The following is a 288358-nucleotide window of genomic DNA, read 5'->3' on the forward strand; positions in this document are numbered from 1 at the left end:
TTGCAATGCAATGCAAACACACATATTAGAGTTATACTGTGGAGAAATGCCTTACTGACCTGGATAAGAAGAAAAAAAATGAACATGGAGGAGGAAATTAATTTTTAAACAATTTCTGTCTCAGCAGTTTTACAGCCCAGTTTATTTGTATTTTTTCTTCTATTTAATTGAAACTTTAAAAAATAAATTAAAAACGTCAGTGTAATAAATAATTATAATTGAACAACCTTTCAACTTGGTAATAAATCATATGATGGCTAGTAAACTCCACTTCTGGCCAAGGAGTTGTTTTCTTTCTATAAACCTTGGTTTTCAACCTCAGAGTTTACTCAACCCAGGATATTGTTATTACCTCATAAAAAAGGAAGACCCTGTACTTATCATTTAAGTAGCCACCATCATCCTCTAGATCTCTCTATTGCTTTAGCCATAGTAATGCTACCTTTCAACAAAAGTTGCTACAGAACAATTAATGGAAGTAGTAAATAAATGTTTTGTTGTGAGTTGGACTAAGAGGCAAGTTAGGTAAAAACACAAGTACAGTGAGAGGGGGGTGGGAGGAAGTAGGGAAGGGAAGAATACTCACTCTATCACAAGGATTGACTCTTTGTCCACCCTGTAAAGCAACCAGAAACCTAGTCATTTCCTTGTAAAATAGATTGTTTTAATACAACACTGTTTCAAGAAAAGAAACTTATAAATTGTTTGATGGAGTGAAGGACCACAGGAGGTTCCATGTTTGCCTCCCTTTGTTCATCCACCCTGCACTATGGATTGGTTTAGTATGGGTGGGGTTCCTCCAAATATTAAATAAACTGAATACGTAGACAATTTTCATTTTGAGAAATGTAATATTTTTAGTCAAATAGGCTCTGTTTGTTTGTAAGGTGGTTACGTGGCCAAAGATACTGCCGCTCTGTGATGAAGACAACCTTGTGAAGAAACCATTTATTTCTTTGTAAATGGGTTTGAATGTTGAATTTTTTACTGCTTGCTCAAAAGACACCTATTTTTATTTGCCTATATGTGAGAGGGAAAGACTAGAGGAGGGAGAAGACTCCACTGTAGCCATGTCCACAGTAGAAATTTTCATATGTTACTCCCAGTGGGATGTGCTACCCTCCTGCTAGTCCCAGATGATCCACTACTGTAGAACAGGCACAAGTGGTTTTATCACCACATCAGTAAACTGTGGTAAAAATGGGTGAGTACTGTCTATTCTAACACACTGGTGGTAGTGTCAGATCTAGTGTAGACAACACCTGAATCTCCCCAAGGGACTGTTCCATAGTTGGCAATTGATAGAGTACAGCAGTGTTTTGGCCATGTCCTCTCTTCCTGCAACACCTACTATGTTGGGCTTACTGGGGGCAAAGTAATGTACTACGTCATTCTACATACACTAGAAGGTGATGTGCTGGCCATATTGGCTCTACATGACATGAGAATCCCAAACTGGCGAGATAGATGAGCTTTTGCAAAGAATCTCACTCACCTCTCTCTATTTTTAATCACATTTATTTAAGCAAGGCTCCAACAACCACGACTATTAGCCATAATCAAATGGTAAGCACATGTTTAGTTAGAAAGCAGCACATTGAAGCAAAACTGCGGTGGGAGAGGTTTACTTTGCCATAGGACTGGCTTTTTTGTGAGCTCTTTACAAGAAACCAGAAATCACCTGGAAACAGGGTTTATTAAAAGAGTGTACTGTTTGTACAAAGAACATCTCTGGGAAGATTTCATGTGGGGGTTCTTTCTAAGTAAGAGAATGTAGTCTTTCAACAAGATAATTCTGGTTATGTATGTAATGTTTCCAAAGAGAAAGTGGACTATGTCTTCTATTGAGTGGAATATATGGATTTGCCTCTACTTATCAAACACAAAAATATGGATAAAGGATGTTTTGGGGCCCTGACATTTTACACACATCTATTAGGGATCATACAGATGATTTTTCAGAAAAAAAAATCAGAAATAAATCCAAAAAGTTCTGGGAAACCTAAACTAGAATTAAACAATGGCTAAAATATTTGGGAAGCAGTTTCAAAATTCTACTGTTCCTGCTCAAGTCAATGGCAAAGTTCTTAATGTGGTACATTAATATTGCTGCTGCCCGAGAAACAGTGTCCACTCTATAAAGAGCCCAGAAGCCAATTTCTTTTTGATGAGGAACTGTTCAAATAGTATATTGTTTCAAGAAAAGAAACCATACTATACTTGTGGTATGAAAAACCAGATGAGGTTCAGTTTTCCCTCCTGTTATTCCACCACTCTATCTAGTGCCAGTTGTCATATTCTTAGAGAAAATGCCATTTTATAGAATAAGTTCTGTTTGATTTTATAGTACTTCCAAGGGGTCCAAATAATCCTGTTCACCAAACACAGATTTGCCTTAATACAGATTTGCCATGGCCAAATGCAAAATGCAAATGTTTAATTACAGGTTGTTTTTTTTAAAAAAGAAAAGCTATGGTATACAACTTTAAAATAAAAATCATGTGAAATTATGAGACATATCTTCTTCACTTTACAACATAACGTTGTTTAAAAGCATTTCAAAAACCAAATATTCTACTCTAGTGACCATTTATCACAACAAATTAGGGGGAAAAATCATGGAGGGATCTCACTCCATACTGGGCTGGCAAATCCATAACTGTGTGTAAAATATCTTTAAAATAACTGTTTTTTTTGCCATGAAAGTCATAAACACACTGAGCCAGATTCTCAGCTTCTGTAAACTGGTGTAGCTACTTCATTGAAACTGAGAATCTGGCCCATGGCCTTGCTGATTATAATAGGGAAGAAGAAGAGCAGAGGGCTAGTGACTATTTGCCTTGGGGGTACGATTATGTATAATCGAGAAGCCATTTATCTCCTTGTAGGATATAAAAGTATGATGTAACCCTTCAATAAAAGTAATGGACATAATCTAATTGCTAATTAATTAATTGTTCAGTTACAAAGAGACATGCTGAGACAAAATTATAAGTACAGAGGGGAAAATGCTTATTTGAGTATGGACTTTCATCTCATATGAGGAAGAACTCTGTAGAGAAATCAGAAACTAGTTATTACCATGTGAAAGAGCTTGTAAACCTTCAGGTTACAATTGTGACTAGTAACCTGCAAAATCTTTTTAATGCTGAATAAAACGGAGGGCTAGATCCTCAGCTGGTACAGATCAATCTACCTTCATGGACTCCAGTGGAGCTTTGCTAGTTTACATCACCTTATGATCTGGCCTTGGAAGATAAGCAGGCCTAGATGGTTAAGGTCATGTAGATATTGAGAGCACTAAAGAATCAAAGGTTTCCATATTGTATTGTTACTGAAAATAATGGCATAGTCGTGAGTCACTAATTTATAGTATCCCTGACTTGCCGAGACCACTGTCAGATAATCTTAGACATCTCCTAGCTCTCTGTCCATAGTTTGTCCATTTTCAACTAAGGCTCCCATTCAACTAATCCACTGGAGCTGAATAAGCATTCAGTTCACTCAGAGGCATGTTGGGATAAAACTCTAAACACAATCAGGAAAGCGTGCTTACTTGTACATGGATAATGCTGCTGTGTCCAGAATTGGCCAAGATCTGTAAAGAAACCAGAGGCTATTTAATTGGGCTTGTTTAAATGAAATACAGTTTCAGGAAAGGAATGATTTGTACTTCCCTGATTAAGGGAGTGAAGGAGCAAGTGAAACTTGAGTTGGTCTCCCCATTTCCCCCACACGATACTATGGAAAGGTTTACTCTAGAGATTCTTTGAAACTAAAAATAAACTGGATATAATTCTGGGCTAGATCCTCAGATGTGGCAGATATATGCTCTGCAGGTCTCAGGAAGCAGGCTGGCAAGGGGGCAGGCAGGTCCCTAGCTTAAATTAGGGTATGTCTAATTCTAGGGTTGTGATTCCAAGCTCATGTAGACACTCTCACACTAGCTCTCATTGAGCTAGTGTGCTAAAAACAGAAGCATAGCAGGCAGCGGTGAGCAGTGGCACAGGCTAGTCATACTGAGTACGCACCCCACAGGGGTCAGGTGGGGTTGTTCTTGGCACAGCTAGCCTGTGTTGCCACGTGATGAGAGCTAGCACAAGTATGTCTACGTGAGCTGGGAACCACACCCTAGCTCACAGTGTAGACAGAGCCTTAGAGTATCTGCTACTACAGCGCTTTGTGGCTGACAGTGCCACAGTGCTCAGCTTGTTGGTGCTTGAGGGGGGGATGGAGCTGCCTCTTCCCTGCCCTGTCCCCTTCCCACCTTGTGCATTTGCAATGTGAATAGGGATAGAGCTGCCCTTGAACAAACTGGAACTCTGCCTCGCCTTTAAGTGGGCCATGATAGGTTGGGGATGAGCCTTTATGTTCCCTCACCCTTTCTGCCTGGGCATTATATGGATGCGTAGTATCTGTCCTTTGATCATTTTATCTAGTGTAATGAAAATTTTCAGATGACGCTCCATTCCACCTCCTAACAGCAATCCACCCAGAATCCTATGCCACTTCCATACAGATCGGTCCCACTGGTTCTGCAGGGATCATGGACATCCTTCCATATGGGAGAAACCAGGCATAGGATTTGCACTCATAATAGCATGAAATTATAAATACAGAAGAAAAAAAAACATGCTTACCGATGGGAGAGTTTCACGCTGTAAAAGAAACCAGAAATCTGATTATTTTGTGTAAGGGTTTGTTTAAAATAGACTACTGCTTCAGAAAAAGAACCCTATTGCCTGGGTGAAGTGAAAGACCAAAGGCAAGTGCACAACCTATTTTGTCTTTCTTCATTGCACCATCTACGCTATAAAAAGGTTTACCATGTATGACGATTCTTTGAAAATTAAAGTAGTGTTTATACTTCTCCATTCAGTTTTGAGTACACAGTAGAAACTATGACTTTTTTTGTCCCCTAGTGAAAGAGTTCTGTTCATTTGAGTGGCAACTAAAATGATAGTAGTCTATGTCTTCCCATAGAGTACACAGATCCAAGAGTCTGATCCAAAGTCCGGGAGTCAGTTGGAGTCTCTTTGTACCTTAGAATATTGTGGGTGTGGCGATGGGGGGGGGGGATTCTAACGCATGGTGAGGTGTCCATAGCCCCAAACATTTAACACCCATCATTTGTGAGAGATGTTCAGCGTTTCAGTCAGCTGACTACACCAAGAATAGCGGAATCTGAAGGATTTAGTACTAAAGAAGGTTACTGGAGGCAAATGGAAAAAAGGGTATTTTGCCACATTTCATTCTGAAACAAGCCCTAAATATTTCATCCATTTTTAGGCAGAAATTATTTTAGTCTGAAAGAAAGATTTCAAAGTGAATGGGTACAACAGAACTACAACAGCTGGAAACTAAAGACTGAAGTAAGTTTACAGAAGAAAGTTGCAATAGAAACAGGAAAATGAAGTGGCCTTGTCTGAGGTAGATATAATGGTTAGTGAGTTCTGGGATCAGCAGTGAATCAGACCACTATACAATTATAGAACATAATCATCTACTTGTGAGTCAAGAACAACATTCCTGTAACCTGACTGGGACAATTTCATTTCTGTATACATCAAATCATTGCAGTGATCTCTTAACTCTCTATGTAACTTTTAGTTATTTAGTCAGCCTCTTTCTCTATGCATAATTGCATCAGTAATATAATCCCGCTCAACAAAAGCTTCCACCCAACAACCAGACTGCTGTATCTATCTGAGAGCTAAGCATGTGGCTATTCAGAAGCACTTGGATTCATAACTCTAAGAATTGTGGAGAAAGGATGCTTACCACAGGTGGATAAGGTTTGCTGTCGGGATAGGACACTGGCTGTAATGAAACCAGAAACAAGTTATTTTCTCATAATGGGGGTTTATTTAAAATGCAGTATTGTTTCATGAAAAGAAACTTCTCTGTACTTAAAAGTTTGATGGAATGATAATGACTAGCACTTACACAATATAGCGTATTTATATATCTGAAACCATGTTACAAAAAGTATTATTATCCCCATTTTACAGATGGGTGAACTGAAGCACCAAGAGCTAAGTGACTTGCCCAAGGCCAATAGTGAGTCACTGGAGGGCAAGTTGCAGCCCCCAGCAGTGAGTCTCACAACCCAGGCCTACAGACTCAGGCTGGAGGAGCTTGTGCTACAGTGCTAAAAATAGTGTGTAGATGTTCAGGCTTGGGCTGGAGCTCGGCATCTGAAGCCTAGGGTGGAGGATGGGCTTCAGAACCTGAACTACAGCTCTAGTTGCAAGGTCTACATAGCTGTTCTTAGTGTCATAGCATGAGCCCCGCGAACCCGAATCTATAGACCCGGACATGGAGACTTGCTGAAGCGGGTCCTTTGGATGGAAGGCCAAAAGAGGACGCACGCTCCGTTTTGTGTCCTTTCATTCACTCCTGTTCTACGGGAAGGTTTAATATGGAGATCCTTTGAAAATTAAAGCAAACTCAATAGTAATATGTTGTTTTGCTCATAATGTTGTTTTTCTGGCGAAAAGTTTGTTTTGACTGAATTAAAAAAGGAAAATAGCCCGTATTCTTGAGTGGAGTAATTACCGTGACAGGAAGTGACTTTATTGCATATACAAGGGAATTCTGATGAGAGGAAGAACTGGGTCATTTGATTTTAAAAATAGGTAATTTTAAAAAACCTCATGGTATTCTTTTAATGCCAGAATAAATAGGAAATTGAGGTGGCCATACTTATGGTGATTTGGATGGAGAGGTCTGACGAGTCACAAATCTGAGTGTAGGGGTTTGCCTACTATGGGTTTATCAATCATTTCCATACAATAGTGACTCAGTCCATGTACAACATCCTTGTACTCCAATTGTTTGTCTGAGACTATTCGGTTTCAATATTATGGGCCAAATTAATCAATATTATGTGCTAATTCCATTGGCTTTACATCAGGGATGAATTTAGATCAATCTCATCCTAAAGTTCCCTTTGTAACAAAAACTATAGTGCCTTCCATCCTATGATGTCTTAAAAAAAAAAAAAAGCATAGACAGCTTTGTAACTATAGTACTTTATCCACAGTACAGTCAACCTGTCAACAAAAGTTGCCATAATATAACTCATAAGCCTAATGCATTTAACAACTAGTAAACCAAGTATTCGGTTACTGAGAGATAATATGGGAAACAGCTTTGGGCCAACATCTCAGCTGGTGTAAACTAGTATAGCTTAATTCAAGTTAAAGGTGCTATACCCATTACACCTGCAGAGAATCTGACCCTTTAAATTCAACAGAGAATGAGTGCTTACCTTTTGAATACCACTGCCTGTGGAGACAGACTGTAAAGAATACAGAAACCAATTATTTACTTAGAAAAGAGTTTGCCAAATTTAATTCAGTACCTATCAGACAGGAGACAGTAATAGCTATAAGATCTTGGATTGCCAAACCATGAAACATTTGAAAGAAAAGTATTCTTATGTGGGGCAATTAATGAATAACACAGGCAACAGATTAATGGGAGCACAAGAGTTATCGTAACCCAACTGTCGCCATTGTTTCTAGCACAATACCTAGTTATTTCTGCCAGTTTCATACACAACAAATTTATGTTGAAAAGAAAGTTTCAAATAGTTGAAGTAATAAATCTAGGTGGAATGTTAGGTAGAGTGAAATGATTATTTGAAATGGAAGATAAGTCATACGTTGACAGTAGAAAGTTAGACTTTGATTCCCTTGATCAGAGGTAGAAACATCAGGAGAACATAGAAGACTGTAGGAACAGAGCCAGCTGGAAGTAATGGAATTCTCCATATGAACAGAAATGTTCGAAGTTTAAAACAATTTCCAGGAACCTCCCACCACACTGACCCACACATACACTTCCCATACGGCAGAATCAGAGGAAACGCCTATGTGTAAATTTTGCTTTTTGTTCCGAGTATCCACCAGAGAAAACCTTTCTGGTGAAAGTATTTTGTTTGTTTCCAATAGTAATCAAAATAGAAAATATCTGCTGTCCGTTTGTAGAAAAAATGACTAATCCAGGGTCAGTTTAACCAGGAAGAAGGAAATTAACAAGGTGGAGCTATGTAATGCCCCATAACTGCAGCATTCATCTGCTGAAATCATTTGAGCTAGTAATATTACCTAATAATTTCAGGACATCCCTCTCTAAGGTCCTCCCATGATTTTCCCCACAGTAGGGCAACATTTGGGCCTACCTGGTTAATACAGTAGAGAATGTGTTCCTACCTGGCCATAGGAAATGCCGGTGTTAATTGAGACAGCACTCTGTAAACAAACCACAGACCAGTTACTTCTTTGTAAAATGGCGTGTTTCAATAAAATACCATTTTTGGAAATGAAACCTACATGGAATTCTTTGTTTGGTGGCATGGAGGACTAGGGGAAGGTACAAATATTAAGCTAAATTCTGATTTCAGTTACAGCTGAATAAATTCAGAGTAACTCCTCTGACTTCAGTTAAGCTACTCTGGATTTATGCCAAGGTTACTGAGATCAGACTCTTCCATCATTCAACTACATTACATCATATGTAAGTTTAATGGATGGTGTTCTTTTGAAATTAAAGTTTATACTCATATGTTTAGGTCATGTTCCAGCACAGTATGTAAATATAAGCCTAACTTTAAGCTTAGCATGGCAGTAGTCCCATTGTAAACAGATCATGTGCTCAGTTCTCAGTACACATCAGAGAAAGTGCCACCTTTCTGGTGAAAATATTTTGCTCGTTTCAATGGCATTCAAAATAGAAATAGAAAATAATGTCATTTCAATACAATTATAAGAAAAAATGGACGTTGACAGTACATAAATTCTCTAGATTAATACAAAAATCAAAAAGCGTTGCTAAAAGAATCAACTGATGTTATGGGACATGTTTTTCAGCCATGCAAAGGGAACTCCACCAAGAAAAGGAGGGTTAAATTGAGCAGTGAGTGTGATATACTACATTTTTAAAAGAGGAATCTGAAAAGCAGGCAGTACTTGACTAAGAATAATACAAAGAACATCATCTCAGATGAATGTAGGGAATAGTTATGCAGAATATGGAACTGGGGATAGAAACTAACAATTATGGTTGCCTTTCTTGTTTTAGAGATACAAATGTTGAGATATCAGACCACTAAAAAAATCAGTGGAATGGTTATTGACAATTAGCATTTACTTTTGGGTCAGTAACCCTACAACATATTTGTGCTTGGTTAACTGAGACAATTTTGTTTCAGCATAATGCTAACTAACCTCAGACATCCTCTAGCTCCTGCCTCATCTTTATCCAAAGTAATCTAACTCTGCAACACAATGACTGTAATGGATCTAATACAATTTGCAACAGAGTGTTGAATTATTGAGTAGTATTTTGGGAGACAACATCAAATACAGAGGGAAACGAATACTTACATCTTTACAGCCATATTTGCTGTATATGCCATAAGTGCCCTGTAGAGGAAACAGAAAGTACTTATTTTGTTATTGTTGTTGTAATTATTACAGAAGAGTAAGCACAAGTACACAGAACCTCAACTCTAGCTGGTCCTCAAGTCTGGGAGATGCAAAAGATCCTGATGCCTCCCCCCAGTTCTGCACTATACCTCCACAAAAGGGCTAGGCACATTCTGGCCCTAAATAAATTAATATATGCTGGTATTAACAGAAATGTTTGATGATTTTGTAAATAAATAGAAAAATAATTTAAATTTGCTTTAAAAAAATCGCCCACATTATGTTTGCAGCCTGCCACTGTCTCCTGGTATGGTCTTTTGCAGGACCTCTGCTTCTCCTGACTGGCCTTCCTTAGTTTGCTCTCAGTCAGGGCAGTTCTTGGACCTAGCAGTCTGTTTCAGTCTCTTGGCTGTGTTCATGGAGGGAGCCTGGTGCAGGTGCAGGTTGCCCCTTTGCTGTCCCAGGCCTTTCTACCTCCTCTTCCTTCTCTGTACTCTCCCCTTTATAGCAGGCCTTGTTTCCTTTATTGGTTGCAGCTATGGGTGCCTGCCTCTATGACTGCTTGCTTGTAAAAAGGAGAGATTCTCCTCTCCCTTCTGTTTATGCTCAGTACGGGGTTTGTAGACCCCATTACACAGCCCAACATTGTAGTATTTTGCTGGTGCATGTAAAACAGAAAGCTTAAACTGAAGAGAAGCAAAAGTTAAATGGAGCCTCCTGTTTTCATTGTTCAAAGTGAATGTAAGGTAAAATGTCAAGAACCAGCAAAAATGGTGAAAAAGTAGTGTATATTTTAAAAGTTCTTTTAATATTAACAATCTTACGTGTTGTTAGTAACACAAGCAAGGATTTTTCTTCCAAAATAAAGGTAAACACTGATTACTAAATTTTAGTTTCTCTCTGCTGATTTCAAAATTCATGTAGAAGTGAGTTTCATTTATTCCAACCTCTCATGATAAGAATGTTTCAGATGTTCTCCAAGCACTCAGTCCTGTGAGGTGCTGAGTGTTCTCAACCCACAGACTTCAGTAGGAACTGAGTGTGCTTAGCGCCTTACTGGATAATTGGATTTACTTGTCGAAGATTTTTAACCTGACAGTGTTCCTTTAATAACACTTCCTTTAATGGAAGTAGCGATATTTATTGTGGAGTTACAGCTGCTGAATTCTGAGGTCAGCAGCAAATCAGAATACACAGACTGGCATAGTCTATGAATGTTATGAGTCTATGAACTGGGCAGCATCCTTGCCTTCTGATTAGCTGAGTCTATTCTACTTGAGTACATTGTCAAAATCATCTCTTAGTTTTTCTACATTACTTTTGCTATAAAACAAAAGCTCCCACATTAACACTAATGTAACTGATAGCTAAGCATTGTAGTTAAAATAGTCACACTGGGACAAAATTCAGTGAGGATGAGAAAAGTGCTTACTGGGACACATCCACCCCGGCCTCCTCCTGGAGAAATGACTCCAACCTGAAAGAAAGAAGATGCCAGTTATTTCCACGCTTTATGAAACACGGGAAAAGAAATCTTCAATTTTCAGCACCAAAAGTCTGCATTGCCATTCAGCCGTATGTGGAGACTGGGGATACGTACAGGTGGATGTTATCATACAGTTTGAGTCAGTAACTGTGGCACACGCATATGATGTGATTGCCTGGAACAATTCCATTTCAGTAAGATAACCTCAGCCATCCTCTTAGTTTCCATATAATTTTATCCTTAGGAATGTAGCCCTTCATCAAACCCCTCACAACAGAAGTAGGGAACTAATTCTCCACCTGGGAAGTTGCTAAAAGTTGCATCATGGAGATACCCTCTACAAACTAGAGAAAGAGGGCTGACTTGGGAATAGCTATTGCTGTCCTGTGAAACATGGATAAATGATAAAGAAAATGGAAATAATTTATTTCCTTGTAAAAGGGCTTGCTAAGCTGAGCTACTGTTTTAGGAACAGAGAACTCCCTCTGGTTATCTCCCTGGTGAGGTGAAGGACAAGAGCAGATTCCACGTTCCATGATGTCTCCATCCGCTCTCCTGCCCTTCACCTCAAAAGAATTTCCCTCCTTCAATTTGAGATTCTAGCTGATAGGGGCAGAAGCAGCCAAAAGCAGCACTGGCAGGGATGCAGTCAAATGGACCCAGCTGGGACCACCCCTCCTGCCAGCATCCTCTTGTCTATAATATTGTGAAGGAGACCGCCCCCATACTGACTCTGGGGGCGCTAGGACCCAGTGGTGCCTCCCCTTCCCCCTTGTCATGGGGCTTCAGAGAAAACTGGAGATACTAACCAGCCAGAGCTGCCAGCCAATATAGGCAGAAGCAGGTACCTTTGGTCCTTCAGACATTCCAATAACTTTCTACAGTTTTGACTGGATATTCTCTGCCTTGCATTGACTGACTGTTCAGCCAACCTTCCTTCCTCCTCCTCCTCCTCCATAGTCTCTTCACCTCAACTTCATCCACACCTGCTTCTCTTACCCTCTCCTCCCGTCCTCTCCCCTTGCCCCTTCCCCTCCCTTTTCCTTCCATGTAGTTGATCCCATCTTAAATACCACACCACAAAAAATCATGGAACATAATAGTTGTTGCCATCACATTGTTCACTCTGCTTGTGTGCTCTGCCCCTTCCTTCATCCTGGGTCTGTCTTGTCTCTTTAAGACTGTAAGCTTTTTGGAGTAAGGATCTTCTACTTCTCTGTGTTTGTACAGTGCCTAGCACAATGGGGCCCTACTCTTGGCTGGCCTCAACAACAAAAAGTAAAGAACCCGATGAAACCGATAACTATCACTGCAGTGTGGTCCTGAACCAAAGCCCATTGACATCAATGGGAGTATTTCAATTGATTTCAATTCACTTTGTATCAGGCCCTTACTGAGCTGAATGCTGATCAACTATATAAATAAATAATAAATAAACCAACTCTAATACTTTGAAGAAACAGCTCATATAGCTACTGCCAGCCAATGCGGAACTTTGCACACCCATAGGCACCGACTCTGTGGGTGCTCTGGGGCTGGAGCACCCAAGGGGGCAAAATGGTGGATGCTGAGCACCTGCTGGCAGCCCCCGCATCGGCTCCCCACACACTCACCCCCAGTACCTCCTGTCCACCGGTGGGCCCCATGGCTCAGACCTCCCACTCCCTCCCTGTGCCTCCCGCCTGCTGCGAACAGCTGTTTTGCGGCATGCAGGAGGCTGCGGTGGTGGGAAGGGGAGGAGCAAGGACGTGGTGCACTCAGGGGAGGGGGTTGGAACTGAGCGGGAAGAGGTGGGGCAGGAAGAGGCGGGGCAGGGGTGGGCCTTGGGAAAAGGGTGGAGTGGGGCAGAGCCTGGGACAATGCCGGGGTCAAGCCCCCCCCAGCACTTTGGAAAGTCAGCGCCTGTGTGCACACCCTGTAAAGAAACCATAAATCAGCCATTTCTTTGTAGAAGGACTTGTTAGAACACAATAGCTTTTTAGAAAAATAACCTTCCTGTAATTTCCTGTGTGGTAAGGTGAAGGGTAACAGAAGTTTCACATTCCATTTTGTCTGCCTTTATCTATTGCTTTACACTAGAAAGGCTTGATATAGTAGTAGCAGAAAGATTCTGCTGAAGAGTCATCAGAACTGAAAAATTACCACATGTGCTGAGGGGACATTTGACCTGAATTAGTCATATGGAGCCTAATCCAAATCCGACTGAGGTTAATGGAAAGACACTTATGGGCCACCTCAATTACATTGAACTCATTAGCACTACAAAAGTGATTTTTCCTCCCTTCTTGTCAACTGTTGAGAATAGCCCACTTCCACCTTAATTGAATTGGCTCGTTAGCACTGACCCCCTACTTGGTAAGGCAACTCCCATCTTTTCATATGCTGTGTCTTTATACCTCTCTACTGTATTTTCCACTCCATGCATCTGATGAAGTGGGTTTTAGCCCACAAAAGCTTATGCCCAAATAAATGTGTTAGTCTCTAAGGTGCCACAAGGACTCCTCGTTGTTTTTTCATTGACTTCAGTGAGCTTTGGGTATGGAGGAGAGAAAATCTAATGAAAGTGAGCTGTCTAGGGCTGTAGCAGTTTAATACGTCGCCTTCAAGAGTCAGTCTGAGTTAGTAAGGTTTCCTAAGTGTAAGCAAAATCCAGGAAAAAGATCCGTACACAAGTCATGCCAAACCATGACAATCCAAGTCCTAGTCCATACATATGGTGAAAAGAGAGAGAAAACAGAATAATTATTGCTTGAAACTGAAGATTAAGGAAATCAGTATTTGCTGTGTAACAGTGTTGCTTAAGAAATACCTATTCAGAGAGTGTCACAATAGCTGGATACAACTGCAATCAACAAGGTTTGGGGATGGGGTATGTGGAGTGGAAACTGTTCCCAAATAACTCACTAATAAATACACTAAGTACATATACAGTCTAACTCAGTTCAAGACAACAGAGATAAAATAAGGATGAACTTGACCCGGTGGTCATAAAAAGGCCCATATCTATTAGGAAGGAAATTAAGTGTAAATATAATTGTGCCCAAAACAACTTGGATTAAAAAGATGTAAATTGTTCCATAACAACACATATATAAGTACACTTGGAATTTTAAAAGGCCAATAGGAATGGACAATGAACTCAATTACAACAGTAGTCCTGCGTTGAAGGGGTCATATGTTTTGCACTGGAGATGGTGTTGCAAATATTATTGAATTAAGTGAATGTCAAGGACGTTAGGCCAGAAAGTTTTGTAACATTTTGTAAATGAATTAGAGGGAAAAAACGAAAATGGCTAGAAACAAAAGAGAAACTACACATTCTATTTTTATTGTCCAAGCAGAATGAAAAGAAAAAAAGTGACACTTAAAAGGGTGAAAGAACAAATTAGCTACGTGGAATAATTTTATTTAATAATTCCAGATAGCATTAACACCACAAGTAAAGAAACAAGGATTTATTTATTGTTTTGTTGACAGTATCAGCTTAATGCTTGGTTAATAAAGTAGAGGTGGCCATGTTTGTAGTGAGGATATGGATGGTGAGTTCTGAGTGCAATAACAAGTTAACCTGCAAAGACTTAGATCCTGTATGGTTATTGTCTATTACCATGCATTAGTGGATCAATAACTGTTTGGAATCCCTGAGCTTACTGACAGAGACATATTTTACCACAGTGTTGAATAACATCAGTCAGCCTCTATCTCTATAATTTTGGAAACTCAAGTATACTAAGAGCTAGACTGGGGCAAAATTATAAATAGAGGGGAGTTAGGGTACTTACTACAGAAGAGCTGGTATGAGAGGAACCATAGGATCCACGCTGTAAACAAATCAGAAATAAATTATTAATTTTGTAAAGAACTAATTCTATGGAAACTGCTGCTTTAGGGAAAAAAGAACGCCTTGTGGAATGAAATACCACAGGGGACATTTTTTGGTCATTTCATTCCACCAACCTAAACCATTAAAAAGTTTACTACAGAAAGCTTAACCCTCTTCCCCTCTCCACACAAACAAACCTAAATATACATATTGGGCCAGCTCTTCAGTGGGTTTATATTGGCATTATTCCATTTACTTACTAAATATGAGGTTGCAGCCTCATATTTAATGCCCAGTACTTGGACTGAGCCTGAGCTGGTAAATTCTTCTAGGAGTTCCAAACTAAGTAATGTTCAGATGAAAAATGATTGTACACAGCTATTTAGTAATACGACTACACAACCATTGGAGTGTATGAAATGTATAGCATAGTTGCTGGAAACAAGGAAGGCAAAACAAAAACATATCTTCACTGAGCTGTCACCTATTGTTTCTTAAACAAAACTCATATTTTGTTCAGTTTCATATAGAAATTACTGTATACTGAAAGGAAGATTTCAGAATATGTGAGATAAGTGATATTGGTGGAACTACAAAACCTGAAAGAATCATTATGCCTGGAAAATGAAGATAAAGGAAGTAAGCTGACAGCAGAAAGTCTTAAGCTTATCTGACCTTAGAGAGAAACATCTGGAGGATAAAGCAGTAATGACAAATAGATATCTAGAAGTTTTGGCGGATTTTATTCACCCAAAGGCAAATTGTCAAATGGAAAGAATAAATTGAGTTAGATATACTACATGATATAGGTCAGTTTCTGTGATCGCTTTGCCTATCACAAGTAGAAACATTCTGAGAAATTCTGATGAATGGGAAATGATCATTTCTCCTTGCTGCAACCAGTTCAAATTTAAGAGAGAGAAACTCTAAGTAAGCAATTCTTGTCATTTGTGGATGGCAAATAGTGACTCAGTGCTCTGTGGAGAAGGAATGTTTACCTGAATACATCCACTATTGCTTGAGTAAATTCCTCCTTTCTGTAAGAAAAGCAGAATCCAGTTACTTCTTAAAGGGCTTGTATAAATACCATATTGTTTCAGGAAAATAAACACTTTTACATGCTTGGTTTGAGTGAAGGACCAGAGGAGTTTGTTTCCATTCTATCACCCTACTCTATGTAATGGTCTGATATGAGAACTGATAGGGTATCTCTCCGAAAATAAAAACAAACGGGATAATGATGCACTCAGATTTGAGAAGAAACCACAGGCAGTGTCAACTTTTTGGCATTGTCCATGTCCAATTATAGCATCAACAAAATGAATGGACCAGAACTTACTGGATGAGGCATATGAAGGATGGGAATTCTAAAGCTGAGATAATCAAAGCCTCAAATTAAATGCCAGTCCTTTAAAAGTCAGTCTGTCTTATTAAGATTTTCTGTGAGAGCCACACGGAACATTCAGGAGAAAAATATTTATGCACATGGCGACATTCTTTTTTAAATGCTCCCACAAAACAAATAATAAACATAATGCAATTAAAAAATAAAAGACACTGGGAAAATGTAGAAAAATAGCTCTTACCTTGATACATTCCATCTCTATCACAATCCGTGAAGACTATAAAGAAAACAGAAGCCAGTTATTATTTTGTAAAAGAGCTTTTTGGAATATTATCCTTTTCCTGGGAAAGAAACTCCCATTTACTTGGTGAGATGAAGGACCAGAGAAAGATGTTCACTTTTGGTTAGATCAGCAGCTGCTGCAATCCAGCATTGCTTCATTGAACTCAATGGAACAATGGTGATTTACATCAGCGGAAGATCTGGTCCCCTGGTATATTCTTACTTCACTTCACCTCCCTACACTATGGGAAAGTTTAGTATGAGGAGTTCTTTGAAAATAAAAATGAACTGGATACTTAAACTTTCATTTCTAAGAACATCCAGTGTAGTCACCCAATCCTTATGCCCTGGGGTAGCCATGGAGGACAGGGGTTATGATGTGCCTTATGCCTCTTGGATCACCTGACTCCGTAATTTAACCCCTCTCCTGTTCTTTGTGTGGTATTCATTGGCTAGAATGACTGGACTCTCTGCATCTCAGTTTCCTTACGGTCAGATGGGATAATAATACTTAGTGTAACTCGAGTGTTGTGAGGATTAAATAGGTAGGGTCAAATTTTCCAAAGCAGACACTGATTTTGTCTGACTCAGTTTATGGATGCCCAATTTGAAACACCTCAGATGGGGCCCATTGTCATGGAAGTATATTTTCACGTCCACATTTATTTATACTACTCAGACAAGATAAACTCAAAACATACCTTCTTCTTCTTCTTTCTTCTTTCTGTGACATTGGCTGACTGAGAATGTCCAGCAGCGACAGTTTTGCTGAGAACTCCAACCCAGAAGTTCTCTGAATCTTGAACAAATGTTGCTCTAGAGGGAAAATAAGATCAATATGATTTACTTTCTCTAGCAAATTATATTTCAGTATATTATGAAATAAAATCACAAGATTTCTTTCAGCTAAGAAAATTCACTCTTGTTAGAGTTTTTTGAAAATGTATGATTTTCAGTATGAATTCATGTTGCAGCCTTCAAGAAAAGGTGTAAGAAAAAAGTTTGAAGTGTAATTAATAATCTTAGAAACTTTTTTATTTTATAATTCCTATATTAATGTCCAACATCTTGCTAAGGATCAACAAAATAGAAGGTTAGAATGCATGGAAGAGGAATGAAAGCTGCTTGGAGAAGCATAGACTCCTGTGTGGATATCTGCTCAAATATCCACCAGGTTTGGAAAGGCCTTGACAGACCTTCTCATATTCATATAGCCTCAACCTATGGGTGAAGCATGGCTTTGATGGGACCAGGGAGAGGAGATGATCATACTGTGGAAGAGTTACTCCATTTCTGTGTCTTTTTTCTCCTCTTTGTATGTGTAAGGACTTAAGGGAGTTACTGATTTGGCCTTTCTACTGTAAAATTCAGATTTCAGAAGTTTAATATCTCAGCTGTTTCAAATCGATTTTGAATAACACTTGGCAAACTTATTGTTAGCCCCAGACGTTATTTTTTGTTGTTAATGAAAACTTTGTAATATGCCAGGCTAATTAAAGTTACATAAAACATGGCATAAATTTGGCTTTAGCAGCTTTCTTCACTCAGTGTGTGTCTTGGGTCATTTCCACAAAAGGGCATGAAAAAAAAATTTGCTGAGAACAGGTTATGGAAATGCCAGAATTAAATAAACAAACAAAGAAAGTGATGTTTAAAATTAGTCTTCAAGGATTCCCACCTCTAATCATTATTTATTCCAGACTCAATATGAAAGAAATTATTTTATTAAACAAGCAAAAATGTTGTATTAGTGCCTGAGCCAAAGCCCACTGAAATCAATAAAAGGCCTCTCTCATGTATGGGACTACTCACATGCATATAGTTTCTCATGTGCATAAGGAATGGGGACCTAAAGGGTAAAAATTGCTTTCTGAACCAGGGTCCACTAGTAATGGAACTATTTGGGTGAGTAGAGGTTTGTAGGACTGGGCCACATATACAGTAGTTACTTTTAACAAAGTTTACATCATGGAATCATAGAATCATAGAATATCAGGGTTGGAAGGGACCCCAGAAGGTCATCTAGTCCAACCCCCTGCTTGAAGCAGGACCAATTCCCAGTTAAATCATCCCAGCCAGGGCTTTGTCAAGCCTGACCTTAAAAACCTCTAAGGAAGGAGATTCTACCACCTCCCTAGGTAACGCATTCCAGTGTTTCACCACCCTCTTAGTGAAAAAGTTTTTCCTAATATCCAATCTAAACCTCCCCCACTGCAACTTGAGACCATTACTCCTTGTTCTGTCATCTGCTACCATTGAGAACAGTCTAGAGCCATCCTCTTTGGAACCCCCTTTCAGGTAGTTGAAAGCAGCTATCAAATCCCCCCTCATTCTTCTCTTCTGCAGGCTAAACAATCCCAGCTCCCTCAGCCTCTCCTCATAACTCATGTGTTCTAGACCCCTAATCATTTTTGTTGCCCTTCGCTGGACTCTCTCCAATTTATCCACATCCTTCTTGTATAATAAATAATCAAAATGGTAGTGGCTTTATTATACTAATACAATGGGAAGCTAATGCAAACAATGAAACAAAACAATGCCATGGAAAATATATGGAGAGCATAGAATGGTTATGCCAGAATGAAAGTGTACACCCAAGGAAACCATATTGAATTGTCCCATGAAAATAAAATATCAAAGCAAAAAAAATAATAATAATCAAAAATATACCTAAACTGAATACTTTTGGTGTCCAAAGGTGGAATCCAAGTTGTTGTAACTTTGTGCTTCACTTCTGAATTTGTGTGGCTTACTGCTGAATTCTGTAATAAAAATATAAATATGAAAAGCGAAAGCATTTTTTTATCTATATGTGCTTGCATATATTAGTAAAGGAATTTGGCTACATGGGTGGGGCTGCAGATTTGTCACAGTGGTTGAAAAGTCACAGGTACAGTGATTTCTCTGTCTGTCCGTGACTTTACTTTCTGTCCATGATTTTAATAAAGCATCCATGCAGAGGGGAGACCCTGAGGTGCAGGAAGAAGAGGAGGGTTTGGAGAGTGAACCCTACTGGCACTAAGCCCACAGCAGCAGCTCCTGTCCTGCAGGATTGGGCCCAGCTCCCCGCTCCAGGAGTTCTGACCTGGCACATGGAGTCACAGCTCCACTCAGATTTGGGCCAGGTGCCCCTCTGTCATGATGGGGGGTGGCCGGACCAAATTTGAGTAAGTGGCGTGGCGACCTGGTGCACAGGGTCGTGCACAAAATCCATCCCCCTTCTCTGTCCATACCCAGGATTTTACACTCTATTTCCCCTTACGCCCATGATTTTCTACTAAATTTACCATGACTGCTGTATGATTTTTGTTAAAAAATGCCATGACAAAGGATCTTTCAGGACTTTGGTCAGGTCAGAGGTCAGGACTTTGGATCTATACCTCATCGAACAGCCAGCACATCTAGCCGCACAGCAGAGCCCCACAGCACCATGCTGGAAATATTAGTCCAGTACTAAGAATTGGGCCAAGCACCAAACATTTTACTCTGATTTTGCAGTTGACCCTCTGCAATATTGTACATAAAAATCCAAATGTGTCTTCTAGACATTGAATTCTAGTCACTATGAAGTCTGATATATCATATAGCGAACAGGCTTGGAAATCATAGGCCACAAACAGGTGAACAGGTCTAATGATTTGTCTGAACAAGAGTCCTTTTCTTTCTGTGAGCCAGAACCCTGGAGTTCTGATATAATTTCACATGTATTGCACAATGAAAAATGTGTTTTTCTTTTGATCAGTATCAACAGAAGTATATAAATGTTAATCAAGCCAAGTAACTAATCTGAACAAGTGAGCACATACCGAAACATTATGACATGCAAGGGCTTGTGTGTTGGGATCTGTAATTTTAAAGGAACCAACAGGAGTATCTCCTTCAAGTTCTCGAGCCTGTAGATGAAATCCTTGAAAACCATGCTCTGCAATTCCCGCTAGAGTCACTGAGAAAACAGTCATTTAAATAAATGTAAATTTCACATGCTGTGGAGTTGTTTTAAATAATACTTAACATCACATTTCCCATGTATCAAAGCATCCTGCATCTACAGAAATGCCTTATGTTCCTTTATATATATTTTAAATGTTATGTCTAACTGCAGCTTTTATTAGCAATATTAAGACTGACAAGGAAGAAAACAAACAAAAGTAGCACAGGCATCTGTGTTACATATTACTAAACACATTTTTGAAGTAACTTAACACCCCATATAATTTACAAACAACTTTAAACTGCAATACAGATACTTTACAAAGTGAACTGTAAAATCAAAATCTTCCTATTCATCCAACCTGCTCCTTGTGTGTATTCAGAGTCCTAAACTACTGGCTTTTGTAACAAAGATTTTCTACTTTTACTTGTTAAGCCTGCAGAGCCAACACAGCATGGGGCTAGTTGGTATTGAAAGAGACAAAGAGAGAGATGGTTTCTCTTCTGTCTGAGTTCCAGAATTAGGGGGCCAGTGTTTTGTTAGCTAAGTTCCAACTTCAGAATCTTTATTTTCAGTGATGTACAAGGTAGGAAAAAAACCCAACTTGGCTCTCAGATCCCAGGCTGCTGAGTATGCAAGTTAGGAAACACATTGATTTACTCATAAACTATTATGTTTGTTATGGAAAGAATCGAGAGACAAACAGAGAACTGCACAATGTCATTTTTGAAGAGTCACTTTGCAAAGTGAAACCATACTTTAAAGGGACACAGACAAGTTTTTATTATTATAAATGAATTCAGGGAATGCCAACAAAGTACTAGGTGTTTTCCCAAATATAATAGAAAGCCTGGTCCCTTACCCAAAGAACTTGTCTTAAAAATAAAGATAGCCAGATGAATGATAGAGGACCCACGGGACAACATACAAGTCCAGAGTAAGGTAGTGATTGGCTACTTCTTGATAATACAGTACTTGAGCGAACATTAAAAAATATAGTAGACTATCTCCAATTAATCCTCAACCTGCCCATAATTAGTCAACTAGTTTCTTGTAGGTGTAATGGTAGAAGAGGGATTTGAAGGAGGAAAGAGTAGCGGCCTAGAGACCAACTCAGGTTAAGGCATTCCATAGACTGCAGGGCCGTGTGGACTAAGGCACAGAAGTTGCTGTAAAAGAAGCAGATAAAGAGCATGTCGCTGGTGGAGCTGGGGACAATGTAAAAAGAGATATGAGCAGGGAGAGGCAGAATTATGCAGGGTCTTGAAGGCAAGCTTAGGAACCTTAAAACCTGAAGCAATGGAAAATAGGGAGCCTGTGGCAGGATTTAAAAAGGGCAAGGCCAGAGGGACAGGAAAGGAAAATCTTAGTAGCTGGTAAGGCCCATTGCTTGTTTTACTGTTTCTTAATGTTGTTAAAACGTGATGGGAATGTTCTCCCACACCTAAATGTTCCTTTAAAATCCACCATCATTTTGTTGCTGAGAATGGTTTTAAAACTCATAGGCACTTTTGAGTGGTCTAACAGCCCTGCCATCTTTGGAGGAGCCTTTAACAAAACCTCTTTTTAGATCTGCATGGATTTTGCCTGATGTTTCCAGTCACAATGAGCCACATGTTCCCCTTCTTCTACGTGTTGTCCTTGGTATGCTGTCCCCCATGAAAGCCCCTCCATCTCAACTCCATGGGACTGGGTCCCTGGGATTCCAAAGGCATTCTGGGGCACAGTAGGACAGCAGCTGCTCTGTTCTCCATTTTGAGCTGCCTGGATTTCAAAGAGGAAACTGACCTGACTAACTCCCCTTCACACCGCCTGCTCATCTTAGTGGGGGCTTGTTGCAGGCTTGTTGTTGGAGTTAGTCAATAGATATGAAGTTGCTTTAGGAGCCTTGCCACCAAGCTGAAAGGGACCCACAGATCAGTGCTGGGGAGCAGGCTTAAGATGTGCTAAGTTAGGCCCCGAGCTTCTTGTGGCTTCAGAGAGAGATTCTCACCCCTGCTCTGTCACCTTGAAAGAGCCGGAACTGCACTTCTTCTGAGGACCCCCTTTCAAACCTCAGCATAGAAGATATGCTGAGGTCAGGAATGGTGGAGGAAAGAATGTGTTAGGGTGGGCTGTAGCATCCAGAACTGTGGACATTGTGTTGCCAACTCAGAAAAAAAATCACAAGTCTCGCAAGTTTTGGTGTATTTCTTAAAGCCCCAGCTGGTGGACTCAGGATTGCAGGAGAATCTTAGTTGGTTTTTTTGTTTGTTTTGTTTTTTAAAGTGAAAGTTTCTAGCCCTCTCAGTTGCTCAAAAACGCTTGAAAACATGAAGCGAACATGACCTAGAGACTCAGAAACCAGAAGGCAAATAAAAAGTACCCAAATTGTATTATTTTTAGAAAGATCTCATGACTTTTCATGCAATCTCATGGAATTTTAGAGTCTGACTCATGCGAGTTGAATGCTTCAGGCTGGCAACAGTGAGAATCTAAGCAGTGCTGTTGTCCACATGGCAGCAGGAAGGCTGCTGTAACCTAAACAAGGATGTCTAAATTACAGCAGGTGCTGCCGCAGCCCAGGACTGGGCAGGTGCAAAGGTGGTGTAAAGCCTGGGCTGCTAATTCTGTGCTGAGCTTCTGAGAGGCACAACATACAAAGCCACCCTTGGAGTTCTAACATGTTGAGTTTTGTAGGCAACTTTTACTCTCCTGCAGTATTGTAGCAAGTTGAGTGTAGTTCCCTTTTCTTCTGCACAGCGCTCAGCACACAACCAGTGTTCAACAAATGAAATCAAATCAAATAAATAATAGCATAGCCCAGTTTTGCCAGTTGACTTTAGTTTCATCACAGACATTGTAGAATGGGATGAAATCATATTTGCCCAATAGGCGAGGAAAAAACATCTTCTCACATGGAGAGGCAAGATATAACCTGGGTATGGACCAGTGGGGATGAAAGAAAGGGATACATTTTGGAGATGCTGCAGAAGGAAACCAGGTGGAATTTTGGTGCAGCCTGAATTTGGTAGGAGAAGGAGAGTGAAAGAGTATATGTGGAAAAGGGTTCTAGCCCTTTAATGGACAGGCAAGAGCCCACAACCTGCAGCCTGGGGATAATTAAGGAGGCCATGTCCATGTTGAGGATTGAGCCATATAAACAGGAACAGGAATCATAGAATCATAGAATATCAAGGTTGGAAGGGACCTCAGGAGATCAGCTAGTCCAACCCCCTGCTCAAAGCAGGACCGATCCCCAATTAAATCATCCCAGCCAGGGCTTTGTCAAGCCTGACCTTAAAAACTTCTAAGGAAGGAGATTCCACCACCTCCCTAGGTAACGCACTCCAGTATTTCACCACCCTCCTAATGAAAAAATTTTTCCTAATAGCCAACCTGTATCTCCCCCACTGCAACTTGAGACCATTACTCCTTGTTCTGTCATCTGCTACCACTGAGAACAGTCTAGAGCCATCCTCTTTGGAACCCCCTTTCAGGTAGTTGAAAGCACCTATCAAATCCCCCCTCATTCTTCTCTTCTGAAGGCTAAACATCCCCAGTTCCCTCAGCCTCTCCTCATAACTCATGTGTTCCAGTCCCCTAATCATTTTTGTTGCCCTCCGCTGGACTCTTTCCAATTTTTCCACATCCTTCTTGTAGTGTGGGGCCCAAAACTGGACACAGTACTCCAGATGAGGCCTCACCAATGTCGAATAGAGGGGAACGATCACATCCCTTGATCTGCTGGCAATGCCCCTACTTATACATCCCAAAATGCCATTGGCCTTCTTGGCAACAAGGGCACACTGTTGACTCATATCCAGTTTCTCGTCCACTGTAACCCCTACGTCCTTTTCTGCAGAACTGCTGCCTAGCCATTCGGTCCCTAGTCTGTAGCTGTGCATTGGATTCTTCCGTCCTAAGTGCAGGACTCTGCACTTGTCCTTGTTGAACCTCATCAGATTTCTTTTGGCCCAATCCTCCAACTTGTCTAGGTCCCTCTGTAACCTATCCATACCCTCCAGCGTATCTACCTCGCCTCCCAGTTTAGTGTCATCTGCAAACTTGCTGAGGGTGCAATCCACACCATCCTCCAGATCATTTATGAAGATATTGAACAAAACCGGCCCCAGGACCGACCCTCGGGGCACTCCACTTGATACCGGCTGCCAACTAGACACGGAGCCATTGATCACTATCCGTTGAGGCCGACAATCTAGCCAGCTTTCTATCCACCTTATAGTCCATTCATCCAGCCCATACTTCTTTAACTTGCTGGCAAGAATACTGTGGGAGACAGTGTCAAAAGCTTTGCTAAAGTCAAGGAACAACACGTCCACTGCTTTCCCTTCATCCACAGAACCAGTTATCTCATCATAGAAGGCAATTAGATTAGGACTGGAAGCAGAACAAGAGAGAAGGCGGGCAAGCAAGCAGGCTGCAGTGGGTGGTGGTTTCTCTCTCAGGCACTTGGAGACAAGTTTAACCTGATTCAGAGACTTGGGTGTGGAGGACTATAAATTTGGAGGCCCGGAACCTGGGGCCTGATGAACTGTTTGTTGTAAAGATTCCTGGTCTGAAACCTGATTAAAATGTGAGGGCATTTTGTTAATCTGTGGCAGCTCCTCCTTGCCCCGGCACTGTTAAACTGAAATCTACTGCTGCTCCACTTAGGGAAATTAAGGAAGGGCACACCTGTAGGGCCACACCAGGCTGCAAGAGAGTGCTCAAGGACTGCTTGCACCTTTACACGGAGACAGAGTTTTTAAATGAGTTATATAGTTTACCTTGGATTTCGTTTCCCGGATCATATTTATCAAAAGATACAGCAATAACATATGGTGGAGTGGATTTTTGTGGTTCACCTCCATGGTGCGGTAGCATGGTATCACAATCTATTGTAGCGTTTCCATGCGGAAAACAAAGGTCTCTTGGCAAAAATACCCCACACAACACAAACACGAAGAAGGGATATCTGTCCATCTGTGGAAAAACAGAAAGCATAGAGAAGTTGCTATGGCTATGTCTACACTTAAAATGGAACAGTGGTGCACCTGCACCACTTCAGTATAGACACTTACAACAGCAACAGGAGGCCTTCTCCCATCGCTGTAATTGTTCCCCTCCCAGAGAGGCGGTAGCTAAGTCAACGGAAGAATTCTACACAGGGTCTTAGGTTGACTTAACTATGTCACTTAGGGGTGTGGATTTTTGACACCCTGAGCAATGTAGCTGGATTGATCTGATTTTAAAGTGTAGGCCAGCCCTTTCGCCAACCTAAGTGCAGTTTACACCAGAGTTAGGCTGGCCTAACTACTTCTCCAGGGGTGTGGATTTCTCACACACCTGAGAGACGTAGCTATGCTGATGTAGCTTTTCACTGTAGACCAGCCCCTATCAACAGCTTTAATGCTTACTCCTGTTCCCCAGACCAGAAAACAGAACAAACATAAAAGATTTGATTTTCATCACATTCATTTTTTTTTTTTGCAGAAAACCAGTTAATATAAAATGCCTATAAATATTGATTACAACAGTTCAGTAAATGGTCCTAACCAATATTTCTCTTAAACAATGAGCTTCCTTTAATTGAAGGCTCCAGTTCTTTGGTTTCATGATGGCCTCTCAAAACTAGAAAGAGGCCTTTACTAAACCCCCAGGTCTGGGGATCCAGAATTTTGGTTCAGGCCCCACTATAGTCCAGACATATCCAGTTTAAAAGCCCCTGTCCCTCAGCATGCTTCTTGTGAAGAAAAATCATGACTGGCGAGGTCTCTTGCCATCCCTTCCACTGCCAAATGATTGCCAGGAAATATTTTGTTAAATCCCCTGTTAAACTCTTAGTTTCATTTTTTGTTACTGTATATATCTCAAATAAGTTAAGACTAAATGTCACTCAGACGTGCAACTTCACAAAAACTAATGATGGGGAGCAGGAGTAAAAATAGATTCATGCTGCAGAGAACTTCAATGAGATAAAAAGTTGGGGAGAAGGAAGTATTCTTGTAATTCACCCCAGTGGTGGCACTAATGGTGCAATGTCTTGAAGAACACAGAGAACATTTTCCAAAAGTTTGCTAAAGCCTGTAAAATTAGATTTTATTGCCCAACTGTCTAACCAATCTCAATATTTGAACCATGCCACCACGTAATTTGATAAGGTCATTAAATCTCATGAATATTCTACTTTGTCGCAGTTATAATTGTGCTGATCTATTCGGGATTTCGGAATGTTATTTAAAAGCCCTCCCTATTTTTCACATCTACCTGTTGGTGGGTTGTCTTGTGGTGACATATTAGGCTGAAGAATAAATCAAAAAGGAGAAATTGGCTCAAGATTTCTTAAAGGACTTCTAACACTGTCTGTTAGGAATGCCTGTCTTTTTTCATTGAGCCGTATTTCTGAATCCACATTTAGAATAGAGGAATATTTGATTTTGTACATGCTAGTGGAAAAAAGAGTAAACTACCTTGTAAAAAGGGGAAGGAACAATCAGATGTAAGAAAAATATAAAAAGCTGATGCAAGGGACCAAGGATATACTGGGTTAACTTTGAACTGAAATTGAACGCCTTGCCAACAAGGCACCATGTCAGCAGATAACAAAATGGGCAGTTATGAGGTCTGCATCATAATCCATCCTATGAGGAGAAGCTGATGAAGGTTTGTGAAATGCCACAATCAATAAGTGTGGTGCACAACCAGGAAGATGTCTAAACAAATAAAGATTTCTGATACAAACCTTCTGATACAAACCTAAAAATTAATATTTGTCAAATGCAAACAGGCAACATTTTTAGGGGAAAATGTTATTTTCATGCTTCTATGAGGGTGGGTTTTTTGTTTTTTTTTTAAAAAAAATACACCATTAACTGTGCCCTCAGATACATGTAGTCAGCTCCCACTGATTCCAGTGATCTATATTGCGCATATCTAATGGCAAAATTCTAATTTGTTTCCCCATCCTGGATACATTCTCGTCTAAATACTTACATGGCCCTCATCACTGTAGTCTCTAATCCCTTGCCTTCAAAACCTCCAGCCACATTTAATTTAGCATAACTTCTCACCAACTTAAGTCCTTGTCGATTTATTTAATTATTTCAATATTGACCCTTCCCCTGTCCCAAGACCCTTCCCCTGTCCCAAATCTGGGGGGCTCAGATACACACAGTTTGGTGACTTGATTCCCATTGTTCCATAGAATCTTGGGCAAACCCTTAAATCAAGACTAAAAGTGTTTAAAAACAAAGCCTTACAATACAATGAATAATGTCACTTTAATTAAATCTAAACATTTCCCTTTGAAATATAGCCTGGATGAGCCCTTGCATGCTTGCAATTTAGGGGATCAATCCTGCATCCCCTAAACCCAACAGACACCCTCTTCCCAGACTCATTCTTTTAAAACATCCTTCTTCTTCCCTTATTAGTCCTAAATCCTGTTCATTAGCCATAAATACACTCTAAAGTAGTGGTGGGCCTCCTGCAGCCCCCGGGCCGCAGGTGGCCCACCACTGCTCTGAAGCCTTTGAGAACAAATAGCATCTGATCAGAGTGAATCTTCCCTCCAAAATCCTAGCAATGTACCTTATTGGTTGAGTCCTGATCAGTGAGCAACACCTGGTCCCTCTGTGGTCAGTGTAGAACAGCTGCAGCTGTGAAGTGCAAGAATCTGAGCAAAGAAAGAGACAGAAATCAAGGCAGAAGTGGGAGGATCCACCAATCACAGACAGGGCGGAGAAAGGCAAGCAGCCAATCAGTGACACTGGCATCTCCACTGTGGAAATTAGGACAACAGATGGAATTCTCCCATCCAGATGGGGCAATAACAATGCATACTGATCACAAATGAGTCATGCCTTCCTAAAGCCATGACTACTATTGGGATACATAAAACTTTTGAGGGGTAATGGCTTAAAGCAACATTTATTGGCTAAAATCTATGGGAAAATACACATATAAGAGACATCAATATTTCATAAGGCTCTCAAGTGAAAGTATATTCTATTATATTTCACTTTAGTTCCATGACTCCTGTCTTCAGCTTTTCACTGTTTCACCCCAGTATTACAGCATGGAACATTCAAATCAGAGGGATGCTGGTAAGTACCCCCTGCATCCTCCCTCTCCCAAAGAGCCAAATGAGACTGGATTGTGACATCTGATATTTTAAAAAAGGTTTTGTGGGAAGGTGTAATGCTAGCAGTGTCACTACAGTGCACAATTAGTTATAAAGCAATACTGATAAGGCTAGTTACATGCTTGTGTTTGCTATAATATTGGTAAGACATTGTACAAAGGCAGCTAGGGGAGACTTAGGCCATTAGGTCTTGAGGCAGTGGCTGTAAACCGAGTACCTTGATCCTATAAGGAATAGTGCCTCTCTCTTCTTCTGGTTTATTTCAGAGGAACTTGTGTTTGATCTGAGTCACAGGCAGACTTCATATATTCCACCCTGACTGTAGAATCTAGATTTTTGGTTTGGGTTTTTTTGTTTCTCATCTTTGTACAGACAACCTTGAAAACATAAGCAGAATGTAAACTGCTATAGTGTTGTTCTCCTGAGTCTGCAGGGAGTCTGAAACAAAAGTTCTAAGAGAAGGATGAAATTCTTCATTCTCATTGGGTTATTAATTAAAGATGACAATTTAACTGTTAGCATTTAATTATGTTACTGCTGATCATTTTAGCAGAAATATCCAGCTAATGTGCTTACCACACATTCCTAAACTGCCCCCCCCTACTCTCCTGGTGCGAAAAGCCCCAAATGCCCCTACCCAACTGCCAAAACCTCCAGCATTCTTCTGACAACTTCTGTGAAACTATCTTGTATTGTTCATTAAAAATAATCTTTGGCGTACTGAAAACGCTGGAAAGCATAAGATAAATTTTATTTAAAATAACTTATTTTTTATTTATTTAAATAAATAAAATAATGTATTTAAATAAAATAAATAAAAATTTATTTAAAATCAGGGTGAAAGCTGTGGTTATCATTTAAAAACATCAATGTTTAGTATCCACATGAAGCTGCTGCTGAGTTTTCAGTCCACAGCATAGAAGCGCCAAAGAATCTAGGGACTTTGAAGCAAAATTTAGGTCCTACTTGCTGTGGAATACAAAGGACCTTGGTAGTAGGACAGTGGTGGGAGGAGAACTGTCTGAAGTATTCTTTGATAACCCATCAGATGTCACAAGGTTTTACAGCTGATGTTGCTTAACCAACCGATTCAAGGAGCCTAGTATATTTTCAAAGAGCTCAAAGCACAGGTGAAGTCCTTTGGCCAATGCATGATAATAATGTATGGAAGTCTGACTGATTGAATCCACATTTCTTCTCTTCTTTTCCCTCTCTAAAGTGCTATGCAGTTCTTACTCAGGTGATGCCAGTGGGACTTTCACACAAGTGTGAATGAGTAGAAATGGACAATGCACTCAGTTAGTTCTACTGCAATCTACTTTCCACAGTAGAAAGGCACACTGCACAAATTCCTCTGAAGATTCATTTAAAAATATTAAATTGAAAATGAAGGAGCCATACACTAAAAGGAATAATTTATGCTAACAGCGTCATGAGAAAGCAATGGGTGCACCTGAGATATGTATCAGTATCCCACCAAACCACACCCTGCTGTGGCTTATTGCTGCTGTATATTTACATGCTGCCAAAGATGTCAAGGGACATGAGTAGCATGTGTAAGGGTGATGATACTTGTTTCATTTTTATCTCATGCATTGTGCAATATAATGCAGCTGAAGACCTGACGTAGTTTCTGCATACTTTTAAGATAGGTATTTGGGTGTAACTGCTAACACATGTAGTATGTCTTGTGAGGCAAAGTCACATCTAATTAACTACCATTTACAGGTGATTTACTGTGCCTCACCATAGTAGATTATTTTACACTCAGCCATAGGTACACAATTTAAACATTCATTCACCATGCGGAGGGTATGCTACAGAACCGGGATATGATTATAAGGTTATCCCCATGTGTCAGTGTTCCCTCCCCACTCTGAACTCTAGGGTACAGACGTGGGGACCTGCATGAAAGACTCCCTAAGCTTATTTCTACCAGCTTAGGTTAAAAACTTCCCCAAGGCACAAATCTCTATTTGTCCTTGGACTGAAGTATGCTGCCACCACCAAGTGATTTAACAAAGAACCAGGGAAAAGGACCACTTGGAGTTCCTCTTCCCTCAGCAATCCCCCCAAACCCTTCCACCCCCTTTCCTGGGGAGGCTTGAGAATAATATCCTAACCAATTGGTTACAAAATGATCAAAGACCCAAACCCGTGGGTCTTGGAACAATGGAAAAATCAGTCAGGTTCTTAAAAGAAAGATTTTATTAAAAAAAAGAAAGATAAAAATCATCTCTGTAAAATCAGGATGGAAAATACTTTACAGGGTATTCAGATTCAAAACCCAGAGGATTCCCCTCTGGGCAAAACCTTAAAGTTACAGAAAACAGGAATAAACCTCCCTCTTAGCACAGGGAAAATTCACAAGCAAAAAAACAAAAGATAAACTAGCCTGGCTTGCCTATGCTGGTTGTAATATTGGAGACTTGGATTAGGATGGGTTGGAGAAGTTGGATTTCTGTCTGGCCCCTCTCAGTCCCAAGAGAGAACAGCCACAGAAACAAAGAACCCAAAACAACCCTCTCCCCGCCCAGATTTGAAAGTATCTTTTGTCCCCATTGGTTCTTTTGGTCTGGTGCCAACCAGGTTATTTGAGCTTCTTAACCCATTACAGGTAAGGAGGAATTTTAGGCTACCCTTATGGTTATGATACCATGAAACAGGAAAGCCATAATATTGACATATAGTATCATTAATTGTGCATTCATACGCAATCTATAGGGTTTTTCTTACACAAAACACCTATTAGAATCACTGCATGTTTGTGTTTGCAAGTATTTTATAGGATACTGTAACCACAGCATATGGATAGGAAAGGCCATTTGAAAAATAGCACAAGTGCTGAATCAGTGTGGTGGCCAAGGGGACTCAGACACAATTGTATATGTGATGTTGATGTAAAGTGTATATGTGCATGTGTAACCTGCTAGATCTGAGTTGTTTCGGCCCCCAGTTAGGGGGCTTTATCTTAATCTGTAGCAGTTTATGTTTTTAGTTCTGGAAAGCCCTGGTTCAACTGGTGTGTTGCCTAAGAGGGTAGCTGACACATGTGCTGCTCACAATGGAAGCACGCATACTCTGAATATTCCCAGAGATTCTCATGGAAATGAAGAGTTGGTTATGCCCATGACTTATGCATGACTACTAAGAAAGAAGACTGTAAAGGCATTTAAAACCTATTCTTTACTAAACTGACCAGATGTATAACATGAGAATATGGGAAGCAGTACATTATTACTTGGAAAAAGAAAAGGAGTACTTGTGGCACCTTAGAGACTAACCAATTTATTTGAGCATAAGCTTTCGTGAGCTACAGCTCACTTCATCGGATGCATACTGTGGAAAGTATAGAAGATCTTTTTATACACACAAAGCATGAAAAAATGGGTGTTTATCACTTCAAAAGGTTTTCTCTCCCCCCCACCCCACTCTCCTGCTGGTAATAGCTTATCTAAAGTGATCACTCTCCTTACAATGTGTATGATAATCAAGTTGGGCCATTTCCAGCACAAATCCAGGTTTCCCCCACCCCCACAACCCCACTCTCCTGGTGGTAATAGCTTATCTAAAGTGATCACTCTCCTTACAATGTGTACTCCTTTTCTTTTTGGGAATACAGACTAACACGGCTGTTACTCTGAAACCTATTATTACTTGGAGGTGGTGGTGATGGATATATTGTGTTACTAATAGTTGACACCTGCATGACAGTAAAGACAGATGTCCTAATTCAGAGGTGATGTGTAAATTAGGTCCCCTTCCATTAACTTAGATCCCCTTACACTCAAGTAGACTTCTTTTCATCTAACGTACCAATATTTAAGGGAGTTTAATTGGTGTAACTTGCATCTTGTGTAGCTGGGTACTCTTCTGGCTCTCTCAATCTGTTTCTTCACTTCAGCAGGTGGGTATTGTAGTTGTAAGAATGCTTGATAGAGATCTTGTAGGTGTTTGTCTCTGTCTGAGGGGTTGGAGCAAATGCGGTTGTATCGTAGAGCTTGGCTGTAGACAATGGATCATGTGGTGTGGTCTGGATGAAAGCTGGAGGCATATAGGTAGGCATAGTGGTCAGTAGGTTTCTGGTATAGGGTGGTGTTTACGTGACCATCGCTTATTAGCACTCTAGTGTCCAGGAAGTGGATCTCTTGCGTGGATTGGTCCAGGCTGAGGTTGATAGTGGGATGGAAATTGTTGAAATCATGGTGGAATTCCTCAAGGGCTTCTTTTCCATGGGTCCAGATGATGAAGACGTCATCAGTGTAGCGCAAGTAGAGTAGGGGCATTAGGGGACGAGAGCTAAGGAAGCGTTGTTCTAAGTCAGCCATAAAAATGTTGGCATACTGTGGGGCCATGTGGGTACCCATAGAAGTGCCGTTGATTTGAAGGTATACATTGTCCCCAAATGTGAAATAGTTATGGGTGAGGACAAAGTCACAAAGTTCAGCCACCAGGTTTACCGTGACATTATCGGGGACACTGTTCCTGATGGCTTGTAGTCCATCTTTGTGTGGAATGTTGGTGTAGAGGGCTTCTACATCCATAGTGGCTAGGATGGTGTTTTCAGGAAGATCACCGATGGATTGTAGTTTCCTCAGGAAGTCAGTGGTGTCTCGAAGATAGCTGGGAGTGCTGGTAGCGTAAGGCCTGAGGAGGGAGTCTACATAGCCAGACAATCCTGCTGTCAAGGTGCTAATGCCCGAGATGATGGGGTGTCCAGGATTTCCAGGTTTATGGATCTTGGGTAGCAGATAGAATACCCCTGCTCGGGGTTCTAGGGATGTGTCTGTGCGGATTTGCTCTTATGCTTTCTCAGGGAGTTTCTTGAGTAGATGGTGTAGTTTCTTTTGGTAACCCTCAGTGGGATCAGAGGATAATGGCTTGTAGAATGTGGTGTTGGAGAGCTGCCTAGCAGCCTCTTGTTCATATTCTGACCTATTCATGATGACGACAGCATCTCCTTTGTCAGCCTTTTTGATTATGATGTCAGAGTTGTTTCTGAGGCTGTGGATGGCATTGTGTTCTGCACGGCTGAGGTTATGGGGCAAGTGATGCTGCTTTTCCACAATTTCAGCCTGTGCACGTCGGCGGAAGCACTCTATGTAGAAGTCCAGTCTGTTGTTTCAACCTTCAGGAGGGGTCCACCCAGAATCTTTCTTTTTGTAGTGTTGGTAGGAAGGTCTCTGTGGGTTAGTATGCTGTTCAGAGGTGTATTGAAAATATTCCTTGAGTCGGAGACGTCGATTATCACTACAAAAGGTTCCCCCCCACTCCTGATGGTAATAGCTCACCTTACCTGATCACTTTCATTACAGTGTTTATGGTAACACCCGTTGTTTCACGTTCTCTGTGTATATAAAATCTCCTGACTGTATTTTCCACTGCATGCATCCGATGAAGTGAGCTGTAGCTCACAAAAGCTTATGCTCAAATACATTTTTTAGTCTCTAAGGTTCCACAAGTACTCCTTTTCTTTTTGCAGATACAGACTAACATGGCTGCTACTCTGAAACCTGTCATTATGGTTAAGATAGAGGACTGGAAGTCAGGGACTGGGGTTCTATTTCCTGTTCTACCACCCACTTCCGAGGTGAACAGGGGTAAGTCACTTAATCTCTCTATGCTTTAGTTTCCTCATCTGTAAAATAGGGATGATGATCCATACCTAAGTCATAGAGTGGTGGGAGGTTTAATTACCAGTTGTGAAGTAGTTGAGCTCCTCAGATAGAAGGTGACGTCTGAGTGCACAGTAATAACCAGATTATTGTGTTTGCTGTGAAGGTTTTTGAAGAGTCACTGTGGCATCACTCTCACAGCTCTGTCTGCATCATGCAAGGAACCTTGGTCAATCAGGTTAGTCACGGAGGCAAAAATGAAGGTTTGTTTGTGTTTTAAATAAATTATGTTATTTATACACACTTTCCCTCTTTCACGGGGATTGCTCTTCTCACAGCTAGGAGGGCGACTCCTCCTGGTCACTCTGGGGAATAGCTCACTAGCTCAACATGCCATCACTCTGTCTCTCTCTGCCAGTCTGCAGCCCCTCTCTTGCTCCATGAGCTGCCACGGCCTCTTCGTGACTCAGCCCTCTGGCCAGGTCACTGTTGTGGTTTCCCTTTTCGGAGGGGAGGATCAAAGTTCCTGCTGTCCAGCAGCCTCAGGCAGTCTTCTGCTTCACTGCCATTCCCACAGTGGCTAGCAAGGGAACCGAGGCCCACTCTCTACTCCAGGTTCCAGCTCAGGGACCCTCTACACAGAGACGCTCTAACGCTCCATTCCTTGCTGCCTTCCCCTGAGCGGCTTCCATACCGCCTTAATTTGTAATTAATAAGGTGCCGGAGCTCAAGCAATTTTTTTACATTCATAACTTATGCAGCAAGCCCAGAGGTGCTGGGGCTACGAACTGACAAGCCTAGAGGGGAACAAATTAAGCACTGTTCTTGGCCCTCCCCATTCCTCTGGGTTTGCCAATCTCTTCATTCCCTCCTCCCAGGGAGCATGTTTAGGCAATTCATCTCGGCAGCCCCCCAGAGGACTTTAGGCAACTCGTCCCTGCAGGCTCCTCAACTTCCAATGTCCTGTCTTTTGTAGAAGCCCCGCCCATCACCCATAGGTGAGCTTCTATCTAATTAGCTGCCTCCAGCCTCAAGCTCCCCCTGCCCCCTTTGCAACCTAATTAGATGATTCAGCCCATGTGGCCCAGCTCAACTCTTGCAGGGCCAGTGTGGGGAGCATACCCCATCACACCCTCCCGGGTAAACACCTAGCTCAGTGGAAAGTGATACCTTCATCTCTCTAAGGTTATGCCTATGCTAAGAGCTAGGGGTGAGATTCCCAGCTTGCATAGACATGCTGATGCTAGCTGTCATTGAGCTAGCACACTAAAAAGAGTAGTGTAGCCATGGTAGCATGGGCAGCGGCAAGCAATGTCTCAGGCTAGCTGCCCTGAGTACAAACCCGCTTGAATCCCTTGAGTACGTACTCGGTACAGCTACACTATAGTTTTTAGCATGCTAGCTTTCATTGAGCTAGTGCAAGTACGTCTACATGAGCTGAGAATCACATCGCCAATGTCAAGTACAGACATACCCTCAGCTTGGCATTTCCTTTCTCTGGACTGATGGTTTAACTCCTAGCACATTCCCTAGCACCTTCTCTCCTCTGAAAACTCCCATGCAAAAGGCATGGGAGTCCATAGTGGAATTTTCAAGCATTGTCACAGGGTGCTGTGCCCCACATCATATGCCCCTCCCTGTGGACGGTCAGATTCATTGTGGGTAGCATAGTACAGATTGATGTTACTTCCCTGTAGCCCTTTTTTATGACTGCTACAGAACATGTTGGGTCTTGAAGGAACTCTGTCAATTCCATGCCCCTGAATGGCACCAACCCAGAGTTTTGCCCAAAATTGTCAAACTTGAATGCCCAAATTTAGTTACTGAGATCAATGAAATTACTTGGAGCTGTAGTTGCTCAGCATCTCAGCATCAAATCTGGGCACTTTCCAGATCCCTCTATATGGATTTATGTGCCTACAGACACAAAAGTTTGATAATTTCGGCGTTCATGAGCATTGCCTTTTCTGGTCCCACACTTTGACTTTATTTGGGCTTCCATTGCTTTAATTCGGAAGAGAATGTGGCATCATCTCTTCTTCCACACCTGCATCTAACACTCTCTCCCTGTTCAATGAAAAAGGGAGATGTTTTTCTTTTTTCTTTAAAACGGAATGTAATGCTTCAGAAAGAGGTTAGGCTGACAGCTCAGGTAACAACATTAGTCTTCTTTTAAACCACCGAACAGACACACTACAGGAAGCAATCACATGGGATGTTTCCTCACAACATCCCTCAAGCCATATCTAGAGAGTCCACTAAAGCCCCAATATTAGGGTCATTATTGCTGTTGCTTTTAAAAATAAGTGTTTGGCACCGGAGGACCTGAGAAAAGGGGAGGATGACCCAGGATGTGAGAGGGGGGAGGTTCTGGGAACTGCTAGCTGCACCTCTAGAGGGTGTGTCATTGTGTTTTTCCTATAATTGAGCCACAGACGGTGTACTAGTAAAATAGATACGGTGTTATGAAAGCATTGAGCCAGAGCCTCTGGTCTGTCTCAGCTGTGCTCAGTGAAGGACCTGTGGAGACACACGGGGGCTTTACACCAACTTTGTGGCCCTGGATCTGGGTACTGGCTAGGGACTCCCTAGAGTAAAAAAAACAAAACAAAAAACACCCAAATGTTGCTCTAATCAATTTCTGGCTGCCTACAACCCCAAGGGACCATTCCAACCAACAGCCAAAGGAAACCAGAGTGCACAGGTGCCCTGACTGTGTACCTTTCCCCAAAATACCTCCTGTGCCAGGGATCAGGAGGAGTGTAGCTAGTTCTTTGCCACCCAAGATTTCTCTTATTGAAGAGGAATCCCCAAGTATCTGGGGAAGCTTGCTTTCTGACTGCTTTGCTCCATGAGAGAAACAAAAAGCAGTGAAAGGTTCTCTTCTTTCTGCACCTAGCAACATTTGACAGCAAGTACCTGTCCCACTGCACCCTGCCTCACTCTCTGTCATCACACCAACCATGGTGGCAAAGCACATTAGCTTACCGCTTTTTCTAAAATGATCAGCAGTGAAATGGTAAATGCTAACATTTAAACTAGGATCATTAGACTTCAGATTTAACACTGCATTGAGATGAAAGGGGCACTTCCTATCCTTAGAGTTCTTGTTTCAAGCTGTCTGCAGACTTAGGCAGACATCATTCACATTTTATTAGGTTTTCTTTGCCACCATAAGGACTAGAAATATTTTGCTACACTAAATATTAAATTCTGGGGCACAATTATGTGGCAATTTCAGAAAGAAGGGCAACTAAGGAGCAATTTATGTAGGCCTATAATTACATGAGACCCTGCAGATATTGAACCTAATGCTAATTTAGTTTTACTGAATAATGGATTCGGTTGTTTTGGTGCTTTCTCTGTGCCTTATGGAGGTTTGGACCTGGATGCAAGTGAGATATCTGAAATTAAATCCAGACAAAACAGAAGTGATGCTCATGTATAAAGGGTTTCTTCTGTAGGCTCAGAAGGGAATTGTATCTGCACCTTCAATTCAGAAACGTAGTGCCATCCTTTCCCGCTATGGGTTGCTTCTCTGTATTCTACCAGACACCTTTATGATCCTGGATATATAGAGAAAAAAAGCATCCAATTCTGTTTTACTCCTACCTACCCATTTGAGGCTGACCAGGAGACTGTAAACCAGTTGGCTACCTAAAGATGAATCAAGTCACCCAACGTATAATCAGAGTATAGCCAGCAAAAAAGTATCTCACTGCCTACTTTAAGGTACTGTATGTACGTGAGTGACTCCTCCCACTTTGCCTCTGTCTATGTGAGAGTAAAGCAAATGTCTCCCTGGCACAATCTCTTGGGAATCTGAAATTGGCAGCATTGGGTGTGTTTCTGTTTTTGCAGAACATCATTGGGCGGGGTGTATTTTTGTAAAACTAAAAGGTTATACACACGTTAGATGCCTATGCAATAATGTAGACTTCGGTACGCTTAGTACCTTAGGGCTGGTCTACACTACCGTGGTAAATCAAGCTAACTTATGCAAACTTCCCCTACACTTCTCGGGGAGATGGAGTACACAAATCGATGGGAGAGTGCTCTCCCATCAATTTAGCGTGTCTACACCAAAACCTCTAAATCAACACTCGCTGCATCGATTGCAGCAGTGCTGATCTACCGGCAAGTGTAGACATACCCTGAGTCCTCCTTGCAGCCTTTTACTGATAAGAGTGTGAGTGGAAGGGAGTTCAAGCTGGTATAACCTATAGGCCAAGGAGCAGGATGATGGTGTAAGTTTAAATAGTGTACAGCCTACTTTAACTTGAACCTTCCTACACCTACTTGTGAAGCCTGTTCTAAAATGAATCTAAATTGATGTAAGCACATACTGTGGAGCCAGAATGGAAGAGAGGAAAGCATGTAAGGTCTGGTCCCCTCTGTGAACTGCTGGCACATTTAAATATAGCTGTCAATAATCATATTAGATAATTCAGCAGCACAGTGTATATCAGGACCAATCATGTCAGCAAATCTCAGAGTCTGACCACAATTAGCTGACATGATGATGTATGCGATTTGTCCTGGCCCACATTAACTGCTAAACTGTGTTCAGACTTTAGGTCATCTTGGGTGATAACTGTTCACACATAGACCAGGCTTTAGGTCCAGGAGTTGCTTCTTTTGCTCCCTTCTGGCCTCGTGGTGTATGGTTACACCAGCTTGGGGCATGGCTACACTTGCGAGTTACAGCTCATTAAAACAGCCCAGTGCACTCTAACTCACGACACGTCCACACTGGCAAGGCACGTAGAGTGCTCTGACTCCATGGTTAGAGCACTCCTGGTACTCCACCTGAGCGAGTGGAATAACGTTTGATGCGCCCCCGCTGGAGTGCCGCAGCACCAGTGTGGACACCCTGGTCTGTTAGTGCGCTCTGATCTGCCTCCAGAAGTGTCCCACAATGCCTGTTCTAGCCACTCTGGTCATCACTTTGAACTCTACTGCCCTGCCCTCAGGTGACCAACTGTCAGACCCGCCCTTTAAATTTTCTGGGAATTTTGAAAATCCCTTCCTGTTTGCTCAGCCAGGCATGGAGTGCTCTCAGAGAATCTTTCCAGGTGACCATGCCTCCACACGCAAGGCGAGCCCCAGTATGGAGCAATGGTGAGGTGCTGGACCTCATCAGTGTTTGGGGGAGGAAGCTGTCCAGTCCCAGCTGTGCTCCAACCGTAGGAATTACGATACCTTCAGGCAGATATCAAGGGACATGATGGAAAGGGGTCATGACTGGGACGCACTGCAGTGCAGGGTTAAAGTGAAGGAGCTGCGGAATGCCTACCGCAAAGCCTGCAAGGCAAACAGCTGCTCCGGTGCTGCCCCCACGACCCGCCGTTTTCACAAAAAGCTGGACGCGATACTTGGGGGTGACCCCACCTCCACTCCGAATACCACCATGGACACTTCAGAGCCTAGTCCAACAAGGCAGGAGGAGAAGAAGGAGGAGCAAAGCAGGAGCGAGGGTGCTGAGGAGGAGGAAGACACCCCGGCATCCCTAGATGCATGCAGCCAGGAGCTGTTCTCAAGCCAGGAGGAAGGTAGCTAGTCATAGCACCAATGCTTGGGGAAGGACAAACACCGGAGGAGGTTCCCAGTAAGCGACTTTTATTTTGGGAAGGAAGTTATTCGGTGCAGGCTCTTGGGGTAAGGAGGGTTAGGACTGCATGCATGCCTAGATGCGGAATAGGGCGTTGATGTGCTCTCTCACATTGTGGTAATCAGCCTCAGTGATCTCTTCAAAGGTCTCAGCCAGAACTTGGGCAATGCGCTTGCGCAGGTTTTGTGGGAGTCAGGCTAGCATATCCGCACCACTGTGCCATGAGGGGCGGAGGGACCATTGCTGCACACAGGCAAGCTGCATGTGGGCCAGGGTGGAAGCCGCATTGTAGTAGAAGACCCTCCATTGCTTCCCAGGTCTCCCTCAGCAGCAAGATATCTTCCAGGATGAACTCCTGTGGAAAATGTGGGGACAGTGTTCAGTATAGGGGTCCCCTGCAGCTGTTGGCTCTCCCCAAGGCACAGAAACCTAGAGGACAGTACATGAAAGAATCAGTCCCCCTTGACCCTGTGCTTACTCACCATTTTGGGGCTCCGGTGGGTTATGTGCGCTCGCTTTGGGACGGGCAAATTATGCTATTGTGTAGACTGTGCTTGCCCTCCTTAAGTATGGGAGAATCATTGCTCTGTCTGGTGTGAACAATGCTGCCTCTGTTAAGTGTTGCATTTTGCCCTTACAGATGCAACCTTGAGATCTCAGCCATCCATGTTATCACCAGCCCAGAGGCTACAAAGAATCAGGAAGAGGCCACATTGAAGCAAAGAGGACATGCTGCATGAAGTCATGGAGCACTTCCTTAATGAAAATCAAAAAGTGCAGGAGTGGCAGGAGAGTGAAAGGAGGGTCCGCCAGCAGAATGCGGATGGCCAGCACCAAAGCACGGAGCGGCTGATAAGCATCATGGAGCGTGAAGCAGACTTGATCCAGGCGCTTGTAGCCATGCGGGCGGAGCACTACTGCGCCCGCCCCCACCCCTGCAGCCTCTGTCCCAAAACACTTTCCCTTGTGCCCCCATGTCACCTCCAACCCACTTTCCCCAACATCCGGGTTCTTATTGCCACCAGCTGCCTCCACCACCTGTAGCTTCACCACCCAGCCCTGAAAACTACGACCCTTACCCACTGCACTCAACCCCCATCACCATGCAGTGTAGCCATCCTGAAGTGCAACACTCATTGCACAGCACTCCAAACAGGAAGGGAGAGTATGAGAACAGGACATACGCAAATCTGTGATTGTACCGTTCCCCACGCCAGCCCCTTGCCCTTTCTGTTTCCCAAGCAGTTGTGTTTCTTTTCAATAAATGCATTTTCTTTTCAATGAATGGATTTTTTTGCTTTGAAAACATTCTTTATTATTGCATAAAGTAAAAGATACTTTAGCCCAGGAAAGCAACAGCCACTGCAAGTCAGCGTATCATATGTAGGAAACACAGATTCCTATTAACATTGGAACCACTGCACTTCACTACCGTGCAGGGCACCAGACGTTACTGGTGGCTTTCAGCCTCAAATTGCTCCCTCAATTGCAGCCCTGCTTTCGGCCCTGCGCTGGGCCCCTGGCAGCCCTGTGCTGGGCCCCTTTAATAGCCCTGCTCTCTGGCTGTTCAAATTCAGCCTCCAGGTGTTGAACCTCTGAGTTCCATACCTGAGTGAATCTTTCACCCTTCCCTTCACAAATGTTATGGAGGGTACAGCACAAGGATATAACTGCAGGGATGCTGTTATCGGTCAGGCCCATCTTCCCATACAGAGAGTGCTAGCGGCCCTTTAAACAGCCAAAAGCACACTCCATAGAATCATAGAATATCAGGGTTGGAAGGGACCTCAGGAGGTCAGCTAGTCCAACCCCCTGCTCAAAGCAGGACTGATCCCCAATTAAATCATCCCAGCCAGGGCTTTGTCAAGCCTGACCTTAAAAACTTCTAAGGAAGGAGATTCCACCACCTCCCTAGGTAACGCATTCCAGTGTTTCACCACCCTCCTAGTGAAAAAGTTTTTCCTAATATCCAACCTAAATCTCCCCCACTGCAACTTGAGACCATTACTCCTTGTCCTGTCATCCGCTACCCTGAGAATAGTCTAGATCCATCCTCTTTGGAACCCCCTTTCAGGTAGTTGAAAGCAGCTATCAAATCTCCCCTCATTAGTCTCTTCTGTAGACTAAACAATCCCAGTTCCCTCAGCCTCTCCTCGTAAGTCATGTGTGCCAGCCCCCTAATCATTTTTGTTGCCCTCTGCTGGACTCTCTCCAATTTTTCCACATCCTTCTTGTAGTGTGGGGCCCAAAACTGGACACAGTACTCCAGATGAGGCCTCACCAATGTCGAATAGAGGGGAACGATCACATCCCTCGATCTGCTTCTCCACAGTCATTCTGCACTGGCTCAGCCTGTTGTTGAACCACTCCTTGCTGCTGTCAAGGCTCCCTGTGGAGGGTTTCATTAGCCACGGCATTAAAGGGTAAGTGGGGTCTCCAAGGATCACAAAGGGCATTTCGACTTCCCCTAGGGTGATCTTCTGGTCTGGGAAAAAAATCCCGGCTTGCAGCTTCCTGAACAGGCCAGTGTTCCAAAAGATGCATGTGTCATGCACCTTTCCGTGCCAGCCTGCGTTAATGTCAATGAAACACTCTCCGTGCTCCACAAGCACCTGAAGAACCATAGAGAAATAGCCCTTCCAATTAACGTACTCAGAGGCTAGGTGGACTGGAGCCAGAATTGGAATATGCGTCCCATCTATCGCTCCTCTGCAGTTAGGGAAACCCATTTGTGCAAAGCCATCCACAATGTCATGCATGTTACCCAGAGTCACGGTTCTTCTGAGCAGGACACGATTAATGGCCCTGCAAATTTGCATCAACACAATTCCAACGGTCGACTTCCTCACTCCAAACTGGTTAGTGACCGATCGGTAGCTATCTGGTATTGCCAGCTTCCAGACTGCAATAGCCACCCACTTCTCCACCGGCAGGACAGCTCTCAATCTCGTGTCCTTGCGCCGCAGGGTGGGGGTGAGCTCATCTCACAGTCCCATGAAAGTGGCTTTCCTCATCCGAAAGTTCTGCAGCCACTGTTCATCATCCCAGACTTGCATGACTATGTGATCCCACCACTCAGTGCTTGTTTCCTGAGCCAAAAAGTGGCGTTCCACAGTGATGAGCATGTCCGTGAATGCCAGAAGCAATCTCGTGTTGTATAGGTTACTTGAGTCGATATCATAGTCAGAGTCCTCACTGTCACTTTGGATCTTAAGGAATAACTCGACTGCCAAACGTGACATGCTGGCGAGACTCATCAGCATATTCCTCAGCAGTTCGAGCTCCAGTCCTGCAGACTAAAAGGGAAGACAGAGAGTGCAGTACAAAAACGGTTGAAAGATGGCGCCAATTGTGGATAGAAGCAGAGGGATTGCTGGGATGCGAACCAATGCATCATGGGGTGTTGGGACAGGACCCAGAATGCCCTGCCCCTCCACCCCCTTCCCACAAGCCACAGAGCCAGAATGGGAAGAGGTGCTCTGTGGGGTAGCTGCCCACAATGCACCACTCCTAATGCCGCTGCAAGTGCCACAAATATGGACACACCAGTGCGCTTGCAGCTGTCAGTGTGGACAGACTGCAGCACTTTCCCTACTGCGCTCTATGAAGGCTGGTTTAACTCAAAGCACTCTACATTTGCAAGTGTAGCCATGCCCTTAGTTAATTTGGATGAATGTTCCTGCATGTCCTCATGCAGACAAGAGAGGTGTTGGGTGGGGAAGGGGAAGTGAGTTTTATGTTGGTAAGTAAATGGGACTTTAGGGGCCAAATTCTGTTCTGAGCTATTTCCTATGCAATCCCACTGCAGTAAATGTGTTTGTAAGAGGTGTAAATAGACCAGAATTTCAGTAAGACTGAGCCCTGGTCTACACTAGGACTTTAGGTCAAATTTAGCAGCGTTAAATCGATTTAAACCTGCACCCGTCCACACAATGAAGCCCTTTATTTCGACTTAAAGGGCTCTTAAAATCGATTTCCTTACTCCACCCCTGACAAGTGGATTAGCGCTTAAATCGACGTTGCCGGCTCGAATTTGGGGTACTGTGGACACAATTCGATGGTATTGGCCTCCGGGAGCTATCCCAGAGTGCTCCATTCTGACCGCTCTGGACAGCGCTCTCAACTCAGATGCACTGGCCAGGTAGACAGGAAAAGAACCGCGAACTTTTGAATCTCATTTCCTGTTTGGCCAGCGTGGCAAGCTGCAGGTGACCATGCAGAGCTCATCAGCACAGGTGACCATGATGGAGTCCCAGAATCGCAAAAGAGCTCCAGCATGGACCGAACGGGAGGTACGGGATCTGATCGCTGTTTGGGGAGAGGAATCCGTGCTATCAGAACTCCGTTCCAGTTTTCGAAATGCCAAAACCTTTCTGAAAATCTCCCAGGGCATGAAGGACAGAGGCCATAACAGGGACCCGAAGCAGTGCCGCGTGAAACTGAAGGAGCTGAGGCAAGCCTACCAGAAAACCAGAGAGGCGAACAGCCGCTCTGGGTCAGAGCCCCAAACATGCCGCTTCTATGATGAGCTGCATGCCATTTTAGGGGGTTCAGCCACCACTACCCCAGCCGTGTTGTTTGACTCCTTCAATGGAGATGGAGGCAATACGGAAGTAGGTTTTGGGGACGAAGAAGATGATGATGAGGAGGAGGTTGTAGATAGCTCACAGCAAGCAAGCGGAGAAACCGGTTTTCCCGACAGCCAGGAACTGTTTCTCACCCTAGACCTGGAGCCAGTACCCCCCGAACCCACCCAAGGCTGCCTCCTGGACCCAGCAGGCGGAGAAGGGACCTCTGGTGAGTGTACCTTTTAAAATGCTATACATGGTTTAAAAGCAAGCATGTGAAAGGATTACTTTGCCCTGGCATTTGCGGTTCTCCTAGATGTAGTCCTAAAGCCTTTGCAAAAGGTTTCTGGGGAGGGCAGCCTTATTTCGTCCTTCATGGTAGGACACTTTACCACTCCAGGCCAGTAACACGTACTCGGGAATCACTGTAGAACAAAGCATTGCAGTGTATGTTTGCTGGCATTCAACCAAAATCCGTTCTTTATCTCTCTGTGTTATCCTCAGGAGAGTGAGATATAATTCATGGTCACCTGGTTGAAATACAGTGCTTTTCTTCAGGGGACACTCAGAGGAGCCCATTCCTGCTGGGCTGTTTGCCTGTGGCTAAACAGAAATGTTCCCCGCTGTTAGCCACAGGGAGGGGAGAAGGTTGAGGGGGTAGTCACGCGGTGGGAGGAGGCAAAATGCGACCTTGTAACGAAAGCACATGTGCTATGTATGTAATGTTAACAGCAACGTTTACCCTGAAAGACTGTAGCGACTATTTTATAAAATGTGTCTTTTTAAATACCGCTGTCCCTTTTTTTTTCTCCACCAGCTGCATGTGTTTCAATGATCACAGGATCTTCTCCTTCCCAGAGGCTAGTGAAGCTTAGAAAGAAAAAAAAACGCACTCGCGATGAAATGTTCTCCGAGCTCATGCTGTCCTCCCACACTGACAGAGCACAGACGAATGCGTGGAGGCAAATAATGTCAGAGTGCAGGAAAGCACAAAATGACCGGGAGGAGAGGTGGAGGGCTGAAGAGAGTAAGTGGCGGGCTGAAGAGAGTAAGTGGCAGGCTGAAGACAGGGCTGAAGCTCAAAGGTGGCGGCAGCGTGATGAGAGGAGGCAGGATTCAATGCTGAGGCTGCTGCAGGACCAAACCAGTATGCTCCAGTGTATGGTTGAGCTGCAGCAAAGGCAGCTGGAGCACAGACTGCCACTGCTGCCCCTCTGTAACCAACCGCCCTCCTCCCCAAGTTCCATAGTCTCCACACCCAGACGCCCAAGAACGTGGTGGGGGGGCCTCCGGCCAACCAGCCACTCCACCACAGAGGATTGCCCAAAAAAAAGAAGGCTGTCATTCAATAAATTTTAAAGTTGTAAACTTTTAAAGTGCTGTGCTTAAAGTGCGGTGTGGCATTTTCCTTCCCTCCTCCACCACCCCTCCTGGGCTACCTTGGTAGTCATCCCCCTATTTGTGTGATGAATGAATAATGAATGCATGACTGTGAAGCAGCAATGACTTTATTGCCTCTGCAAGCAATGATTAAAGGGAGGAGGGGAGGGTGGTTAGCTTACAGGGAAGTAGAGTGAACCAAGGGGCGGGGGGTTTCATCAAGGAGAAACAAACAGAACTTTCACACCGTAGCCTGGCCAGTCATGAAACTGGTTTTCAAAGCTTCTCTGATGCGTACCGCGCCCTCCTGTGCTCTTCTAACCGCCCTGGTGTCTGGCTGCGCGTAACCAGCAGCCAGGCGATTTGCCTCAACCTCCCACCCCGCCATAAACGTCTCCCCCTTACTCTCACAGATATTGTGGAGCACACAGCAAGCAGTAATAACAGTGGGAATATTCGCAAAAAGAAAAGGAGTACTTGTGGCACCTTAGAGACTAACCAATTTATTTGAGCATGAGCTTTCGTGAGCTACAGCTCACTTCATCAGATGTTTACCGTGGAAACTGCAGCAGACTTTATATACACACAGAAATCATGAAACAATACCTTTTTGCGAATACAGACTAACACGGCTGTTCCTCTGAAACCAGTGGGAATATTGGTTTCGCTGAGGTCTAACCGAGTCAGTAAACTGCGCCAGCGCGCCTTTAAACGTCCAAATGCACATTCTACCACCATTCTGCACTTGCTCAGCCTGTAGTTGAACAGCTCCTGACTACTGTCCAGGCTGCCTGTGTACGGCTTCATGAGCCATGGCATTAAGGGGTAGGCTGGGTCCCCAAGGATACATATAGGCATTTCAACATCCCCAACAGTTATTTTCTGGTCTGGGAATAAAGTCCCTTCCTGCAGCTTTTGAAACAGACCAGAGTTCCTGAAGATGCGAGCATCATGCACCTTTCCCGGCCATCCCACGTTGATGTTGGTGAAACGTCCCTTGTGATCCACCAGAGCTTGCAGCACTATCGAAAAGTACCCCTTGCGGTTTATGTACTCGCCGGCTTGGTACTCCGGTGCCAAGATAGGGATATGGGTTCCGTCTATGGCCCCACCACAGTTAGGGAATCCCATTGCAGCAAAGCCATCCACTATGACCTGCACATTTCCCAGGGTCACTACCCTTGATATCAGCAGATCTTTGATTGCGTGGGCTACTTGCATCACAGCAGCCCCCACAGTAGATTTGCCCACTCCAAATTGATTCCCAACTGACCGGTAGCTGTCTGGCGTTGCAAGCTTCCACAGGGCTATCGCCACTCGCTTCTCAACTGTGAGGGCTGCTCTCATCTTGGTATTCATGCGCTTCAGGGCAGGGGAAAGCAAGTCACAAAGTTCCATGAAAGTGCCCCTACGCATGCGAAAGTTTCGCAGCCACTGGGAATCGTCCCAGACCTGCAACACTATGCGGTCCCACCAGTCTGTGCTTGTTTCCCGAGCCCAGAATCGGCGTTCCACAGCATGAACCTGCCCCATTAGCACCATGATGCATGCATTGTCAGGGCCCATGCTTTCAGAGAAATCTGTGTCCATGTCCTGATCACTCACGGGACCGCGCTGACGTCGCCTCCTCGCCCGGTATCGCGTTGCCATGTTCTGGTGCTGCATATACTGCTGGATAATGCGTGTGGTGGTTAATGTGCTCCTAATTGCCAAAGTGAGCTGAGCGGCCTCCATGCTTGCCTTGGTATGGCGTCCGCACAGAAAAAAGGTGCAGAACGATTGTCTGCCGTTGCTCTGACGGAGGGAGGGGCGACTGATGACACGGCTTACAGGGTTGGCTTCAGGGAGCTAAAATCAACAAAGGGGGTGCCTGTACATCAAGGAGTATTTCAGGCAGGACTGCACGGAGGGTTCCAATAAGAAATGGTGCACCTAAGTTATCGTTGTTATTGGAACAAGGAGGTTAGCCTGGCCTCTGATTGATACATGGCTAGATTTACCTCGCTGCACCTTCTCTGTGAGTGACTGCAGTGTGATCTAGACAGGGGAGGAGGCAAATGAGTACAAAACAAATCTGGTCTATTTCTTGTTCTGACCCACTCCATCTATCTTTTACATCTTTGGCTGGCAGCAGACGGTGCAGAAGGACTGCATGCCATCCACATCTCATGGCTGCTCGGCAGAAGATGGTACAGTACGACTGCTAGCCATCTTCATCTCTTGCCTGCCTGGCATAGGATGGTACAATATGACTGCTAGCAATCCTCATCTCTTGCCTGCCTGGCAGAAGATGGTACAGTACGACTGCTAGCAGTCCGTATCGCCTGCCTGCTCACCATAAGACGGTTCAATAGGACTGACTGCAGGACTAAAGAGAATGACCTGGTCAAGTCACTCCAAATGTAGTCCCTGCGCCCATATCTGCCCAGGCGCTCCCAGCCGACGTGGCCAGGAGCACCTCGGACACGACGAGGACGACTACCAATCGTATTGCACCGTCTGCTGCCAGAAGGCAATGGGTTGCTGCTACTGTGCAGCAAAGCCGTACCGCGTCTGCCAGCACCCAGGAGACATAGGGTGACGGTTACCTGAGCGGGCTCCATGCTTGCCGTGGTATGGCGTCTGCACAGGTAACTCAGGAAAAAAGGCGCGAAATGATTGTCTGCCCTTGCTTTCACGGGGGGAGGGAGGGAGCGGGGGGCTGACGATATGTACCCAGAACCACCCGCGACAATGTTTTAGCCCCATCAGGCATTGGATCTCAACCCAGAATTCCAATGGGCAGCGGAGACTGCGGGAACTGTGGGATAGCTACCCACAGTGCAACGCTCCGGAAGTCGACTCTAGCCTCGGTACTGTGGAAGCGCTCCGCCGAGTTAATGCACTTAATGCACTTAGAGCATTTTCTGTGGGGACACACACACTCGAATATATAAAACCGATTTCTAAAAAACCGACTTCTATAAATTCGACCTAATTTCGTAGTGTAGACATACCCTGAGTAAGCCTAAATGAGTATATGGCTCTGTCTACACTGTGAAGCCTGTTCTGGCATAGCTGTGCCAGCATATCCCCCAGTGTAGAGGCAGCGTACACCAACAGGAGTTTTTCTGTTAGGACCTGTCTAGACATAAACTGCTACGGCGGCACAGTGGCACCTCTGCTGCTGCATTTCTGTAGCACTTTAGTAACAATGCTACCTTTGCTGACAGGAGGGCTTCTCCCCTCAGCATAGGAACTCCACCTACCCGAGAGTTGGTAGCTAGGTTGACAGGAGAATTCTCCCCAATGCTATCTACAGCAGATAGGTCGGTTCTGTTACATTGCTCAGGGGTGTGGATTTTTCACACCGCCGAGTGATAAAGTAATACTGACCTAATTTCCTAGTGTAGACCAGGCCTCAGTGTAGGAACACCACCTCTCTGAGTGACATTAGCTACGTTCACAGAAGCACTCTGCCATAGGCATAGCTGTGTCTATGCTGGGGGTTTTGTCAGCACAGCTATGTCAGTCGGGATGGGGTTTTTTCACACCCCTGACTGATGTAGCTACTAAGCCGACATACGTTAAGTATAGACCAAGCCTAAAGGAGCATAAGTAATGGAAACATCGTTAGTGTTGGATGCTTTTTGAGGAGGAGGGTAGAGAGTGTAAGTTATACTAATTTAGATGCCTTCTTGACGTGCACAAATTTCAGTCAGTTTTTAAATCAAGGCAATTGCAAAATTAAGCTTACTATCTATTTGTTACTGAATTAAGATAAATCAATATTAGAAGAACTGGATGAACATTTTAACAAATATTTTTCAAATGTTTTCGTAAAAATAATTTGGGTTCTTTTTGTGCAGCTCATAGACTGATTGACATATTTAAAAAAACCTGAGATTTTGAAAAATAATTTTTGCAACAATATTGGAACATTTTTCACAAAATAATTCTGCATTTTTCAACCAGCTGTAGACATTAGCCACTCTCTAGTTGGTTTAAGAGTCCATACAAAGAGGTTGTATTGGTTTTTTTTCTTTTTTACTTAAAATTCAATTTAGTTAGGCTTCGTGTACACTTAAACCTTACACTGACAGCTATGTCAGTCAGGGGTGTGAAAAATCCCTGACCCACATAACTATGGTGACAAAATCCCCAGTGTAGACACCACTACATCTATGGAAGAATGCTTCTGTCAACTTAGCTAACATCATTTGGAGAGGTTGTGTTCCTACACAGGCAGAAAAACTCCTTCCATCAGTGTATGCTGTGCCTGCACTTGGGGGCTATGACGGCACAGGGTCTATAGCGCAGGCATAACCTTAAATTGGTGCAATTTCCTGTTTGCATCCTGCGCCCTTAGTGTCACATCTGAATTTTGCCCACAGTCTATATATAGGAATTTGAAATATGTAACCCTTCAGGGTTATTCCTCTCAGCTGAGACTCCCAAATTAAAAAATAATTTCCTGTCTCCCCACAAATAATTCTTCTTGTACTCCTAACCTAGAACTACCAAGGAGTAACACTTTTAAACATAACATGCAAAACCCAGCATCAACAATCCAATACATATACATTATATGTCAAGATCATCTCCTATAGATGCAAAATCCTCACTTTAACAAAAGAGTTGGTAGTTTACTTTCAGGGGCGAGCTTAATATTTTCTGTTTCTATCAAAGTAACTTCCGTCTCATTTGTATAAAGTGCCCAGGTCTCTCCCGCATTGTTTCCCTGAACCCTTTAGGCTGATATAATATTACACAGCAAGAGACAACACATTGATCTATTTCTGCTCCCTCAGATTACTGGGCTAGATCATCAACTGATGTAAATAGAGCTCTGCCAATTTACACCAACTGAGGCTCTGGCCCAAAATATCCAATGCCTATTTTGCTGGCATTTAAATAAATCCAGAGGTATACAAATGCATACAAGGCATTTCCCCAAACAACCATAACGCTGACTCACAGGACACAATACTTTACTTCTCCATTCGTGCAAGGTAATTAAAAAAGACTTAAAATAATTTCAAAGTATAAATTACCAACGTATGAAGCTTCAGCGCCCTTGCAGCTAAGTATGTGAACACTACCCTGCAAGGTTCATTCCACATATGACTTATAATGAAAGAATACCAACACTTCAATTATGAACTGTTTGCACATTACACAACCTAATTAGGTATTGACCATTGATACAGGCACCTCTTTCTCACTTAAAATAAGTTAGAAGTTATGTGAAATAGACTAGAATAGCAGGGGCACCTGAGGGAGAAGGGGGACACTGGTAAGCAAAGAATTGTGACCTGGAGAAGATAGGCTTGTTTTGTGACTCCCCCTCCCTGTTTCCTGCGTAGCAGAAGGTTACACACGGCTGGGATTTGGAGCATCCATTGGTGGAGGCATTGGGCTGCATCTCATATGCGGCTAAGCTGAGTGCTACAGGAACAGAGGGGAGAAGCTTCAAACTGAGAGCTCCTGTGCTATGTGAGCCTGCAACCAAGTACCTGTGAGCTGCTTCTGTGGCTGGCTGCATTAGGGGCTTCTGTGGGAGCAGGGATGGAAGGCTGGTGACTTTCAAGTAGTCACTTGCTGCTTTACCCACAGCTGCAAGGGAGAAGGCAGTAGGAAGAATGGCTGATTTTCTCTGTTCTGCACCCCGCCTAAGCTAATCTGGGGTCCCTAAAGAGTATTGCTGGTTTGGAAACTGGATTTGGAGCTGCAGTCTGTCTATAGCTCCTTGCTCACCCTTGGGCCTCAGTGCACGTGCTACTTGGGAGTTCTACAGCTTCCCTGCTTCCGTACCACCACTACACTACCCTTCCTAACTCAGCTGGTATGTGCTTCACAGTTTCCACCTTCTTAACCAGACTTAATAACTTGTTTGGCGTAGGAGGTACACGGTAATTCTGAGACAAACATTGGCCTCATAGGTTCGGAGAATGTCATAAGATGTACACTCAGGTAGCTACTAGCTCCTTTATAATTTATAATGCAAATTGGGCCGGGAGAGCAGCAATCAACCTGGGGAGTCTAGCTGAGAACAAGTTGACTGCTAGCAGACAGGATGTTCTGCCCTTCTTCATCCACCTGCTGAACACTTCTCTAGATCAAACTTGAGAGTATGAACATTGGAAATCTGCAAGTTCTTCTTTGAGGATTTTAAATGCCTGCTCATATTTGTCCTTCCATCCAGACTTGTAGGGCATTTTCTTCTTCCTCATGTTTGAGGAGCAGTGATAAATGTAAGGGGACTGTTGTCCCCTTACAAAACTAGTGGGGGTGTTTTGGTTGGCTAGCTGCAGAGAGAGAATCCCGGAGTGCGGACACCCTAGCCCCTGTCCTACGTGACCACAGGAGGGTTGGGGGTTGAGCCCCCCACGAACCCTGGACCCCACCTTGTTGGGGTTATGAGGACTCTGCCAGTCAGGAGAGTGGAAGGGGAGTCCTCAAGGGCAGGGAGGCCTCTGGGTAAAGGAAGTGGGAGCGAGGACTCAGATCCTTTCGCTAGCCCATTTCACCAGGGTAGTGCAGAAGCCAGGAAAGTTCCCCACAATAGCGGGACCATTTCCCTGCTTACATAATGATGGCATTCCTCACAAAACTGCAGTGGTAGCTGCTGTCCCTGTGCAAACCTTCATCTGGCATTTAGTGGTGGATATGGGCCAGTTTTTAAGAGTCTCTACCTTCCTGGTTCCAGTTTAGATTATCCACTCCCCATGGTGTGTCCTATATGTGCTATCTCAGCCATGCCAAGCTCACATTTTTCTATCTTGAGCATCAGGTCCTGCTGATAAACTCTGTCCTTGTATGTGGTAAGAAAGCATCCTCTCTCTGACTGTACATGGCTGTGTTGTCTTTATAGGCCACTGCAAATTTGTCCAGACCTGTCAGCACTCCATTAATCAGCCTCCACAATGTAGCTAGCACATTCTTCATGCTGACAGGCAACATCAGGAACCCATGTGATCTAAGTTAATTTTACAATAGCAGACTCTAGCCTGCACCCCGTCTTTGTTAAGTCAATTATGGTCCATTCTAGACCATCCCCAAGCTTCTCCTTTAAATAATCTATTCTGGGTATTGGAAAGGCATCTGCCACAATGACTATTCGTTTTATGGTAACCCCTACAAAACAGGTGTATCCATCCGGTTTCAGAATCATGACTAGTGAAGCCAGGGGCTTTTTGATGGCTCAGTGACCCTAGCTGAGTTATGTCAGCTATTACTATTATTATTCCTCAGGTGAGAGCCTGTACTCAGCACTGTACAAGAAGATACAAATATAAAAACAGGCCTTGTCCCAGAAGACTTACAATGTAGAAGATGGAAACAGAAAGACAAGAGGCAAATTTCCCCATATAATTTAGTATTATAAGATTTCATGATTGATCATCTGTTTAGTGTCCTAAGTCCTTGGTATTCATGTGATTTGCACTCCAGTTTCCATGTATTCAGCCACAGGCTTGGCCCAGTGTTTCTTCACGGACCATTCCAAGAGGAAGTGTTTCTGCGATGAACTGATGGTTGAAGTTCTTGAGCAGGCCAACAAGCAGGTCCCATACTAGGAGCAGAGGGACTGAAGACTGGAGGAAAGGCATGCCTACAGGCAAGAGGACAGGCTGAGGCTCGCTGCACAGCTGGAGGACAGGGTTCCCGCATGGGACCAGGCACTTGCTAGGCAGTTCCTAGACAGGAACGGTGGCTAAGGGAGGAGGACAGAGCTCTAAAGAGAGAACTGTTTGAGCGCTCATCTCAATCATGACTTCAAGATTAGCAGCTCCTGCTGTCTCTTCAACCCCATAGCCTGATTCCCCTGTAACGTACCCTCAGTCCAGAAACAGCTTGGAAAACTCCATGTCTAGGTGGCCGGTGCAATCAGGCCCTCTGAGTGTTTGGGCAGGACAACTAAACCCCAGGCAACCCTCTGCCTTGACCCCCTCTCCAGTTGATATCTCCACCCCCAGCCCCCAGTGTCAAGTGCACAGAAAATGGGGAAAGAAGGGAAAGGAGAATGTGGGGCCTGGGGACATGCAGTGCTAGGGGGTTTCTGTCTTGTTTGTACTTGCTGATGCACTTTTGTTTGTTTTGGAAATGTTCTTTTGTCACCGGTGTTTGGGTGTTGTGATGGCAGCTGGCCTGCCTGACAACGGGTGACTGTTGTACTGTTTTAACGCAGGTTTATAAACAAAGTATTTTATGTCGTCATCAAGAAAATTTGCTATCATACAACCATGATTTGCAATAATAAAGGAACATGATCAGGAACGATTAGGAATTAGTAAGCAAATACTATTGCTGTATACAGTTAGGTACAGCAATCCACACTTCAGTCACTTCCTTACATGAATCCATACTGTGAATCACCCCTGCCCTCCTTTTCCTAAGCCATTCACAACTACATTGTCTGGCAATTCCAAGCCCCCTCCCCTCCCAAGCACTGAACCCAATCAATTAGCCCCATCACTCCTGCCCTAAAAGCACATTCATTGAGGTCATGCAAGTCCATAATGTGGGAGCAGAAAGCATAACTGTTTTCTATTGCCTGGGTGCATCCAGCTGTGGGAGGTGCACTTTCTGCCTGAATGTACCCATTCAGCAGCCCCTCATTGTCACAGGTCCATTCAGGAGGAAATGGCTCACCTCTGGCTTCACAAAGATTTTGAAGAGCACAGCAATATTTGCATCCGATGAAGTGAGCTGTAGCTCACGAAAGCTTATGTTCAAATAAATTGGTTAGTCTCTAAGGTGCCACAAGTACTCCTTTTCTTTTAGTAATATTTTGTGATGGTCCTAGGAAGTCTGGGATATGATTGGTTTCACTTGGGTCTGCATGCTGCAGTATGGATGCTAGAGCCCCAGGTTTGAGCCCAGGTTAGAAAAGTCTGAAAGAAGGGTTCAGAATCAGTGTATATGTTCAAGCCCTGAGTTCTCTCACACAGGTCAGCTGGCTTAAGTCCCCCTAACTGTGTGCTTATGTTGCCGTGTAGACATACACTTGGTCAGTGAGAAATAGTTGTGAATGACTTATCCCATTTGCTGTGCTGCTTTAATGAGGTTTGCAAAAGTATTTAATGAAACCTTGTGTAGGATAAGTATAAAATTAAAGAATTAAAGTTAGCTTAAGTTTGGTTAAAGAAATATATATGTGTTATAAAAAAAGGCCCTGACCAGTAAGTAGAAGGCAGGCCTTGAAATAATAAGTGATAAGGCCAGAAGGAATGAAGTAGAGAGGATGTCTGGTTCAAAGAATAACTATTGAGATAAAGGGAAGTTTTTAAAAACAAGGCCTCTGACCAACAGGGGTGTCTGCAGATGGTTTTAAATCAAACAATGAAAATGTGTCTTAAAATGCGCCAACACGCCTCTTTCCCAACCCACACCCCAGGTGCAATGGGAAAATGGTTGGACAGCAAGGAGGAGGGAAGGAAGGGCCTTGGGAAGAGAGAAGGGTTGTAAATCTTAACTGGATTAAGACTGGAAATAAGGGTGAACGGTCTCAAATTGTTTTTTAGCTGAAGTTAGTAACTGCCAATGACATCACTTATTTGTTAAAGGGTATAAAAAGTAAACTCCTAAAGGGTTCATTATGAATACCTGCCTGACCAACTGGAGCCGACCAATATGGGTCTAAGCACCCCCGGGTTTAGCCCGTAAGTATCTCGCTGAAATACTTATAAATGTTTTGTTACTGTTTGGGTGTAGCAAATTGCTTTTTAGGCTTTTTAGGTACGTTAGAGCAAATGTATAAGTACCATTTGGCCTTTGGATTTAATAAAGGCATTTATGGTTAAATTATTGTTTGGTGGTTTCCCACCTTAATATTCATAACTTCAAATATTATTAATCATTCCAACCCTTTGAAAATCAGCCAGCCAATTGGTCTGGAGTTGATAGAGTGATGATAGCGCTTCACTCCATGTTTTTCCCAAAGTCTCCTATTCATTTTGAAATTAAAATCACGGTTGGCAGACGATTACTCCTTGAGATAATCCAATCAGTCCAAGTATCTGTGAATTTATTGGATTTGATGGGACTCAGTGATACACCTTCAAGGTCCAATAATCTACCATTGGGTGGCAAAAGCTCTGCTCTGTTGTGACAGCATGCTTAGTGGTTTTAATAGGCCTGGGTACAAGGGGTAGCTTTCCTATGTCACATGTCCACTCCTCTGTCTTGCATGACATGTGGTAATACCCAGTCACACAGAAATGGCCAGAAGAAATTCTTAACGATGTGGGCTCAAGTTCTTTTTACCCCATGTGCCCAGCAAGAGGGATGTTCACAGCAATTTTTAGCAATTGTGAGGTATAAGGTTGTGGCTTACCCTTTTATTTCCCCCCACTTCTTTCCTGGTGTGGACCTATGACCAGTAAACCATGTTGTCATGACTCAGAGTCTAAGATCACTTAGAGGACCTAGGGGAAGATAGCAGGTTTTATGTTCTCAGAGCCTCAAGTTCCCTATCAAATATGGTATTTCTGGATGCTCTACTCCACTGAATGGTCAGGATGCTGCACTAAATGAGCACAACCCCACTCCCTCAACACATTTACACAAAAGCCCATGTCCTTCCATCCTGCAAAATATATAGAGAGAGTTCTCTTTGGTCCTGTTATGGGCCTGCTTGAAAGACAGTGAGAGCAGCTTCTTTAATGGTACGCCGTTTGACAAGCCCACACTAGCAGTGCGGTTAAACCTGCAACTGCAGGGGATTGTTGCAGGCATTCAGCATGAGGTGCTAGGTGCTGACACAGACCTATGTGGTGATGACTTGGAGCCTGTAGGGAATCTGAGTGTTTCCCATTTTATCATGGTCCTGGCTAGTGCACATCACAAGTTTTTCTGTTTTCTTGTTTAACAGAAACATCCATTGCCAACTCTCAAGATTTAATCAGGAATCTCACCATTTCTGGTGTTTTTCTTTAAGCCCCAGCTCCCAGAATCAAGCAGTTACATGGGAGTCTCAGCTTTCATTTTTAAAAACAGTAAGCTTCTAGCCCTCAAGCTTGCAAAGACAAGTTGGAAAATCTGTTCTGAGTGCACCCTAAAGACTCAAAAACCAGAAGGCAAAGAAAAAGAACTCAACATTTATTATTATTATTTTTAAAATCTCATGACTTTTGAATGGTTGTGTTTGGCAACACTGCAACTAGCCCTGCTGTTTTAGTGCTTAGAAAAAGAAAGAGTGTTCTCAGCTGTGGAACTCACTGCTAACAGAGTTGAGGGGGGCAAGAACTCTTGGTCAGCCTCGCTTTATTCATCAGGCCTGCTCCTAGAATATGAGCCATTAAATTGCTGCAGATTGGCAATGCTACTACTGGAAATAACCACCTGGACTTAACTTCTCAAAAGTAAACAGCTTTAATTCAAGGGGGAAAATGAAAGAACTTGTCTCTTTCCTAACGTTACATAATAGTACCTAGACACTATGGCCACGAGTGCTTTAGAAATACTAACAATAGTAAATAATTATTTCTTCCCCTGTAACCACTAAAACAGAAAGTGCCGGGGTAAAGTTCACACTCAGTTCAAAGGGTGGGTGAACTTCTGGGTTGGTTCTCATTTTAATTAGAACCTTTTCAGTTTTCACCCATCCTATGTACAGCAGGAATGTTGGATGACATGGGACCAACACTAGGGAATCCAAATGCCCTGTGCAATATGGAAAGTTGCTGAGTTGGATTTTTCATTGTAGTGACAAATTTGGAACTGGGTGCAACTCTGAGTAAATTTAATATTCTGACATGGGAAGAGGATTAATCCTCATCCTCCTAAAGAAAGCAATCAATATCAGTGAAGTAACAATAATCCTACAACAAGATCGTTACTTATTTGGTGCCAAAATACTAGTAGAGACAAAGTAATTATTAAAAGAAAAGTAACGTGGGCCAATAAATTCCTGTTATCTGATTATCCTATCAGCTGCATGAGTGCAATTACCAGGGTTGTGGGTACACAACTGGTAGGCTTAAAGGGGAGAGGAGAATGGAGATATGAGAGAGAGAGAGAGAGAGAGAGAAACACCACACTCACATGATAACTCTTGATATCCAATATTTAGAACAACAACCACCACCACCACCCAGCCTCTAAAAAGAAATGTGTAGCATCTGTGGTGTTCTCATACCAAGTACCTGCAGCTGTTTATCCTGATGCAGGTGTAGATAGAGCTTTGCCAAACACAAGGTACATGTGGAAGAGCTGCAGAGGGAAGGCTGTGTGCTTCAGCACATCCTGTTTCGAACTGTTTCATCAGGCTTAACCTATAATTATGTTTATGAGTAGATCTCACAGCACTCCAAGGATATCCACTCTTTCCCCCATTTTGCTCTTAATAACCCCACACTGAGTCAACAATTCTTCTAGCCATGGAGCCCTGGGCTTCTTCCAGCTACCCTCAAGTTTCCTCAGAGGTCAGAGGAGAACTGTTCTGCAGACTTCCCAAGCCACAGAGTAAAACAGCAAGCTTGAGACTGACACTTCACTCTACTATCAGGTTCTGAGTTACTTCCTAAACCATTTACAGTTTTTTTTACTTTGAACCCTAATCCAAAAACACCCCAAAGCCACCCACACACAAATGGGACTCTTTGAAGCAGTTGTCTGCCAAACATACAGAAAGCAAATGGATTTTAGAAAATTAATTCCCCACGGTTGAGTCAGGATGGAAAGCACAACATACAAGCTCTAAAAGGGTCTAACCTGGATTTTTTATTAGTGAGATTAAAAGACACAAGAAAGTAGCTGGTGACAAAACCTCAGTGAAATGAGTTAAGAAAGTCTAGAAAGAAAATTTTTAAGAATAAGGGAAGTTCAGAAGGTAGAAAAACTTGCTTGAAATGTTATTCCATAATGAGGCTATTTCTAAAAATTGATAAAATTAAAAGAAAGTAAAAATAAACAGAATGTCTGAGAAAATAAACTGAATTGAGGATTGAAGCAGTTCTTGTCTTTGGGATCATCTAAGACCAGATTCCTAAAAATGGAGCTTAGAATCTAGTAACAACACCACTGGGATTTCTAAGTGACTAATCATATCATTAGGAGGGTGTCAGCCTCCAAATATGGTGTAATATTTCTAAAAGGGAGCCCCCTCCTACACGCAGATGAAATCGTAGATGTGTGGCTTTACTTACAGTTGCAAAGAAGAATCTTATTCACCTGGCCTGTGAAATGAAAAGTTGGGTGTGGCAGGCATTAATAATACCTATTATCTCTCCATAGGTTGTCAGACTATTTTGCAGTCTCTTATGTGATATCAACTCATTGTTTCTAAGGGCTTTGCACAGTGGGAGCACTTTTCTTGGCTTTGTTTTCTACTTCTCAGCCAAGTCATAGTCTGCTGTTTCCAACAGAGAGTTCACTCAAAGAGCTTGGCAGTTATACAAGGGCGGGAACTGTACTTCTAAGAAAAGGCCTGGGGAGAAAGGGTATGGAGGTGTGCTGGGAAAAAAGGGTAGAACTAATCAAAAGGTAGCACCATATGACAACATATGATGCACATATTCTCTACTGAAAAATTACCAAATGCTGCGTATGTGTATCAAAGAACTGAATGTGTGCTCTAATCAGCTACACAGCTGAATGATAACCCTCTCTACCCCCAAATATCCATTGTCCCAGTGGGGACAGCAGTAGAAAGGATGGTTGGGTGTCTTTGCCAATTCATTTACGTATTTGAGAAGTTCTGAATGGTTTGGAATAATTATTATTGGGTCACCCCTGGAATCGTTGTTACAAAGAAGCATCTAATGAGATTAAATAAATCTGGCTATATATACTTTACGCAGATTATATCATAGATAGCTCCCATGAGATTTAGCTACCTGCAGAGAGGGCAGAATTTACTAAGTTGCTGGAAGAACAATTCTTTTAGTACTCAGACATTTGTTTATCCACAGGAAAGCTGCCTTATTAGGAGGCTTTGTCTTCTCCAATAACCTTACAGTACCAGGAATACTGATTTACTGGCATGGTCATCACATTTCATGGCATATGATAGCTCACTCTTTTGGCTGCAGTTCTTTTGGGAATGTCAAATCAGGGTGAGAAGTCCATGGCTATTGTTGGTGTATCTTACCTTCAATTATTATTTTACACAGTGACTGCTTATCTCTTATCTGTCACGTGAACATTTCTGTAATTTGGTCATTTCACAGGAGTACCAAGATGGCATATTTCATGGAGGATCCATGAGGCATTCCACTCCCATTGTGATGATCAGTGTATGAGAAATATGCATGAAAAACTATTAAGTAACAAAAAAGACTATAGCAATTGATGTCATTGAGTATCAAGCCAATAGCTGGTAAATTTGACTTATTTGATTTAGTCCCTTTCAGTGCTCAAAGAACTAAAATGTAATTGAACTTTTGTAATTTAACTTATGTTTATTTAGAACTGATTATTACATTTGTAGGGATTATTTATAGCTAATGAATGGCCTATAACAGAATTTAATTTTAGCTTTTATTTCCAGTCAAAGGCTTTCCAAAGTGCCAGGGGGGTGCTCAAACCCTGGCACTGTCCCATGTCCTGCCCCCACTCCACCCTTCCCCCAAAGCCCCACCCCTGTCCCATCTCTTTCCGCCCCACCTCTTCCCAGCCAGTTCTGCACCCTCCCCTGAGCGTGCCACATCCTTGCTCCTCTCCCTTCCCCCCCAGCCTCCTGCACGCTGCAAAACAGCTATTCGCAGCTGGTGGGATGCACAGGGAGGAAGGGGGAGGTGCTGATCCATGGGGCCCACCGGCAGACAGGAGGCACTGCGGGTGGGTGGGGGGCAGGAGCTGATGGGGGTCTGCCAGCAGGTGCTCAGCACCCACCATTTTTCCCCCGTGGGTGCTCCACACCCACAGAGTTGGTGCCTATGTTTTCAGCGCTGTTTTGTCTACACTTCTGTTAAGAAACCATGTTAATTCAAATGAGGGTATGTCTACACTACGGAATAAGGTCGAATTTATAGAAGTCGGTTTTTTAGAAATCGGTTTTATAAATTCGAGTGTGTGTGTCCCCACAGAAAATGCTCTAAGTGCATTAAGTGCATTAACTCGGCGGAGCGCTTCCACAGTACCGAGGCAAGCGTCGACTTCCGGAGCGTTGCACTGTGGATAGCTATCCCACAGTTCCCGCAGTCTCCGCTGCCCATTGGAATTCTGGGTTGAGATCCCAATGCCTGATGGGGCTAAAACATTGTCGCGGGTGGTTCTGGGTACATATCGTCAGCCCCCCGTTCCCTCCCTCCCCCCGTGAAAGCAAGGGCAGACAATCATTTCGCGCCTTTTTTCCTGAGTTACCTGTGCAGACGCCATACCATGGCAAGCATGGAGCCCGCTCAGGTAACCGTCACCCTATGTCTCCTGGGTGCTGGCAGACGCGGTATGGCATTGCTACACAGTAGCAGCAACCCCTTGCCTTGTGGCAGCAGACGGTACAGTACGACTGGTAGCCGTCATCATCATGTCTGAGGTGCTCCTGGTCGCCTCTGTGAGGTCGATCAGGAGCGCCTGGGCAGACATGGGCACAGGGACTAAATTTGGAGTGACTTGACCAGGTCATTCTCTTTAGTCCTGCAGTCAGTCCTATTGAACCGTCTTATGGTGAGCGGGCAGGCGATACGGACTGCTAGCAGTCGTACTGTATCATCTTCTGCCGAGCAGCCATGAGATGTGGATGGCATGCAGTCCTTCTGCACCGTCTGCTGCCAGCCAAAGATGTAAAAGATAGATGGAGTGGATCAAAACAAGAAATAGACCAGATTTGTTTTGTACTCATTTGCTTCCCCCCCTCCCCTGTCTAGGGGACTCATTCTTCTAGATCACACTGCAGTCACTCACAGAGAAGGTGCAGCGAGGTAAATCTAGCCATGTATCAATCAGAGGCCAGGCTAACCTTCTTGCTCCAATAAGGACAATAACTTAGGTGCACCATTTCTTATTGGAACCCTCCGTGAAGTCCTGCCTGAAATACTCCTTGATGTAAAGCCACCCCCTTTGTTGATTTTAGCTCCCTGAAGCCAACCCTGTAAGCGCCCCTCCCAGCGTCAGAGCAATGGCAAACAATCGGGCATCTGAGAGTGCTGTCCAGAGCAGTCACAATGGAGCACTCTGATGGGGCTAAAACATTGTCGCGGGTGGTTCTGGGTATGTGTCGTCAGGCCCCCGTTCCCTCCCTCCCTCCGTGAAAGCAAGGGCAGACAATCATTTCGCGCCTTTTTTCCTGAGTTACCTGTGCAGACGCCATACCACAGCAAGCATGGAGCCCGCTCAGGTAACCGTCACCCTATGTCTCCTGGGTGCTGGCAGACGCGGTACAGCTTTGCTGCACAGTAGCAGCAACCCCTTGCCTTCTGGCAGCAGACGGTGCAATACGATTGGTAGTCGTCCTCATCGTGTCCGAGGTGCTCCTGGCCGCGTCGGCCACACATACATTAACAGGTCAACTTAAGGCAGGTTCCTTCGACCTAACTCTGTAGTGTAGACCAGGCCTCATACACATACAAACCTTCTCTGAATATTAATAACTGCAGGTTAAAAGTACATTACTCAAAATAAATTAACTTTCCCTGATGGGTTGGGGCCAGATTGCCAAAGGGATTTAGGTGCCTACTTGGATTTTCAAAAGCACTTAAGTTGGTTCAGCACCTAATTGCCATGGAAATAAATGAACTGCTTAGGGTCTTTTGAAAATCCAGGGAGGTTCTTAGTTACATATTTGGATGACTAAATACCTTTGAAAATCTGGCCTTTGTAATTAGTCAGTCCCACACCTTGACGTTCGTTGTTGGATCTTCCTCCTGTTGTGAGCTGGAAAATTAAGTAGAATGGCTGAATGATAGCAGTATCCATTAGAAGAAATATATGCTTCTTGTGAGTGTGAAATAGAATCAGCTGCATGGGCTGTGAGACCTTCCAAGGACCACTATAATTTGATATTAAGATCATTATAAAATAAGATTTGGTCATGCATGGAGCTCATTGCCTGGCTGATTCTGTATTGATCTGACATAAAAATGGCTCTCCCCCAGCCCCCCGAAGAATACTATGGGCCAGACTGAGCCATCCATTTTCAGGTTAAATATTACCATACTCCACAAATAGCCCCATTGATTTAAATGAAGCTCTATATAAATATTTCAAATATGTTAATGGAAAGTGTTATGTGATGTTACCAGTTACTAAACAAGGAACCCCTTATACAGTTCCTTCAGTGACCTCTATAAAACGTCAAAAAGCTTTCTTAGTGAAGTAGAACAGGAATGTGTGTCTGCACGTGTGTTAAAGAAAAATCTGCAAATTATGCAGTTTGATTAGATATTTAGCCATACCAATGTTTGCTGAAGATACAGCAAACTTACACAATGTAGTAAAAGCTGCACTGAAATAATAATGAATGAACAAGTGATGTTGTATTGTTTAACCTTTCCTATTTCAGCTTATAACTGTATTCACTTAGAAAGATTCTACACAATTTCACACAGGACTTTTCTGCAGATTGCCCATAAAAATCTGTTGTTTTAATTTAATCAACTTTATAAGTCCACCTTATTGACCAGCTTCATTTTTTCAATTCTTACCTGAAAAAAAATGTTTCTTGTGTATTTCTCCTCTTCCCTTGACCCTTATTTATTGTTTAATCTTGTTATATTTAACTCTGCAAAATTCTTTGGAATACAGGGTTGCATGGCTATACAGAATAAAATTGTGTTATGTTGCATTGCTGAGATCTATGTTTTTCTTAAACTCTTGTTTCTTTCCACCATTCCTACCTGCCAAATCACACGTATTCCCCATGTAGAGTACACGGACTCCTTGTAAATCATATAGCCGAACAGTGAGCCCTCTGTTTCATGGAATTAACTCAGGCTGCTGTCCATTTCCCTTTTCTGTCCACTGTGTTGCTCCCTTTTAAGTGGCCCTTTTGGGTAGCTGAACAGCTGGAAACATAAGAGACAAGGACTGAGTAAACCATAAATATAAATGAATACTTTATGTTGTTCCTTCTGTAAGAGAAACATTCCAGCCTTGGCATGCTAATATGTTTATTTAGCAAAAAACGATAGCTTCTGGAAAGGGCCAGTTCATAAATGAAGGTTTCTAGAAGAAGCCTAATTACTATATTATTCTGATTATTTCCAGTGGATATGGTTAAACCTCTCTAGTTTCAGTATTCTCAAGGAAACAGTTTTCAGTGGGACACACTGAAAAATAGGACCAGAAAAAATACTCAAAGACTTACTCTAAAACACATGACAGAAATATTAAGCATCTAGAGAGACCATTTAGTCTCTGTGCTAATGCAGTTTTCTTCTAACATGTTTGTTCTGCTTGGCATAAAGTTAGGGATGGGAGAAACATTAACAATTCATCACCTAATTAAAGTCATGACTTGTTTTGAAGAGAGAGACAAAGTAGGTTAGGTAATACCTTTTACTGAGCTACACAGAGCTCTTCTTCTGGTCTGGTGAAGGAAACTGTTTGAGCTAAATGCAAGGTGGGACAGATTGTGAAGCAGAAGGGGTAACCCATGTTGGAGGTGGTCACTTGAAGTGGGAAATTGGGGGTTAGATATTATGCATAGACCCCAATTGCCCACTTCATTTCAAGTGACTGCCTCCAAGTTCCAATATGTGTTACCCCTTCTACTTAACAATATGTATCATCTTGTATTCAGCTCAGCCACTCTGCTTCCTTCCCCAGAGCTCTGTGCACCTCAAATGCTTGTACCTTCCACCAACTGAAGTTGGTCCACCCACCCTGTCTCTCTCATATTCTGAGAGCAACACAGCTACGATGACACTGCAAATTGCTTGTTTTAGTATGTTATGAGTTGGAGGATTCTCACCCATCGTTGAAGTTTGCTTCCTCTTTTAAGGATGGAGAGAGAGAAATTCATACATTTTTAACTTTCCAAAATGCAAAATTTCTTAAAGTTCCAACCATCCCTAGAGAAGGTGGAGAAGAGCTTAAACCACGTCTGGGTCTTCAATAAAATGCTGCTGTTGATCACTGTCTGGAAAAAGGAATAATGTCAACTACATCCCAAAGTTGGTCTACACAAGAATAAGATCCTGACTATAGGGCTGGGTGAAAAATTTCCACCTAAATAGTTTTTAACAACACATTTTTAAACTAAAACTGTTTTTTAACTAAAATATTTTGTTTAAAAAATGAAGACTATAAATTTTTTTTTGGCAATAACTGAAAACTTTCAGGCCCAAACTTTTGGTTTTCAGCCATCAAGTTTCTTTTTCAACAAGTCAAAAAAATTGTGAAAAGACACCCATTTTCTAATTAGATCTAATCATGATCAAACCAACACATCAAATTAAAATAAATTAACGGACTGAGGCAATGAGACACTTCACATATTAAGTTGATTGGGCTGTCCGTTTTACAGTAATTTAGGTTAAGGCTTGTCTGACTTCCTGTCTAATAATGTATTTAATCAAAGAGTATTCACCAGTGACCTTGGGGTACGAGAAATTAATACTTAATGTGGAGACTTGAAACAACAGCTGATTTGGAGGAAACTTTTTACTCTGCTTCTTTCTCAGGCTTCCTCCTCTCTTCCCAATTTTCAGACTCTAATGAGGCAAACTCACTGCTCTCCTAGTTTGAAGATTGTAATTCCTTTTGCTCTTACCCTCTTGCAGTTATTAGGCCATTTTCTGGTGGTCAATACAAGTAAAATAATACAGGAAACATGAAATGCATATTGTACAGATGTGATGGGGGTGTTTAAGCCCCATTCCAGGGAACCATGGGTTAAAGAGCATCTCTGGCCCCCGAAGGCCCCACCCAACCACAACTACTGCACATTCTCACCTTAGAGGCACAGTTCAAAAGGGAACAGCTCAGTCCAGCCAGGATGGGTAGCGCAAGTGAGCAGTCTTATGCTGGTAGCTCCTGCAGAGAGGCCGCAGGAGTGCCAGGCCATCTGGAGTAGACTCTACTGCAGAGCAACCAAAGGTTCCTGGCCAATGGGAGCTTCGGAGCTGGTGCGTGGGCAGAGTGCAGAGCCCCTTTGCATAGGAGCCGGAGGGGGTACATGCTGCTGCTTCTGGGAGCCGCTTGGAGCCTGCCTTAGCCCTGCTACACCAAGGACCAGACTTTTAATGGCCCCGTCAGCAGTGCTGACCAGAGCCGCCAGGTCCCTTTTCAACTAGGCATTCCAGTCACAAACCAGGCATCTGGCAGCCCTATGTCCAAGACACTTATCATTCCTACAAGAAATCCACCGGAAAATGTTGGAGAGACTTGTGTGTGGGATGCACATGTACACTTTTTATATAAACATGAACAGTCCTTCATAGTTGCTATGAGGGCTGTGAGATTCTGGAACAAACTACCTCCCTTGTTCTGAAGTAGGCTGAATTTGGGCATACTCCAACTAACTGATAGGGTTTTTGGAGAGAGTTGAGGGTGTGCTCCCCACCAGGATGAATGGGCAGAAGGGAATTTCTGTAGGTGTCTGGCTGGCAGGGTTCCTGTTGGCATTATTATTTGAATAACACTTGGATTAATTGCATCATATAATTAATGAATGTGTTTGGGTGCCTTGAGTCTTAGATAGGTGTCTTTTTATAATTTAAAATCTAAATAAATACATTATGATGTTTGTCTTCTCAGATTGTAAGTTTTTTGGGCAAAGACCATCTCTACCTGCGTTTTTGTACAATGTCTAGCACAACAGGACTCCAATCCTGCGTGGGCCTTTGGGGCACTACTCAAATACATTAATAATAATGCAGAGAAAGGGGAAAGTACTGCAGAAGATTCAGGAGGGTGGTGCCCTGTTTCAAGCAGTACTACAGCAACACACACTAGGGAACTTTTATTGCTAGCCTCCTTAGCATGCAGCAATTATCACCAAACCAGTAAGTTTGATCTGCTGCATTCCACAGGTAATAATCTCTCTCCCTCCTCCACTGTTTAGCCAGAGGAGAGGGAGGAGGAGATGGCTGGGTGCTGTTACTGTCCTCAGCACAGGAGAGAAGAGTCAGCCCAGCGGCAGATTCCTTTTGGAAGAGTGAAGACAGAGGCAGCCAGATGTTGCTAACCTTTGAGTGGGGGAGTGAAAAGCTCTCCATAGGGGAGGGAAGAGAAAGCAGCAGGGCGAGATCTGGAAAGTAGGTTACAGCATTCCCATGCCGTAGGAGTTGTACACACAGCCCTCACACCAATGTTTGTAAGAGCTGTACATAATGAGATAATAAAGACAGAAACTGGCACAAGTTAATTGCGTCCCATTACACACTTGAGGTCCTGTGTTCTAGAGTGAACTCTGGCATTCTCAGAAGGGTTGCTCAAGCGACAATTTCCTTCCATTTTCTGAATAATATTTGTAGACTCAAGGCTGGATGCTACACACCCCAATGATAATTATTTGTTGCTTCCCTCCCCATAAGGAAGTGTTGTTTTTCTAAAGCTATGTAATGGTACCTCCATACATTGATATAGGTGTGACAGATATTGCAACCCTGTGCAATATCTTTGGGGACTGTATTGCATTCACTTTATGAATGGTTTATGTATCATTGTGGGCCAGGGATTGTATACAGTTCCACAGGGGAGGGTTACCACAGCTCCTCTAGGAACCAAAAACAGTGGGGGATGATTAAGGTGAATCGCTTAGGTTGTAATCCTCTCTAGAGAGGTACCATTCCTGGGAAAGCTTGCATAAACTGGTTTTAAATTGGGTCTTCCAGAGACCCACAGAAAAAGAAAAGGATTTTGATATAAAAAAGCTGGAGTTAAATTGACTCAGGACCTTCTTTCTGATCCAGAAAGTGGACAGGACCGTCTGTTGAAGGGGGACCACAACTCTTGTGGAAGGGTTGGAAAGACTTTGGTCTACTCGGGCCCCATAAGACTGATGGTCGACTCTTGCTATGTTGAGTGTGTGTTTAAATCTGTTTATTGTTTTTCTTATGTTTTCTGTGTAATGCTTTTATCTTAAGAATAAATGTGCTTGCTTAGTAACTCCTGACTGCTGGCAATACACTGGTCATAGGCCTTAGAGATAGAAAGCAATGCACAGGCACTAGCTGTAAGGCAGACTGGCTATCTGTGGACATCACAGTGTAAGGCAAGGTACTACGCAGCCAGTCAGAAGGGAATAGGACAAGGGTCCCTACCCAGAGACAGGTGATGGCTGGATGACAGGCATTTGTGGACTGGACCATGGAGGAGGGGGGGATACACATGCAGTTATCCTGAGACTATGACAGTAAGCACCTTAGAAATGCTAATAATACAAATAAAATAATCACTATCTCATTTTCAAGGGTAGAAAGTGGAACTTTACAATGGGTCTGTTATTTAGGGTAGAGATCGATAAGTGATGCCCAGACACAGGATATTTCCTCTTATTTAAAAAAAAACAAAACATCAGTATGAACACACATTCTGTTCACCCTGCACAAAGATGGCAAACAGCAGCAAATCTGTACACCGGCTGTGCTACTTACTAATCCAGCCAAAACCTCTATACCCCAGCCCTTCAGCGGCAGCTTCACAATTTGATTCTGGGTCTGGGTCATGCTTCCAACATTTTTGATCCTGTGTCTTACTTGTCTGTATCTCAGTCACCACCAAATATACACATGCTAGGGAAACCATCTGGCCTAGCACTTAATTTTCACAGAGGGCCATGGATGCGTTGTGTGAATTGGTTTGCCCAGTTCTCCTGGGTCAGTGCTGGTTCACCTAGGTCCTCTTGCTGACAAAGAAGGACCCATGTCAGTCTTTAAGGCACTGCCTGCACTAACCTTTTCCCCCTGAATTTCCTACTGTTGCTATGACTAGTGGACTTGAACTAGTGTAAATAAGGAACTGCCATTATAACATCATATCATCTAATGCAGGGGTGAGCAAACTTTTTGGCCCGAGGGCCACATCGGGGTTGCAAAACTGCATGGAGGCCCAGGTAGGGAAGACTGTGCCTCCCCAAATAGCCTGGCCCCTGCCCCTTATCCACCCCCTCCCACTTCCCGCCCCCTGACTGTCCCCCTCAGAACCCCCGACCCATCTAACCCCCCCTGCTCCTTGTCCCCTGACTGCCCCATCCCGGGATCCTCCACCCCTAACCACCCCTGGGACCCCACCCCCATCCAAACCCCCCGATCCCTGTCCCCTGACTGCCCTGACCCCTAGCCACACTCCTACCCCCTGACAGGTCCCCCAAGACTCCCATACCTATCCAATTGCCCCTGCTCCCTGTCCCTTGACTGCCCCCCGAACCCGTGCCCCATCCAACTGCCCCCTGCTCCCTGACTGTCCCCCGGGACCTCTTGCCCCTTACCAACCCCCCCCCCGACTCCTCGCCCCCTAACCATGCCGCTCAGAGCGGCAGGACTGGCTTATCGGAAAGCCTGGGAAGTGGATGGGCGGAAGCCACGCTACCCGCATGGCAGCACAACTACAGGGGAGGGGTGAAAGCAGGAGAGGGGCCAGGATCTAGCCTCCCTGGCCGGGAGCTCAAGGGCTGGGCAGGACGGTCCCGTGGGCCAGATGTGGCCCGTGGACTATAGTTTGCCAACCTCTGATCTAATGCCATTCAAAGCAGGTCTAGATAACATGTATGTAACAGGGCTGTCATTAAGGGAGCTCAAATGGTGATAGCAAAAGGGGGGATTGTTTTGGCAAGAAATGTAGCATAGTCAAAATCATACAACATAAAGGCCTTTGTACATATTTTTGCCAATAGGTTTGGCTATTAATACAAGTAACAAACACTCCACCCAGTAGTCTGAATGAGCCTCTTGATGACTGCTGTGGTCAGGTCATCTTGATTCTGAGGTAAGCTTGTGAAACCCTTTTACGGAGGACTTCATACCAACTATTAATCTAACACACCAAGTCAATGGATCAAACTCTGATGTGATCTGCACTATGAAAGAAAGATTGTTTGTGGACACCTCCCCTCCCATTCATGACTACATAATGTAACCACAGCAATAGCTTATACTGAAAAACAGTATTAGGAAAATAACAAATGCATCTTTTAATTAGAGTTAGCAGCTGGAAACAAGTTGGAGAGCTAACACCAAAGTGACCAGCTCGCAACCACCAAGTATGCTGTTGACCCTCCATGGTTCACAGACCAGGGGTTTTGGGAACCATTGCAATAACTCCAGAAAATACATTTCATTACCACATTGGCTATAACAATATAATAGTAGTGTTTGCACAGCCTACATCTAAGGATGTGTCGACACTTTTATTATATTTCCCTTTATTTTCAAAGGATCAAACAATGGTGACATATACAGTCTGGACCATGAGTAGGTGTGACTCAGCATGGGTTATTGCAACCATTCATTCAAATAAAGTACCACAACTGGATGGGAAAAAACCAGTAACAGCAACTATAATGGTAGCCATAAGTCTGAGATGAGGGGCATGACCAATACATCTATACCGTGTAACTGTAGGCCAGATTACTGGATATGTAGAAAAATCATGATCTGTACTTCTTCCAAAACAGTAACAGAGTTCTCAAAAGAAAAAAACCGAATATAATTCTGTGTTTCAGGTAAGAAAGAAGTGGGTGAGAATGTGCACGTCCCATAATTTAGCATTCCTGAGAACTCAGGTTTGGGATCAACTATGTTCAATTCAGCTTTGGGTTAGTGGAAAGAGGCCTAAAATCCAAGAAGTAAGATGCCTGTCACCTTCATAATTCTATTCCTTTCCCCTTATTGTAGGTGTAAAGCAACATCATTTGGGATCATTTAAAAATTCATGTTTTCTTGGCATGGAAATGAGTAGTAGGGTGTTTTTGTTTTTAAAGAACTACACATTATAAACTTGTTTTTTAGATATTTGGATAACACCACAAACCTACTGTTTGGCTAAAAAAGTAATGCCGTAGTAGAGACACAAGATGAGGGAGGTAATTTCTTTTGTTGGACCAACTTCTGTTGGTGAGAGTCAAGCTTTCGATCTTACACAGAGCTCTTCTTCAGGTACTTACCCAGAGCTCTGTGTAAACTCAAAAGCTTGTCTCTTTCATCAACAGAAGATGGTCCAATAAAGGATAATATCTCACCCACTTTGTCTCTCTAATATCCTGGGACCAACATGGCTACAACAACACTGCATAAAACAGTTGTATGCAGCGATATGGCTTTATTATCTCAGCAGTGACAAAAGGGATAATATATTATTGAGTAAAAGCTGCAGTCCTATAAATCCCATAAAGCCATTTTTCATCCAAAGGTCTATTGCACCATAATCAATGGGTTCTTCTAAGTCTAGGGTACATTGGGTCATTCTTTTGATAACTGTTTTTAATATCGTAAGTGTTATAAATATATTTCAACAAAAATTCAAAAGTATCCACCATGGGCCAAATCCCACTGAAGTTCAGTGGGACCATTCATAGGAGTCAGGTGAGCAGAATTTGGGCCCCACATACATCCTATCCAGTAGATGACTACATAATATGGCTGTACACAACTGAAGGTTATGGACTAGTTAGCCTGTTTTGAGACCTGCTTTATTATTTATCATATGAACATTGCATTACAAAAACTACAATCATATATAATTAATTAAAAAAAAGAAGCTTATATAGAGTACACCATGGGTTCTGGGACTTTAAGATTTTCAAAACATAGCTGAATTTTAAAGTTTCATTGTGTTCCTATTTTCAGACTAAAAAAGAAAGTTATGAGCATTTGAAAACAGGGAATTATATTAGAAATACCCATTAGATCTGAACAAGCATGAACATGGCCAGGCACTGACTGTAGATCGGATCCTGCACCATGTAGGTCAGAGGCAGTTTTTTGGTTGACATCAATGGGAGCAGAAGCCTACAGTAGTCTGGGAATATGTCTGCACAGGAGCTGGAAGGTATAAATTCCAGGTCAAGGAGACATAGCTAAGCTAGCTCTGATTAAGCTAACATGCTAAAAAAAGAAGTATGGCCACTGTGGCATGAGAGCGGCATGGGCTAGTTGCCCTGAGTATGATCCTGTCGAAGACCATACGTATGTATTCGGTGTGGCTAGCTTGTCCTGCTGCTTGTGCTGCCATGATGACGCTTCTGTTTTTTTGAGTGCTAGCTCTATTAGAGACAGCATGGGTATATCTTCTTGAGCTAGAATTACACCTTCCAGATCCTGTGTAGACATACTCTGTGGCCCTGACCTTGCACTGAGAACCTTGCAGATGGACCCGAGCCTGCACTGAGCCTCACTGAAATCCTGAAGTCAACAGGACTCCCAGTGAGCACAGAGATTTGCCTGTGCAGTTCTCCGTCTAAATTAGTCATATGAAAATCAGGTCCTCAACTTTCTTTTCTCTACGCAAACAAATCCTCTTTTGTTAAAGATGGAAACATCAACAAAGGTTAGAAAGGAGTGTAATATGAAACAACTGAACACCTAGCATTTGTATGTTGCCTTTTTACCTTTCATATGTCAGAAATAATTATCTGCATCATACTATACCGTGTAGAACATCTCCAATAAGTAGCTGATGGAATCTCACTTATAAAAATTATTCTCAATTATTGTGTAGAAAATGATCATGTGTCAATTAGAGAACCTAAAATATTTATAAAACAAAATTAAAAACTTGCTAAAACATCTATTCAGTGTTCATTGTTTCTTTGTATTTACTCTAGAAGCATCTCAAGATAGGAATAATCTTCATTCCTCCAAGATAAATTCCGTCCATTTTAGGATTTTCCAATTCCAACAAGCAGTGCTATTAAAAATGCCAGGTTTCCACATGTATATATTAAAAATAGAACCATTTCATTTTTTATCTGGAAAGGATAGAGACATTTAAAAAGAGCTATTAAAAGAAAATATAAAATTAAATTCTATTTGTACATCAGTTTTAGTAAAAGCCCAAGTACATACTAAGCAGCTGTATCAGTTTTCTATCTGTTGATAATTAAATAGAATTGATATAAGTGCAATACACACTTGGCAACACTAGAAGGAATTTAGAGAAGGAGTCACTCTGAAGAAAACTACGAAAAGAGAAAAGAGCATAAGCCGTGTGTCTAACTGAAAATGCTTGAGGGTTTTAAATACAGGTAATGAGATTGTAATTATCCAAATTAGAATTTGACCAGGGTACTGGGGTTAGGAACTCGACACTTGCAAAAAGTTTCAGGGGATGTTTGGGATCACATCAGTTTGCCTTTCATCTGAAAGAGAGCACCTCCAGTAACAGTGTCCCCATCTCTCATCACTGTCACTTATTCAGTGCCACTTCACTGCCACCAATTGAAAACTCAACCCAAAGAGAAAAGTTAAGAGGTGAACTGACACAGTCTAGAAGTACCTACATGGAAAACATTTCCAATAGTAGAATGCTCTTTAGTCTAGCAGACAAAATATAACAAGATCCAGTGGTTGAAATGTAAAGCTAGACACATTAAGACTGAAAATAAGGCGTAAATTTGTAAGAGTGATTGTACTTAACCAATGGAACAACTTACCAAGTGATGTGAAGGATTCTACATCACTTGAAGTCTTTAAATCAAGATTGAAGGTCTTTTGAAAATATGCACTAAGGGCCTGACGTAGGAGGCTAAACGAGATGATCGTAATTCAGGCCTTAAAAAAAAATACAAATCTATGAATGCATCTTCCTGCAGCACCCTGGGTTTTGTGTGGTGGTTTCCTATTTGAGTATTGACTCAGCTTTACTCCAGTTAACTCAAGAGATCTGACAAAATCACATCCCATAGTGATGCAAAACTTATTTTCAGCAGTATGAAAAATAAAACATTTTACACCTTATTAATGTTTTAAAATGTGTGATATCAACATTACCTTCCTATGTGGATCTTCATATTTCGCTGAAAAATATAACCAAGAAAATTATGAGTCTTCATTTTACTTCTTGCCTTTGCTAAAAGAAAAACATTTCTTCATATGAACTGTGGCTGACCTTTACCTTTCTTTTTCAACCAAGCATTTGCATCAAGCATTATGTACACTAATGCCTCCCAACCTACAAATCCTCCCATTGTTTTGACCATCCATCGGCTGGGAGAGGGGTCAAGCATCTGCAGTCCGAGAAATATGACAGCAACTAAAGAACAACAACACAAAGCAACACACACTTGATATAAAACCATTGATCATTCTGGATTTCATTCACAATTTCAATAGACAGTTTCATTTTTTAAAGTGTGATTGTTTGATCTGCAAATACTATTCAGAAGCTCGGAAAGCAGCATTAATAATGGTGATGTAACCCACTAGTAGGTGTGTTTTACAGATCCTCTGTGCCCAATCTATGGAGGATATGAATCAGGTACAGCTCAAGCTGTAGAAACTCCTGCCCCCGCCCCCCATTTAATTCCCTGTGTGTCAGCCAAGATGATATGCTGTGAAAGCAGATAGTTAGCTCCTGACCTCAGTGCTTTGATCCTATGGAGATTGGTGAGGGCTTGGTAAGTGAATGCCACAAGTGGGGTCTCAGTGGCAGGGCACTGCACTTGGAAGAAAGAGAGAAGAGCTGATGGGAGTCTCTTCTTTATTCAGGAAAGCACTTAAGCACTTGCTAAAGACCATCCCTATTCAGGATTTGTACTTAACTTTAAATGCTTGATTGGAACTTAAACATGTGCTTAAGCTTATGTTTGTGCTTAAGCACTTTCCTGAATCAGGGCCGGACAGCAAAGGGGTTGGGGATTCTGTTCTCTTCCTGGCCACCCTTCTTCTTTAGTAGGGCAAGAGTAGCAGCACCAGCAGTGGGAGCAGCAGTACCTGGAATCCCCACCGGGCGACATCAGCAGTAGAGAGGACTCCTGTCTTAGACTGTGTCTGCCAGGCCAACTTGGCACTTTTGGCTTGACAGTTTGGATATGGTGCCATCAGCATTGCTGATGTCAGCAGAAAACAAATGCCGAGTGGCTTGGGAATCAGAACCAGAGCGATGAGGAGAGGAACAAAAATGGAAACTGACCAAAAATAAATGCTATCTCAGCAAGCCTGCACTCACCACCCTAGTCCATGTGATTGGATGCCTAAAGCACTTGAAGTTATGTTCAAGCCCCCTAAGTGCTCTGGGTGCAGCATGTGGAGCCAGGGCATGGGGAGAAGGATGGGTGCTTCCTGCCACAAGGGCCCCCCGCCACACACAGATAATAATGACTCTTCTATTTCCAGTTCATGGGACTCCCTACCACTCCTGACTCCCAGTAATGGCCTTGTGAGGATGACGTGTACTGGACATCAACTAACTGAACTATAACTCTGATGAGAACTGTGGTAGCATTTCACAATTGAATTATTTCATATTTTAGCCAAAACTGACAACTGGAAACTTTCAAAGTTTTTAAATGAAAAATTTTCAGTAGGAATTTTTTGTCAAACACAGTTTTGATTAAATTTTTTCAGCCAGTCCTTATCCCAACTCCCAGATCTGCCTCCTCTGAAAAATTGATCAATAAGATGAATAATATTAAAAATGGAATTGTAAACTCAGTTTAATAGTTCTAGTCTGAATATATGGGCATGCCAAAGGGGACTCTGTAGTAGTTATAAGCACATTATTTAAATATTAAAACAACAACTCACCAGCCAGGACCTTTATGATGAAAGCATTTAGAGCATGAAACCAGTTAAAAATAAATCTCCTGTTGGTATAATATAAAAGAACAATATTTAACACATCATTTCTGTGACAGCAGTGTGATGTGGTAAAATTTTACTTCACAAAGAAAAACACAGACAACCAATAACATGCCAGACAAGACTTTTGAAAAACTGAAGAGATAATAAATCCCTCAGGGAAATACTGTAGGTTCTTAAGGGTGTTAGATATCTTTAGATCATTTTTCAACTGAACCCCAGGAAAGAAATGGCAGATGGCTCACATAGGAGGGATTTGCCTGTAGAGAACTGCAAAAGGCACTTCTCATTTAAAAAAAAAAAAATTGTTTTTGCAGTCTGTTACTGAATGCTTGTTATGCTGTATACAAGAAGTAACCTTTTCAAGATCCTCTCACCTTCCACTTTTTGCAGTTTCCTTCTGCTGCCCTCCTCATCCTCCAGGATACACTCACGCTCTTTCTCTTTACCTCCCAAAGATTGCGCACTTGCCTTTTACAATCTGATTCCAAATTAGAGTTCTTACCTGCTAGGTATTGGTCGAGAATGACCAGGGTCTGATAAATCCATCACAACTTACTTGTTGTGACCCTTAAACTTCCCAAGACTCATTGTTCTCTCAAGTGGATAAAAAAAAATTAACACTCCCCAAATTTCAAGCGTATCTGAATATGGAGTTTTGGTTCTGACTCATCTGTAGTAGAAACATGTATTAGCAAGTGTGGACTGAAAGAGACCTAATGCAATGAAGTGAGATGTCAATTTTTTTGTAAGTGAAAATACAAGACCTGATGAATCTGAGCTATCATTCCAACTTGTGGTTTGAAGTGAATGAGTCAATCAACACACTTGTCAAAATCTTTTATGGATAAGAAATAAGTTGTTGCAGATCCTAGAACTGAGAAGGCTCACAGAGCTCTTTGGTCAAAATGAAAACTAATATGACCTTGTATCCAAAGGTAGGTACACCGATGACTACTTCAGCTACCACCCATTAGCATTGCTTAAAACAGTGACTTCAAAATCTTGGGTAAGCTGCTTTCCTAACATCTAGAAGCAATCATCAGTCATGCAATAGCTTGTTAATTCTGCATGGGTTGGATTTGTCAGAAGGCGGCCATGGGCAGATCATGTGCACCACTTGTTCTAGGGAGAGGCCACTGTAGTAGCAATCTGAGTTTAGGGGTTATGTTGCCATAGCTCTTACCTGGTCATGTAGAAGGGTAAGGGAGAGTCAGACCCACCTTAATCCCCTGCTCATATTGAGACTCTGGCCACATTGGAAGGGGGTGGGGGGCAGGGAGGGCCTTCTGATATTGATCAGCAAGCTGGCATGGAGGAGCAGAAAGGTACACAGAATGGGACAAGCCGCACTCTCCAGACAGTGTGGCGGAGAGGAAGATCATCCTCAAATAGGGGGAAGTATCTTACTGCCACCACACAGACCATGGGTGGAGCAGGGGAGGATTTTTTTAATTGGACTGATTTCCTTTCCCTTCTTTTTAATATAAAAAGAAGGCTGGTAAGACTTAGTATTTGTTTCTGCTGCTTGGCTTTTAGGGTTATTTTGTTTGTTTACCATGTGCTAAGTCTAGCTTGCCCCCCTTGTTTGCTGGAGGACCTCCAGCTGTATATGAAAAGGGTTGGGTTGTTGCATCTTTAACACAGTCTCTTTTTCTCCAGAATAGTGAATTAGTCGTTGAGTTCTATAGGTCTTCACAAAACCAAACAATAAGTGTTTTAAACGGTCTCAGTGAAAATCCCTTCCCCTTCCCTCTTTGACTCTTGTGATAGCAGCATTCCACTCGTTCTCCATTCAGTCTTCCAGCATAGACTGGATCTGAATTTCTAAAAGCAAAAAGTAGCAGAAAACACCCACCAAACCCCAACCATACAAAACCCTGATGTAGGTCACCTTTAAAAGTGAGTGGAAGCCATAGGGACTACACGCCATAGTGACTACACTTCTTTCTATTTTGTTGCAAAGAAGCCCTGCGTAAATCCTAGAAGTGAGCAGGTGGATTCAAAGGACTGTCTCCTCATGCTGTGGCACACTTCTTTGCTCCAACTAATTTCCAGCAAATCATCCCGTCATGATTTGGCTTCAAAAATCCTACATACAACATGTGCTCCAACGTGATAGACCTACAGAATAACAACCTTGTAAGTCTTTTTTATAAATGACCCAGGTTTAAAAGTCCATTCTGTTGGATCACTTAGATGTATATACCTTTTACTTTGAGGAGAAGGCCGAAAAAAAGCTATCACCGGTTGAAAGAAAGAAAGAATCATGACAATGCATCCGATGACAGCATGGGCTTCTGCATCCTGTGGAAGAGAACAGCACATAGCATTGATGTCTGGGATTTGGTTTCTTCATCGCTGCTTTTAAAGATGTTTCTTGACAGCTTAGGGCTGAATCATGCTCTCAGTTATACCAGAATAAACCTGGAATGACTCCACTGAAGTCAAAGAAGTCACTCCAGATTTATTCTGGTCCAATTGGAAGTAGAATCTGACCCTTAAATTTTACTATAAATCCATCAAAGGGCCAGCGTATAGTAATGAATCTTTAAATTTATTTTTCCTTGCAGAAATCTATAGTTTTAGCTCCACATTATGTAAAGTATTGAAATAAGTTCCACTCTCCCCCACAAAGATGGGGTAATGTAAGTAAGAACAATAATAATCAGAATAACAATCCTAACCCTTTCCCTTCAAACTTTAGGTAATACTGATTATGCTGAGCAGCATTTTTTGTTAAAGAAAAACTGTGTTTTGATAAGAAAAAGTAAAAATAGGGTCATGTGTTACGGTATGTTACGTGGCGAGATAAAAAAACATTACAGACAGGAAGTTAGGTAAGTAGCTATATGGCTCTGATCCTGTAAAGTGATCTGCATGTGCACACCCTTACTTCCACAGCAGTCCCATTGCCATCAGTGGCACTCTGCTCAGCAGTAAGGAGTGACGTAATCCCTTTGCAGGATCAGGACCTGTAATTGCAACATGAATTACACAACCTGGATTCCAGATCTGAAACTTCCCAAGGTTGTGAGAAGTTCTGATTCAGAGTAATTATGTAGATAGCCCCATCACAGATGTGACATTTGGACACAAACTTTCTGAGAGTTTCAGGGATTCAGAGGGTTTGGCTCTAGGCCTCTGATTCAGGCTGATCTCTGACAAGAATAAGGTAAGCAGCTTTCCAGGATAGGGAAAGATGGCATGTATATAGCTGAGATGTGAAACAAACAAGGAGAGATAAGAGGTGACAGAACAGGTAGAGAAATTACTTCATCAGCTACTCAGTACATCATAATGGCAAGAAATAAATAAAGGGGATCACAGAATCATAGGGTTAGAAGGTACTACGAGGGTCATTTGTCTAACCTCCTGCCAAAATGCAGGATGTATTGTGTCTAGAATATGAATGACATGAGAGATTATATTGCATATGAACAATTTTCTTAAACTAGCAAAAGGGCATAACAATCTAACAGCAGTGGGTTATACACTGGAAGGTTTTTAGTGAAACACTCAGTTCTGTATTTACATTTGAAGGCACCAAAACGAGAAGGAAATGTTTTCTATAATGCGTGAACCAAGAAAGTTGGTGGGGAGAAACTGGATAAAACTTACACTAGCCCATCCCATTGCTGCTACAAAGGCCAGTATGAAAGCAGTTATTGTTTCTGCGATGGTTATCACCATCAGAGACAAATGAATCTAAGTAAAAACAAATTACAGGTTATTAAACTCATCCACAGTATATATTAATGTGTTTGTTGTCTTATTGCAATAGTACAAGTTGAAGAATTATTATGTTAGTACACAACTGAAAAAGTGCACAGTTTGTTAGATATTGGAAATTTGTAAGATCTTAATATGTATGGTTAGAGACAAAGTTGGTAAAGGTTCACTTAAAGTGATGAAAAATATTATTCTATTTTTGCCTTTGATTATCCATTGATTCATTCAGCTTCACATATATGTGTGTTTTATCTGAACATAGAATCTCTTTCATTTTTTAAGGGCACCACTAGAAGACAGTGTATTGGTTAGTGTTTGACAAGTAGCTACTTTATAAACAGTTTGCAAAATGTCTATCTACAGGTCAATGAATTAACTCTTTATTACCAACATTTGAATTTCTAGAAAACTCTACCATACAGCAGGTCACATGATTAAGTAGCAGAAATGGAATTCTTGCGTTCACCCGCCTATCCCAAAATAGCTGTAACTAAAATACTTCTTATCAAACCAAGGGCTTACATTTAGTTAATTAATAATTTCAGAAATCTACATAAAGCAACAGGAGAGAATTTTGCCTCTGAGGAAGAAGTAAAGATACCAAAAATGGTCAGCTCACTTTCCATTATGAGCAAAGGGGAAAGGAGAAAATAAAATGCTATGCTGTGGAGTATGTTACATTCAAAACTAAGGTCAACATTTTCCCATCAATGGGAGTTGTGGAAGATCAATTCTGAACCTCTGAAAATTGGGTCAGTAATTATGCGGTAGATCCATAGCTGGTGTAAATTGTCGCAGCTCGTTTGATTTCAGTGGAGCTCTGATAATTTTCACCAGCTGAAGAACTGCCCCAAGATGTCTAACTTTAGGTACCAAGGGCCCCACGGATTGTACAGCCTCATGCTGAAGTCACTGGGACCATCTGGGTTGGAGCTTTTCTGGGTGAGTAAGGGTGGTACCATCTAGGCCCTAATTAGAACATTTTGCTTTAAGTGAGCTCTGTGAAACTGAAAACTGTAGTGTGAGAAACCAAACAGCTTAGTCCACCTGGTGAGATCCCCAGCTGCCGGGAGTCAGGGAGGAATGGGGTACAGTTCAGCTGCTATGGTACTCTTTGTAAATTTTATATATTCTCTGTCTCCATCTGCTGATAGCACTATGTAACAACAACATCTACATATCAGGTTCTGAGGCAATTCAGTCTACTCAGCAAAAAACATAGCTAATGATGCTTCTATACAATGTTCAAATTATCATCTTCATCTCCCTGTTCACACCATGTCATACATATATACCCCAAGCAATGCACTGGGCACCTTTATGGTTTCAAGATGTGTATGGTTTTCTAACCAGAGAAACACTTTTTGACTGCTATGTCAATTGCATGAAAATAAGCATATTTCTGTCCGCACCATTTTCCAAAAAAGGGAAAAATTTGGCTCCAATACACAGTAATATCACATAGAATGGGAGGGTCAAATTCATTATACAAAGAAGGCTGAATTATGTTTAAGTGTGCTCCACAGCAAGAGCCTACAAATTTAGGGTGATATATTGGCCTTGATTCACGGCAGATCTCCCACTGATGACAACTGACCATTTGGGTGTGTAATTGCTAAATTTCTATGACAATCATGGTAACTACATGTGCAAATTAGGCATGAGATGGTATGGCTACCTTTGAAAAATATGGGCTTAAGTGCCATTGTTAAGCTTCAGAAACAACATAAGTTAAATAAACTGCCATAAGACTGTTCATGCCTGTCTTAGCTGCCATTTCAGGCTGACTAGAACAGCACTACATTGTTCTGCATTGGGAAGACTATCTTCTCAATCACATGGACTTGGGCTGGGAGTTCCATAGACTCCTTTGAAAAATCCCAGGTTATGAACTTATTTTTTTAATGACAGGTTTCAGAGTAAGAGCCGTGTTAGTCTGTATTCACAAAAAGAAAAGGAGTACTTGTGGCACCTTAGAGACTAACCAATTTATTTGAGCATAAGCTTTCGTGAGCTACAGCTCACTTCATCGGATGCATACTGTGGAAACTGCAGAAGACATTATATACACAGAGACCATGAAACAATACCTCCTCCCACCTGGGAGGAGATCACCTGTGTATATAATGTCTTCTGCAGTTTCCACAGTATGCATCCGATGAAGTGAGCTGTAGCTCACGAAAGCTTATGCTCAAATAAATTGGTTAGTCTCTAAGGTGCCACAAGTACTCCTTTTCTTTTTTTAATGAAAGCTTCCATTCTCAAGAATCTGAATCTACCATGAACATCAAATAAATACATTCAGTGGTCAAGCGTCTGACCAACACCCCTGGTATTAAGAGATCCTCCAGGATAACAGCTTCTTGCGAATCATGTCAAGTAAGTGCATCACTCTGAACACTCCAGGCAGCACAGTCATTGTGTACTAATTTTACTACACAGAGGACTATTGCACCAAGGAGGATATTTTCAATGAGACTTCCCATAGAACTGCATGACAATCTTTTGATAGCAGTACCCTCCATTGAACAGTTGTGAATAGCCATAACTTAGACACATGAAATACAAAAGAATTTATAACAATTCAGCTAATAGCTGTGGTCAAACCACCAAATTAAGGCAATAAATTCAGAGCTTGTTCTTAACTTCCATGTTTGTGATGAGGCATTACAAGTCATGTGGTATCTAAGATGACCCTTTTAAATTTATCAATAGTGTGGAAATTCAAACAAAGTTTTCGTTAACAATGATTATTTTACAACTTCTTAGATCCAAGTTTGACACCACTGCAGGAAAGGGAGGCACAGGTGGTTCTAAGCTACCCTGTTATACCTTCTCTGACCCTGAGAGCATATGGGTGCAAAAAAGGTTCCCCAGCAAAAAAAATTAGAGCAGACACAGAGCTGCTAGAGTGCACTGTCATCCAGCTCTACCTCCTCACACTACTGACATGCCTTTTCCTTACCCTGGAATAAACCCTACAAAAAAGAAGAGAGCAAGAGGTGTAAACTGGCATTCTTTACATCATGCAAGAACTTTCCTGTGTTGGCCTTTTATTTCCTAAAGCGTATTGATCTCATTTTCTCCTTCTTGTTGTTAACCAAAATAATGTCATGCATATGATTGTGATGTTCTGTAGTATTCAACATTGTTTAAATACTCTCTTCAAACATTAGAGCTGGTCAAACTGTTCATAATGAATAATATTTGCTACACATTTAGTCTCTTTGTAGGGTACTGAATCTTCTACTTTGTTTTGAGTGCCACCAACCCTGATTTTTGTTAATATAGTCATTTTTCATAACCATTTACTGGATATAAAAGTTCCAGATGTTTTTTCTAATAAATGGGATGACCTACGCATTTTGTGAGTGTGTGTGTACACATACTTCCCTTTGATCAGTTATTGTTTAGAAACGGTTTCTCCATTTTCACTGCAAAATCATAGACGAAATAGAGAAAACAATCTTATCAGAGTTTTTCTTTTCACTTGTTTGCCCATTGTATCATTTCATTTTGCCAGTGATGCTGTTATAGTCATTGATAGTTTTTGTTCCATTTATTTACATACCTGAAACCAAATATCTTTGCCAAGGAGACTTTTTCTGATGGCATTCTTCAAATACCTAGCAAATATCATTCCTATACTTCCTGTGGTCATCCAGGCAATCAGCATCAGGGCCCCTTATGAAAAACCAAGACAATGAATAGAGGATATGTTCAAATTCTGAACAGTAATTCCAATCCACTCCTAATTAAAAACAATCAAAATCACACCTTCAGGCAGTACTAAGCAAGCAGAAAACAAAGGCAAGTGTATTTGTGTTAGCACTATAATGCTGCACTTCAAGCCTGATCCTACAAGGTGCTGAGCACTCTGGCCACAATCCAGCAAAACACTCAAGAATGTGCTTAATTAGAAGCATGTATGTAATTCCATTGACTTCAGTGAGACTGCCCAAGTGTTTAAAGTACTTTGTTGGATAGAGGCCAGGCTAATCAGGTCTTTCCAGGATTGATCCCTAAAGGATTCTTTCTTTTAGTGTAATTAAGCTAATGTGCTAACATTCTCTCTCTCTCCCTCTCTTTCTTTCAAACTAAATAATAAACACTTGTTTTTAATTGCTAAGAGGGAAGTCCCACATTTCTGTTTCTTCAAGCAATAACATAACAGTATTATTAAGGCTGTTAGAGAGAGGTGTGTAACAGAACAAACTTTATGTTAAATGTTAATAATATTCCTTTAACACTGAAACTCTCATACTAGGGACTGCCTACACAAACAATTAGACTGCAGAAAGCTGTGGTTTGACTCTAGCCCTCACTAACCTGCTACAGTGTAACTTTGTGTTCCCTGGGGATGGATGTTAAAAATTCGTTAGAGCACTTTGATCTAGTATTCTTTGAAACAGGACTAAATCAAAGCGCATAGGCAGACTGTTAGTTCACATCAGCAGCATGCACACAAACAGTTACACTGCAGCAGGCTAGTGCAGCCAGTGTCTCACCCCAGCTTGGAGTAAATGAAATGTTTGCGTAGACAAGCCCTAGGTCAGAGGCAGATAAAAATGAGGCTTTACGAATTGTCAAAAACTCTAGTTCCTTCAGGCTGCATTTGTAGCCAAATGGCTTATTTTGCAAAGGTGCAAACACAGTTCGTCTCTAGAAGTCAGGGACTGGTATAAAACTTATCAGAAATTGCAGAAAAACTCATACAAATAATGGCAAGAACTCAAAAAGTTGCAGGATTGATGCACTTTCTTTTAGTTACAGACTTCGCTATGCAATTGTATTTTATATACAAGTCTTTACTCCTGGGGGAATTCTGCGCCACTGTGCAGAATTTTGCAGAAATTAACGTGCACGCAGAATTTCCTTTCCCCCACAGAAATGGGCTGCAGTGCTGCTGGCTGCCACTAGGGGCCACTGGATCCAGTAGAGCCCAGCTCACACATAGAAGAACTGCTGGGGGGAAGGAGAGGGAGCTAGAGCAGTGGTTCCCAAACTTTAACAACCTGTGAATCCCTTTCACGAAAATGTCAAGTCTCGTGAACCTCCTCCTAAAAATGAATATTTCCTGGGATTTTCTCCTTTACCTGAGTATAAATTATAAAAGCAATGATCTTGGAAATATAAAATTTGTTTTTATGACATGCTTATGACACACTATTTATTATTAATGATTTATCATTACAGTATTTTTATTACATTATGAAAATGGCAACACTCTTCCAAGATCTCAAGTTCGTAGCTTGTATCACTTTGAATAAGCCTGTTATAAGACAAGGCTTCTGTTTCATCAAGGAGTATCAGATTTGAAACAAAATGAAAGTATTTAAGAAGCCAACTCAAAGTGTTCCTCCTACACAAGCATTCAGGTCTTGAACAGTCCAGGCAAACAACGCACATTACAACAAAGCTTAAACTTGTTCTTCATAATAATTTTAAAAACAAAACTAGCTGCCTATTTAATTTTAAAAACAGCAAAAAATATCCACATCCCTTTCCATTTCTTATGAGGAGTATTGTGTGTCTGTATTGTTACAGACATACTTGTTGACAGGTATTTTGAAATAAATTACCAAGATAAATATTATGTAGCATTATTTTGACAAATAAAATTTGAAGAATTTTTAATTTTTTGGCACAGATGCCCCCAGGAGTAACAAGTGTAGCTGATAAATGAGTCACCTACTGGGTCATTATACATTTCTTCTATCTCTCTCTCTCCCTGAGCCCTGAACCCTGGTCTACACAATGGGAGGATCGATCTAAGTTACGCAACTTCAGCTACGCGAATAACATAGCTGAAGTCGACGTACTTAGATCGACTTACCATGGTGTCTTCATCACAGTGAGTTGACCGCTGCCGCTCCCTCATCGACTCTGCCTGCGCCTCTTGCGGCAGTGGAGTACAGGAGTTGACAGGAGAGCGCTTGGGGATCAATTTATTGCGTCCAGACTAGCTGCGATAAATCGACCCCTGCTGGATCGATTGCTGCCCGTCAATCCGGTGGGTAGTGTAGACATACCCTGAGTCTCTGTAGGGGGATCTCTCTCCTCTCCCTGGTACTCTCTTCTTTTCTAAGCCTCTCTCTTTATAGCCATCTTCCTTCCTACACTAGACACACACAGCAGTGATTTTTACCTGACAATGTCGCAAAATGTGTGTCTTTGTTACTCTGTAAAAATGAAGAAAGATTTAATAACAAAAATCTAGGTGATTAATATGACCAGGTAAATTATCATGCAAGAACCATATAAATTTTCCTGAGTTTTAATCCAGCTGTACAGTTAATGTCTAGAACTGTGCCATTCCTAGGAAACAGGTTTCAGAGGAACAGCCGTGTTAGTCTGTATTCGCAAAAAGAAAAGGAGTACTTGTGGCACCTTAGAGACTAACCAATTTATTTGAGCATGAGCTTTCGTGAGCTGATGAAGTGAGCTGTAGCTCACGAAAGCTCATGCTCAAATAAATTGGTTAGTCTCTAAGGTGCCACAAGTACTCCTTTTCTTTTTCCTAGGAAACAGTTAGGTATCCTTTGTTGTAAATCTGTTATTGTCATATTTTGTAATATATTGAAGATATTCTGTACAGAGAAATCCCAGTTGTCAAGATCAAAGCTCTCTGTGGAGCATAAACCAGAGAAAGCAAATGTTCAAATATACGGATTTTAGATATTCCAAAATCTATTTCTATTCTGTATCTTTTAGTTGAAGATTAATCTTTTTTAGCCTTAATGATTGCACTTGATCTTCCTTGAAACATACTGGAAGTGTATTATATACACCCTTTAAAAACTACTGTGCTCTATATTACAAAATACTTCTCCTGGAAGTAAAACTATCATGCTATTTTTGAAAGATCACACAAGAAAGATCAGATTATGAATGAGATTTGGAAAATTAAAGGTCATCTGTTGTGTGGTGGAAAATCAATTTTCAAATTTTCTAGATCACTGTAAAATAACTCATAACTGATACAGAGGGTTATCAACTGTATAATATGAATTTTCATCTAAGTTTCCTGTATGAGTTCCTGCTCAAATTTATTTTGTTATTATTTAGCCTTTTTTATTGTGTCAGCTGCAGAAGATAATTACTTCACATAATATAGAAACAGACCTTCAATAAAGCCATGCTAATTTACACCTCCTGAGGATCTGGTTCACTACGTGTGTGTGTGCAGTGTATATCCACCCCCCCCCCCCCAGACATGTGGAGATAAATACCCATGTGATAAATTAGAGAATCATATGCTCAGTTGCAGAACAATATAATAAATAAATGCATTGTGCAGCTTTGGCTTCCTCTCCTACCCTCTTCCGCCCAACTCAGTAATCCATCTACTCTAGAACTTATTCTAGCAGTCCAATCCACTGAGCAACTTTAAAAAATGGCAGCTGTTTCATCATAGAATCATAGAATATCAGGGTTGGAAGGGACCTCAGGAGGTCAGCTAGTCCAACCCCCTGCTCAAAGCAGGACCAATCCCCAATTAAATCATCCCAGCCAGGGCTTTGTCAAGCCTGAACTTAAACTTCTAAGGAAGGAGATTCTACCACCTCCCTAGGTAACGCATTCCAGTGTTTCACCACCCTCCTAGTGAAAAAGTTTTTCCTAATATCCAACCTAAACCTCCCCCACTGCAACTTGAGACCATTACTCCTTGTCCTGTCCTCTTCTACCACTGAGAATAGTCTAGAACCATCCTCTCTGGAACCACCTCTCAGGTAGTTGAAAGCAGCTATCAAATCCCCCCTCATTCTTCTCTTCTGCAGACTAAACAATCCCAGTTCCCTCAGCCTCTCCTCATAAGTCATGTGTTCCATACCCCTAATCATTTCTGTTGCCCTTCGCTGGACTCTCTCCAATTTACCCACATCCTTCTTGTAGTGTGGGGCCCAAAACTTGACACAGTACTCCAGATGAGGCCTCACCAATGTCGAATAGAGGGGGACGATCACGTCCCTCGATCTGCTCGCTATGCCCCTACTTATACATCCCAAAATGCCATTGGCCTTCTTGGCAACAAGGGCACACTGCTGACTCATATCCAGCTTCTCATCCACTGTCACCTCTAGGTCCTTTTTCGCAGAACTGCTCCCTAGCCATTCGGACCCTAGTCTGTAGCTGTGCATTGGGTTCTTCCGTCCTAAGTGTAGGACCCTGCACTTATCCTTATTGAACCTCATCAGATTTCTTTTGACCCAATCCTCTAATTTGTCTAGGTCCCTCTGTATCCTATCCCTGCCCTCCAGCGTATCTACCACTCCTCCCAGTTTAGTATACTCCGCAAATTTGCTGAGAGTGCAATCCACACCATCCTCCAGATCATTTATGAAGATATTGAACAAAACCGGCCCCAGGACCGACCCCTGGGGCACTCCACTTGACACCGGCTGCCAACTAGACATGGAGCCATTGATCACTACCCGTTGAGCCCGACAATCTAGCCAACTTTCTACCCACCTTATAGTGCATTCATCCAGCCCATACTTCTTTAACTTGCTGACAAGAATACTGTGGGAGACCGTGTCAAAAGCTTTGCTAAAGTCAAGAAACAATACATCCATTGCTTTCCCTTCATCCACAGAACCAGTAATCTCATCATAGAAGGCGATTAGATTAGTCAGGCATGACCTTGTCCTCCTTCTCCCACTCCATCCCTCTAAAATAGGTAAAATTCAGTCCAGCACCAGTGACCGATTTTCTACACATAAAAAAAAGACTTTAAAGTCCAATATGATTTGAATCTGCAGGACTAGAAATAGGAGCCTTATTTCATAGGAAAGGATGTGAGTGTGAGCATATCTATAAAAACATACACTTTCCCCCTTACAAGGAAGGGATGGATAATTGATTCATCCAGTTACTTTCTTTAAAATATTCTTACCGTGAGCCTTAATAATAGAAGGTGTAGAACTGGTGCCACCTACTGCTTCATAGCTTGAAATGTTCACTTTCTGAGGAGTGATAAAAGGTGTCCTAAGATGCTTCTGTATCTGTCCTGCAAACATTAAGCAACCATTATTCAAGCTATTGGGCTCTTTAAAACAAATGAAGAAATAAAAAGGTTATTCACTGGCCAAGAGTAAGCAGTAAGTATTGAATTTGCCTGAATGCATGCTGGCACATCCTAGGAACCAAGAATGTGTGTCACAACAGCAGCTTAATATTTTTATTTTGGCATGTCTCCTCCAACAAATCCCTCAAGATGAGGCTTTTTGTTTCAGGTTTAGATTTTCTTTTGAATGTTTGTCCACAGAATGCTAGGAGAGCCAGAAATCAGTTTCATGTCTACGGGTTCACCTCAGATTTGCTACTTCCAAATAATAAATATTATTCATACACTTATCATCTCTGGCATTTGCAGAACATGTAGCCCATGCTATCAGAATTGTTAACCATTTTATCATTTGTTCTTTGCATATAGAACGCTTAGACCAACATTTACAAACTTGGATGCTTAAAGTTAGGCTTCTAAATCCATATTTATGGAATTAAACAAATAGCTTAATTTTCAGAGGTGCTGAACCCCTGAAAAAAAACATTGTAGACTAGGGCACTGGCCACACTGCAGGATCAGACCCTAAATTCATATTCAAACTAAAGTACTTTGGACTGGATTTAAAGTTGATTTAGGGTGGCCAAATAAATGTCTGTAGTGATCTTTTGGAGTCACAGTTTCTTCCGCAAACGCAATGTCATTTGTTCTAATTTGTCACTGTTTCTTGGGATTTAACTACAAAATTACTTTTTATTTTAATACAAAAATGAGAGATTTAATAGAACTACAGGAAGGCAAAAGGATCCATGTTGGCTGATTCACCTGCAGAGTTGGAATCTTAGGGTGTGTCTACATGGTGGGGTAATGTGCACTACAGGGGTGTGATTACTGAAGCACACTAATGTGTTGGGCATTAATTTGTCCATGTAGTCCCTGCTATTGTGCACTGAATGTTCCCTAGGGCACTTTGATGTAGTAGTGTTTCAAACAGCACTATGTTAAAGTGCATTAGGAAACTTTTAGTGCACACCAGCAGGGTCTACACAGACAAGTGAGTGTGCAACACATTAGTATGCTTTAGAAATCACATCCCCTGAAGTGCACATCACTGCACCAAATAGATAAGTGCACAGTGGCAAAGCTTATACAGACTGCAACAAACCTTTCCCCAATCCTCAGCACAAATATTTTAATAGGCTGCGTTAGTCATGATAGCAACAGAATGAGCCAAATCCTGAACCATGCCAGTATTTAGCACAGTTCAGGAAGGTGGGCACAAAATCGGTGCCTTAAAGCCTCCTTTACACCCCCTATTTCTGTCCTGTCCTAGTGCCATTGTCCCCTCAACATGGCAGCCTCTGAGCCCTTTTTAAGCTACACCTACCTGTGCATGGTCTAAAAGGGACGTTCTAATAGCTGGGATAATAGAAGTGCAGGGCTCCTTTCCCCAGCCATGACCCCTACATGCCAAGGGTTAAAGAGGAAGGGAGCATAGAGTCACTATGGGAGCTCTAACCCACCAATGGATTTTCCTGTACCCAAGAGGATTGCTGAGTGGAGCCAGCTAAGCCAGCCTTCCAATTGCTTTGCATTGCCTGAGTGGCACAAAGTCACTGGAGTGTAGGAAAGGGTTGGGCCAATATTTCTTTATATTTTTGTACATATTTTAACCCAGTAGCATGACTCAGTATGTACGCCCCTGGAATGGGACTCAAGAGTCCTGGGTTTGATTCCTAGCTGTGCCACTGATTTCCTGTGTGACCTTGGAAAAAGAATGAGGAGTACTTGTGGCACCTTAGAGACTAACAAATTTATTTGAGCATAAGCTTTCATGGGCTAAAACCCACTTCATCGGATGCATGCAATGGGTTTTAGCCCACAAAAGCTTATGCTCAAATAAATTTGTTAGTCTCTAAGGTGCCACAAGTACTCCTCATTCTTTTTCCTGATACAGACTAAAAAGGCTACCACTCTGAAACCTGTGTGACCTTGGGTAAGCCACCAAATTCTACTTCCTCTCCCACCCTCTGTCTTGTTTATTTAGACCATGGGTAAGCAACCTATGGCACGCGTACCAAAGGCAGCATGTGAGCTGATTTTCAGTGGCACTCATACTGCCCGGGCCCTGGCCACTGGTCCGGGGGGGCTCTGCATTTTAATTTAATTTTAAATGAACCTTCTTACATATTTTAAAAACCTTATTTACTTTACATACAACAATAGTTTAGTTATATATTATAGACTTATAGAAAGAGACCTTCTAAAAACGTTAAAATGTATTACTGGCAGGCGAAACCTTAAATTAGAGTGAATAAATGAAAACTCGGCACACCATTTCTGAAAGGTTGCTGATCCCTGATTTAGACCGTAAGCTCTTTGATGCAGAGACTGTCTGTACAATGCCTATTGTCATGGGGCCCTGATCTCGGAGGGAGCCTCTTTGTGCTGCTCTTTTACAAGCAATAATAAAAAAACACAAATACACTGAGAATATATTTCTTTCCAATAGCGTAAGCTTCACATGATCAAGCTACTGCCATCACGTCAGCATGTTATCTTCTCAGACCATAAAAGATCTGTTATCCTGCTCACATTTCAAACCTCTCATTCTCTGTGCCTCCTCTCCTCCACAAAATATATATGTGTATGTGCGTGTGCGTATGTATGTATGTATATGTGTGCACACTTCCGCAATTGTTACTCTTCCATTTGGACCTTGCATGATACAGTAACACTCACCAGCTGATGATGGTCCCTGAGCCAGAAATATGAAGCACAAATTGCTGGCAGCTTTTGACTGAGTCAATATGGGATTTCTTGTAATGAAAGAGCAGTTGATGATTCCATTGTTAAAGGAAGTCATTATGCTCTGAACATCACCCTAAAACCAGAATATCTGTAATTATTATTACATAGAACATTCATCATACAGCAATAAACAAATGATAGAATTTATAAATTGTTCAGCAGAAATAGCATTACAAAATTATGGGCTATTAGTAAAGAGTCATTTATGGATTTGCACCACGTTACAACTTTAAGTAAACAGTGATTCAGCAATGCCGGGTTTTTAGTTTTTCTTTACTAGTGCTCAATAAGGGCCTGATTCTGTAAACATGCACCTGAGAAATTTTAGTCAAGGGAGAAATCCCATTCTCTTCATTAGAAATACCCATGTGAATATGGGATTCCTCACGTGAGCAGGTATTCACATGCATAAATGTGTGCATGGTTAGACCGAAAACTATATGATCATTTAGTTAAAATCTGTCATTTCTTTAACTTGACACAAATAAAATATGTATATTGCTCTTCCCCAGTGTGTTAACTATGACATCAGAGCTTAGGGCAATGGTGGGCAACCTGTGGTTCGCACGTGGCCCATCAGGGTAATCCACTGTGGGCAGCAAGACACTTTGTTTACATTGACCATCCGCAGGCATGGCCACCTGCAGCTCCCAGTGGCCGTGGTTCACCAGTCCCGGCCAATGGGAGCTGTGGGAAGTGACGCGGGCCGCAGGGACGTCCTGGCCACTGCTTCCCGCAGCTCCCATTCGTTGGGACTGGCGAACCGTGGCCAATGGGAGCTGTGGGCGGCTATGCCTGCGGACAGTCAATGTAAACAAACTGTCTCATGGCCTGCTAGTGGATTAGCCTGATGGGCCACATGCAGCCTGCCCACCATTGGCTTAGGGTCTCATTCCCCGGGACACTCATATCAATGTAAATTAGGAGTAACTAGAATGAAATCAGTGGGGTCAACTAGGGTATAGGTAATAGCAGATATTCATAACTGATATACAAAAGCAGGAAATCTCTGATGTAGCATATTCCAGAAGATCTATTGATTATTCCTTTGCTAATAATTTTTTTTCTGGTATAAGTACTTAAAAAATAAAACCAACATTTATTTTCTTGTCTTAATTTTTTTTAAACTGTATTTTTTCCCATACTGCTGCAGGAGGCATAAACAACATGGTTCTGTTTACGAGGCTTACATTTTTGATTGGTTAAATGTTTAGCAGCATATTACTTGATTTAAGTTTTACTGCATAAATCAGTGGCTGATCCACTTTTTTCCCCTCTCCTGTCTATCTTGGTCTCTGTCTAGCTATTAGTCTTTGCTAATACCAAATCAGAGCAGAGCCAGGAGAAAAGCTAATGTGAATGAAAATATGTAGATGGTCCAAATCAATTTTAAGGGATAAACTCTGTTCAGAGCAAAATTATACCGCTAGCTTTCAATACTATAGTTCACAGTTTGGTGATCTTATCATCCTGTCTGGAATTCAGCACTGATACTGTAGCTCAGCAACAACTCTGGAATAAAACGCATGCAACACTAAAAAATATGAAACAGCGTTATTCTACACATACATACAACATAATCTGGAATTAAATTACCAGAGACAAAATGTTGGGAATAGTTCGTCCAGTTGAAAAGGCACGTTGAACTTCTATTTGTCCTATTGCATTCTTACCACAGATATAAATGTCGTCATTCCCCTGGAAAAGCAGAGTTTTGCCCAGGTCAGTGGTGACTGAGTAAAGCTGCATGCAGATCTTACACAGGGAAATCTCACACAAACTTTGATGGGAGTTTCAGGTGCACCAAGACTACAGAACTGAGCACCATAATAATAATAAAATCAAAACCCTACTGATATTTGAGGGTATCTCTACATTAGAGACAACTGGCATAATGTCCAGTCGCTTTGCACCTTAAATATAATCTTCCATTCAGTTTCTTGCAAAGGAGCAATAGTTAGAGCATGTGTATAACATGTGCCACTCTCATCACACAAGCCTTTTTTCCACTCTGGCTCTAAAGAAGCCACTGCAACAAAGATCTCCTTTTACAAATAACTTTTCATTCCAATCTAAGGCACCTGTGCTTTAAAAGATCACTGTAACTAAAGTCAGTCAGTGTACCTGGAGGATCTACATCATCAGCTTTTCATTTGGGGGAAAAAATGCCTAAAAGATGTTTTTAGATTTTTTTCCACCACTTTTCACATGTCTGTGTTAAAAATGCAATGTATTGATCAAGGCCAGATTTTAAACCATGAGAGCATAAAGTTAGGTTCCTAAATCCATATGTTGGTACTTATATAAATGACCAAGCACACAATGAATTCAATGGGAGACAGCTCAGAATTTCTGAAAATTTGTCTACTCAGAACATGATTTAGCAAAACACTTGAGCATGTTAACTTGTGTGCTTTGCTAAACTGGAGTCTTATTTAGGAGCATAACTTTAGATTCCTATTTTTGAGAATCTTGTCCGGCAGCGATTTGAGTTGCAGATGTCCATAACACTATACTTTAACAAAAAAAGAAAAGAAAAAGATTATTGGGATGTATTACTTAAAGGATGTCGTGCCATATCAGCACACAACAAGCACAGTGGCAATCAAGTTCCCTAATAGTCAGATACCAGTTACGTATAAAGGCCAAATTCTGTATTGACTCAGACTGATACCCCATTCAAATTGACTTCAGAGTGTAAGTGCTGAATCGGGTGACGGAAATATAACTATGGAGCTGAAAAAATATCAAGAAAAATGAAATCTCATAAACAATGCCAATTAACTGGAATTTGTCTCTGCGGTGCACAGAACTGTAATATTATAACAGCGTTTGCTATTCAGGTAATGTGCTATGATGCCTCATGATTTCTTAGAATTTTGAAATATTATAGATAATTTCCTAACTCAAAAAAAAGTGATGCATCCAACATGGGGGAATTCTATACTAGACCTTACAATGACACAAAGAGGAACTGATCACAGAATTAAAAATTAATGGTAGCATCGGTACAAGTGATCATAAGTTGATTACATTAATAATATGCAAAAAGAATAAAGTACAGACCAATAATATATATACTTGGTACTTTAAAAAGGCCAATTTCACAAAGTTGAAAGCAATTATGGGCCAAATCAGCTAGGAGGAAGAATGTTAACAGAAAAAGGTAAATGATAATTGGAAATTGTCTTGTTTAGAGGTGAAGCGAAGTCAGCTATAAGATCTATAACAAAAGGAAGAAAGGGGAATTTGATAGTAATGAATATAAATCAGAAGCAAGGAATTATAGAACACTGAAAAGGGAAAAAGGGACACAGAAATAGGTAGCCAGTAGAATGAAGGATAATAAGGTGTTTCGTAAGTGAATTAGGAACAAAAAGAACCCTAACGATATTTGCCCATTGCTAGATGGAAATGGTAGAGTTATCATTAATAATGCAGAAAAGGCAGAAGTGTTCAATAAACATTTCTGTTCTGTATTTGGGGAAAGAATAGATCATGCAGTTATATTAGATAATGATAACAATAACTCTTTCCATTCCATTGATATCTAAGGAGGATGCTAAACAGCAGCTACTAAAGTTAAACATTTAAAAATCAGCATGCCCAGATAACTAACACCCAAGAGTTTTAAAAGAGTTGGATGAGAACCTTGCTGGACCATTAATGTTGATTTTCAGTAAGTCTTGGATCACTGGGAAGTTCCAGAAGACTGGAAGAAATCTGGTGTTGTGCCAATATTTAAAAAGGGTAAATAGTATAACCCCAGTAATTATAGGTCTATCAGTCTGACACAATCCAATGGCTGGAAGTTGAAGCTAGACAAATTGAGACTGGAAATAAAGTGTAAATTTTAGGTTAACTAACCACTGGAACAATTTCCCAAGTGTCATGTTGGATCCTTCATCATTCTTTTAAATCAAGATGTGATGTTTTTCTAAACGGTATGCTCTAGGAATTAATTTAAGGAAGTTCTTATGGCCTGTGTTATACAGGAGGTCAGAAGAGATGATCAGATATGTCCATTCTGTCCTTGGAATCTGTGAATAATCAACACTCTTACTAGGTTTGCTAAAAATAATGGAACTGTCCTGCTCTACAGGTCTCCCCTGTCTCTCTACTGTAATCACTGAATAGTTCATTGTCAAGTTTCCGCAGTTCGCAAAACAGAACTTTGTTCTTGTTCCAATAGTGTATTCAGTGATAGTATCTTACCATTTGTGTATCATCAGAAAACCCAATGGCTATATATCCATCAGAAAAGCCGCTCATTTCAAATTTAAAAGCATCACCACCTAGTGACTCAGAAGACATGAAATAACAGTTTGGATCATCCAGACTACACCCAGTGGGACTGCTGAAACAGAACTTCTGTGTGCCACAGCCTTTACGTCCAGAGGTCTGTAATTTACAACAGCATGAAAAACTATTAGATTGTAAGTTAAATTTACCAATATTAATTAGGCAATATTATCTAAATGGAGCTACGGTCTCCTATTTACCAAAACAAAACTTCACTTTCAACTCTTCACCTGTTAGGAGAAATAAAATAGGTAGATCTATATGTAGAACTGTTGCCACCTTAAAGAACATTTGATACCACCATATCTCCCTATGCTTAGAATAGGGAGTAACTGTTTATCTCAGATATTTTGTTGTTGTAACTCTGGGGAGATGCTGGCTTTTGGATGGCCAGCAACTCTGCAGCTGTTTGGAACATTTTCCTCTTTTTTATCCTCTTCTTCTTCCTTGCCACTTCTTTATTGAGGGTTGGTGTGACCATATCTATTGGACAAGCTTTCCAGGTTGGCTGTTCAAGCCTGACACGCTTGGTTTGAAACTGGAGTTTCCCTGCTCCTAGGTGAGCTGCCTACCGAACTCCACTTGCCCCAGCAAGACTTGTTTTCAGGCAGTCTTTATTTGCCTTGATGTCTTCATCATAGGGCCTCTGTGGCATTTTATAGAGGTAGCCACGGCACCAGCTACCCCACCACACCGTGTTCAGAGATGCTGCCAGTTGGTCTGCCACTGCTTATTGGATATTTGCAGCTGTCCTGCATCTACAGGATGTTCCCTTAACTGCTACCTGGAGACATGCCTGATGGGAGATGATTGCTCCTTCACAGGTTCCTACATTCTATCCGTAACCCAACAGCACCTCCATGCCCAATGCCTGCAGGATGGAAGGGGTTCCTGAAATAGAAGGCAGAGCCTACAGACTGGCTGTTAAGCCAAGCTCCATCTTCTGGAACCCATCTACCCTCTGTCCTAGTAGAAGGGGATGGTTCTAGTCCTCCTTTAAAGGAGGAAGGCTAATGGATCCAGGAGAGATGGTTCTCCCCTCCCTTAATTTTTATTTCTTATTTTAAAAAGTATAAACATAAAAAGTTGTTCAATGATAATGTGAATATTCACGTTAGTTCTATTTGTCTGCTCTTTGGGGCCTAGCAGCAGCATTGCCAACCCCAAATGTCCAAAAGCCATGATTCAGGCTCACCAAAAATCATGAGATTGGCTTTAAAATCAGGAGATTACATAAACAATGATAGATTCTGAGTTCTTTATTTTCCTTCTGCTTTTTGAGTCTTTAGGGTACACTGGGATCACATTTCTCCAGAGCCAAGAGCTGGAAGCTTACTTTTTCTAATGAAGGTTAAAATCGTTAGAACTGGAGCTTTAAAGAAAACAATTATCATGGGACTCATGACAAAATCATGAGAGTTGGCAACACGGGGCCTAGAACACCTTCCCCAACATAATTGCCCTCCCTTACCAGAGCATAAAAATGGCTCTTAGCCACACACCTTACAGCTCTGTGTGGCCTCCATGCATAAACACTGCTGCCACATGGCTCATTTAGCCCCTTGCAGGGGCCTCTTTCCTGCTCCCTAACACTCTGTGATACCGCTGCTGACTCCTGACTGCATACAGTATTCACTTGCATTGCGCGTGTGATATTACTGACACTCACAACCGCTACACTTTGCTTAGAGTCTTTTCCTCCTGCTTTGGAGCGTGAGGGCGGGTGTTCCCAATCCCTGATCACCACTCCTTCATTATGCTCCTAAAAACAACTTAATGAAACAATTCTGGAGCCAACCTCTCATTTTAAACACACTTTTGTTTTATTAAGGAAATTGATTTCTAAAACAACAAATGGGAAATTTAACCATAAATTCTACTATCGATCATGGCCTCAGACAGGTGATAGAAAATCCTCCCAGTACACTTCACCCACCTACTCTGGGATTTCTACACTGAAACCAGAGCCAGAGCAGGTGTGAGAGAAATTAAAAAAAAAAAGAAAAAAAAAAGTGCTGACTTGTTGCTGACTAATTAACAAATCTAATCTAGTGGGACCCCACCCCTGTGTGGTTTTCACATTCACTTTGTTTTTTAAATAATGTAAAGTGGAGGAAAAGGAGTTTGCGCTCACACACCACCCCAAACCCCCAAAAAGGTATTTTTAAAATTTCCCGTAAACTGTATAACAAAGGAAGACGATCAGAGAGGTACAGCAGGCATAGGCGCGGGAAGTAAGGGTGCAGGGGGTTGCTGCAGCACCCCCAGGTTTTGCGCCCGGTGTCCCAGCTACTGGCCCTGCACCCCTGCCACCCAGGATCCCAGTCGCCAGCCCCGCTGCTGCTCGGGGGCTCTGCTGCTGGCCTTGGGTCCCGCTTGGCCGCAGACCCCGGGGTCCCACTTGGCCACAGGTCCTGCACCCAGGAACTCTGCTGCTGGCCCCAGGGTCCCGGCCGCTGGCCCGCATGCAGGGTCCCATCCACTGGCTCCAGGGTCCCAGACAGCCACTGGCACCATGCCTGGGGTCCTGGCCGCCAGTCCCGGGGTCCTGGCTACTGGCCCCATGCCTAGGGCTCCGCACCCCACCCCCCAGCTGTGGCCCCAGCCTCCGTCACCTTACCTCTGTCTGCATCTCTGCTCCCGGCCCCAGCTCAAGGGGCACAGACAGGGGTAAGAGGGGTGCAGCTCAGCACCCCTACTCCAAAAACTGTTCCAGCATCACTGACAGCAGGTGCTCTGCAAGCACACTTCCCTGAGGCTCTTGATACAATCTGTCTCTCATTCCTCTATATGTACAGCTGGCAGGCTGGTCCCTTTCTCTTTCTGTATGAGGATGCAGTATATAAAATAAATGACATTCCACATGATGGTACCGGGACTGGTGTCTGACTGTGCTGTTATGTGCCCATTCTGCAAGTCCCAACATGGACACTGAAGTAAGTCCCTCCACTTGCATCATTTCACAAGGGAAGGGTTTGGGTCTAGACACAAATAAGAGGCTAGGCTCTCAGCAGGGTTCTCCTCCTCTCCTGCTATGGTCTCAGGATCTTCCCATCAGGGTGTGCTTCTGGGGAAGCCAGTTTCTATTCACTTGGATGAATGATAGTCTCTCCTCCTTCCCTGTGGAGAGACGTGTACCTGTCAGAAACTGTACTGCCCGGTGCACTAAAGAGGCGCTCCAAATGCCAGCATGATGGTGGATAGGAGAGGTGGGCAACAGCCAGCGGATGCAATTCTGGTTGCACATCCCTCTTCACTGCTGGCAGTGAAGAGTGTCTGAGCCTCCTGGTGGGGATGATGCTGTGGCCCACGTTTTGGAGAGCCACAAGCAATGACTTCAGCCCTCATGCTTCCCAGATGATTTTTAAAGTAGGGTATGGCTGCCTCAGCCTCCCTTTTATCTGAGATGGAGGAAGCCATGGTGCTTTCAATCAGGGGTTGAGACATGTTGCCATCAAATAGTGCTTCTTCTCCCTGATGGGTTGGAGATGGCAATTACCCAGAAGAGCAGACAGCACAACTCCCCTGTCGCTCTGTTGATGGAAGAGGTTCTCCATGAGTCAGTTTTCTCTCCAGCAGGCAGAGCAAGGAAATTTCTTGGCTCATTCCCATATCACTCCCTCTGACCAGCTTTAGAGCCTCACCAAAATGCCACTGGATGTTGATTAGCTTCTAGAGCAGTCAGTGGAAGGGTGACAAGTGGAAGCTGATGTCTGTCTGTGCTTGTGTGGGCCCATGGATGTACAACACTTGCACAGCTTCTCAGTGCTTAAAGATCAGGGGAGGTCACCAGGGATCAGTGCCTTGGCCAAAAATAAATAAGTAAATACAAATTGAGCCAGGCCACTTGAAGCACGGTCTTACCAAAGCAGCTGCTCCCAGACTGTGATGACTCCCCACCTTTAGCACAGCTTTTCTCTCCGCCCATACAGACGTTCCAGCAGGTAAAAGATGGAATTCCATCTGGTCACCACCTCCTGCTTCGTCTGGTGGCCTGGCAGAAAGAGTGAGCCTGCGGCTGTGTAAGGCTGCGGCACACTGCTCAGAATCGGCTGATATGGCTGCAGATCTTCCTGGTTGTTGAGAGCAATCCCTGGACTGGGCATCCCGTTTCAGAAATTCCCTTACAAACCAGACTGAGGCAGAGAGCAAGGCAAGAAACACGCTGGAAACCACAATCATGCACTGCCTTTGCGATATTTAATTCACTGTTTGCTGCCACAACCTCAGCAGAGAGAGCAAAGGGCCTTAGCCACTCCTCTGAGAGACCACACAGGTTCTCCATGTCCCTGCAAGTGTGGGGCTGTCCAAACTCACGCCCCGACAGTGAGGTATGCTGCTGACTGAGGGCAGACCTGTTGCCTGCGCTGCTGCTGCTAACATGTAGTCAGTGGCCTGAACCGCGGTCCACATATCAGTGGTGAGATGCAAACCCCTCCCTTCACAATGACCCAGGACATGCTGCACTAGAAAAAAAAAAGCAATGGAGACAAATAACTTGAAGCTTTAAAATTCAAATAGTGTGACTATATGGTCACACTAGGTCCTGTATGTTTGATTGCCTTCTGAGGATTAGAGAGAGAGAAGAGACAGAAGAGTCTTTAGCAGGGCCCACTGATCTAGTTCCACACTGAATGGATGGCATTGGTAGAAATGGTCTGGAGGTTCCGCACATCAGATCTGAGTATTAAGGCAGCAGTTTAAAGAATAGACCCTCTAGGGTACTTTCCCTGGAAATACCATCTGTGCCACTCTTAGGCAGGTGTACTGTGACAGCAACAGAAATCTGAAGGAATGCCATGAGGATAGACAGGAGGGTTTCTGTACATGAAAAGCTAATTCCATTGGTTTAAGACAGGTCTGGTTCAGACAGAGGCTATACAATCTTTCCCCGTGTAGTTCTATCAAATCACCTCAATCCTGGCCTACAACATCTTTTCTATTCCCCTTCTTTGCTATTCTAAGACCAGCTATTGCAGATTTTGCCCAAGAGGCAACAGCTACAATAGTTATATTTACAATTAAGTGAAATCACCATCACTATCATAAAGGTATTTAAAATGGACTAAAAGCAAATTAAACATCTAAGTTTAAATTTAGTTCATTTGATTAGAAAACATAATAATCTTAGGAGTTTAGCTCTAATAAACCTCTCACCAAAAGTTTCCTGGAAAAATTGCCCCAAATTCATTCGACTCACTATTATGTATATTTGTGAAACAATATATTCACAATCATATCAAAATGAAACAACTTACTGAGTCAATGGGGGAGCTGGAAGACACAAGAGTTTGACTTCTGACATCAGCCCAGAAAACACTCAAATTCTGAACAACAGTTGCTCTAGAAACAAAACAAACACCACACGCATCGTTTTGAGGCATTATTTTGGGAAATGTTCTGATAAGGCACCAGTAACGTTTCTAAATATATCAGACATCTTGCTGGCAGTAATCAATCCTGACTTTTTCAAATAGATAAAGGCATTTACCTTTAGAGATGGAAGTGGGATTTAACCTTACGGGTGTCCATTGTTTGGGAAAGCACTGTTCAGTAACTACTTATGATAAGACAAAACTAAACATGACACCTCATCTTGCCAGCATATCTTAAAAGTATTAGAAATGAAACAAAGGCCAGGGAGGTACTAAAAATTATGGGAAAATCTCAAATCACTGTCATTACAATATTGCTAAGGATAAGTCCTTTGCAAAATCTAACAGATTTTATTCCTTCTGAAAATTAATTTCTTTATGAAATGTTAGTATATTAGGAATCAAAAACGTACCTGAATTGTACATTTCCTGTGCCTGGTGGTGCTACCCAAATTGCTGTTACATTTTGCTTGCTGTTGCGATTTGTGTGACTCATTGCAGAATTCTGCAATTAAAAACCAAGCCGAATGCTCGAATGAAAGAAAGTAATGTACTTTTCCCCCTGAAATATCATGAGGTCCTCCTCTCATTGAAGCAGTGATCCAGGATATTAACTGGTTCAAGCTGGCTGACTTTTAGAGCTTCCACTCATACTTTCATTCTGAGCCAACTATTCCCTTTGAACAGTACAATGTTCTTCCCAGGCATCAACAGCAGCAAAGATAATTTAAATCACCCTGGAAATGAGAGGGCAGGCAGTTTCCTCTGATACCATTATATTGCTGAGTGACCAGCAGCTATTGGGCTGGAAAGTAAAATACAAAGTCCCCTGTCCAGTGGCCAGAGGGGCAAGAATCCTACAGTGGCTTCCAAACATTTATCTCCTCCCTTGACAGTAAAAATATCTAACCCAAACTGCCTTCTCCTCGAAGATAATCTTTAAACGCTTTCAATTGCAATTGCCTGAAATCAAAGATTAGCAGGTGGAATCACAGGGGTACATTTTCCATTAATGATGTAAGACCTAGGCCTGGTACCTAAGGTCAAAGAAGTACTGTGGCCTCTGTCCAGATTCAAAGTGCTAGAAAACAAGACTAGCTACATACCTAGTAATTGTGCTTTTTCACAGAAATAGGAAAAAACACACATGATTTTAATATGCAATTGTTTACACTCACTCTGAAGCAGGACATAAAAAAACCCCACTCCGCTTGGCTCTCTGGGCCCAGATGATTTGCAAAGCTGGCCGTTAGAACAAACTAGGCACATTTGATGCAGAAATCACTTACACACAAATCTGGATGCCCAGGATGCAGTTCTCAGGGCTTGTCTACACATGGAGTAATTATTCCTGAAAAACTCCATGGGTCAAGTTTTTTCAACAATGACAAAAGGCTTTTCAAAGGCAAATTCCAAAAGAATTTGATGAAAAAAATTAGTTGTGTTTTAAATCAAATAATTTTTTACTTTGGTTTCATTTTCAACCCCCCAATCAGTTTTTTTTTTGTTAGTTTGTTTTCTCCCGTGTCCCCTTTTTTCCTCTTATAGGGGAAACAAAAAAGGGGGTGGGGGAGCACTCAAACCCAGAAACTTTTCTGCTTTTCAAAAACTGAAATTTCTGTTTTAAAATTTTGAAATATTTTGAAAACGATTAAAAAGTATTTCCCACAAAAACTGTTACCTTTTCCAACCAGCCCTATTTGTTACTACTCTCACAGGCGTTAGTCTACATCACAGAAAAACTAGTATACATCTTTTATTTTTAAAGTGATTTAGCAGAATTAAACACTTTAGAAAGCATGAAGCTGCCTCCAGATCACATTTAGTGTTACCTGTAATGCAAAAAGACAATATTTATCATATCTTTTACACAATGCAAGGAAAATAACTTATGAGTTCAACAAACTAGTTTAAAATGTGACCGCATACCTGAATTTGGTTACACAAAATACCTTGCGTGTTTGGATCTATGATTTGAAAAGTACCAACAATACCATCTCCTCTGACTGCTCGGGCCTGCAGTAAAAATCCTTTAAAATTGGAATTGTCAATTGCTTGTAGAGTCACTGAGGGAAAAAGATATGGAAGTTACTTAAAATAGTCAATTTAAATATTAGCTACTGTCACTCACTCTCTTTCATGAGATTGTCTAGTAAGAATGATGACCTGAAGAAGACCTTGGTATAAACTCAAAAGCTTATCTCTCTCACCAACAGAAATTGGTCCAAAGATATTACCTCACCAACCTTGTCTCTCTAATATCCTGGGACTGACATAGCTACAACAGCACCGCATACAAGATAAGACAGTGAAAGTAATAACCAGTTATAGCATCATTCAGCTTCGTATCACTAAGAATAACCTTTCTAAGAAATAGTATGGCTTGCTTCCACACCTCTTACCAGAGAGAGGGATGGTTTGATGCTAGCGGAATTGTGTATTGTTTGTGAAAATGTGTATTGCATTCTGAACATATGAACCTTGATAATGAAGAAAATAAGAATTGCAGACTGAGGATTCGACCCCTTAATTCTGTATTATCAGTTACATACAACAGCAGATTTCCTGCAAGCGGAATGTTTGTAATTTTGTGATCTATAAATACAAAGAACAAAGAAGATATCTAAAGGCAGAGAGAGAGCTATGTGTATTTACATAACTAAAGTAAAAGCACCTGAAGACCATGCAAGGCACATTTTAAACATATCTAAAACCAAATCAATAAAATAGGACACATGGCTAAATCAAACAAAGATGAACTAGAGGCTTGTAGGAGGTTTCTCCCCTGTGAACAGGGCTCAGTCTTGTCCCATGTTGTTGGAATTCTGAAGGCTAGACTGCTGGGGGAGAGCACAAGACACTGTAAAAACCATAATGGTATTCTGGTTCTGCACAGTGCAATGTAATACAACTGAAATGGCCACAATCAGTGAGCTAAAATAATGAGTCTCTTTGATATTTCTTTAAAAATTTTACATTCATTTACATTCCATCCAGACACTCCAAATTATTCAAAGTTCTAATTTACCTGTGATCTTGTTTCCTGGGTCAAATGAAGTGCTGGATATGGAGATCCTGTAAGGTGCTGAGGTAGTTTGTGAAACAGAGTTACCATGACTAGGTAACATGGAATCACAAGCTGGGCTGATTTTTCCATGTGGAAAACCAAGGACCCTTGCAGAAAACACCGCACAAAAAAGAAAGAGACAGTAAATCCAGTCTTCCATCTGTAGGGAAGAAGCAAATAATTAAAAAAAACCCCACAGGTACTTGCTGAAAATCTACTTGCATACCAATAGTCGAACTGAAATCCATAGGAATTTTGCATGTGCATGACATGTAGGGTCTGGTCCACTTGCTTTTATTGGAAGTCGTTAAGAGTTTCATATTAAGCAAAAAACCCAACATAATAAAATTTTATCAATTGTTCACTCCTAGGTGGGTTCAGACTTCTGATCATACCTAAATAGGACAAACCTGGAAACACTTCCAACTCACAAGATGTGATTTATATAGGACAATATTTTTAAAAGATGAAAATCATTATTCTAGAAAGGAATATAATTACAATAATAATATGAATATAAACTTGTTGAAGCAAGACCTTTACACCAACTAGATATCTCATTTCTAAAGTAGGCCTGGTAACATTCTTCAGTCTACATCCACTTTCTCAAACAACCACTGAATACTATAATTGGTCCATCAGTTTGATCAGAGACATAGTCTACAGAAAAAACAAACCAACCAATATTCTGTAAGCAGTCCTAAGTTAAATGGTTTTAAAGAAAAAAGGACACACTTGTAGTTAAATCAGCACCACCAGGGGAGCAGATAACAAAACATCAAGTAGTGTAACAGCTTAATTCCAACGCAGACCACAGTGTCTTTGAAAAGACTGTTTCCTTCCCTTTTCAATTTTGGGAAGATATTATCTAAAGAGAAAATTGAATTAAAAAATAAAATCTGCTCACAGTGCTAAGTAATTTAAATTGTATGTGCATGCATTCTCTGCAAAACAAACATTGGCTGCAGTATTTTATTCATGGTTCATGGGAGCAGAAATTTTAAAACAAAGGTATAATGATCCTATCGAGCATGTTGTTGTGCACTAAAACAACAGATAGCATGACCAGTTACTGAAGAGTAATATAGGATTACTCTTCAACTTTCCCTTCACAGATCTGCATATTGTTACCACAGTCCTGAAACTCCCGATCCAATTATTGTCTCAGTGTCTAAAATTATTAGGGAATTTAAGACAGTGTTTGTACTTAATTTAAAAATATAAATGATTTATTAATGCTCTTTTCTTTAAGGCTCCATTTCTCTAGGATACTGTCCACCACAATTTAAATGGGCCTATTTAGTTTATGATGGCAGCTGTATAAGAACACAGTTTGTCAAATTTTGTCTCCCTTGCTTTTCTTCCCACTATGTCTCTCCTGGCAGCCTAAGATCTTCATTCTCAAATGTATTTCACTAGCTCTAGATTACCTTATCCTTCCTCTTCCCAAAAAATTAGAAGAACATATGCTGATGTTCCTCCCAGGTTTCCAAATACCAGAGTCCTGCTCAATTTCACCTCTGTTCTAGATTCAACCTGCAAATTTTAACTCTCTCTGTTGGATCATATTAAAGAAATTCTGTATTAAAATCACAGATGAGTTTGATTCCCCATAGTTTAAATTCCCCATAGTTTAAATTCCAGGATATTACTAATTAAGAGGTCTCTTGGTTTTTGGTACTGTTTCTCTCCCTCTATGTGTGAAACTTGCAAGCTGCTAATTGCGTTAGTACATTCTAAGACAGAGTCTGTTCTCAAAGCAATTCAGAGAGAGAGAGACTCAAAGCAATACTCTAACAACAGAAACAGCACCCAGAGACTCCCCGCCCTTTTGTTGTATTAACAATTGTGATTAAAATAGAGATAGAGGATGTATGTGGATGGATGCTTGGTGTGGGTAATAACTGAATAATCAGGGAGGTGCCAGCCTAAGAATCCAGTGTCCATCGGCTGAAGAAGGCGTCAAGTGGAAATAACCAGAGGACCCCCGGAGGGCAGACTGGAATCCACGCAACAGCCTCAACAATGGGAGAACCAAAGAACAAGATAACATCTAGCAGCACGGAGCCGTCAGGAATGTGCCATCTGCTGATTGATTCAGCCACAGCATGATGAAGCAATTCCCATAGACTGGCATAGGAAGAAATTCCTATAAAAATGGACTCTAGAAAGTGAGAACTTTGGGGTCTGATTCTGCAAACCAACTTCCAGGAGCATCAGATGAGCATCTAACGAGGCCCTGCTCCCTCCTCATGTCCAGGCCACCTGGCCAGTGGCTTGGCATGAGCAACTCTAAGGCCGGTAACTATAATAACAACCTTGCAGAACCTGTGTGTGTGTGTTTGTATGAATGAATGTGTGAATAAATATGAGATTGAATGGAATGTTATAGCTATAACTAACTGCTTACTATGATTCTTTCTGTATTCCCAATAAATGTGGTATTTTGCCTTTTTCCCTTTAATAAGATCCTGCTGGTTTTTATTTTATTGGTATAACATCTCTCAGGTGCCAGTAAAGCTTCTCCACACTACAATGTCTTACCTGCTCTCTAGAACTGCTTTTCATTAGAAAATGTGAATTCTTGTCACAGGGTCTGCACAGGTTTCCTCCTTCTCTTCCCTGTGCCCAGGCTGGCAAAATAAGCTTCCTCACACCTTCTTCCAGTGTTTCACCCTTGTGCTTTTATTTACAGCGCCACAGTGTAGTCCCCTTTATCCCCCAACAGTTATCCCCTTTCCAGGGTCTCCTGTCCCGTGAGGTTCCCTTCCTGTGGTCAGGGCCGGTGCAAGGATATTTTGCGCCCTAGGTGAAACTTCCACCTTGCACCTCCCAGATCATCACTTATTATAAACTTTCAAAAATGAATACTGCATAATGTGGCATTGTTCTTTAGAATTAATACACGTTCGGCTTGAAAATTAATTTAATTATTTAGTCTACATATTTAATGAAAATAAATGGCCTTGGGTCTCCTGCACGTGGCTAGAGTCCCTCCCCCTCCCCCGCCTCCCAATGGATCTGGAAAGGACTGTTTTGGGGATCAGAGCACAGAGCTGGGGGTTGGGATCTGGCTTCTATTCTCCACCGTGGCACCAACTCACTGGATGACTTCAGGCAAGTGACTTCCCTGTTCTGGGCTTCAGCTCCCCACAGCGCTAAGGTGTAAAATGGTTCCTTGCTCCTGGGCTGGAAAGTGCAATGCAGGCGGGAGCGGTATCTGAAGGCCTGTCTTCCCATGGGTGTGAGGCGAGGACAGAGTTCCAGCCTCCATCATGACCGTCCTGGTTGCTTTACTCTGCCCCACGCCAATCGCTGCTGAAGCCCCTTACTCAGGAGCTCTGGCCCAGGGCAGAGGCGTCAGTGTCATTCTGGGCCTGATTTTCAGAGATGCTGAGCACTTCAGGTCTTATTCAGGCAAAACTCCTGCAGATTGCAAGGAAACCAGTGAGCTAATCTCCAGTCCTATCACAGCAAACGCTGCTTGCCTTTCGTCTATGGCTAGGCTACCGTGCAATCCTGTTCGCTCCTCCAGCTCCTTTGGGCAGGAAGAGATGGTGGTAGGAGTTTAATGGATAGATGTAAGCCACTGGTGATGATGCTCTCAGTTGCATCATGCCCTGGTTTGGTTGCCTTCTCTAAGGGAAGTAAGAGCCTAAAGGACTTCACTGGGAAACTGTTGCAAAGAAGTTGGCACCCAGTTCCCCAAGCCTGGCATACAGCATGAGCACAGGGGGAGGGAGGGCACCGAACGAAGTGGTTCTCCCACATGTGAATGTTCTCAAAGCTGCACGTGTGCTCGGGGCATTTCCCTGCGGCCACTTGCAGGGGCTCTAGCCTGCGGGACAGCTGGACACGCCACACTGCTCTTACAAAGCCCCCTTGCGCCGATCCGGGCTGGACCCCAGCCACCAGTCCCTGAAGAGAAGCGGGTGCTCGTTACCTTTGGTATCTGCCCTTCGGGTCCTGCCACCTCTAGTCTCCTCCTCGCCCCCAGGAAGAAGAGGAGAGCAGCGATCTACAAGATCCCCAAGAGAGAAAAAGCCAGCTGGCGACTCAGCCATCTCATCGCTCAAAAGTCCCCCCTGGCTGCAAGGCGCAGGGCAGAGGGGCTGTCTCCCCTGTGGCAGGGGGAGCATTACCAGCGGGCTGCTTCCCCTGTCGGGGCATGGCTGGAGTGGGGGCTGCTCTGAGCCTGGGCAGAGACACAGAGTGGTGAGTCCTGGGCTGGGCGCTGCTCGGGGCAGGGGAGGAGGAGATACCAGGGGTGAAGAGGACTGGGGAGTGGGGAGGGAGAGGCTGGCTCAAAGCAGGAGCTGCAGCACCAGACTGCATCAGTCTCTCTGGGAGGCAGGAAGGTGTTGGTGTGTGTCTGGCTGTGCCACCCTGGCTGGCAGCCCCCCGGGAGCAGGGGGAGGCGCTGCTGGCTGCACTGTTTCCCCTGCCACTGCCAGCCACAGCATCCCCCCGCCTGGAGCAATAGTGTAAAAAATATTGGGGGGCACCGCTTTTTGGCACCCCCAAATCTTGGGGCCCTAGGCGGCCACCTAGTTCGCCTAGTGGTTACACCGGCCCTGCCAGCAGCAGGATGCTCCAGTACTGATTGGGGGGAGGGGGAGGAAGACAGTAAATATGGGACAAGTTGCCTGTTTTTAAGAAAAAGTTGGGACACCTACAGGAGGGCTTAAATATGGGACTGTCCCTTTAAAAACGGGACATCTGGTCACCCTATTCATAAATGATCTGGAAAAAGGAGTAAACAGTGAATTGGCAAAATGTGCAGATGATAAAAAATTACTCAAAATAGTTTAATCCAAAATTGACTGCAAAGAGTTACAAAGGGACCTCACACAACTGGGTGACTGGGCAACACAATGGCAGATGAAATTCAATGTTGATAAATGCAAAGTAATGCACATTGGAAAACATAATCCCAACTATACATATAAAATGATGGGGTCTAAATTAGCTGTTACTACTCAAGAAAGAGATCTTGGAGTCACTGTGGATAGTTCTCTGAAAACATCTGCTCAATGTGCAGTGGCAATCAAAACAGCTAACAGAATATTGGGAATCATTAGGAAAGGGACAGATAATAAGACAGAAAATATCATATAATGCCTCTATATAAATCCATGGTACACCAACATATTGAATACTGCATGCAGACTTGGTCACCTCATCTCAAAAAAAGATATATTGGATTTGGAAAAGGTACAGAGAAGGGCAACACAAATGATTAGGGGTACATAACACCTTCTGCATGAGTAGAGATTAAATAGACTGGGACTTTTCAGCTTGGACAAGAGATGACTAAGGAGGGGATATGATAGAGGTCTATAAAATCATGAATGGAATGGAAAAATTGAGTAGGGAAATGTTATTTACTCCATCACATAACCCAAAAACCAGGGGTCACCCAATGAAATTAATAGGCAGCAGATTTAAAACAAAAAATATTTTTTCGCAGTAAAGCTCCACAGGTTGTTGCCAGGGGATGTTGTGAAGGCCAAAACTATAACAGGGTTCCAATAAGAATCAGATAAGTTCATGGAGGATAGGTCCATCAATGGCTATTAGCCTGTGGGCAGGGATGCAACACCATGTTTTGCGTGTCCCTAGCCTCTGTTTGCCAGAAGCTGGGCATGGGCAACAGGGGATGAATCACTTGATGATTATCTGTTCTGTAACTCACTAGACCCAACTCCCCTACCAGAGCTGAGATAGAGCCAAGGAGTCCTGATGGGGCCTCTCTCTGTCTCTCTCTCCCCCCAGAGTTATTAACAAAGTAAGAATATACATTAAAATTTTAAACCTAACCATTGTCCCTTAAGTGACTTGCCACAAGATGTCAGTATTAGATGGTAGTATTAGAGCTGAGTGGGTCTAATATTTAATTTTCTTTTGTTTATATAGGAATTAGACACAGTGCTCCTGTCAACTAACTGCTAAGTTATCTGCCAAAAAACTAGAGTTTTCAAGTGCCTAAATATGCCCTGGAATCATGGTTAAAGTCTCCCTCCACCCAAATCTGAAATGGCATCCCTGCCACAAGCCCTCTCCATTTTCACCTTTCAAAAGAAACAGAGTATCAGAGGGGTAGCCGTGCTAGTCTGTATCCACAAAAACAATGAGGAGTCCGGTGGCACCTTAAAGACTAATAGGTTTATTCGGGCATAAGCTTTCGTGGGTTAAAAACCCGCTTCTGCAGATGCATGGAGTGAAAATTACAGAAACAGGCATAAATATATTTGGCACGTGAAGAAAAGGTAGTTAACTTACAAGTGGAGAACCAGTGTTGAAGGCCAATTAGGTCAGGGTGGATGTGGTCCACTCCCAATAACTGATGAGGAGGTGTCAATACCAAGAGAGGGGAAATTGCTTTTGTAGTGAGCCAACCACTCCCAATCCCTATTCAAGCCCAAATTGATGGTGTTAAGTTTGCAAAAGAATTATAGCTCAGCAGTTTCTCTTTGAAGTCTGTTTTTGAACTTTGTTTGTTGAAGAATGGCTACTTTTAAATCTGTTGTAGAGTGTCCAGGGAGATTGAAGTGTTCTCCTACTGGCTTTTGTATGTTACCATTCCTGATGTCTCATTTGTGTCCATTTATCCTTTTATGTAGAGACTGTCCAGTTTGGCCAATGTACATGGCAGAGGGGCATTGCTGGCACATATCACGTTAGTAGATGTGCAGGTGAATGAGCCTCTGATGATGTGGCTGGATATGATGGTTTCGCTAGAGTAGATATGGAGACAGAGAAGGCAACAGGGTTTGTTACAGGGGTTGGTTCCTGAGCTAGTGTTTCTGTGGTGTGGTGTGTAGTTGCTGGTGAGTATTTGCTTCAGGTTGGGGGGCTGTCTGTAGGCGAGGATTGGGGGATCGTTTTCCAGGATAGAAACAGAGCTATGCATGGATTTGCAAAACTGCAAGTGACCCATGAAGAGACAGTGTCAAAACAGCTCTTAGGGTCAATCCACCAACAACCAAAGTTGTTCAGAAGCCCAGTTTTCCCCTCTCAGCATTGCTCCCACAATGATTTTCCCATTTGCTATCAGCAAGTTTGCTTGCCCGTTCTGTTGTGTCCTTGAACTTGCCTTGTTACTAAAGTGAACAATATAGAAGTTATAATTAGCCTGAAGCACCTGTACCTTACATCCAAGTAGTGTTTTAAAATTAATTTCTTTAACCCCATTAGAAGTGGACTTTGCCACGCTGAGAAGAGTTTATTCCTTTGATCACTGATGCACACAACTGCACTTTGATACAAACCTCTGGAGACTCAACCAACCCACCCACATACTTCAATTTTAACTTAGTGAGTACAGGCCGTGATTCTGAGGTATCAGGCACACTCAAATCCCACTAAAGTCAAGGAGTAAGGAGCGCCCTCACCTTCCAAGAGCCACTCAGGACCTCCAAGGATAGAGCTCTCAAGCATTCAAAGGAAAAGCCCACAAGCTCCGAAGCTGGCATCACAACGCAAGACAAACCCAGTTCCCCATCCTCGAGGTTTAAACAGGGCAAGCTTCACCTGATTTCCTCACAGACCTGAAAGGCAGCTCAGGTTCATTGCAGCGAAATGCGTCTCTGGCTGACAAGCACCCAGCCCGCTGCTGCTGCCCAAACACACAACGGGTGCTCAGACCTACACTGGTTCATGGGCTTGCGTTCACACCGGCCGTTCTGGATGCGAAGCCAGAGGGATGAACTGGACCGCTCCCCACTCAGATCCGTGCTGCTCTTTAACGCTTCAGCAGCCCTCAGGTACCATAGCTGTGAGGGATGGACAGATAGACCCACCCCACTGGGTCCTTAGCAGCCCCCCAGGGTGCTGGACTGGCACTAACCTTCGGGGTTGCCACCAGCCCCTCTCCTGCCCGGGGCTGTCCCCGCGCACCGCGTCTCTTACCCCTGCCCCTGCCCGGCTGCGTCTCTCCTCTCGGTTGCCGCGGCCTGCAGACTGGCACCGCCCGCCTGGGGAGGACAGACGAGGGGCCCCAGGGCGTGGCCTGAGCCGGCAGAGCCGCATTCCAGCCGGAGATACACTGCCCCGCTCGGCCGCTGGGGCCGCAAGGAGCCTCGAGGTGCGGCGCTAGGACTTCCCCAGCAGCCAGCCCAGGGCAGCTTGCGGCGAAGGGTGCAGAGCAGCGCGGCTTACCCAGCTCCGGGGAGGCGGGAACGCCGGGCTGCTGGCCGCAGGGGCAAATGTGTACCAGAGCCCGCCGCTTGGGGGGCAAAGCCTGTAACCTGATAGGACGGGAGGGAGGGAACCAGTCCTCCCCCACCGTGGGAGAAAACTCTCCTGCACCGCCCCCAAGGGTGAGAGCTAGTGGGGAAACCAGTGCTGGTGCAGACGCCCTGGCCTCCAACCAGACCGGGCACCTGTTGCGTTCGTTCCAGAGGGCAGGGGAGAACCCCTCCCTTTCCGCCAGGCAACCAAGCCGGGGATGTAAAGGAAGGGAAGGGATGCCAAGTACTAATGCAATACAAACAAAAGGGAAAACACCCTCAGCTAACCTGGCACCAAAGGACAACGTGCAACCTGGAGAATCATAGAATATCAGGGTTGGAAGGGACCTCAGAAGGTCACCTAGTCCAACCCCCTGCGCAGGACCAATCCCCAATTTTTGCCCCAGATCCCTAAATGGCCCCCTCAAGGATTGAACTCACAACCCTGGGTTAAGGAGGCTCAAACTACCCAGCTATCCCTCCAGTAGAGGCTAGACAATAGGAACCAATGATGAGAAAGGTCATTTTTTTTAACTTGTCAAAACACATTTGTTAGAAGAGTTATGTGCACAAAATTGCTCAATACTAAAGCTAGCAATTATTTTGATATTTATTACAAACTTAGCAGGAGCTGGACTATACAAAAATGATCTTTGGTCTGACCCTAGTTCCCCTCTTTGCTCCATCTGAGCCAAGTACTTTTATCAAATACTATTAAGGTAATAGGTAAATACTTCAAAATAGAATAGTTGATTAATAGCTATTGACTATGCCAGATTTTTCAGGCACGTATTTTCAGATGGCTAGAAGCTTGCAAAAGGTTTAGGAGTACTGCTGTTAGTCAAGATATAGCCTACAATAACGTGATGACAAGAACTGGATAGACAGTGTTCTGATGGTAGATATTTAAAAGGGTAAGCATTCCACTGGACTGTGACAATTTTGTGAAAACCTGATAAGAACTAGGCAAGGTTTCCCTGCACACCTGTTGAGAGTCTAGGGTAACACAGGGAGACTCAAGAAAAGTTTCAGAAAGGTCTAACAGCGTCACTGACTTTTTCAAAACAAAACTTTGAGATTTCATTCTAATTTAGAAATATTGTTTCTGAAATTTCAGAATTTCCCAAGGAAAAGGAATTCCAGTTTCTATCTGCTCCATTAGTGACACTTTGTACATTAGAAGGGCAAACTCAGTTTGCTTAAACCAATTGCTTCAACACAGTTAGAAAGGATTTTAAAAAAAAATCACCTTTATGATTCACAGTGAAGGGGAAGAGTCCAAATAAAAAACATGAGATACTGAGGCAGGCTCTGCATAAGTCAAAACTCTCCACAGTATGAAATTTCCCTTATAGGACATGAAGGGGAATACAATCCATTCCCATGTCTGTGTTTCAATGTGAAGGCCACAATTTTAGGGTATACTAACAACAACCCCCCCCCCCCCCCCAACAAAAAAACAAAACAAAACCCTGCAAGCATTACCACTACCTTCTTTGGAGGGGTACCTGTACTTTGAGATCTACTATTACATATATTTAGGTCTACTGTGCTGTTAAAACAGTCTCCATGTCAAAAAGCACATCTTCAGGGTTGGCCTTTCAGCCTAACCCCAAGGATTGAGCCCAATGCTGAGGCCAGGTCAACCCTACAAAGTTTTAGTGGCTGAGCAACATCACTGGAGAGGTGGCGGGAGGGAGAAATCACACTCCGAACTCAGAGGTATGTTGGCAAAAATCCTTATATTGGCACAGCTTACAGCAGCAGGAATCTTTTTGCTGGCATAGCTTATGACAGTTGGCGAGATGGTTTAACTACACCAGTGAAACAATTCCTGCTGCTGGTATAAGCTGAATCTACATTAAGGGTCTTTGGCAGTATAGCTATACTGAAAACTAGTGTTAGGTTAGACCCACAGCATTTTAGAAACAGCTCAAACTATACGTTGATTATTCAAGTGGGAGAGTGGGGCAACAACCACAACAGAATGGCTGCTGCCTCCCCTGAGGGCATAATATACAAGAATGGGGCATGAGTAGGGCCCTACCAAATTCACAGCCATGAAAAACACATCATGGACCGTGAAATCTGGTCTTTTGGGTACTTTTATCCTAGAGTATACAGATTTCACTGAGGGAGACCAGTGTTTCTCAAATTGGGGGTCCTGACCCAAAAGGGAGTTGCAGGAGGTCCACAAGGTTATTATGGGGAGGTGAGGGGGCGTGTCCACAGTCTTGCCGCCCTTACTTCTGCGCGGACTTCAGAGCTGGGCAGCATACCATACCATGCTACCCTTACTTCTGCACTGCTGCTGGCAATGGCTCTGCCTTCAGAGCTGGGCTCCTGGCCAGCAGCTCCCCCTCTCCAGCTGCTCAGCTCTGAAGGCAGCTCTGCCACCAGCAGCAGAAGAGTATCAGTACCGCACCTCCCCCCACAATAACCTTGCGACCCCCCCACCCACAATTCCTTTTTGGGTCAGGACCCCTAAAATTACAACACAATGACATTTCAGATTTATATCGGTGAAATCATGAAATTTACCACCAGAGATCTTTTTGGTTTAAATATTCTGTTAGCAAGCAATGTGAAATATGCCACTCTGTTGTTCACTTTAAATCAGGGGTGGGCAAACTATGGCCCGCGGGCTGCATCCGGCCCGTCAGGGCTTTGGATCTGGCCTACGGGATTGCCACCCCTGTGGTGCTGCGGGCCCCGCACCGCCCCAGAAGCGGCCAGCACAAAGTCCCTGCGGCCCCTGAGGGAAGGGGGGGCAGAGGGCTCCACTCAGCCCTCGCCTGCAGGCACTGACCCCCACAGCTCCCATTGGCCGGAAACGGGGAACCGCGGCCAATGGGAGCTTCGGGGGAGGTACCTGCAGGCAAGGGCAGCATGCACAACCCTCTGCCCCTCCCCCAAGGGCTGCAGGGACATGGTGCTGGCCACTTCCAGGAGCAGCACAGGACCAGGGCAGGCAGGGAGCCTGCCTTAGCCCCACTGCCACCCTGGACCCACTCAAGGTAAGTGGCGCCAGGCCAGAGCCCAAACCCCTCCTGCACCCCACACCCCTGCCCTGAGTGCACTCAGCATCCCTCCTTGCATTCCTGCCCTGAGCCCCCTCCTGCACTCTGCACCCCCTCCTCTGCCCCAACCCCTTGCCCTGAGCCCCTTCCTGCACACCGCACCCCCCCACACACCCCACCCCCTTCCCCACATTCATGGCCCAGCATGCAATTTCCCCACCCAGATGTGAGATTCAGGCCAAAAAGTTTGCCCATCCCTGCTTTAAATGCTCATGCAATTACACACTTATACCATAAACTCAAACGAGAATTAGTACTTTGTTTTCCATGATGAAATAGGTTTTGTGTATCTCCACACCGACTACTGCAATAGGTGTAATTAGCTGTGCTTTCTCTCCCTGAGAGAAATCTAAGATCCCTCTCTTGTGAAAATCTTTGTCTTAATAGAAACCGATCAACTAAAATTGATATTTTATTGTGTACCTTTGCAGTGAAACAATGTTAACAGATACATTGTAAAGTCAAAATATAAGCATGCTGCAAAGGCAAGAGTAATGGGGATAAGAATAAGGTTATGGCAGCCTTAACGTATTCCTATGTACTGACAGTTTCATATAATAATTTTTTATTACTGCATTCACTACAGACCTACAGTATATCTGTTGGAAAATGGTGTTTCATAAATATCACTTTGCAGTTTAAACAGAGGTCACATGCAAGGAATAATGTAAGAATGGGACCACTTATGAATAGATGACTGGAATCTTGAAAACACTCAGTGCTGCAAAAGTAATTCTACTCAGCCTAGCCACAGATCCTGCAAAAAGAGCAAGAAAAGAGTTTCCCCACAGAACCCCTTTGCAGGCTGTAATATGTTCATGGTCTCCTTATACCCCCCTCTACCCCCCCAAAAAAGTGACAGGTAAATACTCTCGGAAGCAAATGATCATTTGTGCTATCTTTTAGAAGAACTGAGAAGTATAGTTAAATAAACCACTGCACAGCCTCTATCAGGATACAGTTCACGGTTTGGGAACTATTCAAGAAAGGAAGTACATTTACTGGACAATGCCTAAAGGCGATTCAATTAAGTCTGCATAGATAACTCAAAAAAAAAAAAGTCCTCTTGATATTTAGTTTCAATCAGGAACCAAAACTGTGAGGTTCTCATCAACCTTAAAAAGGGATTCTGGCTCCATTCCCCACTGGCCTTTGCTTCTCCACTTCTCTTTTAGAGCTTACTAAATGGAGATCGTGACTTTTACCTCACAAAGTTTTGGAAAACCATCTTTGTGATGGGCTCAGAAATAAGGCTGAAATGCAAGCTAACAAACCAATGGCACGTTTCATGTAGTCTTATTTCTATTTATTTGTGATTTAGGATTTGAATCCAAAGTTTCTACATATTAAAAAGACGAGTTAATAATTGTGCTCTTTTGAAAAACTATCTGTAACTGGACACCGATTCATACACAGTAATATGATTTGACTATTGGCACAAGTCTATTTGTACAATACTTCCTGGATTCTCACATTCTAGCAGAAGTTATGATATAAATTATAAAGAAAACTGTCTCCCAATTTAGCTTAATTACCTTATAGTAATCTTGCTTAGTTTCAGGGTAAGACCTCAGAAGGTCATCTGAATTAAAAATCGAAAGTGAAATTAGTTTCGACCAACTACACAATTCCTACACTTCATTTTAGTGGAAATCTTCTTTTCTTTAGATCAAAAGCTTATGTGACTGGGTATTTTCTTCCTTGGCAAAAGAACTTGAAGTTGAACACTTCATTGACCATTTGAGACTTCACACAGCAAGGTACATGGTGAAGATTTGTCCATTAAAGAGTTTTACAACAGGGTATGTTACAGACTGCTATCCTCATTGTTTTTTGGTAATTTGTAATAGTGTTGTTTCAGCTTAGATATTTGGATTCAGACTTAAAGCACTTAAGCACATAGGCATCACAGGTCATCATTAGCTGCATATAAATATCTAGCTATGCGTGAAAAAAGTGAACTACAGAATGATGCTTTATATCTTCAGCTTAAACAATGGCAATAAGCAGTTCATTTCCGTTAAGTAAGAGGATTTCAGGATTTGCAAACAGCAGCAACAACTGTAAAAAAGATTTGCCATTAACAGTTTAAGATTTAAAACTTACTGTTGGGGAACTACAGTGACAAAAAGAAAAACACAATTTTGTTATACTTTTATTTTATGCTGTTCACAGACAAATGAATTACATTTTTCTAAATTCAGTAGTTGCTATGCTAGACTCAGTCTTTTCATTTTATATTACAACATGCAGTACTAGAATGAGTCCTTGTTTTAAAGATTCTCAAAATTATCCATTTTTGATCAGTAAAAACCTATTAAATGAATGAAAACAGATTAGAAATAATGCACATTACTTGAATTGACAAAAAAAGATCTGGTGAAGCAATGCTAGTAGTTTCTGCTCTATAGCATACAGACCAAGAAACAGATTGGTACATGGCAGAGGTACAGAGTTCCCACTCAGTTTACCTACAAAAATAATAATTTTACTGACCATATAAGTTTTACAGTATATTATACCATGGTGTTAGTATCACTATGGTTCAGAATCAGTCAACATTTCTAAATTACAGCCAACTATTTTTAAAGGTGTTTGTAACTTGGTTGTATACAGGTTTACTTGGTGCTGAAGCCCAACATACAAAATAAAATATTAGATCAACAGTTCTTCTCTCTTCCCTCCACCCTCCAAAATTAAATGTAAGTCATAAACTAGCTATTTTAAATGTGTTCAGAGGAAAATTCAAGAAATGTTGCCTATGACTTCCTCACTTTATTCTTAAATTGTCCAGTCTGACCAAAAGCATTGAAAGTGTTTGAGATCAAAGCTAGAAGGGGTGAGTAGTAATTTAAAATCTAAATTTTCTTGTTTCCATGGGCAAAACCAGCCCATAATATAGAATTTTACCTACTTTATTCTTAAAAGTAGGTATGTCACTAGAATTACATTCAGTTAATCAGTGCAGAAGTAGCATTTTAAACATGCATCTATTCGCAAAATTCATAATTAGCATAATGTATATATCTGTGTACATCTCTGTAATTTCTCTTTTAAAATATTTTAATTAAGTTAAAAATAAACTAGCAATGAGAAATGTGTATTATGTTCACGTCAACAGTGCAATTCACAAAACTTTTTAAAGTTAGCCTTGATAAAATGGAAAGTTTTGAAGCAAAATTTCTCCCGAATATTTCTTACATTTAGAGATTGTTATTGCAGTCAATATAATCCCAATCTATTTATAACAATCATAGCTCTTCAAACTTTTCCAATTTCAAGATAGCTTTAATGAATAAATCCCACCTCCCCCTCACCCAAGTTAACCCACTGTACACTTTCCAATTTTAACCACAGTAATGAATAGCTAAGCTAGAAAGAAACCCATAATTTTATGGAAAAGCAGTAACTTCTTATGTTCCTTATGTATCATTATTAAATGTTTCAAAAATAAAACTGTCTGAATTTTCTCAAATGCACACAGAAACACATAAAATGGCATGCTGATTTATGAAGGCATATAAATTTTCCTTTACTGGGTTGTTGCTGACTTTTCAACAAATACAGTCAGTCAAAAAACTGTACTCAAGAACCAAAATAATCTGGATCCTAATTTTGAAATCCTGATTACTAAAGTTATAAAGAATTAGCTATTCTTTAAACAGAACAATGAATCATTTTCCTTTCAACTTATGTTTTTGTCCCATCTCTTATGCAAATCTGTCAGGCTAGATGACAAAGTTTCCTAAGGAATCCATTTCAAACAGCTCACAACCGAAGCACAAAAGAAAATCTGAACAAGATAAATTTCCTTTAAGCATCACTTCCAATTATTTGAACCCATATTAAGGAAAGTCAATTATATAAAAATTTAAGAACACACTAATAATACAGAGTGACCTATATTACTAAACTATGAGTTCTATTCAACTAAAAACTCTGTATGGGGAAAGCATGATATTACCTCATGTATCCAAACTACCATGTCACACACATAAAAAACAGTGGTTAGATTAAAAAAAAGTGAATATGACCAAGTGATCTGAGTAGTGCAACTGTAACCAATGAAGTACCATAAATTTAAATGATAACCTGAACAAAACTAAACTCTGGCTTCTATAAAATAAATCTCTTAAATCCATCACAAATAAAACTGCACTGGACTCTTATCTTTAGTCCACTTGCCTAAATGCTTCTCTCAGCAGTTTGTTCTTAAATATACCTATAACTGTATATTCTCATGAAGTAGGTAGGTATGTGCCAACACCAAATTTTAAATGCGTTGGGCAAATTTTAAAACATGACTGTAAAATATATATGAATGGCAGAATAATAATAAGTAGGGCAGGTTTGTATTTTCAATCTGTATTGTCAGTCCATTTCTTCTACAATGCAGTGCTGTACTTCCTTCTGTGATGTTGAGGACATTACTGGTCAATCTAACTGTTGTCTATTCATTACTTTAAGGACCAGCAGAAGATTCAAATGGATACATTTCCCACCCCACCCACCCACCCCAATTTTTGAAAAGGTTGGGTTGAGATCAGGTAAAGGTATTTATTTGTGTGTCTATATATTACAGAACAAATACTCTTATGGAAGTAACATTCAAGGGAAGAAAAGCAACAGGCAGCTGTCAGTACCCTTTCTCTTATTAGCAACACATCAAGAGATTTTGGAATCAGACTGCCCCCTTTCTGCAACTGGAGTGAAACCCTGACCCCGCTGAAGTCAAAAGGAGTTTTTCAGTTGACTTCAGTAGAGCCAGAATTTCACCCCCAGTGAAGAAGATTACTTGAAGCAAGGGCTGAAATAAATTTACAATTCTTTCAAATTCATCATTAAGCCAGCACCCAACTCTGTAGGCTCCTGGATCCTGATATACGTACAGGACATTGCATGATAAAGTGTTTCTTCTGGTTTCCTACTGGTAGAACACATTTGTTGACAGATGTACATTATTTTAAGCCAAATTAAATTAAAGAAATAAAATTTGGCATATGGTCCACAACACAAAAAATAACCTATTAAGTATCTCACACAGGATACATCCACGTCATTGCTCAGAATTACTGTCCTCAAATTTCATTTAAAGTTTGTGAAGATATTAATTTACTACCATTATCTGTAAAGAGTGAAAACTTTATTTTTTTAATGGAGTGTTCAATTGAACATGGAAGAGAAGAAATTGTTAGGAAAAGTCACACAGTTCAGCACAGAGGGACAAAACACTAATGAAAGTGCAATCTATGAAATGCACGACTGCAGCAGAAAACACATCATACTACCTACAGTACAATCTATTCTCCCCCATGATGAGAGTGCATAGCATCTATTGACTAACAGAAAATATGGAAAAGAGAACCCCATGAGTTTAAACTCAGATTTTTGGAACCACTTGGCATTCATATTCTAATTTGGAACCAGACTATTCTTCTAACATCTTGCTATACGGGGATACAGTTTAATTTAGTAGGTGTACAAATCAAAAGCTATTTTAAATGCATTTGTGTACATTCTCCAAGTTGCTGCTTTATAAGTTTTTCTGTATCAAGTGTATGTGTGTATATATTTTCATACTAATGACTTCATTTTCGGAAGTGCTGAGCAGCACCCTTAAATACCTCTTCCGTAAATGGGAGATACAGATACTAAGCACCTTTGAAAAAAATCAGACCATAGTTATTTAAATAACTGTGCAAAACATTTTCATTATAGCATGAGCAAACTTTTCATTTGTACTTTTTGAATACAAGCGCGTAGCAAATTTTACCGAGCAATCAAAGCCAACTTTTACAAGTCATAAAGAACCTCAAGGATAACAGCAATTGACCAGGCTTGTGATTCACAGCTGAATGGACAATATTGCCCATTTTCATTGGTCAGCTCTGGAAGCCCCTTCCAGGATGACCTGGCCCAATAAATAAATAAATAAAAATTAAAAATCCCAGCATAAAATATGATTAATGCTATATTTCATAACAAATTAAAAGAACATTTCTCTTTTATGATTATACTTCTAACACGTTTTTAAAGTATGAGTCAATTAAGCCAAGTGTACAAAAGAAGAAATACCGAACACAATGAAAATATTACAAAAGCATTAAAGTGGTGAAATAAAAATAAGAGAGCATTAACATATGACAAGACACATCATAATACTGAAACATGTGTATGTTGCAGGAGCTTCCTGAGACTCCACGCAGGGGAGCCTTCAATAACCTGAGAAGTACAGGTATCTTTGCAGTGCAACTTTATTACCTTTTGAAAGTAATAATACTGAAATAATGCAATCAGCATGGTTTTGTGAACGTGCACAAGGTTCTTACCAGCCTGACTGGTTTTTTTTTAATCCATGCTATTTATGAAATTGTATTTCAAGCCATTTTAAGATTTCCAAATTAAATGGTAAGTCTAGTTGTTTTAAATAAACTTATATTTTTCATTTCTACCTTCAGTTTTTCATTAACTGAATGAAAAAGTATCTGGGAACACAAGAGAAATGTTGAGAGCTGCTATTAGACATTAAAGATAACACAGGAAAATAAAACTACAGATTGCCAATCACAGACATCCCAAGGCCACAAGTTTCGGCACTACCAATTTTACTTTTTGTTTGGTCATTGTATTTTGAGGCTGAGGATGGTGCTGTTCCTTTTGGCCTTTCATCTGCAATGGATACCAGCCGAAAGCTATGATGAATTAACCATTCCTACAAATTCCTAATAATAGATTTCTCAAGTGCTATTCCTATGTAACCTAACTGCCATCATGATGCTATGAAAAAAACCTGCTAGGCCTCAGCTAATTTGGTCCCAATGTGAAAAATTGCTTCCTTCTCCCTAACACAGGCAATTGGTCAGACCCACAGCATCCTCAAACACAGTTCTTATACTACTATATAACTACTATATGCTTCAATATAACTAAAGGAAGGAAGAGTGGGTTCAAATAAAATTGAGTTAGAGGCTTGAGAAACCCCATGCAAGAGTTTAAATTGATAATGCTGGGGAACAAGGAGTCAGCTGGCTCCCATCTCCCTTTGGCTGGCCAATGGGTGGCAGAGCACACATTGGGAGGCAGAACACTCTCTCCTTTTATTCTAAAGCTGTCCAGAATGTTGCAGGTCCAATCAAGTCTCCCACCCATTGAACTGGGTGGGTTGCATATTGAAGGATCTCTGTTTATCTAGAAATGCTTTGGGAAGGGTGAAAATGGGAATTATTCAGAATTATAGTGGAGAAGAACAAGTGTATAGAGGAAAAAATATTGCAGGAAGAACAGGGAAGACTCAACAGTGGACAAGAGAACAAAAGGCAAGGGGTGGGGGAGATTAGGGAAGGACATATGCACTGTAGGGGAGTAAATGCCTCTGTTTTCTTAATGAAGTAATATTTCCATTGTGCAGTGAAGTGATTAGTTTCTGAAATGCAGTTCTATAGTAATGATTAATTGGCACATTCATGTGACCTACCCAGTCAACTTCAGAAGTTATGTATTCCCATTTTATACAATTTAACGGTTATTTCCTTACATTATTTAACCTGTTGCGATCAGCCCTCAAACTGATTGCATCATCAAACTCTTGAAAAATATTGATATTTAGCATTTTTGAAAGTAAACATCCATATTTTAAATTCTGCATCACATTTTTTGTAAGTGGTCTAGCAATTCAGACCTCAAATTCTGTTTTCTCTTAATAAATATTTTCTATTTATTCTTCTCCATGACTGATTTTAAAATTGTTCACTCACTTTGTGATAGGGCAGATATTAAATATTTCAGAGGTTAAAAAAAGGCAGTAATGTTTAGCCTATGTTGAAGGCTGCTGTAGGACTTAAATGGCACTCTGCATAGTGGTGACTTTTACACTCAGAAAACACCAAATCACTGGTGCTTTTTTGTAGGTCTTAAATGCTCAAACTCATTTTTTGAAGAAAATTTGTGTGTCTTACATCTTTTATATGCAATGCAATACATTGGACACCACTAGTTTGGATTAATATTTTAACTGTATGATGACCTACCTCTCAAGATGAACATAATGGCGAGAAAGAACATTCTTAATCAAAAACACAGTCTTTGCGTACATCTCTGGACCAATTAACCTGGAAAAGTACAACTTTGCACGAAGGAAATATCCAACAGGCCAGAGCCATTCCTAAACAAAAAGATGTAAGAGATAGTATGTTAGCTATCAATTTGAGATATCAACAAATTTTAATTTAATGTGAAACTCAGGAATTTTAGCGCTTACAGGTCCTTGATGGTAATTAAAACCTTTGGCAACATTGTAGTTGTCACTGTCCAGGGCATTATCATATACTCCACAGTAAACCATATCACTGTAAGGAAGTACAGGATTTAGACAAAGCAACAAGTTAAATAAAATATATGCAATGCATTAGAGAAATAACTCAAAATAATATGAATTCACATGGTTAGATTGTACTCAGCACGGCACAAGGGCACAGTAAGGAAGGACCATTATATATCTTGGCCCTAACAAGATTACAGCATTAATATTCTTCAGTGGTTAGTTTATGCAAGGCCTATTGTATTAATACAATGAACTACAAAGCTATAAGTATAGAACTCTATGTTCAGTCCATAACTATAGTATTTTGGTCACAATTCTGTCATAACTTATGCTCAAAATTCTATGTGCTGCCTTTTTTCAAACTAATACTAGCCAGTTTTATTAGAAGGTTTTGAAAATTTAATGACCAGCTTCTAAAGGGAGCAAGATAGTGAATAAAATGGTACTTTTGTAAATAACTAAATGAATCTGAACTGGATTTAGAACAGCTAAATAATCTTGACTAAAATAAATATATTATATACTGTAATTAGCTAGTGCAGTTCTTGAGGTATTCTTAATGAAACGTATCACAGTGAACTTCTTACTGTTAATCTTGTTGCATGATTAAAACTATGCATACTACACATAACAATCTCTAATATGCTTACTCTGGATCCAATGTTTTCATGCCCAGTGGACCAAGCAGCTTTTCCTCTGCTATCTCAAGCGCTTTCCAAGCTTTCTCAGGACTGAATATCTCAGGGGCCTGGCACAATTAACAGATTTAACCAATGAACTTTGCATTTAAAAAATAGTATTGTTTTATGAAATCAACAAACTGCATAGTTCACATCAAACATTTCTATTACTTTTCAATATGCTCACAGAGAGAGCTACAGCCCTTTATAATAGATTTAAAATGTATCACGATTTCTCACAAATTCCATAAAGAGATTAAACAAAACAAACAAAAAATGGCAATTTTCAATTAGCATCCTGCAAACACATCTTCAATATAGGAAGTGCCTTTTTATATTTATCCTAATGACACATTGGTTAGCAGGCCCAAACATAATTAGGTTAGTCCTTTGGAAGAGGTTCTAGATGGTCCAATTCTGAAAGTTTATTAAAGAAAAATCCACTACTCTATTAAAGATACAAGTGCATTCCAAGTAATTCCTGATTTACCCCATGCAAATGAACCCCCTCATGCAAGTTTAGTTCAATTCAATCAAAACAGTTAAAGGAGCTGTGACTTTGAACATGTTTTTCCACTCACCACAACCATTGCTATACTAAAATTTGGCCTGAGCTGGTAGTCGCACCATGGACTTGAAGCTCCATAGCTGTCCTTGTATATGCCACGCTTGTGAACCAGATTTGGATGTTTTTCACTAGGATCTCCTGGGTTCTCAGAAACAAAGAACAGCTTTTCAAAGTGCCCTTGAATCTTCCTGTTCCACTCATCATATGTGATGGTTTCTTTTTTTCCTGAAAAATATTAATATACAGGATTTGTTTTCTGGCAATAAATCTACTCCTCTCCTTAGTTTTGTAAATATTATTGACTATTGCATACTTGAAGTCTTAAGAGACTTCTACAGCTGCTGATAAAATAAGGAATGGCCATTATAACAATGTGTAGATTACTATAAACGTGAAAACTGAAGGTTATGCCAATGGCCCCCAAAATGCTTTCAAGGATATGCAGGCTATCTAGATTCAAGAGCTGGCGTGGGAAATTCTTTTCCCTTTTCCCAAGATAATGTGAACTGAAATCTCATCAATATTGGGAATAAAACAGTATTAGGAGAGTAGATTTTAAACATGGCTTAATACTGGTTCAGGCCCAAAGGGTTTGCCTGGTTAGTCTGGATGGGGAGTAGCCATTTTAAGAAATGGTGTAGTTAAACCAGGCTCTACTAGTTAGGTTGCAGTCTAGCATATATTATGCCTCATCCAGACTAACCAGAAAATAGTGTTTAAACTGTTATTATGAACTAGTTTTTAAATAGAATTTAAAAAATACAGTTCAGTTTTTTTAAACTGTTGCATCAAGATGGACAAGAGCTAAGTGAATCCAAGGCCGGGGTTGGGAGGGAGTAAATGTTGTATTTTTTGCTGAAAAATGAGATGTAGAAGATCTTGTTTTATATCTGTTTATGCCTAGTCTGTCTTCCTCTGGGATGTGATTTAAACATAGACCAACTATGAATTTATCAGATCTGCTTGGTTTTTTAGGTTGGGTTTTCTCCTTAGGTGAAAACTAATAGTAGTAGCCTCTGTTATATATAACAATTGTTAAACTGCTCTGTGAACAAATCTGTAGTTTTTCAGGACACATTTTGACAGGGCAGCAGACTACTACTTTTACAACAACTAGCATAGATACCTGTCAATATTTGAGAGACTCCTTAAGGTTAAGTATTTATCATTTTCCCACCCTTATCCCTCTAAAAAGCTCAGCTCAATGAAGCTAAAAGGTTTTCCTATTCTCCACAGATATCTCTTTTAAAGCCTTTCAGTGCTGACTGGTACCCACCGCAAATTGACTAAACAATAGATTAGCAGGGTGCATTTGATTTAAATCACTAGTCAGGAAGACTATTTAAATCATGGATTTTACATAAAAGTGCATTCTTGTTGGTTGTTATAACCTTAATACATATTCTTCAAAACTCAAGAGAGATGTAGGGTCCATTTTTAGAAGGTAAACACTATACATTTTTAAGTGACTTATTTTGAAAACTTTTCAGATTAATTTTACAGGTATATCAGAAAATGAATGATTGTTTGGTTATTTCATTTAACAAAGGTAATTGAAGCAGATATTTATGAAGTCACTGGGAAGTGAACTAGCTCCAATTCAACAGATTAATCATTAATATTTGGAGGATTTTCTTGCCATGCTGTATTAGGAGGAGAACATCACCAGACATTTAAATTGTTTTATTTAAATTAAAACAACAATGTTATGTAGGTCTAGATTTTTTTTCTTCAACAGCAAACATATTTTAACAAAAGAAGCATGTGAATTTTTGAATTTAGTTAAACATTCAAGTTTTTTAAAATCAGGTTTGTTTTTGTTAAAATTGTTTTTAACTAAAACTAGTTTAAAATGTTTAAAAAAAAATTAAAATCGACTGTCAGCCAGGTCAACATGAGAAACTTAAAATATTGGCTTCTGCAGCTAACTAGGTCATCTTCACCTTCATTTTCCTGTTTGTTCATAATCTGGAAAAGAAAAACAAGTTTTCCTACTTTTTCAGGTCCCAAACGTTTTCTCAATTTGGAATGAAGTAGTCCAAAGGAAGAAAATATTCTTTCTACACTGGCAGAAGAAGCTACTGCTGTTAAAAGTGAGATCATCACTTCAACAGTCTCTGAATCCAAGTGCTTAAGTGACTTCCACCAGTTCACTGGTGTGACTTTCTTTAAAACATCATCAGCAAACACATATTTCTTGAATGGTTCACCGTTAGCTCTGAAGATTATTATAGTTGGCATTATGGAGGGATGATTGCTGGATGTCCATGTTATAGCCAACTCCTCTTCTTCAGCAGCTAAGGTTTGACCCTGGTACCGAGTACTGAGACTATTTGCAAGAAAATGAGCTGCAGATAGTGCTTGTCCCATTCATTTTTTTAATGCTTGTAATTTAACTCTATCATTGCATATTTCTCTTTTTAAGATCTCACGCGGTTCCTTCCAAATTTCAACAGCATCAGCAATAAAACAGCTATTTCCCTGCATTGTGTTCAAGGCTACAGAAATAGGCTTCAGGGTACTCAGCATGTGTTTTTCTCTTAAGCCCAATGTTGAGAATTTTGGCTGTGACAGTGCCATCTATTTTTTCACGATTTTGTTCTCAAACTGTCATCAGATTAGGCCAGTTCTTGATATAGTGCTCAAAACAGTCCACTACTGAGTTCCATCACACGTCTTGTGGGAGAGTTAGCTTGGTTCCTTCCACTTTTTTCAGAGCAGCTGCTGCAAAGTATTTTGCAATTTCAGCAACATTCACCTCTATTTCTGGAACACTGAAGACTTTGGCTAGGAGGTGCATCAAATGAGCACTGCAACCGTATGTTATTAGCTTGGGACTCTCTTCACTCTCTTCTAAATAATTTCTTCTCATCTGGGATACATTTGCAGCATTGTCTGTGACCAAGCGCGTACTAGACATTTGATTTCCCCCCCCCACACACACAGTTTGTTATAGCTTTTACTGCTACTTCTTTTAAGTATTCTGCTGTGTGTGCATTTCCTGATGTATCAATTGTTTCTGAAAGGAAGACATTCCCTTATTCTGTTGTCACACAAGCACATACAAAAGTATCATTGTGGACATTGCTCCACACATCAAGACTCAGGTTAACAAATTTTACCCTCTAGACCTTTTGCACACTGCTCAAATTTCTCTTTCATACACTTCATCCAGCAAGTTGCCTGTGACATCTGCTCTGTTGGGTGGACTGTATCCTGGTCTGAATGACTGAACCATGTTAACGAAGTGTGGATTCTCAATCATACGGAAAGGAGAGTTTGTTGCATAAACAAACTGGGCAATTTTTTCATCAATTACCTCTTTTTGTAATCTGCTGGTTCTTATCACAAACTTATCTATGGTTGTTTCTGGATGATGGAGATTTTTTCTCCTTTTTGCTGCAGGTCATATATTGTGGCTATGTGACATACATAATGTGACTGAAACACCATCATTGGCAGATAACTCTGAAATTATAGAAAATTTTCAAAGAAGTATTTTTATGCTTTCTCCCATGCTGCTCTTTATGCTTGCGAGGAGCTCCCTGTAATCATCTGTAAAGCCACTTCACTGTTCTCCTTGAAATATCTTTTCTTTATCCTCCTGCTATCTTAGGTGCATAGGGCATCCACCAGTTTCCGCCATTTAATTTAATCTTCATTGGCCTATTCAGGCTTCTGAGAGTCACGTTGATGGATTTGGCTTCTCTCTCCATTGTTCCATGTAACATTTCTCTAAGTTGCCCTCTTCTCTTTCCAGATAGTGTCCATATTATCACTTGACATGGAAGTTGTGTTGGTGACATCCTTAAAGCGTTTCCTAAATATCCCCATCATTGTCTTCTTACCACGTCTGATACTTTACATTAGAAATTCTAAGGAAAACAAATTCAGTGTTGCAAGAAACTCTTTTCACTGAACTCTGAAGATATACTAAAGTAAATGTCTGCAAAAGGAGTTGATCTTATCAATTTCTATTGTAGATTTCCATGACTCTGCTCCATAAAGGAGGACAGACATGAAGCCAGCATTAAACATTTGTATTTTTCTGTTAGTGGCAATCATACTACTTTTCCAAATCTTTTCAAAAGTTTATTAAAGTTGCCTTCTGCTCTTAATATTCAGTACTTGACATCTAGCATGGTGCCACCATCACTGGACTTCTTACTCCCTAGACATATAAAATGACTTACTTCTAGTGTTACCCTATCTACTCTGGTTGCTTTTGGGACATCGATAGCCATTTATTTTCTGTTCCCCTTGTTGCTGAACAAACCAGCTTGCTTTTTGCTGTATCTGCCAAAAGCTAGGACTTTTCTTCCTTTAAGCAATGTATTAAACAAATATCTAATTGCACTATCATTTTTAGAGTCTCTTAAAAAAGTGTATATAAAACACTAACATTAGAAATCAAATGTTATGATTTAAATTCTGTACTGACTTAAACCTGTACAATCCCACTTAACAGCTGATCTTTTTCTACATGTACTACATATAATCATTTGCAAAAACACTGCGTATCTAAGAGCCATTCCAAAAATAAATACAAAATGGAGGCACAAGTCTTTGGGTGGACATAGGAATGTAACCAGTGTTTCCTCTAATTTTTCCTTACGCCTGTGCGGAATGACTTTTGTTATTTGCACCAATATGGAGGTGATGGGTGACACATCACCTTCATATTGGTGCACATAACAAAATTCATGTGGTGGGAGTGGAGCTGAGGGGTTTGGAGTGTGGGAGGGGGCTCAGGGCTGGAGCAGAGGGTTGAGGTGTGGGGGTGAGGGCTGTGGCTACAGGCTCTGAGGTGGTGCCGGAGATGAGGGGCTTGACATGGAGGCTGTCCTGGGGCTACAGCGGAGAGAGAGGATTTCCCCTAGCTCTCTCTCCCCACAGCAGCAACTAGGCTGATGGGGGAGAGGTGCCTCTCCCCCACCCGTGACAGGTCTGGAGCACCTCTCCCCCGGCCATTGCAGGTCTGGGGCACCTGTCCTGCTGCTATAGCAGGTCCAGGGCTGGGTTGGGGCCAGGAGAGGGACGCCTCTCCCCCGGCCATGGCAGGTCTGGGACTGGGTTTGGGGCTGGGGTATAGTACTGCATAAAGGAACAGTTAACACAGTTGCTTCCCAAGGTTAAGAGATTTTAAACAGCTTATATATTCAATCTCAGTAATATGTACTGAATTCTCCCCAGAAATCATCATAAGACGACGATACAGTACAAAACTAAAAATTAATCTTTCACTTAAGGGTTAAGAGGTCTTATAACTCCTGTCATAATCAGCTCAAACAAACAAGTGAATTCATAGCCATATCAATACCCCACAGAAGTGCAAAGCTGGGCAAGTGAGGTTTAGTTAGATACTCTACAAAAAAGTGTGTTTTGTGGGCTTTGCACAGATTTTGCTACTTAGATACAAAACAACAATTAGCCTTATCCTGAATTTTATGAACACCCATTCCCCAAACATAATATTTATTAAAATGTTCACAAGGTAGACAGATTGCAAGACAATATTGATCCTGATCCACTGATTCAATTATCATGGTTCTACACTGATCACACATTTGTGAGATAAACCAGCTTACCATGCCTTTTTATGGTGACTCCCTGATAAGGAAACACTTTTTTCTTTGACAACTCCAGCAGCCAACGAATAGTTGACTTACATAGGCCAACAATTTCCACAGCAGATCCATCTCTAAGATGAAAAAAGAACAGCTGCTGCTTTTAAGAAGAAACTTAAAGGAAGATATTAGGTCACAGACTTTTTATGCAGATACCAACATTTGAGGATTTTTCCCCCCCCGTGAATGTATTCAGACCTCTAAAAAAAAGAACACATTACTGTCAGTTTAAAAATCACATTTGATGCTCTAGAAAGTGAAACTTCTTGACAAATCCATACACAGAGGCAGACACCTTTCCTGATGCCCTCCCCAAACACTTTCCATTACCTCCCAGCATCTGTGATGAGCCCAACCCAACTTGCTCTGATTGAATACTTCAATTTTCAATTTCTGCCAAGAAACTAGAAACACAAGTGACTATTGTGGGCAAAAAGGAGATTTAGTTGCCAGTCATCCAAATAGTGACAGCATCATATCACTTACGGTTCTCTCCTAGTGGCCTCATGTACATATTAAAATAAGGTGGGATGGGAAGGGCAATAGTCTCATCACACAGGCCTGAAGATGATAAACAAAATGTCCAACATGATTCTCTGGGAAGAAGAGAGCTACTCAAATGGCATCCATATAACTCAGCAAGGGTCGATCTGTGGAAGGGTTTGATGCGCTCCAGGTAGAAAGCCAGGGTGCGCCTGACATCTAGAGTGGTGTAGTCACCTCTCTTCATTGGTCCTGTGAGGCTTTAGACAGAACACGGGAAGGAAAATATCCTGGTTGACATGGAAGTGTGGCAACACCTTTGGCAGCAAGGCCGGATGGGGCCACAGCTGGACCTTGTCCTTGTAGAATACCGTGAATGGGGGCTCCAAAGTGAGGGCTTTAATTTCAGAGACATGTCTCGCCGAGGTAATAGCTACAAGGAATGCAACCTTCCACAACAAATGAGAAAGGGAACAAGAAGCCATAGGCTCAAAGGGTGGACCTGTGAGCCTGGAGAGGACCAGGTCACGGTCCCATTGGGGAACTGGGTCCCAGATCGGCAGAAAGTCTTCCAAGGCCTTTCAGGAACCTGATAGACATCTCATGCAAGAACACTGATCTATCATGGATGTGATGATGGAAGGCCGATAAGGCTGCCAGGTGCACCTTGATCAAAGAGAAGACGAGAGACCCCGATACTTTAAGTGAAGCATGTAATCCAGGATGGACTGCAGAGATGACTGGGTCGGGGAGATATTCCACTCCAATGCCCAGCAGGAGAAATGCTTCCACTTCGCCAGGTAAGTTGTTCTGGTGAAAGGCTTTCTACTCTCCAAAAAAACCTGCTGTACCTGACTAGAGCAAGCTTGTTCCTCTGGATTCAGCCATGCAGCATCCAAGCTGTAAGGTGGTGAGACGTGAGGTTTGGGTGCAGGAGTCGACAGTGATCCTGCAAGAGTAGGTCCGGGCGGCTGGGAAGCGGCCACAGGGCTGCAACGGACAGGTCCATGAGCATGCAGAACCAATGCTGGTGAAGTCATGCTGGGGCGATCATAATGACTCGTGCCTTGTCCATCTTGATTTTCAAGAGAACTTTGCTGATGATTGGAAGTGGTAGGAAGATGAACATCAGGTCTCCAACATCTGACCAAGACAGGAGAAAGGCATCGGATAGTGAGCCTCTGCTGAGGCCTTGGAGAACAAACTCATGACGCTTTCTGTTCTGTCTAGTGGCAAAGAGATCCACTCGGGAGCTCCCCACTTCTGAAAGAGTATTCTGACGACTTCTGAGTGAAGGGACCACTCATGGCGAGAGAAGAAGGACCTGCTGAGGTGATCTGCCAGAACGTTCCGGATGCCGGGAAGGTGGCTTCCAGTTGGATTGCCCACTGGATACAGAAGTCCCACAGATGGAGGGCCTCCTGGCACAGAGCCGACAAATCGAGCTCCCTCCACCTGTTGACATAGAACTTAGATGCCGTGTTGTCTGTCAACACCTGCACCACTCAACTGGACAACTAGGGAAGGAAGACACCGCAAGTCAGGCAGATGGCTCTGAGCTCCCATAACCTTTGAATCCGCAGTGTACTGAGATGCGCTCCGCAACTGAGGTTGGATGCATCTGAAATCAGGGAGACCATGGGTCGCGGGGTCACGAACAGCACACCTTCCAACACAAAAATTGGGTCGGATCACCTGAGAAACAGAGAGGTAAGTCCTCCCAGGGGGATCATGATGACCTTGTCTAGGTGATGTCTGGCTAGGGAGTAGACCAATGCCAGCCACAACTGGATGGGACGCAGCCCGAGTCTCGCAGGTCAGACGACGTAGGTGCATGCTGCCATGTACCCCAATAGTATAAGCCACACCTTGACCGTGGTGAGTGGATGGGCGGTGATGCTGGCAAATCAGATCTGGTATTGCCCTTAACCTGGTGTCTGGCAGGAATGCTCTGGCTCAGATAGAGTCAAGCACCGCTCTGATAAAATCTATCCGTTGGACCAGGATCAATGTTGATTTTTGTTTATCAACAGGCCGAGAGCCTGAAAAGCAATGTCTCGATGCTGCTCTGGACCCAGACCCTGGAGCAGCCCTTGAAGAGCCAGCTGTCGAGGTACAGGTAAATATGGATACCCTGGTGTCTGGTGGAGACCTACCTTAGAAGCTACACCACTAGCATGCATTTCATAAACATCCTCGGCACCGCTGCTAGGCCAAAAGGGAGGAGTGCAAATCGGTAGTGGGCAGTCCCAACTATGAAACATAGGCACCATCTCTCTCTGTGAAATATTGGTGTGTGAAAGTAAGTGTCTTTCAGGTCGAGGGCAGTATACCAGTCTCCCAGATCCAGGGAAGGAATGACAGAGACCAAGGAAACTATGTGAAACTTCAGTTTCTTAAGATACTTATTGAGGCTCCACAGGTCAACGATGGGTGTAAACCCCCCCCCCCCCACGCTTGGCTCTTGGGATAAAAAAAATAGCGGGACTAAAACTGTTTCCCCCTCAAATGCACAGGGACTTTCTCCATGGCTCCCACCTGCAGAAGGCCCTGCACCTCTTGAGCGAGCAGATGCTCATGAGAAGGGTCCCTGAAGAAGGAAGGGGAGGAAAGGTGGGATAGAAATAGACCGGAGGGTATATTCCCCTGACACTGTGCTGAGGACCCACTGGTCCGATGTTATAGTGGCTCAGGCAGGGAGGAAGGGTGACAAACGGGAAATTACAGGGGAGCAGAATCCGCGCCACAGGCTGGAAGGTCACCCTCGAACACATCCTCAAAATGCCTGCTTGTTATGCAGGTGAGCTGACCCACGTCTGGGGGCTGGTGGCACTGTTCAGGTGAGTGCCGGCAGGGTACCCCCTGCAGTGAGGAATGGTGCTGCAGTGATGGAGACAACTGAAAGGGTCCCAAGACAGGTTTACCCCTTGAATGGGGCACCTCAGTGGCCGGAGTGGCCAGCACCGGAAGGGACAGATGTCCTTAGTGGCCTGAAAGGCCTCCAGTGTAGACGGCACTGCCAGGTGCCAAGTGCCTCTGCCGCTTCCCAGGGTGAGGGGGCGGGTCTTGAAGTGGGCTCGACAGCTCTGTGGGAGTCCGAGCCTGGTCACTGTCCGGAGGTGAAGAGCTGCCCCGCACAGGTCTTTGCTTTCTTCCATCTCTCTCCTTCCCTTTACGGGACATAGGAGAACACCCTCTCCCGGCCTTTCTTTGCTTTTTAGCTGGTACTGAGGATGGGGACTGGTGCCAGTCAGAGGTCAGTGCCAGTAGGGCGTTCTGCACAGAGGCCGCAGTGCTTGCAGCAGAGTCCAGTCTCATCAGCTCTGAGGACAGTGCGAGGGCCGACTCCGTAAGGAGCACTCGGAGACAAACGTCCCACTCCTTTTTGGTCCATGGCCTGAAGATCTTGCAAATGCGACACTTGTCGCTCACGTGGGTTTCCCCTAAACACTTTAGGCAGCTTCTATGGGGATCATGGGCTTTTTGCAACAGTCACAAGGTTTGAAGCCTGGGGACCGGGGCATGCCCCGTCCCTAGGCTGAGTCCCTCATGCAACTAATTTCTAACTTAATGCTAAGGGAATTATTAAACTATAAACTATATACAACAAATTCACTACTAGATACAGTAGAGACAGGAAATCTTGCCAAAGCAAGGAGACATTCCAGCACAGTCACTGGCAGTAAGAAGGAACTGAGGGAGTGGGGAGCCAGTGGCACTCCTTATACCGAGGCATACGCATGCCACTCCAGAGAGCGCCAGAGCCAGTCCCCCACGGATCCTACAGAGGGAAAAATTTCTGGCACCAGTGCATGTGGCGAGCACACACACCGACAACGTAATGGACATGAGCAAGCACTCAAAGAACCACCAAACAGACATGGTATTCAATTTTGTAGAAAGACACTGAAAGCTTTGCAATAATAGTTCAAATGCCTTTCCTTTGGATTCACTCTCACAACTGAAACTGATCTGATCTGAGCAACCAACTTATTTCTCCTGTCCTGGGTCAAAGCCAGAGAGCCTGCACCAGTTTACAGGCATATAGTAACATTTTTTAAAAAAATGTTTCATCTATCTAAAATTGAATAGATGTCAGCAGAATACAGAGCTTTCACTGACAACATTTTAATGTTAGCATTAGGGAAGGAGGATAAGAAAGAAACCTTTGCAAATATTTCAAGTTTTACATATGGTAGTACTCAAATCCCACAACACGCATCAACAGAGAATATTACTGGGTATTTTCTCAACAGCATCTAATCAGTTAACTTTTTAAATTATTTAGTGCTACAGCAGTGTAATTTACATCAGACGAAGAGTTATTATATTTGAATAGCATATTGAACTGAGTATGTCAACAGATATGTTTTGCAATGATCTTTTCCTCTGAATCTGCATTGTACACAGAAGGTTTCTGTTAATGTTTTATAATAGTCAAATAGAATTCGGAAGAGTTCAGAATATTTCACTCTTCATGTTTTATTACTGGTGGCACAGACACCAAGAGCAAGGATCTCACTATGCAAGAGACTAAACTTTGACTTATTCTAAAGTTACATAATACACTTAAAGTTTGTACCTTGGAGTAGCTGGAATTCCTTTGTTGCGAGCTCTATCACTTTCTCCCATTTTATCCATCCATGTGCCACAATTAAAGCGGTTCCCTCCAAAGACAAAACCAGTTTCATGGTCGACACCCGCAGTCACATTAAAACCTACCCAGCAAGAAAATCAGAATGAAGTCAGCTTGTTTCTAAAGAACCACAGAAAGAAAAAGGTGAAGGTCTTCCTAGAACCACCACGAATGCTTTTGTTATGGATGTGATATTATTTACACAGTACTCATGTTAGAATAGCTGAAATTAAAGTGTTAACATATGTATATTTATAAACATTACATTGTTAGAGGCACTACATGTAAAAAGTTTTGCAGAAATTAATTTAACTAAAAAAAAATCTGTACAACAATTTTACTCACATTTGAACTTCACTATAAGTGATCTATATATGAGCAAGTTAAGTAACTCATGTTATTTACCTTCATCCCTCATATTTCGATCTAACTGTGGACCAGCATTCCTTTCTCGGAATTCTATGCCTTGCATGTGTTGTTGCATAGCTTCCTGTATTACTTCATACAGTGGCTGATCCTGGTTTGTTTGTTTGTGTGACAAGGGAGAAAGACAAAGGTTGTATGAAATATCCAGATACCGAGTACTTCAACTTTTCAGATTACTATACTTTATATGAAATCCAACAGGAATCCAGTCAATTAGAGTTGGCCAATTCTTTTTTTTTAAATCTGAAATTTCAAATGTTGAAAAAAAAATGGAGAAAGCTAGAAATAAAACTGGTAACATTTTTTCCCCTTGTTTCAAAAAATTTTATTCTCCACCATCCAACGTGTGCTTGATAGGAGTCATCCAACTGTTTGGCAAACAACCAAAAAGCGGAACATCCCTGTTTTACTGCACATTCCACCATAAATGACAGCTGGAAGATTTTACAGCTATAAAATCTTCCATGAAGCCCTCCATTAATAAGCAAACATGGCCCCTGAAAATACTACAAATGCTGTCCCCAGTAAAAGCTGACCTCTACAAAAACATTTCTTTAAGTAGGAGAACAACATGCCGAACAGGGATTCTTTTGGTTTTTTAGGATTTCATTTACTTACAATTATGTTTGTAGTATATAAATAGTTTATTAGAAATGATCTTTACCAGTGTGCCTGCAGGCTGAGCGGGAGAGTCATCTGTAGTATACATTCTGGAAACGGGACACTTGAGAATGTCTGTGCCATTTGGAACAATTTTACAGTAATCCTGTATACATTGAAGCCACCACCACACAGCATCACGGCAATTGAATCTCGCATGGGTCCCTTGGCCAAGCAGATTGGGAATAAGACCATGTCTCAGGGTACTAGCAAATGCTAAAATTATGTTCCTTTAAAAAAAATAAAATAAAAAAATCCGATACACACTGAATTGGTTTTCAAGGTACTGAAAGTTCCAAGTAGTAAACTAAAAAATACAATATATTTTTATACCAAGATATGTTGGGGAACAAATTAGGATTGAATGGCAAATGGCAATATTCTGGTGTTTCATGGTACAAAAGGTGATTACACATAATACAAGCTTTTTAAAAAATAAGCCCCCACATACTCAGTAATGCCGACCACTGCAAATGTGGAAGGATATATTTAAAATATTTGCTCAACCTTTTCTTTTTCTTTCTTTCTTCCTTTTTTTTTTTTTTTTTTGCAGAAAAGGTAATGAGACATTTGTGTCAATATAGAAAAGTTGCTTTACTTTCAACATGTTGTGAAAGTAATGTCCTGATCCAAAGTCCATTGAAATCAATGCAGAGACTCCCAGCGACTTCAATAGGTTTGGATCAGGCCCTAGTAGCCAGGCAATAGGCTTCAAGAGTGACATATGCATGTTCATTCTTACATGCATTCCTTATTTGATGATAATTTACAAAAATATGAATTACAACCAAAATATGTATATTATCTAAGGACCTGAAGTTTTACCCAGTTTTTACACTATTGTTATTGTCAGTCAGTCAACAGGCATTTGATGGAGTAAAAACTGAGTAAAGACCTCAAGGTCTGGTCCTCAATGTTCAACCACATTCCTTTAAAAAAAAAAAAGAGATACTAGCAGAACTCAATACCTCCATTATATAGCAAAGAGTTCTAAACAGAACTGTGTTTTGGAATGCTTAACATTTCAGCCGCATTTTAGATCTACTTTAAAGTTAATATTGAGTGCTTGATCCTAAAACACATTTTTCCTGTATTTGTAAAAAAACACAATAGATTAGGAATCTCATAACTGAATAAAACCAAGTTCCTTTGCAAAGTTCAAAAAGAATGCCTCATCCTGTGTGTGACACTCTCAAGTGGTTTTGTCTTCTGATCCTTTCAAAAAGGAAAAGGAGGCAATGGGCGAAGAGAATTTCATATATATGAGAGAATTTCTCTTTACAGGGATCAGTCTCAGGCTCCTTACATCAGGCAAAACCTCCACTGACTTTAGTGGGAGTTTTACCTAAAAGGCATAATCCAGTAATGTAAGGGTCTGTAGTACTGAATGTCATCATAGGAATCCTATTGTCTTTAAGAGGAACTACAGGCTGGTATAAGGGACCATACTAGCAGACTGTGGATCCCTTTGTAAGAATAGGGTTTAAGAAAGGGCTGCAGGGTGAGGCCAGTAGTTACTTGACCCTTTCATTGATTTTTGGTTATGCAAATATAAAGTAAATACATACACAAGTTTTCACTAAGAATGAGTTAAATTTGAGAAATCCATACTTTCATTTTCAGCTCACTTCAGCACCAACATTTCATGGCAAAAAAATTAAAATTGACTAGTGGAAAGGGCATGCCCGCAAATCTTACACAAACTTCTTATGTTTATTTGTTAGGTTTTAGACTTACATCACACACAAAATTTAGTTTGCAATGATCCACAAACCACTGACTTCCAGCTTTGATAGCTATATTAGTGGTCATCACAAAACACAACATACACCTCCCCACACCTCAAATGTGATTGCAAAGAGATTCTCAAACCTACTGCTCTCCAATACTGATAAAAAGTATTTTATATTGAAATAAAAATCTATAGCAGACACATTTCATTCAAACTTAGTATGAGCACTATAATGTGCTGGAGAAAAAAGTTATGCATATAAAAAATGGAATATGTGCTTCACAACAACATTTAAAACAACTGAGATACATGATAAGTAATTTTGTAGTTCTATCTGATGAGAATTCAAAAATGGCCTGGGGCCACAGTAAATAAGAGAGCATTTTAATTGTTTCGGAAAAAAAGGTCCTCCTTCTTCCAGTTATACATAGAAAGGGAGAAACCTTTCAAGATGGATTAATACTTATACATTCTTTCTTACCTTGCTTCTAAATAACGCCCAGTAAGCAACATTAGACCTCTCAGTGCAATAAAGGTATCCCTTCCCCAGCAGCGGAAAATGCCAGATGAAAAATGTGGTAAACCTAAAGAGTAAACGTGATGAACTAAGTCATTAGACTGTTTAATATGAAGATTCTACACATGTACACACACAAACTCACACCCACCCCCCAAACTGCTGCTGCTGGCCCAAGGTGTGGGGGAGAGGGCTCAAGGCTAGGGGATGCATGGGGGGTGCTTCCCCTAGCCTTGGGGAGGAGTGGGGCTCCCCAGCTCCCACTGGCATGATCCTGCCACTCCTAGGCGGAGGGACCAAGGGGCTCCAGGCGCTGCCCATGCCTGCAGGCCTCTTCCCTGCAACACCCACTGGCTGCGGTTCCTGGCCAGTGGGAGCTACGCAGCCAGTGCTTGTGGCGGAAGCAGCGCATGGATTCCCTGGCCCCTCTGCCACCACGGAACTGCAGAGACACACGGGGTAGGGAGCCCCTGCCAGCCTCGCATCGCCCCCAGACCACCCCTCCCAGAGGGCACCCACAGCCCTCCGTCCAAGTTTTAGTTAGGGGTATATAATAAAAGTCATGGACAGGTCATGGGCCATGAATTTTTGTTTACTGCCCATGACCTGTCCATGACTTTTACTAAAAATACCCATGACTAAAACGTAGCCTTATTTATGACACACAGTATACACTGTGCAGCATGTGCTCACTTTCTAAAAATGCACTTTAAATGTGTGTGTAAACTACTCAGGATCAAAAATTCTTTAAAGAAAGTTCACCTGTAGAACATTACAAAAATATACGCTATGTATAATTTCATTACATGCAGAGTCCCATGCTTTCTACAACTGTCCTACTAGATGCTGGAGGTGGGGAAAAATGTTCCCTTTGCTGCATGCACCTAGAGCCCCCGCATTTCAAAAGCGAATGAAAGAATACTTGGGTAGAATCATGCTGACGTGGAATTTTCAGTTCACCTAACAATTCAGGGATTGTTTGCCACAGAAATCATGGGAGCTTGCTACAGAATTATGGTCAGCATGAAGCAGGATACAAAGTTCTGAATATATCTTTGATAGAAACAAAGCATTTTAAGTCTTAAAAGTATAGAATCATAGAATATCAGGGTTGGAAGGGACCCCAGAAGGTCATCTAGTCCAACCCCCTGCTCGAAGCAGGACCAATTCCCAGTTAAATCATCCCAGCCAGGGCTTTGTCAAGCCTGACCTTAAAAACCTCTAAGGAAGGAGATTCTACCACCTCCCTAGGTAACGCATTCCAGTGTTTCACCACCCTCTTAGTGAAAAAGTTTTTCCTAATATCCAATCTAAACCTCCCCCACTGCAACTTGAAAAGTATAATGTTCATACTTTTGTTTTACTTAATTAGAAAAAAAAATCTTTCATTACTTGTCTTTCTAGAAGGAAGAAAAACCCATTTCAATAAGATTTAAAACCTATAAAATGCAGAGATGTAAAAAAATAATCCAAAACACTTTTATAACAGAGGTGAAACTTTTATTGAAAGAAACAAAGGCAAAAATATTTCCCAGAAGAACTCTCTTTATATTTAGAAACGATTCAGATTTTAGACAGATTCTAAAATATACTAGGCAGACAAATATATCTAGAAATTTGCAAGTTAAGTTCATTCAAAAAAATCTCACATACTATTCTATGCTTTATTCTTCTGAACACATATCTTTTTAAAGACTGCTTATAACTGCAGCAAAGAGTGATCCAAAACCAGAAACAGTTAATCTCAATTTAGGAGAAACTGCACTAAACAATCTGCCTCTGCCATTCAACCCAGGCCCCCTCTCTCAATTACTTTCTAGGCAGTTAACTAACCTAATTAGTTTGGAAGCTACATAATTACTATCTTCTCCTAAAACAAGGGTTACTGTCTTGTTGAATGAGTTTTCTGGAGCTGAATGCTGGATTCTGCCATGCTCAAGTTCTAATTTATTTTTGTCACAGACCTGCAATTTCTGCATGAAAATTTAAGAAGCTATTTTACCAAGAGTTTCCATTTTTATTTCATGTTCAGCTGGGGAAAAGTTCTCTAGATATTTGGTGGAATTAGTGACCATTTGAAGTCAAGATCAAGTGTGGCAATTTTTTAAATAACAAAAGCAAACAAATTGGTGAGAATGTTTTTAGTTCAATAGAGGTTAAAAAAAGTTCAAGAGGGGATAGTTGAGGAAAACAAAAACATAGTTAAAGTGATAAACCAAAAGTCTTGCGGGAAGTGTTCCACAATGTATTTCAATTACTGAAGAGTTACAGGGAAAGAGATAACATAATTCTGAAGCTCAAAAGGTCTCAGAATATGACAGAGTAGCTCAGGTTGCTTATAGTTCAAGATATAGCAAAAGTGAAATTCTTCACAAGTCTTCCTTTTACAGCAATAGCAGAAACATTGCCTGGTTATGCTTCTCTCAGACACAAACAAAACCTTCCCATTAAATAGAGCAGAATAAGACAGTGGAAGGGTGAAGTAAACAGCTACTGACCAAAGAAACAGTATTTTTTATTTGGTCTCTAAATATCACAGTCCTGGCACATTGATCTTGCTGTCTACACATTTCTAAGTAGTTGCATGGTTTTGTAAGACAACCTGCTTCAACAATCATCAAATGAGCCCTTACTTACCAGCTGCTAAGGAAACACAGCACTGTTCTGTCTCTTTTGTGATTTCATTCATCCTATAGGGAACATCATGTAAAGCAGGAGACAGATTTGGCAGAGAAGGATATTTTCCTATCCCACACATCTGAACTGATCCCAAGGACAGGTGTTTAACAAATGTTGATCCATTCTGAACAAAGCTGTAATCAAAGTAGTTGAATTGAGAAAAAAAATTTCAAATTCAACAACTTCATTGTTTAAAGTTTACCCATTTCCCCCCTTGCCATAGTTTAAAAACCAGCTTCATAAGGGTGCTTCAGTTGCAAAATACTGTAATGATTTTCAAAAGTGAGTTCCTAAGATTAAGTCAAATTATTAATGCCAATGGGAGCTGCTGAGTTCATAGCACTTAAAAATCAGGCCATTTATTTAGGTGCCTAAAGATTAAATTTAAGCACCTAATTTCAGGTTCTCCCCTCCCCCTTTTTTTCTTCCCTTCCAAATCATGGCCTTTACTTTTATATTAATTTTTTAAAAATGATTTATATTGAAAGGAGACGATAAAACATTCGGGTATTTTATTACCTAGTTGATCTCAAAGCAAAGAAAAATCTCAGCTCTGCACAAGTATTTTAAAATTCAATTACTATATTTAAAAAGATGATGCATTAAATGATTTTTATTAATTTGTGCCTGGGTCTACATGCTGGACTAGTACAACAAACTACCTCCTCCCCCAACCCAAAAAACACCAGTATCAGATACCTTGTCCATGTTGGCACAGTTTTGATATCTATTTTTAAAGGAAAGTAATATTAGCCATGTTTAAAACAAGAATAGGAACAAAAAACGAGAAAAGGGACAATTACAAAAAAATGAAGGCAGCCTTCGAAGACTGGAAGACGGACCCTGGTTTAATGTCTCATTCCCCATTACTGCACTGCCAGCATTAGCTGTAAATCCAAGTCTTGTAGCAATAATAAATTCTTGACCTTCTAGTCTAATGTTTATAATTTTCCCTTAGCGAAAACTATATGCACCTTCTATCAGCTTTATGCTTTTCCATTGGCCAACATGAATATTTTTGCCTTATGCCAGTGTATCTTCTTGTACATCAGTACTGTTATGCAGGCAGCCATATAGTTTAGGAATTGTGTTAGGCAGCTGAGATAGACCTAACAGAAGACACTGCATTTGTGCATTTAACATTTGCAATGGACTGGAAGATTAGAATACAATAAAAGGTGCTCTCCTTATTAATCAGATTGTTGCAGTTTCAAGGAAGACAAAATTTGACCAGAAAACTTTTAGTGCCTTTTAAGCATATGTAAAGTGTATAAATGACTATCCTAATGCACAAATGATAATACAACATAACGTAAACATACACATACATTTCTTTCAACACTATTAGACATACCTAGACATTTGACTCCATGCCAGATCTAGAAGAGTTGTGTATGCACCCACTAATATGGCATCAAAGTAACATGGGATAAGGTAACGTGGAATCTGCTTTAGGTAGACAAATATGGCCTTCAACCATTTACCGACCTATTAGAATAACATTTTTGTAAGTTAACAACTCCTAAATGCAGGAAAGGCTACTTTCAGGGAATTAATACTTTGGCAATCGCATTTTGCACTGGAAAATGGGTAGAATTCCTGTTACAGTTTCCCTACACTTTTTAGGCCCCTATTATATTTTTTTGTATTATAGGCAGGATTGGTAGCACCACCTATTCCAGTTGGCAGAAACTTCCCGTTATACATCCTACTTTCAGTTGCTTGTAATTTTGCCACACTTTAACCATTCACACTGAAGTTTTCAATGCAACAGGTCTTCCTCAGAAATAAATATTTTTTTGAAAGTTTCAGCCAAAATGGTTCAGCTGTTTCAAAGACTGAGGCTAGGAAAAAATGTTGTTTTGTAATGTTTTTTTTTTTTAAAAAATTTGGACACCTTTTATTTGAGACTTTAGAGACTCTGTGCTTTGGAGCAGGGACGTGAAATTTGGCAGGGAGTGGCCTTTCTGTCAGGGATGTGCCCTTTGCTGTTCCTGTGAAAAACTGCCCAAATTTGGCCAAGTTATAAGCCTCTAAAAAAAAAAAAAATCTCAGTTTGCACATGCTCACTAGAAACTAAGAATTTAGCAGTGCATCCTCAATGAGGCATGCCCTGGCCCCTCACAGTTCCTAGTACTGACCAAACTGCGCATTCATCAGCTCGTAGAGTGACTGAGAATGTTCCACAGCAGGTGTAGAGAGGTTCACTTTCCTTGTAATTGCTGCTCTGGTTCAGGTCAGGGCACTAGAACCAAAAGAAGGAAGTTTCTCTCTCCAGTGCTCTCAATGAAATCAGTTTAACTTCAGTATCCAGAAAGATTATAAAGCAAATAATCAACCAATTTGTAAACACCTAGAAGATAATAAGGCGATAAGTAAGTTAACATGGAGTTGTCAAGAACAAATCCAGTCATACCAACCCAATGACTTTCTTTGGTAGAGTAACAAGCCATATGTATGGGGGGGGGAAGCGACAGATGTGGCATATCTTGACTTTCGTAAGGCTTTTGACATTATCTTGCATGATCTGCTCATAAAGAAACTAGGAAAATATAACCTAGATGGAGCTACTATAAGGTGGGCACATAACTGGTTAGAAAACCATTTCCAGAGAGCAGTCATCAGTGTTTCACAGTCAAGCTGGAAGGGCATATCGAGTGGGGTTTTGCAGGGATCGGTCTTGGTTATGGTTCTGTTCAATATCTTCATAAATTATTTAGATAAATGTCAGAGAGTACACTTAAAAAGTTTGTGGATGATACCAAGCTGGGAGGAGTTACAAGTGCTTTGGAAGATAGGGTTAAAAATCAAAATGACCTGGACAAACTGGAGAAATGGTCTGAAGTAAAGAAGATAAAATTCAATAATAACAAATGCAAAGGACTCCATTTAGGAAGGAACAATCCATTGCACACATACAACAATGGGAATTTCCTAGGGAGTCATGAAGTACTGTGGAAAGGGATCTGGAGGTCATAGTGGATCACAAGCTAAATATGAGTCAACGGAATAACAGTTGCAAAAAAAGTGATCATCATTCTGGGATGTATTAGCAGGAGTGTTGAAAGCAAGGACATGAAAAGTAATTCTTCCACTCTACTCTGTGCTGATAAGGCCTCAGATGGAGTATTGTGTCCAGTTCTGGGCACCACATTTCAGGAAAGATGTGGACAAACTGTAGAAAGTCCAGAGAAGAGCAACAAAAATGATTAAAGGTCTAGAAAATATGACCTATGAGCATAGGCGCCGACTCCGTGGGTGCTCTGGAGCTGGAGCACCCATGGGGAAAAATTGGTGGGTGCTCTGCAACCACCGGCAGCTCCCCACCCTGCCCCCACCGCTCTGCCTCCTCCCCTGAGCATGCCACGTCCCTGCTGCTCCCCTTAGCTCCCAGTTGTTTCGCGGCAATAAGCACTGGGAGGAAGGAGGGGGAACACGGCACACTCGGGGAAGAGGCGGGGCCGAGGCGGGAATTTGGGGAAGGAGTCCAATAGGGGCAGGGCAGGGGCAAGCACCCACCGGCACCAGGAAAAGTTGGCGCCTATGCGGAAAGATTGAAAAAGTTGGGTTTAGTCTAGAGAAGAGAAGACTGGGGGGGGGGGGGAATCCAACAGTTTTCAAGTACATAAAAGGTTGTTACAAGGAAAACGGTGAAAAATTGTTCTCCTTAACCTCTGGAGGATAGGACAAGAAGCAATGGATTTAAATTGCAGCAAGGGAGGGTTAGGTTGGACATTAGAAAAAGCTTCCTGTCTGTATACTTAAGCACAAATTGCCGAGGGAGGTTGTGGAATCTCCATCATTTGAGGTTTTTGAGAACAGGTCAGACAAACAACTGTCAGGAATTGTCTTGTTATTACGTAGTCCTGCCTTGAGTGCAAGGGACTGGACTAGATGACCTACTGAGGTTTCTTCCAGTCCTTCACTTCTATGATCCCCCTGCTGGTGCCCAGGCAACATGGCAGAGGAAGACGCTAACTGAATCAAATGCAGAGGGGACAAGAAACGAACTGGGGGAAAAGGCAAAGAGTAGATTGGGACAAGCAGCCAGGTGGAACTGGGACTGAAGACTGGGAGGGAGGAGAGAAACTGTGACCGGGTGGGGGGGGGGGGGCTGATTGGTCAAGGACACCAACGAGAGCCAGTCAGGGAAATAGCATTCGGGAGAGGAAACTCCGATTGGTGAATGAGCTGCGGGGAGGATCAAGGTCAGAGTAATGGGGAAACAAATCTGACAAGGAGCTGGGGTTTGAGGAAAGAACTGAACTGACTGAGCAAAGAGACTGGGCCTAATTGGGTGAGAATCCTGGGATTGGGAGTCAGTGTGGTGGGGCGCAGAGGAGAGACACATTGGATGAAGGGCCGGGAATGCAGGGGGAAATAGACTGGCACAAGAAACCTGAGGGCTGGAGACTAGGATTGGGTAGGCAAAGAGAGACTAAGACTAGGATGGGGAAAGATTGGAGGGGATGGGTCAGAAGGGGGAGGGATCGGGACGAGTCAGTCAATCTTGTAGTGGTGCAGAAGGGGCTGTCACCACAAGAGCATGCTCTTTTCTAGAGCCTGGACTGGAACCCAAAATTCTTGGGGCTCAGCATTCCTCTGTGGTCCTCGAGTATCTGTGAAACCCACTGGCAGAGTGTGTTTCTCACCCCCCCTCTAGTGCTGGTCAATAAAGAGGATGACAACCTACTACTGCTATTAGTTATTCCATGTGCTCAAGTGGCAAAGGTTTGTGAAGTAGACCAAAACGTTCCATCCTTATAGATAACAAACACTTAATAGATTTACTTACTTCTGCACAGGCTCCTGAACGTGAAATTAGACGGTCACTGACGTAGTCAATCATCCAATCCCCAGATCTCAAATTACCACAAAAAGGATGACCCAAATCATTCTTTGGTCTAATGTCTGCCATCACTGACATTAATCCTGAAAATAAAACAAACAGCACACTATATTACTGGCCACATGATTAACACAACCTGCAATTCCAGTTTCCAGGAGTAAATCCAACACTGCAGATCTGAAAAGTTATGAACCAGAGCTGGACCAGTTATACATTTTTTAACCTGATGTCATTTTTCTTCGTGTGTTTTAAAGGCTAGAGAGCCTTTAGAAAGGCTAAAGCTCTAGCCTGATTGTAAAATGAGAAGGGACCCAACCCACCTGCTATGGCTCAGTGGACCTACAGTAAGTTTGAGACAAATACTGTGTAATCACTGAGCCCATGCTTCTTTCCGGTTTAATATCTAACTCAGATAATTATAAAATATGTCACACAACGGCATTCAGATGTTAAAATGACAGCTATTACTGACACTTCATGTAACAGGTAATATTTGTGGGTTTTAGGTAAGGCCATTTGTGACTGGAGGTGTACTTATTTAAACATGTTTTAAAGTATTCCCAAAGGTCAGATGACCAAAGTTTTAATGTAAAATTAAATATTTAAACTCATCCTCTACCCCAATATTAAGAGATGTTTCTTGATTCAGTATCTTGCCTCCATTTGCTTGCTACTCTCTTTCAAGCACATACTGTATAGACCAAGCAGAAGCAACTTGTTCTCTTCTATTTGAAGAGCAAACAGTGCACAAAATCTAACACTATTCGAGATCGGGGCGGGCAAGCTTTTTGGCCTGAGGGCCACATCGGGTTTCCAAAATTGTATGGAGGGCCGGTTAGGGGAGGCTGTGTCTCCGCAAATAGCCAGGTGTGGCCCAGCCCCTGCCTCCTATCCGATCCCACCGCTTCTTGCCCCGCGACGGCTCCCCGGGGTCTCTTGCCCCCATTCAACCCCCCCTCCCCAGTCCCTGACGGCCCCCCCAGAACTCCTACCCCATCCACCACCCCGAGCTCCCAGTCCCCTGGCCACCCCACCCCTGAATACCTCCTGTTGCTCCATCCAACCCCCCATCCCATTCCTGACTTCCCCTTTGGGACCCTTGCCCCATCCAACCTCCCTGTACCCTGCCCTCTGACCGCCCCGACCCCTATCCACACCCCCATCCCCTGACCACTCCCCTTCCGCCCCCCAACTCCCTTGCCCTCTATCCAACACCCCCTGCTCCCTGCCCCCTTACTGCACTGCCCGGAGCATTGGTGGCTGGTGGTGCTACTGCTGCACTGGGTCAGGCCGCAGCTCTGCAACTACACTGCCCGGCTGCCCAGAGCATTGTGCCGGTGGCACAGTGAGCTGAGGCTGCGGGAGAGGGGGAAACAGCAGGGCAGGGGCCAATGGCTAGCCTCCTGGGCCAGCTCAGGGGCTCGGCAGGAGGGTGCCGTGGGCTGGATGTGGCCCGCGGGCCATAGTTTGCCCACCTCTGTTTTAGATCTAGATTGAGATGATCCATTCTCCTTTTTTCCCCTCCACCCAAAAAAGCACGCATGAATTGTTACCTTGCAAGCCTGCATATTTAAGGGGCGACCAGTTTGGTATGTTGTAACATCCTCCACCATCCTCTTGTTCCTCAGCATCACACCGATACAGTATTTGATTCAAATCAGCCAAGGTTAATTTAGATGCAATACTGGGAAAGGGAAAAAAAAACCCCAACATTGATAACTAACTATATAACGGACATCAATTTCATGAAGAATTCTGGTTTTGGTCTAGGCCAAGCTATTTTTAAAAAGGGATGATTAGACTCCATGTTTAGACTCCTGAAAACAGGGCCTGATTTTCAAGGGTGCCACGTACCTTGCAGCTATCACTGACTTTAAAAATCTGGCCACTTATTTAGGAACCATGGAATAGATTTAAGAGTAACTATGGGCTCCCTTTAAAAAGAAAAAAACAAAAACAAAAAACCTCCCTTCTTGTACAAGATTTAAAATTAGCTTATTTTTTTCCACAATGTTAACTATACACGAGATCTCTTTTTATCATTGCAGATAAGTACAGAAAATACTAAGTAAATGATCACAGATTTCAATATTATTCAACTAAAAGTGATACACCTTTTCTCCACAAAAGCATAATGTAGTATCCACTGGTTTTTGGATTGCTATGTGAGTTTCTTTTAAGAAAGAAATTTAGATGGAACTGGTAACCTACATAGTATGTTGACAACAGTCATCTGAACACCTTGCTGCAGGATGTAAAATTTCCTGGCATAAAATCTACTGCCAGTAGCAAACCCACAGAACTACTCATAAAAAGAAAAGGAGGACTTGTGGCACCTTAGAGACTAACCAATTTATTTGAGCATAAGTTTTCGTGAGCTACAGCTCACTTCATCGGATGCTTTTCTTTTTGCGAATACAGACTAACACGGCTGCTACTCTGAGAACTACTCATGTGAAAGAGGTGAGGAGTTTTTAAAGTCTGAACCACTATTTTCTGTATAAAGCAATAAGATGGCTAAACATAGTTGTTCATACATTAACCAAGACAGACCGAGAACTTGGCAAAGAATTGTCACTCGTTAGCATTTGCAGGCTGATCTCTGCCTCTAATCCAGCCCTCTACTGTATGTACTCTAACAAGGCATACTTACGAAGAAAAAAGATTTTTTAATATAGGTGCTGAACAGTCATCGGGAAGACTTCCAGATTTAAAATGAGGACTGAACTGGATCAGGTGATTACGGAGTACACCGACAGCCTCTCGTGCCTTTGGGTCGAGACTAACTCTGTAAATATCAATGCACAAATTGTAGAAGTTAGCACCTCCACCTACTATTTTTTGAAGTAATGGAACTAACAGACTGAAAAAACCCACCCCTCCATTGCCTTTAATCTAGTGCAGCCAATTGACACACATTTAGTAAGTTGATCATCATATACCTGAATATTATCACACTTCCCGGTGTTAAGTTTTCAAATTCTATTTCTTGAACAAATTCATTGGGACCTTTTATGGCAGTTCCAGCTTGCTTTATAATTTTACTTTCTCCGATCTTAGAAAAGAAGAAATAGTTGAAACTATAATGAATTCAGTTTTCCTTCTCTGATAAATTGTTGCATCTGCTAGTATAGAGAAAAGATTGTAGTTACCTGAATGTGTTCTCTGATCTCTACTGTGTAATTAGGTAATCCGTTGATAAAATGCTCATCTTTTTTATAAGGACTAACATTTCTCTCAATAGTTCTAGCTTCAAGCACTACCTCTTCAATTTTGCCTATAAACAGTTAAATCACATATCATAACTCAAAATACATACACACAAAAATATTGATAGCAAATATATATGGCATTCTTGGTTTTAAAATAAGTTTAAATCTTGCTTGAAACACAAATTAAACAACATTTTTGAGTTTAACTATAGAAAATGCATGTCTCAATTGCACAGTTAAATTACTAAATACATTTGACAGCTCTGAAAGGGAATTTATCTATATTTTACTGTTCTATACATTACAGTCACTCAATCTTGATTGATTAAACATGTTCACTACACACTTATTGGCCATGGTGTAATCTAAGATAGAACTTTCCTAACTCACAATGAGTTATGGGGATATCAGTCATGGATTACAAATAAGGGCTTGACCCTGCACCTTTAAACCCAACAGGTGACTTGCTAGATGTGACTATTTGGGGGTTCTGAATTAGGCAAAGCTCTGCACCACTTCCCAAACAGCAGTCACAGATCTTATTTTAAACGGAGCACATCAGTTTTTAAATACCAGAGCAACCACATTGACATTCAAGACCTTATTTGCTCTATCCATCCAATGATCTAAAAACTAAGCCCTCAATGCTGCAACCACTTACACATGTGCTTAACTTTAAGCATTTTAGCAGTTCCATTGACTTCAGTGGGACTACCATGTGAGAAAAGTCAAGCAAGTGAAGAAATGTTTGCAGGCTTGGGTCCTTACTAAAGGTTAATACAAAAAATTGCAATGGCTTCTTCAGAAATGTTACAGCCAGCTCAGATCAAATATTGACTTCAATGCAGAATGCTCAATTATCTAATGAGGTCTACACTGTCAGTCTTATGGACCTGCAAAAATACATATGTACAATTTATTGTGCCAGTTCTCTCTCACTTTGATGCTTCTTTTTAAACTATCACTCTCAACCAACTTAAACCCACACATCTGAAATTCTTTACCTATAACTACTAGTAACACTTAAGAATACTGTAAAATAAGATATTAAGATTGCTGTATATGGACAAAAAAGAAAAATAGACACTTTTCATACAGTCACTTCCAGTGGTCTTCTGCTAGAGTTAATTAGCTTCCCATTTATGTGGCTCATTCGCAAACAGCAAGAGAGGAAATGAAACCACAGTATTTCCATGGGGATATTGGGGCAGATGACATACAGTAACTCCTCACTTAAAGTCATCCCGGTTAACATTGTTTCATTGCTGATCAATTAAGGAACATGGTCGTTTAAAGTTGCGCAATGCTCCCTTAGAACGATGTTTGGCAGCTGCCTGCTTTGTCCACTGCTTGCAGGAAGAGCAGACCGTTGGAGCGAGCTGGTGGGGGCTTGGAACCAGGGTGGACCGACAGCCCCCCATCAGCTCCCTGCTCCTCTAAGTTCCCTGTGCAGCAGCTGCCCAGCAGGCTATCAGTTGCTGGCAGTTCAGCTGTCCCTCCCCGGCACCGCCATATGCTGCTCCTGCCCTCTGCCTTGGAGCTGCTCCCCGGATCCTTCTGCTTGCTGTGCAGGGGAGGAGGGCGAAGAGGGGGCTAATGTCAGGGTATCCCCCTCCCCCCTACTCCTGCTCCCTGCTTACCCCTTCTCCATATAGAGTAGGGTGGAGACAGGACAGGGCTCAGGACGGAGAGAGCTTGCTGGCCCAAGGTCTCCGCAGCTGCTGTCTCAACTTCCTGATCTTTTTAAAGGTAATGTACTTAGAATGGTGTCAGAGTACTTAAAGGGGCAATCCACATCTCTCTCTCTCTGTCTGCCATGCTGTCTCCCCTTCCCCCATTCGTGCTGCCTTGTAGAGTGGGGCTACATTAACAACGTGTTAACCCTTAGAGGGCTCAGCCGAATGCTAGTTCATCATTTAGCAGTAAGGCATTCCCTAGGAAATATCCCACCCTCTTACTTTACCACCTCAACCAAACTTCACAATCATCATTGCTGTGTACAGTATTAAATTGTTTAAAACTTATACTGTGTGTGTGTGTATATATAGTTTTTTGTCTGGTGAAAAAAGTTTCCCTGGAACCTAACCCCCCCATTTACATTAATTCTTATGGGGAAATTGGATTCGCTTAACATCTTTTCGATTAATGTCGCATTTTTCAGGAACATAACTACAACGTTAAGCGAGGAGTTACTGTATTTTTTTTTAAAGTCAAAAGTTATTTCAGTTGGTGTCCCTTTAACTATTTGTGATGCATAGATATTAAAGCATATAAAAGGTACTTAATGTTGCATCCTAATCACATAACCTTCAAGAAATTAGAATCAACATGGCGAGCATGGAGTCTGTCAATCACTCAGTTTCAGCTTTAAGCTTTAATTTCCTTGATATGGTCAACTCTTCAAAAACAGGTTTGAATACCTGGGATGCACATTTGAGGCACTTCTTTGCTGTAGGAGGAAGTTTTAGGATCTCTGAAAGCAGTACGAGACACAGCCACTACAGATTGGTGTGTGTTAGGACAATGCCTAGTCACTGCTACTATATCCTCATCAACTTGATCCACATACACCTACAAAATATATAAATTAACACACATTCTTATTCTGAAAAAAATTTAAACGAGTGAAACATTTTACTTCAATTTCTTGCCTGAATGAAGCCTTTGACTCCCAGCTCTTGGTGCAGCCTGTTCATGGCCAGCCTTCCTGCTATAATTCCAGTTTGGAAATTAACTTCACCAGGAGTGGAGGGTGTTGCTGCTGGATTCCATTTGGCATAAAACCTCTCTTCAGAGACTACAGAAATCTGCAAATAAATTAAACTTTAGCCATACATGAACTATTCTGAAAAATAATTGGAAATGCCATTTTACACTTATACACACACACTTATCCGATATTACAAATTTATTATTCACTGATATAGTGAAATAGCTAATAAGCTATCTACTTGGAATTTTAAATGAGTAAATCACCCAAGTTATTGTATACACTTTAATATGTGTGTTCCAGTATTATAGTAGTGATTTTTTTATTTTTAACTGAGTCAACTGAAGTTTTAAAGAGGAGACACAGACCTGGTGTGGTACTAGCTCATCATAGCCTTTGGTGCTTCCGGTAGCACAGCATGCCATGGAAACAATCATTGAGCTGGGAAGAGCATCATACTCAGATCGGTGCTATTGAGAAGAATAAAAACAGACAAATGAACCTAGTCTATCATCATCTTATTTCCTTCCAAACACTTAGATACATAGAAATACCTGTTTTACAGAAGAACTCATTGTTTATTGATGTGCTTATCACACTGTAATCACAGATTAAAACTTCTACAGGCTTTTATTTAAAATAAACAAGCAAACAAAATCACCACAAGGCTTAAAAGAGCAGAGCTCCTAACAATGTCATCCCAACTCCCAGCAATCTTCCTCTGATCCTCCCATTATTATCCTGGGAAGGACAGAGTGGGTAAGTTTGAGAGAACAGGCAAACATTACTAGGTTCATAATAGCTGGACATGCAAGAGTAAAAACAGGACATATTTAGTAGCTTTTATGCTTCTCTCCCAAAAGGGACAGAAGGTTGAAAGGCAGTGGGAACTACTGTACAATTCCACTTATTTCATGCAACCTTTTAACTACCATCATGACTTTCCGAAACACCATTCAAAAGTAATTCCATTTCACATAACCCTTATGAATTGGCATGACTGAATCACAGTACAAAAAATATGTATTTAACATGAAAATCTAACATAATTTAAGTGCTCACCTGAATAGGACATTCATTATCATGTGTAACATCCATAAACAGTGCATGTGCAATAGCTGGCATTAAAGGTCTCAAACGTGGCTGAACAAAAGAACCAACTGGTTCTCCTCCAAAGCGGTAAACTAATCTTCCCTCTTCATGACTGTTATATGCACTCATTGCCTCTACAGAACAAAACTTGCATGAGTGTTTATAGGAAAATTACTACCATAACTAAAGGTTATCCAATAGGGAGACTATAATAAATGGTTTTACATTTGGCATGTTAAATAATCAAAGATATTAATGAATAATATTAATAGAACATTAAACTTTAATTATAGGCAGTGTGTCCATAATTTGAGGGCATCCACTATGTAGTTTATCATCATGTGTTAGGGTGGAAGGGGGGGGAAAAACATTTAAAATGTTAGGATCCCCTTTTCAAGGTCTACCAGGCTTCAGAGGAGGTGATCAACTTCTTAAAAAAAACCCAAAACCAATCGGCAGGAAGTACGGGAAAGCTATGCCACAAATACTCCCACCCCTCCGGACTGACATATAACTATTCTTTTTAGACACCTTACACCTAGGATGCATCTCTCCGTCTAAGATGCAATAACATACTTAAATAGATAAATATAAAACGAACCATACTATTAAATGCATCTTTGAGCACTTGTTAAATATATGAAATATGATAAATTGTGCAGTTCTAATATATGACATTTTCTTCATAAATGGCACACCATACATGCAGTGTCAGAGAGGTAATGGGGAACCACACACATAGCAAGCCTACCTCTTATTAAGGAGCTAAGGCCCAATCTAGTCACAAAAATATTGTCCAACTCCTCACTTCCTGTGAACAGCTCAGCCACTACATACAAATCAGCACGCAGTTTTCTAGCTGTGTCCAGCATGTACTGCAAAAAGCACAGCCAAGAAAGCCACAGAAAAGGAAAAGGCAGAACAGAAAAAAAGAAAGGAAACAAGGCTAGGCATGGATTGGGCAGCAGGGAAGTGCCATGCAGCAGAGACAAAATGGAAAGCCAAAATACGAAGAAACCAAACAAGTTCAATTATACAAAAGTTAACAAATTGAAAAAGCCAAATCAGGAATAGAAGGATACAACAGATGGAGGAGTTAAAAGAAAAAGGAAGCAGGAAAGATGTTTGAATTTGCAAAGGACAAAGATACAAGAAGAATAAAAAACAAATCAATGTTAGTTTCACATTAAAAAACTTTGAACCATATATAGCAATCCTATATGGCTTTCAGGTGTCTATAGTACCTCTAATAAGACTGGTAATTCCCAGGCGGTTGACAAAGACATTGTCAATATGCTCACTCCCCGTGAAGAGTTCAGCTATCACATAAAGATTAGGTCTGACTGACCTAGCTGCTGCTAGCATCTCCTATAGATCATAATAATTGTTTTTAATTATCTTCATCAAAAACCCCTTGAAACCTAGGCATCTATCATAATATATTATTATGCATGCTAACCAAATAATTGAGTTATTAAACAATTTTGTTCAAGAAAACAAAAATATACTGAATTCAATAAATATACAGAACTTATCGCAAAAAAGCTAGACCCCCATGGTGTGCTTGTGAACATTTACAAGATCTGGTATGGTTTTGATAAAGATTATTTGGAAAGCCTCCTGAATAATTTGAAAAAACTCACAGGATTTTTAGTCAAACTACTTCAAACTTTGTGGGTTTTTTGCTTGTTTTTGTCAATACCTTTTAAACTCAACTGCATGAACGAACAGTTGGGAAGAAAGATCTCTGTTTAAGACACAACACCAATACTTAAATTAAGGGTGAGAAAGTTCCTATTCTAGTCCTCTGCACCTTCAAGAACCAAAAGTAGAGAAATGAGACTTCATATTTCTAAGGCCCAGTCTACAGCTAGAAACTGTACTGATTAATTAAAATAATTTCTAAAAACTGATTTAAATCTGTGCAACACCTGTCTTTGGATACTCTGAAATCAGTTTAAGAGGGCCTTATATTAGTTTGGCTTAATTTAATAAGAAACTGCATTAAGATCTAAGCATGTCACACAAACGGGTTGCATCTGCTTAACTACATTGATTTAGAAACTAATTTTGTTATATTGATGCAGCTGTTTGTGTAGAAAAGTCCTAAGGTAAAAAAGAAAAAACAAGCAGAACACTTAAAAATAACCCTTTCAAACTATACTGTTGTAGGTTATACTTTACCAGTTGTGAAAGGCTATGATGAAACACAGTTTAGGTCGGCAACAAGAGTTTACATTATAGGAAACACTAGCATCATCAATAATAATAGTAACTATGAAAAGCTGCTGAAAACAAATTCATGGTCATTTGCACCCACTGTTGCTGGTGATGTTGATGAAAAATGATATTTGTGACACTCAGTACTGGTCTTGATATATCCATGTCTACTCTGGGGAAATGTGCAAAAAACAAAACAAAACACAAACAAACAAAAACATTCTCATCAGTTCTACTGCCATTTCAGCTAAACCAGAGTTAGGCGTGGTCTATGCTAGAAAATTAGTTCAGTGTAACTATGTTGCTCAGGGGTGTGAAAAATTTCACATCCCTGAGCGGTGCTGTTAACTCAACCTAAGACTCTGACTAGATAGCACTAGGTGACGGAAGACTTCTTCTGTTGACCTAGCTACTGCCTCTTGGAGGTGGCTTAATTACACTGATGGGAGAACCCTCCTGTTGATGTAGGCAGTGTCTACAGAGGAATGCTACAGTGGTGCAGCTGTGCCATTGTAGTATTTTAAGTGTAGACATACCCCTAGACAAGAGTCTCATGGCTATGCCCTCTTTTATGAGCAGTTCAGTTAAACCTGCTGAAAAGCAGATCTAATTAAAATGGTAGTAACAGCAGGTCTAGCTGTGGGAAGCTTGTCTGCACTATGGCTCCCAGGGCATTTAGAACTGGTTTAAGTGAATCAATATTTTGTTTCCCCAAATGCAGAAAACACTTCTAGATCTGCAATTAGTTTCAATCCTGCTTTGATACAGTCATCAGAAAAATAACTATTGTGTAAATATTCATAAACTGGACTTAAATTGGAAAAAAGATGTATCTTGGAGAGCTAGTTGGATAGTCACTCACACTATGCTTGATCAGACAGAGCTTTGAAAAAAATATTTTCCACAGTAATCTAAAACAAAATTAGATGCAAATGCCCAAATTATTAATTCACAAAGGATGACACCAATTGCAATGAGTTAGATATGAGTAGCCTATATTGTTTAAGAGTGATTTTGTCTTGGAGAGAAGGCACTCATCGGAAAGTAGAAAAAAAATAGACAACATTCAAGGAATTTCATACCACACCTGAAACAATATTCTCTGACAAAGCTCTGTGACAGGAGATACACAGGGTATGGCTCTACAACACTTGAACCCAGCTAGCACAACGAACAACAACAGTGAAGACAATACAAGCACAGGCTTCAGCACAGGTAGTTCAAGCCTAGCACTCAGTTCACTAGATATGCACTCAGCTCACTAGCCTGTTGTGAATCCAGTGCTGGCCTTCACTGCTATTGTTATCTGCATTACCTGGGTTCAAACTAGCTCAGATAGGCTAATGCATGAGCAACTTTTGCTATGCGGACATACACAGGCTTCCATCACAAACAGCATTGTAAATCTTATTTCACAGACAAAAACAACTTTATCATAAAAATGCCTATTCTTTCCACACCTCAGCTACATGAAGAGGAGTTGAGTGACAGTTGTCAAGACGTACTCCATGGAAATATTTGGCAGTAATTTCAGTGTATTTTTTCATATGTGCCCACAGGTAAGGGCAGTCTTCTGGTTTATTTCCATAGCGCAGTTTGGCACTGTCTCCCCAGCAAATAAGTTCTCTTCTTAGGTAAACATTTGAACCTGTAAAGAAAAGAAATTCATTTAACTACAATACACCACTGGGAGCAAGTGCATGAGACACATTGAGTTTATGACTAAAGAAGTTTAAAAAAAAAAGATTAAAACAAGATTCCTAACTATACCATATCAACTCCCAAATTATGTACTGTATGCTAAATTACAGTTCCCCATATCAGTTTATTCTAAAGGTGTATTTAAGATTTCTGTTTATAGAACTATATTAATATCAGTAAACCAATTTGTATTTTAAATCTCAAATAAGGTACAACAATGGCTGAATGAAAGAATGGAATAAAAGAAAACAGTGTACTATGCATTAAAATTAACAGCACTTCAAACTCAATGAAAGGTTTCCCTTTCTCTACAATCTTTTCCATGTTTTCAGTTATCTACAAAACAATAATTCAAATACTGACAAAATATTCATAGTGAACAGGTTCGTACCGGCATCTGTGTGTATAATATAAACAGCCTCAATTTTAAAATCTAATCAATTTTAGCAGCAGTTTCTATTCCTATTAATCTAGGGTTACATTTTGAAAAAGCACCTAAGTCACTGAGTTGACTCTGAAAATTGTACTCCTAATCTGTTTGTTTCATTTATTCACTTATTGCAGTCTTTTAGAGGTGATCTGTATAAATTTTAAAATCACAATTTATCTGCAAATGATGCTCCACTCCATTGCACCACAAAACATGAGATTTTCTACTATTTTAAAAAGGCACAGCCCTGGAAGATTTTATTAAAAGTATTTTGTCAGAGTCAGACCAGGAAAAAGGTGTTTATGATCTACTGAAGACATCCAAGAAGGCTGCAGAAGCTACTTCGATTTTCAGCATCGGCTGTCAAGCCACAGTTGGTAATTGCTTACAATCATGCATAAGGAACATATTGCTCGTCAAATGCAGAATCATTTGAAATAAGGCTTTCTGATGGTCTGATGATTGCTTTGATTCTACGACGTCTTCTTATTCTCACTGTTCTACTCAGTTAGCGAAGTAAAAAAGGTTGAATCATGAAACATAAGGAAAACTTTCTGCACACACTTGAGAAACTAATCCTGCACGACTTCAAACCTCTCCTTCTGCTATTTTTGTGAATTTTTTCACTCCAAACATTTGCACCCTGGCAAGTTCTGAACACCTGTTCACTGCGATCACAGAAAAAGGAGAGCTATGACACACTGATAGCCTGCACCACAGTTACCTGTGCATCACCGCACAATGTTTGATCAATGGAAGTGTGCAAGTCATGTGGTTAGTGGCCCCTTAAGGCAAACTGATTTAAAAGGAGAATACAAAGGACTGTCATATATTGAGATACAAGTGTCTTCAAACACCCGGGTGAAATCCTGGCACCAAATTCAATGGTAAAACTCCTACTGATTTCAAATGGGGCCAAGATTTCACCCATTTAGTGAAAACTAGACAATGGGCGACAACTGCACTAGCCAAATACATGTATATTTGCCAACACGAAAGGTCAGCCAACTGAAGGATGATTAAAAAAGAATTAATTCCACACTGGGCAAACATGTATTATCTTCAGCTATGCCTTGACTTTTACTTATTTAAAGAGAATATATACAGAAAAAAAGAAAAGTCAATTATTCTGCAACAATTAAGAGCCAAATACTGAAAGTACCTATTGGCAGAGCTCTGACAGGTTTTCAGTAAATTTATGAGTCTCACTTTATGAGCGAATAGTTGCTGTGATGTTGTCCACAGGCTAGATTTACGGAGCTTCCCTTCTCCTTCCTTTACCAACAACAAGAATGTTCTCAGTTTAGTCATTAGCAAAACTTCCAGTCTAGAGGGGGTATGGAATAAGAGAATCCAAGACCAGAGACCAGGCTGTGCAGATGAAGATACAGTTTGGTTCCTGAATTGGAATTAAAACTCCATCACACTAGACAAAACTTCCACTGCTCTGAGTTTTCCCCAAATAAAATAAAAGCTATAGGTGATCTGAGAATTTAAGACAATCGTGGGGTACCTTAAAGGCAAAATTGAGGATCTGGCCCTCAAAGTTCAGATGTATTTGAGCTATCTATATAGAAAAATGCAGTCAGAATAAAAAAAACAGGGAAAAATATTATGTTCAGTTCTCCTAACTCAAACGCCAGGAAAGATGCATTTAAACTTAAATTGCATCCCTTCAAGTAGAGACTAAGCATAGAAAATTTCATTTAAAAAAAGTGAATGTCTCAGAAAATCATGATCACAGCATAAGTCCATTCTTACTTATTCAGAAAGCGAAGTGTTTTGCAGCTTAAACTATAGTAGGTACTACCAGTGGTTGCTATAAACATGGAAAGATAACAGTCAACAGAACTCAGAGAATGAAAAGTTATCTACATTGAAAGACTCTCTCTCTAAATCCTGAAGTATTTTTAGTGTCACTAGCATGCTGACTTGGAACACAAATACTATATACTGGCACAATTTTCAATTAAAATTTGGAACTGTGTTGAGATAGACACAGAAAAATGCCCTTTTTGCTTTGTTTATAAAGTGATTTGAAGTTCAGTTCACAAACCTGGTTCAGCAAAGTTTCTCAGAGGATCGTCTCCCATTACCCAACCGTTATGAGCCAAGAAATGACAAGCTTTATCAGGCTGATGCATCAGAGATTCTTCCTCTTCCAAGGTCATCTCTTTAAATGGGTAAGTAAAGTATCTAGAGATTGCACAAATACTTAATTTTAAAGTGCATTTTAGTTTGTCTTAATTTTTGAAGACAATTGAAATACCTCCTGCCTTATATCAACCAATAAGTTGCAAGACTGCCTAGCTTTTATTCATTGTAAAAAGTATCTGCTATTGCTAGAACATAAATGAAGGGCCGTTTTCTGTTTTGCAACATAGCTGGATAACTTGGGATGACAAGATAAGCTGCTGAAATGTGATAGTTCAGTGATATTTTGAAGACTAAGGCCCACATTTTTAAAAGTATGGCTGTAAACACCTACAATGGAATTTAGGCTCCTAAATGCCTAACTCTCTTTTGAAAATTAGATTTAGACACCTAAATCAGTTACGGATTGCATCACTGAGCACAGCAAAGCCTGAATACCTTTCAAAAATCTGGGTTTAAGATCCCAATCCTGCAAACACTCATGCATATCCTTAATTTTAATGCATATAAATAGTTCCATTTAAGTTTTATTCCATATTCCAAATTATACTCAATAAGTAGGGATTTTGGGTCATCGTATCCTCTTTACTGAGTAGTGCACTGCTTCCACACTAGTGCAGAGATTCTAACAGCTCCACACAAAGGATCCCCTACGCATCCGATTTCCCTCAGGCTGCACTTCACACCCTTGCAAAACTCCACTATGCAGCTGACCTGGCAAGTGCAGCGTGGTATAATTTTTCCTGCTCCGTCAAGATGAGCGCTATATGAACACCATGCAAAATCCCTTGGATTTCAATAGAGTCCTGAACACTATACTGTGTTCTATAGTCTCATCTGATGATCACTTTTTTGGGGGTAGGATTTTATCCAAAATTCTTATCAAGTTCAGTCATTGCTAACAAAGTTGCTAACAAAGCATTATCAGTGTTTAGTCTTACTAAGTGACCATTTGTCCATCTGTGTGGGTAAGGGAGGAGGAGAAAGATAGGGAAAGAGTTGCAAAGGCTTACACTGTAGCTCAGAATGTGAAAATGAAATTTTGCAGGCCAGTAGTTCAAAACAGAAGATTTTAGTCTTAAAATTAGAGTAGCCATGAAGCCAACTACTATAAGGAAGGCATCCCATGTTATTATGATAAAAAGGTGAGCTTTATTTTGAAGTTTAGTTTTACTGAATTTTGCATTCACCTCACCAGAGATGTCTCTCCTCCACAGGCATAAGTGCAACTTACACAAGCAGTTTACAAAAGAAACACTAACCCTCGCTGAAGTAAAGCTGAAGCTCCAAATTCATACTTCCTCAATTAAAATAAGTTCCACATAGTTTGGTTTCTAAGATATAAGGCCTGATTCTTCTCTTCTTACACAGTTGTTACTCCACTGACCTAAGGAGCAGTTACTCCTAACTTATATCAGTGTAAAGGTCCAATCTTGCAAGGTGCTCAGCAGGACTGCTGAAGTTCATGTCAGTGATCAGTTCCTTATAGGACGTGGCCTTAAAGATGATAAGAATCAGGCCTATAATATTGCATGTAACATCAAATCTGGAAGTTCTAGTCAATCCAAGAAAGAAAATTTTTAAATGGGTTTTTGAGAGGAAGACAAAGGCATAATACCTGGTAACTAAAGGGTATTTTCTGCTAACAGGACCCTGTTTAGGACCATGGTCAGCCAGTCTCTCATAAACCACAGTCTCCAGAAGACAAGTGACTGCCTGGAAGTACATTAATATAAATGTTAGTTCAATAAAATAGAATAAATTATGATTTATAACAGAAAGCAAGAATTCAACATTTAAATACAGCATTAATAAGACCTGCTCTTGATGGTAGTTAGTTTGCCGAAACTGCTCAGCATTTAATTCTTCAATTCTCTTTTGAAACCAGTTACAGCATTCTTGTATTGCAGCTGGCCCATTGCTAAACAAGAGAAAAAGAGCAATTAAAAGCCATTAGGTTCAGATATCATTATACACCTGTCTAAAGCTCCTAAATTTTAAAAATATATATATTTATAATCAAAGGTAACTCAAATATTGAGGAATGAAAATTCTAATTCCCTCCCCCACCCAGAACATACCACCATACTAGATTTTTCAGTTTAAAGTTAAGGTTCAGTTTCTCTTGTACAAACCCTATATTACAGTACCTATGTGGTATGAATGTTGCCAATGCGATATTCATGTCTACAGTACAGCCAAGTCGCTTATATTCAGGATCCTGAATTATTTGAAGATGTTGGTTTGGATCAGATTTAGTTTTCCTGTTACCTGAAGAAAAACATTTAACACAAAATGTTGTAGGGTGGAAGTTTAAAACCACACAGAATAAATCTTAAAAACAAAGAATACAGTTTTTGCTGTTCCAGTTTACCTAGAAACTGAAATATAGACAGTAAGGGAGAAAAACCAGGTCTACTCAAGTTAATTGCAAAAACACCCATTGACTTCAGCCGGGTCAGGATTTTAGCTCAATTCTTAGATAAAGTAGTTTTTAAAGTACTTGCCAATTGTGCATACTGATGAAAGATACAAAAATAAAGTTTGTCAGAATTGATAGTGTTCAAGATGAATGCATGCTCAGAGGTAAACCAAACAGAACACCAAAAACCTCCCCCACACCAACAAAAACAAAACCCACTATACTCTGTGGGTTTCTTGCAATACTGTCCACTAACTACTACTAACCTGTCTCATATGTTGTACTATTTTAGATATTCTCCATATTACAATAAAAATATTTCAGCAGAATTATATATCTAATTTTCCATGGTCTAGCATGAAGTAACTTTTTCAATCCTACTTTTCTACCAAAACTTTTTTGTAGATGAATGAGCTGGGCAAACTACTGCCTTCAACACATCATCTAAGTTAAGACTTCCTACATTGTTTTTTCCTCCCTACCCCACTGTGTTTATCGTTTACATACAAGGTTTGCCCAACAGCAGATAAACATACTGAAGTATAAGGATTACTTATGTGTAACAGGCATGTTTTTACCTTGAGTCAGAAGGATTTTAAATTGCTGCACAGCTTTGTTAACATCTACTTGGAAAAATTCCCATAGTTTTATCTTGGGATAAATATCCTCCCAAATTATTTTACGGATACTCTGTAAAAAAGAAAGAAAAGTTACTTTTACAATACACAAGTCCTATAAAACTATTAAATGTTGACATTAAAAAATAAGCTCTTCAGGGCAGGAACTGTCTTCCTATATGTTTAAAAAACATCAGCACATTTTAGGCACTCCCACAGTATAGATAACTGAACATTTCTTCATCCAGTTTCACTGATTATTATTACAAAAGTGAAATGCTATGTTTCTCATTTACTTACATTCAGGTGATGGTCATTTTCAATTGAAGGAGGCAGCCCCTTATCTCTGTATTTCCCTTCAGCCACACTACAGCTTAAATGCCAGAGAGCCCTGTCTAAGATCCAGGCTGGTTTCAGGTGCGGAGAATTTACAAGATTATAACCACATTCTGGATGCTCCCTAATCCATTCGCTGTTAGCAGCTTATTTAAGAAGAGAAAAAAAACAGAATAATTAAACAAGTTGAATTATTTAACTTTTATACAAACATCTTAGGACCAAAACGTTAGGATAGCACAGGAGGTAAAATCAGTTCCTTTTCTAATGGAAGGGTTTGACTTCAGCCAATACAGAATCAGGCCATGTGAAAGCTTGCATTCCACTAACGTCTTTGATAGGACTATAGAAAGACAGTAGACAAACAGGTATCACTTCTAGTATAGCAGAGAGAATTTTACATTTTTTGTTGCAAAACAACACACACTGGTTGCTGGGCATTATTTCTCTCCGAATAGTCCCTTAATATGTTTACGGTCAAGAATGTCATTTCTCACCAAGTATGGTGCTAAAAATGGCCTAAAGATACAAGATGTTCCAAAGAAACAGAACCTTTCAGAGTAGTGATTTGGATGCCTGGGAGGGTAGAAGAGAGGTGAACCCAGAGTGGAGGATTTATATATGACCCTATGCTGTAAATAAACTGATCAGCCCACTGGACCAGATGTAGTGATGGGAAGGGAGGCAAATCATTGATCTTCATTACAAAGCCCTGATACGGAGTAATAAGCACATCCTTCCCTCTGGTGCATGCAGCAAGCTGAATGATGGTTCATGTAAGACCCCTTTTATCTTCACTCCTGTGGCAGCATAGAGAAAAATACTGATGTTTGTTTTAAATAAAATTAAAAATGAACACAATACAGAAATCAAGGAGCCCTGATCACAGAAACTGAGTGCAACTCACTGCACTATACATAAGGCTATGCCTGTAGTAATAGTGGGTACCCCTGAAGGGTGGAAGAGATTATAAATCACTGGGGGAATATGAAAGAAAAGAAAAGAAAGCATCTAACTCCCATTACTTCATTTCTCTTTCCTCATGGAAAAGTCCTAGATAGAGTTTAATAGAAAATTATTATTTTCATGGGATCTTTTCAACTAGTCTATGTAATATAATAGAGCATTAGAACTGCTACAGAATGGCTCAACAACCAAACAAAAATGATCACTATTAAATTCCATGGGGTTTTTCTGGGAGCAATTTCATTCATCACTATTGGTTTCACCTCTGTATAATTCTTACACGACTTTTAGATGTGCATTTTCTTAGCACTGAATTGTTTTAGCGGAGCCATGAGAGACTGAAGTAAAGCAAATGTGGTACTTAACTCAAAGAAAGAGGAAAAAAGGATTGTGTCAGTTACTATCCACAAGTAATTTCTAACCTTGGTAAAACAGCAGAATAAATATTAAGAAAGAGTCAAAAATCCCCTATATCACAATGGAACCACAAACATGGGCTGATTAGTAAAAACTACCGAATGTTTTGGGGGATTTGTTGAGGTTTTTTGTGGGGGAATGGAGGGGGATCTTTTTATATCAAAGGAAAAGAAACAGCACTGCTGCTCACCCTATAGTATGTATAGGTCTCTCTTGTTCAAAGTGACCTCTAACATTGCAGCTCAATATCATTTAGAATTTGGCTTTGACTGTTCGACCTTTATAAATATGGAACTCTGCCATCCACAACTAAAAGCAGCCTGCTCAACTGAAAGGAACAAAGCAACATTACCTTGGGCTTTTAAAAGCTTCACTTGTAAATATTTTGTATGGGGAATTATTCAACATGCATATGCTATCTCAGACATCTGTATGAAAAATATTTTTTTTCTTTAAAAAGCAAAGTTATCCTATTCTGCGTAGATGAGCAAAAAGCATATAGATGCTTCTAAGAAAGACTTCTCCTTTGGCCTCAGAAATGGTTGATTGATTCCTTCCAACAAAATATAAGGCAGCAAAACGACAACTTTTCACTTGATTCTGAGAAACTGCCTTTCTAGCCTACAGAGAGGAGATGAAAATATTTCTAATCATTGTGATAAAGGAATTGCTTTGAAGATTAATCCTCTCAATAATTGGAATTTAGTGAGAGAAACTTATTTCTGGAGAAACACTAGACACACAGCATTATGCTTGACAAACTATTCTTGCTTTGTGAAATGCAACAGACTGAAAATATATGTATATCTGATTAGAGAAATTCACCGATGTAGGGATTTTCAGCAAATAATATATTCACCATAATATTAGCTTCATTTTAAAAAAGGAAGGAAGGAAGAAAAGAGGAAGAAAGAAGTTTACTAGCCCATTCTGTTGTGAAGATTAGTTTCAGAACAGAAATTAATGCAATGTTGTCTTTTTGAGTGTGCAGCCAGATGCACAAAAACAATAGCACTCAGACTTTTTCCCTTTCATCTCAAATAAGTGTTGACTCTGATGACTAGTTTGATTTACCACATAAATTTAAGTGCTACTGAAGACTGATTAAAATAGTTCTGGCTATAGGGAAATGGGAGAAATTTCCCTAAACTGCAATGCACATACACACTGGGCAGAGAAAGAAGACAGAAGAGATAAGCAGGGCTGGTAGCTACAGAATGGTACAGGAACTGTAGTTACAGATGTTAAAATATAGCAAATTCTCATCTGGTGTTGTGGGGACATTATAAGGCCCCAGCCCTGCAAACACACAAGAGCATAACTTTACTCATGTTAGTAAAGTTACATACATGCATGAGAATTTGTAGACTCAGAGCCCAAGCTTTTAATCTATATTTGTAAAAAAGCTTATTGTAGCAAGAATACCAGACGAGGCCAGGGGAGTTTGTTGTCTGCAAGGCTAGCTATCTCAAAAGAAATAAACTGCAAGTTTTGTTTGCTTTACACAGAGCTACATTTCATTTAAAGAAAGGATTGTGACACTAACATGTTTAATCATTTGATTGCTGAACCCGTTATCAGACATTCAGTTGTTTGAGAGTACTGCATAAAACTAAGCTTTTTTTGAATATGCAAACGGCCAAATATTCTATCAAATTATTTTGATTAGTCAAATAATGATTAAGATACTTCCCAGAAGCGGCTTAGAATTAAAATATTCCAACTGAAATCTTTTTCACCACTTAAATAAAAAAAGAACCACCACCTATATTAGGTTTCAGAGTAACAGCCGTGTTAGTCTGTATTCGCAAAAAGAAAAGGAGTACTTGTAGCACCTTAGAGACTAACCAATTTATTTGAGCATGAGCTTTCGTGATGAAGTGAGCTGTAGCTCACGAAAGCTCATGCTCAAATAAACTGGTTAGTCTCTAAGGTGCTACAAGTACTCCTTTTCTTTTCACCTATATTAGTTTATCGCAGCAAACAAAAAATAAAATCATGGAACCTTTTAAAATGCATGTATATCTAACCAAGCAAAGTTTTTAATGGCTGTCCTCACTTGCCTCTTCTTGGCCTACCACTCCTACACTGCTTGCTATTATGACTTATGTTATGTCCAAACTTGGGTCCTGTTTTCCAAACACGTGTTCATGTGAATAGCTCTTACTCATGTGACTAAGAGTTTGCAGGCTTCAGCTCTTTCATTTTACAGCCATTGAAGTAGGGACCATCTATTATTTAGCTATAAAAATACCATAGGCCAAACTAATGGTACCATAGAAATATTACATACTGAACTGTATTTAGATATTAGACTCCTACAAAAAATAAAATATATAGAGTTGGTACCAAGGACACACATGACCTTTGGAAACGGGCACAGGAGTGGGTGTGTGGGGAAAGGGTTTTCCTTGGTACATTGTGGAAATGTACAGTCTTTCATGGGATCTGGGAGAATGTATATGATAGAATTCATCTTACTCTTTTAAATAACCATCTTATTCCTAATCTGTTTTTGTTAATCATTGCTCATTGAGTCAAAGAAATGGATTTTAAAAGCATCTTTGATGTCTAAGTAAATAGCACTCCAACATCTGAAAGAATCAGAAGTTCCAAAAATTTTTGGTGCTTTAAGCACAGATAAAGAATTCTCATTTTGCCATCTTAATAGACAACTCTCCCTGACAGACACAAGAGATGCCTTAGACTTAAAGGGTTCAGAAGGCAGATAAAGAAGAAGAAGTTCCTTAAAAAGCCTTTTAAAAGGTCTATTCAGGAAACAAAAAAATGGACTAGTGGAATAACCAGATTAGCTTTGACAGCATTACTGAGTTGGCAACAGAAAGCATCAAGATAGTGTAACAAAAATCATACCAGTATGATTGTAGACTACATCTGTTATACAAAGCATATTCCATTCATTTTTCATTTTTTCCACTAGGTTTCCTACACTGCTCCAAGTACATTTTTTGTTTGGGCTTGAAAAGTCAGGATTTACTTCTAACTGATCAGCCAGAGAGTAGCATGATCTAGATAATCCAAGTTTTTGCAATGGTGTAAAATGAATCATGTTGTAACCTACAAAAATGACAAGGAAACCATTTGTTAATACAAGAAAAATGTTACAATGAAGATGAGGAAATTCTATGATTATACCATTTATCACAGTATATACTGAAAACAAAACTTTTCAAATAACTAAGAGAAGTTTTAGGGTAAGATTTAAACCATTCTCTATCCCCATCTCCTGTCCCCCATTTCAATCAAGTCTACAAAGCTTCACATCTATGTGAAACAAAAACAATCTAAAAATTTATATCACATTTTTAAAGGTGATTCCCAAATACTTGTCTTTCAAAGCAAATATTTTACTAATCAGACTGGTTTGCTCTATTATATGTTTAGCATTGAATTCAGTTTCATAACTATTTTCATAACTTAAACTGCAAACTAAAAAAAGATATATGAACGGTGTAACACATACCAGTAGAACTTAACCAGTATAAATGTAAGCCGTGTCCCTTAAAAAATGACCTTTACAGAGTATGTGGTTATTACCTGATTCTTTTGCAACTTTAAGACGATCTTCCCATTCCTCAAATGGTCCCAGACACTTAGCTAGGAATGTCTGGAGCGTAACACAGTCCAAATGCAATACATGATTATCAGCTCCAACACGCAAAATAGGGTCCACAACTATGTAACCTCCACCACTTTTCTCATTTCTAGAATAAATTGAGTCTATTAACCACTGGAAAAGCAAATGCCCATTGCACCAGCCATTTCTAACACCAGAAGCCAATCTATAATCTGGTAGTTTAAAATCATTCCATTTTAGCCACAAAACAGTTATCGATCTTTCAAACTCAGAGTTGTTCCCACCATTTCCCCAATTTATGGATGCATTTAGACTCAAATTTACTTCATGTTCTACCTGTGAAATTTACAACAAGGCCTTTTTCTGGAGAAAGAACATACAAAAGACCTCAGTCCTGCAGTTGGATCCATGCAAGTAGACCTTTAGGACTGTTTGAAGTCCCATGGATTTCAATGGGGCTTTGTGCAGATATGCGAATCAGCCTGCACGGACTGAAGTGAAGAATTGGGGTCAAAAAACAGTGACTGAACCTATGAGTTGCTGAGTATTCTTAACCCCCACATTGATTTAATTCAGCACCTTGAAGAACTGTGCCCGAGTCTTATTCTTGTGTAACACCAAGGCTAATGATTAAATGGGAAAAAAGTAAGAATGCAAGTTTTATTATAAAACTTTAAAAATCATGTATCAGAACAGCCACCATTGTTTTTGTAGGTACTCTGACTATAATCTACAAGAAATTCCTCTACTAAGCAATTTTTTAATAGAATGAACACGAGTATCCTCATAACCACGATGAGATAACTACTAGAGGAAGTATTGCTGATGGTGAAAATTATAAACTGGGATCAACATTTTTCCTCTGATCACTGGTCCAGGCTGAGAACCCGGAAGATTTTTATGGTCCCGATCAGCCACAATGGTCCCAAAACTATCAGCTCTTAAACAATGGTAATAGGTGAGGTACAATACACTACAGATTGATTGATTGCATTAGACTTTATAAAAAAACTGAATTCTTATTACCATCTTACTTTTATTCTTACACTGTCTCAAGACCGCAAAAAAAAAATCACTGAAGAGTTAGAGATGAATGGGTTATTACATAGGTTTTGAACATAATGGTTTCTAGCTCTGGTAGCAGCTATATGTCAGAACTGAGTGGAACAAAACATGAAGATATGCAAGAAAGACTACTTATTTTAATGTCTGATCTCTCACAACCTTCCAAGTCTATTAATTAATTACCATTAGAATGCTGATGACTTTGACACCTTGCAGGCATGGATTGCCTTTCCAAAATTCATAAACAAATAGAAGATTAAATTTGTTCTGAGTACTCCCCAAAACACTGCAGCATCAAAAACCACATCTTGCAGCCTTTGTGGGCAGTCCTCTGCAGAAGCCAATGACTGCACTGAAATGGAAACTGAATTATCATCTTACACCTCATAGTTATCCTTCTAGGTCAAGACTGAGATACATGGAGTAGTGAGGGGAAGACTGCAGTTTTTCATATGTAAGAAGTTCCACTTACTCATGACTGAAATAATACTGGTATGATCCAGAAATTTGGAGATCCAGTTTACAATATTTGTCAGAATCATCTTCTCTTCCTGTTGGGTTGTGCCATGATAGTGCCCTGAACTTGCGGCGATTGAATAATTCTCCAGAAGCTGGGTAATTAGTGTACACTGTAACATGCTTGCCTTGTAATGTTGGGCCCAGTCGGAATTGCAGTTCAAAACCTCAACAGAAAAGAGAATGGGTTTAAAAAAATAATCTCATTTATTAAAATTAAAGACTAAATCTTTGGTTTATTATTGTGATTTACAATATGAAGATTTTAAGTTAATAGATGTACTGTACTGTAATTCTAAATAGGTATATTGGGTGTAAAGTTAAGAGAATGTTTTTATTTTACTGGCATTTCTCATCAACACATAATGATGCTATAATAATTATTTCTACTTCTCTGCTAGTGTTACCATTCAAAACCAACCAGAACCCTAAAATAGGAAATGGGAAACTAATTATGTATCCCTCTTCAGAGCACTTTATTTCTATTTCTGTTCAAATACAATACAGTAACTAAAAATGCCTGGAAAAAGTTATTTATTGCAGTTTTAGAAGAATTGTGAGGTGACAGGAGTATTACTATCTAAACAGTCACCTCATTTTTAATACATAATATATAGAGATGGTACACATTTTTTATTTAATTTAAATGTCAACTTAAAACCCATATTTTACCTATTTTTGTTATGTGTAACACCCAATTACTATATCACTATAATTAACACATGGGGGGGAAAAGACTATAAATGACACTATAGTTGACACAGTGGGGAAGAATGCTATTTTTCTCTAGTCTGTTTCTCTTTGTGCACTTGGAAACATTTGCTGTCTAGTCAGTTTCTCATATTTATGTGAATCTTTCACATAGCCCTGGTCTACATGGGGCGGGGGGAGAGGGGAAATCGATCTAAGTTACGCAACTTCAGCTAAGTTAATAACGTAGCTGAAGTCGACGTACTTAGATTGACTTACCGTGGTGTCTTCACCGCGGTGAGTCGACGGCTGTCGCACCCCCTGTTGACTCTGCCTGCGCCTCTCGCGGCGCTTGAGTACAGGAGTAGATGGGAGAGCGCTCGCAGATCGATTTATCACGTCTAAACTAGATGCGATAAATCGATCCCCGCTGGATCGATCGCTGCCCACCGATCCGGCGGGTAGTGAAGACATACCCATAGCAACAGAGAAAGAAAATAATTCTCAAAAATAAAAGCACAACAGGAAAATATGACTCTCAAACCACATACACTGGCACAGGAACTTGGGAATATGTAGCACCTGAATTTACTTTCTATCATTTTTTTTTTTAAACTGACGAGGTTCTAAGTGGACACTCATTTTTTTAAATTTAATTGAATTGGGAAGATAGGTATTTGTGAAAAACAGAAGACCAAACTTGAAAATGAAAATATTTTACTTTAGGTATTTTTACATTTCATGGAATGTTCAATTAAACAAATCCAAAAACCTTTACATTTTTTGAAGATATAAATGAAGTTACAGACTGAGGCCCCACTCCTGCAATTTACAGCTTGGACAACTATATTTGCATGGACCCCACTGACTTCCATGGGACTCTGCCTGGGTGCAGCGCTCATCCACAAATTGTAAACTGCAAGATTGACGCCTTAATACCCTAAAACGGAAACGTGTCCCCCAATCCTAAAATCTAATCCACTCAGGTGAACACCTGTCCACATGGAATTTCATTTAAGCCAACAGGTCTCACTGCAAGTATGTGCCTGAATGAATCGGATTGTAGTATCAGGGCCTTAAAAGCCTGGTCTGCTCACGTGAGTAAAATTGCACAGATACTTAAGCGCTTGCAAGGCAACAACCATTACTGATTGAGGCCTCAACCTTGCAACTGCCTACACCCACACACAGCCATGCACCCTGCAGGGCCACAGTGACTTCCATGGACAGTCAATTGCAGGATCAGAATCTTGGAATCCATGACTTTTTTACCCATTCTTCAGTTAAAAAGCAAAATATTCTTGGTTGTCTTGTCTTCCTAGTAAGGAAGTTCTACATGTAGTCTAAAGAATAGATAAACCAACCATGTATTAGAAAAAGAGTTTAAAATTGTGCTGTAACATGTAAAAAAGTTAAACAGCTGAATACGCTATCCCGATTGAATAAAAAAGTTGCTCAACGAATGGAATTGTGCTAGCACGACCAAATATCAGATTCCAGCTATCCAAAGACATTTAAATAGCCCATGCCAATGAAGTTTATAGTACGTTACTTACCCTATCATCCACTAAACATAAAAGAGAAAAAAAACCCCACCCTCCAAGCACATAATAGTGCAAAGGCTTAAAAAAAGTTTCAGGATTTGGGTACCTATCAATTAAAAACCTAGCTAACTTGGTTGCAAAAATTGCACGCAAAAAAAATCACTCTTAGGGCTTGTCTACACTGGCATTTTACAGTGCTGCAACTTTCTTGCTCAGGGGTGTGGAAAAACACGCCCCTGAGCGCTGCAAGTTTCAGTGCAGTAAAGTGCCGCTGTAGACAGTGCACCAGCACTAAGAGCCACGCTCGCAGCACTGGTAGCTATTCCCCTCATAGAGGTGGTTTTTTATAGTGCTGGGAGAGCTGCCACGGCAGTGCTTTAACATTGCTAGTGAAGACGTGCCCTCAAAAAGTTCAGGCAATTTCTCCCCACTATAGTCTTGACATTTCCTTATTGAGTCTGCTAAAATTAGATCAGGCTACAGGGTTATATGCCTTAGATATCTTATTCCCTATAGTAACAGTACTGATACCAGGAATGCTTTGCCTAAATTAGCTAGTTGAGGGAGAGAGTAGCTATCAATTTAGGCAATTTGAAATGTATGGTTTTCAAATATTTAGCAGCCTCCAAACAAAGCTTACATAGCCTGAAGAAAAGTTAATAAGGAGGTCAGAACTGACTCTGCACTTTGTTCGTTAATGATAAAAGTTTCTGGTAAATTCACATACTAATCATTCAGCAAATTCTGAAATCAAAGTATTTAAGCAGACTTCTAGTTTTAGAGAAGGGTAAAAAAGGTTGGGCTGTTCTGAAAGTATTTTGAAAGTACCGTAAATTCATAAATCAACCATTCTTGGACAATATTTTTTAAATCTTCCTGGTGAAAGTTAAAACTTTTACGGTTGCCCCTTAAAAAAAAATGTATGCAAGAAAGAATAAAGATATCAGATAACATTTTCATCTTGAACAGTTTATGGGCTGAGATTGCTGACCAAGAGGATACTGGTCCAAATATACCTTTCACTAACAGGTTGATGGGTATACTTAAAAATAAAAATAGTTCCAAGTATTTACGAACATGAGAAATAATTGCAAATTACAGCATTGCTGAAATACATTTAGCACACAAACGTGTTTTTCCAAATCTTACCTGTAACCCAAAAAAAGTACTGACAACATCAATATAGTTCATATACCTACGACTAAGATATGGGATTTGTACATAACAGATTTAGTACTACACAAAAAAAGTTGGATTGCAAAGAGTTTTATAAATAGCAAAGACAAGGACTGAAGCAGCAATGGATATGGGAGTGCTATAGTTATACCATCCTTCAGGTACTATCTTAAACTAGGCTCATATTTAACTGGAATAGTGATTTTGCTTTTTTTATACAATTTGCCTTTGGGCCTGAAAGTGTTTTATAACCCACATTGATCCATAGTTGTGGTCACTAAAGCTATCACCATACAAACAATCAACAACATAAAAAGAGCACTACCATAGCAGAGGACAGCAACTAACCTGAACACACTGTGAGTGTGTGAGAGAGATGATGGGTGAGGGAAAAAACAACAGCTCTCCACGATCGTTTTAATGAATGAATTTCAGTGGTCTCTTACCTACCCTCTGCCTAGACTCTCGCTTCAGTTATGAACCAGCGCTGCGCAGAGCAGCCCCGTTACATGTCAGCACTGACCTTGCTCAAGCCTGAAGAGGGTCTTCTCCAGCTTTTCCATGGCGCTGAGAAGCAGAACCCGAATCTGGTTACTGGGGGGCATTTTTGCTGCCTGGCGACTTGCCCTCTTTCAAGGGGGGACACTTAGTGTCGGAAATACAGGCGCGACCCCTACAAAAACAAACAACCCCCCCACAAGTCAACAGCCAGGAAAACAGGAAGGAGTCCCAGCCCCGCGGGAGCCAGACTTACATTGCCCCAGCCTGCAGAGCGCCCGCGGGGAGGCAGCCCCGGGAGCTGGGAGTCCAGTCCCGCCGCGCAGGGCCGAGCCGCAGGCAGACAGCGGCGGCCGGGCGACGCGCAGGCGGAGGGGCGGCTGCGCCTGTCAGTCTCCCCGAACAATGCGCCCTGGGCCCGCGGGGGCGGGGGCGCAGCCTGCAGCGCGTCCCACCCCAGGGGCTATATAAATAGCTGCCGGGCGCGGGGCTACTCACGGCGGCTGCTCCGCGCCAAGAGCCTGGCCAGGTAGAGGCACCAGGGGCTTCTCCGGCGGCTACGGGCCGGGCGGATATTCACCTCCCCGGCAGCGGCACGCGCCGCCCAGCGCCGCCCGCCTCGCGACAACTGTATTGGTTCCGCCGCGGCCTGACGCTGACTGGGCGAGGGGGCGGCGGAGCTCCCGCGAGAGGCCCGGAGCAGCGGCTGGAGGAGAGGGGGTTGCGCGGGGCAGGGGTGGCTGGAGCGCTGCTGGCATTTGCAAGGGAGAATTTTAAAGGCTGCGCACTCAGCTACTGTATTTATTTAAAAGCAAAGGCCTGTGGCGGTCCTGACAGCGCCCAGCAGTTCGGCAGGGAGGAGAGCTCACAGGTCAAGCCAGGGCCCTTCAGCTTCCACTCACCGCTCCAGGAGAAGTTACCCCAACCCTACAGTTCTAGTCATCTGCCTGCCCTAGCCGCTGTACCCATTCCACGCTTCTGTCTTCTTCCACCCTGCGTAATTCCCTCCAAGCCCCCTGTACCCTAACAGCTGTCAGAGATCGGGGGCAGGTAGTTTTACTGTTGTTCAGTTTTTCGAAGGAATACTTCACTGCTAACTGCTACGGTGGCACTGAATTTAACATATCGTTCTAGGTATAAGCATAATATGCTAATTAATGCACTCACCACAGATTATGGAGGAGATGTGATTAAAGAAACGTTTCTGGTAATATTATCTGTCCGTTGTAATAGCAAAATGGACACATTTAAATTGACAGTTTTTTTTAAACCTGTTTCAAAACCACATGACACAGAGTTGTCTCTTACCAAGGGCCTAATCATTCAATGGTCTGTGCACCACCAGTTCTCCACAAGCTCTTTCAGCAGAAAAAGGGGCATTATACAATACATACAGATAAGATGACAGTGGAAAGAAGCTGTGGTAAATAGTCACAGTGCGCCATGCTTCCAGTGGACAAAACCATCCATAGGTTCTAATTCTTCTGCTATACTCTACCGTAAAAAGGTGATATGTCAGCTGGTGTATATACCACCAATGAATAAGATTAAAGTATAAGGATAAATATTGAGCCAAAAAGTAAGGAAGGAAAGAAACCTTAAAATGTCTATTACATGTACAATACATAGTCTTTCCTTTGGAAACTGCACAACTCTTCTTCTGTGAAGGCAATTACTCTACAGTATTATGATCTGTCTATCTCTTCAGTTTCTTGGTTTTCTTATGAAGAATACTGTAATCTGAAATATGGTCACCTAGCCTCTCTGACCACTGCCTTAGCAGCCTAATATTGCAACAACAAAATAGTCAGAACAGTTGCTACAAGCATCTCACCACTGATCCATCATTAACTGACACCACCAAAAAGGTCAATCTTGCAGCTAGGGAAGGTCAGTCTATTTTCATTGCCTAGTACTATAAAAAAATCCTACTTCTCAATTTACAGTCCCTGTCTGACTGTTTAATGCTTTTTATGTTTGCACAGGCAGCATATTGCTGAGTGAAGTGAGCAATAAGAAAAAAGCTAGTGAGAGTAGAAAATTTAGATATTTGTTGAAAGGTTTCTTCCTCTTCTTCTACAGTCACTGTGTACCTCACAGACACACAAAGCAGCAGAACAATCAACTGTTCTTGTAGTAATTAAAGCAGTTAGAGTGGTGTATGCATGCTTTCACCAATACAGGAAAGTAAAGGTTTCTCTGTTGGGAGAGAGAGTGTAAATAAGCATATTTTTAGAATTCATTCACATTTTTAATTCCATTATTCAAATGTTTATTTTTGTAACAAACTAAAAACTGGTATCCTATTAGTTAAATATATTTATCTTTTAACTTTTCTCCTAAAGTTCACAAAGACTCCTGAGTTTGTACACCATATTTAATATTTTTTCCTTTTTTTTTAAAGTCTCTTAAAAAGCTTTTAAATTATGAATGTATTTTAAAGATTTTATTAATTTATAAAACCACTATTAGAGCAACTTTTTTCCATTCATAAGCACCCCTAAAAGAGCAGAAGGAATTCATGCAAGAGGATAGGAGAAACATTTTGAATCCTAAAAAAGATTAAGACATAAGCAGGTAACATTTGTGGTGGAATCTCCTTTCTTAGAGGTTTTTAAGGTCAGGATTGACAAAGCCCTGGCTGGGATGATTTATTTGGGGATTGGTCCTTCTTTGAGCAGGGGGTTGGACTAGATGACCTCCCGAGATCCCTTCTAACCCTGATATTCTATGATTTCAAACACATTTTTCAAATTGAAAAAATCTTAGTAATACAGCATCTGGAAAGATATACTGACGGAGAAACTACCCTGTTCATCTAGCACATTTTCAGTGAATGAGAGAAGGCAAAGCAGCTAGCCATTACTGGACATACAGCAAAAGTCATTGTGGGTCTGATTCTGCAAAATGACAAGCATCTTCTGAAAGGTGATGACCACCCTCAAATTCCAAAATCCATTTTGCAAGATTGGCCCCCATAGTCCACATCCGTAATACATTTAAAATAAAATCCAAATATAAAGTGGGAGTTACTTAATGCAAGATTCCAGTGATTGTAATCTTACATGAATAATACAGAACCAGATTCTTCCCTTGGGTACACCTTTTGTCACATTAGAAGTCAACAGGAATTGCTGGGGAAGATTTTTCCAAGCCTGTACGGGGTTTAGGACTATAAATCTTGACCTCTCTGACATCTCCCAGAGCATGTCTAATAGTTGAAGTTCAATGTGGCTAAAACAGCACTCTCACCAAATATCCCCCCCCCGCAACCTCCCCGCTACCTCATCATGACTGTCACTCAGGCCCATAACCTAGGTGTCCTCTTTGGCACGGACCTGTCTGCAAGTTCTCATATCCAGACTATGTCTAACTCTTGCAGATTCATAGTGTTATACCAATAAAATAAAAACCAGCAGGATCTTATTAAAGGGAAAAAGGCAAAATACCACATTTATTGTGAATACAGAAAGAATCATAGTAAGCAGTTAGTTATAGCTATAACATTTCATTCAATCTCATATTTATTCACACATTCATTCATACAAAAACACACACAGACACAGAGGTTCTGCATGGTTGTTATCATAGTTACCAGCCTTAGAGTTGCTCATGCCAAGCCACTGGTCAGGTGGGCTGGACATGAGGAGGGAGCAGGGCCTTGTCAGATACTCATCTGATGCTCCTGGAAGTTGGTTTGCTGAATCAGACCCCAAAGTTCTCACTTTCCAGAGTCCATTTTTATAGGAATTTGTTCCTATGCCAGTCTATGGCAATTGCTTCATCATGCTGTTGCTGAATCAATCAGCAGATGGCACATTCTTGACGGCTCCGTGCTGCTAGATGTTATCTTGTTCTTTGGTTCTCCCATTCTTGAGGCTGTTGGGTGGATTCCAGTCTGCCCTCCGGGGGTCCTCTGGTTATTTCCACTTGACGCCTTCTTCAGCCGATGGACACTGGATTCTTAGGCTGGCACCTCCCTGATCATTCAGTTATTATCCACACCAAGCATCCATCCACATACATCCTCTATCTCTATTTTAATCACAAATGTTAACAAAGCGAGATGAATACAACAAAAGGGCGGGGAGTCTCTGGGTGCTGTTTCTATTGTTACAGAGTATTGCTTTGAGTCTCTCTCTGTGTGAGTAGTTGTTGTTACAAAGAATTGCTTTGAGAACAGACTCTGTCTTAGAATGTACTAACACAATTAGCAGTTTGCAAGTTTCACACATAGAGGGAGAGAAACAGTACCAAAAACCAAGAGACCTCTTAATTAGTAATACCCTGGAATTTAAACTATGGGGAATTAACCTCATCTGTGATTTTAATACAGAACTTCTTTAATATGATCCAACAATAGGTGCCGACTCCGTGGGTGCTCGGGTGCTGGAGCACCCACAGGGAAAAATTAGCGGGTGCTCTGCACCCACCAGCAGTCAAGCTCCCTGCCCCACCACACCTCATCTCCTCCTCCACCTCCTCCCCTGAGCATGCCGCGTCCCCGCTCCTCAGCCTGCCTCCCAGCACTTGCCACCACCAAACAGCTGTAGCAAGCTCCAGAAGGGAGGGGGGAGGAGCGGGAACATAGCACACTCAGGGGAAGAGGTGGGGCCAGGGCAGGGATTTGGGGAAGGGGTTGGAATGGGAGCAGGAGGGGTCCAGGCAGGGTGGGGTCAGGGTGGGGCTGGGGGGGGAGCGGTCGAGCACCCACCGGCGCCAATGGAAGTCGGCGCCTATGTGCAGATTCTTTTTGTATTGCATCTGTAAGAGAAGAAGATTTCCTATCCATCGACACAGCTAAAGCTCTTGTTCAGGCTCTCATCAGCTTGTGTCTTGATTACTGCAACATCTTTCCCTCTGGTCTTGATAAATATAATCTTCCCCTGCTCATACACATTCAGAATGCTTCTGCAAAGATCATTCTTCTGAGCGATTGCTTTGACCATATCACACCCCTGTCTGCATCTGTCCACTGGCTCCCTCTTCTCTACCATATCAAACATTTTTGACCTATCCCCATCCTACCTATCATCAGTCCTTCAATATAGAGAGGTTGACTTATGTTTCTGATTGGCTCATGATGCAATTCTCCATCACCTACTTATTAAATTTTCAAACAAGCATTTGTGCTCTCTCTCCCGCTGTGTTTCATGTTTGGGAGGTACTCCCTGTAACCATCTGTAAAACCACTTTATTGTTCTCTTTCAGATCCCTCCTTAAAACTCCTTTACCATGATGCCCACAACTGTTATGATGCTGGAGTATTGAGTCCACAATCCTGCCAACGAATACGGTCTCTTTTTTCTCTGTGTACCCCCAGTAGTCTGTATCTCATCTTATATTTGCAATTTTCTGATCTTTAGGGAAGGAACTCTGTTTGGGTTTGTATGATATCTAGTACAGTGGGATCCTGATGCATGATTAGGGCTCTTAGGTGTTGTAATAATACAAATTAATAAATCTACAGGATTTGTTCTCCTAAATCCCTTAGGCCAGTGGCTCTCAACCTTTTCAGATTACTGTACCCCTCTCAGGAGTCTAATTTGTCCTGCATACAACACTCCTCACTTAAAAACTACTTTCTTACAAAATCAGACATAAAAATGCAAAAGTGTCTCAGCACTTGTTACTGAAAACTTGCTTACTTTTTCCATTTATCATATTATAAATAGGAATATAAATATTGTACTTATATTTCACTGTGTAGTATATCAAGCAGTATAGACAAGTCATTGTCAACATGAAATTTTAGTTTTAGTGACTTCGCTAGTGCTTTTTATGTAGCCTGTTGTAAAACTATACATACTCCCAGTTGAGAGCCACTGCCTTGGGCTATTAGAAAATCTCCCTTGCACGCTTGTATCTAAAGACATTATTTGGCCTTCAGTGTCCAGGTTACCATGAGAATTAGGCGAAAATGAAATCCTTTTGTGGAGTCTATGTAGAGGTTGATGTAGACTCACATTGCATGTAATTTGACTTATTTTGATACATGCTACTAGTTAATCGGTGTTAAGACATATTCCCTTGAAACCTTTCACAGCATCTACAGGATGTAGTCTTTCAACATACTTTGCCAACCAACATATCTAGTGTTTCTCCTGGTGTCAACCATAGCGGCTTCTGCATGCCACACACACACACACACACACACACACCCTGACTAGTTTACAACATTTTGGGGGGCAAGGGTCTCAAAGTTTCCTTTGCCTTTATTGAGCACCTAGAACATAGTACCTTCACTGTTAATCTCTGCTGTGATTATCCCTTAGCATTGCAGTAAACACTTCCAATCCTAAAGAAATCAAGCTTATTTAGCATACAAAATAAAGGGAAAATAAAAATTAAGCTTTATATTAATATAGGGTAGTCTAAAATGGTGAAAAATTTAGCTAACTAGGCTGATCTTTTAATTACAGCACATTGATATGGTAGCTTTTGAAGTGTATAAGCTAAATCCCATTGCTCGCTCTCACGCTCTCTCTCTCATGTACCTGTGTATGTGAGACAGAGGGTTGTATGCTATGGCAGATTTTGTCATGTGTACATAACAAATAAAGTCACCTGAGCCACATTTGCTATGTCATTTTCATTCTCCTGATCAGCCTCCTGTCTCATGGCTTCCTCTCAGATGAAGACTGTGTAATGTCTTGGTCCTTTGGCCAGGTCACTAAGTTCCTCCATTCCAGAGATACCACAGTCCTTCCAGAGCAGCTGCCTGGCTGATATCTCCAATGCCCTGTGCCACTACCCAGGGGCTGGTAGGGGGAACACAGACCCATCCTTTACACTGGGTTCCTACCCTGGATCCCAAGCCTGTACTATCTTAGCATTTGCTGCTATTCACCTGGGTATCTTCCTACATAACTAGCTCCCCTTCCTTTTTAGGTTTGTTATTCCACTCACCTACCTCTTAAGAAAAAGAGGCAGACTCCTCTCCTAAAACTCCCACTACTGGTGGCTCCTGGGCTTTATACAGGCACTGTCTGTTCTTGTGCAGCTCAGCCTGTTTCTAATTAGTGGCCTCCTTGTAGCCTATATCTCTCCCCAGCTGGCTGCTTAATTGGTTAATTAGGCCTGCCTGACCTCATGTACCCTTTCAGGAATACACCCCATCACACTTAGGCACATTTAATATGGGATTTACTATTTCAAGAAATAGGCATTTGATTTACTTATTTGAAACTAGTTTTAAAAGAATTTCAGTATTTATCTAAAGTACAGTGAAACAGAAGTGGTGTCTCAGGGCACTCTCCATAGAACAGAACCTTCATACTTGAGTTGCTTCAAATCACTTTACAAACTAATGAGTTAGATTCCAGCAGTGCAGTGTCTGAAAGCAAACACTGCCATCATTAGACAGTCATTTGTTCAGTGAAAGTTCACAAATAGCCTTTGGACAGAACCTACAATTGAGAAAGACATCATTGGCCAGAAGAAAGAAAAGGAGTACTTGTGGCACCTTAGAGACTAACAAATTTATTTGAGCATAAGCTGTAGCTCACGAAAGCTTATGCTCACATAAATTTGTTAGTCTCTAAGGTGCCACAAGTCCTCCTTTTCTTTTTGTGGATAAAGGCTAACAGCTACTACTCTGAAACCTATCATTGTCCAGGACACCAGGGTTATGCCCTCTAGCCTATACTGTTCTAAAAGGGTCATAAAGATCTTCAGCTTCCTTCTAAACAGCTAGGTAGATTATATAGTCAGGTAGGCACAATTAATAATGCAGGCAAGGAGTCATGGTTTGATGGCGTAAAAAAGCCATTTAGGGGAGCTACAACAACACTGCATACATTTAGGTGAGTTATCAGAGGATACATAGAGATCTGGATCCTGAGTGATGGTATGCTAATACAAGTAAGGGCCTTTTACTCTGGGCACCTGACAATAGCTCTTTGACCTTTGAAATCTGACCTTTGAAATCTGAACCTTACACGTGGTTAGAAACATTTAGATCAAAGCGGCTTTTTCTAATCCCAGCTCTGCCATTGTTTGTGTGGCTTTGGGCAAGTCATGCTACCTGTTTGCTTCAGTTTCTCTATATAAAATCTGGATGAGAATAATTACTTCACAAGGAAGTTGGGAGTTTAATTAGGTTATGGTTGTTCAGCTTTGGTCATGTAATGAGTAAATACTAAGTATAATTATTATAGTTTTCAGCACATTTGCTGAAGACATATTTGTTTGAGCTTCAGCTGACAGCATCAGTTTGACTAATTTTGCTATGATATTCTTAGAGGAATGTGGTGGGATGGCAAACAGAGTTTTAAAAAGTGTGGGTTGATACCTTTTAAAATATATCCATGATATTCTTACCTGCACAATTTAACTTAATGAAAAAGTGTAAAAATGCCAAAAAAAAATCCTGTTTTCTTTCTTATTTACATATCATACAGCACCAGTTTTCACGTACAAAGTGAAATATGGTATTTTGATGTAATATGTTCAGGGCCTCTCCCAGAATTTCTGCTCTTTTGGTTCCTATGCATACTTGTCAGATATGCCAATCCTTGAGATTTTTTAAAAGCCCTGTTTTGGAAGGAATTCAGGTATTACTTCACTACACTGAATTGTACTTTAGCCATATGAACTTCTTTCTCCAAAAGAAATGTTGAAAATATGCCAGTGATTCTTGTAGCTTTGCCATCACATTTCTACAAGAGCCTTAGGATCACTGAGCCAATTTATGGTAAAAACATAGTGAAAAAAATGGCTAATAAAAATAGAAGATCCTTTAATTCAATCTGTGTAGCTCTTAATGGAATTCACAAGCTAAATAATTAAATAGTCCTGCTACTATTCTATCCTATGGACACATGATTGTTCACCAGAAAGTACAACATGTGCAGGTAGGGGCAAAATCTGCCCTGATATATGACATTCTGCCCGACTGAAGTCAATGAGGTTATAGAGGGTGTCAATGCAGGCGGAATTCAGACCACAATATTTTGAACAGTCTATCTACAGGGTGCCAAAAATGGGACATTGCATATGTTGTAGTGGGAGAGTAGGCTGTACATCGTTAAGAATGTAACTAGCTTTAAATTATAAACTTTTGGGGTGCAGGGATCGCTGTAGGCGAAGGCTGCATTGCCAGGTACTGAGCACCAGAGTGTGTGCTGCAGTAAACTGAGTACAAGGGCGTGATCAGTCGGTCTCCCCTGAAGTGCCGCTTAAGTGGGTTTCAGGAAGCTGGGATACAATGTCGTATGAATTGCCCCAGAATGCGTCGATTCCCTCTACGGGAGGGGGACTGGTTGGTGTGCCCCAGGGTGCACCAATGATGTCCTCTATGGGAGGGAGACTCATTGATTTTATAAAAGGGAAACATGAGAAGGTTCAAAAAACAGTGGCAAAAGATGGATGGAATAAGGGTATGAGTATGATGGACAGTGTGTTGTGGTGGTCTGGTAAGACAAAAGGAAGATTAGAGAAGGGAATTGTAATAACGTATTGCGAATATGAAAGGAAATTACAAGAGCTGGAAATACTCCAAGAGGCTCTTACATCAGAGCTAAATCAAAAGGCAGATTGAAACCGCAAGCTGAGTGAGCTTGAAGCAGAAAACAAGACTCTAAAAGCAAAACTAAAAGAAAACAACTCCTCTGCACGCTGTATTGTTGCTAGCATACAACAAAAGGATAATTTCACTGACTTTGGTTTAGGCAGCAATACTAATAAAGACCAAAATGAAATTAATTGGAAACACCTTAAGAAACAAATTCAGAACTGAAACCTGGCACACGCGGGGGAAGATCGAGATAATTGGCCCCCTCCTCCTCCACCTACCCACCCTTTTAACCCAGAATTAAGTGCCAGTGCTCCCTTGGCCCCTCTCCCAGTGACCACTCAGTGGTCAGGGAAAGGTGAAAACAGAGTGGTTCATAATACTTACAAGTACACTCCTCTCAGCAGAGGAAATGAGGGGCTTACTGAAAGATCTCCCTCATCTAAAGCCCAAAGACCCAAATTTGATATTCTGGAAAAGAATAAGCCAGATGGTTACCACCTATACGTTACATCCCAGGGAACTTTATATCTTAACAACAGCTAAATGCCCCGATCTGTCATGGGCCAAGATCCCTACAGAAGGACACCGAAACGGTGTTTGAGCTCTGTTAAATTTGAATCCGAAAATGATATGACCCGTGCCTGTACTGAGTTTAAGGAAGTCATTAAGAAGCCTTGGGGAACGGAGCCAGTAATTGGGGACTGATCGTGGGCTGCGTACAAGGCAAGGACAAGCCTGCGGCTCAGTATTGTTAAAAAAAAAAAGGGGGGGGGCGTGTATTCCAGCAATGCAGACATTGCGGACCCAAAGAAAACTGATCAGGAGTTTCTAAAAATGTTAAAGGAAGGTTTTAACTCCCACCTGCAAACAGCCCTTAATTTGGGACTGAACCCAGGCTCTGATTATGAATCCATCTGTATGTGGGCCTCTGAATGTGAAGCCAGACAAGCTAAAGAAATAAAAAGCAAGGCTACTCGCGTTTCTGTGGTAACAGCAAAAAGTAATGTAGCCTGCTATAATTGTGGGTGTCTTGGGCATACCCATAAGAACTGCAGGCACAAGGCCCAAAAGCCTAGTCAGGGACAGAATCATGGCCAGCTGAATCCCTGCAGCACCTCACTGCCCTTTCAATCTGGTCCTAGTCCCGTCTGCAACCCCCCCCCCCCCCACCTCACAGTGTTTTGTATGTGAGAAAACTGGACATTGGGCAGCTGGATGCCCAAGCCAAGTAGCCCTGGGCAACCGGCCCAAACCAGTATCTCAACCAGCTGCCAACCCTCACTCACACCTAAGCAAAGAGGAAATGGCCAGGCTTTTAAATTCTATGACCCACTAGGATCCAGTGGCCCCCACCTTGCTTGTCAGTACTGCTAGTGTAGATATAAATCCCTAAAGGCCGCACTTACAAACATGAATAAGGGGCCGGTCATGCACAATTCTCGTGGACATGAAAGCATCTGTTCCCGTTACTGACCTCCCCCTCCCCACTACTAAACAATATATTACTATTTCAGGGGTAGGAGGTGCACAACTCACAGCTTATAAAAGCTACCCTGTTCTTGTAAAATCTAATCTATTCTTCTGGACTCAGTCTTTTATGTAGCTCCAAATGCAGAGGGAACTATTTTGGGCATGGACATCCTCTGTGACCTTGCAGCAACTCTCAACCTTGCTCAGAGTACAGTTACATTTACTAATAAACTTATGCTACTCACACCATTCCTCACCTTAATAATAAATTTCTCTCTTCTGTTGCAACTGCCAAATCTGTGGCTTTCCCTTGGGACACCTCTAACCCTTTTCAGGTATTATGTTCCAGGTTCCCCTCAGTTGGGGGTGGGGGGGGGGGGAAGTTGTCTTGCAGTTTCGGTGCCTGTGCATCTCTGCCCACCCAGCCAGGTTGCCAGTCAACTCCCTCCACCTATGAAGCAATACCCTCTCACACCTGAGGCTGTGGATGCAGCAGGTAACACTATTCACTCTACTTCAGCAAGGCATACTGGTTCCTTGTGCAAATGCACCCTCTTAAGCTAACACTTTGCAATTGCACACTTTAATCTTCTTAATCCTTCTACCTTGACACTGACTACAGGGAAATCTCATCAGTGCCCCCTTTCTGAGGATACTATTGTTAAGGAACCAACTGTGTAGTACAACTACCTGCTGCCCTTCTTTCCATGAGGGCAACCCCTAAGGCTAGTACAGGAGTTTCACCCTTTCAAACTCATAACTGGAATAACTATGTTATTGCGGTAAGAATGTGTAGTCCAGGCTCCCCTCCCCCTGATCTCTGACACTGCACAGTAATATATCAAAGGCCTAAAAAGTCTCGCAGCCCCTGAGACTAACTGTCCAAGACTGACAAGAAGCCCAGGACCCTCCAGAAACCCACCCATGGGCGGACGTACAGGAGGGAGATCAGGTCATGGTAAGAACATACAACCCCAGGGTACTTCAGCCAAAATACTCCAGCCCGCACATGGTATTGACCCATACACATACCTCTGTAAATGTGCAAGGAATCCCAACATGGGTCCATAAAACCAAAATTAAAATGTATAAATGAATTAATTTTGTTTATATTGTACCCTTTTAGGTAACAAATGTAACTCCCCATATTAACCCTCCTGGCAAACATACCTGATGCAGCCTCCTCTCCTGGGAACCGCCCTTGGTACATGTTACACAAAATGCCCGTTTCAAAGCTGGGCAGTATGTGCAACTCCCTGCAGGAGGCAGTGGCACATAGGTAAAGAAACCAGACACTTGTCTTACCCCCAGACCGGAGCACCTGGAACTTAAAGTGGTTACGGCTCGCCCCCAGAAGAATCCTGGCTCCAAGGTCCCAATCCGACTACAACAGCCCGGGAGCAGCCTTCAGCTCCCTCCCTGCATCTCACCGGATCTGGACAGTAACTGGTATTTAGCTTCAGGGGATGTGGGCACACACATAGAGGGCCCCCAATTTTGGGATGCAAGATCACAAAATTTTGGGAAAAAAGCCAAAAAACAGGAACGTAGCTTGTTAAGGGACATTGGAGGATTTTTTGAAAGCTCCAATTCCGCACTAAATATGCTTAATTTTAATTCTGAAAGGTCATACAATTCTTGGGTCAAAGGCCAAACCACCCAAGCCTTTAAGATTACTAACACCGGGTTATCTTATGCTCTAACTGCAATTAATGTAGCCATAAAGGATTTTTACAAAATCATTAAGAAAACCTCAAATGCTATAGTCAGCCTGGCCAAGTCACAAGCTAAAGGTTGTACTTGTAATATGCTGGCTCCTGATCTGTTTAACACTGCAAAAAAACAATATGTTAAATGTATGCCTGGGTTTTCCCCCCGTCCCATACCCTTTCCTCCCCCACCCTTGCCCACACTGCAGGCATTTCTACTCAACTAATAGTAGCCTCTTTACTTCCTCCAGACTTACTCTTCTCCTTTAATTTCCTTCTTGTTACCCTTCTATTATCCCTACCAATGTGTTTCCTTCTTCTTTCCGTTTTAAGTCTATTAAATATGTAACTAACTGTATACTGTACAAAGTAGGGCTGTCCGGATACCTGGCACCATCCCCCAGTAACGCTACACTGATGACACCCTCGGATTGTTGTAAAGAAACGGACAGTTACATCATGTGTTCCTGTTCTACCCTTCATCCTTTAACCTCGTCCTCTTCTGTTGTTGAGCCTCTTCCTCTTGCAGATGGTGAAGTTGCTGTACAAGTATCCACTACTCAGTGGTGTTTCATCACCGCTGCAACTTATTACATATACGGACCATTACAGTGCCAGGCAAATGCTTCCATGTGCCTGCAAATTACTGATTCATTTACCCTAGGTGATGTGCACCTCCCTGGCCAGGTGTTCACTGGAATGACAATGGCTCCTCAATAGTGTAACAACCTGTTCATAACCACGTACCAAAGGTCACATTCAAGTCCAGCTCTCCAACCAAACCATCACCCGACTGGTTGATCCTGTTCATAATGCATCCTACGGCCCCATCTCCTGATGGACCACTGTCCAAATAACAGCTGCTGCTGCTTCTATATTGTGTTACTAACCTCTCTGGTCATGTGTGAGTACTTTAGACACATGCTTAAAAATCTTACTATGTTTCCTACCTTTACCCCCTTCCCCCAAATCCCCTCTCCCTCCTCCGTCACTCCTACCTTGGGTAACCCTAAAACAAATCATGTATATCAAAGCATTTGAAGTATTGACTTTATCTCACCTAAAAGTTTGATATGTCAACACGAGGGCATTGTCAGACAAGAATTAAAATTTAGCTAATAGCTAAGATGGAAACCTCAGATCAAGCAGGAATGCTTCAGCCAAGGGCACTGACAACTGTAAACAATTAATAAAACGTATATGGTCAATACCTGCCCAGTAACTCAGCTCTTAGAACAGAACAAACCCTCCCTTCACAGCCCACTGGATATCCGTAAGCACTCATCCCTCCCTCCTTACTGCCCCCCCCCCCTTTCCCCCTGCAAGGTAGCCATAGATGCTTAATGCAATCAGGATGACCTCTATATGTATGTACTGTTCCTATTTTTAATCTTTGTTCAGGTTCTCTCTTAACTTGTAAGAATGTCTGTCTCTGTATGTACAAATAAATGCAAATGAATTAATAAAAGAATGTATACAACTGGCCACGGTGGCACCATATTTTTGAAGCTGTTTATCAGTCTTCCTGGTACTGTGAATAAACCCCCTTCAGTTTTGTTTGTGCTTGCCTGATTCTTGGGGAAAAGAATCTTTTTGCCTAACACTATGGACACATGATTGTTCACAGAAAAGTACATGTGCAGGTAGGGGCAAAATCTGCCCTGATATATGACATTCTGCCCGACTGAAGTAAATGAGGTTGTACAGGGTGTCAATGCAGGCAGAATTCAGACCATAATATTTTGAACAGTCTATCTACAGGGTGCCAAAAATGGGACATTGCATATGTTGTAGTGGGAGAGTAGGCTGTACATCGTTAAGAATGTAACTAGCTTTAAATTATAAACTCAATTGACCTCTTCCTCATCTGACTTCCTCAGAACAAATCCCTTGTGGTATCATGCCTTTAAAGAACTGACATTGCTAAATTTTCAGTGAGTTGGGTGAGGTGCTTTATAGAGTTTCAGACATTTGAAAAATGGAAGGTTTTTGTTACTGTGGTTTAACATTTGTTAGAACTTCCTGTCCCAGGAATGGCTTGGTGTAGAAACTCCAATTTTTTTTTATGCACTTATCTTCAATAACTTGCCCTTATGAGTATTTTTGAGAAACTGGTTCTCAATTGTTGATTGCCAGCTGATCTTAGTTATGTGTTAACTCTCTTCTCAAACTTTACTGGGAATTTCAAATGCAAAGATACAACAGTGATGGCACATATAATTATAGGCTGGTCTGGTAGCACGATCAAATATTAAGGTTGCCCGACGCTTCCCATTATAAGACCCTGTTTTTCAGTTGCTCATAACTTTGCCAAACTTTAACTGTTTGGACTGAAATTTCTTATGCTGTGTGTCTGCCTCAGGCTAATTCCGCCCCCACCCCACCAGCCAAACGTATTCAGCTATTTCTGAGAACAAGATTGGGGTAAGGGCTTGGAAATTTGGCAGTTGGGTGGCCTTTGTGTCCAGGATGTGCCTTTTGCTGTCCTTGGGAAAATCCACCCAAATTTGGCCAAGTTATAAGCCTTTGACATTTCTCAGTTTACATGCTCAACGGAGACTTGGTTTTAACAGTTAAAATCGTGGAAGGTATTATCCTCACTGAGCATGCTTGAGCCTTTTACAGCTCCTAGTGCTGACCAGACTGTGCAGCCAACATCTGCACAGAGTGACCAAGAATGCTTGAGCCTCTCACAGCTCCTAGTGCTTACCTGACTGACATGCATCATCCTCACAGAGCACCTATTGAATCCTGGTAAGGGGGGCTGGCCAAGCTGAAGGCCCCTCCCCCAGCCTAAGAAGAGGAGCCACTGAGGTCCGTGGCATGGAGGTCATAATAAGGGATCTGGAGGGGGACACTGAGCAGAGAACCCTGGACAGCGCTGACTGCTCCTGAAAGGTGTCTAGGGAGCCAGCAGATGCTGCCCAGAGGAACTCTGCCTGGATACATGATCATCTGTACAGAGCAGCCGAGCATGCTCTCATCACAGCTCCCACATGTGACAGGACTGCGCATGTGCCATGTCTGTAAAGCAACTGAGCATACTTCAACCTAGACCTACATGGGCAAAGCTGGACTTTCTCTGTAATGACCACTCCAGGCGGGAGTGGGGTTGGGCACCAGAACTGAGAGCAGGATCTGGTCTCTCCTGTGCTTTCAATGAACCTTCCCTCCCCCTGCAGACATCTATAAGAAGGAGGAAGCCACCTGAGATAAAAGCTGGACCAGGGGGAAGGAAAAGAGATTGAGACAAAGGAGTCTGGTGAGACTGGGACTGGGAAACTGCATTTAGGAGTTGAAGGGGAGAATGGTTTTGGTTGGACAAGGAGACTGGGACTGGGAGCCTGGAGGGAAGGGAGGCTGGGACTGGTTGAGCAAGGAGACTGGGTATGGGAGTCACAAAAGGGAAATCTGGGGCTGGGAGCTGGTGAGGGAAATGGGGAGAGTGGGAGCCAGTTGGCTAGGGGGACCTAGATTGGATGTGGAGTTCAAGAAAGTGGGGAGACTGGGACAGGCTGGACAAGAAGGCTGGAACTAGGATTTAGTGGGAAGGGAATGAGGATGGGGGAGAGGAGAGAGACAGACAGATCTCACAAGGAACTGAGGTTTGGGGGCAAGGAGCCAGGGGGAGGGATGGAGGAGGAGGCTGAGATTGGATGAGGAACCTAGGGAGGAAGACTGGGACTGGGAGCCAGTGAAGGGAAAGAGACAAATCGGATGAGGATCTGGGAGGGAGAAACTGGGACTAGCAGGGCAAGGAGACTGTTATTGGGTGTGGGGAGGAGGAGACCCTGGGATACAGGGAGGTGGAGAGATTGGGACTTGGATAGCAAACCTGGAGTGGGAGACTAGGCCTAATTGTATAAGGAGAGTGAAACTGGGATGAGATGCCTGAGGAGTGGAGACTGGGACTCAAGTAGGCAAGGAGAATGGGATGGGAATAAGGAGCTAGATGCGAGTAAGGGACGGGACTGGGACGGGGACTAGGGTAGGGAGAAGGGGTCAAGGTTGGGGAAAAGGGGCAAAAGCATCTGTGCACACAAAAGCATGCTATTCTTGAGCCTGGAATGGAACCCAAAACTCCTGAGTCTCACCATTCCTCTGCTGTCAACAATTCTCTGTGAAACACACTGTCACAGCATATGTCTCACCCCCTTCTTGTGTTGGTACACCTGGAGGATGACAACCTACTATTGCTATCAGTTACTCCATTAGGTAAAGCAGCAGAGGTCTGTGCAGTGGATCTTAAAGTTCTAACCCTGCTGATGAACCATGTGGGTGTCAATATAATGCCATATGATGGAATTTCTGGTTTTTCAGTTTTCTTTTTTAAAAAAATAGGAAATTACAGAAAAACTATAGAAAACTAAAGAACATTATTAAAGTTCAAAGTCAAGCACTGAAAAGTCAGGAAATGCTAGAATTAAGCTTGCCCCCCATTGTGCATATGCATTATGGTACAGTCTTTAATTATGTGATCACAGAGTTTTTTTTCCACAGGATCCCTGCCTCATTCAGTATACAGGCTAGACCTCCTTTGGAAATGAATCAGGCTTCTATAGTGAAGGAGGCTACTCTCTGTAGGACCCTTACTTTGTTTGTTTCAGAAGTTGGAGTGGGTAGGGAAGGAGGCAGGGGATTATAGGAAGAGAAAGGAGGGTCTTATGGTTAAGACAGTAGTAGTTGCCCTGGAGAATCTGATTCTCTCTCTCTGCTTCTGCCATAGAGTTCCTATGTGATGCTGGGCAAGTCACTTAACTAAACTTTTCATAGGTGGTCACTAATTTGTGTTCATCAATTTCTGGGTGCCCAACTTGAGACCCTAGGATCTGATTTGCTGAGCACTCATAGCTGCAACTGAAGTGAATGGAAATAGTGCTTGGGTATCTGTAAAGTGCTATATAATGCTAAGTACTCTGGAAAACCAGGTCCTTGACATCCTAAACTGGGTACCCCAAATTAGTGGTTAATTAATGTTTGTGAATAACTCAGATACTATAATGATGAGTGCCATACAAAAGCTCATGAGGAAAATTAATTATTTTGTTTTCAGAACAGGGTTTGAATAGTATGCAGTAAATAAGGCATGGGGTCACACACTGGACAATGAGGATAAAAGAAAATATTGAATAGCTGCTCATTACGTGAGCATTGGCCATCCTGTGCACTGAATGGGGCAGAGGTTCTGTGAAAGAAATAGCATGTGATTAATGATTGTATCATAATGCATGTGCACAAGGGGCAGAATTAAGGTTAACCAGGCAACTCTAATTTTTGCATTTCCTAATTTTTAAGTGCTTGACTTTACAATGTTACTAATATTTTGATGGGTGTGTGTAATTATCTAGCTAGAAAGAAGTCTCTAAAGATATAGGTCTCTTTTAATCTATGTGCCAGGGTCCAAAATGTCTATGCTAATACTTTGCAACAGTGAAAGCTTTACAGAATATGCAGATTATGTCTGGGTCATGTAACACAGTTGGAATATGAGTGGAAAATTAACTTCTGTGTATATATCTTTGAATATACTGTATACAATCTCTCACTGCATCTAGCAGACTTGGCAGAGGTAATACTGAGGAGGGAAGCTAAGATATAAAACTTGTTAAGCAGTGAACATCTTGTGAACATCTTGCTAAGAAGCTATTGTGTGTGTTCCTTAGCTGTTGTCTTTCAATACTGGTGATACAAAAAGAAAATATGTTCATATTCAGCCATTATGAAGTGGAGAAGCTTATCCTGTTTTCCTAGTGTCTGACGCCATCATGTGGCCATTTAAATGTACAGCATGATTGGTGTCTTTTCCATAACCTCTTCATAAATAAATTACATAAAAAGAACAGGAGTACTTGTGGCATCTTAGAGACTAGCAAATTTATTTGAGCATAAGCTTTCGTGAGCTACAGCTCACTTCATCAGATGCATGCAGTAGAAAATACAGTGGGGAGATTTTATGTACGCAGAGAACATGAAACAATGGGTGTTACCATACACACTGTAACAAGAGTGATGGTAACACCCATTGTTTCATGTTCTCTGTGTATATAAAATCTCCCCACTGTATTTTCCACTGCATGCATCCGATGAAGTGAGCTGTAGCTCACGAAAGCTTATGCTCAAATAAATTTGTTAGTCTCTAAGGTGCCATAAGTCCTCCTTTTCTTTTTGCGGATACAGACTAACACAGCTGCTTCTCTGAAACTATTGCATGTACATAACGCAATTAAACACAAATAGTCTTTTTAAAGAAAAAGTAAAAAAAGAGGGAGTAATGAAGTGATTAACATTAAGTGATAAGAAGATTTTAGAGACCAGGGGAATAGGTTTAACTAGCTTGCAGGGTTCAGAGTATAGCAGGTGGTCAATAGATTCTACATCTCTTTGAAAGGGTCCCATGAAAAATAAACTCAGTCAAGATCATCACTTCAAGACAGTGTAATTTTCTCCATAACTAATGCTGCAATATCTTGTATTTGCTAATTTGGGCAGAGAGGATCAGGATTCTTCCCATGACTCAAAAGATTTTTTTTTCAAAAGAGCTAAGGCTATTAAGGCTGGTTTTCCTATGTAGGTTGGTCTGGGTGAATCATCATCTAAACTCATGCATATGTTTTACTGAGAGTGTGACAAAATAATTAAAGCTAACATAATAAGGCCTATTAGGAAACTTCAGACCAAAGTGTAGAAGCTTTGTCACTGAACCATAGTATGCATGATAGTGACATGGGGGAAGAGGCAGACATGTAAAGTGCCTGCACATGTAGATCAAGTCCAGGCCTGTAGCCAGCCAGGCACAAATGTGCAGAGAGTAGGGAATGTTGTGGGGAGCTATGGAAGGCACCATCTCTCAAGTGGTACTAGTATTAGTGGTAATAGATACCCCTATATGTATACTAAACACATGAGAGGAGTTTGCTAGAATAAGGTTAAGGAATTTGTAAACTATTTTTTTCCTTTACGCATGGACCTTTACGTTACCAATTTATAGTCTAAGCAATATAAAATATAGTAACTGGAGAACAAGGTGTTTACTGGGGGATTCTCGTCGTCAGCTCCTATGGCACTATCGTAATACAAATAATAAATACATAATAATAACGGAGATAAGTTCATTTGAAATCATCCAGAATATCTCAAACTTATTTGGTGTATATTTCCATGCATATGAACACATGTCCCTTCAATTAGAACACACTATCATAAATCAAAATGACTGGAGATGGCTTCTGAGAAAATTTCCTGTATATACATCAGGGAGATCTAATATGGTTGTTAGATCCTAATTAAATGCTAACCAAATAAGATCAACCTTTCTTTTTTCCAGCATTGCTCAATGATGTGGTGTAAGTATCCAGATGAAAATAGGGAATGTGCTTTCACAGGCAGCAATGCCAATGTAGTAGAATTACAAATAAGCTAAATCCCTAGGTTCACTTTTGTCTATGCCTCTGGTATTTTTGTATTTATATAAACAGGCTGTATGTGTACTGAGCAAGTACAGGACTTCTGAAACATCAGTGTGGTTGTATAAATACCCTAATAGTTAGGACACAACCTGATTGCCAGGAGCCCCAGAATATTGGGATGACCACTCCTTTTACTCAGTACTTTACATATCGCTCAACATTTTTTGAAATATCTGCCTGCAAATTAAAACAGAAACAGCCAGTAGACGCCCAGAACTGCATAACACTTCCCTGAAAATATGTCACACAGCCATTTCCTCCATCCCAAGGCAGCAGTAAAGGGGAGTTTAACATACATTGAATATACAGTTTGCGTTTCAGTGGTTTCGTTTATACCAACAGATAGCTATAAGCTTTCAGATAGTTTAAGATATTAGGATTGCAAAAAAGTCCATAAGAACTGCCTATGTTCTTTCACATAGCTAGATGTTATGCCGCCTTTCCGGTCACCCGGAATGGAATGCTAATCTATATTATGACAGGTTTCAGAGGAACAGCCGTGTTAGTCTGTATTCGCAAAAAGAAAAGGAGTACTTGTGGCACCTTAGAGACTAACCAATTTATTTGAGCATGAGCTGTGGCTCACGAAAGCTCATGCTCAAATAAATTGGTTAGTCTCTAAGGTGCCACAAGTACTCCTTTTCTTTTTTTAATCTATATTATATTGCTCAGCCACTAGATGTCACTGTATAAAATATTTTATTTAAATGAACCTCAGCTATACCTGGCAGAGCATTAAAGGATCTTACGATGAACACATCTGGCGTCTACAGGGAAAGTCTGTGGCCGGTCCATATCTGGTACAGGAACATGACAATCACCACTTGATGTTCGGATCATCTAATAGTCAATCCTGTAATAAGCAGATGAAATACCTTAGAGTCTCACTTCACATCTGGGATAGCTGCAGTCTCCATTAGATTATACTTGCTAGAAGTATAATAGACTAGTCTGATAAAATGGGGTGTATAACCACCCAACTCATAACATATCTGAAAGACACAAATGGTAGAAATGAAATTAGAATACCTTGAGTTTTTATAGTGCTTTGGGTCCCAGGTCAGCCAGGCCTGGCTCACCTAAATCAACATTCTTTTTATAGTACCATTGGTAGCCCTTAATTCCTGCAGTGAATTATTTGTGAACAAGTTCTGTTCTGAATCTTACCTCTGACTATATGATCCAGTTAGCTGGGGAAAGCAAACCAATGATCTGAGCTACAACAGGCCATTCTAGTTTATTATTTTGACCAGTAAAGCTGCAGGCTCAGTAGATACCTTTTAATCAAGAGTAGGTTAAATCCTGTATATGGCTTAGCCATTCAATTGTTTCATCACAGGACCCCAGAAATAGCCTATTGTATAAAGATACCCTGTCCCTCTTTGTCTATGTCTTCACTGCATGCTAACCATGGGTAAATTAACCACTACCATGAGACCACTTTGTCAATATCATCACACTGTCGTCATGCTTGGCATTTGCACTGGCCTTGCATCTGACTGTGACAAGCAATACAGCTTTCTAGATGTGTATTCTGTGATTCACAGTGCAACAGTGCACTGTATCGCTCGATGCTTATCGCTGAAGACTGTTGTGGGTCATCTTGTCTGCCCACTCTGGGGACTGCGGAAGGAAATGAGCTAGGCCAGGAAATTCATTTCCTGGCAGGATCCAAGCTGGCAGGGTGGTGCATTGTTATGTGCTGAAGGTATGGAGCCCACTCACCCTAATAATTGAGACTGACAGCTGCTGCTTTTTAGGGAGTCATTGCTTATTTGGCATGCCTCTGCAGACACTGCTGCCAAGAGATGGTGGCAGGTGTTTCAAAGGTGGCATTTCGCCTGCAGAAGATGGAGGCAGCGGCTAGCAGTTACAAGCACATCACCATGCGCCCCCTCCCAGCACCTGCTTAGGCAAACAGTTAGTTTAGGCACAGTCTTTGTTGGGCAGTGCAGTGCTGAAGTCAGAGAATGGCTTAAAACACAATATCAAAATAAACAAACAGGGGTGTTCTTAAAGTATCCACACCAAGAATTGTAAGAGAGTCTTTGTGGCTCTCTGGTCTGCATTCAAATGTGGAGTTAGGCTGCCTCTTGGTAGCCTGTGACTCTCTCCTCAGCCTCCTGGGTTTCTGGTTTCTGCTGAGATGACACTGTCCAATGTCCCAGAAATCCTCAAAGGGCTCTAAGTCTTCCCTTGGCTAGGAGTGTGGATAATAGAAGGGTTCTTCCTAGCTGTGATGGTTCTCTCTCTGCTACACTCCAAACAAAAGCCAAAACTGAAAGCAAAACCAAAACCAAGCCCTTTGTCTCTGAGTTCTAGCTTATGCTTGGGTCTGGTTGTGTTGCAAGCAAATTCCATCTCTGCCCCGGAGCCTAAAATAATCTGAGAAGCAGAGTCCTGAGCCTGTATCGCCATTGCTTCTGGAGTCCAGGGGCCAGCCTCCTTGAGGCTCAGTGTGGTAATACAGGAGCTTCTCCTCTAAAGGGGTTACACATAATTAACCCAGGATGCCTGGTTTCTAGACCCTGAACCACCACTAACTGCTGTGTGTCCTTGGACTAAAATGTTGAAATGTCTACTAATTTTAAGTGCCTCAATTTTTAGGGGCACAGACTGAGATGCTTAGGACCTGATTTTAAGAGATGCTGAGGACTTGTGGCTCCCATTAACTTCTGTTGGAGTGCTTTGTGCTAAGTGCTTCTGAAAATTGGATTCTAGGTACCTCAGACTGGGAACCTAAATACTGATGTGCTCAGAATTTGTTAGCGGACATGTTTAAACTTCAGCTTTAGTCTCTTTGCCCCAGTTTCACTGTGAAATGGGCAAAATAATACTTATCTACCTCACTAGGGTGTAATATTTACAAAGCATTTTGAACTACTTGGCTGGGCTCAGGAAAATTGGCTTGGGAGAGGTTCTGTCTGGAAAACCTAGGCCAGTGGAGAGGAGGCAGGTAGGGAGAAGAAGGGTAGTGTGAAAGAGCTCCTTCATAGTGAAGAACAAGTGGGTAGAGCGGGAGAGGGAAAAGTTAACAAAAGAGATAAGAAGCTGGTGGGATGAAAGCTTGTATTTTTTATGGGTCATTCAGTTCAGATGGGAGCTTGTGGTCTGCAATGTGTATATTAGTCCTTAAACTGATTAAACAGTGTCAAGTCATAGGTTGTTATAACTGCAATATATTTGTTGTATTACAAGTAAGTGACACTTCCTGCGGCCTCAGGATCCAGCTGAGGGCCTTTTCTAGTACATACCCTGCAGGGGTATATTTCCTTGATACACTCTGACACTCTTTTCTGGCTTTGACTGCATATTGTTCAGAAATATTAAGTTTAAGAATGATTTGTCTCTTATAGCATAAGAGCCTTGTTTATGGAAACATTTTCACTAGGACTGTGCACCTGTTCGTGTATTTTGAAAAGGGGATCAACAAGCTTGAAAAGCTGCAGAATCCCTGGAGAAAGATTAAGGACGTCTGTTTTAGTGGGAGTATATGCACCTGTTCTCACTTATTATTATTGGTTCCTTCTTTTCTTTTGTAATAATATTTGCCAAAATGTTATAAAACAATCATTAACAGCTACTGAAATCAGAGGAGCTGAACAAGTGAGCAACAACAAAATGTCATCCCCTCCTTTTGCCCAGTTTAACATGGAGGGACAAATGGATTCACTTTCCAATGTCTAACTACTGTTATCAGCAAAATATACACTAAAGTGGCATCAAGGGCTACATTTTCAAAGCTGAGCGTCCCTCTGTGAAGGTGAAAATCAGGTAATTAGCTGTATCTTTTATAATTTCAGCTCATCGTTCAGGGGCACAGATCTTTATATTGTAATGAGATCTGCACAAGCCAACTGCTGAGACCTTAATTCTAATTGAGTTCTTCTAACTTGGCTATATTTTAAGTGGTTTACAAATAACAGTTACAAGCAAGGTGGTTGTAAATTATAACAGAGAAATGGATTAGGAACAGATGGGCACTTTTCAAATCAGATTTACCTTATTTTGTGGGTTTTATGACTCATAATTTTATCAAAAATACTGTATTTTTAGGTTTACTTATGAGTGGAAAGTGGACATGAAGTAACCTTATTTGCTACTGACCTGGAACAAACACCTATATTTTGATTTTGTATGGTGTTTCTTTAGATACTACAAAATAAGGACCTGCTTATGCAATGATTTCACTGAGGAAGATCACCCCAGGATTGGGGCCTAAAACATTAACAATTTGATAGCTTATGGAATTGATATTTCATTATTATTTTGCACCATAAACCTACCTTGGAATAAGCTTTTACAGAGCATCTCTAAAATTCATCATAGTATTGAAATTGGTTGGTGGTCGACATATTCTAAGAAAAGTGGGACTAGAGAGAAATTATATGATACTAAGCAAGTCTCCTGTATTTCAGTAGATAGTTATATTTTTCTAACTAGCATTAATTATAACTTAATGCCAATGAGGTCATAAAAATTGTTCCAGTTTACTTGTAAATAAGCCTCTGAGTGGATTAACTGCACATCATGTCAAAACATAATGTAAATATGGTATTGCTACTGTGCATCATCATAAGTGAAATTCACTCCTGTGCAGAGGCCAGCAATGCATTAGGGGAGTTAGGGAGGGATATAGAAACTCAGATCAGTATCTTTATTAAAGTCCTGACTTTTCATTGAGAGCACGCTAGGGAAATCCTAATGTTACGTCATTATCCTCAGTTTAAATACCCACCCACAAAAAATATCTTTAACTTACAGTTGAGTTTGCATAAGTGCATTTCCTAATAAAGCAACATCTAAAACTCCAGGAAGTCAAAGTCACCATTTAAGACAAGATATCCCTCCATACCAGCCCCAAATACCACATCAAGATATCTAAACACTCTCAAACTCTTCATTCCAAACTTCCCTTCAGTTTTTACATATAAGCAGCCAAATATAGATATATAGTTTTGCACAGCATTCAAACACACAATAAGATACATTTGATTAATGTATTTCACTGGAAGACTTATGCTCTCTCTTAAAGTCTGTGGGCTGAGTCTTCAGCTGAACTATGCTCCTTATATTGGCTGGTCTGGAAAAGAGAATAAGAGCTTGTTATCTCAAGGCCCTGTGTTATCTCAGTGAGTGGGGCAGAAACTATGGAAACCCTAATAAAACTTCTCTCTTTGCAGTAAATAGGAGAGGATCTACAAGGGCTGAAAAGGGACAATACTTCCTGTTTCTGAATATCTTTGAGTTTTTATGAATATTTGTTGCTGCTTCTTTCCCCTCCCCTCCTTTTTTTTAAAAAGATACTGTGGTTTCTGAGCAATAAAGGATTTAGTCAAAACATGAGGGACATTGAAGTTGTGACATAAGATGTCTGCATAAATACTTAGGGGCCCCTGGCAATCTTATGCAAGCAGACTTCCAATTAAAGACAGTACATATTTGCTTTGTTGGTAATAAAAGCTTCAATCTGGCAAACATGCACACTCAGGACTAATTTTACATTGAAGTCAGTAAGATTTCTCATAGGCATAATGGTCTGCAGGAAGGATCCTGTGTAGCCACAGAGAGCCAAATCCTCATTGATTTCAGTGGGAGCTAGGTGCCTAGAAGCCATTGACGATCCTGGCCAGAGCCTCAATGAAGTTAACAGGGCACCTCACAGGTACAAGGATCTTGAGAGCATTACTAGGTAACTTTTAACATTTCAAGTCTGCAAAACAAAATATGCTTATTTATTGCACTGGATCCTGTAAGGTTGACTCCTATAAAGCCCCATTGATTTGATTGGTGGTCTGCCTAGGGGGTCAAGCTGTAGAGATCAGCTTGCAGGATCAGTCCTAAGTTTTACACAAACCATTTGAATTTGCCTTTCAATAGAAGCAACTGGAGGAAGTTCTTATATAATGATAGCAGGACAACACCCTTAATTACAAATTAACAATTATTAGAAATAGTGCCCCCACCAATAAATTATTCTAAAATATCCTCAAATGTTTTCATTTGGAGGCAAATATAGCTCTCCTGCTTTTATAACGTTTTAAGATTTCCCTGCAATTTGCTTTAACACATATTATTATTAATGAAAATTAAAATGAAAAATACAAATTAATGAAAAATGAATTTGATCTTTTAGGACCCAATCCCAAAATGAAAATGCAGGCAGAGGCTTGTGCACACATAAAGCCCCTCAGAAATTAATACAGCTGTCCATGGAAATAGGTCTGCTTGCCTAGCGCTCATTACATGATTAGGACTTTAGCATTCAGATCCTCAGATTGATTTCAATGGAAGTTAGGCACTAATTAATACCTGTGAGGATCTAGGCCTTAGTTCTCAATTCTGCAAACATGCATTTGTTTAACTTTACTACTCGGAATGGTCCCATTGAAATCAATGGGCTACATTCAGTAGTGAAGTTAAGTGTGTGCATAATTATATGCATTAATTGTTGCAGCCTGGCAAAATTCTTCTTGCCTATTTGTCTAAGAAGAGTGTTCCCCCCCAGTGAGTAAAATATTATGTATTTTTCATTACTTACACATCAAGGTAAAGGGAAGTAAAGTAACTTTAAATGTGGTGTGGTAAATGTGTAAGACAATGTATTAAGACAGGTATTTCTAAAAGTTAATTTAAAGTGTTACTATTTTTTTCCTTTGTTCCTAGCCTCACACTTACTTTAACAAGCTGTTCCTAGGGCGTTTTCCCTTCTGATTAAAATACTGGTTGACTCCACCCCTCTGCTGAAGTATGATACAACTTGTCAGAAAGCAGGAAGTGTGGCTAGAGCACTCTGCATGATTTGATAAGGTAAGCATGATGTTAAGATTCTCTTGGTAGCTAAAATGCTTTGAAAACCGTGTACTAAAATACTAGTTTTAAGAGTGTTTGTGGTACTAGGTGAAGTGACTGCTTTATCCTGAGCAAGGTGTATGTAGCAAGTAAAGAACAGGTCTCCTACAGTCTGGTTCAAGAGTGTTCTGTTGTGATAATATAGGTCAGGCATAAGGTTAATGATTGCTTTCCTGTGATTAGAAAGTAATAATTGTAAATGGAATTTTAAAAAAAGTATGTTGATGGGGGAGAAACTCAGTTTTCTGTATTCCCTGTACTATACAGAAATGTAGGTATGAACAGCAAAATTCAATTATTATAATTTGGTATATGCAGAGAATATAACTTTTATTTTAAGCTTTATATATAATATAATTTTTTCTGGAAGTCCAGAAGCTTTTGAATGAACACAAATTAACTATTTTAATGCCATACACTTCCAGGATTGTTTTTATATTATACTAAAGCCTAAATTTCTTAGGACAACCTGTGCAAAGAGAAAGCTATGTTTCTAACAGTTATAAAGCAAATGAAAATGCTTTGCATTTAGTGTTTTATAATAATAATGCTTATACAATGCCTTTCACGGAAGACTTTGAAGAGATCTAATTATTTAGTAAGCATGTTCATTGCTGCAAGTTTGAGATATTAACAGAGATACTGTTAAACTAAATTTCTTTATCTAGAAACAATTTTGACTTTTAAAAAAATACATTTGCCTCTTCATGTTTTACAATTGTATCTTTGTATTTTTTTAAAAGAAAACTCTCTTCTCTATTCCTGCGAGGGGGAAAAAAACTATCCAATGGTCCTGATCTTATCATTCAACCTGCATAAGTGAACCCTATTAATTGGATGAAGGATTGGAGCCAAAGGTGCGAAAGCTGACTCCACTCTTGCACATATTCTAAACATGTGAGTAACTTTAAGCATGTGCATAAATGTTAGCTGGAAGCCCCAATCTTGCACAGTGTTATTAAGTGACCAAAGTAAACTGGATAAGTAAAAGAGAAAACTTTCTTCTCTACTCTTCCACTTTTATACTTGTTCAGTGGAATATGCTGAAAGAAGTGTGGTTTATATTTGTTTTTTAAGTTGCTATTATCCCTTTCTTTTTTTTTTAAAAAAAAAGAATTGCACCTGGCACAAAGCAAGTGTGTATTATAACCAGATATTATTGTATAAAATGGCAGAGCAAAAATGCATTTTCAGGAAAAGTTGTCAGAGAAGCTTCCTGATTTGTACCAGAAAAACATGTGTGCTTAAAAAAAAAAATGGCCCTGATCCTGTACGAGCACAGCAGTGTGCCAATGTGCAACAAGTTGCAAGATTAGCTCCTTGTTCACCTGTGTACAATTTCTTGTTCTACATACATGTATGTGTGAAATGTTTGTGGGTTGAACTTGGGAGTCTACTTTAAAAATGACAGTGTCAGGCTTCTTTATTTTAAAGCAAATGCACTTTGCTCTTTTGTGTGGCTTTTATATCTCTAAGGGTATGTCTACGCTTACCGTGGATTGATGCTGTGGTGATCGATCCACCGGGAGTTGATTTAGCGGATCTAGTGAAGACCCGCTAAATTGACCGCAGATCGCTCTCCTGTTGACTCCACTGGAATGAGAAGCATAAGGTAAGTCGACAGGAGAGTTTCTCCTATTGACCCAGCGCGGTGAAGACACCGCGATAAGTTGACGTAAGCTATGTTGACTCCAGCTACATTATTCACGTAGCTGGAGTTGCATAACTTAAGTTGACTTAATCTCGTAGTGTAGACCTGCCCTAAGAAGACACATTTAATCTTCCATGTATGCAGCTTTAATGTTAACTGAAATAGAAAACATTGTAACATGTCCCACGCTACAAACAGCAAATGAGACCCAATTTTTCCTTTGCTCAGACTTGAATTGGTCTGTGATTATTCCTGCTCTTGCACTGAACTGTATATTTTTGTCTTTTGCGAGTTAACAAAGAATGTGTACAGAATACAGAGAGCTCCCAATTTAAAAAGGGATACTATACTGTTCAGGATGACAGGACTAAAATACAACCTTCTTCCTCTATTCTAAAAGAAATTTTTGAAATGCAACTTTTTCTTTCACCCGGATGGTGAAATATCTATTAGACTTCCTAATAGCTCAGTCTTAAAGTCCCAACTTCTAAATGACTTACTAGTACAGGGTGCTGAGTTTATTGCTAAACTGAATATGCAAACAGAGCTGTCCTGCTCTCTGTGACTACTCTGTTCTTTAGAGCTGGCAGGGGATCAGAAGTGACCACAACCCTCTTTCTTGTATTGCTCAGGGAAGTGGAGCTCAGACAGCAGGGCTCTCTGTCCCTTGTTGCCCTGTGAGAATAGTGAAAACATGGCATAGTGTGATATGCACAGGTATCACTCGCACAGAAGTGCATGCAGAATCTGAACAGTGGCTCACCTAGTTTCTAATTCAGATGCTCCGTCTCCCTCTTCTGAAGAAATCCCTCAGGGATGGAGTGTGGGAACCTAGACTGTTCCATTTGGGGAAAGGGTGAGCTCTGCTATCAACCCAGTGGAACCAGCTGTTGTTTTCCCACCCCCAAAAACCTCATGGAGCTCGGGGGACCTGCTGGATGCCAGGGCCTTTGGTATAGAGGCCCAGTGGTTATGCACTGGCACTGTTTCCTCTCTGAATCCCTGGCAGTATGGCTTGAGTGAGGCCAAGCTCCTAGAGCTTCCTTGGCAGTTGCCTCAGGGCCCCCCTTTAGGAACATTGCCCACGTGTAGAGGGTTTAGCATGGGAGATAGCACAGGCTGAGGCTTCGCTGCTTTTTCTGCAAATTCTCCACGGGTCCAGCTGATGTTTTCCCTTTAACTGGAGATTGTTGATCTTTGAGAGAACCCCCCCATGATGTCCTGGGAGGTGGGATGGTGCTGGTGCTACAGAGGCACCTGACTACCTAGTGTGGACCTCTCATCTGGGGGGGGGGGGGCAGGTTTGTGTGCACACACATGTCAAGTGGGAAAAGGAATGATTAGGCCGTGGGATTCTAATCTTCATACAGCTTTTAGTCCTCTAGAAAAATGTGTGTGAGGATTGTGCAACTTTTTAGCCCATTAATGTTGAATATTGTCCCTCTAAAAATGCAATATGATAGTTGGGTGTGGCAGGATGGAGACGGAAAGTTGGCACAGCTGGGCACATTCAGGAGGAATCCATTTTCAATTTTAAAAACACATTTATGGGGTTTGTTTTTACAACTTTTGATCTGCACAAAATCCAAAGCTAATAATTCTATACTATACATTGTCTTAACAATAGCTGAAGTCAAATCCAGCATCTTTCAGTCCTCACTGTCCCACATCTACTAAGGGCCTGATCCAAAGGTCATTGTAGTCCATGAAAGTACAACCTCTTATTTTCCAATCTGTCCCTCCAAAGAACTTAGCCAGTGCTAGATACTTGAATACTTCAAACGGGGATAAACCTTTGAGTTGGCAGGTCCTGTTATGAACAATCTGGCTTCTCATCATAACAGCTTTTGTGGAGAGACCCTCCTGTCTCTCTTCTGAGGTCAAAACGACCTCTGTAAACTCCATCAGTTAGTGATCTTGCTCTGGTCTATTGCATATCTAAATAAGCACAGCTGTTTTCCCTTAGTTCTGATAAGCTGAGGAGGGAGGGACTTCAGGAGTGTCTCTTGCAGGTACTCAGAAGACCTGACTGGAAAACCAAAATATCTGTTCCTCACTTCTGAAATCACTAGCTTCCTGGGAACAATATTTGGGTTTTTAGGCAATCCCTGCTGGCCTGCCAACATGTTTACCCTATTTTCATGGGTTGTCCCCAGTGCAGGAGTCAGGGCAGGGTGCCTCCAGGGCAGAAGTCTCCTGCTTGAGCCCTGAGTAGCTTGCCTATCCTGTGAGAGACTTCTTAAAATGGAAGGCATTGGGTAACAATGGCTCGGGGAATAGATTGAAGATTCCAATTCAACTCCAGCTCAGGCCAGTACTGATTACAAGTTACCTATCAGCTGTTGGCTGTTTAGGTGACCTCTGTAAAACTTGTTTTACAGTCATGGCCCTGTTGCAACTAAATACTAGCACCAGAGCTGGCATTAACTGTTAATCAGGTTAGTCTGATCATGGAGAAGCTAAGGATGAAATGGACGTGGAAACTAAACTATATATTCATTTCCAGAGAGTCAGTCTCTCCTGAATTAGGATTGGTAGCAGAGACCGGAAGCAGACGCTGTCAAATATCATGATCTACTGAACACTGCATAATTAGAGGGCTGTAGGACTCTGGAAAATTCCAGATTCAGTACTTTTTATAGCTCAGTGTTTGAAGCATTGCTGTATGACACTTCTGCAAGTGGGGGTTTATTCAGATCAGTATATTTTGAAGCTAGGGGATTGCCAATTCTCTGTAATGAGAGAGCAGAAAAGGAGTAGTGTATTGCATAGAAATGAGTTACAAAGTACATAATGAACACACAAAAGCCCCCCTCTAACTGGCAAGTTCTAAAGCATTTCCCAAGTGACCGCTGTAAAACAAAGGTGTAAATCCTGTAACAGTTTGATAATCTACTGTGCTAGAATACATAGTTATAATATGATTAACTGTAACTAACAATCTGCTGACATTAAGGTCTGCCAGCTCTCACACCATATAGGACAACCATGTCATAAGGTCATTTTAAAAAAAATACTTCTGGACTATAAAAAAGCTGGGATAAAACAGCTTGACTTTCTTTTCGTGATTTACTGCAGTTTGGTTAACTTGTGAACAAAACCTTAAACTCCATGAAGATTTTCCATTTCAAATTGTATACAGATGGCTCTAAAGTAATATTCTCTAGCGTTTATATTAAGTTATCCCATACTACAAGAACTGCTGTCTTCTAATGGGTGTGTTCCTGTTATAAGGTCACTATGGATCTTCACGTATGGCACCAGTGTAGCTAACTGAGTTCTGCTTCACATTGGGTATAAAACCAGTCATCTGTGGGTAGCCTTCAGTTTTATTTGTAGTGCGGCTTAACTTTTTCCAGTTATGATTTAGTGGAATTTTTCTAGAGTCTTGGATTTAATGTGACCTTCTGATTGAGCTTTCCTTAGATCAGCTGACAAAAATCAATTCACTGCTTTTGAGCTGGAAATACGGTAATTTAATAAGCCATACCTTTGGAGGAGAAAAAAATCTAACAATCTTATTTTTCATTATTGTAAGACATTTATAGCTGCGATCATTTCCAAATTATTCAATACAGGTTGGGGGAAGGAGGCGTGTTTAAAAGTTTTTTGAAAGTCCTCTTCCCTTTCATGGTGAATTACAAATGTAAACAACAAAATGTGGTATTCAAACAGAATAACTCCAATGTGATCTATGTGCATTTTTACCCCAGAAGAGCCTGATCAAAAAATGGGGTGCACGTGAAGTCTGATGTTTCTAGTGTGTTTTCAGAGCACCATGATTAGGAACTTTTTTTTTTCTAATTTTCCTCCTTAACTACTTGTTTCAATGCTGCCCTGGAAAAATATATCTCTTAAGCTCTACACTATATTGTTTATACACTTATTGCAACTTTAATAGCTTTTGGACAGACTATAACATTTGAATTTGTTTACCTATTAGGCAAGTGTAGCAATAATCTTAATGTGTTGGTTAAGAGTTTTATTTTTCTTATCTTCTGTGATGGTTGCTCATTTTTAGCAAATAACATGAATGACTTCATGTTTTGGAAATTGCCTATGATGATAAAGCAAATCTATGCTACTGACTGGAGAACTGTAATTATCAGAAAAAGTAGCCCTGTAATTTTATGGAGGGAAGGGTAGCTATTCTAGATTCCATTAAGGTGTTATATGAGAAAGGGTTCGGAGAGTTTGGCTGACCCTGGACTGACTCTTCTGAACCTTCCAAGGAGAACAGCTGTATTGAGTGAATATAAATGTTCTGTAATTTTACTAATGATTGACATAGATTTACCAGGTTTATCTTCTTACCACTCTTAATTTCAACACATTATTTGAATTATTGAGATCTTATGGTACTTTCATCATTGTTTATGGTGACTTTTCTGAAGCAATTATTACTGGTTCAGTAAGTTAATTAGCTAATTCCCTTTAAAACTCTGAATATCACACCATCCTGACCTACTGATAATATATATATTCAATTTTCCAAGCAATTCAATTTTTCCTTCGTGGCTTTTAGTTAATGTGTGGTTGATGGTGTCATATTCACAAGGCTGTGAAGTGTTCTGTCTCAGTTATTACTGTTATGGACTTCAGGGCAAACAAGACACAAGTCTTAAAATGTACCTATACTGAGGCTTTATTGTAAGTCAGCTCCTTGACATTTTCTCCTGGTCTAGTTTTTCTCTTCCCTTAAGGAAGGGTAAGATATGCAATAGATTGGAGGTGAGAATGATCTTTGGTGCTATGCTTTAATTCCCAAACTTCAAGGTGTTTAGGTCTGGGGCTTTACCACTATGTGGAATGGTATCTGGCATGACATTCTGCTTTGGATTGGGTTTCAAACACTGAACTCCTTTCAGAGAATTTGGGCAACTTTGAATCTGAGGTACAGTATTTGGTTGGATTCACCTCTTACAAAAATTGGCTTCTGTTCAGTGCCAAATTCCTCTTCTCTCTGACATTCCACAGAAAGTGAATCTCCAAAAGACTTAAAATACTGCTGTATATACATGTAGTAGAAGGAACTGCATTTCAAGAATAACTTCCTGTTACTGGGAGAAGAACCCTGAGAAAAATGTTATGCTGTAAAAGAATCTTCACTCAAAGAAAGTAAGGGACTTTCTTAGGAAACTCAGCTGCGCTTTTTTTTTTTAAGGAGGAATAAATTTTAGTAGGAAAGTTGGGATACGGAGCAAACTCACTTATCCCTGTATAAATGTCTCCCTACCCCATCTCCCATTTTAAATGACTGTTCAGCATGACCATTATTTCACATCTCCCTCTTCTCTCCCCTGTGCAAAGCCATTTTTATCTTTATGGAAAAAAGTAGCATTGTTACCAATTCAGTTTGCAGAAGAATAACCTTGGCTTCTCTTTAAAAAAAAAAAATCTGTACCACATCCTCTACTATTTAAACTGGAACCCTAAACATTGTTTTGTTATCGCCTTATCACATACACGTCTTATCTCTTGGTAACTGTCAACATGTTGAAGCTGGCTGGGGACATGGAGTATTTTCCACTGAATGCATCCGATGAAGTGAGCTGTAGCTCATGAAAGCTTATGCTCACATAAATTTGTTAGTCTCTAAGGTGCCACAAGTCCTCCTTTTCTTTTTGCGAATACAGACTAACACAGCTGTTACTCTGAAACATGTTGAAGCTTATTATACCTTCTGTTACTAAGAGTTCATGACAGGGAGGGAAAAGTTGCAGTGACTTGAGCCAGCATACTGTGATCTCAACAAGGACTATGCAAGCTTTCTTTATACCAAAAATCTAATGCAACTCAGTTCTTGCAAACTATATCCTCTATGTGCTCCTCTGCCCCTCCAGCACAGAACGCTGGTGGTGACTGAGAATTGACGGATTTTTGAGATGTGCTTGAATGGGGACTAGGAGGAGCTCACCAAATTCATTCTAATTTGTCATCTGCAATAAGCTTGGAAACCAGCTCTCTAGAAGTAATCGATGACACAGTGAGTTTGTACACTAGCCTGTCTTGTGTCTCAGTGTTCTTAAGAAAAACAATAGTTTTGTTTTTCGGGGTGGTGGTGTTTGTTCTAGTAGTCCCTGAAGTATAATCACTCTGAAGACATGGATTTTTCTCAAATTTAGAGCTGTTTGCTGACTTTAAGTAGAAGCACAAATCCTGCATTGTTCTGTACAATTGCATCCAGCACTCTGGGAAAAGAGCTAATATTACATGCTTCTAGAGCAGTGGTTCTCAAACTGTGGGTCAGGACCCCAAAGTGGGTCGTGACCCTGTTTTAATGGGGTCGCCAGGGCTGGTGTTAAACTTGCTAGGGCTGAGCGGTGAAGCCCAAGCCCCACCACCTGGGAGCTGATGCCCTTGGGCTTTGACCCGGGTGGCAGGACTCAGGCTTTGGTTTCAGCCCTGGGCTTCATCTTTGCCCTAACCCTGGCTCAGGCTTCAGTCCCCACTCCTGGGCTCATGTAATAACTTTTGTTGTCAGAAGGAGGTCACAGTGCAATGAAGTTTGAGAATCCCTGTTCTAGAGTGAATAAATGGTTACTCTGGCCTTGTAGCCTTTCTGGTTTCTCTTTTATCACAGGGCAGGGCTCAGCTCATCTGAGAAATGGTGCTGTGCCTGTGTTATCTTTACATCCATATGTGCTTAGGAAGCTTCCGAACTCATTTTTTCTGATCTATTTGTTAAAATAGAGTACTTTCCCAGAAAGAAGATCTTTGGACCTCAGATTAGTATATTTCTGACTTGGGTATGTCTTCCTACACAGTTGAATAGGGGAACTCTACTCTCTCTGGTAATCTGCTTTCAACCTTGAGAGGCCTCAGTGAGGGTGAAGAGTCTTTCTTACCATTTTGTTTGACCATAGTAGAAACAAGTTATTTTCATCATATGGTAAAGGTGCACCAGGTACATGTCAAAACCCCAGATACCATTTAATGAGTATACCCTGAAATAATGCTGCCACCCAGAGCATCTGTCTTGGAACAATATTGTGCATAATATCAAATGGCTATCTTATACCTGTAAGTACAGAACGTATTGTGTATACAAATACTGTTCATATAACAGTACCATAATGCAAGAAAACACGAGGATGAGGCAAAATCAGTATAAAATGTATTCTTATTTTGAACAATTTCCTCATATATATAATTGAAAACTTTATTTACAATGTTCTGCTTAACATGCAGAATAGCAACCCCATCCCCATAAAAGATCTGACTGTACATAAAAGTAATGTTAAAAACCCAGACCTACCTTTCTGCCATACTCCCCATTGTGGCAGAACAAATTAAATTTTCTTTTCTTTCAAATTAAACCTCTGGTGTCAGATCTACATTGCCCTCCATCATGATCTTTAGTCCTAATAGATCATGGTTCTTTGCATCAATATTTGTTTCTCATGATGAAAGGAGAAAAAAAGTCCAGGACTACTCTGTTCAAATCCAAAAAGGTGATTCCATGGGGGAGTGCTTTGGGAAAACCTGTTTGTAGCTAATGGAAATACAGGTTTTTTCCCACAAACTAATAAACAAATATTTTTCTAGTGCATAAGATCAGAGTTTAGTTCTAGCCAGTAACTTTGTACTTTGAAACAGTAGCTTTATTACTGTGACAACATTCTAAAAATCGTTTGTTTCATCTGACTTTAAAGAAATGTTTTTCACTACTTGGCCATTGTAATCACTGGGGAAGATCTTGTCACTGGGGAATCTTTAGTCATGTAAAAAGGAATAAATATATGACTAGTTCCATCTGTACTGCTTGATTTGGACTACTTTGTCATTCTGATTAATAAACGTCTGGACTTGTGATAGGCTTTTGTTGTTCCTTAATGCTATGATCCTTTGCATTTGGAGGGATAGCTCAGTGGTTTGAGCATTGGCCTGCTAAACCAAGGGTTGTGAATTCAATCCTTGAGGGGGGGCCATTTAGGGATCTGGGGCAAAAATTGGGGATTGGTCCTGCTTTGAGCAGGGGGTTGGACTAGATGACCTCCTAAGGTCCCTTCCAACCCTGATATTCTATGATTTTGAAGCTGCATATGTCCCGAGTAACTGGTGGGCTTCATCTGACTGGACTGGTCAGATGAAGAAGGGTGTAATGCCATGTAGGGAGGGTTTTGAGTCAGGTCCCTGCTTGGGGCTGACTTATCTTTTCTAGGACTGACTGAAGAATGCAACTGAAGATTGTAGCATGGGCTGAGCACGAGACTGGGAAGCAGGAACTCCTGAGTTCTACTCCCAGGACAAAGATTCTTTGCAGCCTTGATCATGTCAGATAATCTCTCTCCCTCTGTTTCTCCATCTGTAAAACAGGGGTGATATTTACATATGTGAGAATGTTAGTGTTTTGTGAAGCATTTTGAAAATGTAAAAGGAAAGTGAGGAGTGTCTTTTATACTGTGTAATAAGGGCCAAGTATCCTCACTTCAAGTATCTGAGCATAGAAGAAGCAAAGGGTGAGCCCACACATGTTTGGGGGCTATTGCTCATGGTCCTATCTTCTCTTCACTGTTGAGAGGACCCATAAATATCAGCAGAAAGGCAGAAAAAACTCTTCTGAAAGGGCTGTTTTAAAAGGAGAAAATAAACTTACACCTTGCTTTAAATGGTAGCCTGTCCACAACACAAATCTGGCCAGAGAGGACAAACAGTACCACATGGCTGGGTGATCCTCCACAACCACAGGAGTTCTTGAACAAATAATCATTCATGCTAAAATTTGTTAAATGCTTGGTGTCTATAAACAATCTCATGAATGCCTGGCAATTGTCTGGATACTCCAGTTTGCTATGATTCTTGAACCTGGTGCCTTCGCTTGTGAAGATGTTTGCAAACATCTTTTTTTTTCTTTTTTTTTTTTTTAATTTAATCATTAGTCTTCCTACTCTGTAAACAGCATAGCATTTACAGTGTTGGTTAATAATGTGTGACTTTAACTTATTCAGATGGAGCCTCCTGGACTGGCTTTCACTCTTTGGATATTTGCCTTTCTTTCTGTTCCTGCGGCTGGTTATCCAAATGGAAAAGTAAAAGAGGCCTGCAGTAGTATGATGCCTTGCCATGGACATTCTCCACAGCCATTGCCTAAGCACACTATATCAGTGAATGAGACTGAATTTAGACCAGGGGACCATATAAAAGGTATTGTGTCCAGCATTGCAGCTGTGGTAAAGTACGGTGGTCAAAGAGAGTGCTTTGTCTTGCCTCACACTCCTCTTCTGTAGATTCCTTGTGGTTACCTGGTTTAAGGAACCATAGACAGCCCCATCCTGAGAAAGTTGAAATGTCCTGATGATGCTTATGAATGTTCATCCAAGTCAGTGCAGTTAACCTCTAAAATAGCATTAAACAGTGGTCATTGCTAAGGCACAGGGTTCGGGGGGCAGGGGAAGCATATTTGTTCACTTCCACCTTTACAGATTACATTGGAAACATCTTAACATCTTACCTTTTTTCCCCTCCTTATTTTAGTTAATTTGTCTGGTCCCGTTTTTGAAGGATTTTTCATACAAGCCCGGAATGCGGAGAACTTGGCTGGCCCTGCAGTTGGCTCTTTTATGCTAGCTGAAGAGAGGATTTCTCAGCTCCTGACATGTGGACTTACAAAGGTATGGTATGTGTTTCAAATGGGGACTAAGATGCATTGGTGTAGCTACACCAATAGCTAAAATCCCCAGTGTAGACATGCCCTAAGCTTCTTAGCCCTTCTCGTTCTGTTTAGGCAGCAGCTCAACACAGTTGGGCAGTGACTTGCAGATGGAGGTGTGGCTCTCTGCAGTTAGCTCTGGCCAGAGCCTCTAGCTTCCACTAATGTGCAATGGTTAGCGCCAACTGGCTCTGCACACAGCAAGTAGACTATACCTCTTAGTGTGTCAGTATTAAGTAGAACACACAGCATTGCAGACATCGGTCATTTCCACAGCCCAGTTGTAACTGATTCCCTTTCATAGGACCCCAATGGAAGGTGGGGTGGGTCTGGGCTTGTTCAGGACCGAGTTGAACTGCATCTCTGGTGCACCATTGTGTTGCCTTGTAAAATAACTATAGGAGTGCTGCTATATGTACATAGTTTGTCATATATACTCCTATGTGCAGGTTCTCTCTGATTCTGGATATATCTGTTTCAGAATTCTGCTGTCAGTCACACTAGTAAATCAAAAAAGAAACATGTAGAGGCTTATTGGGTTGCTCCCACGGATGCACCAGAACATGTACAATTTCTGTAAGTAAACACAACATTGGAGCTACTTTATTAGAAATGCAAACTAGGTGAATATATAGTGTTATCTCTGTCATAAATATTGACTAGCACCCAGGAAATGTCTCCGGAGGAAACCTCCCTCTTCTGCCCACACCAACTCCTGCTCAAGAACTGGCTCTGCCGCTTATGGAAAATCATCAAAATTCTCTCCTCTTTTGGAAGTGGGGGAAGTTACAAGGCATGTTACCAGCTGACACTGGCCTACTACTTAGGATTTTTCCTGTCTCTTGGCAAGGGGTGATTTACAAATGTAGTGATGGAAATATTTTTGTGATGTGTGAATTTTAGTTTAATTCCTAAGCAAAACTGCACACGTGTGCTACCGTTATATGGCTTTACAGTTTGGACCCAGGATGTATGGTATGAACAGTGACACTCATGTTTTTGAAATAGAAATTAAATGCCACCCTTCTGTGATGCTGCAAGTTATGCAGCAGGCAGTTGGGAAGTGACTGCCTTGAATCCGTTTCTGAAGCTTGATCTGCTATGTGGTAGGTCCTTTTAGCTGGAGGGTTTCACTCTTTTCCACCCCCCACCCCCCTCAAAAAAAACCCACCAACCACCAACCCACCCCATCAGGTACCTGTGTAGATGCCAAGTTTGGAGAGATTAATTGTATGACATAATATGACACGTGTGTTTGGTTTTGGCCCAGCTAAATAAAGGAGTTTCTCCCTCCTTTTTCGTAAAGCATTATTTAGTCATTCATTTAGTACTTACACACCCCTCACAGCACTGAATATTTGTATGGTTTTCTCCCCTCCCCTCAGAGCCACAGTTGTAGAGAAATATGAAATCTTTTGGGTGAAGATTCCTGGTCCCATCATTTCCCAACCTAATGCACCACCGTTGACGACACCTACAAGTATTACACCAGAGACTCTACCAACTTCACAGCCAGTTTACCATCTAACAAAATCAGTGGGTATCACTTCTCTATTATGAGCTAAATTCTGCAACCTTTATTCTGTTCTTATGCCTGGTTTCAACAGGAGTTTTTTCCTAAGTAGGGCTGCGGTTACGGTTTTCTTTGCCACTGTGTTGGCAGAAGGTGGAAGATAGGAAATAACCTATCAGATTATTGTTTGCAGTGTTGTTGTAGCCAGGTTAGTCCCAGGATATTAGAGAGACAAGGTTGGTGAGGTAATATCTTTTATTGGACCAACTTCTCTCTTTTTGTCTCAACTTGTCTTTCTTGCCAACAGAAGTTGGTCCAATAAAAGATATTACCTCACCCATCGTGTGTCTCAGATTATTAACTATTGAAGTGTTGAGAGAAAAGGAGTGGGGGAAGGAAACTCAGTTCAAGCACTGTTTTAGTAAGAAGGTGAAAAGACAAATACCTAAGCTCCTCTGGGGAGTGATGTCATGCTTTATGTATAAAGAGCCATGCTGACCTGTGGTTCTGTATAAATAAAACTCGGGTTTAAAAAAATGAGGGTGTGGGTTGGCAGGAACACAGTAGATTATTTCTATAGATTAGTGGGTAGGCTTAATTTATAACTGCTTGTTCACATGGATTTATCTTTGTATGGACTTCCATTACTGGTTCTTGAAGTGCTAATTAAAGTTGCAACATTAGTTGGGCAATAGTATTCTCATTTAACATGACCAGGTTTAGCAATATGACATCTTTTTCCACTTACTGCTATATTGAACATGCTTGTTCTGAATTTGTTGTATTTAAAGTACTCTCAAAGTTCAGTGCTATGTATCGGGCTTCTGTGCAGCTTATCTTTTCTTGGTGGGTTTTCAACTAACTATTCAGGAAAAAATAGACACTTTTTCTCCCCTAGTATGTGCTATTTTGAGTTGGTAAGAGTCCACAGTAGCATCTTTCTAATAACTTAAGCACTATGGGGTTGTTAATGACTTAGAATAGTCTAGGAAAAGTGAGACACCAGGAAGTCTGAAAAAGTATATAGAAACATTTTACTTTAATAAAATAAGTTATAATTAACTTAACAGAAGAAACGTCCTTGGATAGGAGAGGATTGTATTACATTTCCAAATTATAGCCTTGTTACTATTATGATGTCAAACTCTTTCATTTGAACTGATTGGTGAATTCAAAGCTCACAATTTAATAACTACCATGACAGTGAATTCTAATCCTGGTTAGTAATTATTGGCTGGGTGGGGTAGGGGAGAAGAAGAGGGGTTTCTTTATGCATTTTCTGTGTAAATCTTCACTTCTACATTAGTTGGGACTACAGTAATTGTAGTTGTACGTGGGGTGGGGTGGAGAATGACCAGCTTCTTTTGTTAACTTAATTTTCTACTTGTCTGTCCAGTTTAATGCCTCCGGCTGTGGAAGTACCAAGTTCTGCATAAGGAATCCTCCAAAATGTGATCCTGGGGCTGCCTATTGTTTCTTTCTGTCCTTCAAACAAAATAACCACTCAGTGCTTATTGAAATGAGTGGTCCTAGTGAAGGATATATAGCCTTTGCATTATCTCATGACCAGTGGATGGTGAGTATCCTTTTTACAGTATTTCCTATACCATCCAAGTAGCACAACAAAATACATAAATTTATTCTTAGTCAAGAAATTGAGGATGAAGACTGGTATAGCCCCACCATTCTCAGCTGCACGTCCGTCAGATTTTCTAAATTAAATAGACCTGAGCCTGAGTAGTAGTCAGATGAGAACCCTTCAAGAGAAACCTGAAATGCTGCTGGAAAAGGTGATAGTGGCACTTCCCCAACTAATAATTACTCCAGTGTGGTGCTCGAGAGCATTGCTGGATGGAGGTAGCCTCTTACAAGTGTGGATAGAAAAATGTAGTCCCCGACTTAACACTTGCATTAAAGATCCTCTGGCACTCTCTGAAAGAATAAGGAGAACTTGCCTTTGATCAAATTCCAGACAGTTACATTGTAGCATAACTAAATTCCTGGGTAGTTGCAGTTAGATGCGATATTCTCCACTGCCTGTCCTAAAAGGAATCTGCTGTATGTTCACTGTGGTTTCTGTCCAAAATAAGTATGCAGTTCAGGGGTGGACGCATTCATTCCTGAAAGCCCTTTGGAGATTCTTATGGTTGAAGAGAGTTACAATGTGAAAGAGTATTCTGCACTAATCAGTATATCTAACTTCCTTACTGAACAGAGTAACATTCTTAAAGCATTTCTACATGTCTGTTGTCACAGGAAAAAGTAGTTCTTCACTCTACAAATATAGGAAGAAATAATGTTCTCTTCTTTGTTGACCTCAACAGCTAATTCCAGTTTTAATCACAAATGTGATAATGTAAATTGATTTACTTAGCTTAAATAATCACAGTTATTTAAGGTTTCAGAGTAGCAGCCGTGTTAGTCTGTATTCACAAAAAGAAAAAGAGTACTTGTGGCACCTTAGAGACTAACCAATTTATTTGAGCATAAGCTTTTGTGAGCTACAGCTCACTTCATCGGATTCATTCAGTGGAAAATACAGTGGGGAGATTTATATACACAGAGAACATGAAACAATGGGTGTTACCATACACAGTGTAAGGAGAGTGATCACTTAAGATGAGCTATTACCAGCAGGAGAGCGGGGGGAGGTATTTAAGAGGCTCTGGCAATGTGGATGGGGATACTTTGTAGAAAAAGCCTGGAGTAATTTTATTTATAAATAAGTTATTCATTTGAGTTAAAATCCCACCCCTTTTTGGCACTGATGTTCAAAAAGTCTAGATAAAAACACTTTTAGCATCCCAAAAACACTGTGTCGATGGGCTGTTGGACACCATGATCAAACCATTTTACAGACTATCCTGGTGCTGCCTGCATAAATACTTTAAAAAGTACGTGTACCACTGACCCCCGGTGGTAAGCCTTTATAATTTCAGGCACTATAGCTTGCTGTGTTGGAGTAAACTTTTTAAAATTTAACATTATCATCTTCAACTTGACAATGCAAAGATTGGTATTGGCATATGGTGTGCAATTAAATAACTTTTAATACCTTGTAGATTTCTAGCTAATGTCATCCAAAAAAGTAGTAGTTCCATTTGATTTTGTAAGTTCAAACTTTCAACTTTTACAATACTTCAGGCCAGACTCTCCGTTTAGTTGCTCCATTGTAAACTTGCTGGAATGGCAATGGAGTTACTCCGAGTATAGCACAGGTGGAAAGGAGAGCTTGGAATAAACCATTCATCTGCATATGGCTTTGTCTATAACTTCTATCTAAATTGGGGGAAAATGCTTTTATTTTCAGGGTGACGATGATGCTTATCTGTGTATTAATGAAGATCACCGTATTAATGTAAACACGGCCTATCTTAGTGGGCGAACTCCTCCTGTGTTGGACTCAGAGGTATGGTATGTGACCGTTAAGTCACTTTGCACACAGCTGGGTCCTAAATTTGTCTCTTTTTAACCCAGTAGCTCTGAATGGAGCTAATAAGGCAGTAGCTCTATAACCAGCCATCTTATGATCAAGATCCCAAGATTTTTCCCTCTCTGGCCTTACTGACCCACCTCACATAGAAGGTGCTTATTTCTGATGCATAAGATATGTCAAGACCCAGATCTGTTGCTGGCTTCTTTATGACTTCTATTTGAACAACTTGTGGGGTAGTTTCCTTGTGGTCTGAGGAACTTGTCCTTTTTTGCCCCGTCTATGCTAGGGAAACTTTCTAAAAATCGCCTACTGTTGCTAATGCTGATGGAGCTCCACAGGGCAAGTGATCTTTGAGAGCCCTGCAGTAACTCTACAAGAGGTTAACTGAGAGTAAAAATGGTAGCGGGGAGTGACTTCCCCAAGGTCATGCTGAGGTGGCAGACAAATGGGTAATACGATGCAAATTTCCTGATTCTGTTATTCAGGGAAGCACTCTGTCTTTGCCTTATGCTCTCTGTGTGTGACCTTGAGCAAGTAATTTAACCTCACAGTGCTCCTGTGCAGCTATTGTCTTTTAAAAATAGTCTTCTGTAAATGCACCGTGTAAGACTCAATTTTGTTAGTCACCATTTTGAAGACAGAGCCCTAAAATGTAACGTGTGAAAGCATGTGCCTGCAGCTGTTGCCTAGAAACCTACCACACCAGCAGAACTCTCAGATTTTTGCTGGCATTATGGACTATGCTGATGCAGCTAACTCTCTCTTTTTATGATGTAGGCTGTTAAGAGACAGTGAACATTGGCTCATTATCCAACATTGGTCAAGCAGAGCTTGGCCAAAATCACTGGCCTTGAGGAAGGAGCACAGTAAATTTGTGTGGGGTCTTTCAAACTTGAAATGAGTATTAAATGTTAATTGTATGTTTCATAGAATGGCCTTGAAGATATCTCATGGAGAGTGGCTGATGGTCTTGTTCAGTGCTCTTTCAGAAGAAACCTTCGTCTTCCTGCTTATAAAGGGAGGTTTAATCTAGATGCTAATTATTACATCTTTCTGGCAGATGGGGGGGCAAGTGAAGGTAAGTCTGATTTGAAGATATGGTTAAATATTCACATTTCTCAAACATGCTAAACAAGGACTATCCCCTGTAAGGTATATTAAAAATAAACATGAGAAGTAATCTGACTTCTGTCTCAAGTTTCACATGTAACCAGTGAAAATGACCTTAATGTAATGAGTTCTGGCTTATCTCTGGAATTGTAACAAAAATCTGGTTTGTTTTTAATATAAATGTGTTCCATAACCATCTGGTGCTTGGAGTAGTATTCTTGAGAGAGAATCGTATACAATTTTTAATAGGGATTAAACTAAAAGGAGTATGGAAACTAAATAGCATTGTATACAAGATAATCTTCAAACCCCTATAGATCTAATAGAATGCTATCTTTTTTTTTTTTTAAGGTAGATTATACATATTTATAATTTTTTGAAAAACTCTTATAGGGGGGCGGGTGGAGCTGAATCCAAAAGATTCCAGTCAGAATCTGCAGAGGTGAAATTTACAAACACAATCGCCATCCCCCTACAACACATGATGCTCACTGAATTGTAAACAAAGGATGGGAGGGGAAAGGGTACAAGCACAGCGACTTTAATTAACAATCTATAAACTACTCTGTATCTTTGCATAGGAGGTCTAATTCACAAACATCATCGTCAGCCTCTGATCACCAATGGAATGTACAATGTCACAGACTCTCCAAAAGATATAGGGGGATCCCGCTCTCCACTTCTTCTTAAACTCCATGGCAAGTTACAGTTCTAACTTCAAATACTAGATTTGCTGAGTGCTGAAGAGGCTACTATTGATTGCAGAAAGAAGGATGAAAATTTTGGAAAGTAGCTATTTCCTGTGGTGTGTCAGTCCACTGGGGTATCTGCTTCTCCTGATACAAGAGCTGGTTTGGAAAACTAGGGGGGAAAAGTAGGAACACTTTTTTTTTTTTTTTTTTTTTTGCTTAAGTTTAAAAAACCTGACAAACTGTAACTTGGCTTTGCAGGATTCTACTCATCCAGAGAGAGGAACTTGTTTTACTTATTTGTTAAGCATACTACTAGCTCTCTTGTTTTTAAAGGAATTTTGTTTTCTTATTTTTATGACTTGGCAGTCTAAATTTAGAATTGTATTTCTATTTTGAAGTTCCCTTTTTCCAATACAATGTAAAATAAATGCATGTACCACGAGTAAGGCTACATTTTAGTCACAGGTATTTTTAGTAAAACTCATGGACAGGTCACAGGCAGTAAACAAAAACTTATGGCCCGTGACCTGTCCATGACTTTTACTATATACCCTTAATTAAAACTTTGGGCTGGAAGGCCGTAGGTGCTGCCGGGGGGATGTGCAGAAATGGTCCAGGACCTCTGCTGGTGCGGCTCATGGCCTGGGACCCCTGCTGTGGGGGGAGGGTTGGCAGAGCTGGCAGGCTCCCTACCTGGCTCCAACCGGCATGTCCCCACAGCTCCTTGGGGGAGGGGCAGCCAGGGGAGCTCCATGCACTTCTCCTGCTGGGAACGGCAGCTAATGGGAGCTGCAGGGACAGCATCTGTGGGTGCGAGTAGCGCATGGAGCCCTCTGGCTCCTCCACCTAGGAGCTGCAGGGACATGCCAGTGGGAGCCAGGGAGCCCCCCCCAGGTAAGCTCTACCCTGCATCCCACACACCCAAACTGCTGCTGGCCCAGGGGCTGCCCGACTCAGGCAGCCCTTGAGCCAGCACCGGCCACTGCAGAAGTCATGGAGGTCACGGAAAGTCCCAGAATCCATGAGTTCCGTGACCTCTGACAGTCACGCAGCCTTAATCATGAGACACTCATTGGGTGGTGGTTTGGAGCCTGAGCCAAAGCCCATTGAAGTTAATGGGATTCTTTCCATTCACATTAATTGACTTTGAACCAGGTCCTTAAAGAGCTGAATGAAAATTCTACTTTCTGTCAAAGAAAGAAGACCTGTTTTGAATTAACTTTAAACTTTTGCTACTAAAATCTAACTCAAAAATTCACTGTGTAGGTGCTCACCAGAAAACCTGTGGTCAGAGATAACGCATGGGCTGCTCATTACTGCCTCTGTTTTGACCTGTGCTGTTGCACAGTGAACCGGCTCATGGAGGCAGCAATAGACTGCCCTCTGGTTTGGAAGTGAAATCTATATCTTTGTGCATGTGCCTTCTCTGACCTGGCCCAGATCTCTCTACAGTGCTATCCATACAGATTAGTCCTATTATTGGCTGATCTCAGCTCAAAAAAATAGAGATATAACATAGCAAGAGTACACCAATGTGCCTATGCACCTCTTTGTGTGAGGCATTTTTGAACCAAGTACCAGCAGGATTTGACCCTCTACTCTTTTATGTTCTTCTAATGCTACATTTTGAAGCTTATCCTCTGCAATATTTGGTCAATTTTATTCATATCCAGTGTTATAACCAAATTTTCACATGTGACTATTTTTCTCCTTCAGCTTCATTAATGTTTGTTGCATGGATGACTACAGTTAGTATTGGTGTTATTGTTGCCAGATTCTTCAAACCAGTTTGGCCTCATTCGTTGTTTGGAAAGGAGATTTGGTTCCAGGTGGGCAAAAAACTATACATAAAAGTTTAGTATGTATTAGTCTTATTACAAATAGAATAAAACACGAGAGACTGTCATGCTCCTTATACTAAATTTTCTTTTATTTCTTGACCTGGGGTGCCACAGGCCATAACTTTCATTTGGATTTGTGAAGTACAATGAGCTCAGTTAGGTACTGTCTCATATTTACAATGGACTTTGCCTTTACTAGTAATCTCTGCTTGCCTGCCAATGTAATGCAAACTCTAACAGTTTAATCTAATAAAACTCCAAAATACACTGCCATCCCTTCTTTTTAAACCTATTTAAATGTTCATAGGTACATCGTATGCTGATGCTGACCACAGTGCTTCTTACGAGCATCGCTTTTGTTCTTCCTTTTATATACAGAGGAGGCTGGAGTAAAGTGAGTAAAAATTTTGTGCTGCCTCTGAGATTTTAAGTCTGTGTATTGGTTCCAGGATAAATGTCATTTGAAGTATGAACAGTAGATTTGGGTTTTTTTAAATGTCATCCTAGGTAGTTATTTAATTCCAAAGAAATTACGATGAAAGCTGTTACTTCATTGCTGTGCTTGAGTGATCTCCTGATGACAAACAAGTATAAGTCAGGCATTTATCTTTCTGGTTTTCCCCCTGTGTGTGAAAGCCCTTGTTTAGAATTATTCTACCTGCTTTGAGCCCACTTTTTTTCTAGTTTCACCACAGAAACTAAAGATGAAAAAGATCTATTAGGTCCTGAGTCAATCTGCTGCTTCTTCCCCTCCCCTCATCCAGCTAATACAGAACTCTTCTGTGTGGTATAATTTTCCAGTGCTTTATCTGGCCTAATTTTAAATGATGGAATGCAAAGCACTTCTCTTAAGAAAAGTGTTCTATGTGTGACGATAGTACTTGACATCAAGTTCTCCCCAACACTCAGTCTGAATCTTCCTAACGCTCAGTGTGAATCTTCCTTTTCCTGATTATGTCCTTTGCTCTTAGCTTTGTCCCCATGGTCCACTAGTTCTCTCTTTTTTTTCTCAAGCTGCCTAGTACACTATAAATAACAATTCAGTTTTAAATTTAATTTAAAAACATACACTGGGAGAAAAAGTGCTCTACTCATAGCCAAGACTTGGAGCAAAAAGCATGTGAGGTGGGAACACTAGTAGCTAAGGAGAGGGCCTTGGAATGTACCTGAAAGAAACTGTATTAAAATAAGGCTTTGCAATTGTGTACAGTTGTTCCTGACCTGTTCTTTGGTCTGAATAATGCTTGCATTGTTTAGCATGAATGTCACAGTATTAATAAAAAGAAATCGTTTGTTCAGTGGGCAGGCTTTCACCCGTATCTTGGCTGTACCGTGATGGCTCTGGCAATCTTTCAACCTCTGATAGCTGGTTTCAGACCACCTCCTCATGCACCAAGGTACTCTGATATTTACACTCCTTAAAATGTCATAATGTACTTCTCCAAGAGGTTACACTGATAGTATACAAAACAAGTTTTAAACATGTTTCATACAGATACAAACTTCATATTTTTCAAGGTAACATGGCATATTTAAGGATCTTTTTCCATCCTTTGGAAGATTTCAGGTTGGCAACTAAATTACTTGATATAACACTGATTATTTCTTCACCTTGTAGAAGGCAAGTATTTAACTGGGTTCACTGGAGTGCTGGCACAACAGCTAGAATACTAGCTGGTGAGTAATTGTAATCCTGTCTAGGCATATCTAGTGTACCTCATTGTTTATAGCCCATTTGTAATTTGCTTAGACATCTTGAGATGTTGGTATTGCAGAAATGGAGTGGTGGTTGAACTCTAGTTACACAAACATGGATCTTAATGTAGATGACCGCTTCAATCTCGTTAATCACCAAAGTGGTCTTAGAATAAGGGTTTTGTCTGTGTGGGCTATACAAACCAGACGTAATCCTGTACAGTAGCAAGGGTAAGCAACAACCAGACAAATTTGTGCAATTTGTGTATTCAAAGCTCCTCTCCTTTCCCTAAGTCTCCACCTATCCATATGGAGTACTGGGACCCCTATTGTGCCTTTCGTCTTTGGGGACTCTGGTGGCCCATCTCCTTCAGGGCCTAAGTGGGCACAAGGCACCTCTCTCCTCATCTTGTAGTTTTGGGGGAAACCATTTTGTTTTGGGTTTTTTTGATTTGTTTTTTAAATTATGTATAATCACCAGAGTTTCCAAATCGGTTGGGGTTCTCCATTTATTTGGAGGAATTTGTGTATCACACATGGTGGCTGTGTATCACATCATTGTCCTTCTAAACCTCTTTTTAGATTAGTATGTTTACAATCTATATGGTAAATTAGCTCCGGACCATAGCTAATTTATGATCCTATGACGTTATTTCATAGGATCAATGTATAACAAGGATCATGGTTATCCTGAGCCATACAGTTAGAGATAGCTGGATGTGGTTTTTCACTCTTAATATATACTCCAGAAGTATATTTAACTCTTGATAACCTTTCACCCACTAAGCCATAAGCTTGTGTCGCTTTGTCGTGGGGACAGTACTTCTCAATGTTTTGTTTTCACATCTTTAAACTATGACTTTGTTTTAACAACAGTGGTGACTATGTTCCTGGGAATGGACCTACCAGCACTCAACCTTCCAGACCCATGGGACACGTATACAATGATTGGATTTGTAGCTTGGCACGTCGGTATTGATATTCTCCTGGAGATACATAGCTACTGTCTCATTCGCAAAGGTACAAACCAAACATCTGATGAAGTGAGCTGTAGCTCACGAAAGTTCATGCTCAAATAAATTGGTTAGTCTCTAAGGTGCCACAAGTACTCCTTTTCTTTTTGCAAATACAGACTAACACGGCTGTTCCTCTGAAACCTGTCAATATGGCTAGTGTCACTCAGGTAGTGGCCAGGTAGTGCAAAATAGGACTTCCCAGGTGAAATGCAAAAACTTGGATAATTTATCTCACTCAGTTAGGAAGCTTAAACCAGCTACTAATGTTGTGTTTGCAAATATCAGCTTGTTTAGGTGATTTTGGATATGTGAAATAGATGCATGGATGACTACTTGTATGTAAATTTGGTGACCACTCTTGAAAACAATAGGTGAATTGTTTTGACACTTTTTTTTGTTTTTTGGTTAGAATTTCCTGGCAATAAGTGCTGGTGCATTTTTCAATTGAACTGCGTGTCATGAAATCCCAAAACTTAGAGGGTCTCACAATTCTCTAAAACTTACTCCAAAAATCATCTGTTTGTGTTGCTAGCTCAACACTGGCTATTGTGATATTATGGGGAAAGTCAAGCTTAGTGTGGGAGTGAACTCAATCCTTTGAATCTGGATAGGAAAGCAGGTACTGTCGCTTGGGATCCTCTGCGATAAACCATTACTGTAACTAGCTGTAGCTGCCTACCTAGGAACAGACTGATCAACAGCAGGGGACCTTAAGCACAAATGCTATTTGAGCAAAAATGAGTAACTCATTAGCTGCTAAATACCAGGGCCCCTGGCCCTATTGAAGTCTATGGGAGTTTTGAAGTTAATTTCAGTAAGGCACAGGATTTCATACCAAATTCTTATCTTCACTTTGGTCAGTATCTCACCAGGAGTCAAGATTATATACACAAGTAAATAAACCACTGCATAGTTGCCGAGAAGGATGGAGAGCAGTTGTTACAGTCGGGGTGAAAGTAATATTAAATACTTACCGGTACAGGACCTTGGGTAGAAGGGGTGGGGCTGGGGGGTCAGCCTCCCCCAGCCAGCCCATCCATGCTGCCTGGCCCGCGCTGCCTGGGCTCTGGCAGAGATTTAAAAGGGCCCGGGGCTCTGGCCCTTTTAAATCACTGGCCCTGGGGCAGCTTCCCCTCTTGCCCGCCTCGCCGCCCCCCAGTCGGCAGCCCTGCCGGTAGCGACATTAAAGCGCTGCCATGGTCGTGCTTTAACATCGGCTGCGTATAGGCTGGTACTGGCTTCTTATCGGTACATGGTACCCTCCTACTTTCACCCCTGGTTACAGTAGACCAGAAGGGTGATAGTTACTAATAAAATAGAATGCAGAGAAATGACCAATTTAGCTATTATGTGGAGAAGTGGGAGGAGTTAGATGCTGCCTATACATGAGGGGAGAAGAATTGCGTGACTCTGGTTTCTGTCTTGAATAACCAGAGGAAAGCAGCATCAAATGGCTCAAAATGAGGGCGGGGAAAAACTGAGGATTTTTGGAGGAAAGAAGAGTTAAATTCCAGCTGACCATGAGAAATCCAGGAGCTGATGTAGAAATCCTAACCGAATTGTCCTCTTTAGCAATGGCTCTCAAACTTTCCAGACGAGTAACCCCTTTCAGGAGTCTGTCTTGTGTACCCCAAGTTTCACCTCACTTAACTACTTGCTTATAAAATCAGACCTAAAAATGCAAGTGTCACAGAAAATTGTATACTTTCTCATTTTTACCATATAATTATAAAATCTACTGGAATATAAAATATTGTACTTACATTTCAGCATATAGTACATAGAGACTGACTTGTTTATACTGATCTATGAAATTTTAGTTTATATTGATTTCGTAGTGCTTTTTATATAGTCTCTTGTAAACCCTAGGCAAATGTCTAGATGAGTTGCTGTATTCCCTGAAGACCTCTGCCTATCCCTGGTTGAGAACCACTGCTCTTTAGCATTTAAAAGACAAAACACTGAGAGTGTCCTCTATGCTTCTGGCAAGCTCTTCCAAATTTTCATGAACCTTCTATCCTTATTTCTACTTAACTGTGAACACTGAAGTGTAGGCCATGAGAGGATGCATTGCTTGAGGCTTTTTCAGTGGTGTTTCTGAACTGGCTGTAGAGAGACCTGTTCATCAGTCTTAATACCATGCCCTCCATTGACTAAATCAACCATTAGCCAGAAAGAAGTGTGTGTTTGAAACATTGCATCTCTTCTTATCAAGTACAGGGTTAACCACCTGTTTGTTTTGGTTTTGCAGTTGAAGTGATTGATGAAGATAGAATACAAATTCTGCAGTCACTAACGTCGGCAGAGGCAGAGGCAAGTTGCTACCTTGGAAAGTATTTCACGGTGTGTGCTTTTCTTTACAACACTGTAATTGTAAAATGTGTATTTTCTCTTGTAGGGTCATACATTTAAAGAGATTGTGTTAACCATCTACATCTGTGGAAATACAGCATTCCTTATTACCTTCCTGGCAGCAATCCACCAACTATGAATTTCTGGCAAAGACATTAGATGTTGAACATTTGCAGTGAAATCAAGAGTGAAGCACCACTCAAGGAATTATTACAGATTCCAGTGTTGCTGCAATACCTTCCTGAAGTTACACTTGAAGAATAATTTGTGTGTGTGTGTGAGAAGACTTCATCAGTCTGTGCTCTCATGATCATCAACAGAGAGAATGTATGTTTAGATTCTAAAGACAGTTTGGGCAGGACTGCAACATCAATCTTTGATATTTTTTTTTATGGGAGTCCTTCCCTGAGTAAGGACTGCAATAACTCTCTTAATCCAGTAATTTAACTTTTTGTTTTGAAGTGTGTAGGCTGAGCGGGTATGATGATAACTACTGGTTGATAGGGGTGGAAATCACTGTTTTGATTTTTTGTCGTCATTCTCTTAACCTACACATATGTTATTTGGAATACTGAATAGACCAGTCCTAAATCTGCTTGTCACATAGTTCAGTTTACCATATTGCTTAATGAATAATGTACTGCCTAATGGTTCTTATTTAAAGTATGTGATGTTAGTATTGTGCACTCCAAAAATCTCAGCATGATTGTCACAAACACAAGTTGATTCATCAAGGACTACATTGGCCTATTTCTCTGCAGTTAAATGCAAAAACTACTTTCTGCTCTAAGAGCAGTTCCATATAACACACACAGTGGGCTGAGCTTCAGTCCTGTAACTTTGTCATTGCTTGCATCAATTACAAGATTTAAAAAAAAAAAATCTTTTGAATATAAAGAGAAGACACACTGCAAAACTCATTATGGGAAACTTTTAGCAAAACTGTGCCACAGTGTCTCTAGATAGTCACAGTGTCTTCTGGCCACTTAAGTCAAAATATCTGCTCCATCACTTTGTGATTAAATATGGTACTGTTAGATAGAAACAAAGAGTTTCCTTGACCTCTTGGTTAACCTGATAGAAGTTGCTTTCCCACAGCTCTTTTTTTGAAATTAGCATGTCTATCCAACATAATGACCTTTTGCTTCATGTGCATGGGAATACTAGAGAAACCGGGGGGAAGGGGAAAATGTGCCTCTCCCCAGTTTGAGCAGTAAGGGATTCCCATAAGCAATATTGGCTAGATAAAAACAACTCTCTCTCCACTTGTTTTAAATTGTTTGTTTTGTGGGTTTCTCTAGGGGTGGCAGTAGCTCTGCTTCTAGAACGCTTTGACTATGTAGTTGCCAGTGTTTTACTAGTGATCACTGCAATAATACCCCCTGCGAACCCTGAACGGCTTACTTTCAAAGCACAAAGATTTAGGTATGTTATAACAGAATATTTTGCCAACCAGGGAATACCTGACTAGCTGTGAGAGGTGAGATTGGGGATGAAGAAAGGTATATGAATCCAGACCTGTCCACCCTCTGCTCTCTTAACAAGCATGACGTAGCTGTGGAATTTGTCACAGACGGGAATTAGGTTATACAGGAGACAATATATAGCCACCACTTATCTGTACTCCCTCCATCTGGTACCCACTAATGTAGTTGGTTAAAGGAACAACTCAGTGGAGGGCTACAGGCTCAGGCTGTTGGTTCAAGCTTATTTTCATCTTGGCTCCTCCAGAGCTATCAGCCGCACAAGCATGTGTTTCAGCCCCAACCTGCTGATTGGTAACCTCATGGGTAGCAATGGTGGTCTTCAAGTGGGTGTAGGAATGGGAAAGAAGAACCACCAGCAGCAGAAAGGAAGGAGTGGGGCAACCCAAAAAAACCCCACCAAGCGGGGAAAAAAATAAGTACTTACCAAAAACCCTAGGTGTGGATACAGAAGGAAAGAAATAGCAGGAACTATACTGGGATGTGAGTATGGGACTAAATTGCAATGGAATATGGGGATTTCCAGTCTCGGGAGCTTTGGAAACACTGCTACCCTACTGTCATATGACCAGATCAGTTCTAAAGTCGCTAGGGACTCTGCATATAAATGTATTTCTTTACAGAAGAAAAACCTGTCAAACCAGATGTTTCACCGGGTTTTTATTCTTGTTTAATTATCAGTGTTGAGTTCTTTTGTATGGCTTTTACACTGATAGCTGTATGTGCTGTGTACTCTGATACCTCAAACATTGTCTATTCTGTCATGGAAATGTGAACACATTCTTGATTTTTTTTTTAAACATTAATATAAGTACTTTGAAATTAAAGTTTGTCTCTTGTCTTTTTAGTGGGATAAAGACACTTCAAAATAAAAGCAAGAGAATAGCTTAATTTAGAAAATTCTCCTTTGATCTGCTGCTGCTTTTCTCTGACACCACTTTCGTACAATTATGAATTTTATTTTCTAAATTAAAAATATTGTGTACGATTCCTTCCTACAAAAGAAAACCTATTCAACTTTTAAACCTTAAAGGTCTGTTTCTTTGTTTAATAATCTCTTGCACTACTGGCCTTCCCCAAAAAGGTTTCTAGGGATTGCTGCTCATGATAGTGAGACTAACCTCCTCATCTCAAAAGGGGGGAAAAAAATCACTGGATCATTCTGTTAACATTTATCACTTGGTGCGCCTTATTTAAAGTCTCTGCACAATGGGCCTAACCAACACCCAGTGAACCTGAAGCAAATACTCACCAGCAACTACACACCACACCACAGAAATACTAACCCAGGAACCAATCCCTGTAACAAACCCGTTGCCCTCACTCTCACAGACCTTGGGAGGCAGGCCAGTCCTCGCTTACAGACAGCCCCCCAACCTGAAGCAAATACTCACCAGCAACTACACACCACACCACAGAAATACTAACCCAGGAACCAATCCCTGTAACAAACCCGTTGCCTACTGTGTCCCCATATCTACTCTAGTGCCACCATCAGAGGACCCAACCACACCAGCCATACCATCAGGGGCTCATTCACCTGCACATCTATTAATGTGATATATGCCATGATGCCAGCAATGCCCCTCTACCATGTACATTGACCAAACCAGACAGTCTCTACGTAAAAGAATAAATGGACACAAATCAGACATCAGGAAAGGTAACATACAAAAGCCAGCAGGAGAACACTTCAATCTCCCTGGACATTCAATAACAGATTTAAAAGTAGCTATCCTTCAAGGAAAAAAAACTTCAAAAACAGACTTCAAAGAGAAACTGCAGAGCTACAATTAATTTGCAAACTTAACAGCCCCCCATCAATTTGGGTTTGAATAGGGACTGGGAGTGGCTGGCTCACTACAAAAGCAATTTTCCCCCTCTTGGTATTGACACCTCATCAATTATTGGGAGTGGACCACATCCACCCTGACTGAATTGGCCTTGTCAACACTGGTTCTCCACTTGTAAGGTAACTCCCTTCTCTAAGTGTGTCAGTATATTTATGCTTGTATCTGTAATTTTCACTCCATGCATCTGAAGAAGTGGGTTTTTACCCATGAAAGCTTATGCTCAAATAAATTGGTTAGTCTCTAAGGTGCCACAAATACTCCTTTTCTTTTTGTGAATACAGACTAACACGGCTGTTACTCTGAAACCCAGTGAAGATAGTAGTTTCTGAATTAATGACAATGGGTGTTGGACCAGGCTCAGCACAGGGAGGAGTACAAAACACTGCTCAGGTGTTATAACTCTGTTTAAAGACTAATGGACCATCCCATGGCAGCAGCAGAACAGATGGCCCTGGCAGCAGGTTTATTTCCAGAGCCATTGAGTGCTATTAGTATTCCTTTCCAATCATTTGGTAATCTAGCTTTAAATAAAGGCGGGTGAATTATTGTTGGGCTGTCTCGTTCTACGGCTATATCTTGCTATTAAATTACATTCAATCAAAATTATAACTAATTGATCATGGCACAGTCAAAACTCCCAGCTGAAGTCCAGGGGAATTTTGCCTGTGTAAGGGAGCATAGAATTAGGCATACTGATTTTTTTACTTCCTCCATGCCAGTCATTACATCAAACATGAACTACATTACTTTACTACCAGCATCAAATCCTGCTTCCTTACTCCTGTGTGGAACCCAATAGATTTCAGTGGGACTACTCCAATGAGAAGGTGAGCAGGACCCCTTCCTTCCAACTCTTTGTGGCACAAGATGTAATTAGTCACATGAATAGTTCCATTATGCTAGTGCATTTCTCCTTTAAAGCCCTATTCTGGCTCCACTTACACTGTGTCATTGATGTTAACAGAACTGCTCCCATGAGTTAGGGTTTAAGGATCGGTGCTTTAGTTACAAGTCATTTCTTCTGACATGCTGAAGTTCTGTCACCCTCCAATATTCCCAGAGAGGAAACGAAGCATTCCGAGGCGCAGTGTAAATGCACCTCCTGGGCCAATAAAGTCAATAGGGCCACAGTTCGCTCCTTAATGCAAAAGTCCTATTGCTGAAGCAGTGTTTCACCCTGATCTACTTTAGAGGAAAAATGAAGTGGTGAAAATACACACAAGTGATGCTATAAAGGTGGTGGAGACTGTCAATTCTCTTGACTATGAAAACTGTTCAACAGAACTTTAATATTGTATGCAGCGGGAGCTTGTACAGGTTGTTGGGTGTGGGGTTTTTTTTTCCCCTCCCCAATTTTTAGAACTGTAGATGGGGGGGCCTAGGTATGGGAGATATGTACTAAAGCGGGTCAATAAAAAGAAACTTATCCTAAAGGAGCCTATGAGAACTATATCAGAATATTAGATAAGCGAGTGAATAAACTGAATGTATTTCACAGATACATGTAGTGAAACTGGTATTTACTTAAGAGGTCATGGTTGAACTGACTGCGACAGCTTGACAGAGCTTCTATTTTCACCTGTACAACTTCACTAGGGTTAAGTTCCAAAAGTTTTTATTTAATGCTGCTGGGGAAGCTATGTACATGATCCTGTGTATGATTCTCCTCCCTCATCTCCCCCCCCATAGCAAGGAAAATCCCAGTCGTCTTTTAATGCCCCCCGTCCTGCTGCCCTTCAGTTTTGTGATGCACTGAGCTCTTCTGTGCTGAGATGGGGAGGAGATAAGTCACTGTAAAAACGATGCTACGACTGAAAAACTAATGCCGGTGATTGTTTTGCTAAGGAGAGTCTGGCCAGAGGTATTGAAGGTGTGGGGGCAGCATATTTCCCGCAGCTGTGGCAACACAGGAAGCCTGTGACTGAGGCATCGTACCACGCATTTCTCATGAATTCAAGCAATGTTTATGTTCTGTTGATCGATTTGGATTGTCTGAAATATATTTAAATTGGGCATTAATACTTGAGCATTTTCCTTACATTGTGGAAAAATACTTAAATTACAATACTTAATATACAGAGTCAGATACATCATCAAATGGCTCCTAGCCTCCTAATTTGCTTAATATGCACGGGCGGCATTACTTTAGGAAATGTTCCATCCTTTCTCTTGCTGCAAAGAGAGTATTTCTTTTCCTTCCAGGAGAAGACTTAAGAGTGGATCTTTAGGCCCTACCAGAATTCAGGCCTTGCTGAGTCTGTGGTCCTGGGCCACAGTGAGCTCTGTGAAGGCTGTCTGTCTGCTTGTGGGTAGGGGCGAAATCTACTGCTGCTGGTCCTTTTTTCCCACTCTTATCCTTTGAGAGGGGATGCATGAGGCCTGGAGGGGTCCTGTAGTCAGTCATAGAACCTCTCTCTCATTGCATGTCAGCCTGTTGAGGATTCTACCCCTGCTTAACCATGGGTATACTCAGCACCCCCACTAGCATTTGGACTGGTCCTGCATGGATGAAGTTGTCTTAGTAAGCAAACTTATCCCAGCTGTAACACTAAGTTAAACTTCTCCAGATTTAAAGTGAAGCCAATCCCATCCCCTTCTCCTACACACCCATGCCTCTGACTTCCAACTTCCTTATCCCAGAACTTTTCGGGGATGGTGAATGTGAGGTGAAAAGGAACCAAGGAGTCTCCCAGCACAGGAGGAGAAAGGAAGGGACTCCATCTTCTTAGGATGAAAATGCCTGAGAGAGAGAGAGTGTGGTACTAGGAGAGCTGGGGTGGTCAGATTAGAAGGAGAAAACGGACAAAAGGGAAAAGCAAAAAAAATAGGAGAATGTAAGATTACTAAAGATGGAAGGAGAGAGAAAACAATGCAAGTGGAAAAGAACTGCCACACGACAGCATAAACCTTATTTAGTTTTATTTGTTCATTTTCTTGCATTTGGCCAAGTTCTAACATTTGAGATTTTGCAGCCCTACCTTTTAAGCACCCATGTGTATCTCTCAAAAGGTGTTTGTGTCGGGTATGATGATGGCTCACTGCATGTGGGGCAGCAGGGGAGCTAAAAAAGCAGAGCTGGGCTTGCCAAGCACAATGGGGTGCTTTGTGTGAGTTGCACCTAAGTCTAGCATCAGATTTAGCACTAGCTATTGCCTGCTCACTGCCCATATGTAGGAGTACAGTTATAGAACGCCCACCCACAGCCAGCATGGTGACAGACCGTTACCATCTAATGAGGAAGAATTTGGATTTGCTTTTACATCCCTGCGGGGGCACAGCTGACTTGAAAGAGCCTCCTGCTAGGAAGCTACAACCTGAACTGTAATTATTGACTACAACATTTTTGAGCCAAGTCCTCAGCTGTTGTCAGTTGCTACCAATCCATCAGCGTCCAGTGGAGCGACATCTATTTATGCTATGGGAATCTCTCTGCATATTTACATTTCATCATATTTCTACCTTAAATCGCTGCTTTTTTCTTTTTTACATTAACTTAATAAACTTTCACTAGAAATACATTGCAACAGCATCTTCAATTGGGTTAGTTCACTTTCAAGTGTGTGCATGTGTCTGAAAAATTGAAGACTGGAATTTCCTCAAGGGGTGTTTAATTGCTTATCCGTGCTGTATTCATGGCAACTATTATTGTGTGTGTGTGTGAGAGCACGTGGGTGTAGGTATATATCAGTATGCTCGTATAGGGCCAAAGTTGACAGTTCTTATGTAGGAAAATTTCCTATTGATGTCAGTAGTAGTTTTATTTAGGTGTAAGGACTCCAGGATTTGATTTGCACTGTTTATCCATGCAGATGCCCCCTTATGTCTGGGAGGAATCCTAGTGAAGTCACTGGATTTCTGCAGAGGGACAGGGCTGCATATGTGTAATATGTAATACACACTTATATTTTAGAATAAGCAAAACACAAAGTCCGGAAAAACAGGGATAAAGGAAGCCTTAACTTTATTCTCTTTTGATTAATAAAGCCTAAATGTGAGTTCCATGTCATTCCAGCTGTTAAATCATCTTTTTCCCCAGCTTTGCCATTCTCATCCTCAGAGCTGTGGATAGAAAAGAGAACAGAAAAACCTCAGTGAATAGTATGATTAGCTTTCTGCTTCTGAATCAAAATCTCCTTGTTTAGAATAAGGAAGAATGTACTTACCCCGAATAGTTAGATCCAACAGACTAAGCATTATTTTAGTATTATAGAAAGAAATTAGTAGAAAGGATTAGTGCTGGTAATTTCACAGCATAGACAAAGTACAGAGAATGAATCCATTAACACTTTTAGAAGATAGCTGGGCTAAATTTCAAAGCTTATTAATTTTTTTTCTTTAATGTTAATTTAATGCAGAGCGAACAGCTGTATGATTCTTGATTTGGATAGGTGACAAGTTTAAAAGAAAATGTGAGTAATTAAACTAAACTCTTTGTTTATAGCCTTCACTTACTGGTTTAGTTTAAACTAGGGCTGTTGATTAATTGCAGATAACTCACTATTAACTCCAAAAAATTAATTGTGATTAATTGCACTGTTAAACAGTAGAATACCAATTGAAATTTATTAAAATTTTGGATGTTTTTCTACATTTTCAAATATACTGAGTTCAATTACAACACATAATACAAAGTATACACTGCTCACTTTATATTTTTTATTACAAATATTTGTACTGTAAAATGATAAAAGATTATTTTCAATTTACCTCATACAAGTACTGTAGTGCAACCTCTTTATTGTGAAAGTGCAACTTACAAATGTGGGTTCTGGGTTTTTCTTTTGCTGTTACATAACTGCATTCAAACAAAACAATGGAAAACTTTAGCGCCTACAAGTCCACTCAGTCCTACTTCTTGTTCAGCCAATCACTAAGCGAAACAAGTTTGATTACATTTATGGGAGATGCTGCTGCTGCCAACTTCTTATTTACAATGTCACTAGACAGTGAGAACAGGTGTTCACATGGGACTTTTGTAGCCGGCATTGCAAGGTATTTATGTGCCAGATATGCTAAACATTAGTATACCCCTTTGTGCTTTGGCTGCCATTCCAGAGGACATGCTTTCATGCTGATGATGCTCGTTTTTAAAATAATAAAAAAAATCCATTCATTAAATTTGTGACTGAACTCCTTAGGGGGAGAATTGTATGTCTCCGGCTCTGTTTTAATCTGCATTCTGCCATATATTTCATGTTTTAGTAGTCGCGGATGATGACTTGGTACGTTGTTTGTTTTAAGAACACTTTCACTGCAGAATTGACCAAACGCAAAGAAGGTACCAATGTGAGATTTCTAAAAATAACTACAGCACTCGACCCAAGATTTAAGAATCTGAATTGCCTTCCAAAATCTGAGATGGATAAGGTGTGGTGCATGCTTTCAGAAGTCTTAAAAGAGCAACACTCTGATGCGGAAACTACAGACCCCAAACCACCAAAAAAGAAAATCAATCTTCTGCTGGTGCCATCTGATTCAGATGATGAAAATGAACATGCATTGGTCCGCACTGCTTTGGATTGTTATCGAGCAGAATCCATTATCAGCCTGGACGCAATTCCTTTGGAATAGTGGTTGAAGCTTGAAGGGACATATGAATCTTTAGTGCATCTGGCATGTAAATATCTTGCTACGCCCGCTACAACAGTGCCATGTAAATGCCTGTTCTCACTTTCAGGTGATATTGCGAACAAGAAGCGGGTAGCATTAACTCCTGCAAATGTAAACAAACTTATTTGAGCAATTGGCTGAACAAGAAATAGGACTGAGTGGACTTGTAGGCTCTAAAGTTTTACATTGTTTTGTTTCTGAGTGTAGTAATTTTTTGTACATAATTCTACATTTGTAAGTTCAACTTTCATGATAAAGCGATTGTTCTACAGTACTTGTATTAAGTGAATTGAAAAATACTACTTTTTACAGTGCAAATATTTGTAATCAGAAATATAAAGTGAGCACTGTACACTTTGTATTCTGTGTTGTAGTTGGAAATCAATATATTTGAAAATGTAGAAAACATCCACAAATATTTAAATAAATGGTATTCTATTATTTAACAGTGCAATTATTTGCAATTAATTTTTTTAAATCGCTACAAATGTTTGCATGAGCCAAATTCACATGCCGGAAATTAAATGAAGAAAATGAATTTTTTTTAAAAAAAATAGAAGTTGTAATCCTGGGGCTAGACCCTATGGAAGCAGTAGACTGTAACTGTAGATTGGGGTCATGAGTACACCACCATTCTCAGAGGGAGGCAAGTATGGTTGCCATGTGGAAAGGGGAGGGGTCTGTTCTGCAATTCTAGTACTGCATGGGGCGGGGGGGATGTGCAGGAAATTGGTTCAAACCCATGGATCCCCAAATACATAGGCAGAGAACATGGCTCATGTGCCTCCGAGCTGTCCCTTACTACCGTTAACCTCTACAGCAATTTACTCTGGAGATTCTTCTCAAATTAATTTTGCCATAAGATATCTGTTCCCTAGTCTTATTTGCCATCCACTTCCCCTTCATTTTTAGCAGAGTCCCTGATACATGTTCTTCGTGTGCACATGCTACCATTGACTCCTCAGCCCTCAAGTGCCTAGTTGATTGTTTTCCTCTCTTTCCACACTGTAGCATCTGACCCAAAACAGGAGCTTGCAATGCGAGAACAATTAACGGTAATGTGCCAGATTCATCCGTGGGGTAACTCCATGGATTTCAGTGGAGTTACCAGGATGAACTTGGTAGTTGGATTTGAGCGAATTATTGATTTGTAAACAGTTTTTTTTCTTTCTCTAAGCAATAGCCCTTTGTAATACATTGTTACTTTGGATATAAGAGGTTTTCCTGGTTTTGTTTCCTTTTTAGAACTACCAGTATGACTACAAGGCTGTATGGAACAATTAGTCATTTCCTGGCTTTTTCCACCATCTAATAGGGCAAGGGGTGGTGACAAAAAGATGGGGGAAGGAGAGGGATGTGGCCCTGTTCCATGTTCCACTGGGAACTTAAAAATACGCTGTTAGAGATAGTATTTCACATAGGGGGTGAAATTCTGTCCCCAGTGAAGTCCGTGACAAAACTCCTATTGATGTCTATGGGGCCAGGATTACATCCAATGACCTGTTTCTCCTCTCTCTTATACAAATTTTAAATCAGTGGAATTAGGCAAAGATAAAAATGGTTTAAAAGAACTACATTTAAGGCTTGCCTTATTCCCACTGAAATAATTGTTAGTTTACTGTTAAAATGAGGCAGGACCAGCCTGTGAGTGTATTTCTATCTGCCAAAAGAAATTCAGCTTCTGAAAATGAAAGAAAAGTAAACTTTAAAATTTCTGGCTGCATGGTGCATGACCGCACCATGCCAACATGAAATAAGTGAATGCATCCTTTCACAATAGCTATGCAGAAGCTTCTCCAAGTACAGTGATACTCAGGCAATGTTACTTGAAATTGCTAGCTTGCTACAATGAAGTATCCATGTCCTGTGGAGATATTTACATTTAAATTGCTACTCCTTTCCTAACATTCTAACTATTGCTAGATCACCAGTGGATTGTTAGCTAAGGTCCAATCTTGCATGTCTTCTGCAATCAAAACTACTGGGAATTTTGGAGGGTGGGAGGGGTACAGGATCAGGATGCAATTGAATACATTTGAGTTATATTATGATGATGTCTTTTTCTTTTAAACGTAATATAATCTTTACCAGTTGATTGAAACATGCTCCTCTTATTCTTTAGATATATTTCACTGATAGCTAAATTATAGTATAAATATAAAACATATTCGCTTACTTTGATAGACAACTATTGCTATTTGAGGATTTCTTTTTAACATTTTTATAAAATTGTACACCAAGAAAGAGTGCAAGACTGTATATGTTAACAGATTAGAAAAAAGTAAGGTATTTTAATAAATAAAGACAGACAATACAGACAGACTGAAGTTAATATACAGACAGGAAAATGGCATTTTGTCATATTTTAAAAACTATAAAAATATCTAAATAAATCAGGCTAGAAAATACATTAATTTGCATAAACATAGTCAAGGCAAGGTAGGCAAAATTGATCCAAGAAGAATGTAAAGCTGCTTGCTAAACAGTCTTTCTAATTTAAGGCATAAATTAGATTATACAGGAAGTAGTTAGAACACAGGCACAGATATGTCCCAATAAGGAGATACATAGTGTAAGAAGCAATGCTATTAGTCACCCAGAAGCAAAGTGAATGTATTCTCATACATCATATGTCAAAAGTAGTATTTTAAATGGGCATTTCTAGAAGAATCAAGAGTGTTAAATTTCTGTTTCATTTTTTTTAATCTCTGAACATTATGGAAATAGGTTTTTGGAAATTAATTTTCAAAATGATCATTATTTCAAAATATGCCAACTAGAGCATTGCTGAAGGTGAAAAAAGCATTCCACAGTACTAAAAATTCAGATTAGCATATGTTAACAAATAAAAAGAGTAAAGACATTGACCAATAATTGTGTAATTGTCCATAAGACAGCAGAAGAATGGGAAAGTGAAAAGGATTGTTAGTTGGAAAAAAGAGTGATGCAATCAGTTGTTACATGAGTGAACAGCAGTGACATGATTTTCCTTTTTTATTACCTGTTAAAGAGGGATCCTCTGTACCGTCTCCAGATAGCTGGCCATCAAGATGAGTATGGTACATAGAGCTCAAACTTTCTTCTTGTTCTTCCAGTGATATGGAATTTTTGTGGGATGATTTATTCATGTTTCCACCTAGGTTGTCCTCCGGGATCCTCTGTGGAACTTCTGCTATTTGTTTGTTGGGTGGCTGGTAAACTTGACTGTAATGGCCTACAGGATGATACGATGGTCTCTCAGATTTGCTGTCATCTTCATCATCATCATCATCAATGACAACCAGTTCCGCATGGATAATTCCATCATATCTGGACAAGTTTTTGTTTGCTGCTGCTTCTTCATAATCATCTACATGCTGATAACCCATGAAAATCATTGTAACAGGTTCTGTATCATCCACATAACATGGCACAGCTTGAACAATGCTGTACCTAATGTCTTCATCAGCATCCTGAGTTACAGGAGACTTTTCACTGGTATCCTCTGAGTTCATAAACATTGCCTCACAATGACTCTCTCTTGTCTTCTGATAGGGTTCCAAATCCTTTTGTAGAACTCCTCTTTTGTCATTATGTATTATCCTGTTTTTTGGATTAATGTGTACCTTTCCCTCTTTTTGCTGAGACCCTGGAGAGGGAGACTTTGGCAGTGTTACTTTGGGAGGATCAAAACCATTTTCTTCATTATGTTGCCTGTTGCCTTTGTTATAGAAAGATTCATTTTGATGATTGCCAAGTTCATTAGTCTCTTTTTTAACAGTGTCTTCCAAATTTGGCCCAGGAACTAATTTGTCTTTCTGGGGAGTTGTTGGCCTATAAAACTGGTTTGCGTACACAGGCTCATGATACTCTGTAGGAGATTTAGCATTTTTTTCAGTTGCTTTTCTTAAAAGATCTTCCACCTCAACAGGTGCAAGCTCATCTATGCCATTGTGTGTTACGCTGCCGTTGGACCACGTTGCATAGACTGACTTCCTACCGTCATCATAGACTTTTACTCCTGTACTTTTAAACTCATCAGACGGAAGAGGTATGGTAGACAAAACTGTGCTTTCCCCAGTCTTCATGTCTTTCTCAACTTTAATTTCCATGGCAAACAATGCTGTTAAGAGAAATAAGAACTTAACAGTGATAACATAGTAGCTGCAACAAATATTTAGATCTTATCCTTATGATAGGTGGTTTGGATAAACTGTCAAATCTCATAGTCCAATTTTCAGCAGAGATTGTTGTCCTGTGCCACAGAATTTGGATCCTGAGTCTAAGGCACCAAAGAATGAGGCATGCACTAAGATTTAAGCTTTTGGTTCAGCATAGAATAGCAAAAATGGTCAACCTTGTCACTTGAATCCAGGTCTGGGTTCTGAGATTGAACCCCCACTTTATCCCCTGCTGTCCTCCTCAAAGTTTGAAGATATTAAGAAATAATATTTTGGTTGGGACTCATCTCTGATAGAAAATCAGCTGTTTGAGGCTCTAATATGCAACACCAAATGAGAAAGCCAGGTTAAACTTGAGGCCAGCTCCTACAAGGTGCCGAGCAGTGGGAGTCAATGGGAATTGAGGGAGTGTAATACTATGCAGGAGTAGAGTCTTGGTCTTAAACAGTGGGAGACAGGAAGCTTTGTGGAGGTCAGGGGATGGTTAGATTTGGGTTACTCAGCAGGCATAATTGCTCATGGAAAATGCATTATGTGGACTACTATCAGAACCAGATAGGGGTTACCTCAAGTACAGTAAGTCAGTGCTGGATGAAAGTGCTAGAAAACATGGGGCCTCATTCTCAATGGTACACCAGTTATACAGCAGTGCCACTCAACTGACTACAATGGAGTTTTTGTGTGTAAGTAAAAAGAAAAGGAGTACTTGTGGCACCTTAGAGACTAACCAGTTTATTTGAGCATAAGCTTTCGCTGTAGCTCTCGAAAGCTTATGCTCAAATAAACTGGTTAGTCTCTAAGGTGCCACAAGTACTCCTTTTCTTTTTGCGAATACAGACTAACATGGCTGTAACCTGTGTGTAAGTAAGAAGAGAATTATGCCTATTATCTGTAGTCTCTCGATCCTTTCCCTAAATAAGTTAGCTTTAATTTTTTAAGATTCTTATGAACCATTACAAATCTGCACTCTTTCTAAAGTTACTACCAATCTGTACCTCTTCTGTTTTCCTCATCATCCTCAGTTCCTGCCTGTCCGGCCCTTTTCAGTGCAGAAGGTCTGAAGGATTTTGGAAGGTCGGGTATATTGGTATATATGTAGTCCACTGGCTCTGTTAAAAATAAATAAATGGGAGATCCACAGTACTTTTCATTGGCTTCATGCAACAAACATTTAAAAAAAAATTTAATATAAAATGCTTCTGTTGAACATACCTTCTTGAATTCCTGCTTTAGCTGCCTTCACAGACTATGAAGAAAGAGCAACAAAATGTGATATGTGATTATTTCAGTTTTAAGAAATTAACTCAAAACACAGAGACTTTTCTACTGCACAACTCCTTAACTTTCTGTGTAGCTCAGTTTGAACTGGAAGATACCTGGAAATGAAAACAACTTCTCAACAGGACAGTTGCAGTGGTGGGGCAAGCTTTCCCACTCCACTCTGCCAGCATGCTTTATCTATCCCCTTAGAGTCTGGCTCCTGATGGCCTCTCTCTCACAGTTTCACGTGGCACTAGAGAACAACCCATAGTACTTCTGGAGTGTAGAGGACGGGGTGTTCTTAGTGGAGGGCCCTCACTTCAGGAATTACTTTTCTCCCTGGAGCTGACAAAGCCACCAGGCAATTGTGGCTGTGAGTAATCTCATTGAAGTCAGTGAGTCTATTTGCATGAGCAAGTGTTGTGCACTCTGGCCCCAAGTTTGTTGACTTTCAGGCATATTGCTGAAAATCTGTTTAAAGCTAGGGTTTTCCTGAAGTTATGGGTTAAGGCTTCTCTTTTATTTCAAGAGGGAGACAAGAGGGTTTTAAAAAATGCTGTTGACATTTTGCCAGCGTAGCTGACTAATGATTAATGGTACCATACAATTTTTATTGTAAGTGCACTTAGGCTCTATGACAGGTGAACAACATAGTAGAGCTGTAGCCCTGTCAGTCCCAGGATACTAGAGAGACAAACTAGTTGTCACAATATAGTTGCTTGGAGTGACCACCTCAAGGGTTTAGGTAGCTCAGTGTCCATGCTCGTTATTCATTCCTTGCCCTCTCTGCTGAGATTGCCTGCAAAGCTGCCAATTGCAGAGTGTGATTTCGTGATGTGCTGTAGATATTTTTTCCATAGAGTAATGGGCTGAAACCACCAAACTCTTTCCATATAGATCATGTAGCCATTGGGTAGTGTAATCTTTTGGTCACTCTTCTATGTTAGATTTGAACTAATGAGGCGAAATACCCCGTATCTCATTATCAGTCCCATGATCCATTCAATTCCTCTTTAATTCATTATTATAACAAATAGATTTTAGTAAAGAATCCTGTTTTCCGAAGTGTTGTAACACCAACCTTTAAGATATCTTCTGCTGTTCTCTCAACTGATTTAAGCTTCTTTAAAATTGCCTGTTCATTAACTGAGATTTTCATCTCTTCTTTTTCCAGAGCTTCAATTTCTTTCTCAAGTCTGCAAGTATAACATATTTTATATAACAATATTTAAAGAATAGGTATTAAAATGCAATTATGCTTTCAGTATATTTCCTATAGAGACACCGATGGGCCTGATTCCTCTCACACTTACACCATTTTTACACTGATGAAACTGATTTGCTCTTGATTTAGGAAGGTATGAAATCAGAATATGCCTGTTTGTCACAGATCTCTTCAGAGGATACTTTGAAAATAAGCAGATTAAGGCACTCTGGTAAAGTTTCTTTATTAACTTGTTTAGAAGAGGCGGGGGAAGGGGGCAGGCCCCTAAAGGATTTCTTCACCTTCAACTAAACTCTCTCATTATCAAGCATTATCACAACTAAAATGGTGTTCACCTCCCCATATAACAATGACTTAACATATTAGGCCAGTTCACAGACTGGGGTGAATGTGTTTATTTGCTCACTTCTTTGTTCTGGATCACCATTCTCCCATGTCTAGAACAAGCAGAGCGATTTGATTGCTTGGTGGGTAGGAAAGTTATAAGCAATTTACAAGATTATAATTAAGGGGCCAGATTCAGACAATTTTTACATAATGTGGATTAGTGCCTTACTACATAAATAGCGGCAATGATTTCAGTTGGACTTCTTGTGGAGTAAGGTGCTACTCTGTGTGAGTAAGTGTGGCAGAAGAGAGCTCCAAAAGAGTGGAGGAAGATAAGAGAGCTAAACTGCTGCCCTTGGAGATAAAATTGCATTTGTTCCTTGTAGCTGGCACACAGTGGAACTGGGATTATGAGCACTTCTTTGAGTTTTAAAACACAGCTACAAATACCTAAAGTTCACTTTGTAGGACTAAAGTAAACCAATAAAGTTATCTCATTATCTTTCTTCAGTGTAATTATTTCAATTTAGAAAACAATTGTTGTTACAAATCATAATTGTGTTGATGATAGTATTATACTAGCACAAATCCTTCCAACCAGTGTTAATTGTGTATCTGGCAAAAACAAAGCCACCCATGTACAAAAAACTTCTACAAAGTCTGGGATTAAAGCTTTACTTCTTTCACTTTCATTTGTTTGGGACCAAGTACAACTGATTTACAGTTGTGACAAGGGGTTTGGGGGATGAATGGTCTAACACTTGCTCCTCTGTATGTGTGTCCACAAGTGCACATATATATGAACATTTACCCTCCCCCCATCTCTGTCTCTCACTTTACAATCCACGAACAGGGTGTAACAATACCTGACTCCCAGGCATGTTACTGCATGAGGCTTGATTAATTGTGAAAGGAAGGGTGATGCATAAATGCAAAGTACTGTGATGATGGGGTTTTAGATGTGGCACACCTTAGTCCAAGTAGAGAACTGGATGTGTACCTTCCACAACTTTACAACATTGACCAGTTTTAAATAGATGGAGTCATAAAGCCATGTCCCGGCTATCAATGGTCTCTAAAATCCTCCTTCCTGCCATATGCCCTTTACCATTATAACTCAACATTGCTATACATCCTGCTCTGTGGAAGAAGTGCTGGCTCCACATCTCTGGAAGTCTCTCTTTTTCAGAAGAACAGTAATACGCCCAGAAATGCTGATTCAATGCACCAAGGACAGGCAGCACGGAAAGCTGAACAACATTTATTGTGCTTGCTGAGGCAGGGCCTCAAGTGTACAAGGTAATGTCCTCATAATTGCAGCCAGTTTGCAAGAGAAGCTTGTCAGCTTCAATAAGCAGGATATATGTCAGCGGGATATTAATGACATCCCCTTTCTGAACCTTCTTCTCACTTGGGTTAGGTGTTCTATAACAAGAAGGTAATTTTAAGGGACCCATTTATTAAAGGAAAGTGTCTTGGGTCATGCCTGGCTGTAACCAAAGGCCTCTGTAAGCAGATTAGATACAATGCAAGCATAAACCTAAAATACCACTGTGTTTTGCAATATTCCACGAATATTTAGTAAACTAAATTTGGGTATTAATAAGACAGTGTATCCATTACTGGAGATCCTACTATCTCCCTTCCAGATTTCAATAGTACTAACCCAAAATAGCCTCCCTGCCAGACATGTTGGCTGTCTGAGAGCTTTTAAAGCCTTTATTGTTACAGAAGAGGCACATTGATACCCAACTGAAAGAATTCATCTCTTAGTCTACGCTGGATTTCACCCTGTCTTCTTACTAGTTGTGTGTGGCCTCTCTGTACATCCTGTATATCTATAGGGAATCACAATTCTTTTCTCCCTCCCTCTCTCTTTTGTTGTTGTTATGCAGAACTGTATGTTACAGCTGGTCAAAAATGCTTCAGCACAACTTTTTACCATCAAAAATGCTGTTTTGTCAAAACTGAAATGTTTCACAGAAAGGGATTGGAGTTGAGGAAAACGTTGTCATGAAGGTTTTGAAACTTTGTAATTTTCTGTGAAAAGGAAGGCTTGTTTTCTCACCAGCCCTCTATATGTTACTGAAGCCCACAGCAGAGAACAGTAATTATGGTCCTAAGCTAAATCCATAGGTACATTTCCACTGGATTCATCGAAAGATTCCCCTTGACTTCAGTGATCTGGATCTAAAATAATTGCTTTTGCACTTGTTTCTATCATTTCATGTTTATGTATAAAACTTTTAGGGTCAGTTTGCAAAGAATCTTATACATTTGCACATTGAAGCTTGTAGGGATGCATTCTTGCAAAAGCCCTGTGCTGCATGTGTCACGTGCATAGCTGGAGAGGCTGAAAATTGTGCCAGAATAGCTTTTTGTAATTTATTTTTTTTAAATCTGATTTAGAAATGTTTAAATGTTCTATTTGGGGGAAAAAAAGTTCTGATATTTAACTATTTCCCATTCTTAGTGTTTATTTTTTTAAAAATACATATGCTGTGAGAGGAATTTGGCTGCTATGGGGTACTTATCTTTGGAGGTTTTCACTGCTTTGTACAGGTTTCAGGTGTAGGGAAGCTGGGCATATCTACTGATATTAAATACCTGGTGTGGGTATTTGTCCATCTGCCCTTGAGTAACATTCACGGCTCAAGGCAGTTTCCCATTTCCATCAGTAGATTAAGGCAGGATCTTTGGAACTGGGACTTCAAGTCAGAGAGTGCCCAATCAGAGCAGTGACTGACTCAGGAAACAGTACAGCACACAGCTGATTGCTGCTGCTTGCAGGGAGAGGCAGCTCTGCCTCACCTGGAAGAAAGATCAAGGACCCAGGCAGGAGTGGAAGAAAGACAAGAGTCTGGCTGGAGGATACCAGAAAGAGAGGAAAAGTCAGTTCGGGGAGGGCCAACATTTTAGCAGCTCTGGGCTCCATCTAGCCATAACTTCCCTTCATAAATTACAGCTTCTATTTTTCCAAAACCCTATTATCCGAACCTCCCCTTATCTGGGCCCCTTCCTTGTCCTGCAGCATGAGATGCATGCTGCAGAAGGCAGGTATCTCATGCTTGGGGACAAGGGATGGATTTGGATAATGCAGAGGTTCAAATAATTAATCAGAGACCCTGGGCCAGGACTGCAAAGAGGAGGACTAGACTCTGTGGCAGGGGAGCCACACTGCTGCTCAATGGCTCCTGTGGCAGACCACTGTCACAGGAATGAGTAAGTGGGGCCATTACAGCAGAGTTGCAGAGGGCTTCCTGGCTGCCACCAGGCTGGGGACACCCAATCCCTGCAGGTGCAAGGTGCAGAGAAGACTGCAGTCCTGGTGGGCAGAGCAGAAACCCCTGGTCAGGACGGTGAGGAAAAGGCAGAGGATAAGCCCCAGGCTGCAGGGGAGGCCACTCAGCTGCTGAATGGCTCCTGCCCTCTCAATGATCCAAATTCCTGAGTATCTGAATAAAATCCATATTCCCATTGCTATTTGGATAATTGGGAGTATACTGGATATTCCCAACTGCCTGGATGGTGCTTGGTAACATGTTGTTATTTGTAATCTTTTTTAAATAAGTTGTCTAGCAACTAATTCTACCGAGAATGAACGGTTTTTGCAACCAAGCTGTCCAGTTAAGTGACAAAATATGTCTACCTGATTCTGCAGCCAGTTTGCACCCTCAGCTGAGAATGTGTGGCTTTATGCCCTGTAACCTCTACCATGTAAACAGAGTATTATGGGATAGATACTGTGAATGCTATTCCGGCTTGTAACCTGAGTGTTGAACTACTCGCCTGCAGTTTTGGCTCAGGTCACTGTTAATTGTTCAGTATTGATACAAAGAACGGAACTCTCTCTTTTATCTAAAAAAGCAGAAATCCTGCTTGTGTACTGGATGATCAACAGGTACAAATTAACCCTGGAAGGGACCTACTGGGCACTCCAAAAAAGAAATGGTTCAAACTGGAGGCCCCGTAGTGGGATGAGAGGGAAAGATGCATGCATTCACTATGAAATCTGCCTGCAACTGCAGAAAGAAACCAGGAGCTAAAGAAATTCCTTAAAGGAATTTACATGTTTTTCTTTAAAAAGAGTGAGAAAGAAAGAAGCACAGAATAACTCACCCCTTGGTAGTACATGTGACAGCCACTCTCCAGTTTGACATTCAGATGAACAGTAAAATTCTTTCTCTGGGATTTTCAATAATATAGTGTTACTCAGTGGCAAGTGTGCACATGAGCAGTGTATCTGTCTTCTCTTTCAGAGCTGTTGGATAGGCAGTTATAGCACAGTGGTAGGAAGCAAAAAGAAAAGGAGTACTTGTGGCACCTTAGAGACTAACCAATTTATTTGAGCATGAGCTTTCGTGAGCTTTTCGTGGTAGGAAGGTGGGCTATTGGAACGGACATTACACTAAGATTTGTAAGACTTAGGTTCAACTCCCTGCTCACACGCTGACTTCCTATGTGATCTTGGGCAAGACACTTAGGCCCAGATCCTTAAAGGTATTTAGGGGCCTAACTCCCATTGATTTCAATAGGAGTAAGGTGCCTACATCTTTTTGTGGTCTGGGCCTTAATCTACCCCATGCTTCAATTCTCCATCTGTAAATGGGGATAATGGCTCCCTACCTCTCACAGGTATTGCGGATAAAATCCATTAATGATTGTGAGGTGCTCATGTAAATAGTTAGGTGTTTCTTGTATATTAAGGTCCTGAAAACCTTTAAAGCATATCTAGATCTCCGCCAATGGTAGACAGAGCTATTACACCTGTATAATACAGAACAAAGGGCCTGGGAAGTCTGATCAGGAGTAGGTCTTGCTATATCTTTTAAAAAGGTATAACTGTGCTCACCTGCAAGCACTTACCAGTGTACGGGAAGGTTGGACCATAGCCACACCCATTCTGGCCTGGTTAGTGCTAGGAGGTCACTATATTTTGTGTTCCTGTGCGCAGACAGCTGAACTACACCTAGCAGGTGTGGTGAAATGATGGGAGTTTCTTACACTTTCTCTCCTCTTTGGCACACCCACACAAGGCCATCTATAGATCAGCACTAAGATGGTGAGGCTTTCACTTGCAAAGATTTTAATGCTTTTATGCTATGTTTTGCTCTGCATGGAGTTTTAGCTTGTTTCAGTTTGATCAAACCCCAACTATTTTGTGGTATTAGAATTTGATGATATTCAGATCATGCTTTCAACAGCTAACACCATCTCATTATACCTTTGTACTTCCTGGAGTGTTACTCATTTCAGCTTGATTCCTGTTTCTTGTCTTTTAAGTTCTCTGGGAATTAAATTGCATTATGTCAGACCTGGGTGTGACTCACTAGGTACCTTTGTATTCACACCCTACACACTATTGCAATAAATATTTATACAAAATATGCCTTGTGAGGTATCCTTTGGCAAGTTACAACAGACTGGTCAATGATATCATTGTGAAATGTATGTGCCAAGGCTGAGTGTGGATGGCTTCTGATATTAGCTTGTAAAGTCTGTATCTGAACAAAGTAGAAAACATGTCTGCCCAGGAGTTGAATACAAACAAAGCAGGGTTGATCAATGATGATGGGATTGTAATTTACGTATGTGGTAAACAAAAGGAAGGACAATTCCCAGTCATTTGGCATGGGGAATTGCTATAGGGACAGTTGCATTGTAAAATGGCAGCAGGACCCATCACATTGGAATACACCAGGGGACACCTTAATCAAGATGCAGTTGGTCTCCTGGAGGAGACAGCAGACTGAACCCCAAGGGATCAATTTGACCCTGGAAAGAAAGGCAGACTTTGAGATATAAGGACACACACAAAGACTATCATTCACTTGAGGAGACAAGGAAAGCCAGGGCCTGGTTATGAGCTAATCAGCTATTGCTGGAAAAGGAATATTAGTGGGGAAGCTACCTTAAATGAAGACTACAGCTTGCTAAATTAAGTCTGTGCCCTTTAGAAAGTGTATTCTTACCATTGTTTGTTTGTAAACCTTTTTACCTTTATTCCTAGTACTTGGTATCACTTAAACCTATGGCTTTCTGTGGAATCTTGTTTTACCTTTACTATAAACCAGTTCAGTGCTGTGACTGAAATAAGAGTGTCAAATACCAGCTACATTAATGAGCTGAAATGTATTGACGGTTTAAAGGAGCAACAAATGTAGTATTTTCAGTGAATGTGCAGTGATGGGGCTGTGCATTGAAGAAAGACATCTCTGAGGAGCTCTGGAGCTGGAGTTCACTAACTTTTGCCTGCTAGGCATGTGAAGATTGGAAGAGTGTTGAGATGGCTAGTGAGGAAGACACATTATGGGGGCAGGGTGGGAGCTGACACACACTCTAATCTCGAGCAAAACCCACTCCTCCTGAGGCAGAGAGAAAACACAATGGCTCAGAGCTCTGGGCGTCCCCCGCAGTATTTTACAATGGTTCTAAATGTAGTTCTTTGGCTGCCAAATGTGTTAGCTTAAAGAATGTGAGTTATGTGAAAGAGCTGTGTGTGTGATTTCTTCTACACTTGACTTCGCTTATATCTTTTGGGAGATATTTTTGCTGAGTAATAGCACTGATTCCTTTCTACATTCGTTCAAACACAGCACATTCAAAACCAAAACTAAGTGATATTTACTGACACTCATTTCTATTTAAGTAGCATTACATCATAACTAGATCTTCTCACTTTAAGAAGAGTACAGTGACTGTCTCTGTGTTGCATTTCCCTTGGCAGTTTTATACTCATGCCATTTGTGTCAGGCTCTCTTTGCACTTCAGTTAAAGCTAGGATATTTTGTATGTGCATCAAGAAGTGGAAATCATCTGGAGGAGAAAATGATCTAAGAGTGCTTGCAAAGAAAGGTCAAAGGGAAGGAGAAGTTAGCTGGGCAACAAAATTAAGTAGATGACGCAAATAATAATAGCACAGAGCTGAGAAAATGTCCATATCGCACTGCAAAAGGTCACCTGCCACAAGGGTACATACAAAATCAGCAACAGTTCTGGGTTCCACTATTCATGAATAGCAAAATGAAGTAGACTAATATGAAGAGAGGAAGCTTTTAATGTTGCGGGGCAGTGGACATTTCAGATGAAATTTTCATCCTGAGTTTAACTAAGCTTCTGATTTTGCATTTGTAAATGACTGTGGGAGCAACTGAAATAATTTTGCAATCTAAATAACTGATTTGTGGTCACAGTCAGGTGCTTAGACACCCACGGCATGTTAATCATGCCTGTAAACAACTGAAGGCTCAAATTTGCTTTTACAGTTGCTCGAACCTGAAATGTACAGGCACAGAAATAGAAGTTAGCTTTTAAAAAATTGGCTTCCCGGTATACGGGAAAACACTGTGTGTTTGGGGAAAGGATTTTCAAATAGATCTTCAGTGAAGATAGAGTGGAAATAATTAAAAACTCTCAGGCTAAAATTCCACTAGGAATTTAATGGATATTTGTATTCTGTAACTAAGCTATTTGATTGTTTTCTGCATATAAAACTAATGGAAAACTATCAGAGATGGGCTAGGGACAAGAAAGTCTTTGGATCAGTGTTGGAGGGTTATGCTTAGGCTCAGGTTCAAGGTTGAATTACATCTAGATTATGGATTAGATGACACTTATATCTATGAGCTGGTTTTATGCAGTTTTATTTCCAAATGGTAGAAAGCTTGCCAGCAGTGAGATTTTTTTTTCAACATCTCTGGGCCAAACCTCATGAGAATTATTGTTGCTGTAAAGCTTTGGCTACATCTGAACAGAATCACAAACTAGGCTTTGGTAAAAATATGATCTAGAATGCAAAAAAGTGCCTAATTGACCTTGGAGCTTAATGGCCATATTTTTAAATTATAGGCATTTAAAGATGCAGATAGGCACTTAGTGGGATTTTCAGAAGTATCTAGGTGCTTAACTCCTATTGAAGTAAATAGGAATTAGATGCCTAGGTACTTCTGAAAATCTCACTAAGAGCCTACCTGCATCTATGTGCCTAAGTAACTTTTTTGAAAATGGGACTTTGGAGCCTAAGTCACTTAGGCACTTCTGAAATTTTTACCCCTGGTCTACTTTTGTATTCAACCTGGAATGAAAAGTAGGGGCTCTGATTCTAATCCACCTCCCTGAAATACAAAGAAGTATTTAGTTCTGTTTTGGGTGTTTTTTGGAGGGGAGTGGTTCTCTCCTTTACAGTATGTTGACTTTATAGTAAGAACAATGACAAGTGAGATGAAATAGAAAGGTTCCATATGGTGCAAAAGAAAGTGTACGATCAGTGTATACAACCTCCTGTCCAGGAGGAAATAATGGCTATATTTTGAATAAAGGCAGCATCCAAGGACAGTATGTACTCTGTAATGAGATCCTGCAACATCCTTAACAGTCCTTAGGAATTAAGCATCGTAAGAGATACAAAAATATCATCACTACACAGGTGATTCTAATAGGATTTAACCTTATTAGAAACCTGGTTAAGTCAATTTTAAGAATGTAGTGTCTTTTTTTTTTTTTAAATGCAATAGTCTGACCATTTATTATAAGGATTTAAAAACTTGCTGTAAGCTTTGAGCTAATACTGTAGGAGTTATTTTGATGCTCATTCTAAGTCCTCTCTATTGACAGGATGCAGGAGACCTGCAGCAACTGTTGCCATGAGACCTGCCAGATACTATGACTCAGGCACTGAGAACACTTAAGGTACCTTCATCAGGTGACAAATTGGATTTATACTCTGGAGTTACAGTACTTTCCCGCTGGGGTGCCTGGGTTTCCAAGGCATTTAATCTGTCAGGAGTTCAATAACTCTCAATTTAGCTCTACTACTATTCACAGAGCTGCAGGATAAGGGCATTGTTCTTTATTTAGGTGCCACTGAATGAATTTGAAACAGTGTAGAGGACTGCTGCAGGGAGGAGAAAGGAAAAACACGAACAGTCTTGACCTGATTCTATGGCTTTAAAAATAGCATTTTAAAAAATTGCTGGGGAGGCTAGGTTGGGGTTTGTTTTTTGTTTTTTTTCTTCTCTTCCCAAAGGCTCAAAGTGGAGTTAGATGCCCCATTCCTCCTGAAAGTCAGCAAGCCTTGGAAAAAGTCTCCTCCTGGTATATCCGAGAAACAGGATTCCTTGGGGCTTTAACAGTAGGAGAGCAGCTCATAGCATGCTGTGTGTCCTCTGCTTGGTCCTGAGCCTATCCTTCCCTCTGTGTGTGTGTGTGTGTGTGTGTGTGAGCAATATTTGAAAATCACATTGTCAGTGGAATACACTGATGCATTTTACCTGGGTCTTCATAATTACAACCAGCGAGGCAGCTATACCCTTGTCACCACAACAAAGCATTCCACTGATGTACTCAAAAAGTGATTCCCCTTGAGAAAAGTGCTTCACGGAAGGAATCAGTCTAATTATGGGACACAAGCTGGCACAGCAGTGCAGCCCATCAGCAAATAAATATCACTTGTACCAATAAGACAAGAAGTAGAGAGGAGGTGGATAGGAGATAATCTTGACGACAATTTAGCCAAAGGAGTGGGCGGAAGAGGAGAGCTGGGGAAGAGGACTCTCCAGATGAAGATGCTGTTAAATTAAAATAAGGTAGGAAGAAGCTTCATCAAGGCTCCAGGGACAAGGCAATTTTGTGGATCTAAAGAAACAGCTCTTCATCTTTGCTGTAGTCCTCACTCGGCAAATGTCGGTACTGCTAGCCACAGAGGAGTGACAACATGTGTACAGTACAAACCCCACAGCCGTCAAGAAGTAGTGAATGCAGCTAACAATCCTGAAGAACATGCCTGTGATCCAATAGGTCCACCATGTCTGAATCTGTTTATGCAGCTTTAAAATAGCTATATGTGGTGGAGAGCCAAGCTGTGAGATTTGTAGAAACACTGGTATGACGTGGTAGCAAAAGGGTAAAAGAAGGACTCTGCAGGAGGGTTCTGAGGATTAAATTTAGGACGTGCTTAACACTATAGGTTATGAGTGAAAGCATGACTGGAGATAATCACAGGACACGAATGCTTACATGACTTAGAGGTACTATACTGTGATGTGGAATGCTTTGCAAGGGGTCAAGTTTTGAAGGCTACATGTTCTTTAGCTAAAATTAAGAACTTATTGGTTATCTTAATTTTAAGTGTGCATTATCTGACTTACTAAAATATTCATTCAGCTGCTGGCATCTCTGAGCAAAAACCACATGCTGGTGCTTGCCTCTGTAGAGTACAGGGAATAGTGAATTTGGAGTCAGAAAAACAAATCCTTTAGGGGTATTGTATAGATTTGAGGAATAATGACTTTCAAACCCACATGCTATACTTCTGATAGTTGTAGGAGCCCTTAGAATATATTAAAGACTGTCTTGCACCCTTGGAATTTAATAAAACACTGCAAATTATTAGCCTTAGCTGATACTTCATTTTACCTGTAACAATGGAGGGTGGGACCTCTCCTTTTCTTCATGCTTTTAAGAATGAATCATTTTAATGACTACAGAGGGCCACAACAAATTTGTGCTGTACCTGAGGATGCTTTGTTCCAGCTCGTTGGTCCATTCTTGGTCTTTCTTATTGTGCTTTTGCATATTTTCTTGCTCTTTTGGAGTGAGAGCACTCAGACCATCCAAGAGCCATTTCTCCCGAAGGGCCTTTTTCTAATTTCAGGAAAGATAAAGACAAGTGTGTTTAAAAAATGCTAATCAGTAACTTTGCTTATCTGCTTCCTAGACTGTAAGCTTTTTGGGACAGGGACTATGTCTTTGTATGTGTTTGTACAGCACCTAGCACAACGAGACCTGATGGGGGGCATCTGGACTCCCATAATAGAAATATAAATGAACAAGAATAAACTGTTGTTATTCAGTGATTGGTTTAACAATAGAGTAATTAACAGCAAAACATTTTCATTATCAATCATTCTGCCTTTACAGATGGGCTGAATTAACAGGCAAGCAGACCACATGTCACTTATTAGCTGTGATGGTTAACATTTGTAAACTGACCCAGTGTTTGAAATTTTTTGTTTTACTCTGTGCTGCATTAAAGCATAGGTTCTATAGGCTAATGCCTAGAGCCCCAGCTTACTGAAGTCATGCAATTACATCTGTGTATATATATCTTTTTATTTTTAAATGACCATTTCCAGCCAGGATCATTATAAAGAAAACTTTGAAACGGTCAACAAAGTGATGACTGCCTGAATCTGCAGACAGCCTGAAACAATAGCTCTGAGAGGTGTCACTTGCTCACTTGGAGGTTGAATGTGGTACAAGAGTGGGGCTGCAGAGGTGGAGCTATGATGTAGGGGAGTGGTCTGTATCAGGGCATGCCTAGAGTCCCAGGTTGCCTTGCCCTTTTCTCATTGTGTCAGTCTTCTGCTGTGTGTGCAAAATTCCTGCTGCAAGGGTTATTTAGAGGAGCTCCTAAAAACAGTAGGAGAATTGTTACCTGCTCAGCTTTCCCAGTGCAGGACTGGAAGGACTGAATTATTAAAGCAGACCCCAAGATAAGACATGTGGGACTCTTCAATACCAACAGTGTAAGCCTACCTGAGTTATTACACAGACCTAGGGGGAGGTGGTAGGATTCCTGAATTTAGAAGAGGAGGCCTGCCTGAATTAGGTCTGCCCTTCTTCTGGGTGCTGAGGCGTTAGAGAGTTTGGACTCTGTATGAGAATGAATACATAAGTCCCAGAAAGCAGGAATCCTAGCCTTTGAGTACTCTGGTGCAGGAGTAAATCACTACAAGACAGTAAAAGGGTAGTGGGCTGTGAAGGGGCATGCTTGCGGGTGGTGCCCCATCATAGCCTCCTGAACGTAAGGCTAAACCTTAAACCCCTCAAAGATAAAACCACAGCAGTACAGATGGAGACATCCCAGTCCCTGTAGAATGAAGTGGCACTCATGGCTGGTTAAAGAGTGGAACCATGCATTTGTGGTAGGTGTTTGGACTTTTGCACCTGTTAATGAGCGTTACTTAATTAAAACATAAGCCTGTCTTTCAACTGTGGTTTCTATTTTTTTTGAGCTGGTGAATTGATCACACAGAAGGTGCTCTAAGTCACTTATTCATTTATATATTTGTCAACTGCATGAAGTGGCTGCTGATCCACTTTGCACAGGATTATAAAGCACACTCAGTTATTACTCCCATTGTCTGAGAACTTGTTTTGGGGCAGATGGCTATAGTCTCTCCTATGCCAGAGTTGTGCTTGGTGCAAGAACAGGAGCTGCTCTAGTCTCAACACAGCTGCTGGGTTCCTCTAAATTGCACCACTGGTGTAGGGTTGTTAGAGATATGTTTCAGCATGCCCCTTCCTATCCTGATGCGTTCCTGTGCTGGGAAGACTGAGGGAGTGGGGAGCGAGGGGAAGGATGCGTTGGGTACAGGGCCCAGATCCGGCATGTTTATGCCAGCAGGGAGCTCCCTTCCAACAGGTGAATTCTCTCTGGGGTGTTTGTGAAAGTTTGCAAATCCCCATAACTGTGTGTAGAGAGTCTTGCCCAGACTTTGTAAATGAAAGACATCTAGAATGCAAAGTGTAGGCACTCAACACTGAAATCTAAAATAAATAAGAGAAAATGTGTTAATTTGTCAAAGTGCATCTAAGAAGCTACAAGTGTATTTTCACGCATATATACATTTTTCTTCACTGAGTAGATTCATTTTCAAATAGAAATAGGCTTGAGCTGTGAGGAGCTGATCAGCATTTGAAACTTTCTCCAAGCCAAATTCAATGTGCTTGTACTTCAAAGGCCTGGAAGAGTAGCCCTGAGGAAGACAACCAGGAGTAGCCTTTCCATCCCTACGAACTGCACTCCCTGTATCTTTCCAACCTGCTGCTGATTGATGCAGATGTGGCAGAGGATGCGTGGTCCTATGGTTGGGACTTGGGAAACCTGAATTAAATTCCTGCTGTTCCACAGACCTCCTGTGTGACCTTGGGCAAGTCACTTAGCCTCTTTGTGTTTTAGTTCGCCATCTGAAAAATGAAGAGAACAGCTTTTCCCTACCTCACTGTGGTGGTATGAGGAGAAATGCAAAGATTAAGTGCTCAGATCATATGGGCCATAGATGGATAATGCCTCTTGCCTTGCAGGACAATATTGAAATGCCTAGTGAAAACAATTAGGAGGAGATGTTAAACTGGCATTTTGACTTACTTTTATGTTCACATAATATTTCAGCCTAAGATTGAAGGCCACCCCGGGATGTTGGTGGGTACTGAAGCCCTTGGCTGATCCCTAGTCTGTTCACCCCTTGCTGTGTTCTGCGAGCAATCTGTAACTTGACAAATGCTTCCTTCATTTTGGCAGCACAGCATCAGCTTCCTAATGACAACTGTTTGAACAGGAAGTGGATTTGTTTCGTTCACCACTAAGCCACCACAAGAAGCTAGGTCTGTGCTTGTGCAAAGAAGAAAGGCACACAACCCATTTTTTTGGACTGGGCTGATTCTGAAAATCTTTAGTCACGTTGCACTAGACATAGGGTTATTGATGGAGGGCAGTTGAAGACGGAGGGTATATTGGGGACAGAGTGCAAACAAAAGACCCATTTCAAACTTGTTCCCATGTACGCATATGACAAAGGTGGACGTTGGCTGCTAACACACACCTGGATCCCTCACTTTCTTCCATGGAAGTACCCCTTGGAGGGGAAATGTGGATCGAAGATCTGTGAGATTCTCCTTGCAGTATTTTCCTGAGATGGTTCCTTTGTGGAGCACAAGGATGGGGTTCACCCCTCCCCGTGGCAGAATGGCCAGCTCTTTTTGCCTCCATAAGCTGTGGATCTGTGGACCTGCAGAATCTGAAGCCCTGTGCCTCTAAACTAGCTCTGGAGCCTCCTGGTCCTTTTTTCAACTCCGAGGCAGTACAACTCCATCACAGTAGTGCTGCCAAAGACTCCCCAGCTAGCAATCACCTCTGGGACCCTACCTTTAAGAAGGGGGGCCAGTGCAGAGGGGGCAAAGAAAATGTTATTAGAGCTGGGTGGATTTCTTTACATTAACAAATTTAATATTCAAAGAGACACCGTTGGAGTGACCGAAACCTTATGAATTTGGCAAATCATTTCAGCCAAACCCCTCCCCCAAAATCCTTGCCTTATTTTTGGTTGAAACTGTTGATTTCAGCATATTCGAAACAAACTATTTCAGTGCAAAATGTCACTCTTAAATTGCCATTCAAAATTTTTGTTTCACCCCCAAACACTTTTTAATATTTGGTTTGTTGAGGGAAAAACTGAAAAAAAACCAGTTTGGTTCAAAGAAACCAATTTTGGGTTTTTTTTGGTGGGGGAGGGTTAAATTTGGCCACTGGCCCCAAAACCCCCCAATTATTTGTTCAGCTCTGAATATTAATGCAGCCTCCATTGGACTTGCATTTGATAACTCTGAGTAACAGAACATCATTTTATTGCAAGGGGGGTAGAGACTTAAAACAAGAGAGAGGACAGTGTACATCTGACAAGGCAAGCACAATCCTCTTTCTGTAACTGTTCCACCAAGCCCTGTCAATGAATGTGTCTTGGTCTTGGTGTGATTGTGGGGGGGGAGGGATAGCTCAGTGGTTTGAGCATTGGCCTTCTAAACCCAGGGTTGTGAGTTCAATCATTGAGGGGGCCATTTAGGGATCTGGGGCAAAAATTGGGGATTGGTCCTGCTTTGAGCAGCAGGTTGGACTAGATGACCTCCTGAGGTCTCTTCCAACCCTGATATTCTATGACCAGAAAGGAGATAATTGGGATTAAGCCAGAATATGAGTGGATGGGTGAGATTCTGTGGCCTGCATTGTGCAGGAGGTCAGACTAGATGATCGTAATGGTTCCTTTTGACCTTAATATCGATGAATCTATAAGATTGGGCACTCAAAGAGTGTCTTCCCCTTGCCAGATCAGGACAATTCCTACAATAATCTAGTCTGATTAGCTATCTTTTATTTAAGGTAAGGAATCTTTTATTTAAATGTGTATGATAGGTAGGGCTTTCAGGGTAATGACTTTCCAGGTATTGCTCTGCTTTGAATTGACCTAGCACTGCTTTTGGTGAAAGGAGATTATAATTTCCAAATATGACATAGGATCTGATCCTGTAGTTCTCAGACATGCATATTGTCTATTAGAATCAATGGAAGTTTTGTGTACAAGGACTATAAGGATAATCCCTATGAAAACAGAACACCATCCATTTTAGTACAATAATCTAAAAAATAAGAAATGTGGGTAAATTTCCTATAATAGCTTTCTTGCACATTTTATTTAATTAGTCACACTTTTATGAATGGCTTACATGCTGTATAATTTGGAAATGTTTGTTGTATAAAGGGAGAAGCTCTGGCTAGAGAAGAATCCTGCATGGCTCCACTGAAACCAGTATAATTCATTGAGGAATAGCGATAACAGCTGCCTTTAGGGACTCAGAAACTTTCTGCAGAGCCATGTTGCTCTTCCTTCATTACAAAGAATGAAAGTGGTTCTAGTACAGTACAAAGTTATGCATGCTACAGTATGTTTGTACCTCTGAGTGCATGATATCATGTTGGCTTCTGTACATTGTGTAGAGGAAAAGGATATGAATACAATATGATCAGCTAAGACTCTCAGAATGGCTGGAATGCTATCATTGCCCCGTGTGGTTCATATTCTGTCATGCTAGTGGTACTGACAATAGATTACACTGCTGTGAACAAACTCCTGAGCATGCTCGGGGGGGGGGGGGGGTGTGGGGTATAGCTGGTCACAGACCACAGAACAAGTCTGGAATAATGAAGCAGGATGTCATCATTTTGTCCCCTGCATAGGTGTTCCACAGTCTGATGTAAATTTTGTGGCTGGTCATAAGATGCATATTTTATTTTCCCAATGTGCAAAATGCAAACCCATACACTGTATCTAGCAAGAGGTCTGAGTTTTTCACATTTTAACAGCTTTTAAAAATAGGGTCACTTACTATTCTCACAGAATAAACCCCTGGGATGGTAACACATGTGACCTCCATGAGATAGCACTCGGAGAGTCAAAGACACATTGAAGGGGGTGGGAATAGACAGGTTCAGCAGGTAAAATGAAAGGATCCATAAAATCTGCTGGAAAGTCTACCCAGAACTATGAGAGTCCCATCCTCTCTGCACGCCACCTCCAGCCGCACAGCTCTGGTCCCTATACCTTTCCCCATCCTCTCAATGGGAATGATTGTAAGTGCAGAGGGGAGTTACTGCTGGCTGCACCAGTAATCACTCCCATACAGATTTAATGTGCCCTCTGTATAGGGGAGGCATGCTACCCTTGGCCCTGGGGAACCTCCTTTCCTGACCCACCGAGCTCTAACCTAACTGATCGGGAGTGAGACTGCTGTAAGGGGGCTAATCCATGAAAGCCTCATTCAGGTTGGGGGCTTACCTGCCCAGTCTTGTTTCCCTCTACCTCCATACTGGAGAGGAGCAAGTAGCCCATAGTTATGGGATGGAGAAAAGTGATGCAACACAAAGCAATTCAGTGAAAGGGACAAACCTGGAAAACCATAATGTTGAACTAGATCTAGGGGTGATAGTGGATGGTTAATGAGAGATCAGCTTGCTGTGTAATATGCAAGCAAAACAGGCCAACATAATCTTGGTTTGTATATTGTGTGCTAATACAACCAGTCATGGAAAAGGGGATGGTAATCCCTCTCCATATGGCTCTGCTGTGGCCACACATGGGGATATTAAATTCTATTCTGACACTTCATTACCAGAAAGAAAAGGAGTACTTGTGGCACCTTAGAGACTAACCAACTTATTTGAGCATAAGCTTTCGTGAGCTCACGAAAGCTTATGCTCAAATAAGTTGGTTAGTCTCTAAGATGCCACAAGTACTCCTTTTCTTTTTTGCGAATACGGACTAACACGGCTGTTACTCTGAAACCTTTCATTACCAGAAAGACACTGACAAATTAGAAGTAGTTCAGAGAAGAGCAAGCAAAGTTATTTGGGGAACAGAGGATTTGATTAATGGGGAAAGATAGATAATTAGCTCTTTTAGTAGCTTAGCTGAAACTACTAAAGTGGGATAGGATAGCCAACAATACCCGAAAAGAGTAAACACTAATGAAAGAGAATAATGTACTTAGGCTGGTACCAGGGAGTACACACAGGAATCATAGGACAAAATTAGGAAAGGAAAAATCCAGTCTGAGTATCAGGAACAACTTTGTTCCATTGTGTGGGTCATTGAAAGATAGACTGGACAAAGTACTGATAATTATGTAATAGGGAACAAATTCAAATGAATGAAATATTCTGCATTAGCAGAATGGAGATGGACTAGAAGTACCATTTTCAAAAGTGAAAGTCAATGGGCGTTAGATGCCTAAATCACTTTGATGTACCGTGTGCAACTTTCAAACACATCTAGTTTGAAAGTTAGACTATGCCTTGTACTTGCGACACATCTACCTGTCTTTTTGTCCACCATGATCAACGTAAAGTGGCTTCTACATGGTTTCTAATGCAGTGACCAAGGAACATGCACTGGTAATATTGGGGTAGGAAATTACTGCTCACAAACTAAAGAGCCCTTAAAGTCATTCTCTTCTCTTCCCCTCCCACCCACCCTCTCACTCTTCAAACTGTGTGAGCATGTGTGTGTGTGTGTGTATCCATACCCATATACAATTGGGTTCCGAAAAAAATAGGTCTCAAGGACCAGACACTAAGTTAGTGTGACTGATATATACCAGTTGAAGATCTTGTCTTTAATACGCACCTGTGCAGGGGAGTGTGTACACTTGTACTATTTAAAATAATTATAGGTCATTATTCCTGCAACATAGGGATTGTTTTTGTGTATTTTAAGATACCAGGAACAAGGGGAAAGAATCTCCATAGTCACTATGTCCCCCAGTTCCACATGGCATCTTAACTTCTACTAAAACTGAGGCAATTTCATGTCCTTGAAAGGTGGCCGGGGGGGTGGGGAGTTGCCCTTCAGCATGCCCTAGCATTAATAAGAACAAAAGGGATGCTTGAGTTTGTTCATATAAGGACAGAAAATAAATAGTATTGAATATACTACAATGATGCTATCTTAAATAGCGGCACACTCGTGTTCCTAATACTGTATTCTGTTTTGGGAAGCATGTGGAAAGAGATATTTGAGTTTCAATAGCCCAGAGAATGGCAAATAAGATATCTGTAGATATTGCCAGGCTTAAATATGATGGGAGGTTGCAAAAACCATTATTATGAAAGAAGAGCTAGAGGGGACTTAAAATGGGATTGAGCATCACTGGCCACCAGTGACATTGGGCCCCATTTGCCATGCTGCAGTGATTGCAAGATCACGTGGCCTCCCTTTCCTTAAGTATAGGAAGATATTTCACTTACTGCAAGTGCTTGGGGACACAGAGAGACAAATCTTTTAAATCCACTATTTGAGTCAAGGTAGGGCCTAGAGCAGTGGCAGGCAACCTGCGGGCCGCATGTAGCCCATCAGGGTTAGCTGACTGCAGGCCATGAGACATTTTGCGGACATTGACTGTCCGCAGGCATGGGCCCCCACAGCTCTCAGTTGCCACGATTCGTCATTCCTGGCCAATGGGAGCTGCAGGAAGTGGCGCGAGCCACAGGGACATGCTGGCCACCGCTTCCCACGGCTCCCATTGGCCAGGAACGGTAAACCACGGCCACTGGGAGCTGCAGGTGGCTGTGCCTGTGGACGGTCAATGTAAACAAACTGTCTCATGGCCTGCCAGCGGATTACCCTGATGGGCTGCAGGTTGCCTACCAATGGCCTAGAGGTAATAGTCAAGAACAGAGCCCTCTGGTGCTGTCAATATTTGAAGTGTATAAGAATAGGGTATTATCCCCTTGAAATTACTACTTCATATGTATATGTGCCAAAACCGGGACAAGCAAATGATTTGCCTGCAGTCTGTTAGTTGCAAGTTTTATGGAGGAGAGGGTTTCTTTTTCCACATATAGCACTGCACAACGGGTCAGGTTCATTGCAGTTTTTCCTGCCTTCCTCTAAAGCAGTAGGACATGGCACTGAAGGATGTAATGATCTAGTATGGCAAACACAGCTTCCTATGTTCTTGTGTGGGTGAAAGAGGAAGATGAATGGGACCGGCTACCTGTGCTTAATTTGAAGATGTTTCAGTTCTAGATACACTTCTGTGTCGTGGGAGAGGCGATTCTGTGTAACTTGTTCAGGAAAGCAAGCCAAACCCCTGTTTTTGAAATCAATACCCCTTTGCTGGATGCCTCCTTCCAGACACACAATTAATAGGGGGCAAGATATGCTTAGGATCTTTATGATAGCAGAATATCAGTTCTACATACTTTCAAGAAGCAAGCATTATGTCCTATTTAAATTACTTGAAATGCCAATCTGTCCTAGGCAGAAGGGACGCCTGAGAAAATAGTCACCCCATTTTTTAAATAATATGATTGAAGAGGTGGAGCATTTGAGTCATCAGTTGTGACACCGGACAGACCAGCCAACCTGTGTATGACCCATAACAATGTAACAGAAGGCATTACAATGGTAATTGAAAAGAAAAGGAGTACTTGTGGCACCTTAGAGACTAACCAATTTATTTGAGCATAAGCTTTAGGTGTGTGAAAGCTTATGCTCAAATAAATTGGTTAGTCTCTAAGGTGCCACAAGTACTCCTTTTCTTTTTGCGAATACAGACTAGCAGGGCTGTTACTCTGAAATGGTAATCAAGACAATCTACTTGTATGTGAATTTCAAAGAGCTGTACTAGACTAGCAATCAGCTCATTCATTTGTAATAATAGGAATCAAGAGTAGCCGCTAAGTGTATTGGTTGGTCTGTGTTTACCTATATCTTGTTAGAAGTTTAACAATGTAACCGGATTATCTTGTCGATGCTAATTCCCTTTCATGTCTTATTTGCCTTAATTATGTATGCAACTGTGTCCAGTTAACCTTAAGATCAAAGATATAAGATACTGCAGGAAACTAATAATATTATCCACATTGTCTTTGGTTTAAATATCTCCGTTACAATGCATGACTGGTTAATTGCCTTATGTGAATGAGTGTAACTAGTTTACCAGTAAAAAGAAAAGGAGTACTTGTAGCATAAGAAATAGAAGATTAGCTTCAAAGCAAAGACCTTGCTTTGAATACATTGTGTATTCTTCCTCCCGAGAAGGCCCTGCTGTGACAATATCTGTGAGGAAGCTTGTCAGCCTGCTAGAAGAACTAGAAGGAAGCCCTGGGCCTAATCTTTTTTCATCCCTAGTCTGCTTAAACTTTGAACAGAGAAAGTACAAGTTGTAAAACAGACATCTTTCAAATAATGATTTGGAATAACCTGGAAGATGCGTGGAAAGACTGGGACAGACTCTATATCTGGACTGCCTAAATTGATTCCAGAAAGACTTTTACAAATCAGCAGCCACACCATCTCTGCTATGAAACTGACCCAAGGACTTTACACACATTTGTATGTATATTGATCTTTTAACCATTTGCAACTCTTTTTTTCCTTTTATTATTCAAATCTTAGATTTAGCTATTAACGATTGGCGTGATTATTGGGTAAGATCTGAGACTCATATTGACCTGGGGATAAGTGTCCCGTCCTTTGGGATTGGTGAAACTCACCTATGGTGAATCAGGTTTTCAATAACCCCTCACTATACTAGACTTGGCTGTCTAGATGGGAGTCAAGTGTGGAACGCTTAAAGGGGGATGTATTTGGTTTCTTGTTAACCAACATGGTATTAGAGAAGTTATTTTATTACTGGCTTGGTGAATCTAATTACAGAATAAACCCGCAGTTTGAGGTATTGTCTGCCCTAATCCTTGGAGTCTGCCCTGAGTGTAGCATTCTCAGTGTGGCCCTTCCAGGCTGTCCGGTCACATCAGTGTTTTGAACACCATACTAATGTGAACTTGCCAAGTCTGACATCGGTGCAAAATTTGCAGACGCTTCTCCTATATGCTTCCCATACAGGGTCACAACATTATTTCATTTAGGAGATGCATTAAATAAATTGATAGATGTTTTGCCAGATAAAAATAATCTGCTACTCAATGATTTTAGCAAGAAGCTGTTATTTGCCATTTGGTTGCATCCCATGATTATATTGCATTTTGTGCTGAAATTATGATGTGAACACATTCAGTCTGACATGTGAAGCCCAGTTTTAAGCTGGGAATTATTTCTGGTTCTGATCTCACTTTAAGATACAAAAATTATCAAACAACATTAACCGCTTTGTGTGAAGCTTTTGCACGATGCCTATTAAAGTCCATTGGAGTCCTGGTAAAACTCAAAACTGTTCTGCAAATGTAACAGTAAAGGCATGTTTTAAACCCATAAATGTAAGGACGCTTAGATTGAAGGCTGAAGCAACACTTAATTATAGCAGTCGTGCCTAATGCTAATAGCAGGGCTAAGACTTTCCTTGTGTTTTATTATTTGACTCTTATAGATATTTTGAAATGTTGAATAACAAGCTGCTGATATTGACAAAATAATACCTTCAAATGCTGGTATTTTAATTTTTCTTCTTCTACTTTAAGACGCTTCTGTGTGATTTCTTCCTGAAGCTTTCTCTTGTCCTGGAAATTTAAAAAACCCACAAATTAATTTTAAAAATGACATGTCACTGCTTTAGTGCTTTAACTTGGACCTCCGAGGGGAATTCTCAAGTGATACAGCACCACCACAGCACCATCTTCCTTCCTATTTACAGCACAGAGGTCATGGCTAAGGGAAAGGGTTATGCCTGGAATGTCCCTACACCCAGGCAATTCTCACCTGCTGGAATGACCTCCTGGAGCCACAGATAGCTGCCATAATATAAAATAAACTTGTGGCTGCTCTACCGGTCACCAGGAGACTACTGATTTGGCGCCCAGTGGCATAGATGCTGGGGGTGCTGCTGCACCCCCTGGCTTAAAGTGTTTTTCATCATATATAGTTTGGTTCAATGGCTCTCAGTACCCCCACTATAAAAATTGTTCCAGTACCTCAGTGGCCTCCTGAATCAGGGGAGAACATACAATGGTGATAGATGACTTAATCCAACTCCCTTTGAAGTAAAAAGAAAGACTCCTATTGACTTCAGTGGGCATTGAATCAAGCACAGAGTAACTTGTACCATTACAAGCACCCCTAACGGGCCACTCTGTTGCCAGTCATTGCTTCCACAAAGTACTGCTATTAGATATAACAACTTTGGCACCTATTCATTTACATTAATGTGTGGTAGGGCAATAACTAACTCATGTCTCACCTGCTGTTCTATACAGTAACTGATGCACCATAGTAAAAACTGATGTAATGACTAGAGGTTATAAAAGACTGCATATAGGGATCTCTGACAGGGGTGTATGGGCCTCCCATGTCACTTAGGAAAAGGCTATGCCCCTCTACTGGGCAAAGAGGAAGACGTTTGGTTCTCAAAGACTACCTGAGCTGCCAAACCTGATGGAAAGAGTAGTCAGGATGAGCCTAGCTGTTAGGAGGAGGAAGTGACAGCTGTGGAGAAAAGGGAAGTGGCATCTCCCAAAGGATTGCTCAGTCTCTTTTTGGAAGGGAGAGGAGCTGGTCTTTACTCCACTGTCTTGCCTGGAAGTGCCTGATCCAAGCAAGAAAAGGAGTAAATAGGGGAAGAGAAGCCTTCCTTGGTGCAAGGCAATCCTTTTATATTTTGATCATTTATGAACATTTTGGGGTAGGGGTGGGGAGATGCTGCCCTGTTTTGGCATTACAGTTAGGGGCCATGACTAAGGAAACTGCCCTGCAGTGATGGTTTATTTTCCCCCTTATGATTGAGATGGAACATGTGTGTTTGATTGATGTTGGACCTGCCTTAATGGAGATGTAGCCTCAAGACACAGGGATTGCTAGTGTGCTATCAGAGAAGCCCTTCATTTGCTTTTGAAAGTCAGCCACTTCTCGTGTGAAGGCTGTCTACTGTGTGACTGTTGGTAGGAACAGTACCTGTCTGGGGGAGACAGCAAGTGATAAACACCTAATCAATTGGAAGTACATGGGGAGGAATGTAGCTTGGCAGAGTATGATTGCCTCATGTTGGAATGTAGTAAGTGAATTGGCATTGACACACTTTCTCTTCTGAAAAGTGTCAAATGACAAGTGGACATAACTTCTGTTTTCCATCTCCCTGAAAGGTGCTACTGACCTACCTCTGCGATACAAGATACAACTTTTAAAGGTGAGTTTAGATTTGGAATATAGCTTGACACAGTCCCTATAACATTTATCCATCAAAGATTCTTTGTTCTTCTGTAACTCATTTGCCTAACTACCAATGGATTTAAGATATTTGTGGGTGTTGTTTGTCAGCAGCATCTATTATAAAATATGCTTTGGCTAAGAACTGCTATCATAGATTTCTTACTGTTCCGTTTATTCTGATTTCAAGAATATGCCATCTCTGAACTTCACAGCTTTCTTTAATACAGAACTTTCCTAATATCACTGTATAAGTGTTCCTGAATTAATCCAATCATTAGATGAACAGGTCACTAAGTCAGCCTGCATTTACAGAATAGGATACAGAAAGCTTCTCAGTCATTAGGAAAGTTACTTAACACAGTCCTGAAATCTCGCAACATAACCCTCTCAACAAAAATAAAACTTTATAATTCTTTTGTGCTCACATCTCTTCTCTACGGCTGTGAGACCTGGACACCATACAAATGGCATATCAAACACCTAGAGGACTTCCATATGCAATCTCTGCTCACCATTATGGGGATCTGCTGGCAGGACAAAATTACCAACCTGGAGGTTCTCCAAAAGTCAAATGCCATAAGCATCTAGGCCATGCTGAGAAAAGCCCAATTACGCTGGGTTGGACACCTCATTAGGATGCCTGAATATCGACTCCCCAGAAAAATTTTCTATGGAGAATTGGCACAAGGACACTGGACTCAAGGCTGCCCCAGAAAGTACTACAAGGACAGCATCAAGAACAGCATACACTTTGGTGCAATAAAACTGGATGATCTTGAGAAGGCTGCATTAAATAGATCAGCACACAACACTCAGAGCTTTCCAAGCCTTTGAAGAGGACATCAATAATAGATTATTAGCTGCAAGGTAAAAGCATCATACTACTGCTATAAGAAAAGGAGTACTTGTGGCACCTTAGAGACTAACCAATTTATCTGAGCATAAGCTTTCGTGAGCTACAGCTCACTTCATTGGATGCATTCGATGAAGTGAGCTGTAGCTCACGAAAGCTTATGCTCAGATAAATTGGTTAGTCTCTAAGGTGCCACAAGTACTCCTTTTCTTTTTGCGAATACAGACTACCACGGCTGCTACTCTGAAACCTGTTACTACTGCTATAGTTACCAAGGTGCTCACCGATGACTTTGTCTGCCCAATCTGCTCATGAGCATGCGCATCATGCTTTGGACTTCAGAGTCACTCCAGGCTCTCTCTTTTTGTGGATTCTGAAAACGTCATCATTGAACTGACTGACTACACACATTTTCAGACTGGTCCACTTTCTAAGGAACGTGTTTTCTTGATAGTCACACTTTAAGCCAGAGAATGCACCCAGCTTAAGTTTATGCTAAAATATACCAGTGCTAACTTTGGTACAAATAGTAAATTATGAAAGATGCCCTGGGAGTCCACATACTCACTTAAAAAAAAATCTTATTTTAGCATTAAGAGGTCAAAGTAAACAATCAGGCAGCAAATACACTTTCAAAATGACAAAAATCCTGCGATAACAATAATTTCCTCTTGAACCATTTTTCTGTACTGTATCCAAACTAACACAGTAGTTAGTTACAGAGTAGTGTATAAGAATACTATACAAAAAGGCAATCCTAAAGGGATAAAAGTAGAATAAAGAAACAAACAAAAAAAAAAAAACAATCCAACTGAAAATGAGATCAATGTACAACATTAAAAGAAGGAATCATTTTTTTTTTTAAGCGAACTCCTCACACATTTATTTTACTTTACCCCCATGTTTCCTCCTATGCTCTGCTTCATCTTCAGGTTTTGTACTTGCATCCTTCATAATATCTGTGGCTATTGCTAACACCTCCCTAAGTAACTACCCATTAACTAAGTAAAGTAAAATAAATTTTTGGTGCTGTATGGACAGCACTTCGTCTGAAATTGATTGTTGAACACAGTGGGCCAAATTCCACACACAGTCTGAGTACATGTTCAGCCTGCACATCATGAAAGGATTTAAAGCAGGTTGGGGCATTCTCTAAGCTGCACTTTGCTGTGCATTGTCTAGATCTTACTGCTGTCTGTACAGGGTCTGCACAGCGGTTTGAACATTTTAAATAACTGAATGAATGTTAGGTTTCAGAGTAGCAGCCATGTTAGTCTGTATCCGTAAAAAAAAAAAGGAGTACTTGTGGCACCTTAAAGACTTACACATTTATTAGAGCATAAGTTTTCGTGAGCTACAGCTCACTACATCGGATGTATACAGTGGGAAATTTTCCCACTGCATGTATCCGATGAAGTGAGCTGTAGCTCACGAAAGCTTATGCTCTAATAAATGTGTTAGTCTCTAAGGTGCCACAAGTCCTCCTTTTTTTTTTTTTTTTTTTTTTGAATGAATGTTAAGTATTAGTCAGCTGGGTATGGACACTCCTTGAAGATGAGGCTTACAGGCAAGACTCCTCTTAGCACTCTTCATAATGGGGAGAGAGAGCTGCCCTGTTTGTGTGAGGGTGAAGAGGCACCTACGCCCCTTTCTCTCATCCATATACCAAAGTGGGACATGGCCCAGTGCCTTAATTTTTGACTCCCATTGTAGTCTATGGGAGTCTTGCCTAACTAAATACTCAGGGTCACCTTAAGCCCTTCAAAATTCATGTGCGGAGGGGAGGAATCTGTGCAAACCCTGTGGGAGGGGAAGGGAAGAGACAGCAGTCTCACATCATGGATCTTCCAATTTCTAATCCAGGCTAACTGTATATGGTTTTGTGGTTCCACTGCTTGTGAATATGTACCTTTGGTAGGGTGGAGCCAACATTTAGCACTCTCCACGGTCTCCTCCACCACCAGAGCTGGAGAAGTATACTTCATAAGAAAATACAGACCCTATCAACGTTATCTGACACAGAAGTCCTAATGCACCCATAGTCTTTCATTCCCAGCAGTTCCATCTTCTTCTCCTGTCTGTGAGGTCCCCCAGCAGAGGGTCCGTATTGTTAGAGCTATCAGAACAGCAAACCAGCCAGCCTGTGCACCTTTGCTTTTACAAGGATTCCTGGGAGTGCTTGTTGTTCATCCAAGTAGACAATAGCCTTTTAAGGACACACCTTCATCTCTTCTGCAGGGAGGGAAATGTCACCCTAATGGATGAGGCCAAGGAAACACCGTGATCTAGAACTGTTCCCAAGTACTTCCACTACTGCTTTTCATAGAATCATAGAATATCAGGGTTGGAAGGGACCTCAGGAGGTCATCTAGTCCATCCCTCTGCTCACAGCAGGACCAATCCCCAATTAAATCATCCCAGCCAGGGCTTTGTCAAGCCTGAACTTAAAACTTCTAAGGAAGGAGATTCTACCACCTCCCTAGGTAATGCATTCCAGTGTTTCACCACCCTCCTAGTGAAAAAGTTTTTCCTAATATCCAACCTAAACCTCCCCCACTGCAACTTGAGACCATTACTCCTTGTCCTGTCCTCTTCTACCACTGAGAATAGTCTAGAACTATCCTCTCTGGAACCACCTCTCAGGTAGTTGAAAGCAGCTATCGAATCCCCCCTCATTCTTCTCTTCTGCAGACTAAACAATCCCAGTTCCCTCAGCCTCTCCTCATAAGTCATGTGTTCCATACCCCTAATTATTTTTGTTGCCCTTCGCTGGACTCTCTCCAATTTATCCACATCCTTCTTGTAGTGTGGGGCCCAAAACTGGACACAGTACTCCAGATGAGGCCTCACCAATGTCGAATAGAGGGGAACGATCACGTCCCTCGATCTGCTCGCTATGCCCCTACTTATACATCCCAAAATGCCATTGGCCTTCTTGGCAACAAGGGCACACTGCTGACTCATATCCAGCTTCTTGTCCACTGTCACTCCTCGGTCCTTTTCCGCAGAACTGCTGCCTAGCCATTCGGTCCCTAGTCTGTAGCTGTGTATTGGGTTCTTCCGTCCTAAGTGCAGGACCCTGCACTTATCCTTATTGAACCTCATCAGATTTCTTTTGGCCCAATCCTCCAATTTGTCTAGGTCCCTCTGTATCCCTGCCCTCCTGCGTATCTACCACTCCTCCCAGTTTAGTATACTCCGCAAATTTGCTGAGAGTGCAATCCACACCCTCCTCCAGATCATTTATGAAGATATTGAACAAAACCGGCCGCAGGACTGACCCCTGGGGCACTCCACTTGACACCGGCTGCCAACTAGACATGGAGTGATTGATCACTACCCGTTGAGCCCGACAATCTAGCCAACTTTCTACCCACCTTATAGTGCATTCATCCAGCCCATACTTCTTTAACTTGCTGACAAGAATACTGTGGGAGACCGTGTCAAAAGCTTTGCTAAAGTCAAGAAACAATACATCCACTGCTTTCCCTTCATCCACAGAACCAGTAATCTCATCATAGAAGGCGATTAGATTAATCAGGCATGACCTTCCCTTGGTGAATCCATGCTGACTGTTCCTGATCACTTTCCTCTCATGTAAGTGCTTCAGGATTGATTCCTTGAGGACCTGCTCCATGATTTTTCTGGGGACTGAGGTGAGGCTGACTGGCCTGTAGTTCCCAGGATCCTCCTTCTTCCCTTTTTTAAAGATTGGCACTACATTAGCCTTTTTCCAGTCATCCGGGACTTCCCCCGTTTGCCACGAGTTTTCAAAGATAATGGCCAATGGCTCTGCAATCACAGCCGCCAATTCCTTTAGCACTCTCGGATGCAACTCGTCCGGCCCCATGGATTTGTGCACGTCCAGTTTTTCTAAATAGTCCCTAACCACCTCTTTCTCCACAGAGGGCTGGCCATCTACTCCCCATGTTGTGATGCCCAGCGCAGCAGTCTGGGAGCTGTCCTTGTTAGTGAAGACAGAGGCAAAAAAAGCATTGAGCACATTAGCTTTTTCCACATCCTCTGTCACTAGGTTGCCTCCTTCATTCAGTAAGGGGCCCACACTTTCCTTGGCTTTCTTCTTGTTGCCAACATGCCTGAAGAAATCCTTCTTGTTACTCTTGACATCTCTTGCTAGCTGCAGCTCCAGGTGCAATTTGGCCCTCCTGATTTAATTCCTACATGCCCGAGCAATATTTTTATACTCTTCCCTGGTCATATGTCCAACCTTCCACTTCTTGTAAGCTTCTTTTTTATGTTTAAGATCCGCTAGGATTTCACCGTTAAGCCAAGCTGGTCGCCTGCCATATTTACTATTCTTTCGACACATCGGGATGGTTTGTCCCTGTAACCTCAATAGGGATTCCTTGAAATACAGCCAGCTCTCCTGGACTCCTTTCCCCTTCATGTTAGTCCCCCAGGGGATCCTACCCATCCGTTCCCTGAGGGAGTCGAAGTCTGCTTTCCTGAAGTCCAGGGTCTGTATCCTGCTGCTTACCTTTCTTCCCTGTGTCAGGATCCTGAACTCAACCAACTCATGGTCACTGCCTCCCAGATTCCCATCCACTTTTGCTTCCCCCACTAATTCTTCCCGGTTTGTGAGCAGCAGGTCAAGAAAAGCTCCCCCCCAGTTGGCTCCTCTCGCTCTTGCACCAGGAAATTGTCCCCTACGCTTTCCAAAAACTTCCTGGATTGTCTATGCACTGCTGTATTGCTCTCCCAGAAGATATCAGGAAAATTAAAGTCACCCATGAGAACCAGGGCGTGCGATCTAGTAGCTTCTGCGAGTTGCCGGAAGAAAGCCTCATCCACCTCATCCCCCTGGTCCGGTGGTCTATAGCAGACTCCCACCACTACATCACTCTTGTTGCTCACACTTCTAAACTTAATCCAGAGACACTCAGGTTTTCCTGCAGTTTCGTACCGGAGCTCTGAGCAGTCATACTGCTCCCTTACATACAGTGCTACTCCCCCACCTTTTCTGCCCTGCCTGTCCTTCCTGAACAGTTTATAACCATCCATGACAGTACTCCAGTCATGTGAGTTATCCCACCAAGTCTCTGTTATTCCAATCACGTCATAATTCCTTGACATCACCAGGACCTTTTCCCATGGAAGGGAGGACTTAGCCCTGGTTTTTGTCTCAGTTTGAGTTTGCTATGGCAAATATTACAGATTCTACAGTTAGGGGCAAGTATTTGCTTCAGGCAGCAAGTGCAATATATAAGAACCTGGCTAAAACCCCAAGCCTGACTCCCCATGCCTTATAATAGGCAGCAGAGGATATAGGAAGCGGTCACAAGTCTTTAAAAACTGCTTCTCAAGTGTTTGTGTGGAGAGAGAAAAGTGCAACCCCTTCCAGCTATTCCATCTGATAACCCTCTAAAAAACTTCTCAGCTTTGAGGCTGTGCACTGAAAACCAGGTTGCAGCTTGAGCCTGGTCTAGACCCCATTAAAATTAATGAAAACGCATCCAAAGATCTTAGGGGGGAATTGATCAGGCCTTAAATGAATATGCTGTTTGCTGTGCTTCCACCTAGTGTCTAGTAGATGGGTGGTGTTTTAAGATGCAACAAGTAAAAACAAACTCCAGTTCAACTCTTTATCAGTATTTCCATCGAGGATCCTTCATGTTTATCCATGATGTGCTTAGTGCTGGTCAGGTTTTTTAATGCCATTGGCTATTTATCCAGGCTATATAATCTTTGTCAGCTAATTGCAAGATCATGTAATGCTAACCCACCATATGGAGAGAGCGAGAGCGTGTGTGTGGGGCTGGGGGGGGACCTTGAAAATAAAGGCACTGGCTTAAAGGTTGCCTGTAATTAATCAAACCTGAACTATCCTACTACAGATTTTCTTTTCTTTTTTCTCACCCAGAGCTGAAGTCTGCCCCAATTTAACCCTTCTCTAATCTAATTGATTTTGTTGGGGGTTAAATCAGGGTCCTGTAGATTTGAGTGACTTTTTTTTGTTACATTAACTTCCGCCATCTATGCTCCTTGTTTTAAAGAGATCAAAAAGTCCCTTCCCCCCCCCCCCCCCCCAAAAAAAAAAAAGTTCAGACTTTCAAAGCAGAATTCTGTTTAGAGCAGGAATGAAGGTGTCTTCTACAGTCTTTGGCATACATTACATTCTTTATAAATATCCCTCAATCTGTTGTTCTACAGAAAGCTGATAGCTTAGAATTCAGTCAGCCCATGCTCTTCCTTCTGACTTTTATAACTTAAGCTTTAACATTTGCAGAAATTAGAAATCCTGCAGTGTTACTTTTTGCCTGTGAAATATGGTAATTTATCAGTTGCAGAGCTTCTAGCTCAAGAAGACCTGCTTTTTGACCTGGCGTCCTTCAAACACACACACACACTGATATGAAGATAGCATTACGTATGTATGATATGAGGTATAATAATGACTTCGGTGCACTGGCTTTAGTCTTCAAACCTATTAAACCATAATAAAATTTACTGTATCACAGCGTATAACCTACAAAGAAAAATAAAGGAAAAGTAACCATTTCAAGCAGAAATAGATGCCTTTTCTTGTTCCTTTATAGAACAAATGATTCTTCAGAAAACATACAGTACTGCATTAATACATTGCTTTTTCGAAGACTATCCTCATGAGTTATAACTGTAAGCACTTACTGTTATGGCCTGGAATCTTTCCTTCAGCAGTTCAGCTTCTTCCATTCTGGAAATTAAAAACAGACAAGCAGTGAAGGGAGAAGAAATGATACCACAGGCAAAGAGCCACCTGTGAGGGTTTCAAGAAAAGAGGGGTGGTTTGTGATCCAATTCCACAGCAGAGAGAAGGGAGAATGCCTGACTTATCCGACGAGTCTCTGAACAGATGAGCAGATCAGCCGAGGCAGACCACATGTAATGAGGGTGCGGTGGGGAGGCAGCCGTGGAGAGTGCTGGCATGAGCTGACAGACAAGTTTGAACAGTGGAGCACAAGCCCTTTTCCTTCAGAAGCTGCCAACTCTTTGTTTTAATGTGCACAGTTAGCTGGCCATAGTTTCTTTAACTATTTCATGTCCAAAGCACAATTTCCAGGAACATGGCACAAATGCACTCAGACACATGCCACTTTTCCTCATATGTAGTCTTTAATGAAAAAAGTTTAAAGCAATATGCTGCAGACTTGAGAGCACCAATAATTGAACATAGTAAAGGAGTCAGATTCTCAGAGGCTTCAACAACCTGGATAAGAACTACAGGGTCAGGCTCTCTACTTGAACATTACTAGTATGCCTTTTGCAATTCTACTGCTTGTGTTCTAACAGAGCTCTCATAGTGGGTGGCTATTCAGCTGACTGGAATGAGATGTGTATATCTGTCATGTGCTTTGGAACTTGGTATTATGCTGCTTAAGGGATGGTGTACATTTTCACCTTTCTGGTTACATGAGTGGGAGCGAGCCTTCTAAAATCACACAAGGAAACCTGCAGAATGGGTGGAACTGCCTCAAATAAAATCCACTCACTGAAAAAATCCCAGCACATGTGTAAAAGCTGAAGCTGGGTATACATAAGATGGAACTTGAGTCTGGAAGCGCTTCAGACCTCAGCAGTGTAACTGTAATCTCTGCAAATTCGGTGTATGCAGGGATCTGTCGGTGTCTCCACTCTTTTTTACACTTAATGCACAGACACTAAATAGACTGTGATTCAAATCATGGGATTACTTCACATGTAATGAGTTACTGCAAGGAAATGACTTTCACCTATGCTAAGGAGAGATGGATGAGACTATTTGCCTGTTGCTCTAACCTCTCATGCTGTGAATGGTAGGTGTGTATGTTTTTATGCCCCCCTGTGCCAGGGTTGATAGCCATAGGCAAGGCAGAGCACCAAACCTGCCTCAGTGCCACTGATCCTCTCTCTTTACAGATGTAAAAACGTCCAGCAAGTACCTTGGTATTTCACTATCTTTCCCTCCCTCCATGTTCCATTCTGAGTCAGCACCACCAGTACCTTGCTCCTGAACCACAGGCAAGATCCAAGCCACTTCCAATCCTACCCCCTTTGTCTCAGGCTGCTGAGTTAACACTTTTTATTCCCCTGGCTGGGTCCAAAAGCTGCCCACCTACATAACTAGCAGTACATCACCATAATGGGTATAGACCAGCTCCTCACAAATGCTGAGATGTAACAGAATTGACAACTTACAAGTGATCTATCCAGTGAGTGAATCTTCCCTCGACAGATCCTGCTATGATTCAATACTTAATGGCATATCCCATATTTATGCTATGCCATCATTTGCCCATGCATCTAAGCAGTACGCTTCCCTTCAGGCAGAGATTAGGGATGCATTAATGTCTTCAAGATCCACCTTGAACTCTTGTTCAAAACTTGAAATTAACCCATGTTCACTGTGTGATGAGAGAACTAATTTGTTTCACTATTAACATGTTCTGCTCTTCCTGGTTTGGGTCAGCACCTAAAATTAAAAATACCACAAGAAAGGTGAAGTTTGCTGTTCAAAGCCTGAAGTACCGAGCTATCACAAGAGCCTGATTGTGCAAGTGTGGTAGCCCATGGAAGTTTGGATATGTCCAGATAAACATTCCCTTATGGATTTAAAAGAAAACAACTTTTTAACTATACCCATAGAATTTAATAATATCCCTGTTATAGAGTCCTATAGTGAGACAATTATTTTCTGTAACATGATATACTTCTATAGAACCTATTACTTTTTCATAGACTCCTACTTGTTTCATCCTTATTAAAATCTATAAATGATCAGAGATCCCTTCTGGCCTAATGAATCTATAGGAATTGTCTTAAGTTTTGGATACTTACTTGAGCTTTAGAAACTAACCTATTCCTAAAGAAGATGAATGCTAATGACCAAAATAAAGAAGCAGGTTTGGGGCCAAATTCTGCTCTGTCATCGGTGGAATTCCATGGATGTAAAACCAGTATGGGTTCAAACTTGAGTCCAAATAGCCCCTTGAATTCAATTATCTTGCACCTCTTGTAATCATTCACACCTATGGAAAGAATGTACAAAATGCTACCATTCTGAACTGGTTTGGTAACACTCACTCTGGAGAGGTGTAAATGACTACACAAGGTGCAAGGCATTGGAGAACTAGGCCCAGTGGAGCTATTGATGTGATGTTTTTCAGACCAAGCCCCAAAATAGTAATTACATCTGGGCAGATAACTTGTGTGCAGTGATTCAGCTAGATGTGCGTAGTAATTCAGCTCAAGACAAAGATTTTAATGTTTCTAAATCTATAAGCAATCTTTTTCTGGAGAAGGAGTAGCTCTGAGAAGCCCCCATTCTATCCAAGTTATTAGCCCTGATTCACCCTTAATCTGCACCCTTGTGAAGTCATTGAATATTAGGGTTGGAAGAGACCTCAGGAGGTCATCTAGTCCAATCCCCTGCTCAAGGCAGGTCCAACACCAGCTAAATCATCCCAACCAAGGCTTTGTCAAGCCAGGCCTTAAAAACTTCTAAGGATGGATATTCCACCACCTCCCTAGGTAACCCATTCCAGTGCTTCACCACACTCCTAGTGAAATAGTGTTTCCTAATATCCAACCTAGACCTCCTCCAGTGCAACTTGAGACCATTGCTTCTTGTTCTGTCATCTGCCACCAATGAGAACAGCCTAGCTCCATCCTCTTTGGAACCCTCCTTCAGGTAGTTGAAGGCTGTTCTCAAATCCCCCCTCACTCTTCTCTTCTGCAGACTAAATAAGCCCAGTTCCCTCAGCCTCTCCTTGTAAGTCATGTGCCCCAGCCCTCTAATTATTTTTGTTGCCCTCTGCTGGACTCTCTCCAATTTGTCCACATCCTTTCTATAGTTGGGGCCCCAAAACTGGATGCAATACTCCAGGTGTGGCCTCACCAGTGCCAAATAGAGGGGAATAATCACTTCTCTCAATCTGCTGGCAATGCCCCTACTAATACAGCCCAATATGCCATTGGCCTTATTGGCAATGAGGGCACATTGCTGACTCATATCCAGCTTCTCGTCCACTGTAATCCCCAGGTCCTTTTCTGCAGAACTGCTGCTTAGCCAGTCGGACCCCAGCCTGTAGCGGTGCCTGGGATTCTTTCTTCCTAAGTGCAGGACTCTGCACTTGTCCTTGTTGAACCTCCATCAGATTTCTTTCGGCCCAATCCTCCAATTTGTCTAGGCCACTCTGGAACCTATCCCTACCCTCCAGCATATCTACTTCTCCCCCCAGCTGTCACCTGTGAACTTGCTGAGGGTGCAATTAATCCCATCATCCAGATCATTAATATAGATGTTGAACAAAACTGGCAGGACTGACCCCTGAGCACTCCGCTTGATACCAGCTGCCAACTAGACATTGAGCTGTTGATCACTACCCATTGAGCCCGACAATCTAGCCAGCTTTCTATCCACCTTATAGTCCATTCATCCAATCCATACTTTTTCAACTTGCTGGCAAGAATACTGTGGGAGACTGTATCAAAAGCTTTGCTAAAGTCAAGATATATCACATCCACCGCTTTCCCCATATCCACAGAGCCAGTTATCTCATCATAGAAGGCAACTAGGTTGGTCAGGCATAACTTGCCCTTGATGAATCCATGTTGAATGTCCTTTGCATAGTGGGTGTAAAATCCTGCCACTTGGATTTGGGAGCATTTTATACTTAGCACTGATGTAAATGACTGCCCAAGGTGTGTGGGAACAGAATCAGGTGTTCTCTATCTACCACACCTCCAGCTGAAAGGAGCTAGATGAGACTTCCTTTGGTGTCTACCAGTATCATTCAAACTTCAACTATAGTAGATGCTATCGATGTATGGTAACATTTCTTAAAGTGCCTAAGTCCAAATGACTTTCAACAGGAAGTAAGTTCCTAAATCACTTAGTCTACAGGTGGGATTTATTAAAGAGTACTTTATTACCAGTTAAGTGGCCATAAGGAGATGTACTAGCTAAGAGTTAATGTTTTCTTTCCCTCATCTATGTTGCAGAGTTCATGGTTACTCTAAAAAGGAAAGGCAAGTATGAGTAATGCTACTGGGCTCTGTAAGTGCCCATTATTATGAAAGTATTTAAAGTGTGTTTCTCAATTAACCTGTTGCTAGGTAGAATTTTTGGTTCAGCCGCTGGGTTATTTTCCAGTTATGTTAATCCTATTCTAAACTGGATTTACATGGCAAAACAAGAAATGGGCCAGCTGTCACTTTGTCTGCCTTTAAGCCTGTTTCACCAATGACAGTGCAGTAACTAAGACATTACTTATTGTCAAATCAGTGGATCCAAACAGCTGTGCTTTCAGTCTGCAAGATTTCTGAAAGCTGACAGCTAAAATAGTTTCCTTTGGAAATATCTTACCTAGTCCACAAATTAAAAGGAAAAAAAATCTTCAAGTGGAAAAGTGTATTTAACTTATCTTTTTTATGGTGGGTGGTAATGTAATGTATATTTCTACTTTGGATGGACTGATATTTTGAGTTACTTGGAAAAGGATGGTTGTGCCACTTGATCTGTCATGGAAACCACATTATTTTGTGTTCATCCCCTTTATTCATTTGTTTCCATTTTGCCATGGATTCCTAGTGTAGGAGTCAGATCGCCTAATGTGTATCCAAATGGTGAAACAATTGCATTATATAGTCATGTAATGAAGTGGGTGGGAATTTAGGGGAATAGAACATTGTGATAAAAGTTCACAAGTGGGCCTGAAGACACACATTCACAGCTGGAAATGAATATGGATCTTGTTTCTGAGATTTGTGCTCCTGAAAGCAAATTCTAAAGAGCAGCACAGAAAAATCATGCCACATCAGAACTGCACCAGCTGTCCCTTCACCCACTTTTCCATATCCTTGCTTATGTCTTTTAATGGTAATTGTAAAAAATAGTGTTAAACTGTGTAATCCAGCATAACTGAAAATAGAAATGGGCCCTGAAAACTGAAATTGCAGTTTCAGTCTGAAGGGAAACACTAAACTAAATCAAAAGAGAATTCTGTATTATTGAGGTTATAAGCAATTCCTCTTAGTCAACAGGTAATAGGGAATAGAAGTTAGGGAATAGAAGTTTGACTACAGTTATAGGACCAGATTCGCAGTGGGTGTAAATTGGCAAGCTCCCATTAACATCTGTTTTTTTTAAAATCCAATGGAGAGAGTCCAATTTACACCAGCTGAGGGTCTAGTCTCTCTTTCCTGAAAAGTGCTATTATTGTTTTTAAGAGAGTAAACTTGCCTTCACCATGAGTTTGTCTATATGTAGCTTTAAGTTTGTCTTTTTGTCAGAGTGGGGGAGGGGAAGGGGGCGGGAATAAATTCTAGAGTCGTGGGCCTCTTTCACTGAGAATGCCTTGCCATAACCTTTTGTTAATTAAACCAGAAGGCTGCTGGCTGGAGTGGCTCAGCTGAACTTGAATGCCGTAATACCATTGAGGAGGAGGTGGTATCTTGCATGGAATTTTAGTTCTTTAAAGATAACTAATACAACAAGTAAGACCATTCTCATGAGAGATTGTTTGGTTTTTTTCCCCGTCAATGTTGGAAGTCATGGTGAATTTATGATAAACAAAAGAAGCTTAGATAAGCATAAAAAACTTGTGGGCACTTATCTAAACAAGCTAGGGGAGATCTGCCCATCAGCTATGTGTATTCTTTCACAACATTGAGGAATGAAATCCAGCAGTTACACCCTTAGGCTACCCAGAATGTCTTTCAAGGTCAAGGACCAATTTCACTGGTATTCTGAAATGCACTTTGAGCTGCTTCATCCAGCTGTGCTTTCAGCAGGGGCGGCTCGACCAATTTTGCCACCCCAAGCTGTTGCCGCTGAATTGCCACAGCGGCGGAGCTGCCACCAAATTGCTGCTGCGGGACACGGACGGTCGCCCCATTCTGAACGCCACCCCAAGCACCTGCTTGGAAAGCTGGTGCCTGGAGCCAGCCCTGGCTTTCAGAATGTTGTGGCATGGGTCAGTTTTCATCCAGAGATATGCCCTGCTCATTTTACCCCATCTAGAACTTTTTTTGTGGGTTATAGAGGCTCTTTCTGACCAACAAGCACACCACGGAACAGATGTTTCACAAGTAGGCCAAAACAACCTGCAAATGAATTGGAGATTTGGTGCACTGGCAGACTTAGGCAATGAGAGAAGATTCAGTCACAAAAACATAAAATCTTAAATGCAGGGAATGGAAACAAATAACACAGGGACAATACAAAATGGGAGGAAGTTACCAACAAGCAACACCCAGCACATTAAAGGGAGTTTATTTTCACTGGATCTTGATACTGCCTTTGGAAAACACTTGTATCCACAACGACTACAAACTGTGAGCACGATTGGGAGGGGCAGTGGCTCATGAAAGGATTCCATAATAAGAAATGGTCCCAAATATGAGCGAGCTTTAAAACAATTAGAAGAACTGGGAACACATGGCTTTTTAAATATCACCCTTAGAACATGGGTAGTTACTGGTGGTGACTAAAGAGTTTATGAACTTTATTACTGACTTGTAATATTACATATTTTGAAAATGGAATGTTTTCCAACCATACCCATGGTATCATCAGGCTGGGAGATTTACTCTGACTCCCTTTAGCTACTGTTAACTTGTTTGCAGATGTTCCCTATTATATTTTACAATGACACTACAGTAGTCCTGTATTCTCAAAGGTACCCAGTAGATGTAACGTATTACTTTAGATTGGCTTTCCATCAATTTACATAGTAATTTAAATCTCTCTCTCTAGCTCCTTCTTAGGTAATAAGGGTGAAGTCCTGACTCCACTGAAGTCAATGGAAAAACTCGTATTGATGACAACGGAGTTAGGATTTCACCCTTGGTGTCAGACTTTTCCAGAGCTCAGACTGTCAAGCACTTGGTACCCAGCATGTTGAGCTCCCTTGAAAAAATCCTGCTTTCCTTGCTTGCCCAAGCAAGCCCACACCCTGAATCTTTGGGAGGAAGAGCTCCGAGTGATTGTTTCTGTTGGTGGAACTCCCTTCCTGTTTCTATTCATAACCCCCAATCTGTTATAGCTTTTAAACCAAACTAAAGAAACAGTTGTTTGCCATTGCCTTTTTTGATCATTTTAAAACTTGGATTATCTTGATCATATTTTATAGTAAAATGTTTTGTCACAGTTGATAAAAGATGATATATAAATGTTACATTGCAGATTAACTTCTCTGTATAATTGTCCTAGGAATATTTGCTTAGCATAGCACATCCTGGAGAGCGTCTACTGTGTATATATCTGTGTTGGATCTATATCCAACACACCTGCTATTACACAGATTAATCAACCTCAAAAAGCGATTGTACTAACTGTATCTTGTCCATTTTTTTAGGATTATTCAATATACTGACCAAATATATTCAATTTTTTTGAATCATTTCCATGATTTACCATATATTCCTTGATAATATAGCAATTCATGGACCTTAAATACCTGGAAAAACATTTATACATTTCTGAAAATGGAAATTCATCCAAAGAAACTAAGAAATGGTTTCTATTTTGTATTTAAATGTCCCACTTCAGCTGCAACTTTAGTTTAAAACAAGTTGCTGTTTTGATACGAATATTGGTTGTTGGTTTTTTTTAATAGAAATTATTCAAGTGCCTAGAGCAGGGACAAGCGCTTTTTATACAAACTGAAATAAATAAAGCCAGGAGAGCCGGCAGGATTCTTTAAGATAGCAGCCCTTGAGCATGTTGTGGGATGTGTTGATTGCAACTGAGCATTTTCTAACTGCTGCAGCTCCATCTAAGAATAGCGCAGGACTTAAAACTCCACAATGCCAACTGTGCTGGGAATATTTAGCAGCGCGCTGCGAGACTCAAGCCTGAGTTGTAGTAGAGCTGTTTTCATTTTAACCTAAATCTAATACACTGTAAGCGAGACCAAACCCTGGGGAATGGAACAAAGCTCACATAAAAGCACTGTGCTGAACATGCACACACACTTTAGAGGGCTTGCGGCTGAGCACCTCTGCTCCAATCAGCCAGGCTGCCTACGCAGCTGGGTTGCAGCTATTCAAACAGAGCATTAGGGGGAAAGCAGATGCAGCCTGCTGTTCCCCTTCCATACAGGGTGTTGACCTGGTAGATCAGTAGTGTGTGGGTGCACAGTAAGGGGCTGCAGAGATCCATTACTGAGATCACCACAATGCTCAGGGACGTGCAGAGTCCCTCTGTCTGGGAACTCTGCTGGTTATGGCCTCCATTTCATGGCTAATCGGTTTTAAGTCTTCCGCAGATGTGTAAGGCAGGTCAGGATTTCTGTACAAAAGTTAGGACTCAGTCCTAATATCTGTCTTGGGCAAAATTCCCACCGATTCCAATAGGAGTTTTGTCTTAGCAAGAGAATGATTGGGACCTTAAGTAAACTATAAAGCTCAGTGGAGGTGAGCGTCCATTCTCTTTCTCTCCAGCCCCAGTCCTTTTAGATGTAACACTGATTTTGGAATGCTTAAACTTACTGAAAACATCCATGCAGTTGTTTGGACTGCAAATATGTAACTCATGTAGCTACATATGAAATAATGTCTTTGGATTATCTGCACTAGTGTTACAATGTATGGAAACTTTCCCAATAGTGCGTTGCTTAAACCTTCCCCTAGCTTCAAAACATATTGTACTTTTGGAGCTTTGGTCAGCGGTGTAACAGTTGTCTAGCTACTGTTTACTTCCTTTATGCACCCAGCTGTTTCCTTGAAATTTAAAACTGCTAGAAAGAATGGTGACTTCAGACATCTGTCAATCCCTGCCATGCTCTCAGTTCCACTATATCCTGTAGAGCGTGGGTGGTCAGAAAACCAGCTAACACGGGAGTCACTTTGCTTAAGCTTTTCATAGTACTAAAGAGCAAAAAGAAATGGCAGGAGCTAATGCATAACATTGTCAGTGGAGCAGAACAAATTATTTGTAGCAAGTAACATACTCTGCAAACCAATCCTGGCTCTTTTTTTGGCTAATGTATTCAGTATTGGTAAGTATCCACCAAATATGACAAAATAGTGAGAACTATACAGAGGCAAGAAATACAGTTTAATGTAGTTGTCTAGTATTGTCCATTTATGACTTTTATCATTAATATCACAGACTGAGTACTATTAATTACTTAGATTACTATGTTTGGTAACTACAGCTAAGCACCAGATATTCATATTCCTCTCATTTTCATTGGCTGAAATCAGGAGACACCCCACTGAAGTCAATGGAGCTATACTGGTTGTACACCAGTCTCTTAAAGAATAAGGCCCAGTATATTACTCCTGAGGGCATTCTGCACCAAAAAAATGTATACGTACAATATTTTAAAATGCTGAAAAATTCTGCAAATTTTATTTGTCAAATAAATGTGGAGGCTCCAGCATGGCATTGGGGAGCACAGTCCACTGGCTGCACAGAGGTGGGAGATCACTGTGCAGCTCCCCCCTGGGACACGGACTCAGTGGTGAGGCTGCACCCAATCCTGACACAGCACAAGGACCAGGCTTGTCCCAGAAACACCCCAGGGTCCTGGTCCTTCATGCCCAGTGCACCAAATGTGGGCAGGCAGGCTTAGCAAGGCAGGATCCAAGTATGGAGGGGCAGGATCCAGGTGTGGGTTGAGAGGGTCCTGTGTGGGGCAATCTGGGTGCGGGTGGCTCAGAGGGGGATCTGGGTACAGGGAGGATCTGGATGCACAGGGGCTTGTTTGGCAGGGGGAGGTTCTGGGTACCACAGTGATGGGACTTTGCAGGGGGGTCCAGGTGAAGGTCGTTGGGGCTCAGCGGGGGGGGGGGGAGGTCTGGGTATTGGGGGGGATAGAGCTTGGCAGGGGGATCTGGGTGTGGGGGGCCCAATTGCTGAGCAAGTGGGGCTTAGCGGGGTGGGGATCCAGGTGCAGCCGGTTGGGGATCAGTGGGATGGGGGTGCAGGTGGTTCATTGGGGTGGTCCAGGTGCAGGGAGAGTGGGGCTCATTGGGGGAGTTCTGAGTGCAGGGGATGAGAGGGGGAGGTTCAGCGGGAGGGTCTGGGTATGAGGGGTTCTGGATGCATGTGGGTTGGCCAGATGGGGGAGCAGCTCCCTGTGCAGGGATCCCTCCCCCTGCAGCTGAGGAATGATGGGTGCAGGAAGCGTGTGTGTGTATATGATTTTGCAGAGCTTCCTGCAGTTGAGGGAGAAATCTGGGGGTGGGTCTGACCCAGCCTTGGATGCCATGCAGGGGAAGAGGAAGTCCCATCCTCCCCAGCCCATCTGGGACTAGCAGCTGAGCCCAGTGCAGGGTAGGAGCCATCAGCCAGGTCTTCCCCAGTCTGGTCCCCTGCCCCACAGTGATTTACCTCTCTGTTGGCTGCCCTGGGTACATAAAACATATCCTGCTGATGAGGAGAGTCACATGTCCGCTCTTATGTGACTTTGCTTCCCCATCAGAAAATAATTTTTGTGCAGGGAAGCAAAAAAATCGGGGGGGAGGGGACACGCATAAATTCGGTGCAGAATTCCCCCAGGAGTAGTATACGTCAGAGAATAAAAATGTGAAGTATCAGCAGGGAAACCAAACTAGGTTTTGCTAGTGAATTCTAGAGCCCCTGTCACCTGGTTTCCTGTCCAAATGCCTCTAACTCCTGCTAAGACTTGGGTGGTGTCTGGCCTACCAGGGGAACGGACACCCTTCAGGTAGTTCACTGCACCAGAACACACCTGGGTATCCATGGACCAGAAAAAATAGAGTAAAACACCACCTTCTCTAACCACCCATTGTCTGAGGGAGCTGACTGGCTCCATCAGATCCACCTTCCCCGTATGTCTAAGCGTTCCTGGACACACACAGTAGCCATTCTTACTGCTGAAAGCTGCCCTGTCCTTACCATATTGGTGCAGCTGTCAGAGCTGTTTTTTCAGGCTTGCTGTGGATCAAGAAGGATATATATATATTTTTACCTCTGGGTAAGGTGTCCACTGGTTACGTTCACCTTCCCTACAGCATTGTGGAAGCTTGATACATGAAGACAATAAGGATAAGATTCAGGATATGTCCACACTGAAGTCACAGGGTGTGACTGCAGTTTGTGTAGACAAACCCAAGCTAGCTTTAATTTAGCTAGCTCAGGTCCTTATGCAGTGAAGCATACTTTCTATTTATATATTTTTATTTTAAAAAGTTTGCAGTGTAGGTAGATTTAAAGAGGCTGGCTCCTAGGGTAAATCTGAGCAAGGACTCGGCGGGTCCTAACCCTAACCCTAAATTTAAACTGGAATAACAAAGCTAAAGTGTGACTTTTTAATAGCATCAATTTAGACAATGATGCAAGAGGTGGAGGGCATTTTGTAGGGCTTAATGGCCAGCTGGAAGGACTAGATGGCTTAAAACACAGCCAAGGAGCCTCATGTGTCCACTAATCCCAAGGAAATGCCCCACATCAAGGTCATTATTGTTATAAGCTGATTATTTTTTAACCAATGTAATTGTATGGAATTTATTTCAAGGCTGGTGCAGATCTTGAGAACTAATGCCTGTTAATCATCAGGCAGACTCCTGAAATCATCTTCCACAGTTTATTTTAAAATTCCTTATAGATCTCAGTACAGTATTGCCTGACCAGGATTACAGGCTCCTTCCTGGATATTAATTGCAATACACAAGCCTGAATAAGTAAAATTAAATTGACTCTTAAGTCCCCAAACCTCTTAAAACTCTTATTCTGTCCCCTATCAATATAAAACTTGGGTTCTATTCCTGGGCCTGACACTGGCTTTCTGGGTGCCTATGGGTAAGTCACTTCATCTTTCTGTCTCTCTCATATTTTCATCTGTAAAACAGGGATGATAAAATTTACTTCCTTTTGTAAAGTGCTTTGAGATCTATAGAACAAAAACATTGTATAAGAGTGAGGTGTGGTATTCTCTGCATGTTATACAGGACTCTTTCTCTACAAGGTTTTTCATTATCTGCCAATTCTGCCCTCATATAGACCCTGAAAAGCAAATAGTCCCATTTGTCTTCAATAGGAGTACTTGGATGCTTAAAGTTAGGCACATGCTTACATGATTTGCTGGATCAGGGCCCATTGGCAGAACTGGCTCCAAAAAGCCCTGTGTGGGATATCCAGTCTGACTCCTTAAAAGCATCAAAGTCACTAAATTCCATAAAGTCCACACATTCCAAGACCCAGATTCAAATGAGAATTCTGCTCAAATAAAGACTACAGAAATGTGCCCATTTGCAAATAGCTTGTTTGATTTATAGCTATATTTTAGATTAATACCATTCTAAGCAAATTGTATAGCTGGTATTTTTGATCACATCAGTTTGGAATCTGTTTGTATCCCTTCAGAATTATTTGATCACAGTGAGGACATGGGTCAATTTTTAATGCAAGTCAGACAGTTTTGAGGAGACAGGAATGAGAACAATTGGACAGCCTTGGCTAAGATGTTTTTCAATTTAACAGCTAAAGTTTCTTATTGGAGGACTGCATCCTAACCTACTAGTGAGATACAATCTTATTTCCTGCAATAAGGATGCAGAGAGTGTACAGAACACAACATAACTCTCATTCTCATGTGGCAATAGACAGCAGGAGGCCAAGAGATCCATTGGCAAAATTAACTAGCTTCTAAGCTTGAGGTTCTGTGTTTCATCTAAGAGTCATCCGGGGGATTTTTCAAATGGCCCCCTTTGGACACTCTGCAGAGGATGTGAGCAAGGAGTTCTGGAAACTCAAACAAGGAATTTTCAAAGTAGAATGAGATGGTGCTTTTTGTAAATCTAACCACTCTGGGAGCCCATTTCATTTATGTATTCAGTTCTGCTGGGTACCCAGGCACAGGGATTGTCACATCTTCACTGCTAGATGATGTTGTGCTCTCCTATTTCTAAATGCATGATCTCTCCCTGCTGCTCTAAGGTCACTCATTCAAGTCACCTCAGCAGTTCTCTCATGGGGCACCTGTAGCCTGCTGGGACAGTAAAATGGCCTCACCAGCCTCTAAATTCATGGAGCTTCAGAAATAGCATCAAATAAACAGGGAGAATTGGTCAGTTTTCAAAAGTGAAGACAACTTTTCACACATTGCTCAAATGTAGTGGAAGTGGAATGTGAAGCGGACAAGGAGCAGTTTCTACACGCTGTGGCTCACCCTCTTAAAAAGTTTGGAGAAGCACAAATAACAATGTGGATCTCGATCTAGGGGCTAAAGTGGAAGTTGAGCACCCAGGGAATTTTCAAAGCTTGTGTTAGGCTACACCCAAATTGCCCGAGCACCTGGTGCTTGCACCCATGCCAATTACCTGAGGAGTGGGAGTTGAACAGGAACCTGCCAGTTGTAAATTAGCACATCATGTCTGAGGCCTGGATACCAGTGGTGAGCAGGGTAATCATATGCTATTTTAGGCATCTTTGGAGAGTTGCTACAGGCAGGGACAGGTGATGAGAGGATGGGGACAGACAAAAGGAAGCTTATCTAAGGAGATTAAGAAATTTACACCAGAATGACAGAAATACTCCTTCTCAAGGATGAGCTCCTCAGCAAATATTTACGAATCTTCTGTGCTGACAATATGTAGAGTCTGTGCCTTCAGGCTATGCCCTGGATAAATGCTGTGTGTGTCTATGGCAGGATATAAAACTTGTGACATGCTCTTGGGTAGATAGCCACCATAACAATCCATCTATCCATGGAATAGGTATGTGGTCTATGTATTGACTGTACCGTCTCCACTTGGTCCATTCAGAACTTGTTTGTGCTGTGCCCAGTACAGGTGGGAAGAGATCCACGGCAAAGAATAACTATATACTTTGGTGTTGGATCTATTGATCCACAGGGAAGCTTAAACCCCTGTGGATTGTAGCCTTTAAGCCATCCTCTAGGTACAGAGAGGACCCGTTGAAAGGACAAGTGGCAAGAATTACTGGATGCTACGGTGACCCTGACTATTACAGAGGTGGCATGGCTTCCCCCATAGCTTCCCCTTCAGCTCAGTACAGAGATGCTGGATGACTTCATCAGTGAGTCTAGGCATACAAATGCCACTATATTGAGTGTGGCATAAGAACCTGAATAGAACAGGGTAGAATAGCCTATATCCCTGTGTGACCTGTGCCTTAGGATGATGAAAGTCCTTCAAGGCTCATAGATCCTGTTCGGATAGTAAATGCACCTCCTCCTCTGAGTCCTGCTTCCACTTCAGTGATACAGTCAATTATTTTTTGTCAAGGTCCAAATTTTTTGGCCAAGGTATAGTTAAGGTCCAGACTCCAGAGAAAATAACAACAATACTGATAATAATAAGTAAATAAAAAATTTTGGGGGTCTGTTCAAAAGCATCTGTTGGTCTGGATTTGGCCTGTGGTATGCCTATTGACGACCCCTGGCCTACTGACTCCTATCTAAATTGTCTCATGATGTACCAGTCCCACATGATCACATGCTGCTCTAGAGACTCTTCCTGATACTGTTCCCCTAACCCACAGTGTCTCTTCTCTGAGTCTCTTCTACTTCCTCTTCCTCACCACTCCTAGCCCTTCCTTCTTCCCCATACTAATCCTATAAAACCTGTCTGCCCCTTTCTGTGTCTTTCAAGTTACGTGTGTGTGTGTTGGGCTGCTGTTTGGACACTATAGCCTGTGTCTCCTGGCTTAATTGTATCTAGACTGCAACTAATTTTTGAGCGATTAGAACAGCCTTGGAGCTGTCCTGGGCCCTTCTGAAAATCCTCTGTGGGCATCTGTACACCAGACCATGCTTCCAAGCCACCTTCGTGGTGAGTTCCAGCCACTGGGCTTTTTGTCAGTGTGGGTGCAATAAAATGCCAGCTTTGAAAATGCCATGAGCAATGAATGAGGGACAGACTACTAGTAATCAATAGATTACTCACATAAGCAAGGATATTAGGATTTGGTTTGTGTTACATTGAGCCTTAAAAGAGGAATTGCAATTCAGTAATGTGATTTAAAAAAAAACCCACTTTGACTTCATAAAGGCCCTCTTAACTCAAAATTTCTCCTTTTAACTTGCTGTTTTAAGTAGTAATTTAGTTGATTGTTTAATTGTTGCAGGTAAAATTTGTTTGTAGTGCAGTTATGAAAACCATTTGGTGCAGAAGATAGATACATCTGAGTTGCTTTTATAGTTCTAACCGTTGTTTTTTATTTGCTTTCTCCTCACACCACCCCCATTAGATCCTAGAATATCATGTCTAGATTAATTTATCAGTTTTATCTGAAATTTACCTTTGCCTTTAATTTACCTGATCCATGTTCTGAATGACTAGCCAATAAACTTTGGTCTGGTTTATAATGAAATTCCTATTGTGAGACAATGACTAATTCTCTGCAACTCAGGCACCTGGTCCCTAGTTATCCAGAGCTTCAGATATGAAAGTGGAATAAGAATTGTTTTAATTCTCAGGTTTGTATAGCTTTGATTATATTCAATTATGTTGGCATTCAATCATCCTGAATAATTGGATCTTCCCGCATAAAGGAAAAAGGTTTATAAGGACTCTTAATCCAGGTGCCAATTCTTCCTTTGAGTTAGTGGATGAGGGATGGCATTGTAAACAGAATGGGAGTTGTGTGTCATGCATTACCTTTTATCTGTAGGATAAATTAGTAATCAGCCTAGTTTAATCTCTCTCCATCCACAGAAGTTTACAGAGAAAATCTTTGATGGCATCTGTCTCCAATCTGCTTAATTATAAAACCATTAGATTTGTCTAACAAGGGTTGTGCACGTGTGTGTCTATGTGTGCGTGCACAGATGTGTATGCTGCTAGGTTCTGTTACACTGTACATTGTCAATATAAGGAATGTGAAAGGACAGATAAACCACAAACTTTTGGGTCTCCTTTGGGTTCCTAGAACACCAGGAAGATTCTTAACTGAAGAGATTGTTTCTAGTCTTCCTTTTGCCAGTTATGACGGTAGAGAGACAGAGTATTTACAATTGCTCCCTGTGCAGTTCAGAAATGAAAAACTGCTGGGAATATGCCTGTTCCAGATCTAAGAAAGTGAGTCCTTAAAAAAAAAAAAAATCAAGTTTCTTGACATAGAAGGAATAACGTAAAAGACAG

The 288358-nt window shown here is 41.3% G+C and overlaps 4 protein-coding genes across 14 annotated transcripts; 1 reads left to right on the forward strand and 3 right to left on the reverse strand.

Annotated features, from left to right (window-relative positions):
- Window positions 1-71075: 71075 nt before the first annotated feature.
- On the reverse strand, window positions 71076-111647 carry LOC125641589 (putative ferric-chelate reductase 1). 5 transcript variants are annotated; one of them, XR_007358094.2, is made up of 17 exons: window positions 111406-111647; window positions 103456-103654; window positions 102357-102493; window positions 100841-100932; window positions 100311-100395; window positions 94966-95151; window positions 92347-92448; window positions 90682-90823; window positions 87829-87942; window positions 82504-82616; window positions 78822-78908; window positions 77410-77507; window positions 75147-75205; window positions 73510-73653; window positions 73392-73417; window positions 73055-73172; window positions 72280-72370 (listed from the first exon to the last, which is right to left on the reverse strand). XR_007358094.2 is itself a non-coding variant. In XM_048861775.2 (16 exons), the coding sequence occupies exons 1-16, from the start codon at window positions 111523-111525 to the stop codon at window positions 72281-72283; spliced, it is 1794 nt and encodes a 597-aa protein (XP_048717732.1). In that variant the 5' UTR covers window positions 111526-111647; the 3' UTR covers window positions 71076-72280. The 5 variants fall into 5 exon arrangements, 3 of the variants coding, with proteins under 3 accessions (XP_048717732.1, XP_048717733.1, XP_074987702.1); XR_007358095.2 differs by having other exon boundaries at window positions 73516-73653; window positions 111406-111646; XM_048861775.2 differs by lacking the exon at window positions 73055-73172 and having other exon boundaries at window positions 71076-72370.
- Window positions 111648-116947: 5300 nt separating this feature from the next.
- Window positions 116948-173999, reverse strand: AGL (amylo-alpha-1,6-glucosidase and 4-alpha-glucanotransferase). 3 transcript variants are annotated; one of them, XM_048860445.2, is made up of 34 exons: window positions 173845-173999; window positions 173372-173521; window positions 169395-169605; window positions 167818-167984; window positions 167134-167337; window positions 162841-163022; window positions 162502-162613; window positions 161652-161772; window positions 161320-161422; window positions 161120-161217; window positions 159404-159543; window positions 156677-156864; window positions 153748-153871; window positions 152967-153130; window positions 152273-152374; window positions 151846-152001; window positions 151615-151765; window positions 149135-149259; window positions 148925-149037; window positions 148636-148770; window positions 147536-147666; window positions 145929-146065; window positions 142488-142621; window positions 141092-141267; window positions 138419-138521; window positions 136210-136435; window positions 135525-135636; window positions 135066-135201; window positions 129962-130074; window positions 124387-124598; window positions 123776-123873; window positions 123063-123150; window positions 122833-122966; window positions 116948-120716 (listed from the first exon to the last, which is right to left on the reverse strand). In XM_048860445.2, the coding sequence occupies exons 2-34, from the start codon at window positions 173451-173453 to the stop codon at window positions 120599-120601; spliced, it is 4596 nt and encodes a 1531-aa protein (XP_048716402.1). In that variant the 5' UTR covers window positions 173454-173521; window positions 173845-173999; the 3' UTR covers window positions 116948-120598. The 3 variants fall into 3 exon arrangements, with proteins under 3 accessions (XP_048716402.1, XP_048716403.1, XP_048716404.1); XM_048860446.2 differs by lacking the exon at window positions 153748-153871 and adding an exon at window positions 154241-154364; XM_048860447.2 differs by lacking the exon at window positions 173845-173999 and adding an exon at window positions 173603-173755.
- A 26248-nt stretch (window positions 174000-200247) lies between these two features.
- LOC125640940 (putative ferric-chelate reductase 1) lies at window positions 200248-226220 on the forward strand. Of its 4 annotated transcripts, XM_048860122.2 has the most exons (18): window positions 200248-200318; window positions 201104-201257; window positions 201837-201972; window positions 210963-211158; window positions 211489-211625; window positions 212145-212239; window positions 213049-213199; window positions 214573-214752; window positions 216487-216585; window positions 217543-217690; window positions 218304-218420; window positions 220131-220243; window positions 220563-220649; window positions 221555-221652; window positions 221874-221932; window positions 222827-222970; window positions 225218-225279; window positions 225365-226220. In XM_048860122.2, exons 4-18 carry the CDS (start codon window positions 210963-210965, stop codon window positions 225455-225457), a joined length of 1779 nt encoding a protein of 592 aa, XP_048716079.2. In that variant the 5' UTR covers window positions 200248-200318; window positions 201104-201257; window positions 201837-201972; the 3' UTR covers window positions 225458-226220. The 4 variants fall into 4 exon arrangements, with proteins under 4 accessions (XP_048716079.2, XP_048716075.2, XP_048716077.2 ...); XM_048860118.2 differs by lacking the exon at window positions 201837-201972; XM_048860120.2 differs by lacking the exons at window positions 200248-200318; window positions 201837-201972 and adding an exon at window positions 200399-200505.
- Window positions 226221-232599: 6379 nt separating this feature from the next.
- Window positions 232600-272269, reverse strand: PALMD (palmdelphin). Of its 2 annotated transcripts, XM_048860124.2 has the most exons (9): window positions 272134-272269; window positions 271952-271997; window positions 262728-262808; window positions 251748-251878; window positions 240767-240881; window positions 239638-239671; window positions 239421-239534; window positions 237267-238367; window positions 232600-232714 (listed from the first exon to the last, which is right to left on the reverse strand). In XM_048860124.2, the coding sequence occupies exons 2-9, from the start codon at window positions 271994-271996 to the stop codon at window positions 232671-232673; spliced, it is 1665 nt and encodes a 554-aa protein (XP_048716081.1). In that variant the 5' UTR covers window position 271997; window positions 272134-272269; the 3' UTR covers window positions 232600-232670. The 2 variants fall into 2 exon arrangements, with proteins under 2 accessions (XP_048716081.1, XP_048716080.1); XM_048860123.2 differs by having other exon boundaries at window positions 271952-272269.
- Window positions 272270-288358: the final 16089 nt, after the last annotated feature.

Source organism: Caretta caretta, chromosome 8, assembly GCF_965140235.1.
Source record: "Caretta caretta isolate rCarCar2 chromosome 8, rCarCar1.hap1, whole genome shotgun sequence".
Classification (NCBI taxonomy): Eukaryota; Metazoa; Chordata; order Testudines; family Cheloniidae; genus Caretta; species Caretta caretta.

Coding starts and splice junctions, on each gene's coding strand:
- AGL (XM_048860445.2), bottom strand. CDS start 173,453: ATGCCCCCCAGTAACCAGATTCGGGTTCTGCTTCTCAGCGCCATGGAA. Junction 124,599..129,961: donor AGTCACCATAAAAAGGCATG/GTAAGCTGGTTT, acceptor AATATTTTTCAG/GAAAAAAAGAAACCATCACA. Junction 122,967..123,062: donor TTAATTACCATCAAGGACCT/GTAAGCGCTAAA, acceptor CTTTTTGTTTAG/GAATGGCTCTGGCCTGTTGG.
- LOC125640940 (XM_048860122.2), top strand. CDS start 210,963: ATGGAGCCTCCTGGACTGGCTTTCACTCTTTGGATATTTGCCTTTCTT. Junction 214,753..216,486: donor TATCTCATGACCAGTGGATG/GTGAGTATCCTT, acceptor TTTTATTTTCAG/GGTGACGATGATGCTTATCT. Junction 221,933..222,826: donor AACAGCTAGAATACTAGCTG/GTGAGTAATTGT, acceptor TTTTAACAACAG/TGGTGACTATGTTCCTGGGA.
- PALMD (XM_048860124.2), bottom strand. CDS start 271,996: ATGGAAGAAGCTGAACTGCTGAAGGAAAGATTCCAGGCCATAACA. Junction 262,809..271,951: donor AAAGATTCCAGGCCATAACA/GTAAGTGCTTAC, acceptor TTAAATTTCCAG/GACAAGAGAAAGCTTCAGGA. Junction 240,882..251,747: donor CTGGAACAAAGCATCCTCAG/GTACAGCACAAA, acceptor TTATACTTGCAG/ACTTGAGAAAGAAATTGAAG.
- LOC125641589 (XM_048861775.2), bottom strand. CDS start 111,525: ATGCGGCTCTGCCGGCTCAGGCCACGCCCTGGGGCCCCTCGTCTGTCC. Junction 75,206..77,409: donor CCTTCTCCTCAAAGTAAAAG/GTATATACATCT, acceptor TTATACCAACAG/GAGATTTATTTTTAACTGGT. Junction 73,418..73,509: donor GTTGAAAAAGAAAGGTAAAG/GTCAGCCACAGT, acceptor TATATTTTTCAG/CGAAATATGAAGATCCACAT.